Source organism: Pelodiscus sinensis, chromosome 14 (genome assembly GCF_049634645.1).
Source record: "Pelodiscus sinensis isolate JC-2024 chromosome 14, ASM4963464v1, whole genome shotgun sequence".
In the NCBI taxonomy this organism is placed as follows: Eukaryota; Metazoa; Chordata; order Testudines; family Trionychidae; genus Pelodiscus; species Pelodiscus sinensis.
The window spans coordinates 49,992-293,784 of NC_134724.1; the positions used below are offsets into that span (position 1 = coordinate 49,992).

At 58.6% G+C, this 243,793-nt stretch overlaps 4 protein-coding genes across 8 annotated transcripts in view; 3 read left to right on the top strand and 1 right to left on the bottom strand.

Annotated features, from left to right (window-relative positions):
* The window catches only part of LOC142818258 (uncharacterized), a 5,146-nt gene extending 4,795 nt beyond the window's left edge, over window positions 1–351 (bottom strand). Inside the window, exon 1 of the mRNA XM_075896764.1 lies at window positions 1–351. This exon is cut by the window's left edge and continues 784 nt beyond it. The gene's annotated coding sequence lies outside the window, so the exon portion shown is untranslated.
* Window positions 352–74,909: 74,558 nt separating this feature from the next.
* RASGRF1 (Ras protein specific guanine nucleotide releasing factor 1) lies at window positions 74,910–183,965 on the top strand. Of its 3 annotated transcripts, XM_075896777.1 has the most exons (27): window positions 74,910–75,313; window positions 98,938–99,044; window positions 100,053–100,200; window positions 105,993–106,085; window positions 107,721–107,974; window positions 119,357–119,436; window positions 119,727–119,920; window positions 121,706–121,815; window positions 123,691–123,809; window positions 125,986–126,146; window positions 127,915–127,978; window positions 132,186–132,322; window positions 134,348–134,430; window positions 135,864–136,112; window positions 140,321–140,691; window positions 143,298–143,423; window positions 150,263–150,433; window positions 151,474–151,580; window positions 153,740–153,852; window positions 155,580–155,640; window positions 170,586–170,689; window positions 171,972–172,056; window positions 174,451–174,648; window positions 177,324–177,403; window positions 179,986–180,103; window positions 181,622–181,690; window positions 182,951–183,965. In XM_075896777.1, exons 1-27 carry the CDS (start codon window positions 75,038–75,040, stop codon window positions 183,041–183,043), a joined length of 3,771 nt encoding a protein of 1,256 aa, XP_075752892.1. In that variant the 5' UTR covers window positions 74,910–75,037; the 3' UTR covers window positions 183,044–183,965. The 3 variants fall into 3 exon arrangements, with proteins under 3 accessions (XP_075752892.1, XP_075752893.1, XP_075752894.1); XM_075896778.1 differs by lacking the exons at window positions 74,910–75,313; window positions 98,938–99,044; window positions 100,053–100,200 and adding an exon at window positions 100,748–100,853; XM_075896779.1 differs by lacking the exons at window positions 74,910–75,313; window positions 98,938–99,044; window positions 100,053–100,200; ... (7 more) ...; window positions 127,915–127,978; window positions 132,186–132,322 and adding an exon at window positions 133,511–133,863.
* A 2,975-nt stretch (window positions 183,966–186,940) lies between these two features.
* Window positions 186,941–200,661, top strand: CTSH (cathepsin H). The gene is made up of 12 exons (XM_075896780.1): window positions 186,941–187,098; window positions 188,862–188,893; window positions 189,477–189,582; window positions 189,687–189,757; window positions 190,077–190,181; window positions 190,448–190,534; window positions 191,304–191,359; window positions 195,598–195,679; window positions 195,766–195,834; window positions 196,792–196,898; window positions 198,812–198,937; window positions 199,737–200,661. The coding sequence occupies exons 1-12, from the start codon at window positions 187,011–187,013 to the stop codon at window positions 199,810–199,812; spliced, it is 1,005 nt and encodes a 334-aa protein (XP_075752895.1). The 5' UTR covers window positions 186,941–187,010; the 3' UTR covers window positions 199,813–200,661.
* A 6,191-nt stretch (window positions 200,662–206,852) lies between these two features.
* Window positions 206,853–243,397, top strand: BLM (BLM RecQ like helicase). Of its 3 annotated transcripts, none has more exons than XM_075896783.1 (22): window positions 206,853–207,008; window positions 209,721–209,819; window positions 210,405–211,138; window positions 212,708–212,906; window positions 214,020–214,132; window positions 215,922–216,054; window positions 219,233–220,014; window positions 222,810–223,004; window positions 223,887–224,005; window positions 226,140–226,253; window positions 227,145–227,243; window positions 227,350–227,498; window positions 229,072–229,178; window positions 229,623–229,783; window positions 230,841–231,036; window positions 231,901–232,091; window positions 235,102–235,237; window positions 235,581–235,780; window positions 236,797–236,989; window positions 237,513–237,635; window positions 238,339–238,537; window positions 243,094–243,397. In XM_075896783.1, the coding sequence occupies exons 2-22, from the start codon at window positions 209,722–209,724 to the stop codon at window positions 243,269–243,271; spliced, it is 4,419 nt and encodes a 1,472-aa protein (XP_075752898.1). In that variant the 5' UTR covers window positions 206,853–207,008; window position 209,721; the 3' UTR covers window positions 243,272–243,397. The 3 variants fall into 3 exon arrangements, with proteins under 3 accessions (XP_075752898.1, XP_075752896.1, XP_075752897.1); XM_075896781.1 differs by lacking the exon at window positions 206,853–207,008 and adding an exon at window positions 208,734–209,128; XM_075896782.1 differs by lacking the exon at window positions 206,853–207,008 and adding an exon at window positions 208,735–209,128 and having other exon boundaries at window positions 222,813–223,004.
* The last annotated feature ends 396 nt before the right edge of the window (window positions 243,398–243,793 follow it).

Consider the following 243,793-nt stretch of genomic DNA (forward strand, 5'->3'; position numbering starts at 1 on the left):
GGCCAGGTAGAGCCGGTGGTTGGCGCACACCGCCCCCTGCTGGCCCAGCAGGGCAGTGCAGTGTAGCACTCTGGATGCTCCCCACAGTGCCCGCACACAGCACAGCCTGCGGGGCCCTGGCTCGGAGATTTGGGGTGCTCCAGCCCCATGGTGGGGCGGGCGGCAGGAGGAGGGGGCCTGGAGCACCAGCACAGACTACCCAATGGGCTTTGGGGCCAGATCTAGGCAAGCTGGGGGCCACATCTGGCCCGGCCTAGGTTCCCCACAGTGGTGTGGTGGGGGGGCAGTTGCCCCCGGGCCCCAGGCTAGGGGGTGCCAGTGTAGCCCCCCTCCACTCCCCCTTTCGTCCCTCGGCTCATGGGCTCCTCTCTGCCCCAGTTCGACCCTCCTCCATCTCCGCTGGCAGGCTGATGTGGGTGGGGGCCCGGCCCCACACTGGAGGGGGCGGGGGAAGACGTGGTACAAGCTCCGCCCTCCTCCCAGGGTGGGGCTCAGCTGAGGGCCAGGTTCAGCACGCGGTGGGGGCAGGAGGGAGGGCCATTGCCCCGGACGCATCAGACGCTCGCTCCGCCTCCGGTTCCCCACCCTTGCTCTAGGTGTTGCTCGGGGGGCATACCCGGGGCGTGGTTAGTGGTGGCACGAGGGGTGGCGCACAAGGACCTGCGCCCGCCGGTGCCCACTAGCAGGGCAGAGCTCATGGTGCCATGGCAGGCACTGCCCCAGCGACGCGGCCAAGAGCGGGCTAGGAGAGGCGCTTTCCCTGCAGGTGGGAGGCCGCGGGAGCCGGGCTGTACTCGCGGCGTGGCTCTTCGGGCTGCGTGGACAGACTCGCACGCGCACAAGACGACTGGTTCCGCTCGCGAGCAGGCACGTGAGACGTGGCCCGGGATCACAGACTTCTTCTGCAGCACCCCGGAGCACTGCGCCCAGGCTGAAACCCCCATCACCAATGAAATCAGCCCCCAGGGATCTCCCCAGGGCTGCCAAGGCCGCTGCGTTCCTTCCCCAGCTGTATTCCGGGGGTCGGGCCAGGGTCTCGGCGCGTGGACTCGCCCTGGGAGCGTGCGAGGGAGGTGGGCTGGCGGGCGCAGCAGGGTCTGTCTGTCCGCTGCGGAGAGACGGTCTCAGAACTCAGGAACAGGTTTTCTCTGAACTCGCTGCGCGGCTAGTGCAATTCTGCTGGAGGGCAGCGGGGCGGGTCCCCGGCGCTGCGGGAGAGCCTGTGGGGGCGGAGGAGATGCAGGGTGGGACGTAGTGGGGGTGCCTTGTTCGTTGCTATGCTGGGCACTGGGCTGTGGCGACCTCTGCTGGCTGTGACAGGAGTCACTATGCAAAGGGGGCTCCAAACCTGTCTGACCAGCCACCCCCCATGGAGAGGAGCAAAGGAAGGGGGATGCTGCCCTGGCTGGGGGCAGGGCTGGAGGAGGGTGAGTTAGTTTCTGTCTGGGATCATGGAGGAAGCAGCCTCAGCAACAGGCTGGGGGGTTTAGAAGCCGAGACCCCCCCCCCATCTCAAGGGGGGCTGAGGCATCCTAGGCCTGCCCTGTGACCTGGTGACATCTGTGCTGGGCTGTATCCTGGGGAGGCAATAAACTCCCTGTTCTACTGGCTGGGGGAGTCTGTTTGTGCCATTCCGGGGGTGCAGGAGGCGGGGGCCCCAACGCATCATCACACAGGGTGAGGCCGGGTGCGGGGACGCTGGCTAAGCCTGCCGAGAGCAGGCACTAATGGGCGGAGGCGCAGTGGGGCACAGAGTGCCCATGGGGGGAGGGGCTTTCTGAGATCCACGGCCTCCCCGGGAGAGCCAGTGTCCCGCCGCAACACAGCCACCCCCTCGCAAGATCTCGGGTCCTCAGTTTGCCTGGCTCTAGGCTTAGCTGTAGCTCACGTGCGTGGGCAGGGGGGTGAAGGTTTGGCTGGCGGAGGCAAGGCCTCAGCCCCGCCCCTTCTGCCCAGGCCCCGCCCCATGAGACCCAAGGCCCACCCCCCCACCCAGAGCACCAGGAGGCGGGCGGGGTGGTGCACAGCTCCTGGCCCCGGGCACGGGAGAGCAGCCACGCTCCGCCCTCAACATGCCTACGGCAGGCGTTCGGGAAGGCAACGCCTCGCTTTGCCTTGTGCAACCAGCTCACATGCTGGTCCCCGGCACAGCTGCTCACGCCCCCAGCACCGAGAGGCCGAGCTTTGGGCAGGGTTGCGCCCGGGCTGCCGAGGAGACGGCAGGTTCCTTAGAAATAAAATCTGAGATTCCGACGCCTCCTGCCCAGCGCAGCCCTCCTGTGGGTGCCTGGCCCGGGTCTGTGCTTGTGCGACCGTCGCCCACCCCGGGGCCCTCCTGCGGGTGCCTGGCCCGGGTCTGCGCTTGTGCGACCATCGCCCACCCCGGGGCCCTCCTGCGGGTGCCTGGCCCGGGTCTGCGCTTGTGCGACCGTCGCCCACCCCGGGGCCCTCCTGCGGGTGCCTGGCCCGGGTCTGTGCTTGTGCGACCGTCGCCCACCCCGGGGCCCTCCTGCGGGTGCCTGGCCCGGGTCTGCGCTTGTGCGACCGTCGCCCAGCCCGGGGCCCTCCCGCGGGTGCTTGGCCCGGGTCTGCGCTTGTGCGACCGTCGCCCACTCCGGGGCCCTCCCGCGGGTGCCTGGCCCGGGTCTGCGCTTGTGCGACCGTCGCCCACCCCGGGGCCCTCCCGCAGGTGCCTGGCCAGGGTCTGCGCTTGTGCGACCGTCGCCCACCCCGGGGCCCTCCCGCGGGTGCCTGGCCCGGGTCTGCGCTTGTGCGACCGTCGCCCACCCCGGGGCCCTCCCGCGGGTGCCTGGCCCGGGTCTGCGCTTGTGCGACCGTCGCCCACCCCGGGGCCCTCCCGCGGGTGCCTGGCCCGGGTCTGTGCTTGTGCGACTGTCGCCCACCCCGGGGCCCTCCCGCGGGTGCCTGGCCAGGGTCTGCGCTTGTGCGACCGTCGCCCACCCCGGGGCCCTCCCGCAGGTGCCTGGCCAGGGTCTGCGCTTGTGCGACCGTCGCCCACTCCGGGGCCCTCCCGCGGGTGCCTGGCCCGGGTCTGCGCTTGTGCGACCGTCGCCCACCCCGGGGCCCTCCCGCGGGTGCCTGGCCCGGGTCTGCGCTTGTGCGACCGTCGCCCACCCCGGGGCCCTCCCGCGGGTGCCTGGCCAGGGTCTGCGCTTGTGCGACCGTCGCCCACCCCGGGGCCCTCCCGCGGGTGCCTGGCCCGGGTCTGCGCTTGTGCGACCGTCGCCCAGCCTGGGGCCCTCCCGCGGGTGCCTGGCCCGGGTCTGCGCTTGTGCGACCGTCGCCCACCCCGGGGCCCTCCCGCGGGTGCCTGGCCCGGGTCTGCGCTTGTGCGACCGTCGCCCACCCCGGGGCCCTCCCGCGGGTGCCTGGCCCGGGTCTGCGCTTGTGCGACCGTCGCCCACCCCGGGGCCCTCCCGCGGGTGCCTGGCCCGGGTCTGCGCTTGTGCGACCGTCGCCCACCCCGGGGCCCTCCCGCGGGTGCCTGGCCCGGGTCTGCGCTTGTGCGACCGTCGCCCACCCCGGGGCCCTCCCGCGGGTGCCTGGCCAGGGTCTGCGCTTGTGCGACCGTCGCCCACCCCGGGGCCCTCCCGCGGGTGCCTGGCCTGGGTCTGCGCTTGTGCGACCGTCGCCCACCCCGGGGCCCTCCCGCGGGTGCCTGGCCCGGGTCTGCGCTTGTGCGACCGTCGCCCACCCCGGGGCCCTCCCGCGGGTGCCTGGCCCGGGTCTGCGCTTGTGCGACCGTCGCCCACCCCGGGGCCCTCCCGCGGGTGCCTGGCCCGGGTCTGCGCTTGTGCGACCGTCGCCCACCCCGGGGCCCTCCCGCGGGTGCCTGGCCCGGGTCTGCGGTTGTGCGACCGTCGCACAGCCCGGGGCCCTCCCGCGGGTGCCTGGCCCGGGTCTGCGCTTGTGCGACCGTCGCCCACCCCGGGGCCCTCCCGCGGGTGCCTGGCCCGGGTCTGCGGTTGTGCGACCGTCGCCCAGCCCGGGGCCCTCCCGCGGGTGCCTGGCCCGGGTCTGCGCTTGTGCGACCGTCGCCCACCCCGGGGCCCTCCCGCGGGTGCCTGGCCCGGGTCTGCGCTTGTGCGACCGTCGCACAGCCCGGGGCCCTCCCGCGGGTGCCTGGCCCGGGTCTGCGCTTGTGCGACCGTCGCCCACCCCGGGGCCCTCCCGCGGGTGCCTGGCCCGGGTCTGCGCTTGTGCGACCGTCGCCCAGCCCGGGGCCCTCCCGCGGGTGCCTGGCCCGGGTCTGCGCTTGTGCGACCGTCGCCCACCCCGGGGCCCTCCCGCGGGTGCCTGGCCTGGGTCTGCGGTTGTGCGACTGTCGCCCACCCCGGGGCCCTCCCGCGGGTGCCTGGCCTGGGTCTGCGGTTGTGCGACTGTCGCCCACCCCGGGGCCCTCCCGCGGGTGCCTGGCCCGGGTCTGCGGTTGTGCGACCGTCGCCCAGCCCGGGGCCCTCCCGCGGCGCGTTACCCCCAAGGACGGGAGGGCCCGGCCGTTGGGCCGCAGCGAACCTCCCCGTGGCTGCCACCGCTGCGCACACGCCCGGCCCAGCTGGGATGAGGTGCCTTTGGCAAACGCGGCTGGCAGCGCGGGACGGGACAGGATGGGGCGGGCGGGTCCCGGGAAGGGCGGGGCGAGCCCTTGGCCCGCAGCCAGCCGGTGCAGTGACCCGCCGGGACGCACCTTCCAAAGCCACCGGCACCACGCGCTTCGCCCCCTCAGGCCCTTTCCCCGGGCCAGCCTGGCCCTGAGCCTGCCCGGAGGGAGAAGCCGCCCGACGAGCGCGGCTGGAGCTGGGCCCCAAGCCTGCAAAGCCCTCCCGTCCACATGCCCCGTTAGGCTAATTAGCCTGGTTAACGAAGTGAAGAACGTCCGAGTGGGGGATGGGGCCTTCCGGGGGCGTGTGAGCTGGGCGGCCGGTCTGCCTGGGCCAGCCCTGTGGACCTACCTGCCTGGCCCCCAGGCCCTGGCCGGCTCCACCCCGGGCCTGCAGCGGTCCAGGCGCAGCCCGAGTGCCCGCGGCGTGTTGGGTTCGGGGAGGCCGTGCACAGCCGGCTCTGCCCCGGCCCTCGGGGCTCCTGGGGTCAGTGTGGGCCAGGAGGCGCAGCCTCAGGGCTGGGAACGCGCTGGGGCCGGCGGACGGGGCAGCCTGTGGCCGCGCCCTGGGCTGAGCCTGCTGCGCGGAGCTGGCTGGAGCGATGCGCTGGCTCTGTGCTTGCAGGCGCCCTGCCAGCCCTTTCGGCCACACGCCGTGCTCAGGCTGGCCCAGGCCCTGGCCGGGGGCTTCCCCTCAGAGGTGCCCGCTGGCCGCGGCTCTCCGCCCTTCGCTCAGGCGCTGGGAGCTGCCGCACCCCTGGCTGGAAGTGAGGGGGTTCCAGCGCGGCTCAGCCGGTGCCAGCCCCTCGGCCCACACTGTCCCCCCAGCCCGTCCGGCCGCCCTTCCAGTGCCCCGGGCTCCGTCTCTGGGGGTGGCTTCACCTGGCCTGGGCAAAGGTGGCTGCTGGGAACTGACTGCCCCGCTCCCCGCGCTCGGCAGGCAGGCGCGTGCCTTGGCCCACGGGCGGGGGGGGGGAACGCTGCGGAGGTGGCCCCCAGCCCAGGGGGGAGCAGCGGGGGAGACAGCGCGGGGCCTGGGGGCGGCCAGATGCCTGTTGGCTGCCGTAGGAATCCCAGGTGCTCCCTGTGACGGGCCGGCCGGGTCTGGGCACCGCTCAGGGTGAATTGCTCAGACTCGGGGCTCCGTACAGCCCCACTGGAGACCTTCCAACAGGCCACACGCCAGCCACCGAGCGCTCCAGCTGCCAATCCGGCCAGGAGCCTCACGAGCAAAACCCCTCGGACACCCCAGCTCTCCCTGCGCCACCATCAGCCCTGGGCCTAGCACAGGTGTGACGGCGCGTTGGGGGTTCCCCGTCTCCTGCACCCCGAAATGGCACAAACAGACTGCACCAGCCAGTGGAATTGAGGGTGGTTTATTGCTCCTCCAGCACAGCGCAGCACAGATGTAGTCTGGTCCCAGAGCTGGGCTAGGATGCCTCAGGCCCCCTTGAGATGGGGGAGACTGGGCCCCTAAACTCCAGCCCCTTCCCCTAGGCTCTCCTCCATGCTCTTCCACAGTCTAACTAAATTCCCCTCCAGCCCTGCCCCCCCAGCCAGGGCAGCATCCACCTTCCTTTGTTCCTCTCCATGGGGGGTGTCTGGCCACTGGTTCAACCAGTTTGGCCTTATCTCTGCCTAGCCAGGTTTTCCCTGCTGGGTCTTGCTCCAGACAGCAGGGGTCACCACAGCCCAGCAATTACCCCCACTACGTCACAACAGGTGAGGGGTTATAGGACCCATCTCACCTTCCCCAAGTAGGTTCTTCTGGTCCCAAGAACCAGCCACAGGTCCCAGGTCAATTTACACTCTGGATCTTACCCACAAGGTCACGCTGGGCCGATCCTTTAGCATCTAACATCTCAAGGTTTATCACTGAAAGAAAGCAAAGCCTGAGAGTGAGGTTGTTAAGGAGAATACGTTACACGCACCGAATCCCCCAGTTCTCGACGCAGGCTCTCAGCAGAGATGTTAAACTGCTGACTTAGAAGTCTCTGGTTACATCCTATGTCCTTTGCTCAGCCAGACAGAGACTTTTCCAGCCTCCGCACAGAGTCCGTGTTTCTAGCCACACACAGACACTGCCCCCGTTACCGACACTGCCCCCGTTACCGACACTGCCCCGACACTGCCCCCGTTACCGACACTGCCCCCGTTACCGACACTGCCCCGACACTGCCCCCGTTACCGACACTGCCCCCGTTACCGACACTGCCCCGACACTGCCCCCGTTACCGACTGTGACGTAGTGGGGGTACTTGCTGGGCTGTGGTGACCCCTGCTGTCTGGAGCAAGACCCAGCAGGGAAAACCTCACTAGGCAGAGGTAATGCCAAACTTGTTGAACCAGTGGCCAGACACCCCCCATGGAGAGGAACAAAGGAAGGTGGATGCTGCCCTGGCTGGGGGGCAGGGCTGGAAGTGGGTTAGTTGGTTGGTGGCTGTCTGTGAGGATGGATGAGACAGCCTAGGGAGAGGAGCTGGAGTTTAGGGGCCCAGTCTCCCCCATCTCAAGGGGGCCTGAGGCCTCCTAGCCCAGTTCCTGTGACCAGATTACATCTGTGCTGTGCTGTATCCTGGAGAGGCAATAAACCACCCTCACTTCCACTGGCTGGTACAGTCTGTTTGTGCCATTTCGGGGTGCAGGAGACGGGGAACCCCCAACGCGCCGTCACACCGACACCGACACCGCCCCCGTTACCGACACTGCCCCCGTTACCGACTCTGCCCCGACACTGCCCCCGTTACCGACACTGCCCCCGTTACCGACACTGCCCTGACACTGCCCCCGTTACCGACACTGCCCCGACACTGCCCCCGTTACCGACACTGCCCTGACACCGCCCCCGTTACCGACACTGCCCCCGTTACCGACACTGCCCCGACACTGCCCCCGTTACCGACACTGCCCCCGTTACCGACACTGCCCCGACACTGCCCCCGTTACCGACACCGACACTGCCCCCGTTACCGACACTGCCCCGACACCGCCCCCGTTACCGACACCGACACTGCCCCCGTTACCGACACTGCCCCCGTTACCGACACTGCCCCGACACCGCCCCCGTTACCGACACCGACACTGCCCCCGTTACCGACACTGCCCCCGTTACCGACACTGCCCCGTTACACGACTAGCACCTGCAGAACCAGTAGAACAGACGCTCTCATGGGACCCCTCCCGTGGCCCCTTTGTGTGCACTTTGGGGCACCCCCCCCCATGGGCGCAGCAGTGACCTGGCTGCTCCCCTTAGAGTCCAGTAACATGACGCTCCCCTGGCTGGCGAGGCCCCAGAGCGGCACAGAGGCTCAGGGACCGAGCAGACAGGCGCTGCAGGAGCCGGCCCCAGGCCTGGCCTCTCCTGGCAGGCGGGGGCACCCACAGGCGCACGTAGGGCTGGCTATGGAAGCGGCCGGGTGCAGCCGACCAGCTGTGAGTTTCCCGGGCCGCCGTCAGCACTAGCCTGGCCTTAATATCTCTGCGGCCTGAAATTTCCTGGCCCTGCTTTGATGTCCTCATGAAATATCCGGCTCCTGCCTGGGCTTAGGGGGTGGAATTTCCTAGCGGTGGATTTAATCGCCAGGCTCTGTGTTCCGGTGCGCGGGCTGGCTCCAGCTCAGCAAACGGCTTTCCTTTGGCTCCGAAACGCAGCCATCCGCACCGGCCAGACTGGGCCCCGCGTCCCCTGGGGGCACGGGAACGGCCAGTGGGGCTGGGAATTCAGCTGTGTCATCGGCTTTGCAGCTGGAAGTAAGCCTCCCTTTCATGCCTAATCTCGCGGGCTGGGCTGGGTGCGTCTGCAGTGCCAGGTCCCCGGAGGCCTGTTTAGACAGGGATCAAACGAGGCCCTGCCCTGCTCCTGAACTCCGCATGCCAGGCCCGGCCCTGGGCGCGCACAGCTCCAGCCCCCCCCGCGGGGAGCCGCAAGGGGCACGGTGCTGTCCCAAGCCGGGGGGAGCTGCCGGCTCTCAGTACTCTGCTAGGCCTGAGGCTAATCTACGGAACTCCTCGCCGGTGCCTGTCGTGTGCTCTCCGGCCGAGGAGAGGGCTCAGGGCTCGGGCTTTCCTCGGCGAGTCTCCCCGTCGCTGCGCGCCCGCAGGCCCAAGGCATGGAGCAGCGGGGAGCCAGGCTTGTGCCAATCCTTAGCTCCCAGGCCCCCCCGCACGCTCTGCCTTCGCCCAGACTACCAGTCCCGTTGTGTCCCCGGCATGGAGCCGCCGGGCCCCTTCCGTGTGTCTAGTGCCTGGCCGGGGCATTGCCCACCCATGCCAGGCTGCTCAGCTGGGCGGGTCTGTGGCGGCCTCCCCGTTCCCACTGGGGAACACGCATTTCACGGTCGGACGCGGCCCGCCACGCGCCCGGGCTCGCCCTCTGCGCTCAGGGCCCGCAGACCCCTCAGGAGCTGCGGTGCCGCGGGAGCCCGGCCCTTGACCACAGGCCACTCCCGAAACGGGCGGCCGGGCGCTGGCAGGGCCCCGCGCAGGGCAGCTCCCGCCGGTAGCGCACCTGGCCGGGGCTGGAGGGGGCCGGAGGCAGCATGCGGGGGTGCGCCCACTTCCCGGGACCCGCGTGACTTTTCGGGCCGCAGGGGGCGTGCGGGTGGCAGGCGGGCGCTTGCGACAGTCCGATTTCCATTTCGGCCACAGGCCGGCCTGCCCCGCCCCGCAGCCTGGCCCGGCCCCGATGGAGCGGAGACACCGCTGGGCAGCAGGGATAGCCGGGTGCTAGAGAAACAAGCCAGACTCGCAAAGGGACCAGCAGCCGTGCGAGGGAACAGGCCGCAGACACGGACACGCCCCCACCGCCCTCACCCCGCCGGTGCCCACGCGGTTCGGGAACACGCGTCCTTGCGATCCTTGGCGCCAGCAGGTCGCACGCCGGCCCCGCCAGAGCCGTCCTGGGCGGCAGGGCCGGCGTCTGGCGCTTCCGCCGTCCAGTCAGGCTGCAGCAAGCTCAGGGCTGCAGGGGCTCTCTGGCGACGCCCGGCCCCGCGCCTCCCGCCCCGCTGGACAGTGACACGAAGCGGGAGGGACGGGCTCGTGGGCCCAGCTCTCTTGCTCCCCCAGGCGAGCTCCGGAGCGTCCCCCTGGAACATGGCTGCGCCACGGCGCACAGGAGGGACGCTGCTTGCTAGCAAGGGGCCGCGTTGTCCAGCCCCCCACTGGTGCTGGGCCGAGGCCTGTCCGCACCCCGGCGGGCTCTACGGCCTGCGCACCGGGACCCACTCGCCCGGAGCGGCCAAGGCTCCGTGTCACCAGGCCCGACAGCGCCCGGCGTCCCAGGGGCCGCGCTCCGCTCCAGCAGCGCCAGGCCTGAGGACGTCCAAGCTCTGGGGCCGGCGAGCATCAGTGGGGCTCCCCACACCTGGGGGGCTGGCAAGCTGCAGTCTGTGGGCCCCAGCGCAAAGGGCATTCTTGGCGGCGAGTTGTCCCCCAGTGTGGGGTGAGTCTCGGGGCCCCCTGGCTGGCTGCCGGCGCGGGCTGGAGCAATGTAAGGGACTCGTGCCCCGCGGCTGGCTCTCTCCCGGGAGCGGCACTGAGCGGTCAGGCTGCCCGGGGCCGGCGCCCCGCTGCCCCTCGGTATTACCGCTTGGTACCGTGCCGCGAGCTGGGCAGGGGCAGGGCGGTGGCAGCGGTTCCTGTGCTGGGGGGGCTGGAGAGGTGCCGGGTCGCGGTGCCTGCGAGCTTTGCCAACGGCCTGGCGGAAGACTCGCAGCCCTGGCTGGGCGAGACGCCCCCTGGCCAGCCCGGCAGCCTCAGCGGGCGCTACGTGAACCCCGAGGGGGTTTGAACCGGGATGGTCTCTGCCCCGTCCCCGTTCTGCAGCCTGGCGACTGACAGGAGGGGGGGCTTCCCTTCTCGGCGGCCAGGACCCCGCTGCACAGAACGCGTGGACGTGCGTCCCAGAGCAGGGCCGAATCGCGCCGCGGGGCTGGGGATGTGCCTGCCCCAGGCTGGCTCTTACTCCATCCCTGCAGGCCGGGGTACAGCCGCGCGTGAAGCAGGAAAGGGTCCTGCGGGCTGGGACAGAGCCCTGCGCCCCGTGGGGAGAGCGCCGAGGAGCCGTCCCTCGCTCCGCGTCGGGTGTGAGCCACTCGCCCGCCGGCCAGGCAGGTGGAGTCCTGTGGGCGGAGGGGTGCGTGGATCCTGTGGGCGGAGGGGTGCGTGGATCTTGCTACAGCCACACGCCCGGCCATGGGAAGGGCACAGCCTGGGAGCGACCCCGCACGACGGACTTTCCGAACTGCCCGGCTTGGCTTTGGTAAGGCGAGGGTGGTTCCGCCCACGGGGCTTGGGCCAGAGCGCAGCTCCCCGCCGACACGCGGGCCAGTACGTCAGTACGTGTCTGATGGTACCGCGCCCGGCCACTCAAAGGAGACATGAAATTACACTCGATCCATAATTAATTATTCGCTTCACTTTATACTCTGCGCGGTAACAGCCCCCGGGCGCCTCGGGAGGGAGCAAAGTGCTTTGAAACACGGGCAAACACATCGAAACCAGAACTCACCCCCTTTCCACAAACCTCACTCTCTGGGTTTAAAACGCGGCGCATCTCTGCGGCGGCGGCTTCACTCCAACGCGCGGAATGACCGAGCGCAGCGCCCGGTGCCAAGTCCCACGCGCGGCCCCAGATCAGAGCCCAACCCCGCAGGTTACAAAGCTGCGTCTACAGCAGCAGCCCCGCGCGGCTCCCGCCTCCCTCCCTCGCGCACGCAGCCCAGCGCCGAGTCCGAAAGCGCCGGTGTCGGCCAGGTCGTTGGTGTCAGTCCCGTTCCCTTATCAGTTCTCCGTCCAACACCTGCAGTGAGACAGCTGGGCTGGAAAAGTGATAAGGAGACGAGAATGGCTGCAGGAGACTGTCCCGAGAGCGACACCGAGACAGGTGGAAATAAAGGGAAAGACATCACCGGTCGCCCGCCTCCGGCGCAGGAGGATGAGCCGGCGAGGCCGCGCGCTGCTCCGCGGGAGTCGGGAGGGAGGCGGCTCAGGCGCCCGGGCGCTCCGGAGGAGACGCGGAGTGTGCGATCCCGTCCCAGCAGCACCGCGCCCTGTGTGCCTCTGTGCGCACGGCCGGACACAGCCCATTCATAAATTTCATAACCTCGAGTCCCCTCCCTCGCCCTGCCGGGATTGGCCCCCTCTGACGGGCTGCTCGGCCCGCTCTGGTCCGTGCTGCGGGGATTAGCGGCTGGGCGGGGCCTGATGCGTCTGAACTGACAGATGGGAGCCAGTCGGGCTGTCCCAGCCTTGCAGGAAGACGGCCACGGCTCCAGCTGCTCTAGTGGCTGCTCGTGGCCTGGTCGCGGCCTGGACGCCGGCTCTCTCTTCGCGTGGCTTCCGGCAGCCTCGAGCGTCCTGCGGCTGGCGAGAGAGGGGCTGACCCTGCAGTCCCGGCCGGGCTGAGGCCCCTGCACAGGGGCTAAGATGGGGATGTGGCCTTAGCGTGACGCGTCCCGGGGCCCCACATGCGTGAGAGGAGGCGTCAGAGCGCTGAGGAGCGGGGCCAAGCCACGGCCCTGGCCCCCCAGCCCCACAAGCCACCTCGCCACGTGGGACTCCCCCCAGCAAGGCTGCAGGGCTGAGGCCGGGGCCGGAGAGGCCTCTGCCCCACCAGTAGCTCTGCCCTGCATCTCCTGAGCATCCTGGCGCCCTGGCTCCCTTGAGCTCTGGGGAAGGGCCTCCGTGACTGACCGGTGTCCCCAGATGCGGGCTCCCAGACAGCCCAGCCCACCAAGCTGGCAGGAGAGGGCTCCGCGGGCCCCTCCCCAGAGCTCCCCTCGGCCCAGCTGTGAGGCAAGCGGTGCCCCGTGGGCGGGAGGGCTGGGCTCTAAGGCCAGGCCTCAGCGGGGGGCGAGGGTTCCTTGGTCCCACGTCCTGCGCTGGCGTGGCCGGCGCGTGCGAAAGCCGCCACAGGCACTGGGGCTGGACGCCAGGCTGGCCTGCTGGGAAACTGAGGCAAGGGGTCCCCAGAGGAGGCGTTTCCACTGCCGCAGGAGTAGAACCGAGGCTTCCCCCCGGCAGGCCGCAAGTGCCAGGCGCCGGCGAGAGCGTGGGGGAGCCGCCCCCAGCCACGAGGCGTGTGGGACCCGGGAGGAGACGTTCCCCTGGGGCCCGCAGGGGAGGAGGGGTCTCCTCGGCGGGGGAGCGGCGCCGCCGTTCACGCGCTGGGCCGGGGGGCTGGGACCCCTCCAGCTGACCCTGCCTCCGTGGGTCGCGGTGGTGGGTGTGAGGGATGGGGGCCCTGTGGCAGGGCTCCGTGGTCTGGGAGGACAAGTGGGTAAAGCAGGCGAGACACCGGCCGGGGGCTGCAGGGCGGGACTGAGTGTCCAGCAGGGGGCGCTGCGCGGCGAGTCAGTCTCCCCCCACTGCTGCGCGGTAGCGCAAAGGCCCCACAGCGGCCCCTGCAGGCCGGACACGCCCCGGGCCAGACCCCGCCAGTGTAAGCAGCAGCGCCCCCTGGCCCTCGCTCCGGGGATTGCCCCAGTCAGACCCGCACAGGGCTGGCGGGGGGGGGAGGGGCGGTGCTGCTTTGGTTGTGATCCCTCGATGGGGGGGCCCACAGTCGGGGGGGCTGCGCTTTGGGGGCGTCGTGCGCTGCAGCTGGGGGCCTGCGCAGGCTGGAGCGTTTGCAAAGGGGCCGGGCGGGAAAGAGACGCCGCTCAGGGCACTAGCTGCTGACAGCCACGCCCGCGGCGCTGCCCAGAGCGCCCGAGGGGGGTGAACAGCCTGTGGCTGGGCCGGGGGCCTTGCACTCGTCACGTCCAGGAAACCGTCTCGCCCTCCTGCCGAGTTCTGGAGCGGTTTGGCCCGGGTCCGGTCCCGGTCCTGAGCCACCCCTCCCAGCCCCGTTCAAACGTGGCTCAGCCAGCGACTCGGTCCCACCTGCGATCCCAGCCGCTGCCCTCGCTCCGGCTGGGGGTTGTGAGCCCCCAGGCGCAGGCTGCAGAGCCACTGAGCGTGCCTGGGAGCCTAACGGGTCGATATTGCAACCTCGGCTCTTCAGCGGCTGGTGAGCTACGGGACTCGGGACAGTTTTGGCTTCCTGACTGGATGATTTGTGCGTCGCACTAGCATGGTGCAGAGCCTTGGTTTCCAGGGTTTGAATTGTGCACACAACTCACAATTCATGTGCAGCAAACGTGCGAGCTGGGAGCCGCCGGTCTCTGTGCTAGGCGGGCCGCAGCGCGGGCGTGTTCGCAAACAGGGCCGGCGCGCTCTCCGCCGGCTTCCCCGGGAGCCATTCCCCCCTGGAATTGTGCGGCTGCCCCGGCTCAGCCCTGCGGAGTCAACACACGAACTTCATCCGCACGCATGTTCGGGGGGACGGCCTCCCCCGCGCGGCGTTTCTAGGTGCGCTGGCCCCGCCGCCGCCAGAGGGCACGTGGCCCCGGACTGCCGCACGCACACGGGCGGTGCTGGAGGATCGGCCCTGGTCTTAACGAGCCTTGATGAACTGTCCTCCCGCGGTGACCCTGCCTGACCCCTCCTGACCTAGCCGGCCGTGCAAACTCCCCATCTGCCCAGGACGGCTCACCCAGCGCCGCGGCCTTGCACTCAGCCGCCGTCTGCACGCGCAACAGCAAGTGCCACAGCAGAGCAGCGTCCTCCCGGGCGCTTTGCTTTGCCAGGACGGGTCTTTATCGGCACACTGTGGGTGGGTGGGGGCTGGGCTGGAGCGAGCCCCCCGGAGCCGTGGCCCGCGGAGCGCCCGGCTCTGCACGCCTCCGAGCACGGGAGCAGCCCTGCTCCTGCAGCTGTCCTCCGCCCCCCGGCCTCCGGCTGCCAGCTCAGCGCGCTCAGGAATGTGAGCTCTTCCCGCGCCCAGGGCTGGATTAAGGCTTTTCAGTCGGACACTTGCCGCAGGCTCCCGATGTCCATGGGAACGAGCTGCCAGCCCCGTCCCCGTGCACGCCCGGCCGAGGCCGCTGGCCCTGTGTGCACCCTGCCACTGCCATCCACGTCCCCGTGTGTGCCCGGCCGCTGTCCCCGTCCCCACGTGCGCCCAGCCACTGCTGCCGTCCCCGTGCATGTCCCGCTGCCGCCCTCCCCATCCCCGTGTGTGCCCGGCCGAGGCCGCTGGCCCTGTGTGCACCCTGCCACTGCCATCCACGTCCCCGTGTGTGCCCGGCCGCTGTCCCCGTCCCCACGTGCGCCCGGCCACCGCCGCCGTCCCCGTGCATGCCCCGCTGCCGCCCTCCCCGTCCCCGTGTGTGCCCAGCCGCTGTCCCCATCCCCACGTGTGCCCGGCCACCGCCGCCGTCCCCGTGCACGCCCCGCTGCCACCCTCCCTGTCCCCGTGTGTGCCCGGCCGCTGTCCCCATCCCCACGTGTGCCCGGCCACCGCCGCCCTCCCTGTGCACGCCTGGCCGAGGCCGCTGGCCCTGTGTGCACCCTGCCACCGCCATCCATGTCCTTGTGTGTGCCCGGCCGCTGTCCCCGTCCCCACGTGCGCCCAGCCACCGCCGCCGTCCCCGTGCATGCCCCGCTGCCACCCTCCCCGTCCCCAAGTGTGCCCAGCCACTGCTGCCGTCCCCATCCCCGTCCCTGCGCACACCCCGCTGCTGCCACCGCCGTCCCCATCCCCGTCCCTGCGCACACCCCGCCGCCGTCCCCGTCCCTGCGTACGCCCCGCCGCCGTCCCCGTCCCTGCGTACGCCCCGCCGCCGTCCCCGTCCCTGCGCACACCCCGCCGCCGTCCCCGTCCCCGCGCACACCCTGTCCCGCCGCCGCCAGGGCCTGCAGTGCATGTGGAACACCCTGTTATTGAAACCCTGGGCCTGGAAGTGGCTTTAGCGCAGGCCAGCCATGGGAGGAAGCTGGTGCCTCGGCGCGCAGGCGGCAGAGACGTTCTGTCCAGCCGAAGCTGTAAGCAGCGCCCGGCAATCGGCCTCCTGTGGCTGTTCGGCGTGACCGTTCCATAGGCCCTGCCATGAGCGCTGGCCCAGCGCATGGTCAGAGTCCCGCTTTGCTCGCAAGCCCCAGCCTCCCCGCGGAACGTCCGGCGTGCACAGGGCGAGGAAGGGCGAGCGAATTTCCAAATTGAAACGACGGCCCCTCCGTCCCCGGGCGCCGCAACGGGGTGGCAAGAGAGCAGGGAGCAGCGGGCGGGCCCGTGTCTGTCAGGCTCACGCAGCGCGGTGTGCCGCCGGATTGGGACGTGCTCCCGGCGCCGTCGGGCATCCACCCCCCGGTGCCGCTGTTTGCCCGGGGGACGCATGCTGGGGCAGGACCCGCTACCACGGTTCTGAACCGACCGCGTGGATCGACACGCCATGGACATGACGGGCTCGCCCGTGGCTCTCGGGCGCCTCCCCGGCCTGCGACGCGGGCCTGTAACAGGCTGGTGCAGGACGTGAGCGGCGCTCTGAAAGCCCTTTCCCTGGAGCGCGGGCTGACGTTTCGCGGGGGCCTGGACGCAGGACACGGCAGATCTTTGGGGTAGTGCCAGGGCCTAGGGGATCCACCAGGGCCGTGTGTGGCAGCTCCCACGCCGGCAGCCTCCTGCCATGGGGCCCTTCTCTTCGCGCCCCCGCGAGCGCAGCCACGGGGCCGGCCCTGCCCTGGGAGCAGTGGCGGGAGGCAGAGCTCAGTGCCGTGGTCGCTCCTGTCCTAGCCCCGCCCCTCTGACCGGTTGTCACGTTACCGGATTTTAAGGGGAGCAGCCAGGTCACGGGGGGGCGGGTATTTGCCCCAAAGTGGATACAAAGGGGCCTTGTGAGGTGTCCCACGAAAGCGTCTGTTCTGTGTGTGCGACTCGTGTACTTGTCCAACGTCTGTGTGGGGTTAGAAACATGGACTCTGTGCTGATGCTGGGAGGTTCCCGGTCTGAGGCAGAGCACTGGGCTAGGAATGTTCCTTCAATGTTTATGCTAATTAGCAAGGCTCCAGAGACAATAGATCGCTAAGTGCCAGACACACCTGGGGAATGTCTGAGACCTGCAAGCCAGCCCGGAGAACGGTTGCTGATTTGGGACACAGGGATAGGTCACTGGACCATGTGACCTGCTCTGGCCAGGAGGATGCCAGGAGGGGTATACAAGTGCCATGTGGCGCCCTACATCTGGTCTTCAGTTCAGCTCCTGATCCCAGAAGCAGCCTTGCAGGGAATGAGCCGGGAAGAACCGTGGACCCCTCCGGACATAGGATGTAACCAGAGACTTTTAAGCCAGCAGTTTAACATCTCTGCTGAGAGCCTGCGTCGAGAATTCAATGCATGTGATGTATTCTCCTTCACCACCTCACTCTCGTGCTTTTCTTTCTTTTCATAATAAACCTTTAGGCTACGTCTATACTGCGGGCTTCTTGCGCAAGAAAGTTGCGTCTAGACTGGCAGGATTTTCCGCAAATGCTTTTAACGGGAAAGTTTTTCCGTTAAAAACATTTGCGGAAAAGAGCGTCTAGATTGGCACGGACGCTTTTGCACAAAAGCATTTTTTGCGGAAAAGCGTCCGTGGCCAATCTAGACGCGGTTTTGCGCAAGAAAACCCCAATCGCCATTTTCGCCATCGGGGCTTTTTTGCGCAAAACAGTTTTTAGCTGCCTACACTGGCCCTCTTGCATAAATACATTTGCACAAGGGGGCTTTTTCCCGAACGGGAGCAGCATAGTATTTGCGTGGGAACACTGACAATCTTACATTAGATCGTCAGTGTTCTTGTGCAAATTCATGTGGCCAGTGTAGACAGCTGGCAAGTTTTTCTGCAAAAGGACCACGGCCAAGGGCGGCGGCGCACAGCGTCCGCTCTGCTCCCTCGTAGGCCTCCCCACAGCCGCATCCCCCTGCCCGGCTTCTTGGGAGACAAGGGGCTGCAGCCACCAGCCCTCCTGTGGGGCCTGCCCCAGCTCCGGCAGCCCCCCGGCCCCTCGCTGCTCCGCCAGCCGGACGTGCTTCTGCGGGGCCAGGGCCTGCCCGAGGGGCCCCGTGTTCCACGCCCCTCTCCATGGCCGCGTGGGGCTTGAGGCCACGGACTGGGCACGGAGGCAGGTGGGTGCCCGTTGCCCTAGCGCTGGCCGAGCCGGGTGTCATGTGCCGCTCAGTGCAAAGCCCAGCGGGGGGGGAGGTACCCAGTGCCCCCGCCGCACCCGCAGGGCGGAAAGTCACCCGGAAGTTTCGCTCTCAGGCTTTGTCTACACTGCGGGGTTTGGTGCAAGAAGCCTTTTGTGGAACAGTTCTTGTGCAAAAACGTCTTGTGCAAAAGTGCGTCCAGACCTCAAAGCGCATGGCAAAAGAGGTGCGCTTGTGCAAGAGAGCTCTCACGGCCACTCGGAACTCACGTAGCCTCAAAGGGCTGCAGTTCGGCTCGTGTAGAAAACGTGCCAGTGTCGAACCGGCTCCTGCCTGCTTAAACTAGCCCTGCCCTGCCCTGGCCGGCCGGCTCTTCGGCTCTGGGGCTGCCCTGGCCGGCCGGCTCCGGCGCCCTGCCCGTCCTGCGAATGAGCCCGTGTGCTCGAGCGCAGTGGCCTGTAGGTGCCAGTCTTGTGCTGCTCAGCGAGCGGCGAAGCAGAGGCAGGTGGTTTAGCGGGACAGCCCTCGTTTCCATGGCGCTTCCCAGCCCAGCTGCGGCCGGACGCCCGGACAGGACCCCCTGGCTCCCGCCCGTGTGAGGCGGCGCAGCAGGCGCAGGGCCTGAAGTTGGCCCGTTTGGGGCGGGCTCCATTTGGGGACCCCGCGAGGATGTGAACAGCTGCAGCCCCAAGCGTCACAGCTCTGGCTAGACGGCTCCGCTGGAGCAAGCGCCTCCACGTGGGGAAGGGCCCAGGAGCAGGTGGCAGCACCGTCCCCCTGCCTGTCTATTGCCCACGTCCCGGGCCAGCCTCCGGGCCAGGCTTGGAATGGGGGGGGCACGACGGTTCCAGGGCAGCCGGGCCCCCCCAGTGCTGCCGCCGAGCACAGAGCTGTAGGGGCACAGGCCGGCACTTCCGGGTGAAAGCTAAATTCACCCCTGTACCAAGGTGGCGTTTAAGAACCAGGCCCAGGATCGGGAAAACCTCTGCTACCCTGCCCCCCCCAACGGAGCAGCCTCTGGGACGGCGCTGTTCCCCTCCCCGCGCTACTGGGCTACCCGCTGCCTTCCTCCTGCCAGGCAGGCCAGGCTGGATTCCTCCCTGGGGCAGGGAGGGTGCAGCTGGCTGGCCCCAGGGAGGGAGGCCGCATTGCAGGAGTCTGTGCTAGCAGGCCCCTGGGTCCTGTAGCCCCTCACCTGTGGCAGGCCCGGGGCTGACCGGGGCACAGGGAGAGCTGGGCTGTCCGAGGGGTTTGGCTCGTGGGGTTCCTGCCGGTTGGACTGGCAGCTGGAGCGCTCGGTGGCTGGCGTGTGGCCTGTTGGAAGGTCTCCAGTGGGGCTGTATGGAGCCCCGAGTTGGAGCAATTCGCCCTGAGCGGTGCCCAGACCCGGCCCAGCCCGTCACCGGGGTCCAGACACTTCCCCGAGGGAACACGTGCCCTGAAAGCCAGGCCCCGGGCAGAGCGTCCAGGAGGAGCACAGAGCTGGGCAGACCCGCGGCGGGGCCCTGGTCATTTCCCTTCGGAGCCCACTGTGGCACCAGGGTGCAAAGCGGAGAGAAAAGGGAATCCCCTCCCCCCTCTGTCCAGCCACTGCCCCTTGCCATTTCTGAATTGTCCCTCCGGGCTTGTGTGCTGTAAGCTCTGCCCAGCACAACTGCCCCTGCCTGAAAGCCCAGCCGTGCTGTTCTCTCGCGCAGTGCCCCCGCCTCAGTTTCCCCATTTCTCAAGCTGACCTGCCTGCGCATCTGACCATGACTGGCTAAAATCAGCTGCGGGCAGGACCCTCTGGCCCTGAGCCCTGGATTTGACGGCGGAGGCAAACTCCTGGGCTGCTTCTAGACTGGCATGATTTTCTGCAAAAGCGGCCGCCTGTCTACACTGGCCGCGAGTATTTGCGCACGAACACTGACGTTGCACTGTAGAAAACCAGGGCTTCTTGTGCCAGAGAGCGTCTACACTGGCACGGATGCTTTTGCACAAAAGTAAATCTTGCGCACAACACCCTGCCAGTGTAGACCCTCCCTTGGCAAGTACTTTTAACGGAAAAACGTTTCTGTTAAATGTGTGTGTGCAGAATCCTGCCAGTGTAGACGCAGCCCTGGAGTTTTCGCACTCTGCTATCCTCAGCAAGCTCACTACCCCTGCTGGCCGTTGCCAGGACCGTGCGCCAAGTGGCACCTGCAAGCCCTCGTTCGACTCTGTCCTTTCTGCAGCCAGGCAGCTGGACCTGCGCTGACCCAGACAGCTTTGCTCCCCGCGGGCCTGGCGTCCCTCGCTCTCTGCAGCTGGGAACGCCCAGGGCACGACGTTCCTGCCCAAGTTGGCCCTGCCGTGCGGGCGGGGGTCTGTCGCTGGCCCCTCCGGCTCCAGCATGGCCTGTGCACGCAGCCCCAGCCCCAGCCTCTGTGTGCCCACCTCCCTGTTCTTGGGTGGGCGAAGGGGGGCCGCCCGGGCTGCCCGGCAGGGAGGATGAGCGCTCCGAACCAGGGCCGCTTTGAGAGCTCGTGCCCCCACCCCGAGGCTGGCCAGGCCGTGTGCGCTGCCCCTGCTCCTCCGGCTCGCTGGCTGGGGTCTGGCCCGTGGCTCCCTGGGGCGTTCCATCCCGCCACCCCTGGTGGGCGCAGAGCTGCCAGCTGCCCTGAGCGCATGGCCGAGGCTGGGCACTGGCCGGGATACGGCCCAGAGCTCCCGGGCTGCAGAGCAGGGCCGGGCGGGATCTGCGAGGGCAGGGGGCTACAGGGCGGTGGGATGTGATCTGCGAGGGCAGGGGGCTACAGGGCGGCGGGACATGATCTGCGAGGGCAGGGGGCTACAGGGCGGCGGGACGTGCGCCGCGGGCAGGGGGCTACAGGGCGGTGGGATGTGATCTGCGAGGGCAGGGGGCTACAGGGCGGCGGGATGTGATCTGCGAGGGCAGGGGGCTACAGGGCGGCGGGACGTGTGCTGTGGGCAGGGGGCTACAGGGCGGCGGGACGTGATCTGCGAGGGCAGGGGGCTACAGGGCGGCGGGACGTGTGCTGTGGGCAGGGGGCTACAGGGCGGCGGGACATGATCTGCGAGGGCAGGGGGCTACAGGGCGGCGGGACGTGCGCCGCGGGCAGGGGGCTACAGGGCGGCGGGACGTGCGCCGCGGGCAGGGGGCTACAGGGCGGCGGGACGTGATCTGCGAGGGCAGGGGGCTACAGGGCGGCGGGACGTGCGCTGTGGGCAGGGGGCTACAGGGCGGTGGGACGTGATCTGCGAGGGCAGGGGGCTACAGGGCGGCGGGACATGATCTGCGAGGGCAGGGGGCTACAGGGCGGCGGGACGTGCGCTGTGGGCAGGGGGCTACAGGGCGGTGGGACGTGATCTGCGAGGGCAGGGGGCTACAGGGCGGCGGGACGTGATCTGCGAGGGCAGGGGGCTACAGGGCGGCGGGACGTGATCTGCGAGGGCAGGGGGCTACAGGGCGGCGGGACGTGCGCCGTGGGCAGGGGGCTACAGGGCGGCGGGACGTGATCTGCGAGGGCAGGGGGCTACAGGGCGGCGGGACGTGCGCTGCGGGCAGGGGGCTACAGGGCGGCGGGACGTGATCTGCGAGGGCAGGGGGCTACAGGGCGGCGGGACGTGATCTGCGAGGGCAGGGGGCTACAGGGTGGCGGGACGTGATCTGCGAGGGCAGGGGGCTACAGGGCGGCGGGACGTGATCTGCGAGGGCAGGGGGCTACAGGGCGGCGGGACGTGATCTGCGAGGGCAGGGGGCTACAGGGCGGCGGGACATGCGCCGCGGGCAGGGGGATACAGGGCGGCGGGACGTGCGCCGCGGGCAGGGGGATACAGGGCGGCGGGATGTGCGCCGTGGGCAGGGATGTCGCGCCACCTAGGAGCCCAAATGGCCTGAGACGGTTGCTTAGGACAACACAGCAAAGTTGGGGGTTTCTCCCGTGGCGCTGAACCACTGACTTCCCCGCGCACCTGGGCCTGTCCCGGGTCCATCCTCGGCCCGCGGGGCCCGGCTCAGTCTGCCAGCCGCCTGCAGGGTGCCCCCCCCGGGAAAGAGCCGCCCGGGCTCGCCAGCCGGCTAATCTCCATGCACAACAGGACTGCCAAGTGCACACCTGCGGGAATCCTGCCAGGCACCGGCATGACACACCTGCCGCACAACGGGGGGGGAGGGGAGCACGCCAGGAACTCTTCCCCCCTCTGCCGGCTGCGCGGGAAACGCACGGCCCGTGGCTGCCCCCCCGCGGGAGCGCGCAGCCGGCCGCCGCAGCAGAGCGCAGGCAGACAAAGGCAAGCAGGAGAGAAGAATCTGTTCAGCTCTTACCAGCTCCCCGGGCCGTCCCTGCCCTCCACATCCCCTTGCCGGCAGCTTGGCTCTGTCTGCTGCTCCCCGCTCCGGATTCCCTTCCGCTCCTCTGGGCGCGTTTACATTCCATTTCCCACGCTGGAGCTTTGCTCCCTTCCTGCCAGCGCGGGGAGCAGCGCGAGCGCCGGGCTGCGGGCTCGGCTCCCTGCCGGTAGTTTGCAGATTTCTTGCTTCAGGAGTGCGGGTGCCATGCGAGGGGGGAGAACGAGCCGATCCCCCCAGCTGGAACGACGCGGCTGCGAGTCCAATGTGCTTCCCTTCGGCAGCCCCCCAGCGAGCACGTTAGTCACTAGTGAGTTTCCTTTTCACACCGACATTGTTCTGCTGCTGCGGGAGCTGCCCTGTCGCCGTTTGGTGTTAGGATTGGCAAGAGGGAGAGGAGCTGGTTTCAGTGCAGCATCTGCCCGAGGCTCGCCTGTGAAACACCGGCCCAAGAGCTGCTTGTAGCTGGCATTTCGTGGTACTCTGACCAGAGCAGTCGATCCTGCGAGGTGCTGAACCGCCTGATTCCCGCTGAGCCCAGCAGGAGGGGGTGCCCGGTGCCCGGTGCCCGGTGCCCGGTGCCCGGTAGAATTGCTCCACATTTAGTTTTGATTTTTTTGTAAAGTTCCCAAGAGTATTGTCACCCACATAGTTAACGGCTGTGCCCGTTTTCCAACCGGATGCTGCAGCGCCCAGCGCGTGGCGGGGGCCAGGCACAGGGCTCTCCAAGCGCCAGGGCCAGGGTTACCCGTCCTGAGAGCGGTTCCACCCTCCCACCCCGCCTGCGCCCGGACCGCCTAAGGCCCTGCTACCCAGCCCACGGGTGTGTCCGCCTGGGGTCTCGGAGCCGGGCGCGGCGCTCGGAGCAGCCACGGAACGGCCGGGAGCATGTGGCTGGGCCGGAGGCCAGGTGTTACCGCAGGGACTTCGTCCCACAGCACGTGCGGCCAGCGGCTCGCAGCTCCGGTCCCCGCTATGAACCGAGGCTGGTGCTGCGCCGGAGGGACTGCGCTCCCCGGGCCGTGCTGGGGCACGGTGACCGGCCGCCCTATGGAGCCGCCAGCGGGTCGCCTTCTCCTGTCCCGGCCCCTCTCCGGACGGTGGCGCCCGCGGCGCGGTGCGTGTGCGGGCCCAGCCAGGGCAGGCGGGCCCGGTGGGGAGGCGTTGCTCTTGCTCTCACAGGCCATCAGGGGCTTGGCAAGGCCAGCAGGCTCCTCGCCCGTGGCAGGGGAGCAGGACGGGGGGGTAAGCGGGGGGGGGGGGACTTCAGGCAAGTGGGAGCCACTTCGTTTCCAGATCTCCTGGGCCTTGTGCGAGGCCTGAGGCCGGCCGGCCGCAGAATTGGCCCTGCTGCCTCCTTCTCACGCATCCGGTGATTTGCCTCCCTGGTCCCACGTGTGGGCAGGCCAGGCCGAGAGAGCGAGCGCTGACTTGGGGGGCCGTCCCCTTCTGGGCCCCTCCTGTGGAGAAACCCAAATCCACCCCTGCCACTTAGCATCGCCCCAGCGTTCCTCAGTGGCACAGCCGGCCTGCGGCGTCCGCCTGCCTGCACGTTAGATGTTTGTTCTCCGCTCAGGCCATGCCAGCTTCCGTCAGCCACGCGCCATCCTCCCCCTGCTGCCAGTGGGCCTGCTCGTGCCTTCCCTGCCACTGAGCTCCCGGCCAGGCCTTGTCCCCTGCCCCGACACGCCGGGGCTTCCACCCCTCGGCCGCGCTCTCTCCTTTCCCACGTGCCAGCTGCTTCGCTGGAGCTCCCGTCGCTGGTCCCACGTTCGGGGAGCAGGTCGTAGGCTCGCTGCTGTAGCGATGTGACGTAGTGTCCGTACGTTGCCGGTCGCTGGGCTTGGGCTGTGGGTGACCGCTACGGGCCTCTGCCTGTGAGCACGGCCCAGCGGGGGGCACCTCGAGGGCCCCATGACAGTGACCGAACCGGCTCTACCGGTTAAGGGAAGGGATGGGACAAAGGAAGGGAGTGTTGGGGAGGGGCAGTTTCTGGCTGGAATCATGTAGGAGATGGACTAAGGAGGGGGCTGGGAGTCTAAGGGCCCAGGGACCCACCCCAAGGGGGCTGGGGCATCCTGGGCCTGACTCCTGTAGCCACGTCCCGTCTGCACTGCGCTGTATCCTGGAGGAGCGAGAACCCCCCTGTTCTACCGGCTGGTGGAGTCTGTTCTTGCAGCTCCGGGGCTGCGTGATCAGGGGGACCCCGACGCGCCGTCACAAGCAGCATGTACCCAGAACGGGGCAGCCTTTCCCCTCCCCCAGCAAAGCGCTCATACGCTGGTCCCCAGCCTGGCGCCCCGCTCTCCCTGAGGACGCAGACCCACAGCGCGGGTGCCAGGTCCCACGTCCCTTCCTCTAGGTGGGCTGCCTGCCATGGCTGCTGAGCCGCCTTTGCCTGCACAGCCTGGCTCGAAGGGGCAGACACCCAACTTTTGCCTTCTGCCACGAGAAAGCAAGTTCTAGGACTTGCGCTGTCAGAAGCTACATATCACTCTGGACACCTCAGGCGTGTTCGAGGGCCGTCCGCAAAGCCAGCTCAGCCGGGACAGTTCTTGGCATAGACTCACTGAGAATAGAACTGGAAGGAACGGCAGGAGGTCAAGTCCAGCCCCGGCCCTCACAGCAGGACCCAGCACTGTTTAAACCATCCCTGGCAGGCGTCTGTCCAGCCTGCTCTTAGATATCTCCAGGGATAGAGACTCCACAACCTCCCTGGGCAATTCATCCCAGTGTTTAACCCCCCTGACAGGCAGGAAGTTTTCCCTAATGTCCAACTGTGACAGACGGCTGGCTAAGCCAGCGCTCTGCCACTGGAGCCTGGCTGAAGAGGCTGATGGCCAACAGCTGAGCAAGCCCAGGCCTGACGGGCTAGTAGAAACAGCTGTGGGCTTCAGAGCAGAGGGCTATTTAAGGCAGCAAGAGGGGCGTGAGGAGCTAGGAGGAGGCACCAGGGTGCGGCTGAGGGTGCGCCCAGGCAGACGGAGGAGCTGGCTGAGTTTGCTGTAAGCGTTGTGCATAGGAGGAGGTGGGAATGGACAATACAAGGCCCAGGGTGACTGCACCCGAAGGTCTCTGGCTAACTTGTGGACCAGAAGGTGCCCACGGGCAAGGGGCCTGAGTGAGACCCCTGCAACACCGACCCAAACCTCCCCTGCTGCAGCTGAGCCCGGTGCTTCTTGGCCTGTCTGCGGGTGTTAAAGCGCGGTTAGCTACTGGACAGGCACGGCCGCGCTCCTCCTCGTGGGCCCCGCTGGGACTCCGGTACACCTCAAAGGAGGAACGCGGCCCTCTGCGTACAGCCCGGGGCCAGCGGGAAGTCCAGCTGACTCCGGGCTGCATGCGGGCGCCTGCTTTGAAATGCGCCAGAGTCCCCAGCTGCTCTTGAGCATTTCAAAGCCATAGAGCCCGGGGTCGATGGGGGACTCCCCGGCTGATCCCGGATTCTGGGGCAATGCCACGGGGAGGCTATGGTCAGTTGGGGGTTCCCACCTGACCCTGGGCTCCGTGGCAGCTGCCCCTTTGCATCGCGGAGGCAGCGTTTTAAAGGGGCGGCCTGTCGTACCGCAGGTAAGCGAATGCTTATCGGATAGTTGACTCGTCTTAACATCACGGGGCGTGTCGGGGGGGGGGGGGGGTGCTGCGGGGCTGCCGGAAGGAACTTGCTTCTGGTCGGGGGGTGTCAATAGGCGAGGATTGGCCTGAGCCCTGCAGGTAACAGCGCCCCCTGCTGTGGCTGCCAGGGAAAGGGGCTGAACTCGGTTCCGCACATCCTGGGACCAGCCCTGAGGGTATCAGCAAGGGCCAGGTGAGGCTGAGGGGGATGAATCTGTCCTGAGGACAGGGGCCTGGCTCTGGGGCAGATTTCGATAGCTCAGGGGCGAGGCGGCACGGCTCTGTGAGATGCCCCTAGCTGGGGTGGGCAGGCATCCGGGAAGGGGCACTGGGTGTTTGGACCTGGGGACGTGGGGGGACTTGACATTGCTGGGAAGAGTGAAAGGGGAAAGGTGGGCAGAGCTTTTCACAGCTAGAACTTTCCTTTCCCGCACTCCCCTGGGCCTGCCTTTCCCAGCGAGCCGGTTCCCTTCGCTCCGGGAAGGAGCCGCCGAGTTTCTCTCAGACGTCCCGTTGCCAACACGCTCCCAGAGCTGCTGCTCTCCCGGGGCGGAAGAGGAAATGGCAAAACATCAGGCAGGAGTCTTGGCCCGTGGGTGCTGGCTCTGATAAGCTCCGGCTCCGGCTCCGAACGCTTGGGGGGGTTTCTCTGGAGCTTTGCTTTTGGGGCTGTGGCTGCGGCTGGGATGTTGGGCCCAGGCTGGCGCCGTGCTGCGTCTCGTGCGGAACGAGGTGTGCGCAATAAGAATAGTCTGCACCGCCGCCTGGGAGGTGTCCGTCCGTCTGCAGAAAGTGGGGCACGTAACTCACACGCAGCCTCTTTACGAAGGCGCCAGGCCTCTCCCCACACTACACTGGGGCTACGTCGACACTGGCATGATTGTCCGCAAATGCTTTTAATGGAAAAGTTTTTCTGCTAAAAGCATTTTCAGGAAAGCGCGTCTAGATTGGCAGGGCACTTTTCTGCAAAAGCACTTTTTGTGGAAAAGCGTCCGTGGCCAATCTAGACGCGCTTTTTGCAAAAAAGCCCCAATCGCCATTTTCACCATCGGGGCTTTTTTACGGAAAACAAATCTGAGCTGTCGACACTGGCCCGTTTGCGAACGTTTTTCAGAAAAAGACTTTTGCCCGAGCGGGAGCAGCACAGTATTTCCACAAAAGCCCTGACAATCTTACACGAGCTCGTCAGGGCTTTTGCGGAAATTCAAGCGGCCAGTGCAAACAGCTGGCGAGTTTCTCCGCAAAAGCAGATGATTTTGCGGAAAAACTTGCCAGTCTAGACACAGCCGCGGTGTTCCCCTCCTGCGTTCCCTGGGCTTCCTCCAAGGCCCGTGGGTCAGCAGCTGGCGCTTCGGTTTCCCAAACGAATGCTTCAGATTGAGGCCCCCGGACTTTGTGTTCGAGGCCCAGGGAGCGGCCGGGGGCAGGGACACCAGTCTTCAAGCTCCTTCTGGCAGCAGCCCGTCGTGCTCTGCAGGGCAGGCATTGCTCCTCTACCCCTCGCCTGCCTGCCCCATTGCTGCCTCTTCCGGCCCCCTTCTCCCAGGCCTGGGATGCCCAGTGTGCCTGTGCGACCCGCCTCTTCAGTCAAATCTCCTCCAGGGAGCCGCCCCGGCCGGCCCCATCCCTCGTTTAGCGACCTCTCCAGCGTGCAAGCACGTGTGCCGGGCACTGTCCTGCTGATGTCCCCAGGGCCTCTCACCCGTGTAAAACCCTGTTGGCATCTGCTGGACTGCGGCTGAAATTTGCACTCTTGTGAGCATCACAGGGGTTTGCACCCCACCTTTGTCTCCTGGGGCAGAGGCCAGGCCGTCCCTGGAGCCTGGCCTGTGGGCCGTGCTTAACGACCAGCAGCACTGTTCCAGGCAAGTGCCTGCCTGTTTCTCAGGCTCAGGGCGGATGCTCTGATAACAGGCCCCACAGACCTTTGTGTGCCATGAAACCCAGTCTGACAAACGGGCCATTTGCTGCAGGTCCCGTCCCCTGCTCCCATTCAGAGTCCCAACCTGGCTGCACCTTCCGGAGAAGCACCAGAGGAGCCCTGTGTGACGTAGGGGGGGTACCTTGCTGGTTGCTGTGCTGGGCAGTGGGCTCTGGGTGACCTCCACTGGCTGCAGCACGGCCCAGCAGGGCAGGGGGTGAGTCATTATGCAAAGAGGGTCTCTCAACCTGTCCGACCAGCTATGTTATGTTAGGGGTCTGTGACGGTGCGTTGGGGTTTTCCCGTCTCCTGCACCCCCGTAATGGCACGAACAGACTCCCCCAGCCAGTAGAACAGAGGGAGTTTATTGCCTCTCCAGGATACAGCACAGCACAGATGGAATCTGGTTCCAGGGCAGGCCTAGGATGCCTCAGCCCCCCTTGAGATGGGGGAGACTGGGCCCCTAAATCCCAGCCCGTTGCCTAGGCTGCTTCCTCCATGCTCCCAGACAGAAACTAACTAACCCTCTTCCAGCCCTGCCCCCAGCCAGGGCAGCATCCACCTTCCTTTGTTTCTCTCCCTGGGGGGTAGCTGGTCGGACAGGTTGAGAGACCCTTGCCTAGTGACTCATCCCCTGTCCTGCTGGGCCGTGCTGCAGCCAGCAGCCAGTGGTGGTCACCCACAGCCCACCGCCCAGCACAGCAACCAGCAAGGAACCCCCACCTCGTCACACCCTGTTTCGGGGGACGGTAGAAAAGCAGCATGCGAGGAATGCCGGTCAGCCAGTCCTGTTCTTGGCATCTCCGGGAGTGCGGCTAGCCACGCCAGCAGGGGGAGCGGTCACAGGAACGTTTGTCCCCTTCCACTGGTCCAGCCTGGGCACCTCTTGCTCACTTCTGATTTAAAAAAGGCCTGGACCATGTTGCTGCCTGTCCGGAAGCCCCGCCTGTGCCTGTCCCCTATTGTAACTTGGGGCGTGCTAATGCCATTGGGCTTAGCCAGCGTCAAGCAGAATGCAGCGACTGATTGGCCGGAGAGTTCCAATCTGACTGTCTGCACATCTGGTGCCCCGGCCAGGGAATTAGCGCGCTGCTGGCTGTAAGACCCAGTTCACGAGAGGCCCGGGTCGCTAGCAGTGCAAGGGCTCCAGAGTGATAGACCCCGTCAGCCATCGGTTCCCGCTCTCGCTGTATTTCGGCCAGGAGGTCTCAGGCGTTCGGCCGGCCTCAGCAGCGAGCGAGTCTGACCCCGGTTTGGACTCTTCCTCGGGCCGGGATGCAGTTTGCCGTAATTCCGAGGTTTGCGTAAGGCGGGCAGCGCATGCTCCAGCGGTAACGAGGCATTTCCATGCGGAGGCACCCAGTCGTGAGTCACAGCCGCGGCGGTGCTATTCAGTCTGCAGCCCCTGGTGCCAGAGAGCAGCTCTCTGAAGCGGCCCGTCTGCTAATCCGTGCAGACACTGGAATGCAAGCAGAAAATATTATGAACTCGTCACTGGGAGGCTGACATATTGATGTGACACCTGCACCTGCCTGCGGGGTTTCCAAACCTGCTCTTGAATGCAGCTGACAGTTGGTTAGTTTCAGATGCAGCCTGCTTGTTTAGTGCGCGGGAGCCGGGCCCAGGCCCTGCCTGTTTGGGCAGCTGCCTCTAGAACCCATCCCCTGCGGAACGGGGGCGCTTTGCCAGTGACTCTGCACCCCCTGGGGCCTGAGCCAGCCCAGCCCCACTTGGAGCCTCTCCTTCCAGCCCCCCGCACGGCCGGGACAGAGGGTTAGAGTCCCAGGGCGGGCAGAGACCTCAGGAGTCACCGCGTCCAGCTCAGCCCAAGGCAGGACCAACCCAGCTCAACCATCCCAGCCAGGGCTGTGGCAAGCCGGGACATGGCGAGTCCCCCCCTCCCTAGGGAACCCAGCCCAGTACGACAGCACTGCCAACTGCCTGCTCCCCCACCTCGCGGCTGGGAGCACGAGGGGACAGGCGTGTGTGCGGTCGCTCCGCCCGTATCCGAGCAGCGGTTCCAGGCCTCGGGGCAGTCCCGCGCCCAGTGCCAGTTCGGCTAGCAGGCCGGGAACCCAGAGCAGCCCTGCTCCTCTTCCCTCCTGAGCCGGGTCTCTGCTGAGTCCCTGAGACATCTCGCCGTCACGGAAAGACCGGTCCCCCCGCGCCCGGGTTCTTCTCCCACCTGGGGAAGTGGGCATGCCCCAAACCAAACCTGTCTGGGCCTTGGGCACAGTGGGTCTGGGAGGGCGCGGGCCTGGTGTCTGTTACAGGCGCTGTCTCCCCTGCACTGGCTCTGCCGGACGTCTGGGAGCGTTTTGAGAGGCCCAGAGCTGCCAGGGGTCAGCGGCTCAGCACTCCAGCGGTTGCTGTCTGTGTCAGAATCAGACACGAGCCCTGCAGGGCCCTCGAGAGACATCGAGTCCAGTCCCCGGCCCTCATGGCACCGTCTAGCCCAGCCCTGACAGGCTCTGTCCAACCTGCTCGGAAATCTCTCCCAGGCAATGTATCCCAGTGTGTAACCCCCCCGACAGGCAGGAAGTTTTTCCTAATGTCCAACCTCAACCTCCTTTGCTGCAGTTTAAGGCCCTTGCTTCTTGCCCTGTCCTCAGAGAGGCCAAGGGGAACGATTTTTCTCCTTCCTCCTTGTGACACCCTTTTAGATACTTGAAAACTGCTCTCATGTCCCCCCTCAATCTTCTCCTTTCCAAACCAAACAAGCCCAATTCCTTCAGTCTTCCCTCCTAGCTCGTGTTCTCTGGGCCTTTCATCATTCTTGTTGCTCTTCTCTGGACCCTCTCCAATTTCTCCGCATCTGTCCTGAAATGTGCCCAGACCTGGACACAAGACTCCAGCTGTGGCCTGATCGGCGCAGCGCAGGGCGGGAGAACGACTCCTCCTTTCCTCGCTCACCACACTCCTGCCCATGCAGCCCAGGGTCAGGTTGGCTTTGTTTCAACGGTCCCACTGTTGACTCCCATTGAGCTTGTGCCCCACTCTGAGCCCTGGCTCCGTCTGCCGTCCTCCCTCCTCGACAGTCGCTTCCCATCGTGCGTGTGGATTGGAGGTGGGATCCACGGTGGCCCAAGGGAGATGCTGCAGTCTGGTCCGGATGCTCCGAAGCTCAGAGGAGCAGCTCTGGGGCTTTGTCTTGGGCCCGTTTCTTCCCAGGGAAGATGTTTGGGGTGGGAGCCGCTGGCCCCAGAGGTGTAAGTCTTGTGGAGCATCACAGCACGGTGGAAGGATTTCCCCGCTTTCCGGCCAGCGGACTGGTTTGCTGGTGTTCTGGGCAGGCGTGGGCTCAATTTCCCGAGCGCCCAGAAGGGAGAGAGAATGGGCGTTTGCCGGCCACCTGGCCTGACCAACTTCCCAGCGGTCGCACGCGTGAGGCTCAAAGCTGGATCCCGGGTTCGCAGCTGGGCTGTAGGTGGAGACAAACGTCGCCTCCTGGGTGCCCGGCGAGCACTTTGCTGGGGCACAGAGAGCGGCTTCCCAGGTTCGGAGCCACCCTTCCCAGCAGGGAAGTCTGGCTCCATTGCCGCCGGCCCTGGCCCAAGGGGCACGTGCCACGCCCTCTCAGCGCCGGCTGCCCCTTGCCGGGGGCCACGGGCCTCGAACTCCCGGCGCACCGGGCACAAGGAAGAAACCACGCAACTTGCAGTGATGCTGATGCTTTGGCCAGTTGCCCGCAGCTCTCCCCGCCAGCACGCGGCCCAGCAGGCCCTGTCGCTGGTGCTATTGCCGGAGGAGAAAGGCCTCGTGGGCTTCAGGCAGGTCAGTACAAAATTCCTTCCTTGGGGCAAAGGGGAAACACGTCCCTGCGTTTCCCCTCCTGCTCGGGGCTGCCCGACACCTGTACCCGCCACAAGAGGGGTCTGTACTCGGGGATCCCGGCTGAGGGCAGGACCTCCCTCCCACGCAGGATCTGTCCCAGCTCCCGCTCCTGGACAGCCCTCCCGGGACCAGCGAGAGCCGCTCGGGTGCCCTGCGGCAGGGCTAGGGATGTTTCCAGGAGGTTTCACACATGGGGCTATTTTCCGCTGCACCAAAAATCCCCAGATGACCCGTCGCACTTGCAAACGGGCCCGTCAGGTGCTAATTAGACTCGTCTTTCCGAGCGCGGCTGCTCCTGCCCGGGCGACGTCGGTGACCTCCAGGGTGACGCGGAGGAGGCGGGTGTAACGCGGTGATTGACGGGGATAGCCTTGCTCCCCCTTCAGTAGGAGCCGGCCTAGCTGCCCGTGTCACACGAAGTGACAGGCGCCGTCGGGTGCTGCTGGCGCCCAGCTAGTCCCAGTTCCGGCAGGATTAGCGTCACCCCGGGATAAAGCAGAGGGACAAGGGGCGGCAGCAAGGCACGCCGCAGGTCCATCTCGCGGCGCACTGTCGGCTGGCGCCCGGCCAGTGCCCCGCAGCGAGGGCCGGCGCGTTAGCGAGGAGCTGGCCTCTCGCTGCCTGGCGGACGTGAAGGGGCACAGGATGAAACGCTGGCTCCTGCCAATCTCCTGTGGGCTGCAGCCTTCCCTGGCTTCCCGGCCGGCTTTCCGGCGTGGCTCCGGCGCAGCACGGGGGGGCCTGGCCTGGAGCTCGTGGACCAGCAGGGGGGCTGGGAGGTGCTCTCTCGAGGGAGGGGAGGGGCGGGGGCTGGTCCTACGTTGCCATCGCCTCCCAGCTGCTGGGCCCCTGGTTTCGATGCGCTGGAGTGTCCCCCCGAAGCTCTTCAGACAAGTGCCCTGGGGGCGGCTTTCCGGGCGGGGCCGCCCCCAAAGAGCAGCACTTGCCCAGGCTCCTTCCGCCCCCGGCCTGGCCCATGCGGCTAGGAGCCCAGGCCAGCTGCCAAGTCCCACTGGGCGACCGAGACCAGCGGGGGCCAAATCCCATGAAGCCGCAGCCAGAGCCCCGGGCGGTCACCACCTGGGCCGGCCAGGCTGGGCTGAGCGGGGCGGCGGGAGGTGCGGAAAGCTGGGAGTGGAAGGAGCCTGCTCCGCACCTGGGGACGGGGTGGAAGGACCCATCCCCCCCCCCCGTGGCTCCTGGACCCATCCCCCCCCCCCGTGGCTCCTGGACCCATCCCCCCCCCCGTGGCTCCTGGCGCCCCGTGGGAGCTGGGCGCGTGGGCGGCTTCCCAGGGGAGAGTCAAGGGCCGCCCCGCTGGGTTGCCAGATGAATCCCAGACACACTTGACATCCCATCACAATCGACATTCCAGCCCCTTTAGAAAATCCCCGACAGTTCTATTGTCTCCGTTTGTTTCCCGGACAGAAAGCTCCAATACTGGACTGTCCGGCTCCAAACCGGACACCGGGCAGCCCTGCGCACAAAGGCTGCTGCTGGGACCCCGAGACTGTGTCTGACCGCTCCTGCAGCCCCGGAACAGACCTGGCAGGGCCCTCGAGGGGCATCGAATCCAGGCCCTGCCCTCCCGGCCGGACCCGGCACCATCTAGCCCCTCCCTGCCAGGCGTCTGTCCAACCAGCTCTTCAATAGCTCCAGGGATGGGGATTCCACAACCCGCCAGGCAACTGATCCCAGTGAGTCACCCCCTGGCAGGCAGGGAGTTTTCCCGAATGTCCAACCTCAACCTCCCTGGCTGCAGTTTCAGCCCCTTGCTGCGTGTCCTGTGCTCAGTGGATATGGAGAACAACTTATCACCCTCCTCTGCAGAACAACCTTTTCCACGCGTGGAGATTGTTGGCGCGTCCCCTCAGTCTTCTGTCCTCCAGACTAACCCAGTTTTTACAGTCTTCCCTCACAGGCCATGTTCTCTAGACCCTCCCTCATTCCTGATGCTCTTCTCTGGACCGTCTCCAATGTCTCCGCATCTTTCCTGCAATGTGGTGCCCAGAACTGGACACAAGACTCCGACTGAGGCCTGAGCAGCGCAGAGCCGAGCGGGAGAAGGACTCCTCGTGTCTGGCTCACCACACCCCTGTCAATGCCTCCCAAAATCAGGTTTGCTTTTTTTGTAACCTCATCACAGTCTTGACTCCTATTAGCTTGTGATCCACTCTGACCCCCAGAGCAGTGTCCCCTGTAAGCTGAGTGCGTGGGCGGCCGCTCAGGAGAGATTCAGGTGCCGCCTAGCTGAGTGGCAGAGTGCCCACAGCCGGCAGCATGTGTTTCTATTGGTGGTGCACACCTGCACATGCCTTGGTGCACAGAACAACATTTATTCCACACATGAATGGAAAACCGTAGCAGGAACATTGCCCCAGTTCCCTTTCTGCCGTGCTCTTTCCTAGACAGTCCCTTCCTGTTTTGCAAGCGTGCTGCCAGGACTGCTCACAGAGTCGCCAGGCGCCTGGGCAAGGCTGGGGGAGGGACCTGGAGGGGCGGAAGGGGTGGGGATGGGGGTTAGCCTTCCCCATCCAGCCCTCCAGCACTGCCCGGCCTGCGCCGTGCCAGGCTCCGGTGGCAATTTGAAGAGCAGCGGCTGCAGTAGCAGTGTGGGCAGCCAGGCGCCCTGGGCCCTTGTAAATGGCTGGGCCCCAGGACAGCTGCCCCTCCCTGCCCCCGCTGGCAGCCCTGCGTGTGGGATTGTTCCTTCCTCAGTGGGACTCGCCCCTTTGTCCTGACTGGATCTCACCCTCCCTGCCTCCGCTGGTCCCTGTCACAGGGCAGTCGCATGTGGGTCTGCAGCTGAGCAGGCCTGGGGTGGAAGTTTTCATCCCTGCCGGACCCAGCTTAGCAGAGCCTGGGACCCTGCAGCTGGGTGGTATCAGCTCTAAGCCAGGCCTCGAGCTGGGAAACCGCTGAGCCGTGAACACGTCTGACCTCGGTCTCAGCCCATAGGCATGACAGGAACGGCGCTGGGCTGGCACGCGCACACCCGTAAACAGCTGCAGTACCACTAGTGCAGGGAGTCCTGTGTCCGGTGAGTCTCACCAGGGACCTAGACCTCGAAGGGTGCCCTGGGTCCCCCTAGCAGGAGCCACGTCCGCTGTGGCAGGTGCGAGGTGACCGGACCAGGACTCCCCGCAGCCTGATGGGGTGAAAGCATTTCCAGGTGCCTGCTACTCTTATAAGCGTTGCTCTGCCTGTGCCGATTGGTGTGTCACTTGGCAGTAGCTGTGTGCCCGTTGGGCAGTAGTGAGCCGGTCATAGCAGTGACGAAGTGAGAGGAATAAAAGCAGCGCTCCCTAATGGACTCTGTCGAAGCGAATCCACAGCCCTGCCGGGCCCTGCCCCTGTGTGCTCCGTCCCGCTCACTCCGAGTGGTTCTCCTGTCCTCCGGGCGCTTGCAGCCCCTCCCAGATCGGTATCCCACCGGGGGCACAGCGTGCCGCTGGGAGGGGCACCCAAAGATCTGGGGCACCGCTGGGTCTTACTGCCCACCCACCCGCCTCTCCCCCTCCCCCCCGGGCCTGCGGCTCTGCTTCCTTGGGGGCAGATCTAAATGACCCGAGAAAAACCACTAGCAGCCACTGGCCCTGGGAACAAGCAAAGAACGGCTGCTGACGGGACACAGGCACAGGGCACTGGACCATGTCACCTGCTCTGGCCAGGAAGATCTTAGAATCTTAGAATCCTAGAACTGGAAGGGACCTCGAGAGGCCATCGAGTCCAGTCCCCTGACCCCATGGCAGGACCCAGCACCGTCTAGACTAGTGGTCCCCAACGTTTTGGGGCTGCCGGGCACCTGGGGGCAGGGCCGCTCACAGGCCACGTGGCTGGGAGCGAGGCCAAGCATGCGCCGCACGCCCCGGCACCTGCTTTTGCAGAAAAACTTGCCAGCTGTCTACACTGGCCGCTTGAATTTCCACCAGAACACTGACTTCCTACTGTCTGAAATCAGTGCTCCTTGCGGAAATGCTACGCTGCTCCCGTTCGGGCAAAAGCCCTTCTGGGCAAGAGGGCCAGTGTAGACAGCTCAGATTTGTTTTGTGCAAAAAAGCCCCAATCGTGAAAATGGCGATTGGGGCTTTTTTACGGAAAAGCGCGTCTAGATTGGCACAGACGCTTTTCCGAAAAAAGTGCTTTTGCGGAAAAGCGTCCGTGCCGATCTAGACGCTCTTTTCCACAAATGCTTTTAACGGAAAAACTTTTCCATTAAAAGCATTTGCAGAAAATCATGCCAGTCTAGATGTAGCCAGGATGTGCACCAGAGACTTCTAAGCCAGCAGTTTAACATCTCTGCTAAGAGCCTGCATTGAGAACTGGGGGATTCGATGCGTGTAACGTATTCTCCTTAACAACCTCACTCTCAGGCTTTGCTTTCTTTCAGTGATAAACCTTGAGATGTTAGATGCTAAAGGATCGGCCCAGCGTGACCTTGTGGGTGAGATCCAGAGTGTAAATTGACCTGGGTTCTGTGGCTGGTTTCTTGGGAGAACCCGTTCAGGGGAGGTGACATTGGGGTCTATAACCCTTCACCTGTGCTACGCCCAGGGCTGATTATGGCACAGGGAGAGCTGGGGTGTCTGAGGGGTTTTGCTCGTGAGGCTCCTGGCCGGATTGGCAGCTGGAGCGCTCGGTGGCTGGTGTGTGGCCTGGTTGGAAGGTCTCCAGTCTGGGGCTGTACAGAGCCCTAGTTTGGAGCAATTCACCCTGAGCGGTGCCCGTCCCCGTCCCGTCCCCGTCCCGTCCCGTCCCGTCCCGTCACACCAGGCCGCGCCAGAGGGCGAAAGAAGCTCTTCCGAGTGACGCTGAGCAGTCAGCGTGGCTCAGGTTGCGTGGCTTGTTCGGAGTGTCGCCGGCTACGGAGCCGCGCCCCATGTGTCTGAGCCGTGCGGCGTCTTTTGCTTCCTTCTGCCTGAGGTGCCAAGGCCACGCACCACCAGCCTCCTCAGGCCAATGCGCTAGCCTGCCCCGGCCAGCGCCTGGCTCAGCCCAACGCGGGGCTCTCCAGGCTCCGCCGGCATTCCTCCTGCTGGGCTCGTCGCGCAGGGCGGAGAGGCGAGCGCTGGGCTCCCAAGGCAATTGTGCAGCATCTGTCCTGGTTACAGGGGCTCTTACCCTCCCCCGCAGGCGGGAGCTGCAGGCCAGGGTTAGGTGGGCATGCTGGGAGCCAATACAGTCCCTGCCCAAACGATTCAGACGGGAGACGCAGCCCTCAGGGCCTAGCAGGAAGACACCAAACGGACGCCAGCAGCCTCTAGCCGCCGTACCAGAGCGTGCTGCGCGGCACAGACCAGCTCCCATACGAGGCCTGCGCTTGCCAGCTGGGTTGTTCTCCTGGCACTGGGCAGACCCGGCTGCCCGCGCAGGCTGCGTGGAGACGGCATAATGCCCAGAGATGCGATGGCCTGTCCGCTGGGGAAAACCAATGGCACCTGGAATAGAACCAGCTCGGCCCACGGAGGTTGCCCCCGCGCCGCCGCTCAATCAGAGCGAATTTCTCCCACGGAGGAATGCGATCGGCGTCCCCCGCCCTCGCCTGTCAGCTTTGCTCGGGGATCAGCCCGTGGGCAGTGAGGCGTGTGCACAGGGTTTTCACCGCCTGAGATTAAGAGCAAGCGGCAGATCCGATTTCCGGGCACATGCAGCTAGCAGAGCTGTTTGGCTGAGGCAGCATCACGACCCATGTGGCTGTAATTCAGCCTGCACAAGCTGGGTGTGAAAGCTCTGAAACGACTTCCCCCCCAGGCAGCCTGGGTGTCAGCCCGCACCCGGAGCCGTCACAGCGTGAGCAGGTGCTCCCAGAACGCGCCTTGCGCCCCTCCTGGCTCCGGGGTTACGTGATCCCAGCGGGGTCCCCTCCAGGGAGGCTCCCGAGAGACTTGGAGAGGGTTAGGGGTAGCCCGGCCGTGGTGCACACCGCTTGGGTAAGCGCAGCCCACGGCACCAGGAGGGTTTTCTCCAGCGTGGGACCGTCTCCTCCCCTGCTGATGCCCCAGCAGCCGCCCCCTCCCCTTGGCAGAGCTGTGGCCATGTGCTGGTGTGAATACGTTGCTCAGGGGCAGGGATTTCCCTCATCCGGGCTCAGGGTAGCAGGTTTAAAACTAATAAAAGAAAGTTCTTCACACAGCGTGTCGTCAACCTGTGGAACTCCTTGCCAGAGGAGCCATGCGGGGGCCGTGGACGCGACGTTGGGTCCACCGTCAACCGGTCTCCTGGCATCCTCTGACACGTGGCTCCCTGGGCAGCAGGAGGCTCCTAGGGCGCCCCGCCACGTGCAGAAACGCCACGTGCAGAAATGCCACGTGCATGCTCCCTCTAGCACCAGGAGGCCACTGTCTCTGCCGCTGCCCACTCACTGGAGCTCCCCGGCCTAGCCTGTGCCTGTGTGGGCTGGCAGGGCGGGGCCGTTAGCAGGGCCAGAGCCTTTCTGCGGCTCCCCGGACGGCCACCTGCTCGTATCCATTCACCGACCACAGCGTCTGCTCCCGTGGCAACGTCAGAAATCGAAACCGTGCGCTGGCGGCCATTCTTCCTGGGCCCATTGTTGGCGGGTCCTGGTCCCACAGCCCTGACTGGTCACCCTGGGCCGTCTCCACCTCCTCCGCTGCTTCATCAGCCCTCCCGGGCCTCCCCGCCCGCCCACCCACCCCCCGGCACGGCTCTATTGTTTGGATGTGCGCCCTCCCATCCTGCTCCTCCACGCTCTGCTGCCCCCGCCGCAGACCCTGGCTCTGCATTCCCTGGGCACCAGCCGGGGGGCGGGCAGGGCGAGCGGAGTCCAAAGACCCAGCCACTGGGATCCGGCCGCCCCTGTGGTCGCTCCGCGGCGTGGCTCCCCCGCGCCCGCCGCCCCCTGTGGTCGCTCCGCGGCGTGGCTCCCCCGCGCCCGCCGCCCCCTGTGGTCGCTCCGCGGCGTGGCTCCCCCGCGCCCGCCGCCCCCTGTGGTCGCTCCGCGGCGTGGCTCCCCCGCGCCCGCCGCCCCCTGTGGTCGCTCCGCGGCGTGGCTCCCCCGCGCCCGCCGCCCCCTGTGGTCGCTCCGCGGCGTGGCTCCCCCGCGCCCGCCGCCCCCTGTGGTCGCTCCGCGGCGTGGCTCCCCCGCGCCCGCCGCCCCCTGTGGTCGCTCCGCGGCGTGGCTCCCCCGCGCTCGCCGCCCCCTGTGGTCGCTCCGCGGCGTGGCTCCCCCGCGCTCGCCGCCCCCTGTGGTCGCTCCGCGGCGTGGCTCCCCCGCGCTCGCCGCCCCCTGTGGTCGCTCCGCGGCGTGGCTCCCCCGCGCTCGCCGCCCCCTGTGGTCGCTCCGCGGCGTGGCTCCCCCGCGCTCGCCGCCCCCTGTGGTCGCTCCGCGGCGTGGCTCCCCCGTGCCCGCCGCCCCCTGTGGTCGCTCCGCGGCGTGGCTCCCCCGTGCCCGCCGCCCCCTGTGGTCGCTCCGCGGTGTGGCTCCCCCGTGCCCGCCGCCCCCTGTGGTCGCTCCGCGGCGTGACTCCCGCGTGCCCGCCGCCCCCTGTGGTCGCTCTGCGGCGTGACTCCCCCGTGCCCGCCGCCCCCTGTGGTCACTCCGCGGCGTGACTCCCCCGTGCCCGCCGCCCCCTGTGGTCACTCCGCGGCGTGGCTCCCCCATGCCCGTCGCCCCCTGTGGTCACTCCGTGGTGTGGCTCCCCCATGCCCGTCGCCCCCTGTGGTCACTCCGTGGTGTGGCTCCCCCGCGCTCGCCGTCCCCGGTGGTCACTCCGCGGCGTGGCTCCCCCGCGCTCGCCGGCCCCTCCCTTCCCATTGATGGGAAACAATGGAATTGCAGGCACATCCCATTGTCTAGGTACAACCAAACCCTGCCCTTGCCTTAAGTTAGGTGGTGAGGAAGCTGCCTGCCCAACTGGCTGGGCCAAGTTCTTACTATTTAGGAGGAGTTCTTGGACAGCTGGACTCGCTGCTAGGCAGCCGGACTCGCAGATGAACAGATGCACAAATTTTCTCATTGCTCCCCCATTGTAGCTCTCTTCAAGGTGGCTGGTTTCCCCATTAGCTGTGGGGCGGGGCTGCTGGGGATGGCTGGGTGGCCTGCTCTGTGGTCCTGTCATTCCAACTGTCCAGGGGAGACTTGGCTGCACTTAGGGGCGGCGGGGGCTAAGTGTTTTGCCAGGGGTGTCCCATTGGGGATGTGATGGGTTCCAGCGTTGGAGCTTGGTTGCTCCCGCGAGCCTGGTGGGTGTGAGCCAGGGAGCTGACATGCAGATGCTCAAACCGGGTTGAACGTGGCGAGTTGGTCCGAGCTGCGGCATCCTCAGCCCCTGCAGTCGCTTTGAGACGCACCTGACTCTGCAGCGGAGCCTGACTTCAGAGGCCGATTTTCGGAAGAGCTAGGCCCGTGTCTGAGTTCCGTGCCCTCCCAGCTCCGACCGGGACTGGAGCAGTGTGGACGGGACCCCTCGTCTGCTGCCTGAGACCGTCAGTCTATTGAACAAGGCTTGGGAGCCTCGATGTCTGGAGAGCGCTCAACACTGTCCAGGAGCCGTGAGGCCTGAGCCACCCAGCGTGTCAGCCAGCCTGCGCGCTCAGGCCGGAGGGTGGAGAAAGGAACGCTGCAGCAACCTTACTGTGGGGGGCTGGAGTCTAGCCCGGCCCTTGCTGCCTGGGCGCTGCTCAGTTATTTGAGTGCAGGGGGCTTCTTACGGACCAGACGTGGCCTCCCCAGAGCCGAATAAAGGGGAATAATCACTTCTCTGGGTCTGCTGGCCATGCCCCGCCTCACGCAGCCCAATGTGCCATTAGCCCTCTTGGCTACCAGGGCGCCCTGGTGACTCATCTCCAGCTTCTCATCCACTGGACTCCCCAGGTCGCCAGCACCTGTCTGATTCTAGGAGTTTGCCTCATCCAATGGGAAACCAGAACCAAAACCCGTGGCCGTTGGCGCGTGTGCAATCCCACCATGCCGCTCCAGGCGGGTTCCCCTAGAATTAACGGGCCCCCTGGCGTGGGGAGGGATCCCCCGACTCGGAGCTGGAAGCCAGGGATGGCCCATCATGACATCTCATGGGAAAAGGGTTAATGTGCCGCCTGGGAAATGAATGCACGTTACCATGGTAACTAGCTCTAGAAACCGCATCCAAATGTGTCAAACCGTGGGAATTCAAAAATAGCCCGTGTGGTGCCGAGGAACACGGATGTGTTTTTAGTTCAGGGCGTGTAATTTCTGCAAATATTTTGGTCACATCTTCATGTCATTTTATGGGCATGTTCCCGAGTAGAAAGTTAGTATCTGAGCTCCCCGCAGATGCTCAGTTGGAAAGCTCCCCAGGTCCTGGCCCTGGCGATAGCATGTTAGCGCATCACTAGAGAGAAGAAAAGTATTTTAACAAATCTTCCTCGGTCCCAGATTGTCCTGACCGATAGAACTAGCTCTTGTACAGCCCCTCTCAGGATCAGCCTGAGCCCACAGAAAGGGGAGCACAGCAAGAGACATGTCCAAGGTCATCCAGCCTGTCAGTGGCAGAGCCAGAAAGAGAATGCTTGTCTTTTGAGTGCCAAGCCAGGGTCCTGCCCACTAGACCATGCTGCCTGCTTGTTATTTGTATCGCAGCAGCACAAAGGAGCCCTGTCAGGGTGCAGGCCTGCCCTGTGGTTGCTCGGTGCTATATAGACACGACCTAAAAAGACCTCGCTCCCAGGTGAGGCCCTGACAAGAGGCAACAGGAGAGCGAGGACGAGGAGGTGGAAACAAGTGAACTGTCAGCAAACAAGCTGCAGCTGTGATCCCGTCCCACACAGACCTCACCCAGGGAGTGCAGGGGGCCTAACACGCAGAGCTCTGTACAACCAGGCTGGGGTGGAGACAGTGAACAAGGAAAAGTGATTTACTGGTTCCCATCACATAAGAACTAGGGGTCAGCACATGAAACGAATAGGCAGCAGTTTTAAAACAAACCAAAGGAAGTTTTTCTTCATGCAGCGCACAGTCAATCTGTGGAACTCCTCGCCAGAGGATGAGGTGAAGGCCAGGACTTTAACAGGGTTCAAAAAAGAGCTTGATAGATTCATGGAGGTTAGGTCCATCAATTGCTATTGGTCAGTCTAGGCAGGGAGGGTGTCCCTGCCCTCTGTTTGTCAGAGCCTGGGAATGGACAGGGGAGGGGTCACATGATTGTTCCCTCCCTCTGGGGCCCCTGGCACTGGCCACTGGGCAGACAGGACACGGGGCTGGATAGACCCTTGGTCTGACCCTGTTTGGCTGCGCTGATGTTCTTATGCTCTGTGTATGGATCTCACGGGGCAGGAATGGAGAAGACAGAGTCTGTTTGGGCAAAAATCACATTGGGGAAGAAAACTATCAGCTCCTCCCCTGGGATAGCGCTTGGGGTGTGCTATGGACCACCAGGATCCAATCTGGATATGGATAGAGACCTCTTTAATGTTTTTAATGAAGTAAATACTCATGGAAACTGCATAATCATGGGAGACTTCAACTTTCCAGATATAGATTGGAGAACAAGTGCTAGTAATAATAATAGGGCTCAGATTTTCCTAGATGTGATAGCTGATGAATTCCTTCATCAAGTAGTTGCTGAACCAACAAGGGGGGGTGTGCTATTTTCGATTTGGTTTTGGTGAGTAGTGAGGACCTCATAGATGACATGGTTGTAGGTGACAACCTGGGCTCGAGTGATCATGTGCTAATTCAGTTCAAATTAAATGGAAGCATAAACAAAAATAAATCTGAGACGAGGGTTTTTGATTTCAAAAGGGCTAACTTTAGTAAATTAAGGAAATTAGTTAGGGAAGTTGATTGGACTAAAGAAATTATGGATCTTAAAGTGGAGAAAGCCTGGGATTATTTTAAGTTAAAGTTGCAGAAGCTGTCAGAAGCCTGTATCCCAAGAAAAGGGAAAAAATGTATAGGCAGGTGTGTTAGACCAAGCTGGATGAGCAAGCATCTCAGAGAGGTGATTAAGAAAAAGCAGAAAGCATATAAGGAGTGGAAAATGGGAGGGATCAGTAAAGAAAGCTACCTTATTGAGGTTAGAGCATGTAGGGACAAAGTGAGAAAGGCTAAAAGTCAGGTAGAGTTGGACCTTGCAAAGGGAATTAAAACCAATAGTAAAAGGTTTTATAGCCATATAAATAGGAAAAAAACAACAACAAAAAAAGAAGTAGGACCACTAATTACTAAGGCTGGAGTGGAGGTTAAGGATAATCTAGGAATGGCCCAATATCTGAACAAATACTTTGCTTCAGTCTTTAATGAGGCTAATGAAGAGCTTAGGGATAATGGTAACATAACAAATGGGACTGAGGATAAGGAGGTAGATATTACCATATCTGAGGTAGAAGCCAAACTCGAACAGCTTAATGGGAGTAAATCGGGGGACCCAGATAATCTTCATCCAAGAATATTAAAGGAACTGGCACATGAACTTGCAAGTCCATTAGCAATAATTTTTAATAAATCTCTAGACTCAGGGGTTGTACCATTTGACTGGAGAATTGCTAATATAGTTCCTATTTTTAAGAAAGGAAAAAAAGCGACCCGGGTAACTATAGGCCTGTTAGTTTGACATCTGTAGTATGTAAGATCCTGGAAAAAATTTTGAAGGACAAAGTAGTTAGAGACATTGAGGCTAATGGCGATTGGGACAAATTACAACATGGTTTTACAAAAGGTAGATCGTGCCAAACCAACCTGATCTCCTTTTTTGAGAAAGTAACAGATTTTTTAGATAAAGGAAATGCAGTGGATCTAATCTACCTCGACTTTAGTAAGGCATTTGATACAGTACCACATGGAGAATTATTGGTTAAATTGGAAAAGATAGGGATTAATATGAAAGTTGAGAGATGGATAAGCAACTGGTTAAAGGGGAGACTACAGCGGGTCATATTGAAAGGTGAACTGTCGGGTTAGAGGAAGGTTACTAGTGGAGTTCCTCAGGGATCAGTTTTGGGACCAATCTTATTTAATCTTTTTATTGCTGATCTTGGCACCACAAGTGGAAGTGTCCTGATAAAATTTGCGGATGACACAAAGTTGGGAGCTATTGCCAATTCAGAAAAGGATCGGGATATCATACAGGAAGATCTGGATGATCTTGTAAATTGGAGTGATAGCAATAGGATGAAATTTAATAGTGAGAAGTGTAAGGTTATGCATTTAGGGATTAATAACAGGAATTTTAGTTATAAGCTGGGGACACATCAGTTGGAAGTAACGGAGGAGGAGAAGGACCTCGGAGTCCTGGTTGATTATAGAATGACTATGAGCCGCCATTGTGATGTGGCCGTGAAAAAGGCTAATACGGTCTTGGGATGTATTAGGCGAGGTATTTCCAGTAGGGATAAGGAGGTGTTAGTGCCGTTATACAAGGCATTGGGGAGACCCCATTTGGAATACTGTGTGCAGTTCTGGTCTCCCATGTTTAAGAAGGATGAATTCAAACTGGAACAGGTACAAAGAAGGGCCACTAGGATGATCCGAGGAATGGAAAACCTGTCTTATGAAAGGAGACTCAAGGAGCTTGGCTTGGTTACTTTAACCAAAAGAAGGCTGAGGGGGGACATGATTGCACTCTTTAAATATATTAGAGGGATAAATACCAGGGAGGGAGAGGAATTATTTAAGTTTAATACCAATGTGGACACAAGAACAAATGGATATAAGATGGCTAGTAGGAAGTTTAGACTTGAGATTAGACGAAGGTTTCTAACCATTAGAGGAGTGAGGTTCTGGAACAGCCTTCCAAGGGAAGTAGTGGGGGCAAAAGATCTATCTGGCTTCAAGATTAAACTAGATGGCTACGTCTACACTGGCATGATTTTCTGGAAATGCTTTTAATGGAAAAGTTTTCCGTTAAAAGCATTTTTGGAAAAGAGCGTCTAGATTGGCAGGACGCTTTTCCGCAAAAGCACTTTTTGGGGAAAAGTGTCCGTGGCCAATCTAGACGCGCTTTTCTGCAAAAAAGCCCCAATCGCCATTTTCGCCATCGGGGCTTTTTTGTGGAAAAGAAATCTCTGCTGTCTACACTGGCCCTTTTGCACAAAAGTCTTTCGGAAAAAGACTTTTGCCCGAACGGGAGCAGCATAGTATTTCTGGAATAGCACTGACAATCTTACATGAGATCGTCAGTGCTTTTGCGGAAATTCAAGAAGCCAGTGTAGACAGCTGGCAAGTTTTTCCGCAAAATCAGATGATTTTGCGGAAAAACTTGCCAGTCTAGACACAGCCGATGGGTTTATGAAGGGGATGGTTTGATGAGATAACATGATCTTGGTAACTAATTGACCATTCATTATCAGTGGGAAATAGGTCAATGGAGGGATGATGGAGTTACTATAGAGAACTTTCTGGGTGTCTGGCTGGTGAGTCTTGCCCACGTGCTACGGGGTTTAGCTGATCGCCATATTTGGGGTCGGGAAGGAATTTTCCTCCAGGGTAGATTGGCAGAGGCCCTGGAGATTTTTGCCTTCTTCTGTAGCATGGGGCACAGATCACAGCTGGAGGATTCTCTGCATCTTGGGGCCTTCAAAGTATTTGAAGGCTTCAATATCGGAGATATAGATGAGAGGATTATTCTAGGAGGGGTGGGTGAGATTCTGTGGCCTGCACTGTGCAGGGGTCAGACTAGATGATCATAATGGTCCCTTCTGACCTTAAAGTCTATGAATCCATCCTGAAAGGGGCAGTCTGGGGGGTTGACATGCTGCCCATTGGACATTCTATGCAGCTGGGCTTGGCCACTGGATCCCAACCTGTTGCATCCAGCAGCGCCCCAAGCATCCCTCCCCACTGGGACAGGTGCCCAGAGGCTGCTCCATGGGGCTCCTCTGGGTTGTGCCTGGGGCCCAGGCCTGCCCGGCAGTGCCAGGTCGTGGGACAGGGCTAATGTGACTTATACAGCTCCCTGCATCCCTCTGTCCCTTGGCGCTAGCTGGGGGATCTTGGGTGCATGCTGACCAGCAGACCCACTGGCTGATGCAATGGGGACCCTTGGAGCCTGTTTGGCAAGTGCCGGCTCTCCAATCCCCCGGTCCTGTCCCTAGGGAAGCCCCTGCCCGAGCAAAGGGCCGTTAGGGGGTGGCCAGCTGCTCCGCGGAGGCTGGAGAAGAAACACTGCAAGGTGAACTTTCCCTGTGCAGCCCGGTCAAGGTGAAAGAGTTCACGGGAGCGTGGGAGGGGGCTGGGCTTTGATTCCAACGCTGTATTGCAGCTTCACTCGCTTTATGGCCCGTTTGCCTTGAAAATCGGGCTGATTCGAAAGGCCTCCCTTGGTGGTGGCGGCGGCTTTTAAAAAGGATTCCAGTTTGCTTCATTGCCAGTTACATAAGAACGTAAGAACGGCCGCACTGGGTCAGACCAAAGGTCCATCTAGCCCAGTGTCCTGTCTGCCCACAGTGGCCAGCACCAGGTGCCCCAGAGGGGGTGGACCGAAGACAATGATCAAGCGATTTGTCTCCTGCCATCCCTCTCCAGCCTCTGACAAACAGAGGCCAAGGACACCATTTTATCCCCTGGCTAACAGCCTTTTATGGACCTAACCTCCATGAAATTTACAAGCATTGACAATTCTGCACTGTATTACCGACAATGTCTGTTTCAAGAGGTGAGCAATTCCAGAGTTACTTCCTTCCCACTCCTGCTTTTAAGGCAAGATCATCTTTGTCTGGTTTAGAATTGTCATTTATTTCTGGTGTAACCAATTACAATTATTATATTCAGTGGCAATAAACGCAAGCAAATATGAGGCAACAGTGGGACACTGTTGCAAACAAAGCAAACCTGATTCTGGGCGGCATTGGCAGGGGTGTTGTGAGCGAGACACGAGAAGTCGTTCTTCTGCTCTGCTCTGCGCTGATCAGGCCTCAGCTGGAGTCTTGTGTCCAGTTCTGGGCACCACATTTCAGGAAAGATGCGGAGAAATTGGAGAAGGCCCAGAGAAGAGCAACAAGAATGATGAAAGGTCCAGAGAACGTGAGCTAGGAGGTAAGACTGAAGGAATTGGGCTTGTTTGGTTTGGAAAGGAGAAGACTGACAGGGGACATGAGAGCAGTTTTCAAGTATCTAAATGGGTTTCATAGGTGGGGGGGGGTGATTGTTTTCCTTTGGCCTCTGAGCACAGGACAAGCAGCAATGGGCTTAAACTGCAGCCTGGGAGGTTGAGGTTGGACATTAGGGAAAAATTCCTGCCTGTCAGGGCGGTGAAACACTGGGATAAGTTGCGTAGGGATGTTGTGGAGTCTCCATCCCTGGAGATATTGACGAGCAGGTTGGACAGACACCTGTCAGGGATGATCTAGCTGGTCCTTGGGGCCGGGGACTGGACTTGGCACCTCTCACAGTCCCTGCCGTTCTAGGATTCTGTGTCAATTGGCTGGCTTGGGAATTGGCAGGCTGGGCTGAAACGCGGGGGCGGGAGCCAGCAGTTGAGTTTCGCGTGTGGAGTGGAGATGTTGGAAGGGTAACGGAAGGGGCACCGAGCCATGCTGCGTTCCTCTGGGGAGCTCACGGGGCATGTCACTTACTGAATTCAGGCTCCTGGCCCCGTGCAAATCGCTGTCTGCTCCAGGCAGGGCATTGCCACCTCTGCGCCGCGCCTTGACTCCCTGGCACGTTGGCGTTCCCACGCGAGGCTGCATGCTTGTTGTCAGAAAACACATGAATTTGCCCAGCATTTGTGCTATTGTACGTGTCACGTTGGGAATGCGCCGCCAGGTCATCAGCATCCTGTGCCAGCAGCGGATTCAATTAAACCCACGTTCACTCTCTTCTGCTAATTCGAGGCAGGCGCTAAAGGCTGCTAATTAGATCATGATTCCCTTTGTTTTCTATTCACAACTTACATTGCAAAGCGGCTGCAGAAAAGAGCAGAGCCTGGAAGAAGCTGCACGAGGGGGCGGCTTGCTGCATCTCGCACACGGCAGGGTTCTTTCGAATGGCTGCTTGGGCTGACATTTAGCTTGCAGTGACTATGGCCAGTGTTCACAGCCTCCCGAGAAGAGGGCCAGAGGCAGATGACACAGGCTGATAGAGGTCCGAGCTGGGGTCCCTGGCGGGAGGCTGTGTGGAGAGATTCCATTGCCACCCCAGCTAGTTTTTTTGTTTCTACTGGTGGTGCACATTAGCATGTGCCTCTGTGCACGTACAAATTATTCTGCACATGGATGGAAACAATTAGAGGGAGCATTGATCTGAAGGGAGAGACTCCTGAACCAGGAGCGTGACGAGTCGGAGACTCTTCAGATCAGAGAGGAGGTGACCAAGAGGGAAACCAGACAGAAGGATGCGTAGCAATGACCCGTACACAGGAGTTACACTGGACACTTTGATTAGTGCTTTGTTGCAATACAAGAAAGGAAAAGTGAATCTCAAACGACAACCATTTAAAATGGGCAAGACGTATTTGCATAATTAACTGGTGGGACTCCCTGCCACAAGGAATAATTGGCACCATGAGTGGAACAGGCGTCAGAAAAAGGATCTAAACTGTGTATTGACAGAGGATGGCAGCAGCGTGTTAGGGGCAATCAGACATTTCTTAGCAGGGATAAAAGGCGACACGTTTCAAGGCGTAAACTAGTTGCTGGGGACCAGGAAGGAATTTCCTCAGTGAGCAGATGATTCCAGCAGTGCCCCTGGCATGTCTGTCCGAGGCGTGGCCGGGGCTGAGCAGACCCTGTTTGTCTTGGGGGGGGGGGGCAGTCCAGGTTTTCTGAAGAAGGGGTCACCTGGCCCGCGTTTCAGGTTACCTGTTCAGCTCCAGCCGGTGATATTCCCGACATCCGGGAGCGTGTGTTGGGGGTGCTTGGGGGGCAGCGCCAGGGCCGGAGCTGCAGAAGCAGGGCGCCACGCCACAGAGCCACTGCCAAAGTCCTCCCGGCTGAAGTGCAATGGTTTGTTTGGAAAAAGCAGGGAGCGCTCAGTTCTCCCATGATGCTCTGCTTCCCCCGGAGACAAGCCTGGAGCAAAACAGAGGGAGTTGCTCCCTGCGTTCAGGGCAAATTTCAGCAGAACCTTCTCTTTGGATACCTGCCTCCCCAACGCCCCCGAAACCATTTGTGCCGAGGGAAGGGCGGTCATTGCGCTGCCCTGGCCTGCAGGCTCCGCCCACGCAGCTCCCCTTGGTGGCAGTCCCAGCCAGTGGGAGCAGTGGGGGGGCGGGGACTGCAGGGGAGTGCAGGGCAGCATGGCCCCAAATGCTTCCCTTCCCACACCAAACAGGTGCTGCCCCAGCTAAGCGCCTCCACACCCCAGCCACCTGCCCCAGGCCTGAGCCCCCTCCTGCACCCTAACTCCCTCCTGGACCCCACACCCCAATCCCTGGAGCCCCCTCCTGCACCCCAAACGCCTCATCCCCAGCCCCACTGCAGAGCTCACCGCAGGGTCTGCTGCTCGTCTGGGTTTGTTCCTGTCTGTTATTTTCAGGTTTGTTCATTCAGGATGGTCCCCCCCACCCCCGGCCTTTTCTGGGAGGGGTGAGCACCCTCAGCCCTCATTGTGTGCAGCCGGCATCCCTGCTTGGGGTGCTCCGGGACCCAGGGTTCACAGGCTGAACTCTCCCACGCTGCATTCCAGCCGCTTCCCCTGCCCCCGAAGGTCCCGGTCCGGTCCGAGGGCGAGGGCCGCTCCGGCTGGAGGAGCAGACTTCCCAGGCTGAGTGCGAGGGTAGTGTGGTGCTCCCCTGGGGGGGCCACTCCTTCAGGCCTGGAGGATCCAACCCCCCCCACACACACCCATCGACCTCGGCCTCTAGACACCCTCTTTCAAAAACTGGCGCCTCTTTTCAAAAGAGCACGTTCGAGAAAAGCCGTTCTTCCTCGTAGAATGAGGGTTCCGCGATCGGAAAAACCGCCGCGTTCCGATTTACTTTCGAAAGGCCGCGGCTGCAGTCTAGACACCGGGGAAGTGTTTTGGAAAGACCCCTGGAGTCTAGACACGCTGGAGACGGAGCTCGCCGCATCCCGCAGGCAGCCTGAGCTGCCCTGTCGGCAGGGGAACCGCCCTGAACAGTGGCATGGCCCCCACTTAACTCAGTCTATGCCGGACATCTGTGAGCTCCCGGAGGGGTAACGCTTAACGCCCGCTTACTAGTCACGTGGTAGCAAGCCTGTCAGCAGGGCCCAGTGAAGGGTAAACCCAGCAGGGGGCCGAGGTGGGTTAACGTTCCCCACGTTCCCCCGTCAGACGTCCTGTCTAGCGCTTGCTGGGCTCTGCCGAGGGGCAAGAGACCCCTGAGGAGCCCTGCACTGGTGCTTGTTACCGTCAGAGGAGTTAGTAGCTCTGCGCATTTACATGGGGGCCCGGGGCAGGCACAGCGGATTCAGGAGGTGGCCCCTCGGAATACGTTTACACAGCAAACTCAAATCAGCATATTTAAATCCGGGGAGAATTGAGCAAAAGAGTTTCCGTTCAGGGAAAACTCACTGCAAGGTTCCCAGGGAAACGTACTAGGCCAGGGCTACTCAACACGCACGGCCCATTTGTTTTTGGCCCGTGGGGCGGTCTGGGTTTACGCGGGGCTCAACACGCGGCCCGCAGGGGGGAGCCCAAACGAAAAAGTCGTCAAGAGAATGATCTGCCGTTGCGATGCGTTTTCGTAGTTACATTCCTGGACTGTCATTGCTCTTTCCAAGTGCTGGCGTACGGGTGGGAATCAGGTCAACGCTGCATTTTAGTAAGAGCAGCAGAACTGACGTCAATGGGGCCTGCGTGTTGTGTAGTCTTGCCTTAGTCTTTGTATTCATGCCCGTCAGTGTGAAAGAAGCATTTGCATATATTTGCATATATATTTGCATGTATATGCAACTACACTTAGGGTACGTCTAGACTATGCGCCTCTGTCGCCAGAGGCATGTAGATTAGGCTACCAGACATAGGAAAATGAAGTAGCGATTTAAATAATCGCCTCTTCATTTAAATTTACATGGCTGCCGTGCTGAGCCGATCGGCTGTTTGTCGGCACAGCACGATAGTCTGGACGCGCGGGTGTCGACATCAAAGGCATTTGTCGACCACCCAGGTAAACCTCACCCCAGGAGGCATACCTGGGAGGTCAACAAATGCCCTTGATGTCGACCCCCGCGCGTCTAGACTACCGCGCAGAGCCGACAAACAGCTGATCGGCTCAGCGCGGCAGCCATGTAAATTTAAATGAAGCGGCGTTTATTTAAATCGCTACTTCATTTTCCTATGTCTGGTAGCCTAATCTACATGCCTCTGGCAACAGAGGCGCGTAGTCTAGACGTACCCTTAAGTTGCAGCCCTTGGCATGTGTTGTATCATTGTGGTCCCCGGGGCTTCCAAGGTTGAGTAGCCCTGTACTAAGCTCAGAGATTGCGGGAAAGGAAGCGTGGAAAATCCCGCCATATACCAGTCTGAGCAGAGGGCGTACCAGTGCTGGGACTCGGAGATACCGTCAGAGAAGGACAAGGAACTGTGCGGAGCGGTGTTGGGAATGACACATCCAGCAAGGGAAAGGACGGAACATCGCTGTGACGCGTACAAGCCTTGAATCGTTGTCACACTCCTTGGCAGGTGCACGTGGCACCAATTTCACTGGCAAAGCCTCGCGGAGGAGTCCTGCTACACGTTCTGTTTTACTCTTTGCTGGGCTAGCAGCTTTCATTTGATCAGTTACAGAAATGCTGCTGCCACCTGCGGGATGCAAGACACGCTGCATGTTCAGAGACAGGCTTCCTTTGAGTATCAGACGTTTGCTCCTAAAAGGTTGCTGGTGGGTTTCAGAAATTCCGAACGGCGTGAGGGTGATTCTCGGTGCTCGGCGTCATTCCCACCACCTTCTTTCTCTAGATTGCTGAGTCCCTGCTCCTAAATAATGGGGACCCACCAAGGCAAACTGCAGGCGACTTGCTAAATGCCTCCTGCTTCACAGAGGAGATGGGCAAACTGCCTCGCGGCGAGCGAACCAGACCTGCAGTGCTGACACTCCTCCAGTCCCTCGCCGACGCTGGGCCAAGTGCCGCTTGTGTTTCACGCGCTGGTGCCAGGCTGAATCTCTTCTGGGGGCGTCTGACTCGGGGAGCTGTATCTTTGTAGCGACGGGGCTGGAACCCCCTGGACTTGCTGAGGGGCTGTGCTCCAGCCAAGGGGATGGCAATCCAGCCCCGCGGGCCCCTCTGCACGGGGAAAGGCAGGGGAATTCATGCCCATCGGGCGTCCTTCGGCCACGGCGGGGCCCTCTGCGCCCATGGAGGCTGGAGCAGGCTCTGCCCCGCCCAGTGCCCCGCCGCGCAGTTCAGTGACTATGTGGGTGTCTCTAGGAAGAGGGTGCCTGCCCCCCCGAAAGCTGATGGCCCAGATGGGCCCCAGGGGCACGGCGCTATCGTGCTTAGCGGTGTAGATTCTGAACCTGTGGCACCGCGAGCGCCGCGCTGTGGCGAGGGCCAGGCCGCCTGGCTTACGCTGGGGAGGGTGGACCGGGGCTCAGATTTCACTGGCACCTGTCGATGGGGCAGGGGGGCGGGGGATCTGTATTTTACCCACCAGCCATCGCTCAGCTGCAGCCCCGGGAAAGCACAAACGCACGGACACGGTGGGTCTGTTTTCCAGCCAAGTGTCATTGGCCCTTCTGGCCGGCGGCCCTAGGAATGACCCGTCTGGGCGGCCCCAGGGGCTGCTCTCGGATGCGCCGGAGGAAGGGGAATGAAGCCCCAGGAGCAGATCGAAATGGTCGACCCCCACGCGAGGTCTCGGCCTGGGTCTGGGAGCCCTGGAGCAGGAAGGGGAATATCTGCGCACCCATGAGTCCTGTGCCCGTGTGACTGTCCATCCCCTCTTGGGATGTTCCTGGCCTAGGGGGCTTCCCCTGGCAGCGTCTGGGCCTTGCCCTACTCTGTCCTCTCGCCACAAACTCCTGGAGACCTCCCTCGGGCCGAACAGCTGGTGGGATTTCTTTGTGCTGCTCTCCCCAGCGGCCCGAAGCTCTGAGCAGCTCTGTGCACCCAGCCCAGCTCGCTCGGCCAGGAAGGGGACCAGCAGGCAGCACCCCCCGAAAGGGCGAGGTCCGAGTTCCAGCCCTGCCTTGCTGGGCTCGCGGCCGGCAGCTCTCTGCTGCCCACAGCCCCGCCATGGGGCGGGCCCAGCTTCGCCCTGCGGGTCGAGTGTCCAGACGCCTGCAGTCGCCCTGCGCTCTGCCAAACGGGTGAGCCCCCCACTCCGCACTGCAGGCGGGTGAAAGGGTTTCAGTGTCCCCGAGCCGGGGGGCAGGGATTGTCACATTACTGGATTTTAAGGGGCGCAGCCAGATCACTGCTGTGCCCGGGGGGGGTTGCCCCAAATTCTGTACGAAGGGGCCATGTGCGGTGTCCAATGAAAGCTTGTGTCCGACTGATTCCGTGTCTGCGCCTCATGGGCCTGTGTGACGTCCGTGTGTGGATTATGGACACGGGCTCTGCGCGGGTCCGGGGCGTGTTCTGTGCCTGAGACCGAGCGATGAGCCTTCACTGCCTGTTGGAAAGAAGGGTCCTTCAGTCAATGACTGTGCTAACTGGCACGGCCCCAAGGACAGCGGCTCTCGGGGTGGCCCGTACACACCTGAGGGAGGCGTCTGGAAACCTGCAACCAATCGGGCATAATGGCTGCCGGCGCGTGGCACACAGACAGGGCACCGGGCCACGTGACCCGCTCTGGCTGGGGAGACACCGGGAATGGATATAAAATGCCAGGAGGGCGTCTCCATCTTGTCTTCAGTCTCGCTCCTGCTTCCGGGTGCAGCCTGGCGAGGGACGGAGCCGGGGAGGGTCGCTGACCCGTCCTGACATCGGGTGTAACCAGAGACTTTGCTGGCAGTTTGTAACATCTCTGGTGCTTGGTGCGTGTGACGGATTCTCCTTAACCTCACTCTCAGGCTTTTCTTTCTTTTGTTAATAAACCTTTAGATGGTGGATGCTAAAGGACGGGCCCAGCGCGATCTCGTGGGTAAGATCCACAGTGTAAACCGACCGGGGATCTGTGGCTGGTTCTTTGGGACCGGGAGGATCCGTTCGGGGGAGGGGAGATGGGTCCTGTAGCCCCTCACCTGTGTTAGGCCGGGGGCTGACTGGGGCCCAGGGAGAGCTGGGGTGCCCGAGGGGTTTGGCTCGTGGGGTTCCTGCCGGCCGGATTGGCAGCTGGAGCGCTCGGTGGCTGGTGTGTGGCCTGGTTGAAGGTCTCCAGTCCGGGGCTGCAAGGAGCCCTGGTTTTGAGCAATTCGCCCTGAGCGGAGCCCTCAGAGGTGCCCAGGCCTGGCCCGTCCCGTCACAGGCATCCCTGCGCTCTAGCCCGGCCCTGCCTGCCCTGGGAGTGCTCCCCTCCCGCAGGCAGCAGCCCAGCCCTCCCCCTCTCTCCCCAGGAGTTTCTTGGGCCCTTGCTCGGGACCACTCTCGTTCCAAGTCCGGGCGGGCGTGCTGGCTTTGGTGGCTGGTGCTGGGCTCCGGCGCGCTGCCGGGGTGCAGGGGAGACGCCTGCGCCGAGCGGTGCCCGCAGCACCCCGAGGCAGGTTGCGCCGCGTCAGACCTGCCTGCACCACCCACAGCTGATGGCGGGAGGCCCTCAGAGCCTGGTTCTGGCAGCGCCAGGCCGCCAGAGAGGCAGCGGGAGGCAGCCTGCCGTGGGCTGGGTCCAGGCAGCCGGCGGAAGCCAGCGTGACTGCACCAATGGAGCCCTTTCCCCACGTGTGTCTGGGGGGCAGACGTCCCGGGCCTGCGCTGTCCTTACCTCCAGAGCGCGTCGTGTCCGGGAGCCCCGAAAGCGTCTGCTTCCTCGGGACGCTGCGCGAGGGAACGGAGGGCTCCCAGGGCACGCCTCCCCCGCAGGGCCTGCCTCGGAATAAGCGACGCGCGCTGAGCTACGGCCATGGCGGAGCTATGTCGGAAACGGGAGCGTCTCCGCAGCCCCGCTGTCGAGGGGGAGCACGCTCCCTCCCGCTCCCACCCTCCTCGGACGCTGAGGGTTCCAGGAGTCGCAGCGAGAAGTCCTCCCGCTTGGCAGAGTTTCGACCCTATTTGGCAATAACCGCCGGCGGTGGAGACGCGCACGAAGTGATTTCGGACCAGCGCTGCAGAGCAGACGTCCCCGCGGAGCCCTGGCGCGGGAGCTCTCATCGCGCCGACTCCCGTCCTCCTCCTCCCGCGCGCGTTCCACATCCAGCCCCCTCGGCGCCCGACACCCGCTCTGCGGCTCCGAGCCAGCAGGGGCACCGGCTCTGACAACTTGCGGACACGCCTCTGACAACAGAGAGGAGAACGGGGGCTCCAGCAGCGCCCTTGCTAAATGAGCACCCGGCAAGGCAAGGCCCGCGCTGCTCGGAGCGCCCGCCCGCCAGCGTGTGGCGGAGGCGGATGAGACGCTGCGAGCACACCAGCTCTCTGCCGGCTCTTGGCACAGGGCAATAAGCCGCATCCCTCGTCCTGGCCCTGTCGCACTTCTCCAAGGAGGGCTCCACAGACTTGCATTTGTGGGAGGTGCCTTCTGGGCCCGCAGGGACCCCTGGATCTGCTCGCTGAGCAGCGTCCCTGAGAGATCTCGCGCTCGGCATGGCGCTCCGAGAGCTGCGGTTGCAGCAGGCTTGCTGGACCCAGAGGCCTCCTGGCTAGGTGGGACCGGCTGGGCGCACGGTGCTGTGCATGGCGTCAGAGCAACGGTCCTTCCTGCTTGGCGTCCTGTCTGCAGGGGCGGATGCCAGGCGCTTCGGAAGGCATGAACCGGCCAGGGAGTGAGTGATCCTCCCCGACATCTTGCCTCAGTTTCTGACACTCAGAGGGTTAGGGACATCCGGTTGTGACCAGGGCTCCCTGGAAGCTGGGTGCTCTGGCGGCCGCTCAGGAGAGAGTCAAATGATGCCCACCTGGTTTGCACAGCACCCGCTACTAGGTATTTGGTTTCTCCGGGTAGTGCACGTTCACACATGCCTCAGTGCACGTAGACAAAATGATTCCCCACGTGGATGGAAAAGATTAGAGGGACCATTGGCTGCATCTCTGCCCATCTTGGCTAATAGCCATCGATCGACCTTCCTCCAGGAGCTTTGTAATTCTTCTTTGAATCCCGCTATAGTTCTGGCCACCACGACCTCCCCTAGCAAGGAGTTCCACAGATTGTCTGGGCACCGAGTGAAGAGATCCCCTTTGTCAGGTATCAGCCTACTGCCTGGACTTCATTGGGCAGCTGCCGATTCCAGGGTTAGGAGAAGGGGGAATAGCACTTCCTTATTCATTTTCTCCACGCTGTTCAGGATTTTATAGACCTCTATCGTATCCCCCTTAGAAAAGTCTCACTCGTTTTAATCTCTCTCCTCCGGCAGCGGTTCATACCCCTACTCATTTTTGTTGCCCTTCTTTGTACCTTTTCCAATTCTAGTATGTGGGACAACCCACACGGCACACAGCATTCCAGGGGTGGGCATCCCACGCAGTGAGATCGTGGCAAGATGATACTTTCTGGTTTCTTAGCTGTCCCTTTCCTAATGGCTCCTAGCCTTTGGCTTCATTTTTTGATGGCACTACATGCTTAGCAGCTGCGTCCAGAGCACTATCCACATGGACTCTGCGATCTCCTCCTTGGAGAGTAACATCTGGGTTCAGCCCCGTCATGTCGTGTGTGGCTGGGGTTATACGTTCAGGGCTTTGCATCTACCCACACTCCATTCATCAGCCGTGTCGCTGCCCAGTCTCCCTGGTTTGGGATCCGTCGTGCTAGGCACTCCCACCTTACCACGCCCCAGGAATGCCATGAAACCTGAAGGAACTATAATGACAGGCAGTCTCCGTGGTTTCCTCCTCTGTGGCCTGACAACAATCAGCTCAACAGCAGCCAGTCTGGTACAGAGCCCGGTTCCTGTTAACCACACGTGCACACAGAGACCAGCTGAATGAATCACGTTTGGCACCAAGCGGGTTTTTAAACTAAGCGAATGAGGCAGCTGGCACGATGCTGACACCGGGCAGCTGTTCTCTTTACCCGTGCGCAGTAAAGCCCGTTGCCCCTTTTCCTTCCCAGCATAGCCCGGTTCGAAGGCATGCGCCACCATGCGCTGGAGTCGTTTGGAACGAAGAGAGCCAGCCCGGCATCTGACGTACCCTAGACTGCTGGGAAGATTTTTTTATATGCAGCAGAATACAGCAAGCCTGACATTTGAAATTCACGTATTTCGCTGCAAGGCAAAATCGTATCCCTTTATACAATATTTGTCCTGCTGCGTCTCAGCACAAGAATGCCTGCTTCACAGCTGCTTCCTATTGTTACGAGCAGACCAACACCAGAAAAAATTATGCAGTAATAATAACATTGGGGTGGAGGCTGCAGAAATCTGGATTGTCCAGGTAGTTCCAGCCTTAGAGGGCAACTCCGGCACCGCCCCCACCCCCTACCTTTGTGACTATCATCATCTACTATATATTTCAGAGAGTTTGTGCCTCTGCTTGTCTGTGTGTCGGTCTGTCTGCCTGTGAGTCCGTTTGTTCACAAGAACACCTCCTAAAGAGCAAGAGCCGTTCCACGAGGCGTACAGCTAGTTCGGATTAGAAGCCTAATCCGAACTAGCTAGTCCGTACCGCATGTAGCCGCGCGGCCCGGGGTCCGAACTAGCCGGCATTTAAAAATGGCGCTGGCCAGCTTCATGCAAATGAAGCCCGGGAAATTCAAATCCCGGGCTTCATTTGCAAGTGCGGATGACTACATTACCCTCCTAGTTCGAACTAGGGGCTAGTGTAGACATACCCTTAGCTAGTACCAAGAGCCTCCGTGAGCACCACCCACTTCTTTTGAGTTAAGGCCCAAGCAACACAGGATAAATCTTCTCGTACACTCAGAAGCAGTGAGCATAAGCACGGCAGTTCTAGCCCCCTGCACGCCTAAACCACGTGAAATGAGACTGAGACTGAAAGAGACTCTTTGATGTTTGGGGTTTTGAAATTAATTCGTGTATTAAATAATAATCTCCAAAGTGCTGCAGCAGGCGTTAATGGGAAACATTTACCCTACAGTGATGAAAGAAATTATATTTTAAACTTTCATGACTCAGAACGTGCATAGAGCTGTTCCAGATACATACTTGCCATCACTTAAGTAATTTTCATCTTCCTTTCTTAGACCCTGCCTGCGCTGAGCTACTGACACGGTGTCTTTAAAACAATTGAACATTTGATTTTTTTTTCTGCATTTACCTGGATTTGCTGGGCGAAGGAGGCCGGGGGTTGGAGTTTATTGGGGTGCAAGGTTCCGTTTGGGACGCATGGAAGTCAGCGGCCCCTTTCGCTCGTTCTTGCTCTCGCTGTTAGCCCCTTGCTGCTGTGGCGCCGGTAAACGTGTACACGCTCCCGCGGGCAGATGCTGGTGGATAAAGCTGCCGTTGTGTTCGGGCTGAGCGATGGGGCATCCAGCGCGTGGCTCTTGTTCTGCGTGGCCGCTGCGGAAGCCATTGCGTGTCCTGGTAAAGCACCTCCTTATTCCTTCCCGCCCGCGGCGCTGGGCCTTATTCCTTCCCGCCCACGGCGCTGGGCCTTATTCCTTCCCAACCGGGGCCCTGGGCCTCATTCCTTCCCACCCGCGGCGCTGGGCCTTATTCCTTCCCACCCGCGGCGCTGGGCCTTATTCCTTCCCACCCGCGGCGCTGGGCCTTATTCCTTCTCGCCCGCGGCGCTGGGCCTTATTCCTTCCCACCTGCGGCGCTGGGCCTTATTCCTTCCCGCCCGCGGCGCTGGGCCTTATTCCTTCCCGCCCGCGGCGCTGGGCCTTATTCCTTCTCGCCCACGGCGCTGGGCCTTATTCCTTCCCGCCCGCGGCGCTGGGCCTTATTCCTTCCCACCCACGGCGCTGGGCCTTATTCCTTCCCAACCGGGGCGCTGGGCCTCATTCCTTCCCAACCGGGGCCCTGGGCCTCATTCCTTCCCGCCCGCGGCGCTGGGCCTTATTCCTTCCCGCCCGCGGCGCTGGGCCTTATTCCTTCCCGCCCGCGGCGCTGGGCCTTATTCCTTCCCGCCCGCGGCGCTGGGCCTTATTCCTTCCCGCCCGCGGCGCTGGGCCTTATTCCTTCCCGCCCGCGGCGCTGGGCCTTATTCCTTCCCGCCCGCGGCGCTGGGCCTTATTCCTTCCCGCCCGCGGCGCTGGGCCTTATTCCTTCCCGCCCGCGGCGCTGGGCCTTATTCCTTCCCGCCCGCGGCGCTGGGCCTTATTCCTTCCCACCCGCGGCGCTGGGCCTTATTCCTTCTCACCCGCGGCGCTGGGCCTTATTCCTCCCCACCCGCGGCGCTGGGCCTTATTCCTTCCCACCTGCGGCGCTGGGCCTTATTCCTTCCCACCTGCGGCGCTGGGCCTTATTCCTTCTCACCCGCGGCGCTGGGCCTTATTCCTTCCCGCCTGCGGCGCTGGGCCTTATTCCTTCCCGCCCGCGGCGCTGGGCCTTATTCCTTCCCGCCCGCGGCGCTGGGCCGTATTCTTTCCCGCCCGCGGCGCTGGGCCGTATTCCTTCCCGCCCGCGGCGCTGGGCCGTATTCCTTCCCACCCGCGGCGCTGGGCCTTATTCCTCCCCGCCCGCGGCGCTGGGCCGTATTCCTCCCCGCCCGCGGCGCTGGGCCTTATTCCTTCCCGCCCGCGGCGCTGGGCCTTATTCCTTCCCGCCCGCGGCGCTGGGCCGTATTCCTTCTCGCCCGCGGCGCTGGGCCTTATTCCTTCCCGCCCGCGGCGCTGGGCCGTATTCCTTCTCGCCCGCGGCGCTGGGCCGTATTCCTTCCCGCCCGCGGCGCTGGGCCTCATTCCTTCCCGCCCGCGGCGCTGGGCCGTATTCCTTCCCGCCCGCGGCGCTGGGCCGTATTCCTTCCCGCCCGCGGCGCTGGGCCGTATTCCTTCCCACCCGCGGCACTGGGCCGTATTCCTTCCCGCCCGCGGCGCTGGGCCTTTCAGGGGCATGGCCGGAGGAGCAAGGGGACCCAGGATTTCAGCTCTGTTGCCTGATGGCATCATGGCTTTCCGATGTGGCCGCGATGGAGCAGCTGCCGCGAAGGGGCACGGGGCAGTACCCTACGGCCACGGCCTTGTTTGGGGGAACTCCGGGAGACGGGGCGCACGTTGTGCAGAAGTCGCTGTGGTTCCAGGGTAACACGCCGGGGGCGGGGCCACTGGGGTGGGCGTGTCGCTCCGTCCCACGGGGAGTGGGAGGCACCAATCAGCCCAGCACTAGTTCCTGGAGCGCGCCCCGTTCTGAACTCTTCCCTTGGCTCTGCCCGTACCCCTCCCAGAGAGTCCCGCTCCTTGTGCTGCCTCTTGGGGCTTTTATTTCGGCTGCCGCCCAAGCCCTGGTGTCCCCGCCTGGCTCCTGTGCTCCCACCTCTCCTCTGGTGCCCTGGCCAAGAACGTCCTCTCGTAGCCTGCTGGGCGGGAGAGCCCCCAGGCCTCCGCTCGCGTGCTCCTCGGAGCCCTGCCCCCTCCCCTGCCCCAGCCGCGTGACGGAGGGAGACGATGTGCATGCCCCCCACGTGCTGCCCCCCCTTCCTCGCTGGCGTGCGGGGCTCTGTGTGCCACCCCCAGCAGGCCATGGCCACGCCCCCTCAGCGCCGCCTCCGCCCAGACACGGGCTGGCAGAGCGCAGCGGGGTCCCACCAGCGCAACCCACTGTCGCAAGCACTGGGTGCTGGTGGGGGGCTGCTGCCTGGACCCCCAGACCAGGGACGACTTATTGAGGGACCCAAAGGGGGAGACCAGCGAAAGGGAGCCATGTGACCTCCCCATGCTCTGCCCCCCCCACTCTCCCCCGCACATGGTACCTGCTGGGGGAGGGGAGGAGCTGACCTGCTGCTGCGCGGGAGACTCTCCAGAGCCCCAGCAGTGAAAGGAGCAGAGCGTGTCCAGCAGCTCCTCTGGGACAGCGGCTCTCCCACGCCCCCGACTGTCCCTCCATCTTCTCCGCCTTCTTTCCGGCCTCTCCGCGTTCTCCTTTCGGCAGATCCCTCCTGCCCCGTCCCCCCCCCACTCCCACCGGGGTCCACGTACCAGAGACAACACCCCCCAGCTAAGGAGAGAGGGACGTCCGCTCGGTTTGCACGCCCCGCGTGGGCGCCTTAGGGCAGGGACAGTCTCTTGCCCTGGGCTTGGTTGGGGCCCCAGGCCCCGCCATGACGCCACCAATGGTACGGCCCTTTCTCGGCGAGAAGGGCCCTCGAAGCTGCCGCGGCACGTAGGCCTGGTCGTGGGACGGCTGGAGATCGCAGTGAATTACTTAAGAGCTATTTTGAACGCGGAGTGGAAGGCCCCGGAGCCAAGCTGTCTTCTCTCCAAGCATTAGCCCAGAACTGTGAGTTCTCTCCAACGCTGCAGTGCGTGGAAGGATTTTTATAGCTGCAGCTCGGGCAGGGGCTGCCAAAACAAGCCATCGGCAGAGCCGGCTACTTCTCGCGCCGGCGGGAGACAGCGCCGCAGCCCTGGGTCGCGCCACACCAACGTAGCCAACGCTTCCTCGACGCCCCGCGCGACGTGCCGGCTGCTGCCTGGGCCTGCCGAAACTCCGTCCTGGGGGCCGCTCGGCTGGGACGTGGCCGCAAGTGACCTCCCCCGGCTCGCCGAGATGACGGAAAAACTGTCCTGGCAGGGGACCGGACTCGATGACCTCACCATGGTCTTCCAGTTCTAGTGCTCTAGGAGTCTATTGCAAAATGGAATGGGAAGCCAGCTGCCAGGGCTTCTGCTACGTGGTGACCGGCCTGGGAGGTTTCAGGCTACCGAATCCGTGCGGGTGGAGAGCCAGGGGCCTAAGAACGGGGAACGGCGTTTGGACTGACATTATAAGACATTAGGAAAAACTTCCTGCCTGTCGGGGGGTTAAACACTGGGATAAGCTGCCTGGGGAGGTTGTGGAATCTCCATTGCTGGAGAGATTCAAGAGCAGGTTGGACACGCACCGGTCAGGGATGGGCGAGTGTTCTATGATTCTGTAAGACCAGGGCCTATTCCCAGCTGCTGCCTCAGACCAGCTCCCGGGCATGGACACAGGGTTAAGGGCTTGAGATTAGGAATCAAAATACCCTTACAAATCTGAATAGTGATAGAGATGTAGCCGTGTTAGTCTGGTGCAGCTGAAACAAAAACCAGGACGAGGTAGCACTTGAAAGACCAACAAGATGGTTTATTAGATGATGAGCTTTCGTGGGCCAGACCCACTTCCTCAGATCAATTTGGGAGCTGGGCACATTTGAATACAAGGAACCGCAAGGGACAAGGAAGTGGGCCGTGTGCCCGCGAAGGGGCGGTCCCTTGGAGAGCAGGGACATAGCCCAGGATGCAGGGAGCTGCCGGAGTAGCCAGGAGCTGGCAGTGAGGCTGGGCCGGCGAGCGTGAGCAGCACTCGGAGGTCCCACACTGGAGGTCCCATTAGCTCGGTGTGTGCGTCCGTTCGGCCAGTCCTGCCTCACTCCTGGTGCCCAGCCCAGGCGGGGCGGGGGGCGGCACAGCCCCACCGGAGGACAAGGCCAGGGTGGTCCGGGGGCGGTAAGCCACGGTGCCTTTCCCCTGGGCCATGCGCCCATAACCAGAGCTGAGCTCTCCCTTGGGCAGAGCTGTGCCCCTTGTGCTCCAAGGCCCTGGATGCAGCTGACCACTTGTCCAGCCCGCTCTGCGCTGGGGGCCAGCATGGAGCCTGGTCTGCGCTGGTCATTACCAATAAACATAGACGGGCCACGCCCTTCGCAGGCCCAAGTGCCCACCCCGCTGCGGGCCCGGCCGGAGATGGGCAGTAACCTGCCTTTCGCGGTCACCCGGCCAGGACGGCTCAGGCTGCTTGCTCCGGGGAAGACGTGAGAGATTTGCACGGCCTGCTCTTTCTACCTAGGCCACGTCACGTGAGCGGCAGCCACGGTCCGAGGCCAGCGCCAGGCGGAGGGAGCAAACGGAGGGGGAGGGGCTGGCGCGGCGTTCTGGTGTCTCTGCCGGGAAATCTAAATGGACGGGGCTCGCTCCAGAGAGCCCCTGGCTGGCAAGGAGTGATTGATTAGCAAGACAGCATGGGCAGGAAGGGCGCTAGTCCAGCAACGGCCTGCTGGACCTGCACACAGCCAGGTGCGATCAATTCAGACCTAATAGTGCCTATAGCTTGGGGGTGGAGTGGGTCGGAGTGGCCACCCACTGACCCCCGAAGGGGAGCGCCTCTCCCAGGGCCGTGGTGGGCTGCTCCTGGCCCTAAGGACCCACCTGCCGGAAGCCAGGGCGGGGTCAGAGAGATAAATGCCTGCCGGCAGGAGCAGGGGGGCCCGGCCACGGAAGGAGCCAGGAGCAGAACTAGGCCCAGAAGAGGCGGAGAACTGGCTTGGCCCGCCGGGGCCTCTGCTGCCCCACGACCGGGAGGGACTCCTGGCCACGCCCGGCTTCCTGGAGCCCCTGCAAGCCACTGAGGATGGGCCACTGGATCTGGACCCCTTGATTCCCGGAGAGACCTACCGGACATCCAGGTACGTGCTGAGGGGGAGGGGGAAGCACAGCCGGCCTTGAGCCCAGGCAGGGGCTTTGAACTGTGGACTTGGCTGCCCTTGCACTGCGGTTGGGCCCCCGCGTGCCCTTTGCTGGCTGGCCTCCAACCCAGGCCGCCTTTAGCGTTGGTTATTTTTGTTGCCCCGCCCTGAGGTAAGGGCGAGGGACACCAGGCTACTGCTAACTCCCCCCAGAGACTCACCCAGGCGTGGAGGGTTGGAGCGGCCCCCCCGACCCCGAAGGGGAGGCGCCCCTGACCAGCCTACAGGGGGGAGACTGGGTAAGGAAGATGCTTCTCTTCCATGCATGGACTCAACCAGCACCAGGCACCGGGGAGCGGCGCGCGGGCTCTGCAGTGATCACATCTCTACAGCTCCCTCTCTTAGAGACTTGGCGTCTGTCGGCGTCTGTCTGCAAGTCCCTCTGTTCACGAACCCCCCGCACGCTAGGAGCCAAGAGCCCCAGAGTGAGCAGGCGGTTTCCTCTTCCCCTAACTTAAAGCAAAGTCGGGGTTTGGTTGTGCCAGGACAGGGAGTGTTTTCCAGAACATGCAAAGGGAGGGGCTGTTTGGAGGGACGTGACCCCTGGGGTCCAAATTCTTTCTTCCAAAGCACCTGGCACCTTAGCTCCTGTGTTAGGAGCCGGGCGTGTGGGGCTTCCCAGTGTAGTACCGGGCAGGGAAGCCATTTGGCATTACGTTTCTCCTCCAGACTCAGACTCTGCTTGTGAGGGGGGAGCAGTGAAGGGGGGGCTGGGGCTGCCACGGGGGAGGGGGGCTGGGGCAGGCAGAGAGCGGGTCCTTCACCCAGGTTTGGTACGTTTCTGCGACATGGGACGGCCCCGGACAGACCTGCTCAGCCCCTCGCTCGGCTGCCCCCTGCCTCCTGACCTTCGCCCATGGGCTGAGCCATGTCCCCCTCCCCGGCGTGGACCCCAGGACGCTCGGCGAGCGGCGCCGACGTGCTCACCGGAGGCTGGTGGTGCTCGCCCAGCGGCGAAGGAGCAGCACTCGAGGGAGGCGCCCGTGGCCCCGCCACTGCCTGGAGCTTCACTTACTGCTGTGGGGGGGCCGGTACAAACCTGTAGCTCGGGCCACGATGGCCACGCTGGGCCGGGGTTCAAGTGAAACTGCTGCAGCCTGAAACCCGGTGGGACGGGCCAGTCGGAGCTGCCTTTGGCTCTGGCTGCCGCCCGAGGCCGGCGAGACGCCCGGCAGAAGTCGCGGGGGAGGGAGCCAGGAGGCGCGTGGATGCCAAGCAAGGCGGCGAAGCAGGTTTGTGCAACCCCCTGCAAGCGGGAACCGCAGGGCAGCGCCCAGGGACTTACCGCGGACCCGCCGGGCCAGCAGGCGCCAGCGTGGGCACCGAGACCGGGGCTGAATTCCGAGCGCTGCCCCCCCGGGTCCTGGCGGGACTTTGGCCAAGTCACGTCACCTCCCCCCCCAGCGGGGTCACTGGCCCCCCTTGTCTGGCGGGGTTGGGGCGCTCGGAGCTGCCCCGCGTGAAGGGCCCCCGCCAGGAGCCGCGCCAGCAGGAGGGTGCCAAGGGAGGCCTACGCGCAGCTAGCGTGGCTGCATTAAACAGCCAAAGGGACGGTCCCAGCAGCACCCGGGGGAAGCCAGCGAGGGTTAGAAGTATCCACACTGGCTCCGGAGAGCTGAAAATAGCCCCCCCCACGAGGTGTACCGGTAGTTCGGAATAGGAACCTAGTCTGAACTACCTAGTTCGAGCCCCGTGTAGCCGCGCTGCACGGGGTTCGAACCAGCGGGGTTTTAAAAATGGCGGCTCCCCGCTTATGCAAATGAAGCCCGGGAAATTCAAATCCCGGGCTTCATTTGCAAGTGCGGTATGCATACATTACCCTCCTGGTTCGAACTAGCGGGGTAGTGTAGACAGACCCTTATAGAGACTCAGAAGGAAATAAGCTTTCAGTTGACACCTCACATGGCCCCCTTTGTGCCAATGTTTGGGGCAAACGCCCCCCCATGGGTACAGCCATGATCTGGCTGCTCCCCTCAAAATCCAGTACCGTGATATCAGCGGCTGGAGGGTCCCCAGCTCCCGTGGGAGATGATGGCACTCGGCAGCGCGTGATCGCCATCACCACTCGGCTAGTGCAAGGTGGAGCGTTTTGTCCTTTCTGGTCTCCCCAGAGTTTGCTGGCGGGGGAGGAGTCTGCTGCCCTTGTCCCGGGCGGGTCTGTGCGCTCTCCATCTCCCCTTGCCTGCATCCATCGCCCCAGGGCCGGCCCAGGCAGGGCAGCGTGGTGCCCGTGTGAGTCCTCCTGACAGCACCGTCAACCTCTCCACGGGAAGTTGCCCCTTTCCCCAACCCCCCCCCTTGGTCCTCAGCCCCAGTGCTGAGCATGGGGGGTGGGGTGGCAGAGAGGAAATCTGAAGCCAGAGGCAAGGAAAGCATTGAGTACTTCAGCTTTCCCCGCATCATCTGTCCTCAAGTCAAGAAATCCCATCGCTCCGGCCCGGCTGGCAGGACCGGGACCTGTGGGCTGGCAGCTGCAACGCGGGCGGGGGCAGAGACTGGGGGTCTCTTCTCAGCTCTTCCCACTTTGCCTGTGCTCCTCCGAGCAGCTGGGGGGTGGCCGTGTGCTGGCCACGTGCCTGGAGAGCTCCAGGCAGAAGGTCGTGGAGACTTGTGGTTGGTTACCTGACAGCCCCCTCCCAGGGCCTGGCACATCCCTGCAGGGCCCCTGTGGAGTCTGCACCCCCCTTGCCAGGCTGGGCCCAGAACCGAGAACTTGGCCCGGCCGTGAGGGCATGCGGGGACAAATCGGTATTGCAGCCCCTGTGCGAAGGCCCGGGCTGAGCTGGGAGAGCACTGCCAGGCACACCCCAGCCCCCACCCCAGCACTGCCAGGCACACCCCAGCCCACACCCCAGCCCCCATCCCAGCACTGCCAGGCACACCCCAGCCCACACCCCAGCCCCCACCCCAGCACTGCCAGGCACACCCCAGCCCCCACCCCAGCCCCCACCCCAGCACTGCCAGGCACACCCCAGCCCCCACCCCAGCACTGCCAGGCACACCCCAGCCCCCACCCCAGCACTGCCAGGCACACCCCAGCCCCCACCCCAGCCCCCATCCCAGCACTGCCAGGCACACCCCAGCCCCCACCCCAGCACTGCCAGGCACACCCCAGCTCCCACCCCAGCCCCCAACCCCGCACTGCCAGGCACACCCCAGCACTGCCAGGCACACCCCAGCCCGCACCCCAGCACTGCCAGGTACACCCCAGCCCCCACCCCAGCACTGCCAGGCACACCCCAGCCCCCACCCCAGCACTGCCAGGCACACCCCAGCCCACACCCCAGCACTGCCAGGCACACCCCAGCCCACACCCCAGCCCCCACCCCAGCCCCCAACCCCGCACTGCCAGGCACACCCCAGCCCCCACCCCAGCCCCCAACCCCGCACTGCCAGGCACACCCCAGCCCCCACCCCAGCCCCCATCCCAGCACTGCCAGGCACACCCCAGCCCCCACCCCAGCACTGCCAGGCACACCCCAGCCCCCACCCCAGCCCCCATCCCAGCACTGCCAGGCACACCCCAGCCCCCACCCCAGCACTGCCAGGCACACCCCAGCCCACACCCCAGCTCCCACCCCAGCCCCCAACCCCGCACTGCCAGGCACACCCCAGCACTGCCAGGCACACCCCAGCCCGCACCCCAGCACTGCCAGGCACACCCCAGCCCCCACCCCAGCACTGCCAGGCACACCCCAGCCCACACCCCAGCCCCCACCCCAGCCCCCAACCCCGCACTGCCAGGCACACCCCAGCCCCCACCCCAGCCCCCAACCCCGCACTGCCAGGCACACCCCAGCCCCCACCCCAGCCCCCAACCCCGCACTGCCAGGCACACCCCAGCCCCCACCCCAGCCCCCATCCCAGCACTGCCAGGCACACCCCAGCCCCCACCCCAGCACTGCCAGGCACACCCCAGCCCCCACCCCAGCCCCCATCCCAGCACTGCCAGGCACACCCCAGCCCCCACCCCAGCACTGCCAGGCACACCCCAGCCCACACCCCAGCTCCCACCCCAGCCCCCAACCCCGCACTGCCAGGCACACCCCAGCACTGCCAGGCACACCCCAGCCCGCACCCCAGCACTGCCAGGCACACCCCAGCCCCCACCCCAGCACTGCCAGGCACACCCCAGCCCACACCCCAGCCCCCACCCCAGCCCCCAACCCCGCACTGCCAGGCACACCCCAGCCCCCACCCCAGCCCCCAACCCCGCACTGCCAGGCACACCCCAGCCCCCACCCCAGCCCCCAACCCCGCACTGCCAGGCACACCCCAGCCCCCACCCCAGCACTGCCAGGCACACCCCAGCCCCCACCCCAGCCCCCAACCCCGCACTGCCAGGCACACCCCAGCCCACACCCCAGCACTGCCAGGCACACCCCAGCCCCCACCCCAGCCCCCAACCCCGCACTGCCAGGCACACCCCAGCCCCCACCCCAGCACTGCCAGGCACACCCCAGCCCCCACCCCAGCCCCCAACCCCGCACTGCCAGGCACACCCCAGCCCCCACCCCAGCCCCCAACCCCGCACTGCCAGGCACACCCCAGCACTGCCAGGCACACCCCAGCCCCCACCCCATCCCCCAACCCCGCACTGCCAGGCACACCCCAGCCCACACCCCAGCACTGCCAGGCACACCCCAGCACTGCCAGGCACACCCCAGCCCCCACCCCAGCCCCCACCCCAGCACTGCCAGGCACACCCCAGCCCACACCCCAGCACTGCCAGGCACACCCCAGCTCCCACCCCAGCCCCCACCCCAGCACTGCCAGGCACACCCCAGCACTGCCAGGCACACCCCAGCCCACACCCCAGCACTGCCAGGCACACCCCAGCACTGCCAGGCACACCCCAGCCCCCACCCCAGCACTGCCAGACACAGCCCAGCCCACACCCCAGCACTGCCAGGCACAGCCCAGCCCACACCCCAGCCCGCACCCCAGCACTGCCAGGCACAGCCCAGCCCGCACCCCAGCACTGCCAGGCACAGCCCAGCCCACACCCCAGCACTGCCAGGCACACCCCAGCACTGCCAGGCACACCCCAGCACTGCCAGGCACAGCCCAGCCCACACCCCAGCACTGCCAGGCACAGCCCAGCCCGCACCCCAGCACTGCCAGGCACAGCCCAGCCCGCACCCCAGCACTGCCAGGCACAGCCCAGCCCACACCCCAGCTCGCACCCCAGCACTGCCAGGCACACCCCAGCCTGCACCCCAGCACTGCCAGGCACACCCCAGCCCGCACCCCAGCACTGCCAGGCACAGCCCAGCCCACACCCCAGCCCGCACCCCAGCACTACCAGGCACAGCCCAGCACTGCCAGGCACACCCCAGCCCCCACCCCAGCACTGCCAGGCACACCCCAGCCCACACCCCAGCACTGCCAGGCACAGCCCAGCCCGCATCCCAGCACTGCCAGGCACAGCCCAGCCCACACCCCAGCCCGCACCCCAGCACTGCCAGGCACACCCCAGCACTGCCAGGCACACCCCAGCCCGCACCCCAGCACTGCCAGGCACACCCCAGCACTGCCAGGCACACCCCAGCCTGCACCCCAGCACTGCCAGGCACACCCCAGCACTGCCAGGCACACCCCAGCCCGCACCCCAGCACTGCCAGGCACACCCCAGCCCGCACCCCAGCACTGCCAGGCACACCCCAGCACTGCCAGGCACACCCCAGCCCGCACCCCAGCACTGCCAGGCACACCCCAGCACTGCCAGGCACACCCCAGCACCGCCAGGCACACCCCAGCCCGCACCCCAGCACTGCCAGGCACACCCCAGCACTGCCAGGCACACCCCAGCCTGCACCCCAGCACTGCCAGGCACACCCCAGCACTGCCAGGCACACCCCAGCCCGCACCCCAGCACTGCCAGGCACACCCCAGCACTGCCAGGCACACCCCAGCCCGCTGGAAGTCTGGTTTCCAAGCTCTCTGCAAAGCCACACGCCCCAGACCCTAGAAATCAGCTGGCTGCGTGGCCAGGCGGCTCTCTCCTTTCCAATCAGCCCGTTTACCGAGCAGACCTGGCAGAGAACAGGGCGGGGCCTCCCTCCAGCTCCGCCCCCATGCATATGAAGAAGGCTCTGTTAAATGCCAGGGGGAAACCCAGGCCCAGCAGGAAACCAGCAGTAGCTCATAGCAGGAAGTGGTTTCAGGGCTTGCTGCTAGAGCCCTGTGGTGTGGTGCCAACCCGGGCCAGACACTGCCCGTTTCCCTTGCAGCTCACATCGCACGTTCTAACTGAAAGGCTCCAGCAGAGCCCTGGTCTCTGATATGCAAATCGGTGCCGGGGCTCCTCCAGCCAAGCAGCCCTTTCCGGGCTCGGCGGGGGGGTCAACAAACGCTTGGTGGCCAACAGGAGCTGACGGTGGCCTGACGATGGTGCAGGAGGCAGGAAGGGCGTAAGGCCGGCTCCGCTCCGATCCTTGGGCTGCTGTCTAGCCCCCTTCCTGCCTTTCCTCTGCACAGCTCCGGCTCCCTTGCCCTGCGTGCCAGGCAGCAAGGGGGGATTGTCAGAGGCTGGGAGGAGACTTCCAAGGGGCCTGCTTCCCACAGGCTGTGGCCAGCGGCAGTGGGGAGATGCCACGTAAGCCCCTCAAGACCGCGACCAGTCGAGGGCATCACCGAATTCCGGCCAGGGAGCAGGGAGCTGGGCCAAAGGGGATTCTTGATTATAGAATGACTATGAGCCGCCATTGTGACATGGCCGTGAAAAAGGCTAATACGATCTTGGGATGTATTAGGCGAGGTATTTCCAGTAGGGATAAGGAGGTGTTAGTGCCGTTATACAAGGCATTGGTGAGACCCCATTTGGAATACTGGGTGCAGTTCTGGTCTCCCATGTTTAAGAAGGATGAATTCAAACTGGAACAGGTACAAAGAAGGGCCACTAGGATGATCCGAGGAATGGAAAACCTGTCTTATGAAAGGAGGCTCAAGGAGCTTGGCTTGTTTACCTTAACCAAAAGAAGGCTGAGGGGGGACATGATTGCACTCTTTAAATATATTAGAGGGATAAATACCAGGGAGGGAGAGGAATTATTTAAGCTCAATACCAATGTGGACACAAGAACAAATGGATATAAGCTGGCTAGTAGGAAGTTTAGACTTGAGATTAGACGAAGGTTTCTAACCATTAGAGGAGTGAGGTTCTGGAACGGCCTTCCAAGGGAAGTAGTGGGGGCAAAAGATCTATCTGGCTTCAAGATTAAACTAGATGGGTTTATGAAGGGGATGGTTTGATGAGATAACATGATCTTGGTAACTAATTGACCATTCATTATCAGTGGGAATAGGTCAATGGAGGGATGATAGGAGTTGCTATAGAGAACTTTCTGGGTGTCTGGCTAGTGAGTCTTGCCCACATGCTCAGGGTTCAGCTGGTCGCCATATTTGGGGTCGGGAAGGAATTTTCCTCCAGGGTAGATTGGCAGAGGCCCTGGAGTTTTTTCGCATTCCTCTGTAGCATGGGGCACAGATCACAGCTGGAGGATTCTCTGCATCTTGGGGTCCTTAACCATTTGAGGACTTCTATATCTGAGATATAGGTGAGAGGATTATTCTAGGAGGGGTGGGTGAGATTCTGTGGCCTGCACTGTGCAGGGGTCAGACTAGATGATCATAATGGTCCCTTCTGACCTTGGAGTCTATGAGTCTTTGGTGGCTTGTGTTGGATGAGGTGGGTGGTTGCAGCCTGATTCACAGCGGACCAGGGTTTCCACTGTGGAAAGTGCCCCCCGCCCCCCCCCCCCGGGTCTCAGCCCGACCCCTGCAGGCCCGGAGAGACTCACAGTGGGGCTGAGCTCTGCCCTCGCCCACCAGGTGCTGGTTGGCAGGTCCCTATGGCCTCCTAGTGCCAGTCTGCTCTGTAGAGGGAGGCCCTCCGGCGCCAGGGGCCCCTTGGGCAAGCCTAGTCCGGCGGGGTCTGGAGCAGCCCCCTGCACGGCCGGGCGAGAGTTTCCTTCCGCACCCGCCTCCCCGCACTGCGTCAGCCGCTTTCCCTGCCCGCTCGGGATGCGAGAGGGAGCCGCTGGCATAAATTACCAGGTTGTCATGCCGAGCGCTGAAATCCCAGGGAATAGTTTAGCAGTTCAAAGGGCTGTTGGAATAATTTAGCAGCGCCCCGGCACCGTGCGGGCGCTTGCCGCTTCAAGCACGTCAGCGAAGCCGCAATTTCAGTCCTTCCTTTTTATCCCATGATAACTTACTTTACTTAAGAGCCTTTGGTGAGGGACCTAGTCAAAGGCTTTCTGGAAATCTAAGTGCACTGTATCCACCGGATCCCCCTTGCCCACATGTTTGTTGACCCCATCAAAGAACTCTAGGAAGGCATGATTTCTCTTTACAGAAATCATGTTGACTTTTCCCCCAACAAATTGTGTTCATCTACGTGTCTGATAATTTTATTCTTTACTATGGTTTCAACTAATTTGCCCAGCACTGATGTTAGACTTACCAATCTGTAATTTCCAGGATCATCTCTCAACCCCTTTTAAAATATTGGTGTAACATTAGCTATCTTCCAGTCATTAGGTACAGAAGCTGAATTAAAGGGTAGGTTACAAACCACAGTTCATAGTTCCGCAATTTCCCATTTGAGTTCTTTCAGAACTCTTGGGTGAACGCATCTGGGCCCGGTGACTTGTTAGTGTTAGTTTATCAATTTGTTCCAAAACCTCCTCTAATGGCACCTCAATCGGGGACAATTCCTCAGATTTGTCACCTAAAAAGACTGGCTCAGGTTTGGGAATCTCCCCAACATTCTCAGCCGTGAAGACAAAGCAAAGAATTCATTTAGTTTCTCCACAATGACCTTATTGTCTTTGAGTGCTCCTTTAGCATCTCGATCGTCCAAGGGCCCCACTGGTTGTTTAGCCAGCTTCCTGCTTCTGATGTACTTAAACATTTTGCTATTACTTTTTGAGGTTTTGGCTACCTGATCTTCAAAGTCCTTTTCTTATTATATTGTTACACTTAATTTTACAAAGTTTATGGTCCTTTCTATCTTCCTCACTAGGATTTGACTTCCACTTTTTAAAAGATGTCTTTTTTATCTGTCACTGCTTTTTTTTACTTGGTCGTTAAGCCAAAGTGGTACTTTTTTGGTTCTCTTACTGTGTTTTTAAATTTGGGATATACATTTAAGTTGGGCCTCTATTATCGTGTCTTTGAAAAGTGTCCGTGCAGCTTGCAGAGATTTTACTTTTGTCACTGTGCCTTTTAATTTCTGTTTAACCTCCTCTTTTTTGTGTAGTTCTTCTTTCTGAAATTAAATGCAGCAGTGTTGGGCTGCTGAGGTGTTTTTCCTACCACAGGGCTGTTACATTTTATTACATTATAGTCACTATTTCCAAGCAGTCCAGTTATATTTACCTCTTGAACCAGATCCTGCGCTCCACTTAGCAGTAAATCAAGAATAGTCTCTCCTCTTGTGGGTTCTAGAACCAGATACTCCAAGAAGCATTTACGGCATCGAGAAATGTTTTCTCTGCATCCCATCCTGAGGTGATGTGTGCCCCGTCAATACGGGGATAGTTGAAATCCCCCACTATTATTGAGTTTTTTAATTTGATAGCCTCTCAAATCTCCCTTAGCATTTCATAGTCACTATCACTGTCCTGATCAGGTGGTCGATAATAGATTCCTACTGCTATATTCTTATTATTGGAGCATGGAATTACTACCCATAGAGATTCTGTGGAACATTTTGGCTCATTTAAGATTTTTACTTCATTTGATTCTACATTTTCTTTCATGTATAGTGCCACTCCCCCACCAGCACGACCTGCTCTGGCTTTCCAATATATTTTGTGCCCTGGTATGACTGTGTCCCATTCATTGTCCTCATTCTATCAGGTTTCTGTGATGCCAATATGTATCAATATCCTCCTTTAAAACGAGGCACTCTAGTTCGCCCATCTTATTATTTTGGCTTCTGGCATTTGTGTATGCACTTTAAAAATGTCTCACTATTTATCTGTCTGCCATTTCCTGATGCGGTAGACTCTTTCATTTGATTGTGTCTCATCTGATCTGACCCATACGTCCATCCTCTCCTCCTGACTAGAACAGGGAGAATCTCTAACAGACCCTCCCCTAAGAGATGTCTCTGTCCGATCCATGTGCTCCTCTGCACCCATCGGCTTTCCCCCAGCCCTTAGTTTAAAAACTGCTCTACGACCTTGCTCTATGAGAAATAAGATATGTTTGGGCACCGGTATGGAAATCCCAGGCACTGTCCTTAGACTGTTGTCGTGAGGCAACAGAGAGATTGGAAAGTAGAGAGAGAGAGAGAGAGAGAGAGGTTTCCATTCAAATCCTTGGAAACGGAGAAGAAAGGAACACTTGTTCTGGAAGAAAACTCCTTTTATTATGGCTTATAGCAAGCATGTAAGTCGGAGCTCTCAGTAATATGCCCTGGCATCACCCCCAGCCCCTCTGGGCACTAAGGAAGAGCCTCTCGGACCTTGTAGCTTGGGCCCGGTTCTCCTGCTGGGCTGGAAGCGGATCCACAGGAGGGCCCAGGGTCCCAGTGGTGTCAGGCTGGAGTGAGGAAGAGCAGAGGCAGGCCAGTTCCTCCCCAGCTGGGATTCAGCCTGAGTCCAAAGAAGACAAGAGAGGGGACAGCAAACAGGCCCCAGCTTCCGGGGTGGTGGATGATTCCTCTGCAGGCAGCCTGTCTGGACACATGGATGTCCCCTTGGCTGACACATGGGACCAGTCCTTGGGCCCCAGCAAGGGGGGACACCGCCGGCCACGGGGGCAGGAGTTGGGTGAATTGTGGCTGCCTGCCTGGAACCAAAGAGATACAGGTAAATGCTGGAGAGCGCCTGGACAGGTGAGGCCCTGGGCCCAGCCCCGGCTGTGGGAAGGGGCATGTCCCCGCTGGCTCCCCCAGCCGTGTCCCTGCAGTCTACATGTGCTGGCCAAAGCCCCACCTCCACCCGGCAGGCCCAACCCGTCAAAGGCCCCGCCAGGGATTCCCACCCCTCCGGGGCTGGCCAGGAAGAGCGGGGTCCGGCTCACCGTCCCATCCCACTGGCTCCTGGGTCTGCAAATGTGCATGACCGCCTGTTCGCCAGGCCATGCCGCCGTGTTACCATGGCAATGGGTGACCTCATTCAAATCTTTGGAGGCCTTCCAACATTTCCAGTCTGACTGTGGCAGCTCAGCACCCGGTTCCTGCCTCCCTGCCTGCTGCGGGGAGCTCGGTCCCCCCCTTTCCTCCTGCCCATCTGCGCTGGGTTTCAGGCTGCGGTGCCCATGTGGCGCCAGGACCCCCGGGGGTGCCACTGCGCTCCCAGAGCTGGCATGTTCCCACGGTAGCCACGCGAGCCGGGCCACGGTTTGGTGCCCCGCTGGCGCAGAGAGGGACGGAAACCCCTCCCCACTGCTCCCTCTGCCCCTGCTCGCCTGGCTGCTCCTGCCACTGGCTTCCAGCCCCAAGGCCCGCAGGCCCCGAGGAAGGACTGGCGGGGCACCGCAAGCCCAAGGGGAATCCCCCGCCTGGCCCGGCTGGGCTCCCACACCTGGGCGCTGGGGCTGGCGCCAAGGGGGCCAGGCCCTGGGGAGGGGCTGTCCCGGTTTGGAGCCTCGGGCTGGTCTCGCTTGAGCCCAGACTCCGAGGCGCCCGGCGGACCCCCGAGGAGACTGATCCCCGCTCGCTCCGGTGGAGAAGCGGTTCCTCCAGCCAGGCGTCCCCCCCCCCCGTGTAAACACAGGCCGGGCGGCGTTTAGTGGGGCCAGCCGGGGTGCGGGGAGAGTGCCCGACCGGGGAGGGGGGCCCCCTGCGGAGCCGCAGCCCCTGTGCCTGGCTGCGCACCACGGCCGGGGCTCCGCGCCCCGCCTGCGAGAGGAGACGCCGCAGCCCCCGAGCAATCCCGGGCGCGCGTGTAGGCGAGGAGAGGCTAAAAATAGCGCGCGGGGCTGCGCGCCGCGCTCCGGCTCCCGGGGCCAGGCAGGTGCGCAGCGCGCGGCCCGGCCCGGCCCGGCGCGGCTGCCCCAGCTCGGCGCGGCTCTGTCCATGGTGCTGCTCTTGGCTCGGCTCGGCTCGCGTCACATGACTCCCCGCTGGCAGGAGCCGGGCTCCCGCATCCAGCCGCGCGGGGACGCGTCGGGCAGGGGCTGCTCCCCAGCGCGCCGCGGGCTCTGCAGCATGAGCCGGCGGCCGGGGCCGGGCGCTGCGAGCCGGGGCCAGCAGCGGCGGCCCGGGGCCCGCTGAGCGCCATGCAGAAGGGCATGCGGCTGAACGACGGGCACGCCGCCTACCTGGGGCAGCTGGCGAAGAAGGAGGGCAGCCGGCGCGGGTACCTGAGCAAGCGCAGCTGGGACAGCCCGAAATGGCAGAGCCGCTGGTTCGCGCTGCTGCAGAACATGCTCTTCTGCTTCGAGAGCGACTCCAGCTCCCGGCCCGCCGGCCTCTACCTGCTGGAGGGCAGCGTCTGCGACCGGGCGCCCTCGCCCAAGCCCTGCCTCTCGGCCAAGGACTCGCTGGAGAAGCAGGTCGGTGCCGCGCGGGGAGCCCTGGCGCGGCCGCTCTCGGGGGCACCCTCCGCCTTCGCCCGGCCCCGCACAGGGCGAGGGGGCCGCGCCGCTGCGGGGATGGGGGGCCCCGGGAGGGACGAGCCAGGGTCGGGGGGTCGCAGGGGCCGGCGGCCCCGAGTCCTGGAATCTCGGGTGTGCAACAGTGTGCGCGCGTGTGCCACAGCGCGCGTGCCAGGCGGCCTGTGGTGTGGGCTAGTGCGCGCGCGTGCAAGGCAGTGCGGGTGTGCAACAGTGCGCGCGCGTGCCAGGCAGCCCGTGGGGTGAGGTAGTGCGCGCGCGAGCCGTGCAGTGCGGGTGTGCAGCACCGGCTGCGAATGGGTTGCGGTAGAGCATTTGGAGCCTGCTGTGTGTGCGCGCGTGCAACAGCGTGTGTCTGTGCGCGGTGGCGCGTGCGCGCGCAATCCATTGCGCGTGCAACACTGTGGCTAGCTGTGCAGGGCCAGGGGTGCGAGAGTGCACGCCGGGCCGGCCAACCCCCGGGGCGCAGCCGCCGCCAGGTAGCGCGGGGCGGCGGGCGGGCTGCAAACGCACCCGAGGGCCGGGGGCGCTCGGGGCCTGGGGCTCCCCGCCGAGCGGCTCCCTCCGGGACGGGCCCGCAGCCGCGTTTAATTGGGCGGGGCCCGGCAACGCACCGGCGCCCTGGCGCTCTGCAGCCGCGGCCCCTCCGCCCCCGCCGCCAAATCCGCGCCCGCGGCCAGGCCCGCCACGAGGCCCTGCGCGGAGGCCGGAGGAGAGTCCCTGAGCCTTGGGCTGCCTTGGGCCAGGTGGGTGAACCCAGGCAGGGGGGCTGGGGGGAGCAAGTGTGGGGGGGACTTTCCAGAGGGCCCGGGTAAAGCTCCTAGGAGTGTGGGCTGGAAAAGCGCCACCGGGGCACCCCACGGGTGCTGCTGCGGGTGCAAGATTGTTCCTTCCCCTTTGTCTTTGGGTAGCTGGCAGCGAGGCAGGGCCTGCTCCCAGATGGGCCGGCCGGAGCCGAGGCCGGTTTCCCTGGGCCCTTGCCCTAGGCCCCTCTGTTGGTGGGGAAGCCATCCCGGAGTGTGACGTGAGCTATAAGGCTCCCGAAGAGAATGGTCCAGATCTGACAGATGCCAGCCTTTGAACGATCAGGCCCATGGTGTTCCGCACGCCAGCTCTGTCCCCGTGTAACACACCAGCAGGCTCCAGCCAGGTTTTTCTAACACAAGTAGCTGCCTGGCGCCTTGGAGGTCGAAGGCTCTCACATTCCGTGTTTCCGTTGTGCCCTTTGGATGCCATCTGCCCAAATGAATGTCTCAAAGTAGGGGTGACTGGGTTAGTCTGTAACTTGAAAAACAAGCAGCCTTGTGGCACCTTAGAGACTAACAAAAATATATCGGATCATGAGCTTCCGTGGGCAAAACCTGCTTCCTCACATGAGCTGGAGTGGAACTAACAGAATCCGCGGTATATATATAATTGCAAAAGCAGGTAAAACCTGTCAGTTGTAGGATCAGTGTTAATGAAGCTAATTGAATCAGGCTGGATGTGTCCCATTCATAGCTTTTGATGCGAAAATGTGACTATCAAAGGCAGGGGAAATTGGCTTTGTAGTGCATTAACAGGTTATATGTTTATTCAAGCCCAGAGAGACAGTGTCAAACATGCAAATGAACTCCTCTTCTCCAGTACAGTCTCTCTCTCTAATTGGGTGGTAACGTTCCTTTGGAGAAGGAGGGCTATTTTTAAACCCATTACTGAGTGTCCCGGCAGGTTAAAATGTCCCCTAGAGGTTTGTGTGTTACCGTTCCCAATGTCTGACTTGTGTCCCTTTATCCTTTGACGCAGACTGTCCGGTTGGGCCAATGTACGTGGCAGGGGTGTTGCTGGCACGTGAGGGCAGAGATCACATTGGTGGAGGTGCAGTTGTGGTGGCTGATGTGGCTGGCTCCTGGGTTGGTGTCGTGTGTGTAGATGTGTGGGCAGAGACGTTGGTGCAAACTCGACAGTGCTTTCAAGCCGGCGAGTGCTAATCCACGTCCCGAATGGCCCAGCCCGGCTGTGCTCTGTTGCGTAGAGCGCAGCTGCTCTATGGCGGCTTTCGTGGCTGGGATCGTGGCTTTGAAGGGAAACTGCTCAGGAAGCCGAGCTGGCGACTGTACCACCAGGCCTGGCAGACGTCTCTTCACTTCTGTGGCCTGTGTCACTGCGATCCCAGCGGGTCGAGTCCCCCAGTTCTTCCAGTGCTCGCCCTGGGGCCCAGCCCTTGGAAGCAGCGAGCCCTGCGCTAGCTGCAGGGTCGGGTAACCCAGGGCCTGATGTGAAAGGTGACGTTCTGGTGGAACAATCAGCGTGTGCCTGTTAAATGGTCTCCAGATGGATCCGGACTGCACAGCCCTGAGAAAACAGCCACAGCCACATGCTCAGGCTAGGGCGCAGCCTGGCAGAAGCCTTTCCGGCGTGGGCAGGGGGTCACATTGCCGTGCAGCCATGGGGCCACAGGGCTGAGCGAAAGGGGACCTGTTCTTTTCCAAGATGTGGTTAGAAGGGGAGGAGGCTGCCATTGGAGGGGCCTGGCTTACGTGTGTCTAGGCTGCACGTCAGTGGGATTTTCACACTGCCGTGCCGAGTGCAGCAGCCCGCATCCCTTTAGACGGTAACTTTACAGTTATTCCTGCCCCCTTCCCCAGAGCTGGCAGGCTGCATTATCACCGCTTGGGTTCGTACGGAGCCGCTAAGCGCTGCTGCAGAAATGTCAACATCTCTGCAGACTGGAGAATGCACCTAGAAAAACTGTCCTCGAGGTAAAAAGCAAATTGTCATCCCAGGCCTGCTGGAGCTGCAGCCCGAGTAAATACTTAGGAGTCGATGAAGCACCAGTGACTTACCCTGGTTTCTGATCTGGCTCTTAATTCCAGATAATGTGATAAGACAAACAATTCTATAAAACTCCTCAAGCAGCTGAATGCCTACTGCTTTGGAAATTAATGAATGAGCCCTTCGGAGGAGGTAAATGGCAGCATCCTTGCGTTCCGGCCCTGCAGTATGTTCTGGGAGAGACAGTGGAGGAAGAAAATGGCTAGCAAGGTTTGAGGTTTGCAGCTCCTAAAAAGGCCAGGTTCGGAAGGCTGCAAGATGAAGGCAGCATTTCCTTCCCGCACCCCTGCGCAGAACTGGATTCCAGGGACGCAGGCCTCCCCTTCCTGTCTAATCAGAGCGCCATGAAGCTAATTTGAAAGGAAAGGCGCAGGAGACTTTTCCAGCGTTCGAAATGGTTGTTTTCAGTTGCAGCAGGGCAGTGCGGGAGACGGACGTTCTGCTGCACAAAGGATTTCGAGATGTGGCTCCATTCTGCATCCTCGTGTAAGCAAATATTTCAGAATTCTTCAGGCAGGAGAATTGTGAGAAGACACTCCCGGCTGTGGGCCACTCGTGTCTGGTTTGAGACAATCCTAGCGTGTTTTCCTGTTGACTTTTATTTGGATAGTATACTCTATGATAACAAGGGTTAGAATACACTATCAATGACCAGAGAAAGTGATTTCGCAATGAAACATCAAGATGTTTTACTCTGAAAATGCCCAAATGACCGGTGTGAATTTCCACCCAATTTTCCCCCCCCTAAACAAAATCCCCATGAAATTGATGGGATTTGTGTTTTGATTCCTACGGGACTGGGCATTCTAGCAGACTCTGGTCCCATCCACATTTCTCTGCCCAGCTCGAGCTCTTGCATGCCTCCCCGCAGTCGCTGAGCCCCCGGGCCCTTCCCTCCGTGCCCCGTGCCGGAGTGGCAGTCTGCTTGTGAGTCGGGGAGCTTTTGGTAGAAGCTGGCCTGCTCTCTCGGTCCGAGGGCAGCGAGGTGAGGTCCTGGACTGGGCCAGCTGTCTGCCACGCTCCATCTCCAGCGATCGCTCTGTCATCGCTGGGCCCCCTGCTGCGGCAGAGGCTGCCTCGGGGCAGATGGCTCAGAGCCCTTCGTCTGCCCCGGACCCCTGGCGTGCAGGGAGGTGCCTTCCCCCAAACGCTGGGAGTGTGGCCCAAAGCCAGTCTGGCGTTTCCCGAGGCAGATCCGTGCAGAGCCAGCTCGGCTGGGCTTACGCCTGCTTTGGGCAGGGTGGGCCAGGGCCCGGAATAGGTTTAGGTGGGGTCTCTAGAGAACCCTGGGGAAGCAGAGTCGATTCCTGCTGTTCCTCTCGCCTGGCTTTACCCTGAGCGCTCACGGGAGAGGCCCCGGGGCAGGGTGTGTATTTGGGGTGGCACTAGGGCTCGTGGTGGCTTAAGGGCGGCGTTTGTCAGAGTGCGGGAGGGGCTGGGCGCCGCTGCCGAGGGGTATCTGTGTCACGGGGCGAGAGGAGGGACCAGAAAGGGGTCTGAGCCTGCAGCTGGGGCACTGCTGGGCTGTCTGCACGGGGCCCGGCCCGGCCCGGCCTGCACCACTCGGCAGCAATCGGTCTGCTTGCCGGCTCTCTTTGCACACGAAAAGCATCTAAAGTCGTATAATTGATTCTCTCCGTGGGAACCCTAACACAATAACCGGTGGGGCAGGGCTGCGTTTGTAGCCGAAAGCCAGATTTATGGCCGTTTACAACCAGCCCCTTGGATCCAGAGCCACACTGCTGGTAGGGGAACTCCAGCAAATGGGTGGGGATATTTCTGAGCTGGGTAATGCAGTTTGCTAACTACTGTAATTTACCACAAGCAATCAGGGGCACATTTTTCAAAACACTGACATAGGAAAGGACTCAAATGCGCCTTGATCAATACAGTTCCCTGGTGCACATCATCAGAAATGCAAATCACATTTTAATTAAAATAGTCTCTTGCACACAGAAGTCCCCTGTCTGTCACTTGCAGCTCCAAGTATATTTGTTCATGGCACAATCAATATTAGACACTCAAATACCCCCGAGCCCTGAGCCAAGTGCAGATGTTACCAGCTTCCTGCTCGTTTGCCAGCCAATATTATGGGCCACATTCTCCACTGGCGGAAATAGCCACACGCCTGCTGACTTCACTTAGGGCGCGTCTACACTAGGAAACAATTTCAAAATAACTAAAATTGATGTAATAACTCCCGAAACAACCACATCGAACTAGCATGTTCCCGCTACAGGGAGGCCTTGAAATGCATCCAAGGCAGGGTCCGTTAACGTGGACGTGCTACCTCGACGTAGCGCCCCAGGAAGCGCTCGGGAGTCATTAGTTAGAATGACTCTGGGGAGTCCTTATTTCGCAATAGCGGCACTGGAGCGCCCGCACTCCTGCTAGTTCGGAATCTGCGTTATTCCCCGAGGAAAGCGGGAGGGCAGATTTTGAAAGAAGCAGTCCGCTATTTTGAAATAACGGGCTTGGTAGTGTGGACGTGCCGCTTATTAATTCGACCGAGGGGGGTTATTTCTAAATAAAGTCCTAGTGTAGACCGGCGTTTAGAGTAGCCGGGAATCAGGCCTTATATGTCGGCCATGCCAGTAATATCCATCGCTAAACTGTTAGTTTGTTTAATTACTTACTCTCTGTTGCTATTAACTTGGGGTAAAAAATCCATTACGTGAAACCCCATCCCCACTGAAATCAGTGGGCAAAACTCTCAGCCTGCTCTACACGAAAGGGGAAAGTCGACGTACGCGACACAGTTCCAACCATGTTAATTACATTGCTGGAGTCGACTTATCTTCTCTCGTGTTTTGGCGCCATCCACGCAGTGGGTGGTGTTTCTCTCACTCCTCGCCGCCGGGTGCGCCCTCTCGGATCGAATGAGCAGGTCTTCATTAGACCCGCTGATTCGAACCCCGGAAGCTCTACTGCGGCAGCATCAGTCTTCCGCCTAGTAGAACCAAGCCCCCAGTGACTTCAGCAGGGCCTGAATTTCACCTCTTGGGTCTTTTCTGCTTTGGACACTGGGGAATCTTACAACTTGGGCTCGGCTCGGCTCACGGCCTCCTGCCTGTCTCTGCCGCACGAGAGGGTGAGATTCTGCTCTCCCAGCTGTGAAAAGCCATCGGCCATTTCTCTGTTCACACACCACTATTGGCCTCTCCTTCTGGCACGGGGAGAGCATCGTGGTCGGAGCAGAGGCCGAGGGTCAGGAACACAACGGTGTGGATCTCAGCTCTGACCCAGGCAGCGAGGTTGTTTTGATCAAGGATACTACCCTCCGAGAGGCTCTGGGAGACAGACCCATAGTCTCCTATAGACAACCACCTAACCTAAGGATGATTCTTACCAACAACCACAGGACATACCACACTAATACCAACCCTGGTACCTTCCCTTGCAACAAACCCCAGTGCCAGTTTTGTCCACATATTCACTTTGCTGTCACCATTATTGGACCTAACCATGTCAGTTACAAGATCAAGAACACATATTCCTGCACATCCAGAAATATAATTTATGCCATCATGTGCCGACAGTGTCCGTCTGCTATGTACATTGGACAAACGTCTCAGACACTTCACCAAAGAATCAATGACCACAAATCAGACATCAGGCAGTTTCACAAAGAAAAAACAGTTTCTTCTCATTTCAACCAGACTGGGCATTGTCTCAAGGACCTAACCACATGTATCTTACTTCAAAGAGACTTTAACACCAGAGAACAAAGGGAAGCCTCAGAACTGTCATTCATGCTTAAATTTAACACTTTACAAATGGACCTTAACAAAGATGCTAATTACCTTACCCATTACAAAGAGAGCTTCCCCAATTATCACCCCTAATATCATTATCTCATAGACACTAACCTCCCCTCCCCATCCCCCTTCTGTTCTAAAATCTGATTTGTCAATTTTATGTATGTTCGCTTTTTTTTAATTGTATCACTTTGTTATATATGGTCGTGCCAATTTTCTTCCACAATTTGATCTGAGGGAGTGGGTCTGGCCCACGAAAGCTCATCACCTAATAAACCATCTTGTTAGTCTTTCAAGTGCTGCATAGTCCTGTCTTTTGTTTGGACAAGTCTCTTCGTCTTCTTGTTTTGTGCTTACAGCCGGAAAACGGGGACTTTTCCAGAGTGCCCCAGTGACATTGGTAGCTACAGAATTCCTCTGGCAGGCACCAAGGTGCTTCTGGAAATGTTAGCAGCCGTTCAGAACAAGTCTCCATCCCTGGAGTTTCAAACGGATCCCTACATTCTTCCAGGAGTGCAGGGATTTTGTACAGGCGTTCAGAGTGTGCTGCTTACCCTGGAGCTGAGGGAAGGCAAGATAAAGCTGTTAAAGTGACGTGGTGACCAACCAACCGAGACTGTTCCTGGCTGCGTGACCAGAACCCTTCTCGGAAGGATGAAGGGGAAGGTTTTCTTGATTGCATGATGAACGCAAGGTTCCGAACGCCGCAGCGAGGCCCCTCGTGTAGCCTGAGTTTCAGAAATGTGGGGGCGTCTGATCTGCTTGGGTTTTGTGGGGTTTTTTAAAACAAAATTGTAATAAGCATTTTTGTCAAAATAATTGAAATCCTTCTCAAGCCGTTTATGGAAATGTTTCATTTACTAAAGACTAGATTTTTCCGTACAACTTGGCTTTGGATAAAAAACTATGGTTTTGATTTTTAAAAAGTCCATAAAAATTGGGGGAAAAAGAGTGAGAATGTTTGAACAAGTCAACAGGTTGGGAGGGTTATTTTCAAAAGTAAGACTGTTGTGGGAAAAGGCTGTTTTCTAACCAAGAGGCCCTTTTGTTCAGAACATTTTCATCTCTTCTCACGGGAGGCTGTGGAATCTCTATCGGGAGATATTTAAGTGCAGGCTAGAGACACATCTATCAGGGATGGTCTAGAGCAGGGTTTCCCAAGCTATGGGTCAAGGCCCAAACATGGGGCGCCATTACATTTCCAAAGGGCTGCCAAGTGTCTCCCCAGGTGGCTTCCCATCCACATTTTTGAATTGCCCTGGGTCACCAAGTCTTCTTGAATTTTCAAAATGGGTCCCCATCTGGAAAAGGCTGGGAACCGCTGGTCTAGATGGTGCTTGACCTGCCGTGAGGGCAGGGGACCGGACTCGATGACCTCTCCAGTCCCTTCTAGGATTCTCTGGAGCCGGCGGCTGTTCCCACTGACGTCAGGCTTGGAAACGTTGGCCCGACCCTCCATCCCTAACTGACGGGACCCTGCGCACACTTGAAAGCTTTGAACTGAAAACGTTGTCCAGGCTTACCCAGCATCAGCTGGAACTCCGCCTCAAGCCAGCTGCGTGTTAGAGGCTCGCCCGCGTCCAGAGGAAACGGAGCGCTGAGCAGATTACACCTTTCAAGTACAAAGCCGCCGATTTGCCTGCGTGGTCGGGAGGCCTGGCCCTCTGGTCCACCCATCCACCGCTCACCTGAGAGCCCTCTGCAGCCTGCCAAAGTGCTGCGGGAAAGAGCCCTTCCCTGGCTAGCACAGCCCCGGACCGCCCCGGCTCGCCGATTCCTCGGGAAGAGGCTGAGATGTCACCATCAGAACATGAATATGCAAATTGTGACCGAGCTGTGGCTGCCAAACTCTGCCCGGCATGGGGACTGCAGAGAAGAGACGTTTCTTCCAGTGACTGTTTCGGAAGAACAAGGGCCGTGGATATTACACGCTTAAGAACACAAGAGCGGCCAGACTGGGTCAGACCAGGGTCCATCCAGCCCTGTGTCCTGTCTGCAGTGGCCAGTGGGAGGGAACAGAGCACGTGATCCCTCCCGTCACCCCCCTTCAGACAGACAGAGGCCAGGGTCACCATCCCTACGCAGCCTGGCTAGTACCATTGATGGACCTACCCGCCATGGACTGATCCTCCCTCCCAGCTCCCAGGCGGCTGGAAGTCTGTTTCACTTGGGCTCTCGTGTCAGTGCAGGGCTCCCTGCGTGGGTAGGTTTACAAGTCGACATTCCCGTGGGCCTGATCCGAGAGATGCAGGGTTGGGCTTTTCCATTCCGTTGCTCCCTCCGTGCTGCGCCTTGGAGGGGGCAAACCCATCCCCCAGCACTCCTGCCGTGAGTGCTCCAGCACGGCCCGGCCGGTGGAAAGGCCCGGGGCATTGGCACTCTGCCCGAGAACAGAGCAAGTCTGGGAATGCGGGCGCGCGCCAGCAGCAGGAAAACAAAGCGAAATGCCCGAAGCAAAGGAACCAGTTGGGGTGAAACTCCCAGTGACCGAGTCCCATCAAGTCTGCACCCTACTGACACACCAACAGGCTGGCATGGAGCAGGAGCGGTGCCGAGCCCCGGACTGGAGCCGGGAGGGGCTTTGAATCCAGCCCCAGGTCGACACTGGCCACGAGTTGCCGCCATCTGCTGCGTGTCCAGAGCTGGTGCCCTGCTGCCCAGGGACTTGTACCCCCTGCTGGCGGAAGCACATGGCAACTGGCGCCCTTGCTGGCCAGGGAACCCTGGGACGTGGCCACGTGTCCTCTAGGAAAGTAATTGCTGAAAATCAGAATGAAACGAGAACGGGGGCAGGGCCGGTAAACACGCGTCCACCAGAGATGGAGGGTGGATGATGAAGTCCCCCTCCCGCACCTCGGGGACAGCGTGGGGGGGGTGTTCGCTCTGTGGTGGGTGATTCCTGCTGTCCTGTGCTGTCCTGTGCTAACTTTGTGTAGGTGCGTGCCTCAGTTTCCCTGGGCACTGCACCGGGGTCCGGCGGGGGATGGGAATGCTGGGTGTGGCTCTCACCGAGGGGAAGGCTGCCCCCTCTCAGCACGTCCACAAGGATCGCTCAGGCTGTCCCGTAACCTGCGCCGGGGGGGGGGGGAGCAGCCCGGGAATCTGAACAAGGTGGGGGTGGGGCTGCCTGCAGGCGGGGGGATGAGTCGCTGGGGGTGTGAGGATGCGGGGGGGGAGGGTGTGGGGGGGGGCCCAGGGCGCTGGACCCTGCCCCCACATGGGATTGTCCTGGCTCTTGTAACAAGTCTGCGCTGCGCTGCGTCCCTGTCAGCGAATCAACCTTCTCTTCTACCTGCCGCCTGAGAGTCTCCTCTGGCTGCAGCTGGGGTGCAGGGCCCGGCGACTCCCCCGCACTCGGTGCCAGCCTCGCAGAGCAGGTCCCCCTGGCTGGGCATTTCTCCGCTCCCAGGAGCGTGTCTGCGGCCCGCCTGCGTGGGCAGATCCCCCCGGAACGGTACTTCGTGGCCTCGAGCCGGGGCCGCGTTTCTGCCTGGGAACGTTCTGTTCTTGTCCGTGGGCAAAGGCAGGGCCGGGGCCGTTCGCCCGCGTGACAGGCCCCGTCTTCCCCGCACGGCCGCTAGCCAGGTCAGCGGAGCTCAGAGCTGACTCTGAGGCTCATCCAGCCAAAGCAGGAAGATGCGACCATCTTGCCCTTCCTGGCAGCGGCGATAACCGTGGGCACCGGGCACCTCTGCAGGCCTCCCCACCGCGCCAGGCGGAAGGCGAGCGCGCTGGCCCGATTAGGAGCTCGCGCCGCGTCCGGGGGAAGGCCCCCAAGTCAGCGAGTGTGGGGAGCAGCTGGCAGGGGATAACCACGTTCTGTCGCGAGGAAAGGGCAGCCCGACGGCGCAGTGACGCGTGACCGTTGCCTGGCAGCGTGCAGGTCTGCGCTAGGCCCGACGGCGCAGTGGCGCCCGAATGTCCCAGGCCCCAGACGCAGGGTGTTGCTGGAGGAGGGCGGTGGGCGGGGCAGAAAAGCCGCGATATTCGACCCAGCCCCACCCACAGATCAAACCGCGGGGGAATGCCAAAATCTCCCCCGCCGGCCGTCTCCCAGCGGTGTCCGCGCAGTGCTGGGCAGGGTGACGAGGGGAGCCCGCAGGCAGGGTGACTGGTCACCCCATTGCACCAGAGCCCTCTCCAGGTCCGCTGCATCCCCGAATGCCCCAGGGGCGGCTCGGGGAGTCCACGTGGACGCTACAATTTCGCCTGGCACCCCCAGCTAGAGAGGGGGTGGGGCTTGAGGGGCACGCAGGGGTGACGTCACGGCGAGGGCCTGTTTTGATTGCCAGTCCCCTTCTGGGCGGGAGTCCCAGGGACACAGCCTGGCTTGGAACCGTCCCAAGGGAGGCTGGAGGGGTGAGCCGTTGTCCCGCCGGACGGGAGTGCTCGTTGGGCCTGGCCGGGCGAGAGGCGCCCCAACAGCCGTGCCGGTACCGTGGGGGCCGTCTCAGCAGGAGCAGGGGGCCTGGTCCCCCGGGTGGAATTCACCCCTGTGCACCCCAGAGAGCCTGGCCAGGGTCTACTGCGAGCGCTCCAGGGCCACGGGCCCCACGCTGGCGCTCTGCAGGGCGGAGGGGACGGGGCCTCCGGATACGTGGGCCCAGCCTCTCCTGGGGCCCGTCTGTGGAAGCCGGGGCAGGGCCAGGGCAGAAGAACTGAAACATGCTCCCTGGAAGGTGCTGCAGGGTCCTTCTGCCGGGGGAGGGGTCTGACTCGAGGCTTTTGCTGACTCCACGGTGCAGCCACAGCTGTGACAAGGGAAGGGGGGAGCGGCTGGAGGAGCAGCCCGGAGATCTACGCGGGAGCCGGGCTATATTTAGATGGGACGCCCTCCGTGGCGCTCGCCGGGAACGTGGCGCCCTTGCGGCCGGGCACGCTGTCCTTGAGGGGTGCGCTGGGGAGGACCAGGGAGGTTTGCGTCTCCAGGGAGGGCAACAAAACCCGCTTCAGTAAGCGCAGTTAGCTTAGAACAGCCGGGCCCCCGACCCACGGCTCCTGCTGTTCGGTCACAGGGCTGGGCCCAGGCCTGACGCCCTACAGCTCTCGGGCACCTTAGGAGGCTGTGAGCTGGGATATTCAAAGCAGTCCGGAGAGGGGGCGGGTGCAGGGGTGTCAGTGCTGGACACGAGGGAGGGAGCGCACTGCCGACCGGTGCAGCCTCACGGCCGTGGTGCAAGGGGCCGGGTGCAGGGGCGTCAGTGCTGGACACGAGGGAGGGAGCGCACTGCTGACCGGTGCAGTCTCACGGCCGTGGTGCGAGGGGCCGGGTGCAGGGGTGTCAGTGCTGGACACGAGGGAGGGAGCGCACTGCCGACCGGTGCAGTCTCATGGCCGTGGTGCGAGGGGCCGGGTGCAGGGGTGTCAGTGCTGGACACGAGGGAGGGAGCGCACTGCCGACTGGTGCAGCCTCACTGCCGTAGTGCTAGGGGCCGGGTGCAGGGGTGTCAGTGCTGGACACGAGGGAGGGAGTGCACTGCCGACCGGTGCAGTCTCACGGCCGTGGTGCGAGGGGCCGGGTGCAGGGGCGTCAATGCTGGACACGAGGGAGGGAGCACACTGCCGACTGGTGTAGCCTCACGGCCGTGGTGCGATGGGCCGGGTGCAGGGGCGTCAGTGCTGGACACGAGGGAGGGAGCGCACTGCTGACCGGTGTAGTCTCACGGCCGTGGTGTGAGGGGCTGGGTGCAGGGGTGTCAATGCTGGACACGAGGGAGGGAGCGCACTGCCGACCGGTGCAGTCTCACGGCCGTGGTGCGAGGGGCCGGGTGCAGGGGCGTCAGTGCTGGACACGAGGGAGGGAGCGCACTGCCGACCGGTGCAGTCTCACGGCCGTGGTGCGAGGGGCCGGGTGCAGGGGCGTCAGTGCTGGACACGAGGGAGGGAGCGCACTGCCGACCGGTGCAGTCTCATGGCTGTGGTGCGAGGGGCTGGGTGCAGGGGTGTCAATGCTGGACACGAGGGAGGGAGCGCACTGCCGACCGGTGCAGTCTCATTGCCGTGGTGCGAGGGGCCGGGTGCAGGGGCGTCAGTGCTGGACACGAGGGAGGGAGCGCACTGCCGACCGGTGCAGTCTCACGGCCGTGGTGCGAGGGGCTGGGTGCAGGGGTGTCAATGCTGGACACGAGGGAGGGAGCACACTGCCGACCGGTGCAGTCTCACGGCTGTGGTGCGAGGGGCTGGGTGCAGGGGCGTCAGTGCTGGACACGAGGGAGGGAGCGCACTGCCGACTGGTGCAGCCTCACGGCCGTGGTGCGAGGGGCTGGGTGCAGGGGTGTCAATGCTGGACACGAGGGAGGGAGCGCACTGCCGACCGGTGCAGCCTCGCGGCCGTGGGTGGTGATGTCCACTCAGGAGCGGCGGCCTCCCACCTAGCCGGACGGGCAGCCAGGCCTTTCCAGGGTCCGGTAGTGATGTGACCGACCCGTGGTTCCGTGCGCCGTGTGGTTTGTCTCCACCAGCTCTGCCCCCTCGGTCCCCCAGTCTGGGGCAGGCAGGTGCGGCCGGCGTGCGGCGTGTCCGCGCAGGGCCCTGCTCGGTGACCTGGGCTGCTTCCGCGCGGCTTTTCTCCCAGCCGGCTCTTTGCCATTGCTCGGCCCTGAGGGAGCCCGTCTCTGCGTTACGCCGAGGCACTGACCAAGCTACCGGCCGTCTAGCCACGCGGGCTGCAGCGCCCCCTGGCAGAGCGTGGCCCCGAGACTGCCCCGCTACTGGCTGGTGCAGCCGCTCGAGGGCGTCCGAGTCCCGCCGGCGCGTCTGACGGGGCCGACACGTTTCCCTGCCACAGAAGTTCTGGGGCTTGGTTTGGTGCGGAGTGGGGCAGAAGAAAAGTACATTTGAAACCCCAGAATGTCCCGGGTGCAAAGGAAGCCCCCGAAGCTGGGGCATGCCAGAGGTAAGCCGTCCGTGCGCCCGCAGTGCTGGGTTTGACGGTCCGGGTGTGGAAATTCTCCAGTACCCGGCGGTGCGTGGCCGAGGGCTGGCTTTGTGCAGCTATTGTAATAAGACATCACAGGGAGCCTGATTGAAATCTTCGACACTGGGAGGCTAGTGACCAAAATGGTAAGCCCGGGGCTGTCCGGTTAGAGGTCAAACCTGATCAAATTACCCCTTGAATCTCACATGGCCAGAGGCACTGGGGGGCGTGTTTGCTGCTCTTACGTGTTTGTTGTGGGAGTTGTGTGTGTTGACCCCGTCGAGCAATTCGGTCCCAAGCATGTTAGGGCTTCATCCAACGCCTGTTTGCATCCCCGGGGTTAGCGCTGACGGGAATGGGTGCTGGATCTTCGCCTAAGGGCGCGTCTACACTAGGAAACGAGTTTGAAAGAACTGAAATGGATGGAATAACTCCCGAAATAAGAAAATTGAACTAGCGTCCCTCACTACGGGGAAGCCTCGAAATGCGTCCGAGGCAGGCTCTGTCTGTGTGGACGTGCTACCGCGACGTAGTGCCCCAGGAAGCGCTGGGAGTCGTTCGTTCGAATGACTCTGGGGAGTCGTTATTTCGAAATAGCGGCACTGGAGCGCCCGCACCCCCGCTATTTCGGAGTAACGATTTCGGGCTGCGCGTTACTCCCTGAGGAAAGCAGGAGGACAGCGTGTGGCCGCTCTGCTCATTAATTCGACCCCGGGGGTTATTTCGAAATGAGCCCTGGTGCAGACCAGAGCTAAGTGGCACATTAACCTGAGTGTAACTCCCCGCCGAGGAGCAAGGAGTCCAGGCCGTACCTGCAGCCGGGCGCTGTGTCCGGTCTTTTGAATCTCTCTTCATGTCAGTGGGGGAGGTCCAGGTTGGATATTAGGAAAAACAATTTCCGTAGGAGGGTGGGAAGCGCTGGGCTGGGTTCCCTAGGGAGGGGGTGGAATCTCCATCCCTAGAGGGGTTTAAGTTTTGGCTTGACACAGCCCTGGCTGGGCTGATTTCATTGGGACTATGCGGGGTGCTTAGTTTAGTTCCCAGAGCTGTGACGTGGATCTGCCTGAGATCGCGGTTCGCTCTCACGCTGCTGGCCTGTCCCGCGTAAGGTAGCAGCCCCCGCAGCTGGGCGCCTGCGGGCTGGGCGTTCCCACAACACCAAGGCCCGGCCTTGTGTCATTGGAGCCGCAGTTCTTGGTGGCCACGGCCCTAGCGGAAGCCCATACACAAAATCGAAGTCACGACCCACGCCTCTGAAAGAAGACGCCGGATCCTAGGGCCTCGTGCCGCAGGCTGAAAAGAGAGCAGCTGGCCCGGCCTGAGGGAGGGGAGAGCTCCCATGGCGAGCTGTGAACTTGCTCCACACCCGAGCTTTGCAATTGGAACCATCAACGGCCTTTTCCCAAAACCGATATTTTCACGGGAAAGGTCATTTTTTCAGACTTTCCTCAAAAACCTACATGTTGGATTTCGAAACGGAATTCTTCTGGTTTTGTTATTTCCTGCTGTGAAGCAGCAAAGTGGAACCCTCATTCTAATTAGCTGGTAAACCTCATTGCAGGAGGAATACCAGCTAATTTGCGGTTGGGCTTTGAATCGGAAGCCTGTTTCACTGCCGCGTGTAGACGTGGGCAGTTACTTCGGGCTAGTCAATTTCTAAAATGGCGACCGTCCGGGAACATGCAAATCAAGCTGTGACGGTCCGGGCCGTATCTGGGCACAGCTGAGTGCGTCCGCTCAGGGCAAATTGCTCAAATCCGGGGCTCCTTACAGCCCCCGACTGGCGACCTCTCCAAACAGGCCACAAACCAGTCTCACAGAGCGCTTCAGCTGCCTGCCTGAAGCCTCCCGAGCAAAACCCCTCCAACACCCCAGCAATATCCGTGCCCCAGATGGCCCCGGGCCTCATACACAGGTGGGGGGTCCTAGCACCCAATCCCACCTACCCCGAACAAGTCCTGTCCGGTTCCAAGAAACCAGCCACAGATCCCTGGTCAATTTACCCTCTGGACCTTACCCACAAATCACGCTGGGCCAATCCTTTAGAATCTATATCTAAAGGTTTATTATTACAAGACAGCAAAGCATGAGAGTAAGGTTATTAAAGTACAGTACGTTACATGCACCGAATCTCCCAGTCCTCGATGCAGGCTCTAGCAGAGATGTTGCAGCTGCTGGTTTAAAAGTTCTTATTGCACATCCTGCGATCAGGATGGGTTCACAGGTCTTCCGGGCTCTTCAATCCCTGCAGTGCTGCCTCTGGATGAAGTGCTGAGCTGAGAACAAAATGGCATCGACCGCATGGCCTCTTTATACTCCTTCCTGGCCTCTTCTAGTCTGCAGCAAGTCACCTGGTCAGAGGCCAATCTCTATGTTTCCTGCTGGCTGCCCTCAGGTGACACATCCCATTCTTTGGGTGTGTCCATAGCCTATTGAGAGCCATTGTTCCACAGGGCTTTGCTACTCAGCCTGTTCATAGCCATGCTTAACCACATTCACAGAAATATTCAGCTTCCACACAGATTACAGATTCCTACCTACACACACAGACATTAAACACTCACATAAATAGTGTACATAAGATCAACAAACAACAATCTCCCATTCAATACCCCACATGGCTCCCCCCATACCAATTTCTGGGGCCAACACCCCCACCTAGGGGTGCAGCAGCGATTTGGCTGCTTCCCTCCAATTCAGCAACGTGACACCCCCAACGCAAAATTGATGCAGGAAGTGATGCCAGTAACATCACTGAGGGCATCACAGGCCTCCCCCGTCAAAATGGTGGCGTGCCTCAGTTTCCTTCTTACACAGGACCTTCTGGCTGGAACCCTTTTTGTCCTGTAAGAAGTTCCAAGACCAGTTACAAGTGTTAACCATGAAATAGCAACATCACAATGTCCCCTTACATACCGTCTGTCGTTTGGTACATCTCCAGACAGATTACATGGTATTTCCATAAGCTCATGCACACGGTATACCGTTACAATTCTCTGCAACAATAATACATTGGTTACAAGAATTAACATCAGTGACAAAAACAATCCTATATCAGGTGTATAATGACATTCCCCATCATGCCCCTTCTTTGGCTCCACCCCATTGCAGTTTTTTCCCTTCAGGTTCAACCTGCAAATCTTCTTTGTCAAAGCAAGTCCTGACCCTCCCCCTTGTCCTCTGGGCTCCAGGCCTGAAACCTCTGGCCTGACCAAGACAAAGGGCTGGCTGGGCGTGACTCCCTGGCTCACAATGGCCCTGGAATTCTCCCCCTTCCCCCACTCAGTGGGGTAACAGCAGTAAGCTGTAGACTCCCAAGTCTCTCCTCTGTCCCTCTCTAACCTCTGTTTCCACATGGAACCAGATATCAACCTCCCTGATTGAGTATGAGTGTCCACAGTGTCCAGAGATGGGAGCATAACTGCCATCTCCTGCATCCTAGAGAGAGTGACCACACAGCTGTTCTGCTCTGCATACTTGGCTACACAGTCCTTCTCCTGAATCTGAGACACTAACTTCCCACTCTCCTCCTTCACCTGGGAACAATCCTGTCCCACACACACTGACTTCCCAGCAAGCTGGTCACCCACAGTCACTGGGTTAGCAGCCTGCTCCAGTTCTCTGGATGTTCCTGCCTCATCTGGAACAACCCTCAGTCCCTCTGAGACCTCTCCACCACCATCCACACTGGGTTTCCCTAAACCCAAGTCATTGGAGTCACTGCTAACAGACAAATTCTGTCTGTCAGGCACCAAAACAAGTGCCTCACACAAGAAGCTGCTGCCGTTTACAGGCAGAGCTTTCTCCTGAATGCCTTCTCCCAGCAAGGCCCTGTCACCTCCCTCAGTCACAGCAAACTGCTTGCTACAAGCACTGCCAGGACTCTCCTCCCTATGAGCTTCCTTAGGCAGCAGTTCACCCTTCCCTGGCTCTGCAGCAGCCTTGCCCTGCTGAGCCACAACCAATTCCTCCTGCAATTCCCTTACTCCCTGGGTCATCTCTGGCCCCTCTGGTGGATTCACAGACAATCCCCTCTCAGGCACACGGACAGACCCACAAGAGACAGGGTCGGAAGCACCTTCACTCCCTGTGCAACTCTCTAGATGGCTGTAAACGTCCACACCATCATTAGGCACCAGAGTTAACACACCCTCATTCTCTCCTTGTGCCCGGGCTAAGGGGTCTCTCTGCTCCCACAGAGTAGCTCCCCCCTCTGCCAGCAACACAGCAGCATCAGGCACAATATCAGGGTCACCACTGTCTGGTCTCTGGGGTTCTGGTAAAACACTGACTGACTCTACCTGAGTCACCTCATCCCTCTCCCCAGCAGACACAAACCTTGGGCCACCCCCTTCCTGGGCCTTAGCCATATCCAGACCCAACTCTGGGACCACAACACTGCTCTCAGCCTTCACAGGCTGTGGGGCACCTTCCTCAGACACAGGAAGAAACTCTTCCCCACACACAGCCAGACAACCAGAGACAGCTTCTCCCTTGTCCCAACACCCCTGGCTAATCTCAGGCATATAGCTAGCCACTGGGACAGATTCCTTTACTGCCCCACTGCTACTTCCACCAGCCAAATTGCCAGCTTGCACACACTGTGCTTCACACAACTCAATTTCAGCTTGTGCCGGTTCAATTCCACAAACCTCACCAGCCACCAACTCCTCAACTAAAACTTCACTCTGGCCAGCCACTCCAGGCTGCCCCAGAGAAACATTTCCCTGATTTCTGGGCTCTTCTTGCCCTGGTTCTGATTCCAGCCTCACCTCTGAGGCATCAGACGGGCCCTCACCCACAGGCTCACATATAGAGACACTTTCCCCTTGGTTACAGGGAGACTGACCAGCTCCAGGAAACTTTCCATACCCACATGCACCCCCTTCCCAAACCTCCCTGTTAGCTACAGGTAACACAAAAGGTTTGCATTCACACATGCTTTGGGGTTGGGTCATCACATCAGCTGGGTAAAATACGTCTGCCATATCATAAGCATACCCCATACCCACAGAGTTACACATTGAACCTTCAGGAGGATACAGTCTCTCTTGTTCTTTTAGTCTCTTAAGCTGGAGGTCAAGTCTAGCATTTTCCTCCTTGGCTAGGGCCATCTTCTTTGCATGCTCTGCCTCTTCCCTCCTCTGTCTCTCAGCATATTCTGCCTTTTTCTCCTCAAGTTCCCGATCCATCTCCTTCTGTCTCTTAGCAATTTCTTCATCTGCCTTCCGCCTTCTTTCAGCAGCCTCCTTGGCTTGCTTCTGCTCCTTTTCATCCACATCTCTGCTTAATAACAACACTACCAGATCTAGTTTAGAGGCCCTTTTCCTAAAGGCAATGCCTCTCCCCAAGCACAAATCTTTCAGAGCACCTTTGCTCAGACTCTCATATAGTCCCTGGCTCATTGCAGCGGCTCTTTAATCACCCAAACTCTCAACACCAAAAATCAAATTTAGACAGCGTGGGGTCCTGATCCCAAAGCTCAATTGACCAAGATCTGTGGATCCTGCCGACTACGCCACTGTGACGGTCCGGGCCGTATCTGGGCACAGCTGAGTGCGTCCGCTCAGGGCAAATTGCTCAAATCCGGGGCTCCTTACAGCCCCCGACTGGCGACCTCTCCAAACAGGCCACAAACCAGTCTCACAGAGCGCTTCAGCTGCCTGCCTGAAGCCTCCCGAGCAAAACCCCTCCAACACCCCAGCAATATCCGTGCCCCAGATGGCCCCGGGCCTATACACAGGTGGGGGGTCCTAGCACCCAATCCCACCTACCCCGAACAAGTTCTGTCCGGTTCCAAGAAACCAGCCACAGATCCCTGGTCAATTTACCCTCTGGACCTTACCCACAAATCACGCTGGGCCAATCCTTTAGAATCTATATCTAAAGGTTTATTATTACAAGACAGCAAAGCATGAGAGTAAGGTTATTAAAGTACAGTACGTTACATGCACCGAATCTCCCAGTCCTCGATGCAGGCTCTAGCAGAGATGTTGCAGCTGCTGGTTTAAAAGTTCTTATTGCACATCCTGCGATCAGGATGGGTTCACAGGTCTTCCGGGCTCTTCAATCCCTGCAGTGCTGCCTCTGGATGAAGTGCTGAGCTGAGAACAAAATGGCATCGACCGCATGGCCTCTTTATACTCCTTCCTGGCCTCTTCTAGTCTGCAGCAAGTCACCTGGTCAGAGGCCAATCTCTATGTTTCCTGCTGGCTGCCCTCAGGTGACACATCCCATTCTTTGGGTGTGTCCATAGCCTATTGAGAGCCATTGTTCCACAGGGCTTTGCTACTCAGCCTGTCCATAGCCATGCTTAACCACATTCACAGAAATATTCAGCTTCCACACAGATTACAGATTCCTACCTACACACACAGACATTAAACACTCACATAAATAGTGTACATAAGATCAACAAACAACAATCTCCCATTCAATACCCCACATGGCTCCCCCCATACCAATTTCTGGGGCCAACACCCCCACCTAGGGGTGCAGCAGCGATTTGGCTGCTTCCCTCCAATTCAGCAACGTGACACAAGCGTGGGATATTTAAATCCCGGGCTTGATTTGTGATTTTGGTCGCCCTCATTAGCCTCCCTAGATCGATCTAAGGGGCTAGTGTAGACGTGCCCTTACAGACTAACCAGACATGTAGTTGGGATCAGGAGCGTTCGTGGCACGGCCCACGTCTTCAGATGACCGGAGTATTAACAGTCCAGTTCCAAAATAAATGGGAGCTGGGGGAGACGGATGGCACAATGGTGCTTGGGAGTGTTCATGCCACATGAAGCTGGTAGGGAAGGTGCCAGCTGTTCCGTTGGCTGGTTGTCAGGCTGTGGAAGGCAGCGTGCTAGCCAGGCGAGGTCTGGTTCACACCTCTGTGATGGGTCCCAAGCCTGTGTGAAGGTAAGTTCCAACCCTTCCCTGTGTTTTTGGCTTGTGGAATTGGCCTGAAACAGCCCGGTGCCTGGGAGATCCGTGGGCGAGCGCCCCGGCCGGGTAACGTTCTCCAGCAGGTTTCTGTGCGGTGCCGTTGCGGATTTCTGATTTGAGCCCGTTAATTCTTCCCCGTAGAGACTGTCCGGTTTGGCCAATCTCCACAGCCAGGGGCCCTGCTGGCTCAGATCCCGTTGGGGGAGGTGCCGTTGTCTGAGCCTCTGCCACGGTGGCTGATGTGGTTAGGACTTGGGACGGTGTCGCTGTGGGCAGAGCTGGCCCGGGGCCGATCACAGGGGGATCCCGGATGAGTGTGATGGGGGGGGGGGCCTGCATGGTTACTGCAAAGAACATTTTCAACCGGCCTCAAGGTTCACGTCACTTTTCCGTTTCAGCAACCTGAAACCTGGGCTGCTGCAAGCCCCAGAAAGCCCAGGCCAGCCCTGGCACGGGGAGGGGGGGACACGAGCCTGGTTAGCCAGAGTCGCTCTGGGGGAGTGGGAGAGAAGAGCGTGCGGTGTCCCACGCCACAGGCCCTGCGCCGCTGTCTGGAGCCAGAGACCGGCGGAGATGGGGAAATAACTGTGTAAACAGCTCTTCGCTCGATAAAGAATTCCCGGGTGTTCTCTACTGGGGACTCTCTAGCACCAGTCGTGGCCTCTTCCGAGGGGAAGAAAAACAAGCCAGTGAGGAGCAAAGAGAGTTTGGGTTTGGATTTAGATCTGCTCCCGCTGCGCTCTGCAGGGAAATCAGCTGTGGCCGAGATACCCCCGGAGGGGCGAGCCGCGACACCCGGCAGAGCAGCGAGGTGGCTGGCATGCAGGAAGCGAGATCAGTATCCCCTTCTCACCGGTGCGGCGTGCCTGCTTGCCGTGCAAAGCCGGCAGTGCCAAGCTCTGTGGCGTGTGGGGAGGGGGAGCTCCCAGGGAACAGAGGCTGGCTGGTTTTTCTTGCAGCAAGATGCCAGGGTACTTGGGACGGCTGAATTCTCGCCCATGGGATCAGCTGTGGGAAGGGACTCAGGCAGACTGCTCTGCAGGCGAATCTTCACGCGGTGGGGGAATAACCCTCTGTTACATGGTGAAGTCAGCACAAAACTGTCTGCATTTTCAGAATTACTGGCAGCTCTCCTGCCTTAGACGGCCACTTTCCTGTGCCTAGTGCGGAGGTCGTGGATGAGGTCCACGATGTCCGCACTAGACCAGCCTGGTCCTGGGAAGAGGGGGAGGGCTGGGTGGCAGTGGGTGGCTGGCTCGAGCTGTGCCAGGTGCAGGGTCTGCTGGCTGTGTGCTAGCAGGCTTGCACCTGGCACGGGCACTGTAGCCAGCCCGTGCCCCTTTAAGGGGTCCGGGGCCGGGAGGGGGGCAGAAGAGTTTCCCTGGTGCTGGCCAGAGTGGCCACCAGGGAAAGCTGGGGAGGGCTAGCCTCCCACTAGTTTGAATTAAGGGGCTACACAGCCCTTAATTCGAACTAGTTAATTCAAACTAGGCTTAGTCCTCGTGCAATGAGGTTTACCTAGTTCGAATTAATCGCTCCGCTAGTTTGAATTAAGTTCGAACCGCTAGCGCCTATGGAAGTTAGTTCGAACTAACGTCTGTTAGTTCGAATTAACTTTGTAGTGTAGACATACCCTGGGGTACTCCCTGGAGCGGCAGCTCGGATCCCTGCAGGCTCCGGGTAGCAAAGCGCCGTGTTCCCGGTCTGAGGCGCAGCCCTGGCCTGTGAGCCAGGCCCCTGCTGCCCTGCCCACTCGCTTCGAAGCCGAACGAAGGGACCGCCCCCTAACGGACGAGGCTGGAGACTCCAGAGGCTGCCTCGCGTCTGTGGCGAGGCCCCAGGACCGGGGCTCTCTGCAGGCCTGCTGCAGCCAGCTCGCCCAGGGGGAGATCTTTGGCCCCGGGCGCAGTGTTTCCAGCAGTGGGGTCCGGCTCCGGGAACTCCCGAGAGGGGAACCGCACTGAGGCCGCCCTAGCCAAGTCCAGGTGTCACTGGCACCTCTTCTCCGCTGGGCCGGGCCCCGAGAGGTGTCTGCAGTGGGAAGCTAGAAGGAGAGAGGAGCCGGAGGAGGCAGAGGAGTGGGGGGGACACACAGGGCTACTTTTAACTCGCGTCCAGCACGTGGGGTAGCCCTGGAGCATCTGGCCAACCCTGCGAGGTAGGGAGGGAGCCAGGCTCGCCTGGTCCTTACCGACCTTCGGTAACGGGTTGGCACGTGGCCCGGGAATCCCAGCCCTCCTTCTCTGCGGGGGAGAAGCGCCGTGTCGTGCGACTCTTGTCTGCTCGCTGAACAGCGCGAATCAAACGGAAGCAGGCGCGCTCCCTCGCTGGGCCGTGGTCCGGCTGTCATTACTGTGCCGGCTTACGTGGCTCCGTGGCGCTTGTGCTCCCAGGGTCCTGTTCCCTGGAGCCAATAGAAGTGAGTAACCGGCGAGCTCTTAGCTCTATTAATTCAGGCTTCTTGCTCACCCCCTGCAGCGCAGAAGCTAATGGCAGCATGAGCATGTTCTGATGGGGTTTGGATTAGTTCAGGTTTTCAGTGGAGTGTCTGGCATTATCCTCTATTACCTGTTTCCTAGGCAACAACAGGAAAGCTCATGAACAGCCAAAACCCAGTGCCTGCGCCTGCTGCCACCCCGCTCACAATTAACACACACGCTGGAAATGTCAAGGGAAGCTAAATATAGCCCGCGTGCCGCGTCTGAGTGCGCTGCTGCCCGTCGCAGCCCGGCAGCTGATTGCTGCGAGCACGTGGCGTCGGGCCTGCTCGGCCGGGCCCGCCAGAGGCAGGGCGCCAGGGATTTCGCTGCGGACATGCTGGGCGATGGCGTGGCCACGGGCGATTCCCCAGGGCACTGCCGTGTGTCCCTCCCTGTGCTGGCGCGGCCCCCAGAGCCGGGGGGCGGTTTACTCTGAGAAGCATCCGCCTGGCTCCTCTGGCGGAGATCTGCCAGCGGGTCGCCCCGGATTCACTGGCGGTGCCCTGGATGCCCGCTCCGTGCCTTCCTCAGTGGGCTGCGGGCTGCTGGCCTCCCCCGCGCCAACGCAGACCTCCGGCAGCCGAGAGGGGGAGGGGGCGAGAGGTGGGTTCCTCGGGGCCCGAATCTCTTCGTGATTAGTTGCTCCCTTTGTTTTTGCAGCATTATTTTACGGTTAGTTTCAGCCATGACAGTCAGAAGACCCTGGAGCTGCGGACAGAGGATGCCAAGGACTGCGACGAATGGGTCGCGGCCATCACGCACGCCAGGTACCACCTTCCGCCAGGGCCGGCGGGGCAGCGCCCGAGCCAGAAGCTCGTCTAGCTGCTGCATGACTTGAAAACGACGGCTCGGTGCAGGGGGCCAAGCGGTCGCCGGCCTTGGCCAGGCTGCGGCCGGTCGCCCGGGGCTTGCTTTTGCAAGAGGCCGATGCTGCGGCAGTGCAGCGCCCTGCTGGGGCGCAGGGGGCCCCGCGTCAAACCCCGCATGCGGGGGAGCAAGAATTCTCCAGCCCGGCCCCTGCAAGCCGCTCTGTGTGGGGGCGGGCAGCTGGCAGGCCCCGACCCAGGGTCCCTCGCTCTGATCTGAGCGCCTGGCCACGCTGGGTTCAGTGTTTGTTCTGGTCAGAAGCGCATCTGCCGGGAAGGCGAGAGAAGTAGGTTGTTCCCTGGCTGGTGAACGGGTGGGCAGCCCATTGACTGCTCTGCGGGTGCGGCCGCGCAGAGACACCCAGGCCGGGGCGGGGCGAGGACCAGGGTTTGTGGGGAGGGACAGAGACATGCCCGGGGCGGGCTCTTAGCCGGGGGAGAAGTTGGTAAGAAAACTCCGACTGGGAAATGCGTGGAGCTTGCCTGGCGGGAGAGAGGAACCGGGCGCCGAATGCTCAGCTTCCCAGCTCCTTGCTGGTCAGTTCGGAGCCTGGCAGCTAGGCCTGCCCATGCCCACGCCCAGGAGGGCACCTGCCACTGCTGGTCCTTGCTGGGAGCGGCTCCGTGCCAGGCTGCTGGAAGCACGGCCACCGTGGCCTGGTCCTGCGCTGGGCTCCCAGGCGCACAGTCGTGCACGGCCCGAGCGCCTGCAGCAGCCGCGTCCCGCGGGTCATAGTTGGGCCAAGCTTTCGGCCGGCTTCCGCGTGGCCAGGCCGGCGGGGGGTCTCAGCCCTCGCCCGCCGTGTGCTGGGCTTTCTCGCCGGAGCACGGGCTGAGGGACCCGCAGAGATGGAGGGGCGGGGGGCTGGAAGGGGAGGAAACATTGTAACTGATGTGTCTGTGCGACAGTTATAGGACTCTTGCTACAGAGCATGAAGCTTTAATGCAGAAGTACCTCCATTTACTTCAGATTGTGGAAACCGAGAAAACGGTTGCCAAGCAACTAAGACAACAGATTGAAGATGGGGAAATCGAGATTGAACGTCTGAAATCGGAGGTAAGGCGCCCGGCGCTGCCGCTCCACCTCTGGCTCAGAATTCACAGCCGGGGCTCCGGGGCTTCGTGTCCGGTACGGGATAGGACACGCGCAGGGCGATTTGTCACCTCCCTCCCACTGGCAGGAAGGCGAGAGGCATGGACCAGGGTCACTCAGTGGTGGAGTGGGCCCTATGCCGTCCTGCTGGCTCGCCTTCCCAGGGCCCTGCAGGGAGCGGTCCCGGTGTTTCCAGCGCCATGCGTGGTGTTGGTCTCGCTGTGTTGGCTGGGGTGGCTGAGCTGGGGTTGGTCCTGCTTTGGGCAGGGGGCTGGATGCGGTGACTCCTGAGGTCTCTGGGACTCTAGGATTCCATGGCTAGAAAGATGCGTGTCCCCCGCCCCCCCGTCCCCGTGCTTCTAGGGTCACGATGTTTTCCACAGACTCTGCACTTCCTTCTGAACCAATGACTGCTGTGCCTCTCCCCGGCCCCGCCCCTCGTGCTGTGATTGACAGCAGTGCTGAGGCGCTGTGAAACGGTCCCTTTCGGAACGGGAGACAGGTCTTGTCCGTTGGGCGGTTCCTTCACCCAGTGGCCAGTGGCCACGCGAGGGGCGAGGCAGGGAGAATTGGGCCTGCTCTTTCTAACGAGCAGCGGCAGCCGTTGAGCCTCCGGGGTGCGTACCAGGAACCGACGGCCTGTGTGGGCCGTGCGTGGCGCACCCGCGAATGGCTTTGAAAGCGGGTTATATTTCCAGGCAAAGGCTTAAAGCCGGTGGTTTGGGATGGTGGGTGGAGAAAAGCAGGAAATCCCCAGGTTATTTTTGCCAGTTTTTCTGGGTAGCACAAGCTTTCGATTCCCATTTCCTGGGAGAACGGACGTAGACAAGGCCACAGTGAGATGGGCCAAGGAAAGAAAGGGACGAACGTGACGTTGGCTGTGACCCGCCGTTTCTCAGGCTAGATTGAGCTTTGTAAGCGACTCTCCCTTTGCTACATGCAAACGGCCGAAATTTGGTGCTGAAATACATTCCGGGCAATCTATGGACACGAATGCTTGAGAGTAACCTGAGAAAGGGGCTGTAGAAAGAGAACAGCTCTGAAAACCTCTGAGGCCCGGCGTGTGCGCCCCAACGCTAAGCAGTGTAATTGGACGTGTGGCGGTACGGCCGGGTGAGCAGCTATGGGAACGCAAACACGCTAAACAACAAAACACACAAATTACTCAGCAGAGCAACATGGAGGCGGGGGGGGGGGGGAGTGTTAACACACCTGCAGGCGGATGTCTGCGGGGATCTCTTACGAGAGGATTTATCGGGTGTTTCTCGAGTCCCTGTGGGGCTGAAGGCAGGCGGCAGGGTGGTGCAGGAGTCAGAGCAGGGGGCTGGGGGCAGGGTGTCGTGTGCGTGCAGGAGCCAGGGCAGGCGTGGGGGGCTCAGGGCAGGGGACTGGGAGGGCTGCCCAGGGCAGTGCTGGCTCCATGGGACTGCCCGGTGTGCAGGGGCCGTGCTGGATTGCCGGAGTCTGCTTCCCAGGGCCGCCTGGGGCTGCGCTGACCGGCCTGCAGAGGCCAGTGACAGGGCCTGCTTTGCCCAGGCGCTAGCAGCTCCCCAGGGCGGCGGGACGCTGGCTGGCCAGTGGCTGCTCCCTGGGGCTGGTGGGGGCTGCACTGTCCGTCCGGGCTCCCTCCCCCCTCCCAGTGCTAGCAGAGCCCGGCCTTGGTGCTTGATGAGCAACAGTCCCATTCCCGGCACATGCCCGTTTCCTGGCCCAGCCCACCGTCCTCGCTTTACGGCACGACAGGAGGAAGCTGCCGACCGAGGCTGGGTCCCAGCTCTCAGGAGGAGTTCTTCGCGGCCAGACAGACGGACGCACAGACTCTCAAATACACGGTCATTTGCCTCTCTCGTTAAGAACACGTGCGGGCGGGCGGGCGGGCGTTCCTCCTCTTGGCGGGCGTTCCGCTAGCGGGGGCACGGGCGGTGCAGATGGCTCGGGAGCATCACGCCTCATCGGCTCAATTCCGCATCTCGCTCCTTGCCGCTTGTGCTAGAGTTACGAAGGTGACGGGTTGTAACAGCAGGCGGCACGTTTCTCTGAACCCCGCACAGTGTTGGGTAACTCGGGATGCCTCAGAACTCTAGGACCGTGGTTTATACCGGGGCCAGGCAAACCATTCGCAAACTTTTGGTGGATCGGCAACATTTTATTTGCATATTCATTATGCAAACGATGGACATGCAACTATGCAAATAAAATAGTACCAGTCCGCCAAAAGCCATGGCCCCCAGTGCTAGCCCTAACCTCTAGAGCCTCCCACCCCTTCACTACCCCCCAGCGCCCGCCACTGACCCCAGAGTCCCCTGCACCCAACCCCCCCCAGTGCCACCCCCATCCCAAATGCCTTAGTACATAAGAACATAAGAACGGCCGTACTGGGTCAGACCAAAGGTCCATCTAGCCCAGTATCCTGTCTACCGACAGTGGCCAGCACCAGGTGCCCCAGCATCCCATCGCCCAGTGCCCCCCCGTTTCACTGGCCTGCCTGCGAGCGAGGGAGGGGTCGAGATGTTCTCGGCCCGGGAGCGAGCGGCTGCATGCCGCAGCTGAGAGGTGAGCTCCGTGGAAGCACCGGGATGAATCCGGGCACTCTTGCGCAACACAGAATGGGAGGAAGCGCCACCCCGTGCCGGAAAACGCACCCGCCACCTAGCCGCTGGGGGCCGGCCTGTCACTGCGCAGTATGGGGGAGTTGGGCCCGTGGAGGCCACCGTGGTCGAACTGGCCCCGGGGTCCAGTCTATTGAATCGTTATGGGTGAGTATTAACGCTTCCTAAGTGTTAACACTGGGAATTAAAACTAGCTGGCTCGTTGTGTAACCCACAGGGCCTGCTAGAGATGGTAAATGAAACCCCAGGGACCCCTCGCCGCTGTTAAATAGAAATACAGTTGTTTCCAAAGCGCTGGATGGAGTCAGCTGCCCTAATTGCATCCAATTTCTGCTCTTAATCTCAGCGGGGTGAAAGTGCCTCTCCGGTCTCTCCCGGGGGATCAAGGCCTCGGTGCTAAATATTGACACTTGTAATGAGGGAAAGGCAGAGTTGTGAGCAAACCCTAACACTGGCCCGGGGATTAGGGCCTAAAAACGCTGAGCAATCAATAATCTGGGAAGTGGCCAAGTGTTCGGTAGCACTTCCCTGGGCCCGAATGCATTTGGTTTTACCTAGTGGTGTTTTTCCCCTTTCTGGGCTCTTTGAAGTTGAGATCAAATAATCAGCGTTCGCTTTAATGTGCAAATTCTGCTTACTTGATTTCAGAAAAGAGAGAGAAGAAACCGCAGCCCTTCCCACTCTGGATATTAGTCAGATGATGGGCCTCGCTCCCAGCTCGGAGAAGTCATTTCGCTCATTAGTTGGCAGGAAATCGGGAATAATTCCGTTTTGTTGATAATGTGCCGTCTTTGATAAATGCTAATTATTAATTAATTACCCTGTTTTGCGGCTGGCCCTGTGGCGCAGATGGCAAAGCTCGGGAGACCTGCTTCCGAATGAGACGGCTCCGAGTCTGCAGCCGCCCCCGGGAGCTCCAGTTGCTCGGCCTAGCATGGGGGGGCAGTGCTGGACCCAGGAGCCCAGAGAACGCGAGGGCATTCAGAACCTCTCGGGCGCACTCTGTGCTTTGTAGGGTTGCGCCTGGGGCCCCGATTCACACAAGCGCCCCTGTTCAGCAAAGCGCTTCATGGATCGGCTTGAAACACGCGCCTCGAATGCAGCACGTGCCGCGGCGCTCTCCTGGCAGCGCTAGGCCAGAGGGGCGGTAGCTTGGGTCGCGCTGCGTGAAGCGCTGCAGGGAGCTGGGCACGTTGAGCTGCAAAGCGAGGGCTGGCACACAAAATGTGAGACGTGACGGGGGCTCTGGCAGGGTGGGATGGAAGCGCGAGGTTGCTCCACCTCGTCTTTCCTTTGCGTCAGCAGCCCTGTGGCTTGCCAAGCCGCGTTGCTGGCAGCCTGTGGGAACCGGCTAGAGACTGGCACCGCCTGTGTGTGGCGCTGCCCAGCAGCCTCTCGCGTTCTGCCGCAGGCTTGCCGTTCCTTTCCGTTGGCTTGCAATTCTGTAGGAAGGCACCACATTCTGTAGTGGCTTAGCTGACTGTACCTTTTAGAAATGTGCGTCCGTCTGTCTGCCCGCCCGCCTGTCCGTGAGTCTGCTTGCTCAGGAACACCTCCTGAGTGGTGAGAGCTAGGGACCACCCTGGGAGGCGGCTTCCTCCTGACCTAGCTTAAAGCAAGGGCAGGGTTTGGTTGTGCCTGGACAATGGGATGTACCTAGAATGGGATTGTTTCCCATCAGATGGAAAGGGAGGGTCTGGCAGGAGGGACAGTTATACTGCAGAATGACCACAGGGGGCAGCAAGGGGCAGAGATGGGCACTGGGACAGCTCTTACCCCATTGGGCCTACATGGAGCAGAGGTGGAGAGAGAAACAACTAGCTGCCATATATTTCAGAGTTTGTCTAACTGTCTGCCCCCCCAGCCGGGGGACATGCGCCCCTCCCCTGGCTGTGCCCACTGCAGTTGTCCTCTCTCCCCGGGCAGCCTTCATCCTGAGCCCTCCTCCCCAGCCCCACCCCAGAGCAATGATGTAAATGAAGAAAAACAAAACATATTTGAATTAAGGACCTGAGCAAGGCCTGATAAACCCTCTAGTATTCTATTCCGTTCAAATCACTTCTCTAGGAACCTGTTTAATTACTGCAGGGGCGTTAATCCACTGTAATGTCTGTAGGGCTTTCTGGGAAGGGATATGGGAGAAATATTTCCTGTTCGAGGTTCTGTCAGGATCCCCGTTACCCATGAGTCTAACAGCCTTGGCAGGATGGTCTTTGCGTATTTGGCAACCTGGAGAAGTTTTGTTCTGATGTTTTCACACAGCTGCCCCCATGGGACAAAAGCTGATTCAACTTCTAACTCCACCCACCTTCTTCTGCCACGTCTCTCTTGTCCTGAGACTTCTCCTTTGCCTCCTCTTTGCAATAACCGCTCTGCCCCAGAGGCACCGTGCTCTCAAGCCCTAGTGCAGCATGTTGAACAGAACGGGTTGATTCCTTGTGGAGTAATGTTTTAATAACAAATGTTTTTTTCCCAATCAGGAGATGTTCATGGCTAGCTCTTTTCAGTTTTGTGTGTTGGTTTATGGTGTTTTCTCCCCTCTCCACCCTCTTTTCCTGCCCTATTTTCAGTGGCAGGATGGGAAAAGGGGGGGAGAGGAAAAGAAGAAAGGAGGGAGGAAGGTTGTTTAAAAACCTAAACATTTTTGAAAATGACAATTTTATAACCCTAAAATGTTCATGCAACATGGTGAACACACGATCACTTATCTTCGAGCGGTTGCCCAGTTTTCAGTGTCGTATCTGGCAGCATTTCTTGCCTAGAGCTGATATATCCCTATTTCCCATGTTTGTAAAATATCTTGGGATAAAATAAGTGCAGCCTACATCACCAGTACGTTATAATTTATGGCCCTGGTTTATCCGGTGGGCGCATGCGACCCTTTTGTGGTCTTTTTACTAGAGCATCTTTAGTGCTTTCTCACTAGAGGCAGAATCAACACCGTCTGTTCCCACGCTTGTCATTGAAAGCGGGACCGGGGACCGATTCTCAGTCGCAAGATTTGATCAAATTGGAGGGACTGGCTGGTGCACGCATGTGCCAGGACTTAGCTCGCCCACGTATCTTCCCTCGCTGCGCTTGTGCCGAGCTGTCCCACAGGGCCGGCGGGGGACCTAGTGAGCCGCTTGCTTTCCCGTGTCTCTCTAGATTGCCTCCTTGCTGAAAGATAACGAGCGCATCCAGTCCGCTCAGAGCAGCGCGCCGAATGACGACGACAGCGACATCAAGAAAATCAAAAAGGTGGGTTGTGGCGGGTTACGGGCACGTTCCCAGGAGCTGCAGCTAACCCTGGCTCTGGGAACGTGCTACCGCGGGAATGGACACTGGACTGGAGAGGTAGTTCAGGGCGGGGAGCGTGGTCTTTGCTCCCTGCCGCAGCCGGGCGCTGTGACGAGCCACCCTCACTGTGAATTCACGCAGGGGGCTGTGCCCGGCCGCTCTGCAGAGCCTTGCATTTCGTGGGTTGCCGCCTTCTGGGCTGACCTCTTCTGCGGCGGGGAGGGTGCGTCACCCCTAATGGGGCCACCGCGGCGCCCCTCCTTCTGTCTCCCCGTTTCAGGGCAGCAGGGGCCTGTGCAAAGCAGGAGACTGTGTTGACCTGAGCGGTGCTGGCAGAGAACAAACCGTCCTTTGGCGCAAGTGCTGTTTGTACAGCCTGCTCTGAGATTCTAAAGCCACCAGCAGGGGAACAGCCGTGGGGGCTGGAATTAGGGGTGCACGGGACGCTGTAGCACCCCAGGTTTTGCACGCACCTTCCCCACGCCTGGGGAATTCCCCCTCACTGTTAGCCCCCCACTGGCTTTGGCAGCCCCAGGTCCTGGCCCTCGGGCAGCCCCCCACAGGTCCTGCTGGGGTCCCACCAGCACCACCGGCTTTGCCGCCCCCAGGATTCCACCAGCCCTTGGGATCCACAGCTCACCGGCTCTGCCAGCTCTGGGGTCCCACCGCCAGCCTGGTGCTCTGCTCTTGGCCTCAAACCGGGACTCAGCAGCTGCCCCCGGCTCTGGCCCAGCCTGGGGAGGCCAAGGGCTGGAGTTGCCAACTCTCCTGGACTGCACAGCCCGAATGCCACGGCCTTGTTCCGGTCCGGAGAGATGACCGCCGTCGGAGGGGCACGGCCAGGTCGGGGGGGGGCGTAAATCAGCTCCCCCCCATCGTAAGAAGGCACGGAGAGCATCTTGGGTTAACCCCATCTGCCCACAAAGCCGCCCCCGCCTCTTCCTGGGATCGGGTTCCACCTGCCCCGGCCCTGCAGTTTCCCCTCCGAGGGGCACCCTTCACCTGCTGCACCTTCCGCTTGCAGGGGCGCAGAGATGTGGGGAGGCTCGCTACGGATCTGGGGGGGTTAGTGTGTGTACATGGGTCACAGGCTTGCTGTGTTTAGCGTAGCAGATCTGTCTCCTTACATCACTGTGGGGGGGCAGGGGTGGGTGCCAGCCTGCTGGTGATTGGTCAGTGGGTAGCCGGCTGGATCCGTGCGAGGTGCCCAGCAGGGTGGGTGTTCCCAGACCCTTGCAGCCCTGCTGGGAGGGGAGTGCCCTCTGGTACGCGCGCAGTGGAGGGTCAAGTGCTACCGGGGGTTTCTGTTCCTATGAGAATGAGACTCGCGCTGGTCTCTGTGAAGGGGATCGCGAGCCGCAGGAGCCTGGAGGCGAGTTATTGTCCGGTCCCCGGCAGGGAGGCTGCACAGAGGCCCAGATCCCAGAAAGCCTGATGGACGTTCCCGCTCAGCCCGGCGTGTGCCCTTGGCACCCCGCTTTACAAGTGCAGTGGGGTGGAGCCGCCCCGCGAGCTCGGCTGCCGGACGCGCTGTCCGGTCCTGGCGCCCCGCGGCCGGGCGAGCGCCCGCTGACGAGCCCGCTGCTCTCTTCGCAGGTGCAGAGCTTCCTGCGGGGCTGGCTGTGCAGGCGGAAGTGGAAGACCATCATTCAGGACTACATCCGGTCCCCGCACGCCGACAGCATGAGGAAGAGGAACCAGGTGGTCTTCAGCATGCTGGAGGCCGAGGCTGAGTACGTGCAGCAGCTGCACATCCTGGTCAACAACTTCCTGCGCCCGCTGAGGATGGCGGCGAGCTCCAAGAAACCGCCCATCACCCACGACGACGTCAGCAGCATCTTCCTCAACAGGTGAGGGCTGCACTCGGGCCCCTCGCGGGGGGGAGCGCCCGGAGGGAGGAGGGGTGGGGGGCGGGCTCGGTTGCCCTCCACATCTGGCTGCCTGGCGCCTGCAGGGGCTTTTGCTGGGTGTAGCGCGCCCGGCGCCAGTGGCTGTCCGGCCAAGGAGCGCGCTGGCAGGGCAGGGCTGTCAACGGAGTCTCTGCCCTGCCGTGGAGTGTCGGCCGCGCTGAGGCCCTCCGGCAGGCCTGCACAGCCCCCAGCGTGCCCGAGGGCCGGGCCCGCGGCAGAGCGCTCTGCAGCCACGGCGCCCTCAGGGTGGGAGCAAGCCCGGGGGGCGGAGGAGCGAGCAGGCTCTCGACGGACTCTTGGCCGCCTGCATCGGGCCTTTTCGGCATGGAACCAGATTTAGACTTTCCTCGGAGGGACACCCCTGCCCATCCCCCATCCTTTTCTTACCGACCCGTGTGAGGATGAGTCGGGGTTCCCCCGACCCTGCACCCCGTAGCAGCAAGAACAGACTCCGCCAGCAGTAGAAGAGCGAGGTTCTATTGCACAGCATAGACATGGTGTGTTTACAGGATTCAGGGCCCCCTTGGGTTAGGGGCCCATCACCCCAGCCCTCAGCCCCAGCAACCTCCGTCTGTCTCCCTGACGGTTCCAGCCCCAGACTGCCCCTTCCCCCAACACCCACTTCCCTAGTGCCCTGGCTGCTCCAACTCCTCTGGCCGGTTGGGTCTTCCTGTATGTGACTTAGGGTACGTCCAGACTACATGCCTCCGTCGACGGAGGCATGTAGATTAGCCAGATAGGCAGAGGGAAATGAAGCCGCGATTAAAATAATCGCGGCTTCATTTAAATTTAAATGGCTGCCCCGCTCTGCCGATCAGCTGTTTGTCGGCAGATCGGGGCAGTCTGGACGTTCCCCTGTCGCCAGAAAACCCTTTTGTCGACCGCCCCGTTATGCCTCGTGGGATGAGGCATAACGGGGCGGTCGACAAAAGGGTTTTCTGGCGACAGGGGAACGTCCAGACTGCCCCGATCTGCCGACAAACAGCTGATCGGCAGAGCGGGGCAGCCATTTAAATTTAAATGAAGCCGCGATTATTTTAATCGCGGCTTCATTTCCCTCTGCCTATCTGGCTAATCTACATGCCTCCGTCGACGGAGGCATGTAGTCTGGACGTACCCTTAGGCAGCTCCCCCACCCCCGCTGGGCCGTGCTCACAGGCAGAGGCCAGTAGGGGTCAGTCACAGTCCAACACAGCGACCGGCCAGGTACTGACACTGCAGCACCACACGTGGGAATCGCACCTCACCACGCAGGGGGACCCCGGGATACAGAGCAGACCCCCCCACGCCACACTCGGAAAGAACTTCCGGCCTCCCACCCGGGGCAGCGTGCGGGCAGGGGGTGAACACAGCCCTGGCCTTGAGGAGCGGATACCCAGAAGCCTGGACGCTTCCCTGATTTGCTGCAAGGTGCCTCTCAGACCAAAGGTTTCCCCGGTTGTGGGGTGGCTCCCGCACTTGCATCAGTGCCACCTGCGTTCCAAGAGTAAACAAGCTTTCTTACGGCTCAGTCCCCGGCAGGACGGGTGGGGAGGGGCCGCGTTCCCGGGACGCCGTGCGCATGTGCGGCCGCACAGGAGAGGTTCCAGTGCTAGCAGGGCGCCCCCAGCTGGTTTGTGTTTCTGCTTGTGGTGCACATCGGCACAGGCTTCGGTGCATTAACAAAATGTATTCCCCACATGGGTGGAAAAATCCACGCACCGATGGAAAAGATTAGAGGGAACCTGGGGAGAGGGACCTGGTATCTAACTGGGAGAATGTCGGTCAGCTCCTGCCCCAGCAGGCAGTCCCAGTGTGCCAAGGGTCAGCTGTGTGTGGAGAGGCAACTTCTTGGCAGTGACTGTGTCTTCATGCGCTAATTGGCCAGGGCGGGGCCCCTGTGTTTCAAGGGGAGGTTTCTGTGCCAGCTACTCTGTCCTGCGCCTGAGACAGGGCCGGGGCTGCAAGCGGAAGGAGCGCTGTTGGGTTTCCGGGGGCGTTAGGCAAGAGAGCTGAGGCTCACCAGAGAAGAGGCCCGGGTTGTGTTCAGCCTGCTGTCGGCAGAGGCAGAATCCGCCCCGCAGCTGCCCAGTCGCGGGCGGGAAGGAGAAAGCTGGCAGGCCTGCGTGGCACAGGGCAGGCCCAGTCTCTCCACTCCAGCCTGCACAAACCATTGTGCTTTGAGCGACGCCCTGTGTCCGAGCCAGCAGCGCCCACGCGGAGCGATCCGGCCACAGGCCTGGCTGCGGAGGGACAATTAAGATGCTTCAGTCCAGCGTGGACCATGGCACGGCAGTGTGCCCCGTTTACTAGCCCCCGGGCAGTTAAACCGAGAGGCCTGCTGAGCTGGGCAGGCCTTGCCCAAGAGAAGTTTGGCTGCCTGAGGAGAGGGCACGAAATCCGGAGCCCGCCTCGGGACTGGAGGAGCCTGGGAGGGCGTCCAGAAGAGCGTGGACAACGGGGCTCTCGCCCCAGCGGCGTGTCAGCGTGAGGGATGTGCACCCTCCAGCAGGTGGCCCAGGAACCTACGGCCCCTCACGGGGGCGTTTCCCATCCATGCCCATGGGTGCTGAGCTCTCCCCTTCCGGCCGGCCTGGAACTGCCCCGTTCCCTGCTTCATCGCTGCTCCCGCCACCCAGAAACCGCTCGCTCGGTTGCTATGGCTACAGATGCGCTGTCTCCTTCCCAGCGTGAGGACCAGCCTGGTGGCCTTCCTTGCAGGGCCGGTTCCCTCGCCTGGGCCCAGCCTGGACTGGGCTTGGACCAGCCAAGTCCTCACAGCACCCCAGGGCAGGGAGCACCCGAAGGCCGGAGATGGGCGCAGGCAACAGAATCCCCCCCAAAGCTCCCTGCCTCTTTGGAGCTCGGTTTGGCCCGTTCCAGAGAAGCTGCAGTTTGGCCCAGGCGCGTGGCCTGAGCTCTCCCAAACTCCGCGGCTGTTCACATCCCGGGTTTTGATTCAGGGCCGTCTTTAAGTGCAGACGAAACGCACTTTCAACCCTCGCGTGGCTCGTGCCGCTGCCTTTGGGACGCGTGCGAGGGGGGCACTGGAACAGCCCACGAGCTGCCTCAGAGACGCACGGGGCTCACCCGAGCGCTGCCTGTGTCCTGGGAGCCTGGACACGCCGTCCATTGGCTGGGGCGCCCTGGGTAGGGCAGTCGGGACGGCGCCGAGGGGAGAGAGCGCAGAGTGCCCGGGACGGGCCAGAGAACCGGAGCTGAGTGAGCTGGGAGAGCAGCAGGGAGCAGTTAGAGACGCTGGCAGCGTGTTCCGAGGCCCCGGGGCGTAGGAGAGTGCGCCTGGGGGCCCGGTTGGAGTCCACACCTAGGGGTCCCCTTGTGCCCCCCAGACTCCCATGCAGGAAGGATGCAGAACTCACCCTGCGGCTCCTGCTCTGGTGCTGCGGGCCTGCGCCCCGAGCTAGCTGTGCTGCAGCAGGGAAGAACAGCCGTCCGGGGCTCCTGGGACCGGCCGCCCGAGCTCTGCCCCGTGCCGAGGGACGGGAGAGGGTCGCAGCGGCGATGCAGCGGCGATGCTTCCAAGAGGACGGAGGCTGTTCCAACCAGCCTCAGGGGAAGCAGCCAGCCCTGGAAGTGACCTTCGGGGTCATGGACTCGAGTCTCTGCCGTCCACAGCCAGCCGTAGGGAAAACGGCACCCCTCCCTATGATCTTCCTTCGGGCCGGGCGTAGGTGAGGGGTGAGTGGGACTTGTAGCCTCCTCAATGAGATCTGCTCCATGTTAGCCCACTAATTGACAGCTGCTTTATTTTATGGGTCTCTCTTCTATAGATGTGAGTAGGCTGGTAACGCAAGGTGCCTGCAGAATTCATTGCTTAGAAGAGCAGTGTAGTGGTTAGCCAGTATTTGGTATTTTCCTTGTAATTTTCCGTAAGAGAGGTGAAGCAAGAGTTTGCGGTTGGCTAATAGTCTGGTCTTTAATTCTGCCCAGAATCTGCAAAGCAATCAGCTAGCTTGGTGATAACGGTCAGGTCAAAGCTCCTGCGCAATTCATGCCAGATGTTCAAGCCCAAAACCGCAGCGTCCCGCCTTTTCTTGGTGGTCCTGGGAGGTCATCCGAGAAAGTGTCCGTCGGATCTCATGAATATTTGAGTTTCCCTGAATATTTTCTCCAATTAGAAATGGTACCCTCAGAAATCTTAGGGTGCGAGGCCCAGCGATGGACAAGGGGCTGAACATCTGGGGCATTTTGGTGCCAAAAGGGGTATTTAGGCCTAGGGATTTGGGAAGTCGGGGCTGCTGCTTCAGTTGTCACTGACACAGCCCACTCCGGAGCGCTTTTATCTTGTCAGGCCAGAAACCACAGAGGTGTGGATCTCGTCTGTTTCTTTACTGCTTTCTTGCTTCTTTAATTTTGCTTTAGTTTGCTCCTAGGAATTTCCCTCCTACCTACTCCAAGGCAAGGGTGGCTCCCCCTCCCTGTCCAGCCTTGCGGGTGGGTAAGGAATATTGTTATATGATTACTCTTGATGTACTTAGATACGTTTAATTTGATAGTGTTAATGACATCTGGGGAAGAAATCCAAGTGATTTGCATTCTTGCCGCTGTATTTATTATGGGGATCATTGTCTTCCCTTTAGCAGTAGAACTGTTTTCTATTTCATTTCCTGAGTTAAGGTGTGATTGCTGTCGGTCCCCTGCCCACCCTCAAGAGGGGGAATTTAATGGTTCCACTGCATTGTAACCTGGGCTAGAGGACAAACTTAGATTTTCTGGTCAGATTGGCGAGCCTTTCCCATTCACATTTTACTAAAACTCCTTCCCAGGCTGCGTATTTGGTGAGCCAGCCAGGAGCTGAGACAGGCATCGACGGACAATCTTAAATCCAAACCCTAGATCAGGTGATCTGGCATAGTGCGGAAAGAGTTAAGTGTTCAGTGCGAAAGCGAAGTGCGGTTTGTGTTTTTGATTGATTTCGCTAGTTAGGCTGTGTGCCAGGACTGTGGGGAACCAAGGAAATCTGACCTCAGGTTGTGGTTAACCTGTTAAAACATCGGTAATTTGGATGCGCCTGTTCAGGGGGATTTTGTTATTTGTTAATTGGCCATTAATTAGTTATTGATAAGTGGTTGTGTCCGGATCCGACAACCCGTCCTGTGTGACGGCGGGGGAGCTGTTTTTAGTGGGTACGGGGGGAGGCAGGGCCCTGAGGGGACCACCAGCAGGCCCCCAGAAGCCCCACAGACCCGCGGAGTGGCGTGGAGAGTGTGTGCAAAGCCAGGCGAGCAGCATGGCCGCCTGGCAAAGAAAGACTGTAAGAGGGGCCCAGACGGCTGAGCTCCGGGGCTGGGGGCAGGGACAGCAGCAGGAAGGGCCCGGCGAGGGGACCGGTCGGAGGAACGGCTGGCAATGAAACCAGGGCGAAGGGAGATGAGGGAGGCGCAGCAGAGGGAGCAGAAATTGCCGAGGGAAGGAGAAGGCCGGAGCAGGAGAGGAAGTTCCCGTCCGCCCCCCGCCTGCGGGCGGGAGGAAGAGAGCTGGCTGCTCCCGAGGCAGACTCCCGCGCAGAGGGGAGCCGGGCGGCGCAGGGGGACGCGCTGATGAGGGAGCCAGGCCCCGGGCACAGGGAATCCGGTAGCGGGGGGACGAGTGATGGCTCAGTGGGGAGTTCCTCAGGCAGCCCGTGGAGGGAAGTCGTGACTGACGCAAACTGATTAGGGGGCTTTGAAAGCGGGTGGCACGGCCTGGGGGGCTGTGGAGCAGGTGCAGGGTCACCATGTGTGACGTAGTGGGGGTACCTGGCTGGTTTCTATGCTGCTGGCTCTGGGGGAACCCCCACTGGCTGTCGTGGGGACCACGACCCAGCAAAACAGGATGAGTCACTATGCAAACCAGTGGCCAGACACCCCCCATGGAGAGGAACAAAGGAAGGTGGAATGCTGCCTTGGCTGGGGGGCAGGGCTGGAAGTGAGTGAGTGGGTTGTTACTGTGGGAGAGCATGGAGGAGACAGCCTAGGGAGAGGAGCTGGAGTTTAGGGGCCCAGTCTCCCCCCAACTCAAGGGGGCCTGAGGCATCCTAGCCCAGTTCTGTGACCAGACTACATCTGTGCTATGCTGTATCCTGGAGAGGCAATAAACTTCCTCTATTCCACTGGCTGGTGCAGTCTGTTTGTGCCATCTCGGGGTGCAGGAGACGGGGAACCCCCAACGCGCCGTCACACTGGTGTCAGAAGTGGGATGCACTGCACCCCGTGGATGGAGCTTCCAGCGGTGAGCGACAAGGCGCTGTAGAAGCAAGAGCCCTGGAGCCAGGCGTGCTGGAGACAGAGCGAAGCGGTTCCTGGGAATCGTGGGGCGCTGCAGCACTAGACTGGTGAGTCTGCACCGAGGGGCCCAGCGGGCAGATGGCCTACGCCCGACTCTTGAAGGCAGAGCTGGTGGGGCTGTGCAGAGAGAGGGGCTTGCCGGTGCGGAAAGCAACCAAGGCCCAGCTGATTACCCAGCTGGAAGAGAATGACCAGCCACGGGGCCAGGATCTTGTCCCCAGGGGAAGCAGCCAGACCCCCCCTGAGAGTGTGTCAGGCTCAGAGAGGGGGAGGAGCGCTGGAACCCAACGGAGAGATGAGACAGCGTCTCCCGGGAGGCCTGCAAGACGTAGCCCATCTAGGGCAGGGGCCAGCCCAGCGGAGCTGCGGCGACTGGAGATCCAGCTGCGGATCAGGGAATTGGAAGTAGAGGACCGAGAGAAGGACCGCCAGGACCGAGAGAGGGAGCGCCAAGATCGAGAGAAGGAGCGCCAGGACCGAGAGAGGCAGCGGCAGCATGAGCTGGCCATGGCAGAGCGGAGAACCGGCGGGGCACCGGCTGCGCCAAGTGCGGATGGGCCCCAGGGTCCCAGGACTGCCAGACGCTTGGAGAGGCTCATGGTGGCCCAATTGAAGGACATGGGTGACATAGACGGGTTCCTCAGTGCCTTTGAGAGGGCCTGTGGACTGCAACGGGTTCCCCCAGCTGACTGGCTGCAGGAGCTCATCCCCGCACTGAGCCAGGAGGCGGCCGGAGTGCTCAGTCAGCTGGAGGACCTACAGCCAGGGGATTACAACCGAGTCAAGGAGGCCCTGCTGCACAAGTTCGGGCTGACCCCCGAGATGTACAGGAAGAAGTTCCGGGGGGTACAGAAAGGGCCACGGGAGACCTATGTGGACCTGGCCTCCCGCCTGGCGCAATACGGCCGCAAGTGGGTGTCTGGAGTCGGAGCCCAGACCGCAGAGGAGCTGCTCAAGCTGGTCATGATGGAGCAGTTCTATGAAGCGTGCCCACCCAAACTGAGGCTGTGGCTCAAGGACCGGAGACCAGAGAACCCCCAGGAGGCCGGGAGACTGGCGGATGAGTTCACGGAGAGCCGGTCCGGGTGTGAACGGGAGTCCCGGAGAGAGAGGGAACCGCGCAGAGACCGGATCTCGGCTGAGCGACGGAGGGAGTCAACTACGGGGCGAGACCAAGGAACAGGTCGTCTGCGCCCCAGAGAACCAGCCAGGGCCTGGACAGAGACAGCCCAAAGCCTAACTTGCCAGCGCTGTGGGCAAAAAGGCCACAAGAGGGCTCAGTGCACCAGGTCCCAGGACCGGGGACTTTCCAGGGTTAACTGGCTGGGGCGGGAGGAAGGGCAGGCTGCCCCAGAGGCAGGGGCTGGCAGGCAAACCTCAGCTCAGAGAGAGGGGAAGGATGCTCTGTGCACCTCCCCTGGGAGGTCTGATTCTCAGGAGGCGGATTTCTCCGTGTACCGGGTGGGGGCAGGACGGCCCCTGCGGAGCGAGTGCCTCATACCCCTGGAGGTGGATGGTAGGAAGGTGACGGGCTTCTGGGACACGGGGGCGGAGGTGACTCTGGCCCGATCCGACATAGTGGCCCCGGAGCGGATACTACCCCACGCACAGCTGACCCTGAAGGGCATAGATGGGTCCCCGTTTAAGGTGCCTGTAGCCCGGGTGCATCTGAAATGGGGGGCGAAGGAAGGCCTCAAGGAAGTGGGGGTGCACCCGCACTTGCCCACCGAGGTGCTGATGGGGAATGACCTAGAGGAGTGGCCCCATGAATCCCAGCGGGCTCTAGTCACTACCTGGAGCCAGAGCCAGCGGGGGGCTGACAACGTGGGTCCAGGGAAGGATTCCTGGCAGCGTCCTCAGGGTCCCATCCCAGTGGACACGGGGTCCAGCCAGGCTGGGACTCCGGACCTAGGCAAAGGTGGGGGACAGGTCCCGATCCCTGCCTCAGCAGCTGAATTCCAGGCTGAGGTGCAGGCAGACCCCTCCTTGCAGAGGCTGAGGGACCAGGCTGGCCTCCATGCAGCTCAGCCCCGGGGGAGAGGTGGCCAGGAGAGATTCCTGCGGGAGCGTGGGCTCCTGTTCCGTGAGTGGCTCCCCCCCAGGAAGGCGAGGGCATGGAGGGTAGAGCGGCAGCTGGTCGTCCCCCGAAAGTATCGCCTCAAGCTGCTGTATTTGGCCCACGATTCCCCCGTTGGGGGCCACCGGGGGATCCGGAGCACCCGGCTGAGGCTGCTCCAGCACTTCTATTGGCCGGGAATCTTTACAGCCGTGCAGCGGTACTGCCGGTCCTGTGACTCCTGCCAGAGGGGCGGGAAGGCCCAAGACAGGAGGAAAGCGGCTTGGGGGTCTCTACCCCAGATAGAGGACCCTCTGGGCTTGCTGAGAGAGTTATGGGAGGGGAAGTCCTCCCTGGATGGAGCATCGGGGGTGGAAGCCGCCCTGGCTGTCCAGAGAAGGCTCGCTGGGCTCATGGCCCCGGCCCGAGAGACCCTGGCCAGAGATCAAGGCCAGTGGAAGGGTGGGTGTGACCCCCGAGGACAGGCCTGTGCCAGTCGCCCTGGAGCGGGGCGGCGAGTGGACAGAGGGAAGCCAATTCATGTGGGGCCTCGCCACGGCCGGCCCGAGTCAAGGGGAGCACCCATGTCCCCAGGGCGGGTTCCCACGCAGAGGACCCGAACTTCCCTAGGTCACGAGTGGAGTGACCCTGCTCAGTTCGCTCTCGGAGGGGGGAGAACTGTGACGTAGTGGGGGTACCTGGCTGGTTTCTATGCTGCTGGCTCTGGGGGAACCCCCACTGGCTGTCGTGGGGACCACGACCCAGCAAAACAGGATGAGTCACTATGCAAACCAGTGGCCAGACACCCCCCATGGAGAGGAACAAAGGAAGGTGGAATGCTGCCTTGGCTGGGGGGCAGGGCTGGAAGTGAGTGAGTGGGTTGTTACTGTGGGAGAGCATGGAGGAGACAGCCTAGGGAGAGGAGCTGGAGTTTAGGGGCCCAGTCTCCCCCCAACTCAAGGGGGCCTGAGGCATCCTAGCCCAGTTCTGTGACCAGACTACATCTGTGCTATGCTGTATCCTGGAGAGGCAATAAACTTCCTCTATTCCACTGGCTGGTGCAGTCTGTTTGTGCCATCTCGGGGTGCAGGAGACGGGGAACCCCCAACACGCCGTCACACCATGCAGCCTCCTGCTCCCTAACCCTCACTGTGCCAGCCCCCCCGCCCGTGGGGCTCCGCTCTCAGCTGGCGGGGGCTGGGGCTGGGCTGCTCCCAGGGAACCAGTTAGCCATCCCCTCGTAAGCTCTGGGGCGAGCAGTGAGTGGCTGCGCTGCGTCCCCCTCCCCGCCCTCTCCGGAGGGAGCAGCAGCCACTCAACTCAGGAAAGGCCCCAGCCCAGGTTTCCCGGTTGTGGGGCACGGCTGGTGTCTGTTGCTAGGGCGTGGCCCGGGAATCCGTGTCTCCTCACTGAAACAGAGCAGGCCAATGGCCGGTGCCCCGTTCTCTACTGGGCATGGCGTTGCAGACTCTACCCAGGCGTGGCGTTGTGCACTGACCCCAGTGTGGTGTTGCACACTTACCCACACGTGGAATTGCACACTTACCCACATATGGCATTGTGCACTCTACCCAGGCGTGGCATTGCACTCTAAGCTGGGCGTGGCATTGCGCACTCTACCCAGGCGTGGCGTTGTGCACTCTACCCACGCGTGGTGTAACACACTCTACCCTGGTGTGGCCTTGCACACTGACCCCGGGCATGGCGTTGCACACTCTACCCAGGCATGGCGTTGCACACTTACCTGCGCTTGACGTTGCACACTCTACCCCGGCATGGCATTGCACTCTAAGCTGGGCGTGGCATTGCGCACTCTACCCAGGCATGGCGTTGTGCACTCTACCCACGCGTGGTGTAACACACTCTACCCTGGTGTGGCCTTCCACACTGACCCCGGGCGTGGCGTTGTGCACTCTACCCAGGCGTGGCCTTGTGCACTGACCCGCGGGCGGCCTTGCATACTCTACCCTGGTGTGGCCTTGTGCACTGACCCCGGGCATGGCGTTGTGCACAGACCCCGGGCGTGGCGTGGGGCACTGACCCCGGGCGTGGCGTGGGGCACTGACCCCGGGCGTGGCGTGGGGCGCTGACCCCGGGCGTGGCGTTGGGCGCTGACCCCGGGCGTGGCGTGGGGCGCTGACCCCGGGCGTGGCGTGGGGCGCTGACCCCGGGCGTGGCGTTGCGCGCTGACCCCGGGCGTGGCGTGGGGCGCTGACCCCGGGCGTGGCGTGGGGCGCTGACCCCGGGCGTGGCGTGGGGCGCTGACCCCGGGCGTGGCGTGGGGCGCTGACCCCGGGCGTGGCGTGGGGCGCTGACCCCGGGCGTGGCGTGGGGCGCTGACCCCGGGCGTGGCGTGGCGCGCTGACCCCGGGCGTGGCGTTGGGCGCTGACCCCGGGCGTGGCGTGGGGCGCTGACCCCGGGCGTGGCGTGGGGCGTTGACCCCGGGCGTGGCGTGGGGCGTTGACCCCGGGCGTGGCGTGGGGCGCTGACCCCGGGCGTGGCGTGGGGCGCTGACCCCGGGCGTGGCGTGGGGCACTGACCCCGGGCGTGGCGTGGGGCGCTGACCCCGGGCGTGGCGTGGGGCGCTGACCCCGGGCGTGGCGTGGGGCGCTGACCCCGGGCGTGGCGTGGGGCGTTGACCCCGGGCGTGGCGTGGGGCACTGACCCCGGGCGTGGCGTGGGGCGCTGACCCCGGGCGTGGCGTTGGTTGCTTATTTTCAGTGTTTCCCAGCCAGGCCAACCCTTCCAGTGCAGAACCTAGGAGACTATTCACATCTCACCACAAGGAAACGTGAACTCTTCATCGGCTCTCGTTGTCCCTTCCTTCTCTCATCCCCTAGTCCTGAGGATTCTTCCCCTCCTCCCCCTGCGGGATTTCTCTCCTCCGTCTCCTCCTCCTTGCAGGGTGCTTTTCTGGCCTCCCCCCTTAGAAGTGCCAGGATCTGGCAAGGGTCCGGTAACTGGCTCTTGTTCAGCCGTCTCTTTGGTTTCTCTTTCAGTGAAACCATCATGTTTTTGCACCAGATCTTTTACCAAGGCCTGAAAGCCCGGATCTCGAGCTGGCCGACGCTGGTGCTGGGTGAGTAGCTGCTGTTGCTTTGTTGGATGTTCTTCGCGTGCTCCGCTGAGCCCGGCCTCTCCCTCCTGGGCGCGCTCTGCTCCCGCACGGCAGTGAATTGTGGCCCATTGCTGCGCCCAGGCCTCCGTCGGTTCCGTACAGACACAGACCCCAGGGGGAACGTCTCTCCCGTGAGCGTGGGACGCGGACACGGGTCAGGTGCTGCCCGGTACAGTCAGGCCGGGCGCGGGGGAGGGAGCCGCAGGCTTTGCAGCCAGCGCCCGGGCCCTGACCTGCCCGCTCGCCTGCAGCCGATTTGTTCGACATCCTGCTGCCCATGCTGAACATCTACCAGGAGTTTGTGAGGAACCACCAGTACAGCCTGCAGATCCTGGCCCACTGCAAGCAGAACCGCGACTTCGACAAGCTGCTCAAGCACTACGAGGCCAAGCCGGACTGCGAGGAGAGGACGCTGGAGACCTTCCTGACCTACCCCATGTTCCAGGTGAGGCGGGGCTCCCGTGGCGGGCGGGGGCGGGGCTCCCGTGGCGGGCGGAGGCGGGGCTCCCGTGGCGGGCGGGGGCGGGGCTCTCGTGGCGGGCGGGGGCGGGGCTCCCGTGGCGGGCGGGGGCGGGGCTCCTGTGGCGGGCGGAGGCGGGGCTCCTGTGGCGGGCGGGGGTGCAGCTCCTCTGGCGGGCAGGGGTGGGGCTCCCGTGGCAGGCGCTGGCAGGCCACAAGAAAACACTCTGCTCCTCAGAGCCGTTGGGCCTCCCGGGCTCCTCTTCTAAATGACCCCGGGGGGGCGTGGAGAAGGGGGGGTGGCTGGTTGGTTAGAAGAGGAGCTCGGCACCACTCAGCCACGCCTGGCCACGGCCCAGTGGCTTCCCGCCACTCAAACCCTGAGGGGCGGGCAGGGATCCAGCCTCCCAGTCCTGCCTCACACCGCCCTGTCCCCGGCGCCATCGGGGACCTCTGCTCCGTCTGGCAGGGCGCTGGAGCCCTGGCCGGGAGAGGGCCTGTCCCCCTCAGCCGGGCGAGCCACCCTGCTCGATGCCCTCGCCCACACGACGCAGAGGCTGGGCTCTGAGTGATTGCCCCCCCGAGGCCCCCTCATTCGCCCCTGGCCCCCAGCGGGCAGCCAGCAGAGCCAGCCGGCCCTCCCCGGGCAGGGACGCTATCACTGGGGCGGGTCCGGCTTCGACTCTTCCAACCCTCATCTGCTACGAGTCTAGTCCAGGGAGGTGGGGGGCTCCCCGTTCGCTGGTTCTGGTTAACCCGTGGGGGGTGGAGCCACCTCCCTGCCCGCCCCCTTGAATTGGTTAACCCGTGGGGGGTGGAGCCACCTCCCTGCCCGCCCCCTTGAATTGGTTAACCCGTGGGGGGTGGAGCGACCTCCCCGCCCGCCCCCTTGAATTGGTTAACCCGCGGGGGGTGGAGCCGCCTCCCCGCCCGCCCCCTTGAATTGGTTAACCCGTGGGGGGTGGAGCCGTCTCCCCGCCCACCCCCTTGAATTGGTTAACCCGTGGGGGGTGGAGCCGTCTCCCCGCCCACCCCCTTGAATTGGTTAACCCGCGGGGGGTGGAGCCGCCTCCCCACCCGCCCCCTTGAATTGGTTAACCCGTGGGGGGTGGAGCCGCCTCCCCGCCCGCCCCCTTGAATTGGTTAACCCGCGGGGGGTGGAGCCGTCTCCCTGCCCGCCCCCTTGAATTGGTTAACCAGCTAACTACATTTAAGAGATTTTGACATCCCTAGTCTCATCCTCGGGCCCGTCACTTGGCTGCCGGGCTCTGTCCCCGTGTGTCTCAGCGCCCTGGGCGTGAGTGCTGGGCAGGGCTGCCCTCGCCTGTCAGACCCCGGCGAGCGGGGGGCACAGGAGAGCCGTTCCCGCGTCCCCAGGCCCCCGGCGAGCCCCCTGCCCACCACTGCTGAGGGGCGGGGGCATGAGAGTTAGTGTCGACCTGAAGCCTCCAGCTGAGACGTGAGCTGCAGAAGGGCCAGGTTGAGGCCCCGTTAACCAGTTCAGTGCCGGTCCCTGGACTGACAGGGTCTGACGTCTGGTCACGCCGGGCTTGCTGGGGACACAGGGCGCTGGAGGGGGCGGCGCTGGAGCAGGGCTGGAGCACATGGCTGCTGGCAGGAGTGGGGCTCGGGGCCGGCTGGCTGGCCGGGTGCTCGCGGCTTTAGGGAGCGGCCGAGAGGGCCGAGAAGGGAGGCCCCACCTCCCCGTGTCGCACACGTCACCTCAGGTGACCCCTGCTTTGCTGCTCCCGCTGACCGTGCGCCCCCTCAGATTCCCAGGTACATTCTGACGCTGCACGAGCTGCTGGCGCACACGCCCCACGAGCACGTGGAGAGGAACAGCCTGGACTACGCCAAGTCCAAGCTAGAAGAGCTGTCCAGGTCAGAGCCGTCCCGGGCCGATTCCTCCGCCTGCCCACGCTCCCGGCCTGCGGCGTGTCTCCGCAGAGCTGCCTGGCGGAGAGGTGGAGGTGGGGGGGATACAGGCGAAGCCGAGGGGCAGACGAATCCTTCCCTCCCCAGTGAGCGAACGGCGGGCGGGCCCGTTGCCCCCGGAGGCTGCCCGTGTGCCGAACGCACGGTGTCACCTGGGGCTGTGGGGGCTGAGGCTGTCGGGGGACGGAGCGGGAGCACGAGGCGTACCTGGGTGCAGGGGAAAGGACGGGGCCCCAGGGGCCTGTGGCGGTTTAGGTTCCCCATTGTGCTCGTTGTGCGGACGCGGGGACGCCCTGACCGCTCCTGCACCCGCCGCCTGCGCCTCTGTCGCTAGCTCTCCCCGCCAGGGGCGACGGGCTCGGGGTGCTGAGGTATCGCAGGCCCTGATCCCGCAAAGCACGCCAGCCCTTTCCCCCATGGACTCACGGACACGCCCCTCGCTGCTTTGCCGGACCAGGCCTTGGCGCCCGGGGCCGAGGGTCGGGCTGGCGTGACGTGTCCGGTAGCCCCGAGACCGGTGCCGCAGGCTTCCTCTCCTGTCTTTGCCTGGCTGAGGGGAGAGCGCCACAGCACAGGACGGGCCAACGCCAGCAGAGGGGGCTGCCCCAGGCGGAGTGGGTTGGAGTCGGGGGAGGGGAGCACCCACAAGGAGTCAGTCGGTACCGGAGGGGCCCGGTGGGATGCGCTGCCACAGGCTCCAGGGCGTGGTGCGTGGCCGCATAGCCTCCGTCACCCGGCTCCCTGGGGAAAGCCCCAGGGTTCCCCAAACTGCTGGCTGTGCCCCTGGGCCTTTGAGCGCCCTCTCCAGGGCCGGCTGGGGCCCCTCGCCTCCCCACCTCCGTCCGCGTCCCCCAACACGGCTGCGCTGCTCACAGGTCAGGTTCAAAACTCGGCATCTCACTGACGTTCCAGTTCGGAAACGTCCCCCGAACCCATCGTCAACGTCTCCGTTTTCCAGCTGGCTCCAGCGGACACGGCCGAGCCAGGGGACGCCGGCTGCGAGGGGACCTCGCCCCTTCCGTTGTCCCAGCAGGCTCTGGAGGTTTCCTTGGCAAAGGGCTCCCCGGAATCCCCAGGGGCCAGTGCTTGCCTTCCAGAGGCCGAGAAGTGCAGCTTTCTGCGCTGGCTCTGTTCATTCGTGTCCCGGCTCCCACCGACACCACGTTTAGCCTCTCAGAGCCTCCACCCCTGTCCAGCTCCCCCCGGGCCGGCCAGCCAGAGGCCCTGTGTTGGAGGCGGATGTAGGGTGGCCTCTGCCCCATGCCCAGATGTTCCGTACCCCTGCCGGCTGGGACAGCCTCACGCCCGCGGCATGGGGGACACCACTCCGAAGCGCCCCCCCATCCCCCCACACACACGCTCTGAGACCTGGCGCAATGACAGCGTGAGGGCCCAGTGGGCGGGGTGGAGCAGCCCGCTCTTCCAATGACATCACCTCTCTGGGGTGCGGGCCCCGCCTCGGGCCGGTCTGTCTCCGTCCTGCTCCGGGGTAAACCATGAGAGAGGAAAACTGCAAAGACCCACCTGGTTTAAAACCAGAGAAACGAGCTGCCTGGGGCGAGGCCCCCACCCGGAGCCCCGCCGGGTGGGCGAGTTCCCACCGAGAGCGGAAATTCCCAAACCTGCCAACATCGGAATATTTCGAAGCGTAGCTGCTCCAGGCTGCTGAGCGGGGTCCCCTCCGGCAGGCCGGGATCCGCGCTGCGCCCTTTGCCTTCCCTTATCTCAGCCGCACGGGCCCCTCCAGCACGCTGAGCAACGTCGCCGTGGTAGCCAGCCCTCGGGCACGGCCCCTGGCTCCAACGGTCTCTCCCCCCCCAGGATCATGCACGACGAAGTGAGCGAGACGGAAAACATTCGGAAGAATCTGGCGATAGAAAGGATGATTATCGAAGGGTGTGAAATTCTCCTGGACACCAGCCAGACGTTCGTCAGACAAGGTAGAAGGTTTGCGCCCCCTGGCCGGGCGTCCCGTGGGGCCGGTGAGCTGCCTGGCTGGGCACAGCGCGGGGACCACTCGCTCCTGACACCAACCGGCGTGTGTGCGGCCGCTCTGCGAGCCTGGCACGTGGGCAGCAGCAAGCAGAGTTTGCTAGTGCCGCATGCTCGGCAGGAGCCTGGCTTTCTGGTGGCAGGCCCGGGGGTGGAGAGCCAGCTTAGCCCCCAGCCCTGTGGACTGGTCGTGGCCTGGAGAAGTGCCATGGCTGGGGGCTGCTGCTCTTTGACAGGCCCCCATGGTCAGAACAGCTGGCAGGGCTTGTGCGGCCGGCACGACCTCCCGTGCCACAGCCCCGTTGCCCAGCCTGGCCTGGGCTTCCCACTCGCTTTCTAGGAGTGCTGCAGGCTTCTGTCGGAAGAAGCTTTTCTGGAAGAGAACTTCCGAAAAACCGTCTTCCAGAAGAGCGCGTCCGCACTGCCCATGCGCAGCGAGAAAGCCACCCGCTTTGCGACAGAGAGGCTGCCTCTAGACTGGCATGATTTTGCACAAATACTTTTAGCGGAAAAACTTTTCTGCAAGAGAGCGTCTACACTGCCATGTGCTTTTGCGCAAAAGCGTCCGTGCCAGTCTAGACGCTCTCTTGCACAAGAAAGCTCTGGTGGCCATTTTAGCCATCGGGTTTTCTTGCACAAGAAATTAACGTGGCTGTCTACACTGGCCTCTTGTGCAAGAATACTTGTGCAAGAGGGCTTATCCCCGAGCGGGAGCGTCAGAGTATTTGCGCAAGAACCACTGATTTTGCACAGTACAAAGTCAATGTTCTTGAGCAAATACTCACGGCCAGTGTAGACAGGAGGCAAGATTTTGCGCAAAAGTGGCCGCTTTTGTGCAAAATCATGCCAGTCTAGACGCAGCCTTAGTGTCCCCACTGAGCAGACTCTCTCTCGCACGTCAGCCGTGATTGCTATGGACGAGGCGGCCACCAGAGCACCTGTGCTTTTTCCTCTTCCCTCCTCTCCCGAAAGAACTCCCCCGGCCCCGTCCGCCCGCACCTTTCCCGAAAGCTCTTTGGAAAAGGGCTTCTTCCTCGTCCAAAGAGGTTCCCGACGCCGGGAAAGCCCCTCTGCTCTTTCCATTTTTTTTCCTCGAAAGAACGCGATTGCAGTGTGGCCGGAAGTGAAGTGTTTTTGGGAAAACCTCTGAGGTGTAGACACAGCCCTAGTGAGCCGCTGCTGTTCTCCAGGGGGCTGCCACAGACACTCCCCTCCGCTGGGGTCAAGCCAGGCTCGGGTGGTCGCCGGGAGCAGGAGACAGGGCCTGGGGAGCCCCCCCCCAAGGGGCTCTTGCAGGAATTCTCCCTACCCCTGGTAGATGGTTTCCCCAGGGCCGCCCTCTGTCCTGCTGCCCTCTGCAGCTCCTGGGTTCTCCCTCTGCCCCTTGCTCTGTGCTAGCAGCCCGGGCCGTGTGTGGCGCTGGATGAGGCGGAGGGTAAAGGGCTTGTAGCAAGGCGCTCCAGCTGGCCTCCGAGGGCCCCCTTCTCGCCACGTGGCGCCCGAAGTGCCGGGGCAGGAGCCGGAGGAGCATGCTTGGCTGCAGGGGCTTTGCACGCGGCCCCGTGCGAGTCTCCGGACAGCAGAGCGCCGCGGGGGGTGACGGCGAAACTCGCTTTGCCTGCAGGGGCTTGCCCAGCCTGTGTGCCAAGTGGGGAGCAGGCTGTGAAATCCACCCCCTGCTGCTGGCAGGATCTTGGGGGGCGATCCTGAGGCCCCCACCCAAGCCTGCTCTTCCAGCTCCCTGGTTGCAGCTGCCCCACCCCACCTCTCCTCCCTGCCTCGCCATGTCTGGTGTGCAGGCCTGGTGCACGCTCCCTGACTGCAGCACAGCAGGTGCTACGCCCCAGCAGCCCCACCGTGGGATGTGGGAAGGTCTGGGGGGGGCAGGGCCTTCATTTGAGCCACTTTCCCAGTTCACAGCTGCGCTGGCTGGGTCTTGCTGCCCCGCGGGACCTCTGAGACGTACGTGCCATAGCCGCGCGTGGCTCCTGCCCGAGGGATCCGGCTGCTTTGTGCTCCCGCTGCCTTGCGCGTCTGCCTCCCACCGCGGGTCCTGAACAGGCCCACACCCCTGCTGGGAGAAACGCACCGAGCGCCAGTCGTGGATTTTTGTCCCCCCCACAGGCTCCCTCATCCAAGTGCCGATGTCGGAGAAAGGGAAGATCACCAGAGGGCGGCTGGGCTCCCTCTCCTTGAAGAAAGAGGGCGAGAGACAATGCTTCCTCTTCTCCAAGCACTTAATTATCTGCACAAGAGGCTCCGGGGGGAAATTACACTTAACCAAGGTGCGAATGGGCACGGGCAGAGGGGAGACCGGCGCGGGGGGCAGGAGTTAGGGGTGGCTCTCCCAGCAACCCCCCTCACGTGATTCACCAGCGATGCCGTGCTTCCTGGGGGGCGTTTCCAGCCAGCCTCCGCCAGCCCCCGTTCGAGTGATGGCGCGTGCAGAACCCGCCTTTGCGCCGTCCGGTGGGGGGAAGCGAGCGGCTGTGAGCGCAGGCCGGGGGCAGGGAAGGATGCAGCTGGCATGTTCCCTAGTGAGTTTTAGCCCCCTCCAGCAGTGGAAGCAGCTCCACGCAGGGGAGGAGGGGCGTGCGAGGCAGGGGGAGGCGTTGCCTTCCAAACCACCCGCCTGGCCCCGCCCATTCTCCGCCCCCAGAGTCCCTGCTGTAGGCGTGCTGTTGCTGCCCACAGCGCCCGCCCTCCCCATGCTCTGGGGCCTGCGGAGGCTGGGACCGACGACGCCCCACCTCGTGGTGCTGGGGGAGGAGGCCTAGCTCCCATGGGGTGGGGCCTTGGTAGAAGGGGCGGGGCTGGGGGCAGGGCCCTGCCGTCACCCACCGTGGGACTACAAAGCCATCCAGGCGCCAGGCGACATCTCTCCGGCCAGAGTGGGGCGAGAGCGTCCCCACGAGCAGCCTTCCGGCGCCCCAGAGCCTCGTTCTCAGAGCTCTCCCTTCTGCGGCGCGGCAGGGCCGTGGAGAGTCCATGGGACGCCCCCCGAACTGCTGCTCTCCCCACGGGAATTGGGCACTTGAATTCCGGGGAGCAGAGGGGCAGTCGGGGGAGCTCCGGCAGAGCTGGCTGAGCTGTGGAAAGAGCCGGCAGGGCCGGGTTGCGCTAGGACGGGACCTGTCAGAGGTTTTCAGTTGCTTTCACCGCTGCCTGTGAGGGTCTGGCCGTCTGAGTCTGCTGCATCGCTGGGAAAGTCAAATGAATATGGGGGGCGGGAGGTGGGGGGCCAGGCCTGCCCGACTGGCTAGCCCGTCCCCATGCCGTCCACACGCAGCCGGCCTGGGACACAGGCGAGCGTCTTCCCCGTCAGCCCCCCTTTGCGGTTCCCACTGACTGAGGTGCCTGAAGGCGCCGGTTTCCGAGCGGCGGGGGCGTGGAGAGGGAGCCAGCAGGGCAGGACATCCCGGCCTGAGCTCAGTGTCGTGTCTAAAATAAAAACGACGAGCTCTCGGCAAGAGGCGTCACTTGTGATTTGCTGCAAGAACACCGACAATTTATTCAGTGGGAAGCTTTAATTAGCGCTCAGTTCGTACCTAGCGCTGACGGGCGTCGCCCGTCCACCCCGAGACTCCCGCTTTTGGTGGTGGATGTTTGCAGCTCGCGGCTCTTTGGGGACATTCCGTCGCCCGTTGGCGAGATGCCAGTCCATGGCAAAGAGCCGCTGATCATAACAGATTTGTGGGGAAACTTAATTTACTGTTCATATTTCAATAATGTCTGAACAAACGAGCGTGATCAGTGGCACAGGGAAAGCAGCCGTTGCCAAGCATTTCATTACTTGTCTACCAGTCAAAGCACAGAGCTGATTGGCGATGGAACCTGCTTTGGAATTGTAACAGAGAAGGCTCCGATCCTGCAAACGCTGGAGCAAGTGATTAAGGTTATGGCCCCGAGTCATCCCGGGGGGTTCCCGTTTGCAGGAAGGGGGCTGCTACGCCTGGGTGGGGAAAGCAAAGGCGCTGTCCGCGTGTCCCGCTCACTCGCTCTGCCGTGTGCCCGGGCGAGTCTCACGCTCTTCCCTCGGTGCCTTTCTTTCAGAACGGCGTCATCTCCCTCATAGACTGCACCTTGATGGAGGAGCAGGAGAGCACCGACGAGGACAGTAGGTGTCTGCTGAGTCCCCCGTCCGTTATTCCACGTGCACGTGTAAGAAACCAGTTCCCGCCGGGCGTGGGCAGGCACCTTGTGCCTCCCTCGTGCCCCGAGAGACGGCGCTCCCCTTGCCCTAGACATGGGGTATGTGACGTAGGCTTGGATGCCGCCTGCCCCACCAGGGCAAAGTCTGCGAAATGCTCCCAGAGCCAGGACTCAGGAGTCGGGCAGGGTGACCCCCGGGCTGCTGGCAACCAGCCCGCCCTGCTGGCAGATAACGGTGGCCGGGGTCGGTTTGCAATCCAGCCATAGCGGGTGCCACCACAAATGCCAGCAAGCTGGTGGAGCAGATTCCAAGAAGGAATAATTCCCAGGGGCTGTGATCCACTGGCAGGCGCTCCCTGCACCACGAACAAGGCGCATGGGGGCCAGCTGCCTGCCAGGAACAAAACTGACGCACGTCTCCGTGAATATAATCTTCCAAAGGCAGCCAAGCTCCTGCCGCCTCGCTGGGTTGCTGGTCTAACGGAGCCAGGCTGCTCTGGGTTTGCGGCAAGCCCTGCTGTACTCACCGGTTTTGTCATGAAATTCCCGAGGTCCAGTCATGGAGTCCTAGAGCACTAGAAGCGCAAGGGTGCTCGCGAGGCGTCGAGACCCCGCACTGCCGAGACCAGGACCACTCTACACGCGGCCACAGGCTGCACACCGCCCGTTGGTCTGGGTTTGGGTAGGGCTCAGCACACGGCCTGTGGGTGGGACCGTTTGAACGTGGCCTTCACCGGGGACACGCTGCACAGCGGCGAGGTGTCTTCCAGGCAGCGTGAGTGCTGAAAGGCGCAAGCGGACGGGCTGGCTGGAACAGGCGGGTGCAGAGTGCTGGCGTCTGTATGTAGCCCCAAGGGAGGAGGTGCCGGGAGCGCCGGGGCGTTGTGGGACGTGCTGGCTGCTTAGCCTTGTGGGCAGAGCCCGAGAGGTGCTGACTGGCTCACCCTGGCCACGGTTGGGTCCGGCGCCGCGGCTTAAGGCGTAATCTTTGTATTCATGCCCGTCAGTGTGAAAGAAGCTATTTCCGTATATTTGCATATATTTGCATGTATATGCAACCACACTTAAGTTGCAGCTCTCGGCATGTGCTGTAAGTATCATTGTGGCCCCCGGGGCTTCCAAAGTTGAGTAGCCCTGCCCTAGACCATCCCTGATAGATGTCTGTCTAACCTGCTCTTGAATATTTCCAGGGATGGAGATTCCACAAACTCCCTGGGCAATTTATTTCAGTGTTTAACCACCCTGACAGGCAGGAAGTTTTTCCTAATGTCCAACCTCAACCTCCCTGGCTGCAGTTTAAGCCTTTTGTTTCTTCTCCTGTCCTCAGAGGCCAAGGAGAAGAATTCTTCTTCCTCCTCCTTGTGACACCCTTTTAGATACTTGAAAACCGCTCTCATGTCCCCTCAGTCTTCTCCTTTCCAAACTAAACAAGCCCAGTTCTTTCAGTCTTTCCTCATCGGTCATGTTCTCTGGGCCTTTCATCATTCTTGTTGCTCTTCTCTGGACCCTCTCCAATTTCTCCGCATCTTTCCTGAAATGTGCCCAGACCTGGACACAAGACTCCAACTGCGGCCTGATCAGCGCAGAGCAGAGCAGAGCAAAGCAGGAGAACGACTTCTCGTGTCTTGCTCCCAACACTTTTCTGTCTTCCTGATAAAAACGAGAGCTGCATGGCAGCCTCGGCCGCTAATGCCAGCTGCACATCTAGTGTTCGGACTTGGGGCGCGAGTCCAGGAGCCAAACACGTTCTCCAAACTCGCCGCTCAGCTTGGGCTGTGGCAGCGTTAGGCACTGTGTCAAGGTACCAACGTGTGTGGCCTGGGGCGCCTGCGTCCCATTCGTTCTGGTTTGAGTTCTGGGCGCCCAGCACCTCGGGCCGTCGGCATCGGAAATGGGTCCCCCGAACGTCGAAGCTCCCGGTGGCTGTGAAGGCTTGAGTCTCCCCTTGCTGGGCTGGCCCCAGCACTCTGGGGGCAGCGACTGTGGGTACCGATTGTGCACGAGCCAGCTGGCCCCTCCCCTGCAGACTGGCGTTGACACACATCCTGTTCCAGCACTGGGACGGGACGGGTCTGGGCACAGCCGAGGGCGTCCGCTCAGGGTGAATTCCTCAAACTCGGGACTCTCTATAGCCCCCAGAGTGGAGACCTTCCCAAACAGGCCACACACCAGCCCCACAGAGCGCTTCAGCTGCCTGCCTGGCCAGCCAGAAACCTCGCAAGCAAAACCCCTCCGAAACCCCAGCAATATCCGTGCCCCAGATGGCCCCGGGCCTGCCCACAGGTGAGGGGTTTTAGAGCCCAATCTCACCTTCCCCAAACAAGTTCTGCCCGGTTCCAAGAAACCAGCCACAGATCCCTGGTCAATTTACCCTCTGGACCTTACCCACAAATCACGCTGGGCCAATCCTTTAGCATCTAACATCTAAAGGTTTATTACTACAAGAAAGAAAAGCATGAGAGTGAGGTTGTTAAAGGATCCTACATGACATGCATCGAATCTCCCAGTTCTCAGTGCAGGCTCTAGCAGAGATGTTACAGCTACTGGCTTAAAAGTCCTTGGTGCACATCCTACGTCAGGATGGGTCCACAGTTCTTCCCGGCTCCTCGACCCGGCACCCTTGCCTCTGGGACGAAGAGCTGAGCTGAGCACGCCGATGGAGTCGGCGACATGGCCTATTTCTATCCCCTCCTGGCTTCTTCCAAGCTGGAGGGAGTCACATGGCCAGTGGCCAGGTGTGTCTTTGGCCTCCAGAGGCCCATTGTCCCCCAGAGCTTTGCTCATTAGCTTGTCCATGGGCAAACATTCCCGGCCCAGTGCTCTGCCTCGGACAGAGAATCTTTCAGCATCACCACAGAGTCCATGTTTGTAACTCCACACCCAGACATTATGCAATCACATGACTAGCATATAGAGACTCAGAAGGAAATAAGCTTTCAGTTGACACCTCACATGGCCCCCTTTGTGCCAACGTTTGGGGCAAACACCCCCCCCCCCATGGGTACAGCTGCTCTCTTCAAAATCCAGTAAAGTGACAAGCGCCGTGGCGCTAGCCCCGTCTCGGCCCCGCCTGTAACCTTGTCCCCGCCCACTGGCGTGGCCCCGAAGCTTGGGGAATGCCGAGGGCTGCTGCACGGCTCTCCGGGCCCATGGGCTACGGGGGCCGAGCTGCTTGTAGCAGCCACTTGGCTTGTTCTCGCCCCTTTCCCTCCCCCCGGCCGGAAGAGCCTTGCCGTGGGCGCTCTGCCAGAGGTGGTGCTTGTGGCCTGTTAGGGAGCTGGGGAATGTGGAGGGTGTCGTCCCTGGGTACTGCTCCTTTGCCGGCCAGCGCCCTTTGGGGCAGCAGCAGCTGGCAGAGGTGCCTGGCGCTTTGCCCCTTCGCGGGGACATTGTCATCTTCTTTCTCGCTGTTCCTTCATCTAAAAGTAGGGAGCCCCCTGCCCTGCTGCCTCGAAAGGCCTCCTTGCACCTCCTGGGGTCACCGCCCACCCCTCCACTCCCCCACAAGTCCCTGTGGGTCCCCCTCCCACCCCCGTGGCTCCCAGGCTCCGCATGCCCCTCTTTCCTGTCTGTCTGGGGGATACGTCGCTCAGGACGGCAACAGGTCACACCCGGGGCGGGGGGATAAACCCAAGATAAGCCAGTTCTTGGGGGCTAGGTAAGGACAGACCTGGCCAAAGACAGTGGCTGTGAGACCCGGACGCATGGGGCCGCACGTGTCCCCCGGTTCTTCTGTGTGAGCGCAATCAGCAGGGTTGGGCCAGTGATGCTAACGCGATGCCAGAGATGTTGGACTGGATGGTGCGCGGCGTTCAAAGGCTCCTGCCCTGGAACACACACGTGCCATCCAGCCGGGGCTAGGCTCTGCCGAAAAGCCATTCGGCCTGAAAACAGGGGCTTGCTCTCTCTGCGGGAAAGCACAACCCCCCGGCGGTTCCAGCTCTCCCGTCAGGAGGCCCCTGGCAGCCGCGAGGAGGAGCAGCAAGGTGGAGGCTCTGTGAGTCGGTGATTCGTGGCCCGGGGGGAAGCGTAGGCCGTGGATTTGGATGCCCTGCAGGGTTGGCTGTGCGTGCTGCGGCCAAACAAAAATGTTGTTTGCAACCCTATTGGAAACGGCCCTAGAAAAAACTCCGCCAACCTGACGCTGCTTGTTTATCTTGTCCGTTACCAAGCAAAGGCATCCGGGCAAGACATAGACCATCTCGACTTCAAAATTGTTGTGGAACCAAAAGATTCTCCCTCCTTCACTGTCATCCTGGTGGCATCGTCCAGGCAAGAAAAGGCTGCGTGGACCAGTGACATCAGTCAGGTAAGAGGAAATCAAGTAACAAAGCCCTTCCATATTTGGGCAGCTCCCCAGGTGGGCCAGGTTCAGAGACCAGCTGGGTTTCCATGGCAGCTGCAGATTGCTTACAGCCTCTGTAATCAGGCCAGTAATTTGGGGATAATGCCTGACTTCAGGCATCTCAGCTGGAGAACATTTGCATGAACTTTTCTATACGTCGCTTTTCCTGTTGTTAACACTGGAGCCACCAGGGGGACGTGAGGCTGAAGCAGGAAAGTAATGCTAGGGCATTAGGAGAAAGTGCCCTGTGAATTATTAATCATTCTTCTTTGGTTTTGTTTCACTTGGGCTTTCTGGCCATGCTGCGGTTCACACGCACACAGCAGAGGTGTGAGTAAATCAGTGCTAAACTCAGGGTCTGTTCCGCTTGGAATAAGGAATATTGGCCCATAAGAACGGCCAGATGGGGTCAGACCAAAGGGCCATCCAGCCCAGTATGGTGTCTGCCCACAGTGGCCAAGGCCAGGTGCCCCAGAGGGAGGGAACACAACAGGGAATCATCCCGTGATCCTTCCCCTTTCACCCACCTCCAGAGAAACAGAGGCCAGGACACCATTCCTACCCAGCCTGGCCAATAGCCATTGATGGACCTAACTTCCATGAATCCATCTAGCTCTTTTTTGCACCCGGTTAGCTTTCACCACATCCTCCAGCAAGGAGTTCCGCAGGTTGACTGTGCACTGTGTGAAGAAAAACTGCCTTTTTGTTTGTTTTAAACCTGCTGCCTATTCATTTCATTTGGTGACCCCCAGTTCTTATTTTGTGGGAATAAATAAAGAACATTTCCTTATTCACTTTCTCCACACCAGTCCTGATTTTATAGCCCTCTATCATATCCCCCCTTAGTCTCCTCTTTTCTAAGCTGAAAAGTCCAAGCCCAACCGTCCATTCCCTTGCAACTAGTGGCTCATTTACATATATGCAAAAGAAGCATAACCAGTTTGGACTTTCCCCCTCACACCCACCTGCAGCAGCAATTTACCCGACTTTGCACTCACACTGCAGAGTGATCGTGATGCTGCAAGGTGCAAAGAAGTGGAGAGCTGGGTCCATGCGGTAACGTGCCGTGTGTGTGCTGCTCGTCGGGGCGGGGGCAGGGGAGCGGGCAGAGGCGGGGGCAGAGTGAATGATTTCTAGGGCAGAGTTTTAGAATAGTTTGTTCTCTGCCACCTTTTTGCTGGGCAGTGTCTCATGGCCTTCAGGGAGGAAGCCATTGAGTAACTTTAACTCAGAGCATAGCTTCCCTGGGTCGCTCTCGGCAGGACCCCTAGATCCGCGGGGTGTGGGGCACAGGGGGAGAGAGGCTGCATGCCATCGTAAATATCCGAGACAAGGGGGGAGAGGAAACCTTTTTTCTTGGGCCCACTTCTGTTGGTGAGAAAGACCAGGAGGGTAGCTTGGACGCTTGTTTCTCCCAACAGAAGTTGGTCCAATAGGAGGTTCTCTCTCCCGCCTTGTGTCGCTAATATCCTGGCTCCGACACGGCGGCAGCAACCCTGCATGTGGTACGTAACAGGCAGCGGCGGAGGGAGTAGGGCGCTAAAACGCCCACGTGAGTGTCTGCCTGGCTATCTGGGAGGAGAAGGGGGCTGGAAGAGTTCAACTCGGAGAACAGCGGGGCAGAGAGAGCATTTCGTGGCTTGGCCCGGTCCGGCTCAGTTCCATTCTAAATTCGCCAAATCCTGCACAGAAGAACGGCTGATTTGTGCAGCTCCCTGTCACATCTCCGCTCGCGACTGGACTGGGCATGGACTCTTCTCCCCTTGTTCACCCCGTATTTATTTCCATCCGTCGCTGAAGAAAGCCACATTTCCAGCCTCTGTTTCACGGCAAATGGCCCCGGCAGAGGATGGATCCCGTCTGGATTAGCTCAGCGTCCCTGTCTCCTAGGCTGTGATGTCAGCGACTGATCAAACTGTCTCGGCGCTTGACACGAATTCCCTTGCCGGTGTCACTCAGCCTCCTTGCCCCCACCCTCCTGTGTTTCAGTGCGTAGACAATATCCGCTGCAACGGCCTCATGATGAACGCATTCGAGGAGAACTCCAAGGTCACCGTTCCCCAGATGATCAAGTAAGTGCGTTTTGCCGGGAGCGGGGCAGCTTTGCGTGTGGGCGCAAAGGCAGCCGGTCTGCGCGGGAGCCTGCTTTAGCTCTGCCCCGCATCGGCAGAATTCCCGGGCGACCCGTAAACGAGCAGCTTTCGAGCCCCTGACAGTGCCCCCGGTGGCCGCCGGCGGAGCGGTGCCTGCGAGATCAGGGGCAGGCGAGCGCCGCGTGTGCAGCCCTGCTTGCGGCACCGCAGTAACGATGATACCGTAGGGGCGGGCCCGACAGGTTTGTCCTGGGAGAGGGCGTTTGCGCGGGGCCGGGGGAGGGAGGCGGGAGGAAGCCGGGGAAGGGCAGAGCTTCAAGAGGATAAGAGCAGAGGCCTTGAAGAAAGGGGAAGGAAGAGATTCAAAAGAAAGGGCGACGGGCAGGAAAGACAAACGCGAGGGCCGGTGCCGCGGCGATGGGGCTCCCCTCCCTGGCTGCCTGGGGGTGTTTCCACTGGCACGGTTCCACGCGGGGCCTCAGGACGACGATTCCCTCGTCGGACGTAGCGGCGCCCACTCAGGATCTACCTGAGACGGGAGTGAGGGAGGAAGGTGAGGAAGGAAACAGGCCCCCCCCCACAGCAGGACAATAGTGGCCAGGCCCGCGGACGTGCTTCTGTGAGGGCACATCTTCCAGCAGACGCCCATCATGTGTTTCCTGGCCCCTGTCGCTTGCCTCCGGCACTCAGCCCTGCCAGGCCCGGGGCTGGATCTGGTATCTAGCGCTGGGGGGCTGCCTGCCCCCGGCTTGAAGGGGTCTCCAGGGCTACTTGGGTCGTTGGCTCTCAGCAGCCCCCCGTACAAGTCGCTCAGCATCCTGAGGCAGGACGTTTCCACCCTCCAGCAGGACTGGGCCTCTTGGCTGAGCCTTTGCTCCCAGGGTCAGACGGGCTGAGTCCAGTTCATCCCTCCGCAGACGGGCGACCTCGGGGAGGGCCGGGCGATGGCTCAGCTTTCTCCCTCGTATCCAACGTGCAGGGCGCGGGGCGGGAGCCCCATGGGCCTGTTCCTCTGCCTCCCCAGGAAAAGTTCCTGCGCAGGGAGGCCGTCCTGCGCCCTCTTTGAGGCGCCTGGTTGTGCGGGAAGCCGTGGTCCCCGTGGCAGCACGTAGGGGCGCAGGCGACCCGGGCCGGGGGCTGCTCTGCCCAGCTGCTTTCTTGCACGGCAGACGCGCCAGACCTGCTGCGCTCTCGGTTTTCCCGGGGTGTTTCTACCCGCAGGGAGTGGCGATGGTCACGCCCCGCCCCCGGGAAGCTCACAGGCAGCGCGTTGGTTGCGTGGCTCTCCACAAAGCCGGCGTAGTACGTTAGCCTAGGGCCGCGAGAAGCGCCTTGCGCTGGGCCCCGTGTAGCTCCGTCCGGGGCAGCGTATCCACCCGGCACAGCGGCCTCACGCCCGGCTCTCCCCGCAGGTCTGACGCCAGCTTGTACTGTGACGACGTCGACATTCGGTTCAGCAAAACGATGAATTCCTGCAAGGTCCTGCAGATCCGCTACGCCAGCGTGGAGCGGCTCCTGGAAAGGCTGACGGACCTGCGGTTCCTCAGCATCGACTTTCTCAACACCTTTCTGCACTCCTACCGGGTGTTCACCACGGCCGTGGGCGTCCTGGACAAGCTCATCACCATCTACAAGAAACCCATCAGCGCGATCCCGGCCAGGTGAGGCTGCTCGGTCGCAGCTCCGCACGGCCGGCAGCCCTTCCGCCTGGGGGCAGGAGCGTGGTCTGAGCTCCGCACGGCCGGCAGCCCTTCCACCTGGGGGCAGGGGCGTGGTCTCAGCTCCGCACGGCCGGCAGCCCTTCCACCTGGGGGCAGGGGCGTGGTCTCAGCTCCGCACGGCCGGCAGCCCTTCCACCTGGGGGCAGGGCCGTGGTCTGAGCTCCGCACGGCCGGCAGCCCTTCCGCCTGGGGGCAGGGGCGTGGTCTGAGCTCCGCACGGCCGGCAGCCCTTCCACCTGGGGGCAGGGGCGTGGTCTGAGCTCCGCACGGCCGGCAGCCCTTCCACCTGGGGGCAGGGGCGTGGTCTGAGCTCCACATGGCCGGCAGCCCTTCCGCCTGGGGGCAGGGGCGTGGTCTCAGCTCCGCACGGCCGGCAGCCCTTCCGCCTGGGGGCAGGGGCGTGGTCTCAGCTCCACATGGCCGGCAGCCCTTCCGCCTGGGGGCAGGGGCGTGGTCTCAGCTCCACATGGCCGGCAGCCCTTCTGCCTGGGGGCAGGGGTGTGGTCTCAGCTCCGCACAGCCGGCAGCCCTTCCGCCTGGGGGCAGGGGCGTGGTCTGAGCTCCACATGGCCGGCAGCCCTTCCGCCTGGGGGCAGGGGCGTGGTCTCAGCTCCGCACGGCCGGCAGCCCTTCCGCCTGGGGGCAGGGGCGTGGTCTCAGCTCCACATGGCCGGCAGCCCTTCCGCCTGGGGGCAGGGGCGTGGTCTCAGCTCCACACGGCCGGCAGCCCTTCTGCCTGGGGGCAGGGGTGTGGTCTCAGCTCCGCACAGCCGGCAGCCCTTCCGCCTGGGGGCAGGGGTGTGGTCTCAGCTCCGCACGGCCGGCAGCCCTTCTGCCCGGGGGCAGGGGTGTGGTCTCAGGGCTGCGGAGGGGCTCTGAAGTCAGGGTTCCCGGGTTCTCCATGGGCTCCTGCTGGGCTGTGTTGGGCAAGACGTGAATTCCCCGGTAGCTTGGCCAGCCTCTCTGGGACATCTCAGAGGAACGCCCCCTCTGCAAAATGTCATTTGGTTGCAGGGATGTTCTTCTAAGTTCCTTGCGCAACTTAGCACTGCTGCTGTTACACGGCTCCTGTTGGGATGCCCAGAACATAAGGGCCAGACCAAAGGATCCGGGATCCATCTAGCCCACCACAGGGATGTTAAATCCGATTACATTACGGTCACCGCTATGGTCACCATTTCCACGTGTAACCGCCCCCTACGCTGTCAACGCTTGGACGGGGCCCAGGGAAAGAAGGGAGGGGTTCTCCTAACGCCTGCATTTCTCGGTCTCTGCCTCTGGAGCAGCGGGGCTGTTGGCGGAGACGCATGCTGGTTGGGCTCCCCTGCCCCCCTCTCGCCTGGCCCCCGCTTCCGGCTCAGCCGTGGCACACGCTCGGGTTGGCTGCCGAGAGGTCAGTGGGGGGAGAACAGGATTCGAGCTGATCGATGCCAGTGACCCCGGCCCAGTTACCCGTCACTAGGCCTGCCTGGTGCGGAGAGTATCTCATTCAGGGTGAACTGCTCAGACACTTGGCTGCCACCGCCCAAGACCGGGGGAACACCAGTCCTGCGGAGCCCGGCTGCTCCTCCCGGCCAGCTGGGAGCCACCCAAGCAAGCCCCTCAGACGCGCCAGCTCCTGTGCCCCCAGCCGCCGCCCCCCTTGGACAGACGAGGGATGGTGCAAGCCACAAAGGACCAGCCCCCTCCCCCGTCAATATGTAACTCGGAGTCTTCCCCCACGGGCAGACCGTGCCCACCCTGTCCTGTCTAGCAGTGAAAGGCCTGTTCATGGAAAGGAAGGGGAGAGTTAGGTACGTCAGTAGGTAACCGATTAATCGGCGCCCGGCGAGGCCAGAGCAGCCCCCAGCCGAGTTAGGCCCACCGGGCCAGGCCGGCTAACCGGTTACACGTGTCGTTTAGCCGGTGCCATTTGAAACAGGGTTTTACATCCCTCCTGAGTGTTAGAACTAGCTAAAGGAATCAAATACCGGCCGCCGAAGCAGAACAAACTGCCGGCTTCGGGCACGTCTCTGGGGCACGTCCTCCTGGGGTGGGTCGTCCAGGCCTCGTTAGCGCTGCAGTTAGCGAAGCTCCGCCAGAGGCGAGACGCCGGGTCAGGGCGATGTGGAGGGCTTCCAGGCCGCTTTTGCCCTCGGCCCTGTGGCGGGATCCCTGGGGCGGAGGGATAGCTCAGTGGTTTGCGCATTGGCCTGCTAGACCCAGGGTTGGGAGTTCAATCTTTGAGGGGCCATTTAGGGATCTGGGGCAAATTTGTCAGGGATGGTACCAGGTCCTGCCGGGAGGGCAGGGGACTGGACTCGTTGACCTCTCAAGGTCCCTTCCAGTGCTAGGAGGAGCAAGGAGCTGCAGTTTGGAGGCAGGCAGGCTGTGCCCCATTCGGCCCTTTGCACGGGGCGCCTTTTCCCACATGCTGCTCAGCGTTCCCAGGAAGGCCCCTCGGATGGGGACTGGAGCCTCCCGGGGCCCCTTGGCAGCCACGTGCTGCTATTCCACTAACCCAGTCCCTGCGCCATGGGCCGGCCCAGCGCCCCGCCAGCGCGTCCCAGAATCAAACACTGAAATACCAGGGCAGAGCCAGCGCTCCTCATGCCACCTCCAGCAATGGCCCCTGCATGTGAATGGCATCACCCCCCCAGCCAGGCGGAGCCTTCCCAGAGACCCTGCCCTGCACGAGTTTGGTGCCAACACAGACCAGTGGTTGCAACAGTGACCCCCCTGGTCGTATTTGAATCAGCTAGCGTCGCCGCCCCCTCTCCTGCCAACGGGTTAGTCTCCTGCCTTGCCCTGGGCAGCCCTCACTGTCTCTCCCTGGAGCGCCTCGCATTCGAAAGGCCAGGGCGCCCGGGCTGCCGTGGGAACACTGGGGAGTCTCCAAGGAGGAGACGCGGCCGAGGGGAAGCCCGGGACGTGCTAGGAGCGTCGGAGCTCTGAAACCCGGCACTCGGCAAATACAGCTCGGGGGGGGGCAGGAAATACTTGGGGGCAGGGGGAGGCGACGTCTCCTGGCCGGGCCTGCCTTTCGGTGCCTTTGTCTGCGATCACCTGTTGCATGAGGACACCAAGGGGCTCGCCCGTTCATTGGGCGAATGCGGCTTGGAACTTGTGACAGAAAACCTCCGGACTGGGCGTGGAAGGACGGGCCAGTGCCCAGAGCCCTTGCGGGAGCCGGGCTATCCCTGGGCCTCGCAGCGCAGTTGGGGCCTGGCTTGCTGAGAGGAACCCGGTGCAGGCCGGGAGCTGTCCGGCCAGCAGTCCCCAGTCAAGGGAGAGAAATCCGGGGGCCTGCCCGAGACAATGACAGCCACGGTGCCACAGGCCTGGGCTTGTTGCCCTGGGTGGAGCCTGGAGGGAGGATACAGGGAAGTTGCCACGAATGGCAACTCTTCCCTCCCCCCCTTTTCCACGTCCCTCAGAACAGGCTGGTCCACGGCATCTCATGGGGGACGGAGGAGCGTTTGCACCAAGGGTCCGCGCTTCGGCCGCTCGCTTTCTGTGAGTCCCGTCCCCGTAGCCCACCCATCTCCTGGGTCCTTAGCGCGGGGCCAGCCCAGGCCTGTGTGTCCGAGTTAGGCCTCGCGGGGCGGGGGCTGCTCCCTGCCCTTTTCATCCCGTGTGCAATCCCGGTGCTCCCTGGCGGCAGAGCTCCGCCGGCAGGGCCAGAGAGACCAGCCTTTCTCTGCAGCAGGAGAGACGGCGGTTCGGAGGAGCCGAGCTCCAGAACAGGCGGCCAAGGGGGGGTCTGGAAGCCCCGGCATGGGAGGGTCTCCGAGCAGGTTGGGCAAACCCCCATCAGGCTGGCTGAGGTTTGCTCGGTCCTGCCTCAGCACGGGGCCTGGGCCTGGGCCTGACGGCCTCTCGAGTCCCTTCCAGCCCCCCTCGGGACTCAGAGAAGCGGAGTCGCTGGGCTGGGGAAGCGGAGAGCCAGTGCTGCAGCCTCCCTTCCCCTGTGCGGCAGCCGTGGGCTGGGAGCAGTGGGAGCCGGCCTGGCTGCTCCGTGCCCGTCCGGGAGCCCTGCCACTGGGCTGTGCCCCAGCGTTCCCTGCACACTGCTGGCGCGGCACGGAGGAGAAGAGGCCTTGCCCGTGGGCAGCGAGTGCCGTGCCGTACGGCAGCACAAATGGGAATCCACTTTTGTCTCCACCCAGGTCTCTGGAGCTCTTGTTTGCCAGCAGCCAGAACACCAAGCTGCTGTACGGCGAGCCGCCCAAATCCCCGCGGGCAAACCGGAAATTCTCCTCCCCGCCCCCGCTCTCCATCACCAAGTCGTCCTCGCCGAGCCGGAGGCGGAAGCTGTCCCTGAACATCCCCATCATCACGGGGGGCAAGGCCCTGGACCTGGCCTCGCTGAGCTGCTCCTCCAACGGCTACGCAAGCCTGTACACGTCCATGTCCCCCTTCAGCAAGACCACGCTGGACATCAACAAGCTGTACGTGTCCAGCACCTACCCCAACAAAATCCCCGACGAAGGGGAAGCTGCGGCCGAGAGAGCAGAGGAGACGCCGCCGGGCAAGCCAGGTCAGTCCCGGGCGGCGTGCAGGCCTCTGTGAGGCGAACCGCGGATACCTGGGCAGAGGCAGGTCGTGGAAACGGGCCCCGGCTTGTCTCCAAGGGGAGTGTGTGTGGCCTTCACAGGAGCTTATAACCCGCCGCAGGGGCCAGGCAGCCAGCTGAGCCACGTGCCGTGGCCAGGAAAACGTCTTTGCTGCCAGGAGAGGGATGGGGGCAAACGCACTCACTCTGGGGCTGTGGGGAAGAGAGGCCGGGCCGGCAGGGTGCTGGCATTCAGCCCCACAGCCGAGGCAGGGAGAGCAGGGTGTAAAGCCCTGCTTAATCCATTAATGCCACGTTTAACCGGTTACCCCACGAGCGCCCCCCCTGCAGCCGAGGATTGCTCCGGCCAGGCTGGGCCCGCCACGGGTGGGGGTTGCTCCGGCTGGGCTGGCTCAGCCCTTGCCCACAGCGAGCCCCGGGGGTTCTCCAGCCCTGTGGGTTAACCGTGACCTGGGGAGGGTGATGCTTACTGGTTAACCCCCTCCTTGGTGGGGAGGCCCGGGTGCCTGGAGACCCCGTGGAGTACAGCGTGGCCAGAGAAGGCGCCGCAGGGAGAGGCCCACGCCGGGGGGGACACTGCCTCGCCTCACCACACGTGGAAAGGGAACGCTGCTGGCCCGGCAGGGGGCGGGTATTCTGAGCCTGGCAAACGACACAGCGCCAGCCCCTCAACCTGCTCCGTGCCGGGGATGTGACCGACCCCCACCCCACGTTGGCCAGCTCTCCTGGCACGGACAGGCCGGGGGCACGTTCACTCAGCAGGCCTGCCCCCCATCCGACTGGCGGAGCCGCGGTATCGGCCCTTGTGGGTGCAGGGGAGAGCGCAGTTGGGCCGGGGGCGCTCGGCTCCATGGCGGAGCGCAGGGTCGGCCAGCAGCAGGGCCGCTGGGAGAGGCAGTCGAGTCGCCATTCGGACGTGCTCCCGAGCCGTCTCAGCTTGTCGGGGGGGACGGGGGGGGACTGGGGTTCCTGCTGCCTGGGGCGGCTTATTGTAGCTGAGTGGAAACTCCTGTCTTGGCCTTGCCACAATCGCCTCTGCCTCGTGGAGCTACGCCCTGGCGGGAAAGAGGGGGGCACAGCGGGAAAAGCCCAGAGACAGGCAACAGAATGAAAGGTCTAGAGCACCCGGCCTGGGGAGAACGCTGGCAGACGTGGGCGTGTTTAGCCTGGAGAAGCCCCAATAATTTTCAAGTACACAAAAGGGTGTCCCAGGGAGGAGGGGCAATTGTTCCCCTCGGCCTCTGAGGACAGGACGAGGAGCAAGGGGCTGAAACTGCAGCCAGGGAGGTTCAGGTTGGACATTGGGAAAAACTTCCTGCCTGTCCGGGGTGAATCACTGGGATAAGTTGCCCAGGGAGTTGTGGAGTCTCCATCCCTGGAGAGATTCCAGAGCTGGTTGGACACACACCTGTCAGGGCTGGGTAGACGGTGCTGGGTGCTGCCGGGAGGGAACCCGATGTCCTCCCGAGGGCTCTACCAGTCCTGTGATTCTGTGATTTACACCAGCTCAGAGTCCGGCGGCGAAGGGCTAGAAACCATTGCTGAAAGGGAGTGGCTGAGAAAGTGAAGGACAGATCTAGAGCGAATTGCTCCCAATGTCCATATGCTCCTTCTAGAGCCAGCCGCACTTTCATTGGGTTGGGAACACCCGGCCATGCCACCGGCCATCCCTGGCTGGCCACTCTAACCATTAGACATTCCCATCCTTCACTCGGGCGCTCCCTAGGAAAGCGTTTCCGTGTTTAACGAGCAGACGTTCCGTTGCTCAGGTGTGCACGCTGGGCCCTGCTCTCCCGAGGACACTCCCGGTTGTGCGCACGTCGTCTGCTCCGTGCGAATGTTCATTTGAGCGCACAAAGTGCTCTGTGCTCGGGGTTCTGTTGGCCGGCTCAGCAGTTCAGTTACCAGATTCGCCGCCATTAATCGGAGCCCTCGTCGGAGCCGGACACAGCGGTGTCAGTGCAGAGCAGCGCTTCCCAAACTTTTCGACATCACGTCCCCTTTTTGATTGTTGAGAAACCCTCACGCCCTCCCCCCCCCAAATAGCAGCAAAACTTGTTAAGCAAAACAATAAAAAAGGACCTGACCGGGGCCGAAAAACAAAAATAGCAGCAAAATTTAGCAGGCGGGATTTGAGGGGGGAGGGGCTGAGTCGCCTCGTGCCCCCCCTGGAAATTCTTCACGCCCCCCCAATTTGGGAACCCATGGTGTAGAGCTTCCAACCCTGTGAGCACCGTCAGCTGGAGCTACTGTCACAAGAGGGCACTGTTGCACGGGGGACACTTGTGACACTATTCACACAGCGACGGGCTGCGTGACTCTGAGCTGTCTGAGGGGTTCGCGCATTCCCAGGCCAGACGGGCCGGCCGAATCACGCATACAGGTGAGGATTTAGGACAAACGAAAGCCACCCGTGTGTCTCAGGCGAGAGGCGTTTGGTGCGTGTGGCTCTCGGGGGCCCGGTGCTGAAGGAAGCAGGGTTGCGAGTCCCTTTGGTGGCAGGTCCCAGCGACTTCCCAACCTGGCTGTGTCACCGTGAGGAACCTGAGCCAGCTCCTTGCTTTCTCCAGGTTCCGAGGTATCCGTGCGGGAGGAGTCGGACACGGACCCAAACCAGAGCGATGAAGCCGAAACGGAGACCTCCCCAACGAAATCGCCAACCACTCCCAAAGCCGTCAAGTGCAAAAACTCCTCAGGTAGCGCGTGTGCGGGCGCTCCTCTCGCACGGGGGGTTGGCACGAGGCCCCGTTCCCTCTCGGGACCTGGCGCTCCTCTCGCACGGGGGGTTGGCACGAGGCCCCGTTCCCTCTCGGGACCTGGCGCTCCTCTCGCACGGGGGGTTGGCACGAGGCCCCGTTCCCTCTCGGGACCTGGCGCTCCTCTCGCACGGGGGGTTGGCACGAGGCCCCGTTCCCTCTCGGGACCTGGCGCTCCTCTCACACGGGGGGTTGGCACGAGGCCCCGTTCCCTCTCGGGACCTGGCGCTCCTCTCGCACGGGGGGTTGGCACAAGGCCCCGTTCCCTCTCGGGACCTGGCGCTCCTCTCGCACAGGGGGTTGGCACGAGGCCCCGTTCCCTCTCGGGACCTGGCGCTCCTCTCTCATGGGGGGTTGGCACGAGGCCCAGTTCCCTCTCGGGACCTGGCGCTCCTCTCGCACGGGGGTAGGCACGTGGCCCCGTTCCCTCTCGGGACCTGGCGCTCCTCTCGCACGGGGGTAGGCACGTGGCCCCGTTCCCTCTCGGGACCTGGCGCTCCTCTCGCACGGGGGTAGGCACGAAGCCCCGTTCCCTCTCGGGACCTGGTGCTCCTCTCGCACGGGGGGTAGGCACGAGGCCCTGTTCCCTCTCGGGACCTGGCGCTCCTCTCGCACGAGGGTAGGCACGTGGCCCCGTTCCCTCTCGGGACCTGGCGCTCCTCTCGCACGGGGGGTAGGCACGTGGCCCCGTTCCCTCTCGGGGCCTGGCGCTCCTCTCGCACGGGGGGTTGGCACGAGGCCCCGTTCCCTCTCGGGACCTGGTGCTCCTCTCGCACGGGGGGTTGGCACGAGGCCCCGTTCCCTCTCGGGACCTGGCGCTCCTCTCGCACGGGGGTAGGCACGTGGCCCCGTTCCCTCTCGGGACCTGGCGCTCCTCTCGCACGGGGGGTTGGCACGAGGCCCCGTTCCCTCTCGGGACCTGGCGCTCCTCTCGCACGGGGGGTTGGCACGAGGCCCCGTTCCCTCTCGGGACCTGGCGCTCCTCTCACACGGGGGTAGGCACGTGGCCCCGTTCCCTCTCGGGACCTGGCGCTCCTCTCGCACGGGGGTAGGCACGTGGCCCCGTTCCCTCTCAGGACCTTCGCTTCTCTCGCACGGGGGTAGGCATGTGGCCCCATTCCCTCTCGGGACCTGGCGCTCCTCTCGCACGGGGGGTTGGCACGAGGCCCCGTTCCCTCTCGGGACCTGGCGCTCCTCTCGCACAGGGGGTTGGCACGAGGCCCCGTTCCCTCTCGGGACCTGGCGCTCCTCTCTCATGGGGGGTTGGCACGAGGCCCAGTTCCCTCTCGGGACCTGGCGCTCCTCTCGCACGGGGGTAGGCACGTGGCCCCGTTCCCTCTCGGGACCTGGCGCTCCTCTCGCACGGGGGTAGGCACGAAGCCCCGTTCCCTCTCGGGACCTGGCGCTCCTCTCGCACGGGGGGTAGGCACGAGGCCCTGTTCCCTCTCGGGACCTGGCGCTCCTCTCGCACGAGGGTAGGCACGTGGCCCCGTTCCCTCTCGGGACCTGGCGCTCCTCTCGCACGGGGGTAGGCACGTGGCCCCGTTCCCTCTCGGGACCTGGCGCTCCTCTCGCACGAGGGTAGGCACGTGGCCCCGTTCCCTCTCGGGACCTGGCGCTCCTCTCGCACGGGGGGTAGGCACGAGGCCCCGTTCCCTCTCGGGACCTGGCGCTCCTCTCGCACGGGGGTAGGCACGATGCCCCGTTCCCTCTCGGGACCTGGTGCTCCTCTCGCACGGGGGGTAGGCACGAGGCCCCATTCCCTCTCGGGACCTGGGGGAGGAGAGCCTGCCCCAGGACCGCAGCGGCTCTCTGTCCCATTGGAGGAGTGGGGGTGGCTCTCTGAGCCACGCTCTCCCCATGGCTGGTCAGGCCTTGAGAACGTGCCAGGCTCTCCGGGGGCATGGCTGCGCTGCCACAGTCCACCTTCCGGCGTTCAGTTTATGGGAGCCTTTGCTTTCATTGGCCTCCCGCAGTGTGGTTGGCGCGGAAACGCGGTGTAAGATATGTAGACGCCCGCAGTGTGGTCGGCGTGGAAACGCGGTGTAAGATACGTTGACGCCCGCGGTGTGGTCGGCGTGGAAACGCGGTGTAAGATACGTCGACGCCCGCAGTGTGGTCGGCGTGGAAACGCGGTGTAAGATACGTAGACGCCCGCAGTGTGGTTGGCGTGGAAACGCGGTGTAAGATACGTAGACGCCCGCGGTGTGGTCGGCGTGGAAACGCGGTGTAAGATACGTAGACGCCCGCAGTGTGGTTGGCGTGGAAACGCGGTGTAAGATACGTAGACGCCCGCGGTGTGGTTGGCGCGGAAACGCGGTGTAAGATACGTCGACGCCCGCGGTGTGGTCGGCGTGGAAACGCGGTGTAAGATACATCGACGCCCGCAGTGTGGTCGGCGTGGAAACGCGGTGTAAGATACGTTGACGCCCGCAGTGTGGTCGGCGTGGAAACGCGGTGTAAGATACGTCGACGCCCGCAGTGTGGTCGGCGTGGAAACGCGGTGTAAGATACGTAGACGCCCGCAGTGTGGTTGGCGTGGAAACGCGGTGTAAGATACGTAGACGCCCGCGGTGTGGTTGGCGCGGAAACGCGGTGTAAGATACGTCGACGCCCGCAGTGTGGTCGGCGTGGAAACGCGGTGTAAGATACGTCGACGCCCGCAGTGTGGTCGGCGTGGAAACGCGGTGTAAGATACGTAGACGCCCGCAGTGTGGTCGGCGCGGAAACGCGGTGTAAGATACGTCGACGCCCGCAGTGTGGTTGGCGTGGAAACGCGGTGTAAGATACGTCGACGCCCGCAGTGTGGTCGGCGTGGAAACGCGGTGTAAGATACGGAGATGCCCGCAGTGTGGTTGGCGTGGAAACGCGGTGTAAGATACGTAGACGCCCGCGGTGTGGTTGGCGCGGAAACGCGGTGTAAGATACGTCGACGCCCGCAGTGTGGTTGGCGTGGAAACGCGGTGCAAGATACGTCGACGCCCGCAGTGTGGTTGGCGTGGAAACGCGGTGTAAGATACGTCGACGCCCGCAGTGTGGTCGGCGTGGAAACGCGGTGTAAGATACGTAGACGCCCGCAGTGTGGTCGGCGTGGAAACGCGGTGTAAGATACGTCGACGCCCGCAGTGTGGTCGGCGTGGAAACGCGGTGTAAGATACGTAGACGCCCGCGGTGTGGTTGGCGCGGAAACGCGGTGTAAGATACGTCGACGCCCGCAGTGTGGTTGGCGTGGAAACGCGGTGTAAGATACGTAGACGCCCGCGGTGTGGTTGGCGTGGAAACGCAGTGACAGATACGTAGACGCCCGCGGTGTGGTTGGCGTGGAAACGCGGTGACAGATACGTAGACGCCCACAGTGTGGTTGGCGTGGAAACGCGGTGCAAGATACGTAGACGCCAGCAGTGTGGTTGGTGTGGAAACGCGGTGTAAGATACGTCGACGCCCGCGGTGTGGTTGGCGTGGAAACGCGGTGTAAGATACGTAGACGCCCGCGGTGTGGTTGGCGTGGAAACGCGGTGACAGATACGTAGACGCCCGCGGTGTGGTTGGCGTGGAAACGCGGTGACAGATACGTAGACGCCCGCGGTGTGGTTGGCGTGGAAACGCGGTGCAAGATACGTAGACGCCCGCGGTGTGGTTGGCGTGGAAACGCGGTGCAAGATACGTAGACGCCCGCGGTGTGGTTGGCGCGGAAACGCGGTGCAAGATACGTAGACGCCCGCGGTGTGGTCGGCGCGGAAACGCGGTGCAAGATACGTAGACGCCCGCGGTGTGGTTGGCGCGGATACGCGGTGTAAGATACGTAGACGCCCGCGGTGTGGTCGGCGTGGAAACGCGGTGCAAGATACGTAGACGCCCGCGGTGTGGTTGGTGTGGAAACGCGGTGCAAGATACGTAGACGCCCGCGGTGTGGTCGGCGCGGAAACGCGGTGTAAGATACGTAGACGCCCGCAGTGTGGTCGGCGTGGAAACGCGGTGCAAGATACGTAGACGCCCGCGGTGTGGTTGGCGTGGAAACGCGGTGTAAGATACGTAGACGCCCGCGGTGTGGTCGGCGTGGAAACGCGGTGTAAGATACGTCGACGCCCGCAGTGTGGTTGGCGCGGAAACGCGGTGTAAGATACGTCGACGCCCGCGGTGTGGTTGGCGTGGAAACGCGGTGTAAGATACTGTGACGGTCCGGGCCATGTCTGGGCACAGCTAAGGGCGTCCGCTCAGGGCGAATTGCTCAAATCCGGGGTTCCTTACAGCCCCCGACTGGCGACCTCTCCACACAGGCCACGAACCAGTCCCACAGAGCGCTTCAGCTGCCTGCCTGAAGCCTCCCGAGCAAAACCCCTCCAACACCCCAGCAATATCTGTGCCCCAGATGGCCCCGGGCCTCATACACAGGTGGGGGGTCCTAGCACCCAATCCCACCTACCCCGAACAAGTCCTGTCCGGTTCCAAGAAACCAGCCACAGATCCCTGGTCAATTTACCCTCTGGACCTTACCCACAAATCACGCTGGGCCAATCCTTTAGAATCTATATCTAAAGGTTTATTATTACAAGAAAGAAAAGCCTGAGAGTAAGGTTATTAAAGTACAGTACGTTACATGCACCGAATTTCCCAGTCCTCGATGCAGGCTCTAGCAGAGATGTTGCAGCTGCTGGTTTAAAAGTTCTTATTGCACATCCTGCGATCAGGATGGGTTCACAGGTCTTCCGGGCTCTTCAATCCCTGCAGTGCTGCCTCTGGGATGAAGTGCTGAGCTGAGAACAAAATGGCATCGACCACATGGCCTCTTTATACTCCTTCCTGGCCTCTTCTTGTATGCAGCAAGTCACCTGGTCAGAGGCCAATCTCTATGTTTCCTGCTGGCTGCCCTCAGGTGACAAATCCCATTCTTTGGGTGTGTCCATAGCCTATTGAGAGCCATTGTTCCACAGGGCTTTGCTACTCAGCCTGTCCATAGCCATGCTTAACCACATTCACAGAAATATTCAGCTTCCACACAGATTACAGATTTCTACCTACACACACAGACATTATACACTCACATAAATAGCGTACATAAGATCAACAAACAATAATCTCCCATTCAATACCCCACATGGCTCCCCCCACACCAATTTCTGGGGCCAACACCCCCACCTAGGGGTGCAGCAGCGATCTGGCTGCTTCCCTCCAATTCAGCAACGTGACAGATACGTCGACGCCCGCGGTGTGGTTGGCGCGGAAACGCGGTGTAAGATACGTCGACGCCCGCGGTGTGGTTGGCGTGGAAACGCGGTGACAGATACGTAGACGCCCGCGGTGTGGTTGGCGTGGAAACGCGGTGTAAGATACGTCGACGCCCGCGGTGTGGTTGGCGTGGAAACGCGGTGTAAGATACGTAGACGCCCGCGGTGTGGTCGGCGTGGAAACGCGGTGCAAGATACGTAGACGCCCGCGGTGTGGTTGGCGTGGAAACGCGGTGCAAGATACGTAGACGCCCGCGGTGTGGTTGGCGCGGAAACGCGGTGCAAGATACGTAGACGCCCGCGGTGTGGTCGGCGTGGAAACGCGGTGCAAGATACGTAGACGCCCGCGGTGTGGTTGGCGTGGAAACGCGGTGTCAGATACGTAGACGCCCGCGGTGTGGTTGGCGTGGAAACGCGGTGCAAGATACGTAGACGCCCGCGGTGTGGTTGGCGTGGAAACGCGGTGCAAGATACGTAGACGCCCGCGGTGTGGTTGGCGTGGAAACGCGGTGCAAGATACGTAGACGCCCGCGGTGTGGTTGGCGTGGAAACGCGGTGTCAGATACGTAGACGCCTGCGGTGTGGTCGGCGCGGAAATGCGGTGCAAGATACTTAGACGCCCGCGGTGTGGTTGGCGTGGAAACGCGGTGTCAGATACGTAGACGCCTGCGGTGTGGTTGGCGTGGAAACGCGGTGCAAGATACGTAGACGCCCGCGGTGTGGTTGGCGCGGAAACGCGGTGTAAGATACGTAGACGCCCGCGGTGTGGTTGGCGTGGAAACGCGGTGTAAGATACGTAGACGCCCGCGGTGTGGTCGGCGCGGAAATGCGGTGTAAGATACGTAGACGCCCGCGGTGTGGTTGGCGTGGAAACGCTGTGTAAGATACGTAGACGCCCGCAGTGTGGTTGGCGCGGATACGCGGTGTAAGATACGTAGACGCCCGCGGTGCGGTTGGCGCGGAAACGTTGTGTAAGATACGTAGACGCCCGCGGTGTGGTTGGCGCGGATACGCGGTGTAAGATACGTAGACGCCCGCGGTGCGGTTGGCGCGGAAACACGGTGTAAGATACGTAGACGCCTGCAGTGTGGTTGGCGCGGAAACGTTGTGTCAGATACGTAGACGCCCGCGGTGTGGTTGGCGCGGATACGCGGTGTAAGATACGTAGACGCCTGCAGTGTGGTTGGCGCGGAAACGTTGTGTCAGATACGTCGACGCCCGCGGTGTGGTTGACGTACTGGAGTTGTGCACCCTACTTCGACCTCCCGCAGTCGTGCGGCCCAGGCCTGCACGTTGGAACCGCTCTGCAGGGCTGCCAGTGAATTCCCTCCTTAGGAAGATGTGTGGTGAGGCTGGGCCCCTCTGACACTCGCCCTGGACAGCTGCGTAGAACCGTGTCTCCCGTACGCGAGGGGCTTCCGGCCCGTCAGCGCGGGGAAATGGCTCTTGGTGTTCCCGGGACGTTGCCAAGGGCAGCCGTTGGCCCTGGCTACCTCCGGGGGGGCAGCTGTTCCCTTCTGGAAGAGCTGACTTGTTCTTCCGCTGCTTTCCCAGAGTTCCCCTTGTTCTCTTACAACAACGGGGTCGTTATGACGTCTTGCCGGGAGCTCGACAACAACCGCAGCGCCCTGTCCGCTGCCTCCGCTTTCGCCATAGCGACCGCCGGCGCCAACGAAGGCACCCCGACCAAGGAGAAGTACAGGCGGATGTCCCTGGCGAGCGCAGGTGAGGCCCCACGCCCCGGGGGCAGGGCAGCGACCCCCCGGGGGCAGAGCACGTAGCCCAGAGCTGAGCTACATCCCCGCTGTAACTGGCGACGGTGCCCCCAGAGAAACCCAGCAGCCGGGCACGTGTGCCACAGGAACCACACCCAGCGCAAAGGGCGACCCATGCCGCAGCAGCTGCCCCCAACACAGGCTTGAGCCCTCGCAGCTCTTCCCCTGGGCTCCCACCAACGGCCCGGTTCGTTGGTGTGGAATAAATATTATTCTGTGCACCGAGGCAGGCGGGGATGTGCACCACGAGTGGAAACACCTGCTGTTGGCTCTGCTAGTATCAGCTGGGCAGCACCTGGATCTCTCCTGGCAGTGGCCCACGCGCTCCGCTTCTTGGGAACACCGGTGCCCAGAGGAGCCCTCCTGGGCTGTGTCACTGCCCCCGGCGGCTCAGCTCCCTCCTCGAGTCCTGCTCGGAGCCGAGCGGCAGCCCCTGTGTCACAAGGCGCTGGCTCTGCTTCCCTGGCCCGCCACAGCCTGCTCGCGTCAGCTGCCTCACGCCTCAGGCTGAGCTCCCCGTGTTCCTGAGGTCCCTGTTCCGGGGACACCTCCATGCCCATGGGCGGCGGGTGAAGCCCATCGGCCCCGCCCCGTCTACCCAAGGCCCCGCCCCCACAAGCCAGATCCGGAGAGCCACTGCCCCCATCAAAACGAAAAGTTCTGTGGGTTCCCCCGGACAGCCATAGTGGGCTGAGCCACCGCCCCTCCTGCCCCGGCACCACCGAGCCTCTGCTCCCCCGGCCACTGTGTCCAGGGCAACCCCAGGGCCCGGCTGAGCCAGCAGCCTCCCCGAATGCTGGGCCGGCCCCAGTGCCACCCCAGTCTGGCCAGTTACCTGCCTCGTACCGGCCTGGCCGCGGGGAGCAGGGTCCGGAGCGCTCCCCCCTAAGGTCGGAGGTGCCAGCCGGCCAGCGGGGCTCTGAGTGCGGGGACCGTGGTACAGTATTCCTAACACAAAGGTCTGTGCTGGGCTGCTTGCAATGCCTTTAGGCTTCCCCCCGGACCAGCGGAACGGGGACAAGGAGTTCGTGATCCGGAGAGCTGCCACCAACCGAGTTCTCAACGTGCTGCGCCACTGGGTCTCCAAGCACTCGCAGGTACGGGGGCCCTGGGACCCAGCGGGGCGGCGGCTCCATGGCTCTGGGAGGCCGAGGCTGCACGGAGACAGGAGCAGGAGGTTTTACTGAACAGTCACGGGAGCATGAGCATCCTGCCGTTACAGTGAAATTCACCCCCTGCAGAGGCCCCTGTACAGGTCCCTCCAGGCCTTACTGGGCCTTGCCCGGGCTCTCTGCAGGGGGGGGTTGGCTGGGCGTGTTGGCCGTCAGCTGGAAGATCTGCTTTTCCCTGGATCTGTGTCATTCGGGCAAGTGGGCAAGAGCCCAGGGCTGCCAAGGAGGGAGACGGAGGGAGCTGAGAACGGTCCCTGGAGTTGCGGCACTATGACATGTACTTGGCCTGAAAGCGACAGACTCCTCCTGGGGTCTCCCACCCGGGAACCGGCAGGGTTTTGAGTGAGAGGCGAAGGAGCCGGGGGGCAGGTGAGTGGAAGGCTGTAGGGATCGGAATTGGACCGATGGCAGCACTGTACAATAGCTTCATCCGTGGTTTGGAGACTGGCCTAGAGAGCCCACTCACAAAGTTCCTGGATGATCCCAAGTGGGGAGGGGTGGCCAGCAATGTTCCCTCTCGTTCTTTCTGTCCATGTGAGGAATACATTTTGTTCTGCGCACCGAGGCATGTGCCAAGGTGCACCGCTAGTGGCCACACATGCTGCCGGCTGTGGGCGCTCTGCTAATCATTGAATCTCTCCTGGTTGGCTGCCTGAGCGTGCAGCTTACAGGGACCACTGGTTGCGAGTGCCTTGGGGGATGGGTCATACGTCACTGTGACCTGGACAACCTGGAGAAATGGTCCAAGGTCAATAGGATGAAGTTCAATAAGGACAAATGCAAAGTGCTCCACTTAGGAAGGAACAATCCGTTATATACGAGCAAAATGGGAAGTGACTGTCTAGGGAGGAGCCCTGCAGAAAGGGTCTAGGGCTCAGAGTGGACCACAAGCTAAATAGGAGTCAACAGTGGGACAGTTGCAAAAACGCAAACCTGATTCTGGGCGGCATTGACAGGAGTGTGGTGAGCCAGACACGAGGAGTCGTTCTCCCGCTCGGCTCTGCGCTGATCAGGCCTCAGCTGGAGTCTTGTGTCCAGTTCTGGGCCCCACATTTCAGGAAGGATGTGGAGAAATTGGAGAAGGTCCAGAGATGAGCAACCAAAATTATCTAAGGTCTAGAAAACATGAGCTAGGAGGGAAGGCTGGAAGAACTGGGCTAGTTTAGTCTAGAAAAGAGAAGACGAAGCGGGGACATGAGAGCAGTTTTCAAGTTGTCGGGTGAAATTGTATTATTTTAACCTCTGAGCACAGGACAAGAAGCAAGGGGCTTAAATTGCAGCCAGGGAGGTTGAGGCTGGACATTAGGAGAAACTCCCTGTCAGGGTGTGGAACACCGGAATAAATTGCCTGGGGAGGTTGTGGAAGCTCCGTAGCTGGAGAGTTTTGAGAGCAGGTTGGACACACACCGGTCAGGGATGGTCTAGACAAGGATTTCCCAACCATGGGTCAGGACCCAACTATGGGTCGCCATTACGCTTCAAAAGGGTCGCCAAGTTTCTTCCCAGCTGGTTCTGCCCCTGCCGTTTCCCCCGTTTTTGAATTGCCCTGGGTCACCAAGTCTTCCTGAATTGTCAAAATGGGTCCCCATCTGGAAAAGGCTGGGAACCGCTGGTCTGACAGTGCTGGGGCCTGCTGCGAGGGCAGGGGACCGGACTTGGTGACCTCTCGAGGTCCCTTCCAGTTCTGTGATCCAGCTGTCTGCTGCCCTATCCCCCCCTCTCTTCCGCCTCCGTGCTGGTCCCGTCTGGGGGAGAGAGAGAAGCAACAGCCGCGGTGGAGATTAACAAGCAGGTCCCAGTCTCTGAGCTGTCCAGATGGGGTTTATGATGCTAATGCAAAAGCACAAAATGAACGCTGTACCTCCCCCCCCCGCCCTTTGAATTCCTCACTGAGGATCCCATGCAGAGTGTAACTGACAAGAGGACAAGCTGTCTTCCTGCAGCAGGAGCAGGCAGCATGTCTTGCAGGCAGCGACGCCTCAGGGAGGAATCCTGGAGCCTTTTCCAGGGAAAGAAGAGGCAGCCTGCCTGCAGCGAGCTGCATAAAGCGTGTGAACCCCCTTAACTGTGTGTCCTTTCGGCAGGACTTCGAAACCAACGACGAGCTCAAGTGCAAAGTGATCAGCTTCCTGGAAGAAGTGATGCACGATCCGGAGCTCCTGACCCAGGAGAGAAAAGCCGCAGCCAATATCATAAGGTGGGGACCGATTGGCGGCCGTGCGGGTTCTCCCAGAGCGTCGCTGCCTTGAGCCGCTGCTACCTGCTTTCACCCAGGATGTCCTGGGAGCAGCGTTGCCAGTTATCAGACGACGGGCAAGACGGGCCAGATCCCCTCTTCGGTGACACCGAGAGACAGACTGCGCCCTGCCCCGGCTCAGTTTCTGGCTTCGGTTTTTACAGGCTCCAATGAAAAGCACATCCCCTCCCTTCATTAACCACAGACCCTTCCGTCCCCCCACTGGATCAGAGAATAGAAATTAATCACCCGCACCCTCCTCCATGAGCCACAGAGTCCTACAGCTCTGCTGCCAGCCCCCCCCCAACATGCCGCTCCCCCCTGGCGAGGGGGGGGGCAGGTGGGACCCACGGCTGGTGCAGCCCTGAGGGGTCAGCAGCTGGAGTCCGCAAGCCGAGGGGTGAAGGCAGAGCGGGAGACCAGGGGCAGGACCCAGGAGAGCAGGGCTGGGGAGCCAGCTGGGAATTCACCCAGCAGGACAGACAACGTCCTGTTCCTCCACCTGGGTTAATGCTGCAGCTGGCTCGGGCAGGGCGGGGCACTCCGCCGTTCAGGGCACCCGTGGGCGGTGCTTCTGCGGGGCCGGGGCGCCATTGGCTACGCCGCCCACTGATTACTAGCCAGCTGCCCGCTGGTGGCTGCAAAGGCTGCCTGGGGACCTGCAGACCCAGGTTCAAGACCCAGGGCTGGATCCTCCCCCTAAGTCCTGCAAACGGTCCCCTCTGCAGGGAGTCCTGCCGACCTCCCCGGCACTGGCTGCGGGATGAGCCATCCGCCCTGGAGTACCCATTGGGAGGGGTGGTCTCCTTGGCAGGCCGAGGGTCCCGCCCTCCACGTCTGCCACTGGGCACACGAGCCAGCCCCTGCAGATGGCACGCTAGTTAGCAGGGGCAGCGCGTGGCTCTTCCTCCGGATGGGAGGCTGGCACTGTCCGGATTCGGGAATGGCACGCGGCGACCCACCACGGTCCGGGGCAGAGCCAGGGGCCCACGGACCCCACCACTTCGCATGGAGCAGTGTTGGCTCCCACCAGGTCCATGGGAGAGGCTCCAGCTGCAGACCCCACAAACCCCACGGGACTCAGGCTCTCGGAGGTCGCCGTTTGGCACGTTAACTTTGTCTTTTTAATTAATTACAATGACAAACCTGACTCCACAGAAGTCTTCCGCTGCCTGCACATTTACTCCATCAGCACACAGCGGGCTGGAACGCTCCGTGTTCAGCTCCGCTCTAGACCAGAGGCTCTCGCTCTTTCTGGACGACGTGCCCCTTGGGGGGCTGCGTTCTCACCTCACTTCGCTACAGGTAGCTTACAGAACCAGTCAGGTGGACACCCCGCATCAGAGCGCGCTGGCAGGGGAAACTTGCTTCCTCTCAGCTTCCGTACCTAGCTCTGAAGCAGCACAGGGGCAATAGAAATCTCAGAGTCCGTGTCTGCGTGTAGCACGTGGAGTTGTAGAACCACGTCATCCGTGTGAAATTGTAGTTTGGACTGACTTTGCCGGTTCGCTTCATGTAGCCTATTGTAAAAGTAGGCCAGTCTCTGGCTGAGTTGATGGACCCCCGGAAGAGCTCTGTGGACCCTCAAGGAGACCCCCCTCTGGCTGAGAACCACTGTGCGAGAGCCAAGAAATGTACCCCCCCCCTTGTTCCTTCTGCAAAAGTAACTCTTTCTTTTCCTTGCCTAGGACTTTGACTCAGGAAGATCCAGGAGACAATCAGATAACACTGGAGGAGGTCATACAGATGGTAAATGCTTTTCTCCCCTCATTTCTTTTAATTGGCATCAAGTTGATAGAGTGAATTACTAAAGTCCTTCTGTAGCTTTTGCATAGCCTAGAGGTGTGCTAGCGTCTGGTGCGAAGGCTGCGTAAAAACCGCACAGCATGTCCAGAGAGTATATGCTTAACTGGTTTTGTGGACCTGGGTTTTGCCTTTTGTGTTAGCTCCCCATGAGGATCACGCTTGTTGCATTTCACTAGCACACGTTCATGGAGAGATGATTTCAAAGTCCTCTGCCCAGGTACTTTCAGACAATGAATTTGGAATTTGCACACCCGCATACCCCTAGGGCAAGGGCTTGTGTGCTCATCCAACCCAGGACAGACATGATCTAACCAATGGAAACTGGAAAGGAATACAGCTTGGCTGTCAACTAATTGTCATCGAAGAGAGAGCAAAACAAATCGTAACCCTCCTCCTGGCACATGCAGAGTTAGTCCACTTGCAGGCAAAGGGCGGATTTCATTGTGAATCGTTGGTATAACTCTTGCCTGTGCAGTGGAGCTGACCAATTCCCTTGATGTTCTCCTTGGCCTCTGAGGACAGGACAGGAAGCAATGGGCTTAAACTGCAGCCAGGGAGGTTCAGGTTGGACATTAGGAAAAAGTTCCTGCCTGTCAGGGGGGTGAAACACTGGAATAAGTTGCCGAGGGGGGTCGTGGAACCTCCATCTCTGGAGATATTGACGAGCAGGTGGGACAGACGCCTGTCAGGGATGATCTAGACGGTGCTGGGTCCTGCCATGAGGGCAGGAGACTGGACTTGGTGACCTTTCTAGATCCCTTCCAATCCAAGTGCGCTATGATGCTATGATTCTATGACGCTCCCCCAAGTAGGCTGTGTGTGCTGTCAGCCTGGCGCATGGGGAGCTGGTCACACAACTCTCTGCACAGCTGCCCAATTAGTGTGCACGCGTCCCCAGGGGCTGGCTTGAAATAATCACCCCAGCGCGCCAGTGTTTCTGTGCACCGCTGGGTAGTTTTTCCCTGGGCTGGCAAATCCCCAGACACATATAACGTGGATCGACGTTTGAGTGCTCCTTCTGACTGCGCACGTGGTCGGTGCTCAGGATCGCCAGCCCCACCTTGGAAAACACGCGGCTCCAGCTTGTGAGGTGAGCTTAAAAGTCCGGAGATGGATGGAACTAACTAAAGTTGTTGTCATAGACTCCTAGAATCCCAGGGCTGGCAGGGCCCTCGAGCCATCGCGTCCAGCCCCTGCCCAAAGCAGGACCAGCCCCAACTCAATCAGCCCAGCCAGGGCTGGGTCAAGCCGGGACTTTGTCAAGTCGTCTGTATTTGCCTTCTGGCGTCTGACTCTTCAGGGTCCGCTCCCTTCCCGCGGTCGAGCTCTCCTGTGCCTTCCTGAGGGCAGGCACTTGCTTTAAAACCCAAAGAACGTGGCGAGTTCTGTGCAGACTCTGCTCCCAGCAAGTAAGACGTGGGTCGTGCCCACGAGAGTTCCTGAGATCATGGGTCTGGTGTCTTCGTCTAGACGTACCCTTAGAGACGACAGGCTTTTGTCGACAGATACTGTCAACAAAGCTTCTGTCGACAGAGTGTCCAGACTACAGCCAGTTCTGTTGCCACAGCAAGGCGCTTTGTCGACATGACAGCGTAGGTGCCAAGGGCAGCGCAGATGCAATAGCGCCGTCTGTCCACGGAGCTCTGGCGAAAGGCGAAAGGCATTATTCCCCGTACAATGAGGTTTACCGTCGTCGACCAAACTGCCGAGTTCTGATGACGTTGTGTGGCGGCAGTGTGGACGCAGGGATAGTTTTGTCGGCAAAAGTCCACTTTTGGCAACAGAACCCTGTAGTCTAGACACACCCTAAGGCGCTGCAGGACTAGTCACTGGCCTTTAAGGCTTTTCTATTGCAGACAAAGTCGCCCCCTCACCCCCGAGACCAGGTACTGTGAGACTCCCAGGGACTCCAGAGAGTTGGGGTGGAGGGGGCCAGTGCCCTGGGGCCCCAGTGATGCTAAGGGGCCCGTGGCTCTTGGGCACCACTCCTGTGGCAGTGGCCGGAGATCCAGGCCCTTTCTAATCGCCCCACGAGCCCCGCTCCGGCAGGGCTGGGGGAGCAGCAGGGCCGTCCCGTCGCAGCCCTGCCAAGGGCCCGGGTTTTCGGTGTCCAAAGCGTCCCAGACAGCTGGCTCCAGCCGGCTGCAGAGAACCTCCCGCGAAGGAGCCTCCAGCGCCACCCGGAGCATCCGTTCCATGGGCCGAGGCACGGAGGGCTGGGCAGCTTCGCCCCAGATTTCATCTAAACCGCTGGGCTGCCGTGGGAACCTGCTGCCGCCCGCCCTGCCCGTGTGGCCCACGAGAACAGATTCTCCATCTTTGGATGGGACCTGCACATGTCTACGGCTCCGTCCTGTGCGCCCATCCCCCCCACTGACCATAGCCAGGTCCCTCAGCCGCCCTCGTGTCTACAGCCCCGTCCTGTGCCCCCATCCCCCCCACTGACCATAGCCAGGTCCCTCAGCCGCCCCTCGTGTCTACGGCTCCGTCCTGTGCGCCCATCCCCCCCACTGACCATAGCCAGGTCCCTCAGCCGCCCTCGTGTCTACAGCCCCGTCCTGTGCCCCCATCCCCCCCACTGACCATAGCCAGGTCCCTCAGCCGCCCTCGTGTCTACGGCCCCGTCCTGTGCCCCCATCCCCCCCACTGACCATAGCCAGGTCCCTCAGCCGCCCTCGTGTCTACAGCCCCGTCCTGTGCGCCCATCCCCCCCACTGACCGTAGCCAGGTCCCTCAGCCGCCCCTCGTGTCTACGGCCCCGTCCTGTGCGCCCATCCCCCCCACTGACCATAGCCAGGTCCCTCAGCCGCCCTCGTGTCTACAGCCCCGTCCTGTGCGCCCATCCCCCCCACTGACCGTAGCCAGGTCCCTCAGCCGCCCCTCGTGTCTACGGCCCCGTCCTGTGCGCCCATCCCCCCCACTGACCGTAGCCAGGTCCCTCAGCCGCCCTCGTGTCTACGGCCCCGTCCTGTGCCCCCACCCCCCCACTGACCGTAGCCAGGTCCCTCAGCCGCCCCTCGTGTCTACGGCCCCGTCCTGTGCCCCCATACCCCCCACTGACCGTAGCCAGGTCCCTCAGCCGCCCCTCGTGTCTACGGCCCCGTCCTGTGCCCCCATCCCCCCCACTGACCGTAGCCAGGTCCCTCAGCCGCCCCTCGTGTCTACGGCCCCGTCCTGTGCGCCCATCCCCCCCACTGACCGTAGCCAGGTCCCTCAGCCGCCCTCGTGTCTACGGCCCAGTCCTGTGCCCCCATCCCTCCCACTGACCGTAGCCAGGTCCCTCAGCCGCCCTCGTGTCTACAGCCCCGTCCTGTGCCCCCCCCCACTGACCGTAGCCAGGTCCCTCAGCCGCCCCTCGTGTCTACGGCCCCGTCCTGTGCCCCCATCCCCCCCCCACTGACCATAGCCAGGTCCCTCAGCCGCCCCTCGTGTCTACGGCCCCGTCCTGTGCCCCCATCCCCCCCCCACTGACCATAGCCAGGTCCCTCAGCCGCCCCTCGTGTCTACGGCCCCGTCCTGTGCGCCCATCCCCCCCACTGACCATAGCCAGGTCCCTCAGCCGCCCTCGTGTCTACTGCCCCGTCCTGTGCCCCCCCCCCCCACTGACCATAGCCAGGTCCCTCAGCCGCCCCTCGTGTCTACGGCCCCGTCCTGTGCGCCCATCCCCCCCACTGACCATAGCCAGGTCCCTCAGCCGCCCCTCGTGTCTACGGCCCCGTCCTGTGCCCCCACCCCCCCCCACTGACCATAGCCAGGTCCCTCAGCCGCCCCTCGTGTCTATAGCCCCATCCCCCCCACTGACCATAGCCAGGTCCCTCAGCCGCCCTCGTGTCTATGGCCCCGTCCTGTGCGCCCATCCCCCCCACTGACCATAGCCAGGTCCCTCAGCCGCCCTCGTGTCTACTGCCCCGTCCTGTGCCCCCCCCCCCACTGACCATAGCCAGGTCCCTCAGCCGCCCCTCGTGTCTACGGCCCCGTCCTATGCGCCCATCCCCCCCACTGACCATAGCCAGGTCCCTCAGCCGCCCCTCGTGTCTACGGCCCCGTCCTGTGCCCCCACCCCCCCCCACTGACCATAGCCAGGTCCCTCAGCCGCCCCTCGTGTCTACAGCCCCGTCCTGTGCGCCCATCCCCCCCCCACTGACCGTACCCAGGTACCTCAGCCGCCCCTCGTGTCTATGGCCCCGTCCTGTGCCCCCATATCCCCCACTGACCATAGCCAGGTCCCTCAGCCGCCCCTCGTGTCTACAGCCCCGTCCTGTGCCCCCATCCCCCCCCCCCACTGACCGTAGCCAGGTCCCTCAGCCTCCCTCGTGTCTATGGCCCCGTCCTGTGCCCCCATCCCCCCCACTGACCGTAGCCAGGTCCCTCAGCCGCCCCTCGTGTCTACAGCCCCGTCCTGTGCCCCCATCCCCTCCCCACTGACCATAGCCAGGTCCCTCAGCCGCCCTCGTGTCTACAGCCCCGTCCTGTGCCCCCATCCCCCCTACTGACCATAGCCAGGTCCCTCAGCCGCCCTCGTGTCTACGGCCCCGTCCTGTGCCCCCACCCCCCCCACTGACCGTAGCCAGGTCCCTCAGCCACCCTCGTGTCTACGGCCCCGTCCTGTGCCCCCATCCCCCCCACTGACCATAGCCAGGTCCCTCAGCCGCCCCTCGTGTCTACGGCCCCGTCCTGTGCCCCCATCCCCCCCACTGACCATAGCCAGGTCCCTCAGCCGCCCCTCGTGTCTACAGCCCCGTCCTGTGCGCCCATCCCCCCCACTGACCATAGCCAGGTCCCTCAGCCGCCCCTCGTGTCTACGGCCCCGTCCTGTGCGCCCATCCCCCCCACTGACCGTAGCCAGGTCCCTCAGCCGCCCTGGTGTCTACGGCCCCGTCCTGTGCGCCCATCCCCCCACTGACCATAGCCAGGTCCCTCAGCCGCCCCTCGTGTCTACGGCTCCGTCCTGTGCCCCCATCCCCCCCACTGACCATAGCCAGGTCCCTCAGCCGCCCTCGTGTCTACGGCCCCGTCCTGTGCCCCCATCCCCCCCACTGACCATAGCCAGGTCCCTCAGCCGCCCCTCGTGTCTACGGCCCCGTCCTGTGCGCCCATCCCCCCCACTGACCATAGCCAGGTCCCTCAGCCGCCCCTCGTGTCTACAGCCCAGTCCTGTGCCCCCATCCCCCCACTGACCATAGCCAGGTCCCTCAGCCGCCCTCGTGTCTACGGCCCCGTCCTGTGCGCCCATCCCCCCCACTGACCATAGCCAGGTCCCTCAGCCGCCCTCGTGTCTACGGCCCCGTCCTGTGCCCCCACCCCCCCCACTGACCGTAGCCAGGTCCCTCAGCCGCCCTCGTGTCTACGGCCCCGTCCTGTGCCCCCACCCCCCCCACTGACCGTAGCCAGGTCCCTCAGCCGCCCCTCGTGTCTACGGCCCCGTCCTGTGCCCCCACCCCCCCCACTGACCATAGCCAGGACCCTCAGCCGCCCTCGTGTCTACGGCCCCGTCCTGTGCCCCCATCCCCCCCACTGACCATAGCCAGGACCCTCAGCCGCCCTCGTGTCTACGGCCCCGTCCTGTGCCCCCATCCCCCCCACTGACCATAGCCAGGTCCCTCAGCCGCCCTGGTGTCTACGGCCCCGTCCTGTGCGCCCATCCCCCCCACTGACCGTAGCCAGGTCCCTCAGCCGCCCCTCGTGTCTACGGCCCCGTCCTGTGCGCCCATCCCCCCCCCCCACTGACCATAGCCAGGTCCCTCAGCCGCCCTCGTGTCTACGGCCCCGTCCTTTGCCCCCATCCCCCCCACTGACCATAGCCAGGTCCCTCAGCCGCCCTGGTGTCTACGGCCCCGTCCTGTGCCCCCATCCCCCCCACTGACCGTAGCCAGGTCCCTCAGCCGCCCCTCGTGTCTACGGCCCCGTCCTGTGCCCCCATACCCCCCACTGACCATAGCCAGGTCCCTCAGCCGCCCTGGTGTCTACGGCCCCGTCCTGTGCCCCCACCCCCCCCACTGACCGTAGCCAGGTCCCTCAGCCGCCCCTCGTGTCTACGGCCCCGTCCTGTGCCCCCATCCCCCCCACTGACCATAGCCAGGTCCCTCAGCCGCCCTGGTGTCTACGGCCCCATCCTGTGCGCCCATCCCCCCCACTGACCGTAGCCAGGTCCCTCAGCCGCCCCTCGTGTCTACGGCCCCGTCCTGTGCGCCCATCCCCCCCACTGACCGTAGCCAGGTCCCTCAGCCGCCCCTCGTGTCTACGGCCCCGTCCTGTGCCCCCATCCCCCCCACTGACCATAGCCAGGTCCCTCAGCCGCCCTGGTGTCTACGGCCCCGTCCTGTGCCCCCATCCCCCCCACTGACCGTACGCGCACCTTCGTGCACCTCCCCCGGCAGTGGCTGTGTTGGCACCGTGGCCTGGCCAACTCGGTTCTCACCCTGCTCCCAGCTCCGCTCAGCCTACGTGCGCCTTTGGGTTCCTGCTCCTCGCACGGGCCTTTCCCGTGCCCCCGTGGTGGCCGGCTCCCTGCTCTGCACCCCCCAGGCAGCGGGATTTCAGCTCTCTCCTCCAGTGCGCTGTCCCCCCTTTGTGTCCCCGGGGGACGGGATCACCCCCCTCCCTGTTCCTGAGCGCACAGGCCCCAGCGCAGCCCCCGTGGAACCCCCGGCCTCGCAGCCTGGCACCGTCCCAGCGAGAGCTGCGCCGTTTGCGGGTGCGTGGCCCATTCCGTGTCCACCCCGCGCAGTCCTGTCCCGCCGCGGTCCCCCGCCGACGCAGCGCAACGCCCCTGAGATCCAGGTACGTACGTCCCCCACGCTCCCCCATCACCGAAGCCAGGCCCCTGTCACAGCAGCAAATGGAGCTGGCCGGGCAGGATTCGGTCTCGGTGGCTGCCAGTGACCGTGCCTGGGTCTGCCAGGTGTCCGCCCGCGGGATGCTTCCCAGCGCTGCCGTTCTGTGGGCTTGGCGGGGGAAGTGTTTGCTCTAGGCTGGCGGTCGCCTCTCTTGGGCAGCATGGCCCCACTGTGCCGCCTCAGGGGCCTCCTTGACTCTGAGCACGGGAGGAATGTGCACAAAGCAAAACCACTTGGACGCTCTCTTCCAGGAACCCGTTGGCACAAGGCAGCTCCCTTTGGCCAGCAGCAGATTTTCAATGGCCTCTCTGCTCCGGTCCCGCCTGGCTAGCGCTCAGCGCGCCGCGGCACTGCTCACGGAGCCAGCCCTGCGTGAACCCGAGCAGCGGGGAGCTCGCCGGCCCACCCAGCACGCCTGCCGGGAGGGATCCCCACGCCCATCCAGCGTGCCCATCCTCCTGCCAGGCGGTCGGCTGGCACGGCTGACTCCACGCACCCCTCCGCACCCTGTGCCGGCAGCTTTGCTTTCTGGGCAGTCTGAGGGCCAAGAGCTTCACCCAAACCTGTCTTCTCGCCCACTCAGCAACGGGAGCAGCAGGGTTGCGTCCCCTCCCCCCCCGGCACAGCCAGGCCACTTCACAGCAGGCCCACTGCCAGGTCTGAGCTAGACACGCAACTGCCACCCTAGTGGTTACACAAGTGCCCTGGTGCAATGCACGCCAGGCACTCAGGAGAGTACAGCCAGGCCCAGACGTGCCGAAGCAGCGGAGTGTTGCTGGCTGCCCATTCCCCCGGCAGAGCTGGGCCAAGGGCCGCATTCGTGTGGCCTGGCACGCCGGGCAGGGAGAGCAGTGCGAGCCTCCCCGTGGCACGTCTTTCCGTGAGAGGAGGGCGGTGGGCGTGGGGCAGGCACCCGCTGGCGTGCTGGAGGGGCGCTGTACTGCACGGGGGAGCCTCCGAGAGTCCTCCACACTCCCTCCAATTTCTCCTCATCTTTCTTGAAATGCGGTGCCCAGAACTGGACACAAGACTCCAACTGAGGCCTAACCAGAGCAGAGCGGGAGAATGACTCCTCGTGTCTTGCTTGCAACACTCCTGCTAATGCAGCCCAGAATCATGTTTGCTTTGTTTGCAACAGCATTCCACTGTTCCCTAATGTTTAACTTGTGGCCTACTATGACCCCTAGATCCCTTTCTGCAGTATCCTTCCTAGACAGTCACTTCCCAGTCTGTGTGTGTGAGACGGATTGTCCCTTCCTGAGTGGAGCACTTTGCATTTGTCCCTATTAAACATCATCCTATTGACCTTCGACCATTTCTCTAGTTTGTCCAGATCATTTTGAATGATGACCCATCCTCCAGAGCAGTCGCAACCCCTCCCTGCTTGGTATCATCTGCAAACTTAATAAGCGTCCTCTATGTGCCATCATCTAAATCACTGAGGATATTGAACAGAACTGGTCCCAAAACAGACCCCTGGGAATTCCACTTGTTCTGCCCTTCCAGCAGGATTGCAAATCGTTAATAACTACACTCTGAGAACGGTTCTCCAGCCAGTTCTGCACCTACCTTAGAGTCGCCCCATCTAGGTTGTGTTTGCCTAGTTTATTGATAAGAATGTCATGCGAGACCGTATCTAATGCTTTACTAAAGTCTAAGCATACCACGTCCACTGCTTTTCCCTTATCCACAAGGCTTGTTATCCTATCAAAGAAAGCTCTCAGATTTCTTTGATATGATTTACAAATCCATGCTGGCTGTTACCTGTCACCTTATTTTCTTCCAGATGTTTGCAGATGATTTCCTTAATTACCTGCTCCATTATCTTCCCTGGGACAGAAGTTAAACTGACTGGTCTGTAGTTTCCTGGGTGGTTGTTTCCCTTTTTATAGATGGGCACGAGATTTGCCCTTTTCCAGTCTTCTGGAATCTCTCCTAACTTCCATGAATTTTCAAAGATGATAGCTAAAGGCTCAGACACCTCCTCTATCAGCTCCTTGAGTATTCTAGGTGTATTTCATCAGGCCCTGGTGACTTGCAGACATCTAACTCTTCTAAGTAATTTGAACTTGTTTTATTTTAATTTCTACACCTACCCCCTTTCCACTAGCAATCTCCATGTTAGGCATCCCGCCACCCTGACGAAAACCGAAACGAAGAAGTCATTAAGCACCCCTGCCATGTCCAGGTTTCCTGTTGTTGTTTCTCCCTCCTCACTGAGCAATGGGCCCACCCTGTCCTTGCTCTTCCTCTTGCTCCTAACATACTTGTAGAACATCTTCTTGTTACCCTTTAGCCCAGCTAGATTTAGCTCGTTTTGTGCCTTTGCCTGTCTAATCTTGCCCCTGCATACGTGTGTTGTTGCTTATATTCATCCTTTGTCATTTGATCTAGTTCGCACTTTTTATGAGACTCCTTTTTGATTTTTAGATCATGTAAGATCTCCTGGTTGATCCAAGGTGGTCTCCTGCCAGACTTTCAACCCTTCCTACGCAGTAGAATAGTTTGCTTTTGAGCTGCTAATAATGTCTCTTTAAAAAACTGCCAATTCTCTTCAGTTGTTTTTCCCTCTTAGTCTTGCTTCCCAGGGACCTTACCTACCAGCTCTGAGTTTACTAAAATCTGCCTTCCTGAAATCCACTGTCTCTGTTTTGCTGTTCTCCCTTCTACCATTCCTTAGAATCATGAACTCTATGAATTCGTGGTCACTTCTACCTAAGCTGCCTTCCATTTTCAAATTCTCAACCAGCTGCTCTAAGGAGGCAGCGATCGGGCCTGACTCTGGATTCACAGGGGACCCCAGGGGTCCAGCAGCTCTGAGGAGGCAGCGATCAGGCCTGGCTCTGGATTCACAGGGGACCCCAGGGGCCCAGCAGCTCTGAGGAGGCAACGATCAGGCCTGGCTCTGGATTCACAGGGGACCCCAGGGGTACAGCAGCTCTGAGGAGGCAGTGATCAGGCCTGGCTCTGGATTCACAGGGGACCCCAGGGGTCCAGCAGGTCTGAGGAGGCAGCGATCGGGCCTGGCTCTGGATTCACAGGGGACCCCAGGGGTCCAGCAGCTCTGAGGAGGCAGCGATCAGGCCTGGCTCTGGATTCACAGGGGACCCCAGGGGTCCAGCAGCTCTGAGGAGGCAGCGATCAGGCCTGGCTCTGGATTCACAGGGGACCCCAGGGGCCCAGCAGCTCTGAGGAGGCAACGATCAGGCCTGGCTCTGGATTCACAGGGGACCCCAGGGGTACAGCAGGTCTGAGGAGGCAGCGATCGGGCCTGGCTCTGGATTCACAGGGGACCCCAGGGGTCCAGCAGCTCTGAGGAGGCAGCGATCAGGCCTGGCTCTGGATTCACAGGGGACCCCAGGGGCCCAGCAGCTCTGAGGAGGCAACGATCAGGCCTGGCTCTGGATTCACAGGGGACCCCAGGGGTACAGCAGGTCTGAGGAGGCAGCGATCGGGCCTGTTTCTGGATTCACAGGGGACCCCAGGGGTACAGCAGGTCTGAGGAGGCAGCGATCGGGCCTGACTCTGGATTCACAGGGGACCCCAGGGGTCCAGCAGCTCTGAGGAGGCAGCGATCAGGCCTGGCTCTGGATTCACAGGGGACCCCAGGGGCCCAGCAGCTCTGAGGAGGCAACGATCAGGCCTGGCTCTGGATTCACAGGGGACCCCAGGGGTACAGCAGGTCTGAGGAGGCAGCGATCGGGCCTGGCTCTGGATTCACAGGGGACCCCAGGGGTACAGCAGGTCTGAGGAGGCAGCGATCGGGCCTGGCTCTGGATTCACAGGGGACCCCAGGGGTCCAGCAGCTCTGAGGAGGCAGCGATCAGGCCTGGCTCTGGATTCACAGGGGACCCCAGGGGCCCAGCAGCTCTGAGGAGGCAACGATCAGGCCTGGCTCTGGATTCACAGGGGACCCCAGGGGTACAGCAGGTCTGAGGAGGCAGCGATCGGGCCTGTTTCTGGATTCACAGGGGACCCCAGGGGTACAGCAGGTCTGAGGAGGCAGCGATCAGGCCTGGCTCTGGATTCACAGGGGACCCCAGGGGTACAGCAGCTCTGAGGAGGCAGCGATCAGGCCTGACTCTGGATTCACAGAGGACCCCAGGGGTACAGCAGCTCTGAGGAGGCAGCGATCAGGCCTGGGTCTGGATTCACAGAGGACCCCAGGGGTACAGCAGGTCTGAGGAGGCAGCGATCGGGCCTGGCTCTGGATTCACAGGGGACCCCAGGGGTCCAGCAGCTCTGAGGAGGCAGCGATCGGGCCTGGGTCTGGATTCACAGGGGACCCCAGGAGTACAGCAGGTCTGAGGAGGCAGCGATCAGGCCTGGCTCTGGATTCACAGGGGACCCCAGGGGTACAGCAGGTCTGAGGAGGCAGCGATCAGGCCTGGGTCTGGATTCACAGGGGACCCCAGGAGTACAGCAGGTCTGAGGAGGCAGCGATCAGGCCTGGCTCTGGATTCACAGGGGACCCCAGGGGTACAGCAGGTCTGAGGAGGCAGCGATCAGGCCTGGTTCTGGATTCACAGGGGACCCCAGGGGTACAGCAGCTCTGAGGAGGCAGCGATCGGTCCCAGCTCTGGATTAGGCTTTGCTAGTTCAGACTGTGAAGTCTTGTGACCAGTCATGGCGATATTTTGAGCCAGTGGGTGGAGTCTCCCTGTCCGCACAGGGCAGCCATCGTAGCCCAAACTGGACTCTCACGATGGGCTCTCTCACTTAGAGCCGCCGCAGAGCCAGACCCAGAGAGCTGGGTTTGCATTCCAGGGCTTTGTATCCAAACCCGGCCTCCTGAGACCCGCAGGGCGGGGGTATGAGATTCCAGTCTGGGCTCCTCTCAGCTGTGACCCCCTGGGCTGTATTCTGCAGTCGGTCCCACCGGCACAGGCAGCCTCAGTTGCTTTGCTGGGTGAAGGCAGGCGGGCATTGCTGTGCTTGTGAGGAGTGACCCATTGGCTCTGTGCAACCGGGAACCAGCACTGTTCAGCCCAAGCGCTCGCATCACCATAGATCACTCAGTGAACCGGGGCAAGTGACTGATGTGACGGGGCACGTCGAGGGACAATGCCTGTGGGCCGGGCTGGGGCTGAGTCCTGGGAGGCAGCGACTCTCCCATGGCACGGCCGAAAGGGCTTTGCCATCCCGGGGAGCACAGGCAGGAGAGTGTCGAGCAGGAGCAGAGGTTATTTTACCCCGGATGCTGGCGGAATGGCAGTCTGGGGCCCAGAGTCCGGGAACGGTGGTAAATGACATTCGGTAAGAGAGGGCTCTCCAGTCCAGCAGAGCAAAGCAGAACAGGAGCCAGGGCTGGAAGTGGAAACTAGACAAATACAGACTGGAAATCAGGTGCAAATGTTTGACAGGCAGGGCAGTTACAGCCAGACCATTACAGCCGGGCAATTACAACCAGACAGTTACAGGCTGGGCAATTACAGCCGGGCAATTAATCACTAGAATGGTTTGCAGCTTGTCATGTTCGATGCTCCCTCACTGAACCCCTCCCCCACTCTCCCCATTCATTAATTGGTTGAACATAACGTTTAGCCGGTTAACTAATTAAAGAGGATTTTACACCCTTGGTGGCCAGTGGCTAGATTTTCAAATGGACAGACCCACACTTACACCTGAACATCAGAGTGGCCGGACTGGGTCAGACCAAAGGCCTATCTAGCCCAGCGGCTGGTCTGACGATGGTGGCCAATGCCAGGTGCCCCAGAGGGAGGGAACAGAGCAGGGAACCATCAAGCGATCTCTCCCCTGTCGCCCATTGCCAGCCTCTGGCTTCCTGGTCATTTGAAAATCTGGCCCCAAACAAGGAGAGATTTTAAATCTCAATTCATATTAAAACCTTTTAAAGAGCAGCGCTGCCTTGGCTGGCAGAAGAAGGCTGCTAATCCGGTACGTTAGCTGTAATACGGAGCTGCATCTGCTCCGCCCGGGCCGGCTTCCCTGGCCGGGAGTCCCTGCCGCTTTATTCATTGATGGCAAGGCTGTCCGGGGAAAGCCAGCCTTTCGCAGGCATTAATGCTCCTTGATAGGTTAACCTGTAACATTTGAACTCCCAAGATGGAATCGTTAATTGCTGGTCTATTTGCAGCCCAAGCAGATCATTCCTTAATGAAGCTGAGGAGAGTCTCAGAGATCACCCTGCCACACCTCCACCTGCCTAGGACAGGTATCACGCCAGGGCCCAATCCTGCTTCCACTGGTGCCTGGGTCAAAATTCTCATCCACTTTCATGGACACCGTCACCAGCCTGACGACAGCCAAGAAGCTTGTGCCTGGACATTCCTGGTGCAGGTCACTGTTCCCACAGGGGGTAAATCAGCCCCGCCCACTCCGTCAGCCTCATGGGTGGAGCCCTGAGCCTCTGACTGGGCGGGGCTGAAGCGGGGCTGCGCTCACCTTAGAGGGAACCCTGATCCTGATGCTGATCTGAAATTGGGCAACCCAGATCAGAAAACACCTGTTCTCACGGACGCCATCTGCACAAACCGTGTCAGCCTCAAAAACAACTTCCAGGGCAACAGGGACACAACTGGGCTCCTTCGTCCTTTCTCTTTTTTCTCCAAGCTGGTTGGTGTCGTTCACAGAAGACCCTCAGTTGCATTTGTGACCCCGAAGAAACATCTGTGGTTCAGGGTACCCCAGTGAGAGTGTGGTCACTGGCAATCAGAGCTACGTCTACACTACTTTTTCTAGCACTGCAGCGCCCCTGCTGAAAACACACTAGGGGCTGATGGGAGAAAGCTCCCCCGACAGCTTAATAACATCTACACCCGTGAAAAGAGGAGGCATGTTGGCGGGAGACGCTTTCCTGCCGACGCCGCTGTCCACACCGGCACCCAGGTCGCTGGAACTCCCGTCGCTCAGGACGGTGGATTAGTCAAGTTGTTACTTATTATTGTTGGTTGATTCTTACTTCAAGCTCTACCAAAATCATTAGTAATGTTGGCAGCGCAGTTCCCCACTCTGGCACGCCGGGTGCAGAAGGTGGGGGCCCACGAGAGGCATCCCTTTCACTGTAGGCTTCTGCTTAAAAACTCCCCAAGGTCAGAGATTCCCTGGCCTTGGGAGGTAGCTGCCAACCCAAGTGAAAAAAAAAACCCTTTCTTTTTGAACCCAGGAAGATTCACTTCAGAGGGGTACCCCAAGCTCTTTTACCACAAGAGAGCTTAAAAGAAAGTAAACCAACTGCAGTCTCTGACAGCTGACCTCCCAGTCTTAGACATGCACATACAGACCTCCTGTTACCTTCTAGGTGACAAGAATCAGATCATAGTCTTTAAAAAGGTGATTTTATTAACAAAACAGAGAGAGATTTTCGAAAGCACACTTGGTTGCTAGGTGTTATAGAGCAACTGAGAAAAACCAGATTCAAGCACAGAGAATTGCTTCCCTGGGATTCAACTTTAGTTACAGTGTATCGGGGTGGGGAAGGGAGTACATGGACTTGGCACAGAGGAACAGAACCCCCAAGAAAATAACCTGCTTGTGTCTAACTAAAGCATTCCCTATCTACTCACATATCTGTACTTCCAAGGTTCCAGGCACAGGTATTCCTACCTGGTTCCGTTCATCTTCTTCCCCCCAGCATCTGGTTTGAACTGCCACAGGCAGATTCCCCTTCAATTCCAATCTCGACACTTTCTTCCCATTGGTTTGCCTGGCTCCCTGCCAACACTTCCTGGAATTTGTTTCGGGATTCCTTGAGTTTAACCCTTTACTGGCAGGACCCCTCTCATCATCACAAATGTAGCCAGAGCCTAAGAGTGTGGTGGGGATCCTTCCCCCATGCTGGTGAGCATTCCCAGGCGGAGGGTGGGAACACGTGTGTGAGTGATTGGCCAGGGTGTGTAAGGGGACCACAGTGTGGCCGTTGAATGATACTTCCTGCATACGCTGCATTCTGGCTTGTTTCTGGCCAATACAACAGGGGCGTAGCCCTTTGGGGAGGCTTTCAGGTTATTTCAGTGCGCAGAATGCAAGTGATTCTTGATGTATGCTCAACACAATCAGCCTAGTAAAACACACATTGACTCTTTACTTTAGGCAGAGGGAGTCAAAGCAGAACCCTTTGAAAATCACTCGGCTTTGGAAATAGCAGAGCAGCTGACGTTGCTGGATCACCTGGTCTTTAAGAAGATCCCATACGAGTAAGTGCTGCCTGTCGTTTGGCACCTCTGCCAGCGCCGGAGGGCGGTGGGTTGCCAAGCTCACATCTGCAGCACGGCAATAGGGGCAGGACTTGCCTTCCACGTAGCAACGCCTGGTGCAGACTCAGGGCTGTAACTGTCCAGAAATGCCCCTCGTTGGGGTGTGGGGAGCTGGGACTCCGGGACACGGGGCTCCCCAGGATTTCTCCAGCAATCTAGGAGAGCAGTAGCCAGTGTGGTTGGGGGGAGGGGAAGTCTCCGGCTTAGCTCCTGCCTACCCACCTGGGTGGGAGGGGAGGCAGCAGCTTCAGGGAGGTGCCTGCCAGGTGGGTGGCCTAGGCAGGTGAACACTCTCTCCCTGCTGGTATCACCAAGGCGAGGACCTGTCCTGCCCCAGGTGGGGCTGTAACTTGCAAGCGGGTCCCCGTCTCCCCCACCAGCTGCTGGCATGGGAAGTGAAGAGGGAAGTTTGCCCATGAGCCAGCCCTGCCTCGGCCCAGGCATGGAGCTGGTAGCACTTCCCTGTTTCCCTGCATGCGCTGCCAGGACACAGCAGGTGTCCCTGGTTTCTGGGCAGGCCCTTTATCGCAAGCTGGCCGAGCCCGGTTGGTCCCTGCTCGGTGCCGATAGAAAACCACGTGCCGTTTGGCTGGCATCGTGCATGCACGGAGGGTGCCACTTGGCAGAGCGCACTGCCCTGCCCCGCTGCCGTGACCTTGCATGTAGCGCGCGGGCGAGGCCACACCGGGAGGGACAGCCCCCTGCCGATCCGGTAGCCCCGTATTCTGAGGGCGTGGCAGTGGTTTCTGCAGCCTGGCGACAATCGCCCTGGTCTCTCCCTAGCCCAGCTTGTGGTGACAGCTGTGGTGCCTCTCGGATTGGCAGCACACGTGTCCACGTTTTCTGTTCTGTGGCAAAGAGGGGGGTGGGGCGATGAGGGTGGCCACCTGCCCCCTTGCAGATGCAGAAATTAACCTTCTGACAGAGAATCCCTACTCGGTGCTCCAGGGAAGACCCCTGTATCTGGCCAGAACTGTCTTCCTAACCCGTGTGTGCTGAGTTGGGAGCCCGTGTCTCTGTAGCCAGGCCTGGGGTACCGCTGAGGCCGCATTACCTGGTTTTTCTCTAACCTGCGGAAGGCAGTTTCTGCCAGGACGCCCACATACTCGGTTCTGAAGGGCAAGAATCCTTCCCCGGGCATTTTGCAGGCAGGGCGGGCTCTGGGGAGAGCCAGGGACCCCCAGAAGATGGATGGAAGTGATGCTGGGTTTGTACTTTGCAGGGAGTTTTTCGGGCAGGGCTGGATGAAGCTGGAGAAGAACGAGAGGACGCCGTACATTATGAAGAACACGAAACACTTCAATGATGTAAGGAGGGGCGGTCCGGGAGATGGCGGGGCGGGTGGCAGAGGAGTCGTGGCTTGTGTTGGTGTGCTGGGTCTGAGATGCACTGACCCCGCTCCCATGGTGACTTTCGCCGTCGGAGAGCAGGCCCAAGGGAATCCCAGTCCAATGTGCTGATCTACCTGGAACAGACCGAACTGGCCCCAGCCAAACATGCCCACATTGCAGAGGGTGGTGGCAAAGGGGTAAAATCCGAATCCAAGACTTCTTCCTAAATCAGGCTGCTAAATCTTGCCCCTTGTAGAGGGAGACCTGAGCTGAGAACTTGGGCCCAGGCTTTGGGGTTTGGCTCCATCTGAGCATAGAATAAGACGGCCTCTGCGCTCCTAGGCTGAGTGAAGTCACCTGGAAATACGCACCGAAAAGCATGGGTCAAAATGGTCACGTTTCCATACGTAAGTGAGGCCCCCGGAGTGAAACCCTGACTCCTGGGAGTCCTGGGCAAAACTCCCTTTGACGTTGGGGGCTAAGATTCCCCTCCAGATCTGTATCTCGATTCCTAAGTCCCTGGCCTGCTTTCAGAGCGCTTGGCCCCTCTGAAAACAAGGCTTCTGACCCAGGCTGGGCTGGCCACGCAGGGCAGAGAATTCGCTGTCTCCACCGCACAGAGCCCTCAAAGGCATGCGCTCTTACCTTGGGGTTAGGCAAGAAATGCTGCCGCCAGCCCAGGCCAAGTACAGCAGTACGCTTGCACTGACGTCCCGCTGCCTTCTGTCAAGGCTGTTCCCCACTCTGGCACAACAAATGCAGAAGTGGGGGCCTGTAAGAGCACCCCAAAACCTTCTCTTTACAGGCTTTGGTACAAAAACTTCCCCCCAAAAATCCTAATATCCCAATTCTGGGGAATCCGCTGCCACCACCCAAGTAATTCCAAGAAAACCACGGAAGAGATCACTTGGGAAACCTCCTCCCTAAGGAAAACTCTCCCTTGCCCCAACCTCCATTTTGCTTGGAGTTGGGAAGAACAGAGGGGAGACACAGACAGACCTTCCAGGACACAAAAATCAACCAGTACCGGTTCATTAGAAAAAGAAAAAAGCCTTTATTATCAAAACAGAACTACAGTTGCAAGCATAGTAAAGTGGCTAGATGGGAAGAGCCACCAATTGATATACTCAGGGAAAACCCCTAGGCTAAAACTTAAGTTACAAAGAAAGACCAAACACGTAACCAGCTCAGACATTAGTTCCAAATTCCCAAACCAGAAAAACAACAAAACCTGATGGACTAGCTAAACTTTTTCCTACTTACACATCATAAGTCTGTTCTTGGAGAAGGATGGTCCTCCCATCTCCTTCAGTCTTGGAAGAAAACGCTCTAAATGTCAAACAAAGAGAGAGAGAAACTCCTCTTCCCCTGTTTGAAATCCCTACCTGCATTGTTATTGGCTGACCACCCAATACCTGACTAGGTACAGGAGACGTCGTTAGCCCCTTAGGGTATGTCTACACTACCCCGCTAGTTCGAACTAGCGGGGTAATGTAGGCATACCGCAATTGCAAATGAAGCCCGGGATTTGAATTTCCCGGGCTTCATTTGCATAAGCGGGGAGCCGCCATTTTTAAATCCCCGCTCGTTCGAACCCCGTGCCGCGCGGCTACACGTGGCACGAACTAGGTAGTTCAAACTAGGCTTCCTAGTTCGAACTACCATTACTCCTCGTTCGAACGAGCGGGGATTTAAAAATGGCGGCGCCCTGCTTATGCAAATGAAGCCTGGGAAATTCAAATCTCGGGCTCCATTTGCAATTGCGGTATGCCTACATTACCCCGCTAGTTCTAACTAGCGGGGTAGTGTAGACATACCCTTAGTCACCACGTGCTGGTCAGCACTCCTGATTATGACAACTTCCAAGCGCATCATGCGCTTAGGTGCATTGCTGATGCAGGGCCCCTGTGAGCGTTTTGTGAGTGGGCTGCAGCTGGTCACTGCCTCTGTGAGCTCCAGGAGGTGACAGTCCTTAAGGCACAGCCAAGAACATGTGGCTGTAATGAAGCAACTGTGTGCTCAGGAGGCTGGGCAGGGCTGGGGTCCCTGGCCTCTGTGTGTCAGGGGCTGGCAGTGGGTGCCGGGGGATGGAGTGAGGGATCTGTTCCCTCCCTCTGGGCGCCTGGCTTTGGCCACTGTGGGCAGACTGGACTCCGGGCTGGATGGACCCTTGGTCTGACCCCGTCTGGCCGCTCTTCTGTTCTTGGCTGTTTCTGTGTGAAGGTGCTTCCGGCAGAGCCAACTGTGTTCTGGCTGCGAAGGGAGAAGGGCGACAGACGAGTGTCGGGGCGAAAGGTCTGTGGTGAATTGGTGCCAGCCTTTGAGGAAATGCCTCCCTGGCACACTGGGTAACGGCCCTTCTCCCTGCAGATCAGTAACTTGATCGCCTCCGAAATCCTCCGCAACGAGGATGTCACGGCCCGGGTGAGCGCCATTGAGAAGTGGGTGGCCGTGGCGGATATCTGCCGGTGTCTGCACAACTACAACGCTGTCCTGGAGATCACCTCCTCCCTGAACCGCAGCGCCATCTTCCGCCTCAAGAAAACCTGGCTCAAAGTGTCCAAGCAGGTGCGTGGCTACTGGCAGGCTCAGTCCTAGGGGTCTCACTGGGGCGCTTGGGGCTGCCATGCACCGGGGCCCACTGTGCAAGAAGAGGGTCTGTGCCCCGGGGTGTGACAAGACATGCAAGGAGCCACGGCGACATGGCCGTTTGAGTGGCCCCAAATGAAGCACAAACTCAAACGTCCCCGGGAGCGACTGGATCAGCGCTTTGTGAGCGCCGCACGCAGTCTCCCTCCGCCCCCTCGTTGGGACCCTGGGCCGGGTCACACGGCCGGCGTCTGCGCCCAGGAGCCAATGCTGTGTCCAGCTCATGCTAGCCCTTGGGCAGGCTGAAGGCCAGCTGTGTCCATCGGGGATTGGGCAGCGGCGGGAGGATCATGGGAGCAGGTTCTCAGGTGCCCAGTCTGTACCTCCCTGAACAGCATGATGCCGAGAGCAGAGTGCAGCAGCTCCCGGGCACGGGGCCGCTGTGGAGCTGATGCCATGAGGAGCAGCCCTGAGCACACCTGGGATGCAGGGGCACGTTTCTCCCCAAATCACAGAGCAGCAGCAGCCGTGAATGCAACTTCTGGGCTGGAGGGCAGCTGGGGTATTCCAGACGGCATCTCGCCACATGCTGGAAGGCATCCTGAGTGGCGCTTAGTCACCTCTGCTGGGGACGTTGGTGCTCGGGGCCAGAGAAAGGTGTCTGGTGTCACTGCGTCCCCGCCAGGCTCCATGACACCCGGGAGAGCTTTGTGGCTGACTGCGAGAGCTGAGAAGGAGCCGGAGGTGCTGGCCAAAACCGGTGCTGGGAGCGATGAGTCGGCCGAAAGCAGGGCTGGCAGGGAGCCTCCTGCCTCGTGGAAGGTGCCGATGGTTCTTTGCCGAGCTCAGCCCCGGGCAGCCAGGAGGGGTTTGCTCTTCCCCAGCCTGGCGGCAGAACACGTGTCCGCTCCTCGGCTCGTGGGCCTCTGCCGGGGGGACAGGCGCCTCCTGGCTCATGACACAGCTCCTGGGCCAGGCTCACCGCAGGTTTGCACCTCACGCCGCTTCCCGCCCGGCCCCGCTCTCCTCACTGCTCTCCAGCTGTGCACCGCGTGCGGTCCGCTCCCGCGAGCCACAGCCCTGCCTGGCCTTTGAGCGAATGGGGGCTGCTTTACGCCCTATCCCAGCCCACGCGGCCGGGGGCGCTTGGCCTGCCCCATCGCTGCCGGGCCAGGATCGCTGCCCGGACGAAGAGGGGCGCCCTGTTCCCGGCCACGGGCAGCTGCGCCTTAGAGCTCATGAAGCCGGGCGCCTCTTTCCGGCCTATTCCCTGGTCTTCCTTCCCGGTGTCCTCACCAGCACCGATGCCCCAGGGCCAGCAAGGCTCAGGCCCGTCGCTCTAATGCCCAGCAGGGCTGGAGCACAGCCCAGCTTCTGATTGGCTGATTGGCTTTGCATCACGCTGACCTGCACCGGGCACGCTCCATAAGAAAGAGACGAGACCCCCACCCCCCAGCAGTGGCTGCAACGCTGCCAGACAGATCCCGGACTGTCGTAGGACACGACTGCACTGGGAGTCCCGGCTGGGGGAGGGGCCCACGTGAGCGCTGCTCGAGCCAGGCCTACAAAGGGGCACGTGGGCAGCGGCTCGGGCTGGCCGTGCGCAGGGCGGGTGCTCGGGTGACTTGCCTCAGCCACCCTTCTGGGCACGCGGCTGTTTTAGGGATGGAATAGCACAGTCGACTAACCGATAAGCAGAAGCTCGTAGGTCAGTGCTACACACGACACGTCCCCACCCCCCTTGCCATAAATGTTTTAGCAGCCTGGCTCAGTGCTATTCGCACCGGGTCCGACCTACCCCCCATGGCTCTGCATTTCAAGTGTGTTAGGAGCTGGGTGGGCAGGCATCCTGGCTCCGTTATGACTCGGGCCGGGGCCGGGCGCTCAGACCCCTCTGGACAGGAGCTGCTACCTCCCCGCACTACGGCTTCAGGATCAGAGGCAGCAGTACAGGGCGACAGGTCCCCGAGGGGGGCTGGTTTTAGACTGGCTCCCCGGTGGAGCAGCTCCTGCCTGGCAGCCGTGTCCGCGGAGTGGCAGGGGGCTCCGCAGGAGTGGGGCCAGAGCACACTGGCTGCCGGCCCCACCCCGGGGATTGGCTGCCGGCCCCGCCCCGGGGACTATCGACTAGGCGACTAATTGATCAGAACGAGCCACTCGACTGGTCCGTGAAGCGAGATTTGACACCCCGAGGCCCCAGTGTGGGCAGCTGGGAATTGCCCCGCCTGCCCAGGGCAGACACCCCCTTAAAGTGCCCTTTTACCATCCCCCTCCCGGGCCCCAGTCCCGCTCCCTGCACCTGGCTCCGGCACTGCCCGGGAGGGGGGCAGAGAGTTTCCCTGGTGGTGCCCAGAGTGGCCACCAGGGAAAGCTGGGGAGGGCTAGCCTCCCACTAGTTTGAATGAAGGGACTACACAGCCCTTAATTCGAACTAGCTAATTCGAACTAGGCGTCTGTTAGTTCGAATTAACTTTGTAGTGTAGACATACCCTGAGTGGCCAGGGGAGACCTTGGGGAGGATCTGCGCCTCCGCACACGGCCCCGAGCATGGCAAATGAAGGGCCAGGCGCTGGTGTGCCAGCCGCTTCCGACTCCTCTCACCTCCGCACCGGTTCCCAGCCCCTCCCTCACCGCCGCGCTCTCTGTCCCTGCAGACGAAAGCTCTGATCGACAAGCTCCAGCGGCTGGTGTCCTCCGAGGGCAGGTTCAAGAATCTCCGCGAAGCTCTAAAAAAGTAAGTGGTCTGCGGCGGGGTGGGGAGGTTGCTGCTGAAAGCCTGTTGCAGCCTTTTCGGCCGGCAGCCTGCCCAGATTTCTCACCACACACGTGTCCTCCTGAAAGGCCCTGGAGGTCCAGACGCATCCAAGGCAGCCAACACGGGGCTGCCGATTGACTGAAATCAGCGTGACTCGAATCCTTGAGTTAAGCCACGTTTCCCACTGCTACGGCTTCACATGATTCAAATCTGGCCAGGAAAACATGCTAATGTGCAGCTCGGCCTTTTACAGCATCTCAGAGGGTCTCCTTAGTATCTCTCGGCTAGCGTGAGCATTAGGAATGTAGGAAACAGCACGTACCGCTCAGCGCCCGTGTCCAGCTGCAGAGGCAAGAACTAAATCACACACACGCAAAACAGCCCTTCTGCTTTCTGAACCAACATCCCAACGGCACGGAGACGTGTCACGTTTGCAGGTGTCTCCTCTTGCCCGCAGAGCTGGCCCTCAACTCGGGTTTTTTGGTTTTTTTTAAGTTCCAAATGTTGTTAACTCTAACGGCCAAGTCCCCAGACCACTAAATGTCCTGAAGCCTTCCCCTCTTCCCACTGCCACTGGCACGCGAGTGTCAGACTGACACGGGCGGACGAGATGTCCTGCTTTCCCAGCTCCCGGTCCATTTCGTGGCGCCGAGCGGGGCCCATATTCCCTCTGTGCCTGCCGAGGAAGCTGCTGCTGGGGAAAGTTGGCTTTGCTGCTGAAGGACCCTGTTCCCAGTGCCTGGCTAATGATCCCACCAGTTCAGGAGAGTGACTTTGTTCCCGGCATCAGCAGTCACTATGTGCGGATTCAAAGGCCTCCCGCCAGCCCAGAAATGTAGCGGCTGGCATGGCCGAGGAGGGATTGGCAGGTGCCAAGCCAGGGCAGCAGCAGCATCTTCCGAAACAAGGCGCCCGCCTTTCTCGTTGGGGTGCGAATGTCTGCAGGACACTGAGATGCAGTGTTAGTGTTTGCTCCATTCGCTGCTTTGCTGCGGCACTTTCACACGCTGGGGGGGGCGTTTCCTTCCTCGGGGTCTCTCGAAGAGCCTCCCAGATGTCCGCGGCCGCAGCGCAGCGGCAGGTTCTCTGACGAGCGCTGAAGGCTGAGGAGGCCGGTTTCAGTGCGCTGAGTCGGGATCCGCCTGCTCCCTTCAGTGAGTGGTTGTTGGGGGAGCCTTGTGTGACGTCAGCAGCATCTTCTTTTCTCCCGGGGGAAGACGTGCTTCAGGCTTTGGCTACAGACGCGCCAGGTGGGCGCCGCGGCCGTGTGCTCAAGGGGCATCCTTCTGTTTCTCCTTCCGAGTGTCTGCTCTCCGCCTCGCGTGCAGCGTTGCCCGTGGCGAAGCACCGCCTATGACGCTCCCAGTTTTGCTCCGTTTCGTACGGCTTTCACTGCCCCTTCTTTTACCTCTCCTGCTGCGGGGGGCCTTTCCCGAGGGGGCTGCTGTTTCTGAAATAGACACTGCCCCCCGTCTGTGGTCACACAGGCCCACACAGCATGATCGTTGGGCACACTGCTCCGCCTCGGCGGGCTTAGCCTGGCAAGCTGTCCCTCTCTCTCTCGCCCTGTTCAAGTCCCTGGATCTAGCAACCTTCCACCGCTGCCTGCTCTCCCAGGGGCGCGGAGCCTGGTCGTGAGGACGCAGCCCTGCCAGGGAAGGGGTTTGTTAACAGCGTGGAAAGGCGAATTCGTGGCATAAATGAACCGAGCGATCTCTTCCTCCGTGGTGTCTTGGTGGGATTTGCTGGCCCTTACCACAAACCCATCCCTGGCGCTGGTTTTACAGGACGATCGAATCATTTAGCAGTGCCCTGCAGCCCTAGTGTTTGTGCCAGGAGGAGTAAATGCTTCCTTATGTACTTTCTCCGCGCCAGTCATGATTTGCGAGACCTCTATGGTGTTCACCCTTCGTCAGCTCCTTTCCAAGCTGGGACGTGCCAGTGTTCCGGATCGCTCCTCCCCCCGTTGCACGCCCCTCCATTCGGTTGCCCTTTCCCGACCCTTGTCCAATTCCGAGAGATCCTTTTTGAGATGGGGCAGCCAAACCTGCATGCACCCTCCCAAGAGGTGGGCGTGCCCTGGTGATACTTCCTGTCTCGTTAGCTAGTTTCATCCGATGGAAACCCCCCCTCCTCTCAGAACCTCTGAGCTCTGCCCTCTGTGCTGCTGAGGGGCGAGGTGCCGGAGGGGGCGAGCATTTAAACACTGAAATGACGAGAAAAGGAGTTGTGCGAGATCTTCCGGGCCTTCTGCCAAACCTCGCGGACTCAGGCAGGCTCCTCCGGGGAGGGGGGACTCTGCACCTGCCTCTTTCTGCTCCCTACAAAAGGAGTTTTGTTTAGTAGGGCCCGTCCAGAATGCCGTTCAGCTTCAGATTCCGGGGGGCTAGTTGTGAAAGCGGGCCCTGGGCATGGCAGGAAAGGCCTGGGGGACTTGCCACCTTCTTGCTTTCCAGGGAGAGCTGGATTTTCTCCAAATGGAGGAAAAGGTTTTCTTAGCCGGCCTTTAACGAACAGAACGTGTGACTGCGTTTTTCCTTTCTGTCTGACTTGCTTTGAAGTTGCGACCCGCCCTGCGTTCCTTACCTGGGGATGTATCTGACCGACCTGGCCTTCATAGAGGAGGGAACTCCAAATTACACCGAGGACGGCTTGGTGAACTTCTCCAAAATGAGAATGGTGAGCATCTGTCGTGTGGTTCGATTTATTTTAGATCCAAGGGGAACCAGGGCACTGCAGAGAGACTTAACCACTTTCTTATTTATGGCCAGCTTTAAGCAGTTCATATAATTGGTGAAGTTTTACAAGCCTTAGAATTACTCTACAATTTAACCCTGAAATCCTATCCATTCTAAAGCAATTAGAACAGCACGGAACAATGCAAAAGCAATAATGACAATGATTAAGCCTTGTTCACTTACACGTCACCTGTATGCTCCCTACAGCACCAGGCAGGCGGGCAGGGTCCCTTTGACTCCCACCCATCAGGATGCCGTGCACTGGGTCGCTGGTGTGAAGGGTCTATTCCTTCCAGTTACAATGAGCAGGACCTGTGACCTCGGTCCTGCTTCCTCCCTCCCATCAATTCTTCTTACTAAGCCCATTTTAGAGCAAAGCGAGACTCGGCCGCTCTAGTATTTACCGATTAGTTAAGGACTGTGTCAGACCCCTACCGTGCCCCGTGCCGTTGGGGGACATCCTGCTACTCGGGATGTTGCAGAAACTACGTGCGAGTTTAACAGTTCTGTGGCTGTATGTGGAATTTGTGCTGATCAGAAACAGAAGGCCCAGTGCAAGGTGAATCGGGTGTGCTCAACGTGGTCTCGCGGTGCCGCTTAATCTGCATTATTGTGCAAAACATTCCTGCCTCTCAGTGCTGCCCTGGCCTTGCCTGCGTGCTACGGGCACAGACGTGAGACAGGCCAGGTTTGGCTTTGTTAGAGACCCGCACTGGGGTCAAGGCGGCGTCCCTGGGGGGTGCAGGAAAGGAGAGTTTGGTTCAATCCAGGACCAGTCGAGTGGAGGCCTGTGAGTGGAGAGAGCCTCCTGCCAATTGCCCCAAGCGCTGAGCCCCAGCGTGGGAGCCTGCATGGCCACAGCCCGCGTGACTCCCCCTGGCGCCGGCTAGTGGGGGCAGGACGCCACGGAGCTGTGTCTCTAGAGATACTATTTGCCCAGAGCCTCATTCTCAGTGGGTAGAAAACAGCCCAGTCCCACTAACGTCAATGGGACCATGCTGATTTACAGCAGGTGGCGATGTGGCCCTCTGTTCCCAGTTAGCCCCTATGGAGTCTGGGAGTTTCTTACCGCCCCACAAATACCTGGCGCTATGGGAGCTGAGTAAAACCCACTGACAGACTCAACAAGCTCTTCCTTCGAGGCAAAGGTCCTGACCCACCGCCATGGGGGTTTGAACCCAGGACCTTCTGCTCCACATCACAGGCTCCCATCACCGGAGTCATTGCTGACGGACCGCCCCGCTGCGTCTGGACTCCTGGCAGAGGAAAGGAACTAATATCCGTGCAGGGAACAAAGAGGCTTTTTCATTGATGGCCAAATAACGTTGTGCTTTAAAGTTCCATGAATATGTCAAACAATCCCCCCCTTTGGCTCTGGGAGGTAGCAGGAGTGTTTGGAGCAGGGCGGTATCGGGAGCCGCGGCACTCGCAGGTGTGACACTGGTTTGTTTCTGGACAGATTTCCCACATCATTAGAGAGATCCGCCAGTTTCAGCAAACGTCCTACAAGATCGAACACCAAGCCAAGGTACAGCCTTCCCCTGGTCTCCCACTCGCTGTCCCGCCCGGCGGCCCCTCCGGAACCGGCAGGGTGCTGCTAAATGCGCGTCACAGAGAAGGAAAGAACTGGATCTGTTTCGGATGGTTCCCTGTGGGGGCTTCTGGGGCTGGTGGTGTGCGGCGGGGGGTGGAGCAGCAGGAATGGCTGTGGGAGACGGGACAGATTCCTCCTCTCTGCCCCGAGTGTTGGCTAGAACTGCTCAGCTGGGTCGCGCGCTCCAGCCCCCTCATCATTTTGGTTGCCCTCTGCTGGGCCCTCTCCGATGCGTCCACATCCTTTCTGTAGTGGGGGGCCCAGAACTGGACACAATACTCCAGATGCGGCCTCCCCAGAGCCGAATAAAGGGGAATAATGACATCTCTGGGTCTGCTGGCCATGCTCCTCCTAATGCCCCCTAATATGCCATTAGCCCTCTTGGCTACCAGGGCGCCCTGGTGACTCATCTCCAGCTTCTCGGCCACTGAAACCCTCAGGGTCTTGTCTGCAGAACTGCTGCTTAGCCTGTCAGTCCCCAGCCTGTAACAGTGTTTGAGATTCTTCCGTCCCAAGGGCAGGACTCCGCACTTGTCCTTGTAGAACCTCATCAGATTTCTTGTGACCCAAACCTCTAATCTGTCCAGGTCACTCTGGACCCTTCCCTGCCCCCCAGCGTATCTACCCCTCCCCCCACCTTAGTGTCATCTGCGAACTTGCTGAGGGTGCAATCCATCCCCTCCTCCAGGTCATTCAGAAAGATGTGGGACAAGGTGTTCTGCATTTCTAGAGCAGCTTCCATCCCCAGCTGGGTCTGCCGACGGGCTCTCCTGGCCTCAGGCACCCCCACGCCGCCCCTCTGGCCCAGCACACAGCAACGCCGCAAGAGAGCATGGCTGCCGCTTGGGGAGCCTTCCCTGCCCCATTTCTGAGGGGTTCGCCTCTCCCTCCCCAGCCCCTCAGCCCGTTACACGGTGCTTCTACCTCGAGCAGGTGTGACTGTAAAACTCCCCCGAGAGCTGTGTGGTCGGGGGCTCTCGTGCTCCCGCGTCCCCTTCCTCTTTCCCTCCTCCCCTCGTTGGCTGGTTTCCCTTTTCAGTTCCCTCGCGCAGCATGAGAAAGCAGCTGGGCAGCCCGGGGCCGGACACACGTCCCTCAGGGGACCCGTGGTTGCCGTCAGGACAGCAGGCACTGCGCCTGTGCGCACCCCCCCGTGGAGCCGCACACTCAGAGCAAGTTCCATTTCTTTTCCAGGTGACACAGTATTTGCTGGACCAGTCCTTTGTGATGGACGAAGAAAGTCTTTACGAGTCTTCTCTACGAATAGAACCTAAGCTGCCCACCTGAACGCGCGGCGGGGTCAGCGGCTCGCCTGTACACAGCCTATATCATATTGTACATATCGGTTTGTTTCTGTTGGGCTCCCTAGAGTGACTTCTCGCTTGTGCTTCTCAATGAAAACAAAACGTCCTCTTGCTCTTCACACACAGTAGAACTCGGCTACAACGTCCTGCATTGGTTAAGGCGTCCTGCATAAAGCGTTTTGTTTCTAGCCGTCCCGCTTTATTTGAAACGCTGTTATTTTTGTCATTTGTTCCTCTCGGGGGTGGGGAGAGCGGGGGTAGCAGAAGAACACCAGAGCAAATACACAACGCATCACAGGCAGAGAGCTAGTCACCTTTCCCTCCCGCCCTAGACACGGCCGCTGTGTCGGACGCACTGCCAGGGCACTCACCAGCATGGTCACGGCATGATTGTCACTGGACCACACGCACTTTGGAGTCATAAGAACATAAGAACGGCCGTACTGGGTCAGACCAAAGGTCCATCTAGCCCAGTAGCCTGTCTGCCGACAGTGGCCAACACCAGGTGCCCCAGAGAGGGTGGACCGAAGACAATGATCAAGCGATTTGTCTCCTGCCATCCCTCTCCAGCCTCTGACAAACAGAGGCCAAGGACACCATTTTATCCCCTGGCTAATAGCCTTGTATGGACCTAACCTCCATGAATTTATCCAGCTTCTCTTTAAACTCTATTATAGTCCTAGCCTTCACAGCCTCCTCTGGCAAGGAGTTCCACAGGTTGACTACACGCTGTGTGAAGAAGAACTTTCTTTTATTAGTTTTAAACCTGCTCCCCATTAATTTCATTTGGTGTCCTCTAGTTCTTCTATTTAGGGAACTAATAAATAACTTTTCTTTATCGGCCCTCTCCACACCACTCATGATTTTATAGACCTCTATCCTATCCCCCCTCAGTCTCCTCTTTTCTAAACTGAAAAGTCCCAGTCTCTTTAGCCTCTCCTCATATGGGACCTGTTCCAAACCCCTAATCATTTTAGTTGCCCTTTTCTGAACCCTTTCCAAGGCCAAAATATCTTTTTTGAGGTGAGGAGACCACATCTGTACACAGTATTCAAGATGTGGGTGTACCATAGTTTTATACAGGGGCAGTAAGATATTCTGGGTCTTATTTTCTATCCCTTTCCTAATAATTCCTAGCATCCTATTTGCCTTTTTGACCGCCGCTGCACTCTGTGTGGAAGTTTTCAGAGAACTGTCCACGATAACTCCAAGATCTCTTTCCTGATTTGTCGTAGCCTAATTAGCCCCCCAAATTAGGAGTCAAGCAATTCCTAGCAGCTCACCTGGACTGTACAGCAGTCTGAAAACAACAGTCGTTGGTCAAGCAGGGGATCCAAACGGGGATATTACGGCGCCAACCTGAGACAGCAGACTAGCTAAGCTCCAGTCCATCCCACCTTCATTCACTGGCGCTGTTTTCATCCCACTGGTTCATTGGTTGTTCTGGTCACCCCAGCTGGAAGGGCTGAGTCAGCGGAGGTGTTGTCAGGGTGGGGGAAGAGACCCGTGTCAATGACAGCCTGTCTCTGTTGGTTGCTGCCCAGGGTTCATTACAAGTAGGGGAGAGACAATCTATCTTTTAATCTTTTAGCTGCATAATACTCATTACACGCTTCTGTGGACATGCGATAACCCTGTATCCCTTGTGACAATGATTAGTAACACACTGTAGAATTAGGAAAAAATGACCAAGTGTTTTTATTACATATACTGTAATCCTGGCTAACCACCTTCTAGCAGGAATATAGTAATGTAGTGCTTATTCTGTGAATATTACCATGTATTTTTTACATTGTACAGTATATAAACACAGTTTAACTTTAAAGTGGCAGGCATGCTCCACTGTAACAAACGGAAAACTTTTGCTGTAAGCAATACCTAGTGGTATGAGAATTCTATTTCAAGCCCTAAACTATTTCAACTTACAGCTTGTTTGGAAAAATATTTCCATTTTTGTAAAAATCTATGTTTCCTGATTACCTCTTGCTAATAAATCTATTCTATCTCAGGGTGAACAGTGGCTGAGGGGAGCTTTGTCAGCCTTACGGAAGTGCTTGTACGTTTGCTCTGCTGAAGGGTCCTTTACACGACTCTCACCGGTCACTTGATTGCAGGGGCTCACGTGTCTGATGCTGGGTTGAGCCTGGTGTGGGGCCAGTAACTACAAGGGGCTGAGCGTGTTCAGCCCCCATTCCTTTGCCTGAGAGCTAAGAGGAAGCAGAAAACAGGAAGTCCACCGGCCCTCGGTTTCCCTCTGGGCTGTTTAGTGGAGTGTGGCACATGAACAGGGGTGACAGTAACAGGAAAGCCGCCACCCGAGGGGTGCGAGGTATTTTTAGTTTGTTTCTGGCCTTTCCCGGCCAAGGGCGGGTGTTTTTCTTTCCCTTGCACTACGACCCAGGCCTGTGCCCCAGAATTGGGTCCAGCAAGATGCTCTGAACACTTTTCTTGCCTCTGAAAAGAGCCATTTCCTCCTGGAGTGGATAATCCCGCACACCTCCTTCCTCCTCGCCATGGTGTCTGGGCCCTTGCAGCTGTGCACAGTTACATGCACATGGGGCCACCGTCTTGGCTTGCTAGGGGCGTTGTCCCATTAAATTCCAGGGGAAGCCAAGAGCAGCCCTTTGGCCTGGGATCAGCAGAAACCTAGGAGAGGGTGGGTGAGATTCTGTGGCCTGCATCGTGCAGGGGGTCAGACTAGATGATCATAATGGTCCCTTCTGACCTTAGAGTCTATATGAGAAACCAAAGCCAGCGTTCAGGTTAGCACCCTCCTACCCAGCGGCGCCCCTGGGACTTACCATGTGAGGGCTGGTGCCTGGGGAGTCGGGCTAAGTGCTGGATCCTCTAGGGAGAGCAGGGATTTAGCATTCAAACCCGTCTCAGGGCCAGGGCCAAAGCTCCAAGGCAGACGGGAAGTTACTGCCCTGCCAGCCGGCACGCGGAGCTAGTGAAGACACCGTTCCTTGGCTGCAGCTACTGCACACGCAGCTCCCCAGAGGGCGGTGCAAAGTGGGGGAGGCATTAAACCCCCCGTGATGGGGGGGTCGTTTTTAACCCCATACGCTGCATGTGGGTTTTATTGTCCTGTAGTCACCCTGTGTGCGTGCCTCAGTTTCCCTGGCCACTGCACCGTGAGTGAGATGGGGGTGGGAATTTGGGCTGATGCGTTCTGTAACTGAACCTGGGGGTGGGGACAGGGACCAGGTGACCCCTTTTGCCTGGGAAGCTGGACAAGGGCCAGAGGCGGGGCTGGCTGTTGAGTTTGAGAGTCCGTCTGGCTAGTTTAGGAGACGGGGAGGGGGCCAGGCCCCGGCCCCCCTCTGCGCAGTCTGGGCTGCTCCTGGCCCCAGTGTTAACCAGTCTGTGGCCCTGGGAACCAAGACCCCTTCTCTCCCTGCCGGCTGGGAGTCCCGTCTGGCTGTGGGTGGCGGGGCAGGGACTCGACACCCCCTGGGCCCGGGCGCTCCAGTCCCCCGAGCAGCCTGTAGCCGGGACGCGGTGGGCAGGGGCTGGGCAGGCCTGCGCGCTTGGCCACGGCGGGCTCCCGGCTGAGGAGTCGCAGGCCGCTCCGACGGGCCACGGCAGCGGTGAGAGCCCCGGGGAGCGGCCCAGGCGGCGGGACGAGCCTCTAGCCAGGGAAGCCCCAGCGCCCCTCGGCCGGGCCCGCGGCGAGGGGGGCAGAGCGCGCAGCGGGCGCCCTGGGCCTCTCCCGGCTCGGAGCGCAGATCGCTCGCTCGCCCTGCGCCTGGGCGCGGCGCCTCCGGCAGGTCGCTCCCTGGGCCGCTGGGACTTTGCGGGGCCCAGACCCGCTCCCCTTGCTTCCTCCTCCCGCCCCCAGCCGCCTCCCTGGCCCGCCCCAGCCCCGGCCCCGGCCCCGGCCCCGCCCCGCCGCGGGCTCATTCCCGGCTCCCGGCCAGTTGCGCCCTGCCCTGCGCCGCCGGCTGGAGATGCGCGCAACCATGCAGGCGGCGCTGGGGCTGCTGGCGGCCGCTCTGCTGCCCTGCGTGTGCGGCGCCCCGGCGGCCAGCGCGGACGGTAGGTGCGGGGCAGCGGGCCGGGGGGAGCTGCGGGCGCCTGGCGGAGCCGTGCCCGGGGGAGGGGCGGGCTGCAGGCCGGCCGCGCTCGGGGCGGTCCCGCCCCAGGCAGTGCGGGCTGGTGCCAGGCCGGCGGTGGCGCACGGCCCGGGGGCGGGGATCGAGCCGCGTCTGTTCGTTTCACGAGTAGCGGGGCCCAGGGGCTCGGCGCTGCCCGGGACCCAGAGTGGGGGCGCCCCGAAGGCTCTGGGCTCGGTGGCCGGGCGAGGGGCGAAGCAGCCGGGGGCGGTGCAGGAGGGCGTAGCTGGAGCAGCAGCACCTGGTCCCGGTCCCTTTCCCGCCCGGGCTGACGGGCTGGGGGTACCCGGGGCCTGGCACTTTTGCCAAAGCGGCGGAGCGGGCTGGAGCTGCGGCTGCTGCAGCCTGAGCTGGGTGCATAACGCCCGACCTGGAGCCCCCTCCCCCCACCGCCCACGTCCCGGGGCAGGGCCGCCCCGTCGGAGACTCAGCTCCTCTCCTGGGGATGCCTTTGTTGGAACCCCAAGGGGCCTGGCCCGGCAGTGGGGTGCCCGGCACCCTGGCCCTGCTTTCTGCTGCCTTCCCCTCCGGGGCTCAGAGCGAGTTGGCCCCTTGGGCCAGGCCCTTATTAAGCAGGGAGCTGGGACGAGAACTGGGGAGGCAGGTGACGGCAGGACCCGCAGTGGCACATCCCGGGGCCGTTCGCGAAGTTGCCTGGCCTCTGGCAGGAGACCGGTGTGGGGTTGGCAGGGGAGGGGGCCGCTCGCTCACCACGCTTTGATCCCTGTGAAACGTCCTTTTCCAGGCCCCCAAATAGCCCCCCCCACTGTGTTCGCTGAGTCGGCCTCGTTGCCGAGGGACACGCTGCCCGATTCCTTCCTTCTCCGTGCGCCAGTCTCTGGGGCGGAGCCGGCGCCTCGGGACTTTGCTCCCTGGCTGCTACAAACAGGGTTATGAAGGAGCCTGGGAGGGGGCCGCTTAGTTCACAGACCGTGCTCAGCAGGTCCTGGGTACTACAGGGCATCGGTGCTGGCCCAGGGAGCTTCTGGGGGGCTGGCTTGGAGTGGTTCCCCTTATCTCGAGAGCTTACAGTCTGGTCCAGTGGCTCGCAGCCCTCCCCCCCCATACAAACTGCTCCCATGCCCAGGGAGGGCCGTGGCTTCTGTCTCTGTTAGGTTCTGACTGCAAGGGCAGGGTAGGCCTGAAACTCGGATGGGGGGTGCGAGGGGGAGCAGGGGCCTCTGGCCTGCAGGGAAAGTGGAAATTGATGTTTGCTAATGGATGCAAACCCTTTGTCAGCTACATCCGTGGCTAGGAATGGGCAGAGCTCCCTGAGGCTGCTACCTTGACCGAGCACAGGACTTTATGGACAGTTAAAGCGTCTCCGAGCTGTCGGCGTGTGGTCTGTAGCTGCAGGCACAAGGAGTCCTGTGGCAGCTTAGAGACTCACAGATTTATGAAGGCATCAGCTTCTGTGGGTAAAACCCACAAGCGCATCTGACAAAGTGGTTTTACCCGTGAAAGCAGGTGCCCAGATAAAGCTGTTCGTCCGTAGGGTGCCACAGGGCTCCTGCTTTATCTTTGAAAATTACGGTTTAGTTTCATTTTTTTTCACTTTGTAACGTGTATCATGGTAGTACCAAGGGGCCAGCCGAGAACAGGGCCGGACTGTGCTGGGGGCTGTACAGACAGAGCAAGAGAGGCGTCCAGGTCCTTCAATGCTTGTTTCTTTATTTCTCTTTCCAGAGGAATTTCACTTTAAGTCGTGGATGCTGCAGGTAAAACTTCTGCTTTCTCCACCCGAATGCTGTGGCGGGTTTCCTGCCCTCTGCAGATGTTCCGAGTGCTCAGGCCGGGAAAGCCCTAGGCTGATTTCTGCAAATGGAAAAACCAGATTGGTTTCGTTACTGTTGTTCAGCCATTCCGCCCTGCAAGGGACTTCCTGCTAGGGGATTTTCCGTGCTGGCCAAGGGCCAGCTGTTGCGGCTTTGGCCAAGGCTAAGTCTGCAGGAATAAAGGCTCGCGATAATCCTTGTGCATAACTCGTAGTACACGGGGCTCCTGCTGGTGCATCTCATGCTGCGGCGTTACAGCTCCCTGCACGCACCCAAACACTTGCCCCTCCACTGAGCGTGGCCGCATCTCTCTTCGCTCCGGTCCTCAAGGTTTTCTATGGCAAGACGGTGGTGACTCTCCACCTCCCACCCATCTGGGAGCAGTGCATGATGGGAATGCCCTGGCTGTGTAGCCACCTGTGTTATAGAGAAAAATCCCTTCTCAGCCGTGATCTGCGGGGCGTGAATTTTCACTTCTGTATCCTGCATCTGCCATTGACGACGTCTGTGCCTTTCTCCTCTGCAGCACAACAGGAAGTACAGTCTGGAGGAGTATTACCAACGGCTGCAGATCTTTGTCACCAACAAGAGGCGAATCGACAGACACAATGCTGGGAATCACACGTTTGAAAGTGCGAGCTCGTGCTTTTTGATTTCATCTCCCATTGCTCTCTGTTTCTCTGGCACGTGGTTTTGACCTAGCTCTTTGGTTAATCCAACTTGTTTTTCTTTGTAGTGGGTCTAAACCAATTTTCAGACATGACATTCCCCGAATTCAGAAAGAAATTCCTCTGGAGTGAGCCTCAGGTAAATGGGTTTGTTTGGATTCGGCAGCGTTTTTGCCGACTGACGGGTACGTGGCTCCTGCGCCACGGTGCCCACGTGCGGGTCCCCTGGGCGCTTGCCTGCCCCTCGGCTTTATTTGGTCCTGCTGCCAGTTACGGTTTCTCTGGCTTGCGGAATTGCTTAGTTCTGGGGAATCGGGGCTGAGAGGTGCAGAGCGCCGGGGCTCAGTGAACTTTGAGGGTTGACCCAGGCCCCCGGCGAGTGTCGGTCGCTGGCGTTGGCTCCAGTGGGGCTGCCCCATGAGGTGTCCGCTCATCCAGCGCTCTCCCTTTGGTCGCAGAACTGCTCGGCCACCAAAGGGAATTTCCTGGCCAGCTCCGGGCCGTGCCCCTCCTCCATCGACTGGAGAAAGAAAGGAAACTACGTGACCCCGGTGAAGAACCAGGTAGGCCCGGCTCTCGGGCACAGCCCGGTCTTTCTGCTTCTTCGGGACCAGTGGGCACGAGGGAGGGGCTGGGCGGGAGGCATGAGGCAAGTCGGGGGCGTGTCCCTGCCCGGTTGGGAGCCCAGGGGTTCTGGGGTCTGCACCTTCGGGGCTGGGGGAGCGGGGGCAGGAGCGAGGCCCCAGAGGGACAGTCCCACAAGAGCGAGGGCGGCGTCTGGGCTTCCCGCGGCGTCAGGAGCCTGCTAAGCTGCTGCTCCCCCGCGCAGGGCGGCTGCGGCAGCTGCTGGACCTTCTCCACCACCGGCTGTTTGGAGTCCGCCATCGCCATAGCAACAGGAAAGCTCCTGTCCTTGGTAAGAGGTTCTCCTCTGGGGTACCCGAGCACCCCGGCCGGGCCAGCTCCCCGGGCAGCCCCCCCCGGGGGGGTCAGTTCTAGTCCCCCGGCTGCGTCCTCATGGCGCGGTGCAGGCCGCTCGGCGGGCAGCAGAGCCGGCAGCCTGTCTGTCTGCGCGTCTTGCCATCCCTCCTCGCTGCGGCATCTTGCCAGGCTGGGCCAGCCCCCTTTCTCCGGCAAAGGGCACCCACGGGCCCTGGCCTGCGCTCCCTGGCGCCCGGGAGCGGATCTCCTTCGCCAGCAGGACGTCTGTGAGTCCTGCTCCCCGCGGCACCGGGAGCCTGCGGGACTCAGGGCCACAATAAAACGGGGGCTGCGGGGGAACCAGATGATCTCAGTTATCTGTAGGCTTTTCAAAGGCGTTTAGTTCTTGGGGCCGAGAGGCGTGCGGATCTGAGAGGGGCTTGGACGTGTGTATGGGGCAGGCTATCCACAGTGCTGAAAATAAACCAGAGCATGGGAGGGTCGAAAGCATCCTGCTCTGGGCATGGGCCAGCCTCTCGCTCGGGGGCTGGGAGGGACGCTGCCTGTGAGCCAGGCACCCTCTCGCTGGCTGCTAGGGGCTGTGCCACCTCCCTGGGACGTGGCTGGTGCAGGTCAGGGACCCCAGAGCAGACAGCCCGGCCCCGGCTCTGCTCCAGGCTGCCGTTCCCTGGTGGCACAAGGCGCTCTCGGCGCGGGGGCAGCTCGCTCTTCGGGACAGAGACCGAGCCCCAGTATTTCCCCAGGCAGAGCAGCAGTTGGTGGACTGTGCGCAGGACTTCAATAACCACGGGTGCAGCGGGTAAGTGGCCTCCCGGGGCCTGGTCCTCGTGGGTTACAGGCTTCGAGAGCCCGGGGATCTCGAGCTGGGGGGGAGCTGCTGGAGCCGCCGTTGGGCCAGGCCTGTGAATCCCCGTTCCCGGTGGCCGAGCACCGTGGGGGCCAGTGCAGGAGGCTTAGGCGGGATCTCTGCGTCCGGACCACGTGTGACAGCGAGGCTCTGTGGGGAGCAGGAGCCAGATGCCCCTCCCCAAATGCGCGCACCTCTGCTTGGCTGGAGGAAGGCTGCAGAAAACAGGCCAGTTCACACCCACTGCCCCCTCCCCCGAGGGGCCACGAGCACGTCTGTCGCACACGGCGTCCGTGGCACCATCTTCGTGGCGTCTCAGCTCAGCCTCACCTGGCCCCTCCCGTCCCCCTGTACACGCGCCAGAGAATGGCTGCTTGGGCCGAGCCCGCGGGGGTGTAAACACCCGTTCAAACGGTGAACGGGTGACTGATTCAGATTGCACCGTGGAACCGCTCGACTGCTGGCAGGCGCAGGGCAGCCGGGGCCAGGGCTCTGCCTTCCCGCCCGGGCCAATGCCACGCAGCTGGGTCCACGCGGACACAGCTCTGCCCCCCCCCCCCCCCCCAGCCGGGGCCAGGGCTCTGCCTTCCTGCCCGGGCCAATGCCACGCAGCTGGGTCCACGCGGACACAGCTCTGCCAGCTGCCCCCCCACAGCCGGGGCCAGGGCTCTGCCTTCCCGCCCGGGCCAATGCCACGCAGCTGGGTCCACGCGGACACAGCTCTGCCTGCTGCCCCCCCACAGCCGGGGCCAGGGCTCTGCCTTCCCACCCGGGCCAATGCCACGCAGCTGGGTCCACGCGGACACAGCTCTGCCTGCTGCCCCCCCACAGCCGGGGCCAGGGCTCTGCCTTCCCACCCGGACCAATGCCACGCAGCTGGGTCCACGCGGACACAGCTCTGCCTGCTCCCCCCCCCCCCCCACAGCCGGGGCCAGGGCTCTGCCTTCCCACCCGGGCCAATGCCACGCAGCTGGGTCCACGCGGACACAGCTCTGCCTGCTGCCCCCCCACAGCCGGGGCCAGGGCTCTGCCTTCCCGCCCGGGCCAATGCCACGCAGCTGGGTCCACGCGGACACAGCTCTGCCTGCTGCCCCCCCACAGCCGGGGCCAGGGCTCTGCCTTCCCGCCCGGGCCAATGCCACGCAGCTGGGTCCACGCGGACACAGCTCTGCCTGCTGCCCCCCCACAGCCGGGGCCAGGGCTCTGCCTTCCCACCCGGGCCAATGCCACGCAGCTGGGTCCACGCGGACACAGCTCTGCCTGCTGCCCCCCCACAGCCGGGGCCAGGGCTCTGCCTTCCCACCCGGACCAATGCCACGCAGCTGGGTCCACGCGGACACAGCTCTGCCTGCTCCCCCCCCCCCCACAGCCGGGGCCAGGGCTCTGCCTTCCCGCCCGGGCCAATGCCACGCAGCTGGGTCCACGCGGACACAGCTCTGCCTGCTGCCCCCCCACAGCCGGGGCCAGGGCTCTGCCTTCCCGCCCGGGCCAATGCCACGCAGCTGGGTCCACGCGGACACAGCTCTGCCTGCTGCCCCCCCACAGCCGGGGCCAGGGCTCTGCCTTCCCGCCCGGGCCAATGCCACGCAGCTGGGTCCACGCGGACACAGCTCTGCCTGCTGCCCCCCCACAGCCGGGGCCAGGGCTCTGCCTTCCCACCCGGACCAATGCCACGCAGCTGGGTCCACGCGGACACAGCTCTGCCTGCTGCCCCCCCCCCCCCCCACAGCCGGGGCCAGGGCTCTGCCTTCCCGCCCGGGCCAATGCCACGCAGCTGGGTCCACGCGGACACAGCTCTGCCTGCTGCCCCCCCACAGCCGGGGCCAGGGCTCTGCCTTCCCACCCGGACCAATGCCACGCAGCTGGGTCCACGCGGACACAGCTCTGCCTGCTCCCCCCCCCCCCCCCACAGCCGGGGCCAGGGCTCTGCCTTCCCGCCCGGGCCAATGCCACGCAGCTGGGTCCACGCGGACACAGCTCTGCCTGCTGCCCCCCCACAGCCGGGGCCAGGGCTCTGCCTTCCCACCCGGGCCAATGCCACGCAGCTGGGTCCACGCGGACACAGCTCTGCCTGCTGCCCCCCCACAGCCGGGGCCAGGGCTCTGCCTTCCCGCCCGGGCCAATGCCACGCAGCTGGGTCCACGCGGACACAGCTCTGCCTGCTGCCCCCCCACAGCCGGGGCCAGGGCTCTGCCTTCCCACCCGGGCCAATGCCACGCAGCTGGGTCCACGCGGACACAGCTCTGCCTGCTGCCCCCCCACAGCCGGGGCCAGGGCTCTGCCTTCCCACCCGGACCAATGCCACGCAGCTGGGTCCACGCGGACACAGCTCTGCCTGCTGCCCCCCCCCCCCCCCCCCACAGCCGGGGCCAGGGCTCTGCCTTCCCGCCCGGGCCAATGCCACGCAGCTGGGTCCACGCGGACACAGCTCTGCCTGCTGCCCCCCCCCCCCCCCCCACAGCCGGGGCCAGAGCTCTGCCTTCCCGCCCGGGCCAATGCCACGCAGCTGGGTCCACGCGGACACAGCTCTGCCTGCTGCCCCCCCACAGCCGGGGCCAGAGCTCTGCCTTCCCGCCCGGGCCAATGCCACGCAGCTGGGTCCACGCAGACACAGCTCTGCCCCCCCCCCCCCCCCACAGCCGGGGCCAGGGCTCTGCCTTCCCGCCCGGGCCAATGCCACGCAGATGGGTCCACGCGGACACAGCTCTGCCTGCTGCTCCCCCCACAGCCGGTGCCAGGGCTCTGCCTTCCCGCCCGGGCCAATGCCACGCAGCTGGGTCCACGCGGACACAGCTCTGCCTGCTGCCCCCCCACAGCCGGGGCCAGGGCTCTGCCTTCCCGCCCGGGCCAATGCCACGCAGCTGGGTCCACGTGGACACAGCTCTGCCTGCTGCCCCTCCCCCCCCCCCCCCCCCACAGCCGGGGCCAGGGCTCTGCCTTCCCGCCCGGGCCAATGCCACGCAGCTGGGTCCACGCGGACACAGCTCTGCCTGCTGCCCCCCCCCCCCCCCCCACAGCCGGGGCCAGGGCTCTGCCTTCCCACCCGGGCCAATGCCACGCAGCTGGGTCCACGCGGACACAGCTCGCCTGCTGCTCCCCCCCCCCCCACAGCCGGGGCCAGGGCTCTGCCTTTTCGCCCGGGCCAATGCCACGCAGCTGGGTCCACGCGGACACAGCTCTGCCTGCTGCCCCCACAGCTGGGGCCAGCCAGCTGGTTCGACACAGCCGGGGCTGCTCTGGCCTGGCTCAGCTGGCCGTCCACCCGGTTCCCTAGGAAGCCTTTGGGTAGCCTAACGCTTACCAGGTAACCGGTTAACTTCTCCCTCCTCTGTAGCCTACCCCCTCGTGCCCATCACGCTTCCTTGGTCAGTGTGTTTGGGGGAAGGGGAAGGGGGAGGGGGCTGAGCAGAGTCCAGGCTTGGCGCCTCTTAATAGGCAGCAGGTTTAAAACAAACCAAAGGAAGTTTTTCTTCACTCAATGCACAGTTAACCTGTGGAACTCCTCGCCAGAGGATGTGGTGAAGGCCAGGACTTTAACAGGGTTCAAAAAAGAGCTAGATAGATTCATGGAGGTCAGGCCCATCAATGGCTATTAGCCAGGATGGGCAGGAATGGTGTCCCTAGCCTCTGTTTCTCTGGAGGCGGGTGACAGGGGAGGGATCACGTGAGGATTCCCTGTTGTTTTCCCTCCCTCTGGGGCCCCTGGCACTGGCCACTGGGCAGACAGGACCCTGGGCTGGATGGACCCTTGGTCTGACCCGGGCTGGCCGCTCTGACGTTCTCCCGGGGCCCTTTCTACCCCAGCGCAGGGTAGACTGAGGGGCTGCTATAACGTCTCGATGGGAAACGGGGCAGCTGACTCCAGCCAGGGTGTAGGAACGGCCCAGCCCCCTCTCCCTGCCCCATGGGAGTCGGGAGTGGCTGGTCCTGCCGCTGCAGCCAGGACGTGCCTGGCTTCTCCCCCCGCTGGCAGGGCCGTTGGGACTCGGGTGGGCCGGGCCTCGAGGAGCTGGGGGAGGAGCCCCGGGAGGTGCGGGGCAGCTGGGCTGCGGAGGGGGGTGGAGGTGGCCAGGCCGGCGGCTGCCCGTGCTCGGATCGCAGTCCAGGTGCCTGCGGGGAACCCCTCTAGAGCAGGGCCCCGGGGGGAGAGCGCTGCTCCCTCGTTCACCCTTGGCCGTGCTGTTTTTCAGGGGCCTGCCAAGCCAAGCTTTCGAGTACATCCTGTATAACCACGGGCTCCAGGGCGAGGAGACGTACCCGTACCAGGCTCAGGTACGCCCCAGGCGGCAGCAGCACGATCAAACGCTGGCCGGGCCGGTGGGGGCCGTTGTAACCTCCGTTCCTTTGCGTCCCCACAGAACGGCACCTGCAAGTTCCAGCGCGACAAGGCCATCGCTTTCGTCAAAGACGTCATCAACATCACCCAGGCGAGTGCCCGGGGCCGCGGGGAGCCCTGCGCACGCCTTGGCTCTGCCGCCGGGCGAATTCTTCCTCCTGGTGCACCGCCGGCAGCGCCAGCTCCCTGGGCGGGCTGGAGGTCAGCTGGCCACGTCAGTGGCTGGAGGGTTTGACGTGGGCTGCCCGGGACGTGGCCAGGGCGTGCCTGGGGGTGCCCTTGCTCGCCAGGACCGTTCGGCGTCCCTGCTGGGTGCTCTTTGGTCTCCCTGACACTTGCTGGGGAAGCAGCTCGGGCCTGTGCCTCCAAGGCCGGGCGCAGAGCGGGGTGGGCAACAAGTGGCCTGCAGGCTGGACGCGGGGAGCCGGGGTTACCCCTGGCGGGTTGCCAGACGCTTTATTTACCTGGGGATGCGCAGGTGCGGCCGCTCGCAGCTCCCCTCCGCCCCGGTTCCCGCCTTCTGGCAGAGCCTGGTGCCTGCGGGGCTGAACATAACCAGCTTCCCTCACCGCTGTGCACGGGCGCGGGCGCAGGAAGTATTTGCAGGCCAGCGTGACTCCAGAAGGGACCAGGGCCGCCCCTCCTGCTCCGTTCATGCTGCTCTCGTTCGGCTCACCTGTCCGGCCTGCAGCAAACTCCGGCTGCCTCTGGGGGGCAGTCAGAGAGCACAAGACAGCCTCTGCGGAGGTGGCGTGCCCCGGGGCTGACTCTTGCTGCTGGCCCCCTCCACGCGCTGGCCTGGAACCGAAGGATCTGCCAGCAGGGTCCCTGGGAGCAAGGGCTGTTGGTGCTAGCAAGGGCCGGCCTCACCCTGCCTGAGAGCCCCGTTGTGCTGCTCCCTGCGGAACAGGGCTGCCGCGTCCGCCATCCAGGTCTGCTTCCTCCCGTGCGCAGAGGCAGGAAGGTGCAGCCCCCAGCCCAGTCTGGCCCTGCCTGCGCCGTAGTGCCGCGGGCCCAGGGATAAGCGCTTGGCTCTGCCCCCTTCCAGTACGACGAGGCGGGCCTGGTGGAGGCGGTGGGGAAGCATAATCCCGTGAGCTTCGCGTTCGAGGTGACGGACGACTTCCTGAGCTACCGGAAGGGCGTGTACTCCAAGTGAGTGTTTCGGGAAGCAGACGCTGCCGGGGACCCGTGGCGGGGGTGGCTCGGTCACGCTCGCTCCCCGGCGGGTCTCCCTGAGGGCTCCCGAGGCCCGGCCGTCAGCCCACAGGGGGTGGGACCCGGGTCCGAGGAGCAGGCCGCGGGAAGGGGAGAGGAGCGTGGCGCAGAGCAGCGCTCCCGGCCCGTGGTGCGTTCGCAGCGGACAGACTGCGCTGAGCGTGGGCACAGAGCTCTTGGAATGCTCGGCCTGTCTTTGAGCCGTCCCGGAAGGCGCTGCCGCTTGCTTGAGCCAGCCCCGCAGGGGAACGTGGGACCTGTCAGAGCGTCGCCTGCGTCTCCCAGAGCCAAGCAGGGGCGATGCGCAGAGCTCAAGCACGGTGGGGCGACTCCGGGGGCCCAGGGCCACACCCTGCCGGGTGAGGGATAATCTGCGCTGCTGTCCTTTGGCCTGAGCGGGTCCCTGATCCTCTGGCCCCTGCGGGGCTGTTGGGTGAGAATCCGAAGGCAGGGACGGGGGCCCCGCACAGACGTGTGTGTCCAGAGCCAAGCGAGGCACCAGCCCAGCGATCGTAGCGGCACCTGAGTTTGCGGCTAGAGGTGAACGCAGATGTCGGGACTCAGCGGTGCACCCTGGCCTCGGCTCAGCATCCTTAGCATGGGGGGCAGGGCCGGGCCTCCGGCAGAAGGGGTGGGGCTGGGGGCAGACCCCAGGCCCCAGCCAGCCCTGGGGAGAGGTCACGTTTTCACACGCGATTGGACGATGGAACTCGTTGCCTCGGGAGGCCGAGGAGGTGAAGAATTGGCAGATTGAGGAGGGGTCGTTCCAGTGGATGTTCCAGATACAGCGGGATAGTCTAGGTCTCCGTAACGACTAGACCAGCGGGGCTGTGGGCGACCCGGGCGCCCGTTTTGGCCGGGATATCAAACGAGCAGAGACCAGGCTGAGACCGAAGGGGGGGCGGGGAGAGATTGTTCCGCCTCCGCTCCTTTGGGGGTCTCGCACCGTCCTCCAGAGCGTCTGGCTGGAGCCGGCTCCAGCCTATGAAACGTGTCGGCCCAAACGTGGGTCTGATCCGGGCTGGCAGAACCTCGAGTGTTGAGAGGCGCGTTTGGCTTACGCCGGCTCTGAGCTGCACTCGCGCCGGCCTGCGATTCAGGTGTTCAGCCGGCCGCTCGCCAGTGCCTGCGTTTCAGAAAGTCTTTGGATGCAGATAATCTGGGAACCCCCCTGCTGGGGGGCGCCCCCCCACCCCTTTGGTGTCAGGAGCGTCTTCCGCGGTCACCGGTTTAAATAATCCTGGAAAGGGGACTTGTCTAAGCCCAGAAACACCGGCAGAGTGGCCCAGCTGCCCTGGCTGTGGGCAGGGTCGGTACAAAACCCAACATGTTAAATACACCCCCCCTCCCCCCATGGTGAAATGCTCATGGTGCGTCCCAGATCAGGGCCAGGCTTCCCAGCAGTAAACTGCGACCGATTGGAAGCCAAGACGCGAGTGCAGCCCCTGCATGTCCCTGTCCGTTGTCATTTCAGAAGCGGGGTGGCAAATGCAGAGCAGCTCCTGGCCGAGGGGTCCCGTGCTCATGCCTTAGTCCCAAGCAGGGAGCTAGACGAGCATCACAGGTGTCCAGTGGCAGCTAAGATCCTGCAGATGCCGGGGTCCTCCCAGCTCCAGGGCCCTGGAGCACTGTGCGCCGGGCATAAGAGCTGGCTGGATCGGGCCCTGGAACGTTAAGGCTGAGCAAATAGTTACAGCTGCTGCAAACACTCGTCCTTTTTCACCCCCAAGCGCACATGCTGCCCCCTTCCATTGTGAGTGGGGCTGTTGGTATGAATCTCGCTTCACACCTTTGTGGACGACCGGATAGGCGTTCGCTGACTGTGCTTCAGTTGTGCCTTTTGTGTGCAGCCCAAAGTGCGACCACACTCCGGACAAAGTGAACCACGCGGTTCTGGCTGTGGGCTACGGAGAAGAAAACGGAACTCCCTACTGGATCGTCAAGAACTCCTGGGGCCCCTCGTGGGGCGTGGATGGGTAAGGTGCTCCCGGCCGACGTCCATCAGCGCGCGACGGGCTGGTCCCATCGAGATCCTCCCTGGAGTAGTGGCCACGGGCAGCTTGGCGTGACGGGCACGAGCTGCAGCCAACCACTGCAAAGCGAGGCTGGGCCTTGCTCAGAGGGCTCAGGGCTCACCCTAGAAGAGGGAACCGACCCTCGTACAGGGGGCAGCTTAACCCACGACACTTCCTGGCCTGTGTTGCTGCTTCCCGCTGCTGGGCTGGCAAAGTAGCCACCAGCCTGGCTCACCTGCCGGGTGCTGGAGCGAGGGATGCTGGGGTGCAGGAGCACCCCAGCTCGAAGGAGCAACAGCAACCAAATACAGGGCTTCCTGCCCACCGGCGCCGTGGGGGATTGCCCCGGGGAGAGTGGCCAGCTCTCTAGGGCTCCCCTGCAGCTCAGGACGAGGTGGCCAGGGGCAGGTGAGAACCTCGCAATGGGAGCGGCTTACCGGTTAAGGTAAGCTGGTGGGGGCTGGAGCAGTCCCCCCACCTTCCCCGAAGGGCGGCTTCCGCCGGGACGTTGGAGCAACCCATGCCTGTGGGGGGCGGGAGGCACTCCAGACTGGCGATAGGTGTGGGGGGTGCACTGCAGCCGGGCTGGAGCGCCCCCCCATCTCCCCTTTAACCAGTGAAACAGCATGGTTAGCCAATCACACGCAGTGGGCGAAGGCAGCGTTCCGCGGGACTGGGCGCTGATTGGCTAGTGCGCGAGGGTGACCGTGCCGGAGGGGAGGAAGGGGTGTGCTCACCGACCTCTGTGTCTCCTTTGTAGCTACTTCTACATTGAGCGTGGCAAGAACATGTGTGGCCTCGCTGCGTGCGCCTCGTACCCCGTTCCGCTGGTCTGAGGCGGGGCCCGCGGCGGGGCGGGGCGGCTGACGAAAGGAACCCGTCTGCCGTGGAAGGGTCTCCCAATGCCAAAGCTCAGTACGCTGGGGAGAGGAGAGATGCCAAAGGCCCACTGAGGTCCTGACCCTGCAGCGGGCGCCACGCAGGCACTCGCTCCGGCCTTGGTACGGCGCTCGCCGCAGGGGACAGGCCCGTCATCCCCTCACAATCCACGTGGACTGCTCTCCCGTAAATGCTCCAGCATTGTCTTTTCCCAGGGCAGGCTGAGTGCCAGAAACCCACCTCTTCTAATCCCAGCTCAGACAGCAATTTGCCATGTGCTCTCGGAAAAGTCCCCGAGCCTCGCTTTCCCCCCTTGTACAATGGGGGTAATACCAGTTAGCCTACCTCTCGGGGGTGGTGATGGCTGGTTATCTACTGTGAAGTGCGTGCGGATGTTTGTCAGCCTAGTTCTAAATTACGCCAACAACAAGGCCCCCCCTTTCCTAGGGGGTCTGTCCTGCAAGCCAGCAGATCTGCCCTCTAGGAAATCAGCGTGCTTTCGCCAAATGATCTATTTTACTAAGCGCTAACATGCCGTGCTGAGAGGCATGTCTATTTTCAGTACTCGGAGACTTGGTTATTTTTGCAAATCTAAAGAGACTATTTTAATGACTATTACAAGGAATCGGTGATTTTTTTTCTATCTAGTTAAGGAAAAAGCAGAAACCTTTAATGTCAGGTATTTCCATATGTTCTGTTTGAAGAGGTCTTGTCATAGAGGGCATTTCAGCTGTGTCATTTCATGTTACGCCACTACCAAGACGTTACTGTGCCTTAGGAAAGGAATAAAAACAGCCTGTCACTTGTGTGGTATCTTGTGCGTTGCCTTCTCAATGTGTCTTCCATCTAAGCTAGCATGATGGTGAAGTTCTTTCCTTTGGAATGTTGTCATGGAGTTCAATAAGAGCAGGGCGGACTCCTTCATCTTTACTGTCGCCAGTACTTTGGGGTTAACTGTCTCTGTTCTAAACTGATGTAATTAAAATTGGTACCAACTCCCTCTACCCTGAATGCAGTTAAACTGGTTTAGAGGTTCGGGAAACTTCCGCCCACCCGAGTTACGACACCCCCCTCCCTAACAACCCTTTTTGTAAGTGCGGAAGGGGCCGAAACCCCCCGACTTACGTCCTCGGCCCGCATTAACAATGGTGCACGGTGCCTATCGGAAATGAGGGTCCGAGTTACAACGCCCCCAACTTGCGACGCTTCCCCAGGAACCGATCGGGTCCCAAGTCGAGGGCCGCCTGTACCTCTATCAGAAGGGCTCATTTCTGTAAATAACCTGCGGCACTACAGTGCTGAAGTGGTACAAAAGCTTTGTGTAGACAAGCCCTAAACCCAGCTCACCGCTCCAAAGTGTTAACGAAGTGGGGCCCCGGTCCTGCAAGACGCCCCCATGCACGTGTGGAACGGACCCTCCAGCCCTGTTGTTACGCCTGTGCACAAAGCTGAGAGCAGGTGTCAGACTTTGCAAGACCAAGGCCAGCCGTGGACTGACACCTGCTTACAGGAGTTCTGGGTTCAAGCTGCCGGATTCAGGCTCGGTCTGGTGCCAGTGAGATGTGGCAAAGGCACGAGACCTGTGTGGCTGTAAACAGGCGCAGTGGCTGATTCCACAATGCCCAGGAATTCCTGCCCAGAATGCCCATGCCCATGCTCTCCAGGGTGATGCCGCGCTTCCAAGAACCCCCGGTAAATAAGGTGGCTGATACGTTCGGTTCTAAGACCCTGTTTTCAGTTGCTGTAATTTTTCCGAACCTAAATCACTTGGGCTGAAATGTTCTGTGCTGGGAGTCTGCCTCAGGCAAGTTTTCTGGAAAACGTCAGCTGAAACCGTTCATCTGTTTTTTCAGACCAAGATTAAGGGCTGAAAAATCCGTACAGAAGTTGAGCTGATGTCTGCCACTTCCCTTTTCGGGCGAGGCCTGACGTTGTGCAGGGGGGGTCCAGGGATGCTGAGAATGGCCAACGCCCCATCCCTGTGACATGCTCCGTACAGACTTTAACGTTAAAGTTTGGACCTGGCAACTAAAATCTCCACATTGCGTCTGTTCTGAACTAGGATGTTAAATATCAGTTCATTAAATAGTCGATTAACCTCGTTAATTCTTATCGGTTACTCGACTGTTCTATAGTCCCCAGGGGTGGGGCCAGCAACCAGTGTGCTCTGGCTCCACTCCTGAGGAGCTCCCTGCCCCCCCCCCCCCCCACTGCCCCTCTGTCAGAGGCAGCAGTGCAGGCTGCCAGGCAGGAGCTGATCCGCAAGGGGAGCCATTTAAAAACCAGCTCCGCTCGCAAACCGGCTGCCTGTCGCCCCATGCTGCTGCCTCTGATACAGAGGCAGCAGCCCCTGTCTGGGGGGAAGGGTCTGAGCTCCCAGGCTCTGCATGAGCTGGAACTGAGTTGGGTTGCCTGCCTGCCAGGCTCCTAATACGCTTTAAATGCAGAGCCACAGCGGGGTGAGGTCCTGGGCCCGGCGTGAGCTGGGTTGCTGGGCAGCCTGCTGAAAAATGTACTGGTGGAGGGAAACGTGTGTAGCCTATAGCATTAACCTCTGAGCTTTTGCTTATGGGTGAATTGACGACACTGTTACATCCCTGTTCTGAGCATGAGCCGGTGTCTCCAGTGGGTCTGCCGGGCCTCAGCAGGACCCTGGCAGTTGGGCCTGTTACGGCAATCGCCATGGGAAGTGACTGCAGAGAAGCTGGCTATACGCAGCAAAGCTTGCCGTGCAGCGTGTGCCAAGGTGACCGCTCTGGGGTGAGAGCTGCAATGCAGAAGAAATCTTGGGGCAATCTGGGGCAAGACAAGGGTTTAATCAGCAGGGTTGCCCTGTAGCTCTCAGAGTCGGCAGGGGAATGACACCTAAACAGCGGAGAGGATGCAATGGGGAGTCACAGAGGGTCACAAGCCAGCACCTCTACCCGGATCCAGGTTGGGATGTGGCTGCTTTCTGCCCCTTTCCCTCATCTCTGGCCACCTCCCCCAGGAAAAGTACGGTTTGCTGGGCATTGAAAATTGTGCCATAGCGTGTATTAGCCAGGAACAACAGCTCTCTGTGGGTGCCCCTGGGTCTCTGGGAATGACTGCACCACAGTGAATTCCAGGGGCTGTCAGCCCCGAGTGCAGCAATTCACGAGAAATCCCGCACACTCCCAAGGAATGCCGTCAGCGAGTGAAAGGAAACTACCAGCATCACGCGCCCCTTTAGTCACCAGCTGCACACAAAGAGCTAGCAATGCAAAGGAGTGCAGCTGCAATACTGTTTTCACAACTGCTTTTGTTTAAACATTGGATAGTACAATGTTCTTGAACTGCTGCCAGGCTAGTGCAGTGCGAGGTGGTACACAAAGCGCTCTTCACAGAAACACACAGCTACATCTAGACTGGCAGGATTTTCCGCGAATGCTTGTAACGGAAAAGTTTTCCATTAAAAGCATTTGCGGAAAAGAGCGTCTAGGTTCGCATGGACGCTTTTCCACAAAAGCACTTTTTGCAGAAAAGCGTCCGTGCCAATCTAGATGCGGTTTTGCGCAAGAAAACCCCAATCGCCATTTTCACGATCGGGGCTTTTTTGCGCAAAACAAATCTGAGCTGTCTACACTGGCCCTTTTGCGCAAAAGCTTTGCACAAAAGGACTTTTGCCCGAACAGGAGCAGCATAGTATTTCCGCAAGAAGCACTGATTTCAGACAGTAGGAAGTCAGTGTTCTTTGCAGAAATTCAAGTGGCCAGTGTAGACAGCTGGCAAGTTTTTCCACAAAAGCACCTGCTTTTGCAGAAAAACTTGTCAGTCTAGACACAGCCACAGAGTGATGGGGGAGGCTAGAGAGAAGGAAATGGAGTTATTTACCAGCAAAGGGGCTTATTGGTATTTAGCAAACCAGATAATCAGAGCTATGTGGGAAAGCATGTAAGGTCTCCAAATTCACGCTTTCCCAGCTGCTTGAGTTTATCTGCTCGGAGAATGGAAGCGCGCAGACCAAGAGGGAAAAGACGGTGGTGTAGTTAAATCACAGCAAGGAGAGTTGAGAAATCAAGATACTATCCCTTACGTTACCACAGACTTCCTGTGTGAGCTCAGGCAAGTTACACAACCTCTCTGGCCGCGTGGCGCCGTGCAGTTCCTACCGAGTTCGTGTCCCGGCTGAGTTTGAGTTGCAGGGTCTGTGGCAGAGCTGTTCGACTAGGCTGAAAGGAGATTTGCAAGCCCCACTGGGCCCCTGCATGAAATGGAATTTAGGAGCCGGCAGGCTGGCGCTATCCCGGCTCAGGCTAGTTCCAGGCAGCCCTCTCTGCCCACTGGCTCCGAGAATACGTTTTGTGCAGAGCCGCGGTGGGGGTAACCATCGTGACCTGGCGCGAGCCGGGACTGAGCCAGCCTGCCTGCCTGTTGGCTTCCAAGCTACTCTCAATGCAGAGCTGCTTCTCGGGGAACCGTGTAATATTAAAAAACTTAAAAACCAACAAATAGTCCAGTAGCACCTTAAAGACAAACAAAACGGGTCGATGGTCTCATGAGCTTTCCTGGGCACAACCCATCTGCATGTTTTGCTCGTCTTTAAGGTGCTGCTAGACTATTTGTTGTTTTTTAAATTTTTCCTGTTACAGACTAACTCGGCTCCCTCTCTGAAGCGTGTACTATTTGGCGGCTCCACGGTTACCAGATTACACGCAATTTAACATCCCTAGTGGATGGGGGGTTCCTGTTAAGCTAAAGTTAAGTTGTTAATTCTAAAGAATCGGGCACAGCTGGGGTGGGAAGGCGTCACATGGGAGGTCACGGGCTGGTTTCCCCTTCGTGCCCCTCCCCAGCAGTCACCAATCCCTTCAAGTAGGGGTAGGGTTACCAGGTAGACCCTGCCAAAAAAACGGACACACTTGATCATGGGCGGGGGAAGGGGGCTGGCCGGGCGGGGCAGGAAGCAGAGCTGGCGGGGGAGGATCCGGGGGCCAAGGGGCTAGCCGGGAGGAAGGGGGGGGACCGCGGGGCTGGCTGGGAGGAACAGGGGGGGACTGGGAAGAAGGGGGGCTGGGAAGCAGAGCTGGGGAGGGTCAGGGGCTGGACAGGAGGAGGAGAGGGCCTGGAGGAAGGGGGGCAGGAAGCAGAGCTGGTGGGGGGGGGGTGCAGCTACTGGCCGCAGCCAGAGTCCAAGGGGCCGCGCCTCCGGCAGGCACTCCCTCAAGTTGCTAGTAGAAGCCGGGCTGGGGCGGGGGGTGGGGCTGGGAGCCGCTCCCCCCACCCGGCTTCTACAAGCAACCAGAGGCTCCCAGCTGAGAGGCGGGGCTGCGATTGGCGCTGGGAGCCTCTGGTTGTGCACAGAAGCTGGGCGGGGGGAGTGGTTGAGAGTCGCGGCCCCCCCCGGCTTTTGCACGCGACCAGAGGCTCTTAGCACCAATTGTGGCCCCGCCTCCCAGTTGTTCCCCCGCCCCCGCCAGGGTTCCGTCCGGCACCCAGCCGGGAATTCAGAAAATACCGGACGTTGCACGTTGCACGTGTCTGGTATTTTCTGAATTTTTCTACCGGACAGACGGTGCAAATACCTGGCAACCCTAAGTAGGGGGCTGACAGAATTGACAGGCCCCTAGGCAAAGGGGGGAGGGCTCTGTGCTCCTGGAAGGGGCGGGGCACTGATAGGAAGGGGGGGGGGGCGGGAGGTTAGCCTCCTTCCACCAGCCCTTCAGGACTGCCCAAGGCTCAGCAGCAGCCCCCAGAAGCCCTGGGCCTGGAACAGTTGCCCCTTTTGCCCTTCCCCAGGCCCCTGTTGGTGGGCCTGCCTTCAGGACTGGCCTAGAGTCCCCCTAGAGTCATTGTCTTTGGTCCACCCCCTCTGGGGTACCTGGTGCTGGCCACTGTCGGCAGACTGACTACTGGGCTAGTTGGACCTTTGGTCTGACCCAGTACGGCAATTCTTATGTTCTTATGAGAGAATCCTGGAGTCATTGTGGATAGTTCTTTGAAAACATCCACTCAATGTGCAGCAGCCGTCAAAAAAGCAAACAGAATGTTAGGAATCATTAAAAAAGGGATAGAGAATAAGGCAGAGAATATCTTATTGCGTCTAGATAAATCCATGGTCCACCCACATCTTGAATACTGCGTACAGATGTGGTCGCCTCATCTCAAAAAAGCTATATTGGCATTGGATTCAGAAAAGGGCAACAAAAATGGTTAGGGGTTTGGAACGATTCCCATACGAAGAGAGATTGAAAAGACTGGGACTTTTCAGCTTAGAAAAGAGGAGACTAAGGGGGGATATGATAGAGGTCTCTAAAATCATGACTGGTGTGGAAAAAGTGAATACGGAAAAGTTATTTACTTGTTCCCACAATATAAGAACTAGGGGGTCACCAAATGAAATGAATAGGCAGCAGCTTTAAAACAAACAAAAGGAAGTACTTCTTCATGCAAGGGCACAATCAACCTGTGGAACTCCTCGCCAGAGGAAGTTGTGAAGACCAGGACTTTAACAGGGTTGAAGAAAGAGCTAGATAGAGTCATGGAGGTTGGGTCCATCAATGGCTATTAGCCAGGATGGGCAGGGATGGTGTCCCTGGCCCTGGTTGGTCTGGAGGTGGGTGACAGGGGAGGGATCACGTGAGGATTCCCTGTTGTGTTCCCTCCCTCTGGGGCACCTGGCACTGGCCACTGGGCAGACAGGACCCTGGGCTGGATGGACCCTTGGTCTGACCCAGTCTGGCTGCTCTTATGATGTGGTCCAGAGCCCTCCCCATCCCCCACCAGCTGAAGAATGGAGTGCTCTTAAACACTCCCCGCCCCGGCTGCAGAATGGAGCGATCCAGACCGGCTCCCCCCACGGCCAGATGCCGAATGGATGCGCCCCGAGTCGGCGCTGGCACCTACAGTCCCAGTGTTGAAATTAACCCCCAAACTCCACCCCTCCAATACAGAATGGAAGGGCCCAAAGATATGCTTCCCCCGCCCTGGAATGGAATCGCCCGACCAGCACGGGCTAACCCTCTGCCGGTCGAGCTCGGCGGTGCGCGGGCGGACATGTTCTGTCGTCACGCCCCCGAGCCCTGCAGCCAATGGGGAAGCCGCTCGCCGGAGGGGCGGGTTGGCGCCAAATGCGGCTGGAGTGAGGCGCGCGGGGCCTAGAAAGGGGCCGGCCCGGGCCGCGCGGCGGGGCCAGGTGAGGGCGGCGGGGCCGGGCAGGGTCCCCCTGGGGGCGAGGAGAGCTGGGGGGCTGGGAGTGGGGGGGGGGAGTCTGAGGGGGGTGGGGGGCGAGGAGAGCTGGGGGGTTGGGAGTGGGGGGGGGGAAGCCTGAGGGGGGGGGTGAGGAGAGCTGGAGGGCTGGGAGTGGGGGAGGAGCCTGAGGGGGGTGGGGGGCGAGGAGAGCTGGGGGGTTGGGAGTGGGGGGAGGAGCCTGAGGGGGATGCGGGGTGAGGAGAGCTGGGGGGTTGGGAGTGGGGGGGGGAGTCTGAGGGGGGTGGGGGGCGAGGAGAGCTGGGGGGAGGAGCCTGAGGGGGATAGGGGGCGAGGAGAGCTGGGGGGTTGGGAGTGGGGGGAGGAGCCTGAGGGGGATAGGGGGCGAGGAGAGCTGGGGGGTTGGGAGTGGGGGGAGGAGCCTGAGGGGGATGGGGGGCGAGGAGAGCTGGGGGGCTGGGAGTGGGGGGGGGAGTCTGAGGGGGGTGGGGGGCGAGGAGAGCTGGGGGGCTGGGAGTGGGGGGGGGAGTCTGAGGGGGATAGGGGGTGAGGAGAGCTGGGGGGTTGGGAGTGGGGGGAGGAGCCTGAGGGGGATGCGGGGTGAGGAGAGCTGGGGGGTTGGGAGTGGGGGGAGGAGCCTGAGGGGGATGGGGGGCGAGGAGAGCTGGGGGGTTAGGAGTGGGGGGGGGAAGCCTGAGGGGGGTGGGGGGCGTGAGGAGAGCTGGGGGGTTAGGAGTGGGGGGGGAACCTGAGGGGGGTGGGGGGCGAGGAGAGCTGGGGGGTTGGGAGTGGGGGGAGGAGCCTGAGGGGGATGGGGGGCGAGGAGAGCTGGGGGGTTGGGAGTGGGGGGAGGAGCCTGAGGGGGATGGGGGGCGAGGAGAGCTGGGGGGCTGGGAGGGGGGGAAGCCTGAGGGGGATGGGGGGTGAGGAGAGCTGGGGGGTTGGGAGTGGGGGGAGGAGCCTGAGGGGGGTGGGGGGCGAGGAGAGCTGGGGGGTTAGGAGTGGGGGGGGAACCTGAGGGGGGTGGGGGGCGAGGAGAGCTGGGGGGCTGGGAGTGGGGGGGGAAGCCTGAAGGGGATAGGGGGCGAGGAGAGCTGGGGGGTTGGGAGTGGGGGGGAAGCCTGAGGGGGATGGGGGGTGAGGAGAGCTGGGGGGCTGGGAGTGGGGGGGGGAAGCCTGAGGGGGATGGGGGGTGAGGAGAGCTGGGGGGCTGGGAGTGGGGGGGGAAGCCTGAGGGGGATAGGGGGCGAGGAGAGCTGGGGGGTTGGGAGTGGGGGGGAAGCCTGAGGGGGATGGGGGGTGTGGAGAGCTGGGGAGCTGGGAGTGGGGGGGGAAGCCTGAGGGGGATAGGGGGTGAGGAGAGCTGGGGGGCTGGGAGTGGGGGGAGGAGCCTGAGGGGGATAGGGGGTGAGTAGAGCTGGGGGGCTGGGAGTGGGGGGGGAAGCCTGAGGGGGATGGGGGGTGAGGAGAGCTGGGGGGCTGGGAGGGGGGGAAGCCTGAGGGGGGTGCGGGGTGAGGAGAGCTGGGGGGCTGGGGGGGGGGAAGCCTGAGGGGGATAGGGGGTGAGGAGAGCTGGGGGGCTGGGAGGGGGGGAAGCCTGAGGGGGGTGCGGGGTGAGGAGAGCTGGGAGTGCGGGGGGGGGAGGGCTGGGAGCCTGAGGGGTTCGGGGAGAGAAGTGCAGAGGGGACTGGGGGAGGGAAAGCTGGGGGGGGTTACCCCCTAAAAACAAAGGCAACAATGCTGCCCCCGTCATGTCTCTGAACCCTCTTCAGGGTAGGAGCCATGAAGTCCACCAGCTTCTTGGCTGTGCCCCCTCCCCACCTCTGCAAGGGGGCATTAAACTGGCCTTTCTGCATATGCCTTTCCAAGCCAGATTAACAATCCACGTACCTTTAAATACACTAAAATGAAAACCCTGCGTGTAATGTTAAGCTTCTCCTACACCCTGTAGGGATTGATGCTCTTATGAGAACCACATTTGATAAATGTCAAAGCCATATCAACTTGGCATGATGACATCTTTGCTTTATTAGTCATTCACTAGTAACATCTTGAATTGGAAATGTGCTGTGTAATCACTTACATTTACCTAGCACCTTTCATCGGGTAAGATTTCATAGCACTTTGCAGTTTAACAAACTCAAATGTCCTTTCATTCATAGATCTTGGCTTACTCTTCAATTAGCATACATGTATTTTATGAATTCTTATTTTAAAACAGATCACTGACAAGAATCTTTTCCAATATTGAGATTTGGCTTAACTAGTCTGTAGAACCTAATTTTAAGAAATGTTAATACCTGAACTTTCATGAAAAGATCTATTTTTTTTCTTTTTTGAATTTAACAATATAGTGAGTGTTGCAAATTGGTTATTATTATGCATGCTATCTATTTATTTTTTTTAAGATGAAGAGCTTTCTTACTTGAGTCATTTAACATTTCCAGTTATGGTGGTGATACAATGAATTTTGTGCTCTTGTTAGGGGAGCAACATATACAACCTGACAAAGATTGTTAGCAACCTTACTGTCCACACTTGCAATCATTAGTGCCCAGTATGTCACACTTCCACAAAAATAGCTTACAGGTGGCAAAATTTCTAAAAGCCTTTTTAGTTTGAACCCACTGAGGCCATTGATATTTTAATACAGTACCTTAAATAAGCTTTTTTTTGTTTTGTTTTTGTTTTTTTTAAGTATGGCTGCTCTTCCACAGAACAACCTCCAGCAGCAGCTAGAGCTTCATTCAGCAAAAGGAACTCACAATAAACTAACTCTTCCAAAACACAAACCAGTGTAAGTATCAGCCTAGCTTGCTGGTCATTATCAAAAGTAACAAAAGTGCATGGTTGTCAACACTTAGTTTGGATTCTTGTTAGGGATGTAAAAACTCATGTAAAAAATGTAACTGTGTAACCGCTAAAAAATCATGGCGGTTATATGGTTACACACACTGTGGGCTCTGCAGTATAAAACTTATAAATAAGCTTTATACTAGGGATGTTAAACATTGATTAATTGAATAGTCAATTAACCTCATGAATTCTTATTGGTTACTTGACTATTCTGTAGTCCCTGTGGGGGGGGCCAGGAGGCAGCCTTACTATGTGATGCTTACTGGTAACCTGTTAACTGGTGGCCTGGCTGGACTGGAGCAGCCTCCTACCCGCAGAATCCCAGTTAATGGGTTAAATGAAATGTTTAACATTCTGTTTAACTAGTTAACTTTTTAACTGGGATTTTATACCCCAATTTTGATATTTGGTATGTGTGTAGTGATTGTGATGTTAGAAATATAACTGTATTTCTGTTGTTTTTTTTTTACAAAAAAGTGCATGTTACAATGTTAAAACGTCTGAAAAAACACATTTTATTTTGCAGATGTTTCACTTTCAAAAAGAAAACTGCTCCAGGTAATGCTGTATCCATAGACTGTTTAACAAAGAGTTCTGCATTGAAGGAGAAGGATGTTAATATTTCTCAGACAAAATCGGTTGCATCTTTGCCAACCTTGAAGGATAATCAGATAAAAATCAATGACTTCTTTGAGAAAACATCAAAACGTCCGGAAATACAACAACTTTGTCCAAACTGGATATCGTTAAATTCTTTGGAATGTTCCCAGCGAGTTTCAAATAATTTACCTCCTAGAAAGGAAGATAATGTAAGCAAGAACCCATGTGATTCTGCTTCCCGGAAAGCCGAGCACAATTGTACAAATGACTCTGTTATTACTATAGAAGATGACTGGGATGACATAGACGACTTTGATACATCTATAAAGCAAAAGAACAACTCAAAACCATTGGTTTTATCCCCCCAAAATCAGATTGTAAAATCCAGCAAGACTCTTCAGATATCCAATTCCTGTACAGTTAGATCATCTAAGGCATCCAGGATAGTGAACATTGAGTCACGACTGTCAAAATCTTGTTCTTCTGAGAACGGGGAAAAATCACTGAATGACAAACAGCTAGCTCTATCAAACAAATCTTTGATTTGTGTTGATGTTTCAGATCCTGATGATCGTAAAAGACTTTTAGGTGAAGATCTTCATGGGGAGAAGTTGTCCACAGAAACTATTGTAAGGGGCAAAAAAGAAGAAACTCATACAGGTAATGCATTTTGTAATCTATACTAGTATAAAAGGAGAGGTGTCTGTCATGCCATTTGTCTCAGAGAACATTTGAGAATACACTGGAAGACTTGAGAAGTCTTGGTGTGGCATGGGTGCTCTAGTGGCCTAATGGATAAGGCATCAGACTCCAGAACCTCAGGTTATGGGTACAAGTCCTGCCCCAGGAGCAGCTGGGAGGCTGCCTCCAGACTCCCCAGGGCTAGAGCACCAGCTGAGGGTAGGGAAGTGGGTTACCAGCTTCCTCAGGGCTGGAGTCGGCAGGGGTGAGCAGCTGGCTCTGGATCAGGGAGAGGAGCAGCAACTGGCTTGGGGGGGAGCCACCCCCAGCTCTGGCACATGCAGAGCAGCCTCTGGCCTGCCTCGGGCGGGGGGGTAATGCTGGCACATGGGGGGCTCCTAGACCCCGGGGGGATTTTGGCAGAGAGGAGGCTTGGCATGCCCTGCTTTCAGTGCCCAGCTTAATTTTAGAAACACTGGCTTCCCCTGATAAAATGTTTGGTAAAAGCACACAAAAAACTAGATTTCATGGTCCATAATGGATTTTTCATGGTCGTGAATTTGGTAGGGCCTAAAGTTCCCTCTAAGCTGCAGCTGCTTAGTAAGGCTGCTCAGGGCTGTTGCACATGGAGTTGCCATGACTGGGGGAGAAACCCCAGCTCCTTGCCTGTAGGGCCCAGACAGGTGCAGCCATTGAGTACTGGACCCCTACCATACAGAGTTCCCTGCTGACCCCTGTCCTTTGAGCACAACTCCATCAGCTTCCCTTGTGCAGGCTATTTCAAGCAGAGGACAAAGTTCTGTGTCCTGGAACTGTACTAAAGGGTTGGGGCTAGCAGGGGCGCTTGCTGGCAGGAAGGAGTCAATAGTTCAACTTTCCACACTCCCTGCTCCCTGGTATTTCCCCAGAAGAGGAAGGTAACTGATGAGCTGTGACAGTGGAGCATCAACCTGGCTCTTACACCCACTTACATTCAGGATCGAGTCGCCTGCTGACCCTGGCCCTTCAGTGCACCTCCATTAGGTCTTTGCATCCTTTGATAATCTTGTGTGCTGCACCCTTTGGGAACTTCTGCCTTACACTACAAATGTGGGAAGAATACATAAACTGTAAAAATCTAGACTACCTAATCCATGCTATGGAAATGGCATCTTTTTATAAGGTGAGTTTTCCACTTCAGCGATAGAAGCTGGAGCTACTGCGTAATGCTTTGAAGTTCAGTTCTTGAGAAGATACTTGTAGTAATAAAAATATGCAAGATGTATTTTATGGACTTTGTGTTTGAAGAAATACAATTTTTCTCGTTTGAAATTCCCCAGTAAGTCACCTATTTAAAAGTATTTTGGAGGGATTTGGTTTTCTGTGTGCCAGAACATTGATGTGGGAATAGGGTCCGTGCCATTTATTAAAGTTGAGAATTTTACTTAATAAATATCGAACTCCATTTGAAATGTATAGAATCCTTTCTTTCAGTTGCATCTTTGGTTATTTCCAAAATGAAGACAAGATTATACTCATTCCCAATATCTCTATTTTTGTTTGTTTTAGTTCTCAGTAAAATACAGTGTAATAGCAAACAAAAACTAAGAGAGAGTGATAAGAATAGCCATTCAGCAAAGGAACTGTCTAAAGGATGGGATGAGACTCCTGATGACACTGGAAATGAGGAGGATGATCACCTCGATTTCATTCCACCCTCTCCAGAGGAAGAAGTGCTTTCCTCCTCATCTTCTGTAAAAAATATTAGGTAAATATTAGGTAAAGTAAAATTCACTACCGCAAATATTTATCACCAGGATGGTTTAAACAGGTTAAAAAAGGAGACTAGTTCTACAATCGTTACTTGTTAAAAAATTACTGGTTGAATTGACTGGGTGAATGATAGGTATGGGACCTACATATTGAAACTCTCTAGTCCAGCAACATCCGTGATCCAGCATGATGTTAGTTAGCCGGATGTCCACTTATGCATGTGGCCAAGTTTCCCGCCATCCCATAAAGTTTGTTTATAGCCCCCAGTCCTGGCGCTCAGTGTTCTGTGATGTGATATAGCTCTAATTTACCACAAATGTCTTCTAAGAGCCCACTAAGCCGTGGTAGTGTTGGTAATGCTGCTAGACAATATTGACCTCCCATGGTCCCTCAAATTCTCTGGTCTAGCACCCATCAGGTCCCAACGGTGCCAGACTAGAGAGGTTCAACCTGTAATGGCAATGCACAAATTGGCAATAATGAATATCATGAAATGCAATTGTCTGCTATGCTCAGAGTGTTGTAGCTTTACAGGAAACACCATTTCCATTCTAGCCAAGCAAATGTCAAGGGCTCTGTTTGTGAACTGGGTGGGTGGAAGGCAGACATACTCAATTATTTATTTGCTTTTCACTTCTTTTTGAGAGCCAGGTAGTTTTGTATAATATACATTGGGGGTGGGGAACCTTGTTTGGGTTGGGGCTGCTGACCCACAGAAAAGTCAGTTGGGGACCACACACAAGTGAGAAACAAAACAAAAAGTCATTGACGCGTGGCCCCTGATTGAGGAGGAGAAAGACATTCCCCACATTCGCCTCTCACTCCAGAACCTAGAAGGGCCCAGGCTTGCAGATGCTTCAGCCCCCACTGTAGGGCCATGGGCAGGCTGAGCGCCAGTGCAGGCTTCCTAATGCTGGGAAGGAGCCCTGAGCCTTGGGGGCTGGATCCAGGCAAGATGGGGGCCGCATCCAGCCCCCAGGCCTTTGGTTCCCCACCTCTGATATACATAGTACATAAAATGGTCCTCTTGAGCCAGAAAATTTAATTTCTAATAAAAATAATTTGGTTTATTGGTATGAGTTTTAATGACTTTTCATTTTAATGTTAGTAATATTTTCAAAGAACCTGATGCAGATGGAAAACTGATTGATAGCAGTCTGTCGAAACCTGGAAAAAGCTTTGCAAAGCAGCCTACCAGTGGAACCAGTATAGAGCATGCAGGTATAAAAAAATACTTCAGCTGAAAAATGTATGCATCAGATGTATATTGAAGGGTGTGCAACTCCTTTTGTTTTCATGTTCTTCATTGACTATGCTACAGAGTGAGCATTTGCTAGTGATACAGGCCTGGGAGCCAGGATTTTTGGAGTTCTGTTCCTGATTCTGCCATTGACTTCTCATGTAACCTTGGGCACATCACTTAGTCTTAAGAGTCCAGTGATTCTGGTAGTCAGTTCCCGGGTGCTCTGGATCCCTTGTGCCTCATTTTCTGAAGTGATGAACATCCACAAGGTGTCAAACTGAGTCCACGTTTATACTTTTGCACCAGAGATTGATCTTCTGGTGTTCGATTTAGCAGGTGTAATTAAGATCCACTAAATTGAATGCCGAGGGTGTCTCCGGTCTGTGTTGGTACCCCTCACAGTCACAAGGAACAAGGGAAGTGCTCCCGTCGACCTCCCACTGTGAAGAGGGCACCAAGCCTGGCTTAAGGTGTGCTGACTCCAGCAACGTTATTTATGTAGCTGGAGTTGTGTACCTTAAGCCGAACTTCTGGGTCTAGTGTAGACCTGGCCTGAGTTCCTAAAATTAGTGATCACTCTAGAACATTTTTCCACTTAAAATGGGGAAACCAAGCACTCAGAATTATTTTTTAAATATGGGGATGTTACTTACTCATTTTATAAGGGGGGCTGAGCTCAATTAACATTTGTAAATTTTGCAATTCTTGGGATTGAAGGTAAGGTTTTACCATTGATGCAACATTGACTGCAAATTTAAACAGACAGTCTAGGCATATAAAAAGTTATGACTTACAGTAATACAAATTCTCCCAAGCTTTACATATTTTGTATAGTTGTATATGAAGTTATAAAGTTAACATGATTAAAACACATGTGCATTGTGAGTGAGTTCACAGTACAATTCTGGAAGCCAGACTCCAGGAGACAGAGCTTGATCATATTTTTTTTTTCTTGTGCATCACCAACAAAACGGTCAGCCAACTTTCAACTTAGGGACCAAATTGTGCCCTGGGTTCACCTGTGCTTTTACTAACAAGTCCCACAAGTGTGACTGCGGGTGGAATTTGGTTTTCAGAATCTTATTTCTAATGGCAATTTACAGTGTAGTGCCAGAACCCAAGACCAGTGTACAGAGCTGGCAGATGTGATCTGCACATCAGAGAGACAATAAACATAGACTTTTGCAATGGCTTTTGGTCACTTTGCAGAGTAGGACTACAATTTAATGTTTTACTAAGGTAGATTTTTGCATTTAATTTTTTAAGGAGAACCCTGTGATGTAAAATTTAGAAGTTTTGTAATAATAAACTACTTTGTACATAGCTAAACAAGCTAAGACAATAAACAGTTGTACAAGTGCCCGAGACAAACACAAAAGTATGAGTATATGTAACTGCCGACATGCAGAACCCCACCTGGGAACCTTTGGAGCTTAGTGTATGAGCCTCTATAGCTTGAGCTAAAAGCCAGTTGGCTCTAAGCTAAGGCTGTAGAGTGCTCTCATTCTTATCGCTCACTCTACGTGGTCTAAGTGCCGCTACGTGGAATGGTGAACCACTCCCAGTAGGCATGTGGCTTACGTATATATAGCTTAAAACTTAGTGTTACATGCATAGTCTTTTGATTGCTAATAATTACATAACTTGAAAATATACCAAATAAGCAATTTAAACTTTATGCATACTGCATTTTTCTTTGTCATTTTTTGGGAAATATTGACATCACATAAGTAAAACTTATGAAATATATATTATATTACTTTGCAGATGAATTCTTAAGTTTGAAACAGCATCTCTTCATTGTGATGGAGGACATCTGTAAAGTAGTGGATTCTATTCCAGTACATGAACTTAAGACATTGTCTTGCGGGAATGATCTTCTTCAAAAGAGAAATCTCAGGTGTGTTTTAATTAGGAGATTGTAGTACTTGTGCATTTTTGTGTGCACCAGAATCTTACCTGGCAAAGTGGTAGCCAATATTTTTGCACAAGTTAATATTCCTGTATAAAGGAAAAGATCTTTTTAATTGTGTAGAAATGTTAACTTTTTTAGATAGAATAATTAGAGATCTAAGAACAGAAACTGCCAGACTGAATTAAACTTGAGGTCCATCTAGTTCATTAGCTTTTCTCTGATGCTGCCTAGTACCAGACACTTCAGCAAAAGAATCCTGCAGTAGGCAGAAATGGGATTTCTTGCCCTCTGCATTAGGTCTAATAATGCTGGGTTACTAATAGTTAGAGATTGACTTAAGTCCTGAAATATGAAGTTTAATATTATGACCTCTGGATATACTAGTTTTTCTATAATTGTCTAATCCCTTTTTGATCTTGCTGTGGTAATGAGTTCTATAGTTTAAATATGCATTGTGTGAAAAGTATTCATTTTATTAAAGTTTCCAATTTTTTTCTTGTTACGAGATACCATACAAGCTACCAGTCTACTTTCTCTAAATCATTCATCATTTTATATACTTTTATCACGACCCTTTTTATTTTCGTAAGGTAAACAATCCTAAACTTTTAAGTCTTTAAGACATAGTCAGGGAAAATAATGTAGCTCAAGCATATTATTTTCATTTTCTTCAAAATGAGGCTTATAGTGCTAAGCTATTAAAACAATTTTTCCCTCCAACTGTGTTTGAGGATTATCAATTTATAGCATTACTTCAGTGGAATGCCAATAGCAAATCCAAAGATGTTAATTATTTTACTAGGACATTTAATTATTTTTAATAGAAAGTTTTTTCTTTGAATTTATCATTTATTTAGTAAATAATACTTATAACAAAGATAACTTTAAAAATTAAAAAAATCAAGTATCAACACTTCTTGTATACTTTTTCCTTTTCCTTATAATATCTGATAACTATGCAGATCTCAATACTTTAATCTCATAATCTCCAGGGCACCGGTATAGCAAATGTGCATGTTTAACTTTAAGCATATTTTTAGTCCCTTGACTTCAAGTGGGTTACACAGTAAAATTAAACGTATTTGTGAATTGGGGCATAATTTAGTCAGCTAACTCAATTTGATAAAGATTCTCTTGGTTCAATGTCAGAATGTTAAACAATATTCACAAAACTGTCATCCTATTTTGAGAATCAAAAAAAGCTTTTTACATAATTCACAGTAAGAAAAAATACAGATGGAATGCTTTTGGTCTTTAACTTGATACTGGCAGGAAACAAAACAGAAGCAGAAAAAAATAAGATAGTAACAAAAATTATGTCTTAGGCAGAAATAAATTTTTTTCATTTGTAAAGAGTGATTTCTTAAAAATATCCAGGGATTATATAATTTGTTGTACTTCCACTTTTTCTCCGGGTATTGTTATATTCTCATCGGGTATGGATCTAATGTTTGTCTCTGCTCAGCCATTGTTGCAAATTTCAAACTCAGTTATGTGGTTCAGAAAGATACTTAACAGATTTCCCCCCCCCCCCCCGCCAAGTAATATAGAATTGCAAATTAACTTGGAAAGTGAGAGAGGCCATGCAATTAAGAACTTGTTTTCATTTCATCCTCTCTCCGACCAGTAATTCTGACTGTCTAGGAATCTGGAGAGGGAAGGGGTAGTTCTAGAGCAGGGATGGGGAACCTTATTTGGGTCAGGTGCTGCTGACTCGCACAAAAATCAGTCAGGTCCAAGTTAATAGATTTTGTGTGCTCCTGCTCCACAGGGGGAACAGCGGGGGTGCTGGAGTGCCAGCGCAGGCTCCCCAGTGCTGAGGGGGAGTCCCGAGCCTCAGGGGCCAGACTCAGGCAAGCCTTAGTTTCCTCACCCCTGTTCTAGAAGCTAGTCATTGCACACTTTTCGTTTTATATGGTTGGTTTTGCAAACCGTAAACACTCAGTAGAGCAAAATATGGACATGGAAGCCTCCTGTCGCGCCCTTTAACAGAACAAAGCTGCTCATAAGCGTCACTTGTCAGGACCAATGTTTTGGTTTTGTTCTTGGCATTTGGAGGACAGGAAATTTCCTAGTTTGATGTTTACAGTGTAAACAGTATGTCCTATGCACTCTCACCCTCTTTTTAATGGGGTTGTGGGGGAGAGTACCGAGTGGCTTGCCCAGTACCGTGGGGGGGGAGGGGAGTGCTAAACAAGTGGCAGTTGAGGAAACTTACAGTTCCCTGCAGCAGTCAGGCAGTCTTGTCTGTGGGACTCAGCTCCCTGCCTGTCTCACTCCCCATCTGTTCAGGGGAGGTGAACAGGGCAGCACTGAAGGGCCCTGGGGTTGGGGGAGAATGAAAAGATGTACCATGTGGTTACTGGCCCTGCCGACTCCAGCTCTTAAGGGTGGCCCCGTTTGCTTTCCTTGTGCAGGATCTGTCAGGCAGGACAAATAAGCGGGGCTCAATGCCCTGGAGCTGCACTGAAGGGTCAGGAGGGAGCTTTGTCTGGCAGAGGGGTCAGTACTCTTAGGGCTCATCTAGACTATGCGGAAGACTCGAAAGAGGATATGCAAATGCAGTGGGAATTTGCATATCTTCTTCCGATCTCACTTTCGAAAGCGGAGCTTCAAAAGTGAAAGTAATCAAGACGCGTTATTTTTGGCAACCCCCCCTTTTTCAAAAAGCTGCTTTTCCTCAAAAAATGAGGTTTACGCAGCTTTTCAAAAAAGGGGGGGTTGCCGAAAAATGCGTCTTGATTACTTTCACTTTCGAAAGTGAGATCAAAAGAAGATATGCAAATTTCTGTGGAATTTGCATATCCTCTTTCAAATCTTCCACATAGTCTAGATGAGCTCTCAGGGTGCACCTTTCCGTTCCCTGCTTGTAGAGTCTCTGCCCACCTCCCAAGCAGAAATACAGGAGTGCTTGTTGGCAGCTGCTACTGCTGCAGCAATGGGGGAGCAAGTTGGACAGGGAGCCTGGTCCTAGCAGCCCTAACCAATTGTGAGTCCTGGCACTGTTTCAAACTAACTCCAATTGATTTGTGTGTTTTAATGAAGCCTTATTTCTTCCCATGGCGGCAGAAGACGAAGGACAACATTTATGTCTGTTGTAGAATTTATGATATCTTACTGCTTTTGTATATGTGTTTTTTTTTTTTTTTTTTTTTCTTTCCAGGAAAGAACTGTTAACTAATCATATTGATGCAAATAAGAGAGAGTTCAGTATGCTCTTTTCCTCAAACTGGAAATCCCATCCTTGGCAGGGCACTTCTGTGGATGACAGCATGCCTGTACAGTCAGGCCAAAAGTGTAGCTTCAACTCCGAAGGCAACTCATTCACATTTACAAAAGTTCCCTCCAAACTTTCTGTTGCCATTGAGTATCAAGGAAATCTTACTACGAGCACCTTCTCTGCAATAAAACTTCAAACTCCAGATACCTCAGGTACAACAGATTTTTCACAGTGTGCTGATGTGGACGTGAGCATCCCAGGAAATGCTGGACTTTCTTTTTCCAAGAAGGATGTCAAAGAACGAACATCACTCAACTTTCACTGGGAGAGACCCTCTTTCAACAGTAGCTGGTGTGACCAAACAAGGGTGGAAAAGGATGGAAGCTACCTTTTTTCAGAGAGGCCTGTAACGAGTACGGCTTCAAAAGCTGAAAATAAAAGTTCAACTAATATTAATGAAGTAGGAGAATATGACACTTCAGAAGCAAGGGATCTAGACTTTGATCTTGATAACTTTGTTCTTGAAGATGATTTTGATGAGAGGTGGGAGAGTCCACTGTACGATTCAGCAGACAAAAAGACATCTACATCACTATACCAACCTATCAGGGAAGGTCAGCCTGCTACATCATCATTGAAGTCATTTTCTACAATCAAGGAAACCAGCCCTATACCTAATCCTGTTTCTAAATCAAACTTCTTGGTGTCAGCCAAGAGCTGCTCAGGTACATTATGCTTATTCTGATTAATTTACCATGGGATAATTATATGCTAAGAATGTATTGTGAAGGCTGAAATTAAGTAATTCACTATAGACTGTAAGTTTATTTGTTGGTGTGGAAATTTCTGTAGGTGTATTACTAATTGCCAAGTCACAGTTCCTGGGTAATATGCTCTTCATTCTAATCACACTTCTCACAATGTGTATTTGCTGGGCAGGTTTCTGACTTTTATCAGTTTCAGCTTTGCAAAATTCAAAATGAACGTATTTATTATAGTAACAATCCTGCAAGCACTAAAACTATGGTCGTAACTTGAATTTAACTTTGTTATACTATGCAATAGAGCATATTTCCATATATATAACTTCTTAAATAACCAAATCTCTCTGGTAGCATATAGCTCAGACTCTGTGTCCCTATGTTTTTGCAGGTGCAGTAATGGCTTTCAGCCGCCTTTCTGCCTCCTTTTGACCCTAGTCTTCAGCATGATTTAGAGAAGCTTCAAGGTTATGCTAATTTGCACAAACCTGTAATGTGCTCACTGTTTCACCTCTGGACCTCAGAAGGTTCTTGCCACATCTCCTGATGTACCATGTTTAAAGATACGGAGTGTAATGGAGCTCTGTTCGGTTGGCTCTGTGTCACCTGGAAAACCTCCCTTCTGTTGCAAAATGGCTTCCATTCTTTTATAGCTCCTTTGTGCTAGGGATGTAAAGGGTTAACCAGTTGCCCAGTAAGTATCACCTTTACTGGGTCGGCCCAGGTGGGCTGGAGCAGCTCTCCTCCTTTGGCGCAGTAGGCCCGGCTGGAGCAGCCCCGCGATGCAGCAGGCTTGGTCCAGCCTGACTCAAGCAGCCAGCAGCACAGCGGGCCACTCCAGCCTGGCTGGGCCCGTGGTGTAGTGAAATGGGGGGCCGCCCTAGCTTGGCTAGAGCAGCCTCCCCTAGGGATGTAAATGGGTAACTGGTTACCCAGTAAGCATCACTCTTAACGGGTGATGCTGGGTAATGGTTAACTGTTACCTTAGAGCAGCCCCCTGCCAGCAGCCCACCATGGGCAGAGGGCTGCTGGCTCCCAGTCCGCACGGGATCGTGTACTGGGAGTCTGCAACCATGTGCAGGCTCAGAAGTGGCAGATCCCTCCCCTCCCGAGTGGCCGATCGCTAAACCCAGGGTTGTGAGTTCAATCTTTGAGGGGGCCATTTTGGGATCCGGGGCAAATCTGTCAGGGATGGTACCTGTTCCTGCCGTGAGGGCAGGGGACTGGATTCGATGACCTTGCAAGGTCCTTTTCAGTTCTATGAGATAGGTATATCTCCCAGTTGCTGCTTCTGGCCCCATGCAAAGCTGCCAACTTGGACTGGGAACCAGCAGCTCCCCCATTTTCCCCAGCTGCCGCTTCTGCCCTGCGTGGGCTGGGAGCCGACAACTCAGCATGGAGTTGGAAGCAACAAGGCTGGAGCAGCCCCCCTGCCTCCTTGTTTAATCAGTTAACAGGTTAGACTGAACCTTTAACCCCTTAATTAAGTGGGATTTTACATCCCTATTCCTCCAGGTTCGGCCCAGTCTAGCCGGAGCAGCCCACAGGGCAGTAGGCCTGATCGGGCTAGAGCAGCCACTTCCCATGGGATCTTGGTTAACCAGTTAAACTTAATGTTTAACCTGTTAACTTTTTAAATGGGATTTTACATCCCTACTTTGTGCTACCAATACAGGGCTGGAGCATACTGACTGACTGTTTTTATGTGGAAGAATTTAAATTAAATAGGTTTTTGTCTGTGTTCTACAAACGTATCCAAATTATTGGACCATCTTCATTAGGAAAATAATTTTAAAACATAACCAACCTTGACAAGGCTTGTCTAAAGAGGCCTTCATTGTTACGTAATCTGTCAGATTGCATCCTTCTGTGCTGTCATACCCACTTACTAAATCCTGTTCCATTGATTTTTAAAATAATTCACCATACCTTTTAAAAATGAGCACCACACGTGAAGCAATGTGGAGAAAGGTAGGTGCCTAACAAAATAAGGTATGCATTTTATATAATGGGCCACTGATACAGAGCTTTTCCTCCGTTGAAATCCAGACACCATACACAGGTGGATGCAAGTGCTGCAGAGTTCAAAATCTGCTCTCTTGTCCACCTTGAGCTCCGTCTGTTTGCATTTTGCTTTAGATCATAATTTTGCGGTGATGAACAGTTAAGTGGGGATTTAGCTATCTGTATTATATTTAAAGTGAAATGATTTTCATTTTGTATTGTGACATATGTCCAGTGGAGCTTGAAGTCAGTTTTGAGATGAGCTGAGCTTCTGGGTCACTGAGTTACACAGTACTTGTTTGACAGGAGAATCTTGATTTGTATATTAGCCACTTCTGACATGATCTGTATCGTTTTATAAATGCAATCAAGAGCATAATGAGAAGTTGCTAAATTGTACATGATTTAGAATGTTCCCTAACTCGTACAGACACTTTTACCCATTTAAGTAAGTAAAATTTTGTATCATGAGTCTTAATTTGAGTTGCTTTAGCAGGTGCAGAAAAAATTAAAGGCATCTTCCTTCCCTCTCCCCACTTGGGGTTACAGGTTTTTTTCATAACTATCACACATCAAAATTGCTTTCTGTGCAGTTATGTCTAAAAGTAAACTCTAACCTTGCTGCTTTGCTCTGAGAATCAGGTAGATCCGCTATAAGGTTTGGTTCTGTGTGCAGTTTAATAGTAAGATTATCAGTCAAATAGTCAGATACAGAGAAACAAACTGCAAATTTTTAATAGGCTTTTCTTTTCTAGTAGACCCACTGCTGAAAAAATCACCATCCAAACATCCAGCACTAGCACGCTTCAGAGGCTTTGCATTTCCCCATTCTGAAGAGATGATGAAGATATTTCACAAAAAATTTGGCCTGCACCATTTTCGGACAAATCAGCTGGAAGCCATAAATGCTGTTCTGCTGGGTGAAGATTGTTTTATCTTAATGCCCACTGGTACGTATACGTGTACATCAGACAACTGGAAACAGTTGGTGTATGAAATCTTGCGCAAACTTCTGATAAATAGATTAGGATCTATACAGATTAACACAGACCCAGTTCTCGTAGGAAAATTTAACAGAATTTGTGGTAAATTTAATAAATTCCCTACATTTGGGGAAGTGGTAATACATTACCAAGCTGTCAAGATCTGCTGGCTGCAGGATTCCTTATATCTCACTTGCCCTGGAATGTATGTAGCCTTTGTCTGTGGTCTTTAAAGGGAAGGTGGAAAAAGCTCTGATTTCTGGAATATTCCACATGGTAACTCTGCTAATGAGATTGGAGGTCATAGAATATTTGACAGTAGTTGCATTTAAAGACTTCAAAACAATTGAGATATGTGGATGTAATTTTTAAGTTACCTAGTGATATAGTTTAAAAATTCCTATCCCCACTGGAAATAGGTTTTAAGAGGACAAAGACTCATTGAAATGAGATTTGAAAGCTGAACTCTAGAACATGGCTTTTTAATAAGAGTACTTCAGAGGATACTGTCTGGTTACAATTATATTTAATAAAACAAAAATCCTCATATACATTACACATTTATTTTATTAAATCTGAGTGGTTTAATTTTCGCTAGTCAGGCTTTGTTTACATTTGCATTTTTCTAAACTTGGGTAGTGAAAATGGTTTCATTCTCTGGTTCCTGTATGCTAATGTAATATAGCAATCATTGCAAGGAATAGTTTTTAAAGGTTTTTAATTTAAACTCTGCTGTGAACCTTCCACTTTATAGAAATGTAATTTTACTATCTACATTTTCAGATGAAATTAACAAATTTGATTCCTCCGTTCCTACCCTAAAAAACCATTGTCTTGCATTTTATATAGGTGGTGGTAAAAGTCTATGCTACCAGCTACCAGCCTGTGTATCTTCTGGCGTCACTATTGTAATTTCTCCATTGAGGTCATTGATATTAGATCAAGTTGAGAAGCTAATGACTTTGGATGTAAGTTTGAACAATTTCTTTGCACTTAAGGACTAGGATAAAAATCTGAATGGTTCCTGCTGAATTTTATTCTCTATTTGATTTTTGTGTATGAAATAGTTGTATATTTGAAGACAGAACAAGTAAGCATACATAGTGTACAAATACCTAGTGCAGGGAAAACAGGAGTAACATCAGAGTACTGTAAATCAGAGTAATTAGAAGTAAACAGCAGTTTTATCATTGACTCTGTGAATGCGCACAAGCAACATTTGCTAGTCAAACATAATGCTTAAATATAGGCTCCAGAGCCCATTTTTAGACCCACACACAAAAAAAGCAACCTGTTACTTTCCAGAAAGCTAAACACCCTTAAGGCCTGTTTATTTCAGCGACAGCTGTGGCTGCTCAGCATTGCTGAAAAAATGGGGCATGCAGAAGGAAGACACTCACAGAAAGCATAATTGTGGCAGTAGATTGCAAAGGATGGGTGAGGATTTAACTAGGAATTGCCTGGCAGCTTTTTTACCAATTATGCTGGTGGATGTTTTGAGCAATTTAATTATTTGGAAAAGTGAATGGTTTTTGTTTTGGGGAATTGATAAATTTTAAGGGCAAAATTTTGAGTGCAGCTGAGGCGGTGGTGAGGTACAAACAGGCGCATGCTACTACTTTACAATCCTAAGCCCTTAAGATGCTCTGTTCCTCTGGCTGATCTCCAAGGCTATGTCTACACAGCAGCATTATTTCGGAATAACTGTCAATATTCTGAAATAACATAGTGTGTGTCTACACTGCCAGCATTTATTTCAAAACAGTGTCAAGCTGAAGGACTTCTTACTCTGACTCCTGTAACCCTCATTTCACGAGGAGTAAGGGAAGTTGAGGGAAGAGTGCTTTTCCTTCAACTTCCTGCTGTGTAGACAGAGCCAAATGCCGAATTAAGCTTTTTCGACTTAAGCTACGCAATTGACGTAGCTCAAGCTGCATAGCTGATTCCAACTTTTGCCCTGCTGTGTAGGAGTGCCCCAAGTGACCACCTGTCATCCAGGAAATGCTGCAGCACAGTGTGCTTTGACCATGCACTCTCACCACCCCCTCCTTGCTTCCAGCAAACATACCTATGCTGAGTGCTGCAAGGGTGGTGATGAAAGAACCAGCTACAATTGTTCTGGGACTGCTGTGGACGCTCCTATACTGGGGAAATTCCCAGCTGTCTTTCTACCACCTGAGAAGAGCTGAGGGCTAAGACTTGCCTCATGTGTAGGGATGTAAGCAACTAGTAGACTACCTGATAAACCCAGGCTTATCAGGTAGTTGGGTCACTACTGACTAGTTGCTTCTCCTCCCTCTCCTCTGCCCTGCTGCCTCTGTATCAGAGGCAGCAAGCAGGGGGAGCAGGAGCTGGTACAGGAGGCGGGAGGGGGAGCCGGCTTAAAAGCCAGTTCCACCCAGCACCTTCTTTGCATGGGGGCAGTGGAGGCAGAGGTGCGGCAGGGGAAATGGCGAGAGTAGAAACTGAAGCAGTCCCTGCAGGGCTCTTATTACATTTCAAAGGCAAAGGCGCAGCAGTCGGGACCTGGCGTCGTGAGCGGGGACTGCTTGAGTTAATGATTGGGATATGAACTATTTCCTTGTAATATGGGTCATCTGGTGCCACATTATTGTATGTTTGTGGGTGCTATGAAGATATTTATTTTATAATACTTTGTGTCTTCTAAGAACATCTATAATGTTTTTCACATAGGATCTCAAATCATTTTACCAATATTACATAAGCCTCATGATATGCCTGTGAAGTAAGCAAGTATCATTACAGCTATTTTATTGATGGGAATACTGGAGCACAGAGAGGGTAGGTGATTCCCAAAGTCACACAGTGCTTTGTTGATACAGTTTGGAGCAGAATAAAGGAATTCTGATTCCTAGTGCTTTGCCTGATCGCTAGAGAGCCCTCTAATGCCTGCACATAGCAAGGCTTTTGTGTTTTGCATGGATTTACCATTTTCAGTATTTTTTTTCAAATTCTGTATTCAGTGGCTAATGTATAAATACGGACCGTGTGTGTTTTGTTTAGAAGTAGGTTAAACATTTCTTACATTAAATGGATGTTAGATGAAATCTACATGTCTGTTTTCTTCTATATTTAACACAGATTTCTGCTACTTATCTGACTGGTGATAGGACTGATACTGAGGCTTCAAAAATCTACATTCAGCTGTCAAAAAAAGATCCCCAAATAAAACTTCTTTATGTTACTCCAGAGAAGGTTTGTATTTATCTTAAAAGCAAAAACTGTCACCACGGCAACAAAACAAAGATTTTTACTAGTACAAATGTTTTGTAAGAATGATTTTAAATTTTAAAAAAATGCAGCAAGCATCTTTCAGGAAACAACAACAGAATTCTTAAGGGGTAAGCTATCAATATCTTCAGATGAATCTTTGCAATGCTGCCTGTGTGTATATAATGAACCAAAGAACAGTCCAAACAAGGCACAGCCAAGAAAGGGGGGAAATTTGAAATGAAAGACTGCTATGTTGTTAATAATTTCTATCATGTATACCAGTCTGTCTTCATCAGCTAATTGGTATGGAATAACCTCTTGTAAGTGTTAACAGACCTAAGAGCTGCACTATTTTATATTCAGCCTTAATTCTTGTGGAAATTTTGAGAGCCATTACAGGGCAAAACAATAATTGTTTTTCACTCAATCTGAGTAATTGCTTGCAGATCAATATCAAATGAACTATTCTGCTGCATGAATTTCCTACTGTAGAAATCCTCAATATGAAATGTGAAAGCCTTTTTTGGGGATTGGTGTAGTGGTGGTGAACTCATGCTAATATGTCTGTCCTTTCCTATTTTTGCATCCGATTTGGTCAATAATAGGCTCTTTAAATGGCCAGTCTCAGAAACCAGTGGGATTGTCTAATGCTATTTGTCAAAAAGGAATTTTGGCTGCATTTAAAAAAATGGGTTTTAGTTTCACATCAGTTTCTTAATTGTTCATGAAAATGTGTCTAGAATGAAGACCATTAAGGAGCGATTTAAAGGTTCTGCATGGAGTTAAAAAGCCTCTCTTCACAATCCTTAGTTTTATAATCTCTTAGTGAAATAGAGTGTGATTATGCTGTAATATTTTCTGTTAAAAACCTAGGTTTGTTCAAGTGGCAGATTGATTTCAGCCTTGCAAAATCTGTATGACAGAGGACAGTTGGCACGTTTTGTAATTGATGAAGCACACTGTGTCAGTCAGGTAGCTATTTATTGATTTATATTTTTAAATACCCACAATTTCAGAATAGTTGGAACACTTTATTCAGTAGAGAGTGAAAAGGGGAATTTTCTTTTTTTTAAACTAGTGGGGCCATGATTTCCGTCAAGACTATAAACGGCTGAACATGCTTCGCCAGAGATTTCGCTCTGTTCCTATGATGGCTCTTACTGCTACTGCTAATCCCAGAGTACAAAAGGATATTCTAAATCAACTTGAGATGCTAAAACCACAAGTGTAAGTTGTTTGGAAGTATCATGAAAGATTTGTGTAAGTTGAACTTATTATCTAGGCAGAAGAAATTTCAGATTCAATGTAAGAAATGGACTTGAATTAAATCCTACTCAGTCACCTGAAAAATATTGATATTTGTATATAATTTAATGTGACTGTATACATGGCATTTAAATCCATTAAATTCAAAATATGTTAAAAATAAAGAGCAGACTTCAGAAATGTTTCCCCACTTAGGGAAGAGCGAGAGCAACTGTTCACACAGTAAAGTTTCACGAAGGTTCCTGTATCATTGAAAGAATGAGAAATGAAAACCTTGCCATGTTAGTAAAGCCTATGATCTGTGGCATTTAATAGGAAGATTTTAAAGCTTGAATATGGCAAGGATTTTTTAATGTTACAAAAATTACAACTAAGATAGTCATGAAATAGCAAAACCTAAGTCAGTGGGACTATCTGTGAAGTAAGGTGCTACTTGGGGTGAAAAAATCTCGCCCATGGTTCTTTAGCATCAGACCTGGCAAAGTTCTATTGCTAGTGGACACTGTGATGGTTTTTAAACTCCAAAACCTACCAAATGCATTCAAAAAAGCATAAATGTACCATTTACTTAATAGATGTACCATTTACTTAATAAAAAAACTATTATACACTGTATTAACAGTGTATATTAGGGATGTAAAATCCTGTTTAATTAGTTAACTGGTTAAATGTTAAGTTTAACAGGTTAACTGAAGAAATGGAGGCGGGCGACGGGGGGCCGTTCCAGCCCCCTGGAGCAGGCCATCCCCCCCACCAACCCCTGCCCACCATGACTGCTCCAGCCCCATGGGGCTACTGTCTCCCATTAAGGATGATGCTTACTAGGTAACTGGTTAACTGATTACCAGTTCACATCCCTAGTGTACATCAGGCAGGCTTCACAAATAGATAATACAGGCAGATTTGCTATCTTAAAAATCAAATTATTCAATGTGGACATTTGGGCTTTTTTATGGTTGACATGAACCTAACAATTTTGTGACTCTGTAAAAGAAATGTCATCTGTACTTCAGTGCCCTGAAGAATGCATATTAGAAGCATGTCATGATCTAAAACAGAAAAATTAAGGTAGACAAATTTCACTTTTAATCATGGTGGGCATGTGTCCTGTCTCTGCGAGCGCATCTGTCCTGCTGGTTTATGTACGGCAGAGAATAAGCCTGCCTTCTGCTTTCCCAGCTATAGAATAAACACAGCAACGCTAGCATTTATCAAAGTGATCCCAGAGCAAAAGTGAGGAAAATCCATCCCAACTGGGACAGGTAGAATGAATAAACCTCCCTATTCAGAGGCTATAGGGAGGAAGTAGTCACTCTGGAGTCCTTCCAGAGACAATTCCTGTCCTGTGGAGAAGGTTATTGTATAGTGTAAAACTGTGCAACACCATGGTCAGTCATCAGTATCTTAGATTCAAAATTGTTCTATGAGCCAATCTAATCTCATTTGCTTTGAGACTCTGCAGACTTGTAACATTTCTTCTCTCTTAAAAATGTACTGTGCATGCGAAACTAACGTGCTTTGGACATTGTTTTAGGTTTACTATGAGCTTTAACAGGCATAACTTGAAATATGATGTATTGCCCAAAAAGCCAAAAAGTGTCGCATTGGACTGCTTGGAATGGATCAAAAAATATCATGCATGTAAGTGCTAAATGTGCTCAGAAACATTTGTATGAGTTACAGTTCTTGCATATGGCAGCAATATCTACATAATATTCACTTTATTCTCCTGTGCTTTTTGAGAATACTGGTAAATGTAGAAGAGCGAAGTGTTGGAGGCAAAGTAATTTAGTAATTTCTTTGATACCAAGATTTAAGATTAATCAGAGGGACAACTTAAAGTGGGAGTTCCTGATGGGAATGAATAGGAAAAAAGAACGGCAGGGACTTGTAAGTTTAAAATATCTAAATCAGGAATTAACGGATATCTGGTAATAAGAAGATTAACTTTGCCGTGCAAACATTTAATTATTAGCAACCTCTTAAAATAGTTAACCCAGCTTTCATAAAATCTAAGAAGGTTATTGAGTCTTGTAAAACAGAAGAACTTGTGTTCCGGCACAAACTTTTTCTTTATATTCACAGATGACTCTGGAATAATTTACTGCCTCTCACGGCAGGACTGTAACAAAACAGCTGAAATTCTACAGGAAAAAGGTCTTGCTGCACTTGCCTATCATGCTGGCCTCAGTGACTCTGTTAGAGATCTTGTACAACGAAAATGGATTAATCAGGATGGGTGTCAGGTAAAGGAAAAACAAATGAGAAGGTTAATAGAGATTCTACAGGAAGAGCATGGGATTCAGACTAGATATGGAATTAAATTACTGTGCAGAGTACAGTCAGAAAACAGTTGCTAGCCCTTCTATAGGAGAAATGCTAAAGTCAGGATCATATTTATATGGAATATTTATAAACAACAGTAATAAATATTATTCTCAAGAATTTAACCTAAGTTAAGGGCTTGAGGTAGGGCTTGACTTATGTAGATGTTCTTTCACAAATGGAGAAAATAAGGCACGAACATCATTAAGTGTTTTGCACAAGGTCATAGAGCAAGCGTATGGCAGAGCAGGTGCTAGAACTTAGATCTTCTCTCCGTTTAGTGGCTAAAGCCCAGAACTCTTTCAGGAAAAGTGGTTGATGTTTGTAAATATTAATGTTTTGACTGAGCGTACCGTACTCCTTTTGGAAGTACACCAAAATTAATTTTGCGTTCAATACAGGATTATCTGAGTGATCATAATACATCCCTAGTGTAATGCAGGCATGGGTAAATAGAGTGGTAGCCCACCAGGGGCTAACCGTGGTGAACCCTCACCATGTTATTGCCCATCCCTGCTGTAAAGTGTTGTATGAGTAGCTTGTGTAATCCCTCCTGTTCACTAGCCCAGTGTGAGGTTATTCAGCACAGGGGAAGCCTTGTGACTTCTTATACAACTGTGGGAGATTAGGCCTGAGGCTCGTTGGCATGCTCTGTGTTTGTGTTAGTGTGTGCACCTCAAGACCAGACCCTCTCAAACCAGTGGGAACAGGCTTTATTCTGTGAAATACACAAAACAAGATCACAGTTTAGCAGCCCTTCCTTACTGCATGCAGCCTACCCGCTGCTTCCAGCTCAGTCCCTACTGAGGCCCTGCTGGGGCAGAGGGGACAGCCTGGCAGGAACCAGGAAGTTCTCCCAACATGCCGCAGTTTGTAGTCCACAACTTGTAGTTTCCAGGGCTGCTGCTGAAGCACACTGGACTTCGGGCTATGCTTGTATGGCTTTAATTGTATAATTATTTATGGTTCTCATTCCAGGTCATATGTGCAACTATTGCTTTTGGCATGGGAATTGATAAGCCAGATGTACGCTATGTTATACATGCATCTCTCCCTAAATCCGTGGAAGGTTATTATCAAGAATCTGGCAGAGCTGGCCGAGATGGGGAAGTTTCACACTGTGTGCTTTTCTACAGTTACAGCGACGTGACTAGGCTTAGAAGGCTCATACAAAGTAAGCCAAGGCTCCCATTTCTGATACAGCAAATGTTAAAATAGGAAATAACAAGGAATCCTATGGCACCTTAAAGACTTAACAGGTTTCAGCATAAGCTGACAAAGTGGATTTTGGCCTGCGAAAGTTTGTGCCAAAATAAATCGATTAGTCTTGAAGGTGTCACAGGACTCCTGGGTTCTGTGAATACAAAATAACATGGCTACCCCCTGGTACTTGTCAACAGGAAATAAGTAATTCAGTCGGTTTTTGTCCTGTCCTGTTCTGTTTAAAGGCCTTCAGAATGCCATATAATATTGGACTGAGTCATTGTAGTAGGCAGAGTCCCCAAGCATGCTTTCATTGTTCCCTTCTGACGTTCTCAAATGTGGGAGGAGATGTCTTGGCTGACTTAGAATGGGTTTTTTTGGGCCTATGTGACTGACTACTTTTATCTAAGTCAGTGGTAGGGAACCATTTTTTGGGTCAGGGAATGCTGACCCACAGGAAAAATCAGTGTGCTTGCGCACAAGTTAGAAACAACCCCAAACCCCACCCCCAAAAACCCAGACCTCACTGACGCGGCCCCTGACTGAGAAGGAGAAAGACACTCCCCACATTCCCTTCGCATATCAGAGCCCAGAGAGTTCAAGCTATTAGATTTTGCAAGTTACAGCCCTGCAATGGGGGTGAGGTGAGGCTGGAGTACCAGCATGGGCTCCCCAATTCTGGGGGAGGGAAGCCCTGAACCTTGGGGGCCAGATCCAGACAAGGCGTAGGTTCCCCATCCATGATCTAAGTGCTTGAGAGAATTTGATCGGTAATGACTTTAGCCTTTTTATATGTTGTGTAACAAATACAGTGAATGCATCCCTTTTATTCCAGTGGAAAAAGATGGAAACAGTCAAACAAGAAAAACCCACTTTGACAACCTTTATAGCATGGTTCATTACTGTGAGAATGTGCATGAATGCCGGAGAATACAGCTTTTGTCTTACTTTGGGGAAACCAGTTTTAATCTTAACTTTTGTAAGGAAAACCCAGAAGTAACTTGTGACAACTGTCGTAGAAAGAAGGTAAAACACTACCTCATCTGTAAATTTGAGCTTTTAAATTAGTGGGTTTTTTAACAAATCTTAAGAAAACGTGTGAATATATTCTAGAAGGCAGACACAGATGCTGAGTGAGATCCTTTTTGCCCTGTGATACCCAATGTTTAGAGCTGGTCTCAAGATGTAATCTAGAACAGATTTACACTAGCTACCTGTGGATCTCAGGAACTGTTCAGACAGCTGGGGGACTGTGAGGTTTAAGGATACTCTGGCACCACTTTTCTCCCAGCCATGCCTGTTGCCCACAGAGCTCTCTGTAGTGGCTATGCCACCGAGGAATTCTCTCCCACAAGTAGAATTCTGGAGTTGCTATTTAAGAGGGCTCGGAGGCAGCTTTATGCCACTTCACCATGGGTACCAATTTGGAATGGGTTGGGGAAGGATTTGAGAAAAGGGGAGGGTTTGCAGTCTCCACATGTCAAGGTCTATTGACCAACAGATTACTAGTGTGAACAGATGCCAAACTTACGAGAGGATGAATCTCTCAAACCTCCCCTTTTTCCATCTCCCCAGCTTTGCAGCTCAATCATGCATCTACTGATAGTTGGTTTTAAACATCTGGTGCTCTTAGTAATTCAACGGATGATATTTTAAAATACATATTCCAAATTTAATAATAAATCCACACATTAAAGGCTAGGTTTAATATATTCCCTTTATCTGACTTAATTTCTAAAAAGGTATTAAATATGTGTTCAAGAAAAGTTAAGAAATAGTTTTTTAAGGTGCCTTATAAAGAAATTTATTACCTTACGAGAAGAAAAGCCTAATTGCTGGGGGAGAAAGTGCAGGACTTTTTCTTACACAAAAATAAGTCTTCTGATTGAATTTAGTGTGCCTATTTTTAAAACTGCAAATGACTCCGAACACTAATCCCCCTAATACCTCAAGGTAGGTAAGTATGATATCATTATACTCAGGGCTTGACAAATCATTGAATCTACTTGCCCGGGGCGAGTAGATTTCAGCCGGTCGCCCCGTTCACTGGTGGCGTGCGCATGCGCAATGCAGGTCTTGCACATGCGCAGTGCGGGGCTGGCGAGAGGATTTCGCCGCTGTTTGTCAAGCCCTGATTTTACAGATGGAATAATTGAGGCAGAAAGGTGTATGTTTCCATACTGAAGGTAGGTCTACACTACGAGGGCCAAGTCAACCTAATTTACACATCTCCAGCTATGTGAATACCGTAGCTGGAGTTGATGTACCTTAGGATGAATTACCGTGGAGTCTTGAATTCTTCACTTACACTTCTCATTCCAGTGGACTACAGAGAGTGATTGGCGGTGGTTTTAGCGAGTCTTCACTGGACCTGTTAAATTGACTCCTGGGAGATCAGTTGCCCCGGTGCTGATACCCCCAGTAAGAGTAGACAAACCTTGAGTCAATATTATAGTCTAAAGCCAGGGTAAAGGAACTTTTTATATGGTTGGGGGCCACTGATGCACAGAAAAATCAGTCCACACACACACAGACACACACAAACAAAAAAACTCAATGATGCCACCAACTGAGAATCAAACAACTCAAAGCGTCTGGGTCTCTTTGTGTTCCATCCCTGTGGAGGGGATGCAGCACTGGGGCTCAGGTCTTCACCCCTCCTCCCAGGGCCAGATTAACTCTTCTGTGGGCTCAGGATTAGTAGTTTTTGTGGGGGGGGGGGGGGAGAAGTGTTCCCCATGGCTCTGGAGTGGGGCCAAAAATGAGGGGTTCAGTGTGTGGGAGAGGGCTGCCAGGGAGCAGGCTGAGGGTGTGGGTTCTGAGGGAGAGGTTGGATAGGGGAGGGGGCTGAAGGGGTGGGGGCAAGGTCTGGTAGGGAATGAGGGTAATGCAGGGGGCAGAGGATGGGGTGCTTACTTGGTGCAGCTCCGGGGGGTAGGTACTGGCTCTTATTGGCTGGCACCCTGTGTGTACTGGGTCCCACCTGCCTCCCCATGCTGCTGCCTTTTGTGCCTGCTCCCTCCCACCCTCTGCAGCTGCCTCTGATTGGAAGCACCGATGAGCTCAGGTTCATTGGTTAACTGTGTCCTCAGATGCACATTCACATCCCTATGATACACCCATTTTATAGTAGCTCCAGCTAAGTTGTATTTTCCAAGTTTGTTTAAGAAAAGGTCATGAAAGACAGTATCAGAAGCCTTAGTAAATCCGAGATATATCACATCTATCTCTTCCCACCATCTACGGGTGCATCTACAGTGCACGGCTATTTTGGGATACCTCCGGTATCCCGAAATAGCTACCCTGCATCTACACAAGCCGCCCACTATTTCGAAATATTTTTTGAAATAACAGGCATGCAATTTTGGCATCCCAGTAACCCTTGTTTCATGAGGGTTAAGGGATGTCTTGAAATAGCACGTTATTTTGGAAGGTGGCCCTATGTAGATGCGCCAAATTTCAAAATAAGCTATTTCAAAATAGATTGTGAATAAGTTACACAATTTGCATAGCACAAATTGTGTATCTTATTTTGAGTTTAGGGTGCTGTGTAGATGCACTCTGCAAGACTTGTTACTGTGCTAGAGATAGCTGTTAGGTTGGTTTGACATGATTTGTTCTAGACAAATCCATGTTGACTGTTACTGATCACCTTATTATCATTTAGGTGTTTGCAAATTGATTGCTTAATCATTTTCTCTATTCTCTTTTTGGGTCCTGAAACTGTAATTCCCTGGGTTCTCCTTATTACCCCTTTTTATAGATTTGCACTATATTTGCCCTTTTCCACTCTTCTAGAATAAATCTTCTGTATCAGTTTTGTACAATAAAATGGCTTTGTTTCCAAGGGATTGCTTACTAACCTAAGATTCCTATGGCAGTGGCATTTCAGTGTAAATAGACAATGACTAATCTATATGTGGATCAGAATTAGCTTATGATTGAAAAAGCCTCCTAATGAGAAACAAAGGTGTCAGTAGCAAACTGTGTTAGTAACAATGGAAACAAATCTTTCTAATCAAATCTCTTGTGATAGGATTACAAATCAAGAAATGTGACAGATGAAGTTAAAAGTATTATAAGATTTGTTCAAGAGCACTGTGGACAAAGGGGAAGAAGAAATGCAGGCTCTGGAAGGTATACGTTGAACATGATGATTGACATTTTCTTGGGTAAGTTCTATTTTACTGCTCAGATATTTGGTGCAGGCCAAATCTTTGCTGTACACCTGAGGACCCATATAACAGGGGCAGAAACTTAAAAAAAAATTACCAATAGGGTTCCTTCTTGAGAGTAATCCATGTGGCATGTGTCCTAGAATAAATAAAAATCCTAGCATTAACTAGACTAGATCAGGTAGAAAAAAAAAACATTTATTTTAGAAGTCTTCAAGCTTCTGCTGCTTGTTCAGTTTTTTGTGGTTCAAGTTATGTACAAAATGGCTCCATTGCCTTCTACAGTTTTGTAACTTATTGGCTTAGTTATAGACCAATTCTGTTTGTTGTTACTGAACAGGTTCGAAAAGTGCTAGGATTCAGTCTGGTATATTTGGAAAGGGAGCTGCCTACTCACGACATAATGCGGAAAGGCTGTTTAGAAAACTGGTACTGGATAAGATTCTCGAGGAAGATTTGTATATCACTGCCTCTGAGCAAGCAGTAGCGTATGTAATGATAGGAGAGAATGCACAGGCTGTGCTAGATGGATATCTACAGGTGTGTAACAAGTTTCCTTTTTCTCTAGTTCTACATTGGTGTTTCCTTTAAATAAAAATGCAAGTGTTACTCTTCTCTGCTTTTAATAACACACAGATACTTTGAATTCACACTGAGTGTCAGGATAGTTAAAAAATAAACATAACTTATTTCTATAGTCTCATTATTCAATAAGTTCAGGGTGCCTTGCAACAATTAAACTTCACTTGGCAAGAGTAATGGAATTTCCTACTTGTAGATAATGGAAATTGGGGATCAGAATTTTCTTATCACATATAGGGAATGTATTTCTGGAATCTGGTTTCCAGTCCACTGCTCTAACCAAGCACTTTTCAAGTGTTGGGGCGTGACTCAAAAAGTGGTCCATTAGAGGACATCAACAGTGTTACACCACACAGGGAGAGTTGCAAAAACTGGCAAAATCTTAAGATCCCTAGGTCTCAGGAGGAGCTAGTTAAGTGGAGGAAAGAAGCAACTCTCTCCTTTCCCTGAGGCTTTCTACCCTGCTGCTTTCTCTGATAACCCCAATCCATCAGCCAGTGCTTAGCTCCAAGGAAAACCGCATTACAGGAAGCTGTGTTGCCAACTCCTGGTAGTTCCATGTTTAGAGCAGTTCTGTGTAGGCAGAGGTAAAAGAGAAGCTGCTTTAAGCACTTAGCTCTCAACAATATTCCCACAAGTGCAAGCAACCCTCACCCAAACTGGATGTGTGGTTTTGTTTGTTTTTTCCTGTGTTTTGTGGGACTAAGTTCACAATCCTTTAAAAAGGATTATGTCTAATAATCACATGACTTTGGGATCCCTGGTGAAAAAGCCCATGCACATGAAAAGGATCTTCTGTAGAGTTCTTTCTGTTTGTTATTGTCTTAAGGTAACTGCTTACCAAATGTTATCAAAAAATGAAAGTTCAATTTTAGTAGATGTTTTTACTGGCTTAAGGCCGGATATCTGCTGTTCAGCTGCTCTGCAATAATCTCTTCTCGTACAGATTAATGACTTATTTCTCATTTTTGCAGGTGGAGTTTTATGAAACTGAGAATGCCAGCAGTATTCGAAAGCAAAGGGCTTCAGTGACAAAAATGTCACAACGGGAAGAGGTGGTTAAGAAATGTCTTGTGGAACTTACAGATGTTTGTAAAACTCTTGGAAAAGTTTTTGCTGTCCATTATTTCAATATTTTTAACACTGCTACACTTAAGAAAATAGCAGGTAATTTTGATCTTCATGATCCAAAACTCAGAATTCATTCAGGGGTGAACTTACACTGTGGAGGGCAGATGTGAGAGAACCCTAATTGATTTCTCTCAGCTTGCTGTGGGCAGTCATGTACACGTTAGCCAACTGCTGGAAGAGTTGGTCTGCTGAAAGAGAGGCAAATGTGCTACTCTGCCTCTTTCTTTAAACCCCTGTTCCTTAACTGCATTCTGATGTGCTCTTTGTTGCATATTAAGCTCTATAATGGCCCCTTGAAAAAGTATTTAAGATTGTTTGAATCAGTTTGTTCCTTGTTTAGTAGGTGAATGTGAGCTGGTAGTTCTGACATCCCTATTGATAGTCTTACGTGTTGCCCATCTTCCAACAAAATTCCAAAAATTCATCTGATTGTGTGTTAATCCTGTCTACACTTCACCTGAATTTTAAATCCACAACTGTTTCTTTGAGATTACAAAAAGTGTGCAAAATTTTGTGTTATGTACTTTTTGTCTAATCAAATTTCTTTGTCTGCATACAGAAACCTTGTCTTCTGACTCAGAGGTTCTGCTTCAGATTGATGGTGTTACAGAAGACAAACTGGAAAAATATGGTGCAGAAATCATTCAAGTCATGCAGAAGTACTCTGAATGGACACTGCCAGGTTTTGTATAATTTTCATCTAAATGGGCATGCTTTTGATTAAAAAGCCTTTTCTCTGTAAGAAGTTACATGAACAACATGTCCATGTTGAAATATGGGTTTATAGCATGTGTTTGGACTTTCATTTTAAAAAAGGCACATAGCTTTATGCAGCACAAGAGGGTCGTAAACTAAGAGGCAGGTGGTCGGGAAATAGAGGGATTCACTGTAACTCTTAAAGACCGTGGTGGATAACTGGACTTCAGATGTTCAGAACGAGAGGAGAAAAGTAAGATTGTTGGTTTTCTGACCCTCCTTTCAGAGCTGGGAACATAGATATTTTCAGTCTCAAGGTGTGTCTTCCACTGTTTTCTCATTCACATCATCTAGTTATGGGCTAGCATTGTAGCGTGAGTGAACAAATTACAGATTGAAATTTTCCAATGACTTGCGCTTTGGTCAACTGTAAATCTAGCAGAGAAAAGTGAAACATGATTCAATGGCTGGAAGCTGAGGCTAGACAAATTCAGGCTGAAAATGTGGTATAAATTTTTAGCGGTGAGGATAATTAGCCATTGGAACTATTCACCAAGGGTTCTGGTGGATTCTCCATCAATGACAATTTTTAAATGAAAATGGAATGTTTTTCTACAAGGCATGCTCTAAGAATTATTTTTTGAAAGTTAACCCAGTTGCCTAAGTTTTAACAAAATGTCCATTTGTAGAGAACACTGACTCTTACCAAACCGAGACCACAGACACTGGAGAATGTGAGAGTGAGGACACAGAGGGGACACACACAACTTCTAGCTATTTTTGCAATACCACAAACAAAGGAAAGAAGAGGAAAAGAGTGCCATTCTTCAGGGAATCCAAGAAGAAAAAAACAGGTTATGGTGGTAGCCAGCAGTCTCGTTCCAAGAGGTACGTGAATACTTGTAACCGTTTATCTAAAATAATATGAGAAAAATATCCACGAGACTGTTGGATTGAGGTTATTCTAATTCATTTATGTTGAAGAAGATAGTCAGTAGGAAAATGGAGAATGGGGAGAGCTGTTAACCTAACAGCATGAAAATATAGAACTGAAAATATCTATAGTTTCTTTATAGAAGTCGTTACTGTATGATGACGATATTCCAGAGGCACACAGGACTCCTGTGGAGTCCCTGGATCTGGGAGGGACTCCTCTCACTCTGCTTTCACACAAGGCTAGAATACGGCATGCAGGGCAGATCATCTCTTCCTTGCTGTCCCGGAGGGCAGGAGTTTGAGAGGAAACATACCTCATGTAGCAGTGGGGAATGGATCCGAAGTGTAAGACCGAGCTTATGCACTCTCAGCAAACTAAGGGTTTCACTCCACCAGTCTCATTTTGATCATGTGAAGGTCCTGGTAGACTTACAGCCATCCTTTTAGAATTACAGAAAACTGAAGGATCCAGAGATGGAAAAATCTCAAATAATCATGCTGTTGTCAGATAATGGAAAAAAATATTCTGAGCTTAGCTCTACACCTTACTTTTGAAATCTCCTCCCCTAAAAATGAAATCAGGACATTAATTTCCCTGTTGTGATTTTCTTGCTGCACTCTTGAGCAATTATACCTTTTCTATGCTAATCAGCATGCCAGAGCCCTGAAATGTAAGTCATTACTAAATATTAGTGTTGTGGTTTTCAGTACTGTACCCAACTGCAGATGTGCTGCAGGGTCAAATGTTCATGTGTTACTTTGTCGCTCTGATCGGTGACATCTAACTTTCCCAAAAATTTGTATCTAAGTTGCATGCTCGGCAGCAGCGTTCAATTCTGATTTTAACTTTATTTTAATAGAGAGATGGGGTAAAAATATTTTAATTAATTAAAAACATAAAACAAGCCATAATTCCATTGGCATATCTTTCTACTGCTCTTGGAACTTTTGCAGGCAAAGCAAGAGATCTAGCAAAATGTAAAGAGCTGCTGTTGGGGATCTTTTGTTCATATTTTTTGCGTACTCACTTGGAATTAGTGCTAGAAAATGATCTCTGAAGCTTGAGATTGAGTTTTGTCTTTAGTGGTCCATTTATAAGCATTGTCATCCACCCCCTTTCTTGCCCATATAGCTGTGTGTCACTTCCTTAGCTGTATATTATAGAGCGGGGGAGGGGAACCTTAGGCCCTGGGGCTGGATCTGGCCTCTGAGGCTCAGGGCCCACCCCCAGCACTGGGGAGCCCGTGCTGTTGCTCCTGCCCCCCAGCTGTCCTCCTGGGGACTGGAGCACACAAAATCTACTAGGCTGCCCTTCCCCCCTAGGCTTTGGTGTGCAAGGGGAATGTGGGGAGTATCTTTCTCCTTCTCAGTCGGGCCACAGTGAGGGGTTTTTCCGCTTCTCACTTGTGTGTGGCCCTCGACTGATTTTTCTGTGGTGGTCAGTGGCCCCTGGCCCAGAAGAGTTCCCCACCCCTTCTATAGATAATAGGTAGCATTAAATTTTGTTTCTTGTGCTTCATTTGCTCACTATGGATACATATGTACCACCTGAACAAGCAACTTTGCCGGTCTTCCATTCACAGTAGCTATTTAAGCACTGATTTTTTTTTGGGGGGGGGAGAACAGCAAGGAGAAGTTTGACATGTAGAGGATATTTCTCCAGAGATTGGAGCTTAACATGCATGGTAGTATGCAGCTTACCTTTCTGGATTAAATGAACGTAGGCCATAACAGCAGTGATTTAAAACATTTGATAGAGAAGGTTGAAGCTAAAATGACTCATGAGAGAGAAACTGCATTTGATGCACTGATATCATTTGCAAACATCTTATTTTAACCCAATTTTCATCAAGATGAAGTATATTAAAGTGGGGGAAAAACTTGAATAATGTTAATATGTAGCAGTAATTTGAGTCTAAAGACACTGGAAAGTAAATGTGGCTAAACATTACCTTCAGAAAACTAGAGGAAGCTGGAAAGCACAGAAAAATTGGCCTCAGTAAGCCATTCAGAGAGCAGTCTTCAAAACTGAGACCTTTTCCACTCAGAACATGAAATCCATATCAGTGGCTCTCCCCCCTTCCCCCCCCAAGAAAACCTCCAATTTTTAATAGTGCAGTATCTGTGAAGACTAGCCAATTAGCCCGCCATAAGACAGGATTTTCAGGTCTCTCCTCCATATCGGTTTTCTCTCCTGAGCCTTCAGTCTCTTGCTCCGTCTCTCTCTCTCTCTCTCAGCACTCCTCCGCCTCCTGCCTCTCTCTCTGTCTCTCTCTTTCTCTTCTCCTCCCCCTCCTGCCTCTCACTCAGGGGACCGCAGAGCCCAGACGGTTGCTTGCGCCACTTGCTCCCCCACGGCAGCCTGGCTGAGCGGCGCAGAAGTCAGCCGAGTGTCACGGCAGGAGGCGAAGGACGTGACTCAGGCAACAGCGCTGCCCAGAGGGAACAGCTAGGGAGGCAACAGCGCCGCCCAGAGGGAACAGCCAGCATTTCAGGCAACAGCGCCGCCCAGAGGGAACAGCCAGCATTTCAGGCAACAGCGCCGCCCAGAGGGAACAGCCAGCATTTTGGCGTTACAGACTCTCAGACACTGTGCTACTATATATATATATATATATATATATATATATATATATATATATATATATATATATATATAATTCCCACCTTCTCAGTGCCCTTAGGCAAGACATGTTTATTCTGTTTTTATTTTTGACTTGGCAAAGGAGATGATTCCCCACTATTCACAAAGATTGCTTTTGCCAGTAGTCAGAGGTATTTTTAAGTAGCTTGCAGAGCTGCATGAACAAACATCCTAGGTCCACATAAGAAAATAATGAAATGTATGTGAGACGACCAAAGGTTACCTTCTTGTTTACTTGGAGATGTTGTTCGCGCTTACCCTCTAAAAATGTAGTGTAGTGTTCCAAGCACAAAACATTGTGGCATCCCACCCCAGCAGGGAGTAATAGTGAGTGAAACAGATAGAGGGGGAACTGGTCCTATAGTCAGGTTGTCTAGCACTTTCTGTTATAAAGGATTCTTCTGTCCTGTTTGTGAGAGACGCTCTCGGACCTCCGTGATTTGCAGCAGGCCTTTAATAGTTGGCTTGAGCTAGGGAAGTGCCTTTTCTTTGTTCCCTGAAATTCCATTCACCTTTTTGCTGAAATACAAACTATTTAAAATTGCCATTTCCCTTTTCCTGTTAACTTTGCTCATCATGAGAAAATAACTGAAATCAGTAACATTCCAGAGTGCTTCTCACCACCACCACCAAATCATTAGCAGGGACTGGACTTGGAGTTGTCATGGAGCATCTGTACATTGGGCTGGGGCTGAGTTGGGCTCCTGGCACCCAGCAGATGGCACCAATAGGTTCATAGCTCTCTCTGGGTGTACCGCATGAGGCAGAAACCACGCTGGTCTCTTCTCCATCCTTCCTCCGTGAGTATCTGGCCATTGACACACGGTCCCCGTGGATTCACCATATTGGGCAGGAGCACCAAGTCCTGGCGAGGAATAGAAGGCTAAGCTGGACTTGACTCCATCCTTCCTGCATCTACTATCTGTAATATTATTTCTGCTCTCTTGTGCATATGCATTATGGAACAGTCTAAGAATATGATTATATGCAGTTTTTTCTCAGGATTCCTGACCATTCAGTGTATACAATGGACAGACACACGAGTATGCGGAATTGTTACACAGCAACCATAGATCTGGCATTTCTTAACGTCTTTGCAATTTAAACAGGATTCTGTTAACAGGCTTTGTACATAACTCCTCTACAGTCTGTTCAATGCTTTGGTAGCTTTCTACATCAGAGGGATCAAACAGAGGGCCAAATTCTAGAGTTAGTTACAGTCCTTGAGTCTAGCTATGGAACTAGGATTATCTACTCAATGCAGTGGAACACCTACTGATGTCTGTGAAAATTACCTACTAACATCAAGAAAAGACAATGGCCTGTATGTACTAAATGTTGCCTTCATTGTGATAAAATAGCCTCTCCTTTAATCCCACTACTGTGCCTGCCCTTTCTCTTTTTCTCTCCCCGTTTTCTCTGGATTTTTTTTTCTCTGAAGAAACTACCAATTTCCAATCCGTTGAACTTTTCTACCATTCCATTCAGTAAAATGATCTGTGATTTCAATATTGAAGATTCACTGACATGTCATTTAAAATTGATATACTAATCAGATTAACAGGGGACTTCACCCTTTCTCATGACTGTTTCAGGCTCTCTCACAGCTTATGTTGGATTTCGTTCATGTTTAAAAGATTACCTCTGCAGTCATGGGTGTTAAAAATCCACTTTTGTTTTTAAATGAAAGATTCAATTCTGAAAAATATGAATGTTATGAGAGCCACAAATATATCATCCAGGTGGATTTGGCACTGGGCCATCTATTTAATGCTCCTGTTCTAGATAAAATGTAACATACAGGTTTATGGTATTGGGTATCATATTGATATGCTAGATCATAATTTTTCCTCTAAATTTCCAGGGGTAACGTCAATAACAAAAAGACCTCTTCTAACTCCAAATTCCAGGCATCCTCAAGATACAATTCAACATCAAATGGTACTACAGTTACGCCAGGAACCAGAAGAAAACTGGGGATTATGGCGCCACCAAAACCCCAAAACAGACAATTCCTTAAACCTTCCTACTCACTATTGTAAATACTGTGTAAAGCTGCAAGCAGTTAACATTTCCATTAACTTCCCATTTTTCAAATGTATTCAAATTTTGACATTTGTAAGTACAAAGGTTGTATTTGTTTAAATAAATGCTTTTAGATAAATGCATTTCTTTATTTGGAACTTTTAATTCATCCCTGATGCTAAATATTCTTATTATAAAAAGAACTTGCTAATTTTGATTGATTTATAGAAGACTACATTATAGAACAGTGATGGGCAACCTAGGCTAGTGAGTAGGTCATAGAATCACAGAATATTAGAACTGGAACGGACCTTGAGAAGTCATCACGTCCAGTCTCCTGCCCTCATAGCATGGTCTAAATCATCCCTGAGAGACGTCTGTTTAATCTGCTCTTAAATATCTCCAGTGATGGAGATTCCACTGTGACATAGTGGGGGGGGCTGTCTGCTCTTTAACCCGGTGTCTCCCTGCGTTGCGCTGTGTGATTCCTGCTGACTCACCCACATGTGTTTTAGCCCAGACACCCAGGCCCAGCCTGA

Excerpts from the sequence above, each read along its gene's own strand:
- RASGRF1 (XM_075896777.1), top strand. The coding sequence starts at position 75,038 with ATGCAGAAGGGCATGCGGCTGAACGACGGGCACGCCGCCTACCTGGGG. Across the intron at positions 119,437-119,726 it reads CTGGCCGACGCTGGTGCTGG|CCGATTTGTTCGACATCCTG; the intron begins GTGAGTAGCTGC and ends GCTCGCCTGCAG. Across the intron at positions 132,323-134,347 it reads GGACCAGTGACATCAGTCAG|TGCGTAGACAATATCCGCTG; the intron begins GTAAGAGGAAAT and ends CCTGTGTTTCAG.
- CTSH (XM_075896780.1), top strand. The coding sequence starts at position 187,011 with ATGCGCGCAACCATGCAGGCGGCGCTGGGGCTGCTGGCGGCCGCTCTG. Across the intron at positions 188,894-189,476 it reads TTAAGTCGTGGATGCTGCAG|CACAACAGGAAGTACAGTCT; the intron begins GTAAAACTTCTG and ends TCTCCTCTGCAG. Across the intron at positions 198,938-199,736 it reads CCCTCGTGGGGCGTGGATGG|CTACTTCTACATTGAGCGTG; the intron begins GTAAGGTGCTCC and ends TCTCCTTTGTAG.
- BLM (XM_075896781.1), top strand. The coding sequence starts at position 209,085 with ATGTGCTGTGTAATCACTTACATTTACCTAGCACCTTTCATCGG. Across the intron at positions 211,139-212,707 it reads AAAAGAAGAAACTCATACAG|TTCTCAGTAAAATACAGTGT; the intron begins GTAATGCATTTT and ends TGTTTGTTTTAG. Across the intron at positions 223,005-223,886 it reads TTTTATCTTAATGCCCACTG|GTGGTGGTAAAAGTCTATGC; the intron begins GTACGTATACGT and ends CATTTTATATAG.